General features: G+C 46.8%; 2 protein-coding genes across 8 annotated transcripts; both read right to left on the reverse strand.

Annotated features, from left to right (window-relative positions):
- Positions 1-16544: 16544 nt before the first annotated feature.
- On the reverse strand, positions 16545-149561 carry tango6 (transport and golgi organization 6 homolog (Drosophila)). Of its 4 annotated transcripts, none has more exons than XM_078210455.1 (18): positions 149336-149561; positions 148205-148875; positions 142198-142314; positions 140093-140240; positions 139717-139853; positions 120925-121087; positions 117316-117398; positions 113180-113292; positions 112026-112202; positions 105773-105899; positions 97105-97257; positions 90935-91069; positions 87920-88378; positions 78971-79028; positions 60037-60189; positions 55902-56053; positions 42261-42374; positions 16545-16948 (listed from the first exon to the last, which is right to left on the reverse strand). In XM_078210455.1, the coding sequence occupies exons 1-18, from the start codon at positions 149400-149402 to the stop codon at positions 16772-16774; spliced, it is 3204 nt and encodes a 1067-aa protein (XP_078066581.1). In that variant the 5' UTR covers positions 149403-149561; the 3' UTR covers positions 16545-16771. The 4 variants fall into 4 exon arrangements, with proteins under 4 accessions (XP_078066581.1, XP_078066580.1, XP_078066583.1 ...); XM_078210454.1 differs by having other exon boundaries at positions 149306-149425; XM_078210457.1 differs by lacking the exon at positions 55902-56053.
- Positions 149562-178141: 28580 nt separating this feature from the next.
- Positions 178142-220859, reverse strand: fbxo31 (F-box protein 31). Of its 4 annotated transcripts, none has more exons than XM_078210488.1 (10): positions 220556-220859; positions 216739-216810; positions 211660-211743; positions 209326-209402; positions 200812-200979; positions 199890-199964; positions 196132-196241; positions 195492-195645; positions 194182-194564; positions 178142-178399 (listed from the first exon to the last, which is right to left on the reverse strand). In XM_078210488.1, coding segments are annotated over exons 1-10 (1401 nt in total). In that variant the 5' UTR covers positions 220833-220859; the 3' UTR covers positions 178142-178398. The 4 variants fall into 4 exon arrangements, with proteins under 4 accessions (XP_078066614.1, XP_078066612.1, XP_078066613.1 ...); XM_078210486.1 differs by having other exon boundaries at positions 178142-179260; XM_078210487.1 differs by lacking the exon at positions 211660-211743 and having other exon boundaries at positions 178142-179260.
- Positions 220860-242736: the final 21877 nt, after the last annotated feature.

The following is a 242736-nucleotide window of genomic DNA, read 5'->3' on the forward strand; positions in this document are numbered from 1 at the left end:
AGCATACTGGGCGGAGAAGTGGCAGATGGACTTCAACCCGGATAAATGTGTAGTGGTCCATTTTGGCAGGTCAAATCGGATGAAGGAGTATGATATCGGGGTAAGACTCTTAGCAGTGTAGAGGATCAGAAGGACCTTGGGGTCCGGGTCCATAGGTCTCTTAAATCGGCCTCGCAGGTGGAGGATGTGGTTAAGAAGGCATAGAACATAGAACATAGAAAGCCACAGCACAAACAGGCCCTTCGGCCCACAAGTTGCGCCGATCACATCCCCACCTCTAGGCCTATCTATAGCCCTCAATCCCATTAAATCCCATGTACTCATCCAGAAGTCTCTTAAAAGACCCCAACGAGTTTGCCTCCACCACCACCGACGTCAGCCGATTCCACTCACCCACCACCCTCTGAGTGAAAAACTTACCCCTGACATCTCCTCTGTACCTACCCCCCAGCACCTTAAACCTGTGTCCTCTCATAGCAACCATTTCAGCCCTTGGAAATAGCCTCTGAGAGTCTACCCTATCCAGACCTCTCAACATCTTGTAAACCTCTATCAGGTCACCTCTCATCCTTCGTCTCTCCAGGGAGAAGAGACCAAGCTCCCTCAACCTATCCTCATAAGGCATGCCCCCCAATCCAGGCAACATCCTTGTAAATCTCCTCTGCACCCTTTCAATGGCTTCAACATCTTTCCTGTAATGAGGTGACCAGAACTGCGCGCAGTACTCCAAGTGGGGTCTAACCAGGGTCCTATAAAGCTGCAGCATTATCTCCCGACTCCTAAACTCAATCCCTCGATTAATGAAGGCATATGGTGTGCTGGCCTTCATCAATCGAGGGATTGAGTTTAGGAGTCGGGGATAATGATGCAGCTTTATAAGACCCTTGTCAGACCCCACCTGGAGTACTGTGCCCAGTTCTGGTCACCTCATTGCAGAAAGGATGTGAAAGCCATAGAAAGGGTGCAGAGGAGATTTACAAGGATGTTGCCTGGATTGGGTGGCATGCCTTATGAGGATAGGTTGAGGGAGCTCGGTCTTTTCTCCTTGGAGAGTCAAAGGATGAGTGGTGACCTGATAGAGGTTTACAAGATGTTGAGAGGTATAGATTGGGTGGATTCTCAGAGGCTTTTTCCCAGGGCTGAAATGGTTGCTACGAGAGGACACAGGTTTAAGGTGCTGGGGAGTAGGTACAGAGGAGATGTCAGGGGTAGGTTTTTCACTCAGAGGGTGGTGGGTGAGTGGAATCGGCTGCCATCAGTGGTGATGGAGGTAAACTCGATAGGGTCTTTTAAGAGACTTCTGGATGAGTACATGGGATTTAATAGGATTGAGGGTTATAGGTAAGTCTATTTATAAGCCTGGGTAGGTAGGGACACGACCAGCGCAACTTGTGGGCCGAATGGCCTGTTTGTGCTGTAGGTTTTCTATGTTCTATAATTCCCCTCCTTTGTCCTTGAGAGGTCCGACTTGTTCCCTGACAACTCTTTTGTTCCTAACATATGAATAAAATGCCTTAGGATTCTCCTTAATCCTATCTGCCACGAACATTTTGTGACCTCTTTTTGCCCTTCTAACTCCCCGTTCTTTCCTACACTCTGTAATCCTCCAGAGCTCCATCTGTTTTCAGTTGCCTGGACCTAACATACGCCTCTCTTTTCTTTTTGATCAGATCCTCAATTTCCCTGGTTATCCGCAGCTCTCGAATCTTACCTTTCCTATCCTTCCTTTTTACAGGCACATGCCAGTCCTGCAGCCTTATCAACTGTTCCTTAAAAGACTCCCACATGCCAGACGTGGACTTACCCCCGAACAGCCTCTCCCAATCAACGGCCACCAATTCCTGCCTAATCCGGCTATAGTTAGCCTTCCCCCAATTTAGCACCCTACCCTTAGGACAACACTCGTCCTTGTCCATTACTATCCTAAAGTTAAAAGAGTTCGAAGACAGAGGGTGGTGGTGGGTGGAATATTTTCGGACTGGAGGCAGGTTGCTCGTGGAGTGCCACAGGGATCAGTACTTGGTCCTCTGCTCTTTGTGATTTTTATTAATGACTTGGAGGAGGGGGCTGAAGGGTGGATCAGTAAATTTGCTGATGACACCAAGATTGGTGGAGTAGTGGATGAGGTGGAGGGCTGTTGTAGGCTGCAAAGAGACATAGATAGGATGCAAAGCTGGGCTGAAAAATGGCAAATGGAGTTTAACCCTGATAAATGTGAGGTGATTCATTTTGGTAGGACTAATTTAAATGTGGATTACAGGGTCAAAGGTAGGGTTCTGAAGACTGTTGAGGAACAGAGAGATCTTGGGGTTCATATCCACAGATCTCTAAAGGTTGCCACTCAAGTGGATAGAGCTGTGAAGAAGGCCTATAGTGTGTTAGCTTTTATTAACAGGGGGTTGGAGTTTAAGAGCCGTGGGGTTATGCTGCAACTGTACAGGACCTTGGTGAGACCACATTTGGAATATTGTGTGCAGTTCTGGTCACCTCACTATAAGAAGGATGTGGAAGCGCTGGAAAGAGTGCAGAGGAGATTTACCAGGATGCTGCCTGGTTTGGAGGGTAGGTCTTATGAGGAAAGGTTGAGGGAGCTAGGGCTGTTCTCTCTGGAGCGGAGGAGGCTGAGGGGAGACTTAATAGAGGTTTATAAAATGATGAAGGGGATAGATAGAGTGAACGTTCAAAGACTATTTCCTCGGGTGGCTGGAGCTATTACAAGGGGGCATAACTATAGGGTTCGTGGTGGGAGATATAGGAAGGATATCAGAGATAGGTTCTTTACGCAGAGAGTGGTTGGAGTGTGGAATGGACTGCCTGCAGTGATAGTGGAGTCAGACACTTTAGGAACATTTAAGCGGTTATTGGATAGGCACATGGAGCACACCAGGATGATAGGGAGTGGGATAGCTTGATCTTGGTTTCAGATAAAGCTTGGCACAACATCGTGGGCCGAAGGGCCTGTTGTGTGCTGTACTGTTCTATGTTCTTGTGGTCACTATTTGCCACATGTTCCCCTACCGAAACTTTGACGACCTGACCGGGCTCATTTCCCAGAATTAGATCCAGTATAGCCCCCTCTCTAGTTGGGCTATCTACATACTGTTCCAAAGAACCTTCCAGTATGCATTTTACAAATTCCTCCCCGTCCAGACCCCCAGCCCTAAGCACTTTCCAGTCTGTACCAGGGAAATTGAAGTCTCCCACTACAACAACCCTATTTTGTCTGCATATATCCAGAATCTCCTGACATATCCGTTCCTCCACTTCCCGTGGGCTGTTGGGTGGCCTGTAGTATACCCCCAGCATAGTGATTGCACCTTTCCTGTTTCTGAGCTCCACCCACAGCAACTCATTACATGACCCCGCTAAATTGTCCACCCTCTGCACCGCTGTAATATGCTCCCTAACTAATACCGCTACTCCCCCACCTTTTTTAGCCCCTCCTCTGTCTCGCCTAAAACACTTATACCCCGGAATATTCAGCTGTCAGTCCTGTCCTTTTAACCATGTCTTCGTCACCGCAACCACATCCAAATTCCGCATCAGCATTAAGGCCTTAAGTTCATCTGTCTTACCCGTTACGCTCCTCGCATTGAAGCAGATGCACTCCAGACCTCCAGACCCACTCAGGTCATCCTGCTCCAGAATGCTCTTCTTCTTAGCTAGCCTTGCCCTGGCCCCCAGCTCGACCCCAGCCTCAGTACTTACTGACCTACTGTTTTGATCCCCACCCCCCTGCCACACTAGTTTAAACCCTGCCGAAACACTCTAGCAAAACTCCCAGCCAGGATATTTGTGCCCTTCCAGTTAAGGTGTAACCCATCCTTTCCGTACAGGTGCCATCCTCTCATGAAGCCTTCCCAATGATCTATGAATTTGAAACCCTCCCTCTTGCACCAGTCCTTTAGCCACGTGTTCAATTGTAGAATCTCCCTGTTCCTGGCCTCACTTGCACTAGGCACTGCGGGCAGTCCAGAGATTGCTACCCTGGAGGCCTTATCTTTTAGCCTAGCACCCATCTCCCTGAATTGCTCTCGTATGACCCCACTGCTCTTTCTACCTACGTCATTTTCACCAATGTGTACAATTACATCTGTTTGATTACCTTCCCTTTTTAATATGCTTCCTACCCTCTCGGAGACATCCAGCACCCCGGCACCAGGGAGGCAGACTACTATCCTGGAGTCTCGTTCGCACCCGCAGAACCGCCTGTCTGTGTCTCTAACCATCGCATCCCCCACCACTATTTCTCTCCTAATCCCCTTCTTCCCCTTCTGGGCCTCTGAGCCTGTCTCTGTGCAGGCGATCTGGTCCTCGTGGCTTACCCCTGGAGGGTCATCCCCCTCCACAGAATTCAAAACAATATACCTATTTTGGAGGGCAACCACAGGGGATCCCTCCACTGACTGCTCACTCCCTTCCCCTCTCCCATCTGTTGCCCAGCCCTTACTATTATGGGAGACTGCCACTGGGGTACTTTCTGGTACATCACCCTTATGACTTTTACCCTGCACCTGCACTCTCTCTCCAGGGTTGACGTATTTTAGTTACAAGATCTGGTTTGAAGGGCTGCTGTTCTTGGATCAGCCGAAATTGCGGGAGATTTAGGACAGGTTTGGATTCGGCAAAGACAGAAAACTTTTCCCATTGTCTGAGCGAGATTATTTTGAACAGGATGTGTTGCCTCAGAGACAGAATTTCAGAGGGAGACTGGATGTGTTTTTGGAAAGTAGGTGAATGGGACTGGAGAGATTGTTCTATAAAGAGCTGCCAGCGATTCGATGGGCCGGATGGCCTCCTTCTGGTGCTAATGGACTCTGTCTTTCTCCCCCATTCCTGCGCCCACACTGCTGATGGATCGCTCTCTCTGGGACTCCTTGGCCGGTCTCTGGCTCCCGGTGGAACCGGTTTCTGAGGACAAAGAGACAGAGGGAGAGGGAGAGGCTGCCCCGGGATTGGACCCTGTGTCCAGGGTGAAGCCGCATTATTGACTCAATGTGACATTGGGGAGACTCCCCTCACTCACCTGGGCTGCTGCCGGGAACCCCGCTCCTCCCGATCCTCCAAACCCGCCGCAGAAAGAGCGAGAACCGAGGCTGCAATCCGGAATCCTCTGTCGCTGCAGCGCTAACATCCATCTCAGCCCCGCCTCACAAGCATAGGTGAGGGGGAGGGAGGGAGAGGGAGACAGGCAACTGGAGAGGAAAGTGCTGAAGAGATGGGGAAAGAGGCAGGACAGGTGAAAAAGAGGTGCAGCTAGAGAGAGGGGAGAGAAAATGATCTAAAGTGATGGGCAAAAGAGGCAGCTTGTAACTGAGAAAACATCTTTCATGGGAAGAACAGGGCGAGGGACTCTCTCTCACTCAAAGAGCACTGCAGCATTCCTCAAACAATGCACTGAAATGTCAGCAAGATTAACCCAAATCCAATAGTTTAATATTGATAAAAATCACAGGGAACCAGGGTGGGATAACGGGATTGATACATTGCTATGGGGAGAAAGTGGGATTGGTTTGAGATTAATACAGGGCTATGGGGAGAGAGTGGGGCAGTGGGATTAGTTTGGGATTGATACAGGGCTATGGGGAGAGAGCGGGGCAGTGGGATTAGTTTGGGATTGATACAGGGCGATGGGGAGAGAGCGGGGCAGTGGGATTAGTTTGGGATTGATACAGGGCTATGGGGAGAGAGCGGGGCAGTGGGATTAGTTTGGGATTGATACAGGGCTATGGGGAGAGAGCGGGGCAGTGGGATTAGTTTGGGATTGATACAGGGCTATGGGGAGAGAGCGGGGCAGTGGGATTAGTTTGGGATTGATGCATGGCTGTGGCGAGAGAGTGGGACAGGGATTAGTTTGGGGATTAATACAGGGCTATGGGGAGAGAGCGAGGATGTGGTATTAATTTGGGATGAGAAGGGGCAATAGGATTAGTTTGGGATGATACAGGTTTATGGGGAGAGAATGGGACACTGGGATTAGTACAGGGCTATGGCAAGTGTGGGGCATTGGATTCGTTTGCAATTGATACAGGGCTATGGGGAGAGAATGGGGCAGTGGGATTAGTTTGGGGATTGACACAGGGCTATGGGGAGAGAGCAGGGCAGTGAGATTAGTTTGGGGATTGATACAGGGCTATGGGGAGAGAATGGGGCAGTGGGATTAGTTTGGGGATTGATACAGGGCTATGGGGAAAGAGCGGGGCAGTGGGATTAGTTTGGGATTGACACAGGGCTATGGGGAGAGCAGGGGCAGTGGGATTAGTTTAGGGATTGATACAGGGCTATGGAGAGAGAGCGGGGGTAGTGGGATTAGTTTGGGGATTGATACAAGGCTATGGGGAGAGAGCGGGTCAGTGGGATTAGTTTGGGGATTGACACAGGGCTGTGGGGAGAGAGCAGGGCAGTGAGATTAGTTTGGGGATTGATACAGGGCTATGGGGAGAGAATGGGGCAGTGGGATTAGTTTGGGGATTGATACAGGGCTATGGGGAAAGAGCGGGGCAGTGGGATTAGTTTGGGATTGACACAGGGCTATGGGGAGAGCAGGGGCAGTGGGATTAGTTTAGGGATTGATACAGGGCTATGGAGAGAGAGCGGGGGTAGTGGGATTAGTTTGGGGATTGATACAAGGCTATGGGGAGAGAGCGGGTCAGTGGGATTAGTTTGGGGATTGATGGCTATGGGGAGAAAGTGGGGCAGTGAGATTAGTTTGGGGATTGATACAGGTCAATGGGATTAGTTTGGGGATTGATACAGGGCAATGGGATTCGTTTGGGGATTGATACAGGGCTATGGGGAGAGAGCGGGGCAATGGGATTAGTTTGGGCATTAATGCAGGGCTATAGGGAGAGAGTAGAACATAGAACATAGAAAAGCTACAGTACAAACAGGCCCTTCGGCCCACAAGTTGCGCAGAACATGTCCCTACCTACTAGGCTTACCTATAACCCTCTATCTTACTAACTTCCATGAACCTATCCAAAAGTCTCTTAAAAGACCCTATCGAATCCACCTCCACCACCACTACCGGCAGCCGATTCCACGCACCCACCACCCTCTGAGTGAAAAACTTACCCCTAACATCTCCTCTGTACCTACTCCCCAGCACCCTAAACCTGTGACCTCTTGTGGCAACCATTACAACCCTGGGTAAAAGCCTCTGAGAATCCACTCTATCAATTCCCCTCAACATCTTATACACCTCTATCAGATCACCCCTCATCCTTCGCCTCTCCAAGGAGAATAGACCTAGCTCTCTCAACCTATCCTCATAAGGCATGCCACCGAATCCAGGCAACATCCTTGTAAATCTCCTCTGCACCCTTTCTATGGCTTCCACATCCTTTCTGTAATGAGGCGAGGCGACCAGAACTGGGCACAGTACTCCAGGTGGGGTCTGACCAGGGTCCTATACAGCTGCAGCATTATCTCCCAATTTCTAAACTCAATTCCTCTATTGATGAAGGCCAGTATTCCATACGCCTTCTTAACCACAGCCTCCACCTGCGACGCTGCTTTGAGAGTCCTATGAACGCGGACCCCAAGATTCTTCTGATCTTCCACACTGCCAAGCGTCTTACCCTTAATATTATATTCTTTCATCCTAATCGACCTGCCAAAATGAACCACCACACACTTATCTGGGTTGAAGTCCATCTGCCACTTCTCCGCCCAGTCTTGCATCTTATCTACGTCTCGTTGCAACTGCTGACATCCCTCTACACTATCCACAACACCTCCAACCTTTGTGTCATCAGCAAACTTGCCAACCCATCCTTCCACTTCCTCATCCAGGTCATGTATAAAAATCACAAACAGCAAGGGTCCCAGAACAGATCCCTGGGGCACTCCACTGGTGACCGATCTCCGTGCTGAAAAAGACCCATCTACAACCACTCTTTGCCTTCTGTGGGCAAGCCAGTTCTGAATCCACAAAGCACTGTCCCCTTGTATCCCATGCTCCTTCACTTTCTCAATGAGCCTTTCATGGGGCACCTTATCAAACACCTTGCTGAAATCCATATGAACTACATCTACCGCTCTTCCCTCATCTATGTGTCTAGTTACATCTTCAAAAAATTCAATTAGGCTCGTAAGGCATGATCTGCCTGGGACAAAGCCGTGCTGGCTATTTCTGATCATACTATTCCTCTGCAGATGTTCATAAATCCTGCCTCTCAGGATCTTCTCCATCAACTTGCCAACCACTGAGGTTAGACTCACCAGTCTATAATTTACCGGGCTATCTCTTCTCCCTTTCTTGAATAACGGAACCACATCCGCAATCCTCCGGAACCTCTCCCGTCTCCATTGATGATGCAAAGATCATCGCTAGAGGCTCAGCAATCTCTTCCCTCGCCTACCACAGTAACCTGGGGTACATCCCATCCAGTCCCGGCGATTTATCTAACTTGATGCTTTTCAAAAGCTCCAACACATCTTTCCTAATGTCCACATTCTCAGTCCACTGCAAGTCTGCACTGCAACTACCAAGATCCTTTTCCACTGTGAATACTGAAGCAAAGTATTCATTGAGTACCTCTGCCATTTCTACCGGTTCTATACAGACTTTCCCACCGTCACATTTGATAGGTCCTACTCCTTCACATCTTATCCTCTTGTTCTTAACATACTTGTAGAATACCTTGGGGTTTTCCTTTACCCTGTCTGCCAAGGCTTTCTCATGACCCCTTCTTGCTCTGGAATCCATTATTAAAGAGATAGCAGGGCATCTGGATAGAAATGGTTCGATCAATCAGACACAGCAATCAGACGCAGCATGGGGCGGCACGGTAGCACAGTGGTTAGCACTGCTGCTTCACAGGTCCAGGGTCCCAGGTTCGATTCCCGGCTCGGGTCACTGTCTGTGTGGAGTTTGCACATTCTCCTCGTGTTTGCGTGGGTTTCCTCCGGGTGCTCCGGTTTCCTCCCACAGTCCAAAGATGTGCGGGTTAGGTTGATTGGCCAGGTTAAAATTGCCCCTTAGAGTCCTGGGATGCGTAGGTTAGAGGGATTAGTGGGTAAATATGTGGGGATAGGGCCTGGGTGGGATTGTGGTCGGTGCAGACTCGATGGGCCGAATGGCCTCCTTCTGCACTGTAGGGTTTCTATGATTCATGAGGGGAAAGTCATGCTTGACGAACATGTTGGATTTTTATGAAGATGTGACTAGGGCGGTTGATGGAGGAGAACCGGTGGATGCGGTGTTTTTGGATTTCCAAAAGGCGTTTGATAAGGTGCCCCATAAAAGGCTGCTGAAGAAGATTAGGGCACACGGAGTTGGGGGTAGTGTGTTAAAGTGGATTGGGGACTGGCTATCCGACAGGAAGCAAAGAGTCGGAATAAATGGGTGTTTTTCCGGTTGGAGGAAGGTAACTAGTGGCGTGCCGCAGGGATCGGTACTCGGGCCGCAACTGTTTACCATTTATATAGATGATCTGGAGGAGGGGACGGAGTGTAGGGTAACGAAGTTTGCAGACGACACAAAGATAAGTGGAAAAGTGAATCGTGTGGAGGACGGAGAAGATCTGCAGAGAGATTTGGACAGGCTGAGTGAGTGGGCGAGGATATGGCAAATGGAGTATAACGTTGAGAAATGCGAGGTTATACACTTTGGAGGAAATAATAACAAATGGGACTACTATCTCAATGGAAACAAATTAAAACATGCTACCGTGCAAAGGGACCTGGGGGTCCTTGTGCATGAGACGCAAAAGCCCAGTCTGCAGGTACAACAGGTGATCAAGAAGGCAAATGGGATGTTGGCCTATATCGCGAGGGGGATAGAATATAAAAGCAGGGATGTCTTGATGCACCTGTACAGGGCATTGGTGAGGCCGCAGCTGGAATACTGTGTGCAGTATTGGTCCCCTTATATGAGGAAGGATATATTGGCATTGGAGGGAGTGCAGAGAAGGTTCACCAGGTTGATACTGGAAATGAGGGGTTTGGATTATGAGGAGAGGCTGAGGAGATTGGGTTTGTACTCGTTGGAGTTTAGAAGGATGAGGGGGGATCTTATGGAGACTTATAAGATAATGCGGGGGCTGGATAGGGTGGAGGCGGAGAGATTCTTTCCACTTAGAAAGGAAGTTAAAACTAGAGGACACAGCCTCAAAATAAAGGGGGGTCGGTTTAAGACAGAGTTGAGGAGGAACTTCTTCTCCCAGAGGGTGGTGAATCTCTGGAATTCTCTGCCCACTGAGGTGGTGGAGGCTACCTCGCTGAATATGTTTAAAGCGCGGATGGATGGATTCCTGATCGGTAAGGGAATTAAGGGTTATGGGGATCAGGCGGGTAAGTGGTACTGATCCACGTCAGATCAGCCATGATCTTATTGAATGGCGGGGCAGGCTCGAGGGGCTAGATGGCCTACTCCTGCTCCTATTTCTTATGTTCTTCTAATTTCCCACTGAAGTTCCTTCCTGCCAGTCGTATACTCTTCTGGATTTCTAACATTACCTAGCTCCCTGTAACTTTTGTAGGCTTTTCTTTTCTCCTTGACTAAATTCGTTACAGCTTTCGTGCACCATGGTTCCTGTGACCTACCATAACTCCCCTGTCTCATTGGAACGTTGCTGTGTAGAGCTCCAGACAAATTTTCCTTGAAAATTTGCCACATTTCTTCTGTACATTTCCCTGAGAAAACCTCCTTCCAATTTATGCCTCTAATTTCCTGCCTAATAGCCTCATAATTGCCCATACTCCAAATAAACACTTTCCTAGCTTGACTGATCCTATCTCTCTCCAATGCTAATGTAAAGGGGGTAGAGTTATGATCACTATCCCCAAAATGCTCTCCCACTGAGAGATCTGACACCTGCCCAGGTTCATTCCCCAATACCAAATCAAGTACAGCCTCTCCTCTTGTAGGCTTATCCACATACTGTGTCAGGAAGCCCTCCTGAACACACCTAACAAACTCTTCCCCATCTAAACCCCTTACCCTCGGGATATTCCAATCAATATTTGGGAAATTAAAATCTCCCATCACAACCACTCTGTTATTATCACATCTCTCCAGGATCTGCTTCCCAATCTGCTCCTCCACATCCCTGCTACTATTGGGCGGCCTATAGAAAACACCCAGTAAAGTTATTGACCCCTTCTTGTTGCGAACCTCCACCCACAGAGATTCCGTAGACAATCCTCTGTGGCGTCCATCTTTTCTACAGCCATGACACTATCCCTAATCAACAGTGCCACTCCCCCACCTCTTTTGCCTCCTTCCCTGTCCCTCCTGAAACATCTGAAACCCGGCACTTGAAGTATCCAGTCCTGTCCCTGAGATAACCAAGTCTCTGTAATGGCCACCACATCACACTTCCAAGTAGTGATCCACGCTCTAAGCTCATCCATTTTGTTCACTACACTCCTTGCGTTAAAATACACACATCTCAACCCATCGGTCTGAGCGCTCCCCTTCTCCGTCACCTGCGTATCCTCCCTCTCACACTGTCTACAAGCCCCTTTTATTTTTAAGCTAACCTCCTCTCTCCCAGTCACCTCATTTTGATTCTCACCCCCCAACCATTCTAGTTTAAACACTCCCCAGTAGCCTTAGCAAACCTTCCCGCCAGGATATTGGTCCCCCTGGGATTTAAGTGAAACCCGGCCTTTTTGTACAGGTCGCACCTGCCCCTAAAGAGGTCCCAATGATCCAGGAACCTGAATCCCTGACCCCTGCTCCAATCCCTCAGCCATGCATTCATCCTCCACCTTATTCCGTTCCTTCCCTCACTGTCTTGTGGCACAGGCAGCAATCCCAAGATTACTACCTTTGCGTTTCTTCTTCTCAACTCCCTACCTAACTTCCTATATTCTCCTTTCATAACCCCTTCCCCTTTCCTGCCTACGTCAGTTGTGATGTGGAGATGCCGGCGTTGGACTGGGGTAAACACAATAAGAGTTTTAACAACACCAGGTTAAAGTCCAACAGGTTTATTTGGTAGCAAATGCCATTCGCTTTCGGAACGAAGGCAGCGCTCCGAAAGCTAATGGCATTTGCTACCAAATAAACCTGTTGGACTTTAACCTGGTGTTGTTAAAACTCTTGCTATGTCAGTGGTACCAGTATGCACCACGACCTCTGGCTCCTCTCCCTCCCACTTCAGGATTTCTTGGATACGGTCAGAAACACCCCTGATCCCGGCACCAGGGAGACAAACCACCATCCGCGTTTCTCGACTTCCTCCACAGAAACGCCTGTCTGACCCCCTCACTGTAGAGTCCCCGATCACCACTGCCTTCCTCCTCCTTTCCTTACCCTTCTGTGCTACAAGGCCGGATTCCAGGCCGGAGGCAGGACCACTGCTGCTTCCACCAGGTGGGCTGTCCCCCCCAACAGTACTCAAACAAGAGTACTTATTTTTAAGGGGCACAACCACTGGGGTACTCTCTACCACCTGACTTTTCCCTTTCCTGACTGTGACCCACTTGCCTGCTTCTTGTGGCCCCGGTGTGACCACCTGTCTATAACTCCTATCTATCACCTCCTCGTTTTCCCTGACCAGATGAACATCCTCGAGCTGCACCTCCAGTTTCCTAACTCGGTCCCTTATGAGCCACAGCTCGACGCACCCAGCGCAGAAATGCACTTCTGGGAGGCTAGGAGACTCCACGACCTCCCACATCCAGCACTGAGTACAGCAAACTGGCTTCACATTCATAATGCTCCTTTTCCTCAGATTCCACAGGGAAAGAACTGAAGATTTAAAAGATGAAACAACTAAAAACTAAACCTACCCTGCCTCGCACGTTTCCAACTAAGCCCGTTGAGCCAAAGCCCTTCAGCCCTCACTCTGCTACCTGCTCACTCCGCTGCCCGCTAACGATGCTGCCCGCTGGATAATGCGGCCTGCTGTTTAAACCTCCCGCGCGCTTAAAAAAAAATTTTTGATTTATTTTTCTTTTTTTTCCCAGGTCACCCCGCGCCCGGCCTACTTCCGCTTCTCCCGTAAACTCGTAAAAAAGAAACTCCGCGAAAAAGTAATGAAAATAAAGTTATTCCCTTACCCTTTTTACTGCAGCCACAAATCGCTCCTCTTTACCTCACTCCGGTTGAACAATGAGTAGGACAGTGGGATTAGTTTGGGATTGATACAGGGCTATGGGAAGAGAGTGGGGCAGTGGGATTAGTTTGGGATTGATACAGGGCTATGGGGGAAGAGCGGGGCAGTGGGATTAGTTTGGGATTGATACAGGACTATGGGGAGAGAGTGGGGCAGTGCGATTAGTTTAGGATGATACAGGGCTATGGGGAGAGAGTGGGGCAGTGGGATTCGTTTGGGGATTGATACAGGGCTATGGGGAGAGAGTGGGACAGTGGGATTAGTTTAGGATGATACAGGGCTATGGGGAGAGAGTGGGGCAGTGGGATTAGTTTGGGATTGATACACTGCTAAAAGAGTAAAGTTTAAAGTTTATTTATTAGTCACAAGGCTTACATTAACACTGCAATGAAGTTACTGTGAAATTCCCCTAGTCATCACAGTTCGGCGCCTGTTCGGGTCAGTGCACCGAACCAGCACGTCTTTCAGAATGTGGAAGGAAACCCACGCAGACACGGGGAAAATGTGCAAACTCCACAGAGTGACCCAAGGCGGGAATTGAACGCAGGTCCCTGGTGCTGCAAAGCAGCAGTGCTAATCACTGTGCTACCATGCTGCCCCACTGCCTACAGGGCTATGGGGAGATAGTGGGACAGTGAGCTTGGGGATTGATACAGGGCTATGGGGAGATAGTGGGGCAGTGGAATTAGTTTAGGATGATAAGGACTATGAGGAGAGAGAGAGGCAGTGGGATTAGTTTAGAATGATACAGGACTATAGGGAGAGCGGGGCAGTGGGATTAGTTTAGGATGATAAGGACTATGAGGAGAGAGAGAGGCAGTGGGATTAGTTTAGAATGATACAGGACTATAGGGAGAGCGGGGCAGTGGGATTAGTTTAGGATGATAAGGACTATGAGGAGAGAGAGAGGCAGTGGGATTAGTTTAGAATGATACAGGACTATAGGGAGAGCGGGGCAGTGGGATTAGTTTGGGATTGATATAGGAGTATAGAGACAGAGTGGGACAATGGGATTAGTTTGGTATTGATACAGGGCTATGGGGAGAGAGTGGGACAGTGAGATTGGGGATTGATACAGGGCTATGGGGAGATAGTGGGGCAGTGGGATTAGTTCGGGGATTGATACAGGGCTATAGGGAGAGAGTGGGGCAAAGGGATTAGTTTGGGATTGATACAGAAGTATGGGGAGAGAGCAGGGCAGTGGGATTAGATGGGATTGATACAGGGCTGTGGGGTAAATTGTGGGAAAAGTGTCTCTGGTAATAAAATGATGTGGAGTTGCTGGCGTTGGACTGGGATAGGCACAGTAAGTAGTCTCACAACACCAAGGCAGCGGGAAGTGTCAACAGAGTCAATGGATGGGAGGCTGCTTTGAGCGATGGACTGGGCTTCGTTCACGACCTTTTGTAGTTTCTTGCGGTCTTGGGCAAAGCAGGAGCCATACCAACCAGAAAGAATGCTTTCTATGGTGCATTTGTAAAAGTTGGTGAGAGTCGAAGCTAACATGCCAAATTTCCTTAGTCTCCTGAGAAAGTAGAGGTGTTTGTGGGCTTTCTTAACTATAGCGGCTGCATGGAGGGACCAAGACAGGTTGTTGATGATCTGGACACCTAAAAACCTGTAGCCTTCAACCATTTCTACTTCGTCCCCATTGATGTAGACAAGGGCATGTTCTCCACTACGCTTCCCGAAGTCGATGACTATCTTCTTTGTTGACATTGAGGGAGAGATTATTGTTGCCGCACCAGTTCACCAGATTCTTAATCTCTTTCCTGTACTGTGTCTCGTCATTATTTGAGATCGACCCACAACGGTGGTGTCATCAGCAAACTTGAAAATCGATTTGGTGGGGAATTTGGCCATAAAGTCAAAAGTGTATGAGTATAGTAAGGGGCTGAGGATACTGGGGAAGTTGCTAGAGTCTATTATCAAGGATTTTATAATTCGGCATTTGGAAGGCAGTGGTATAATCAGACAAAGTCAGCATGGATTTACAAAAGGAAAATCATGCCTGACGAATCTATTGGAATTCTTTGAGGATGTAACGAGTAGAGTTGACCAAGGAGAACCAGTGGGTGTGGTTTATTTAGACTTTTGGAAGGCTTTCGGCAAGGTCTCACATAACAGACTACTGTGTAAAGTTAAAGCACATGGAATTGTGGGTCATGTCTCGAGATGGATAGAAAGCTGGTTAGCAGATAGGAAGCAAAGAGTTGGCATAAATGGGTCTTTTTTTGACAGGTAGTCAGTGACGAGTGGGGTACTGCAGGGATCTGTGCTAGAACCCCAACTGTTCACATTATATATTCATGGTTTGGAAGAGGGAACTGAATGTATTATCTCCAAATTTGCAGATGATACAAAATTGAGTGGGAGGGTGAGCTGTGAGGAGGATGCAGAGATTTGGACAGGCTGAGTGTGTGGGCATATGCATAGCAGATGCAGTATAATGTGGATAAATGTGAAGTTATCTACTTTGGTAGCAATAATAGGAAGACAGATTACTTGAATGGGTATAAATTGAGAAGTGGATACTCAATGAGACCTTGGAGTCCTCGTGCATCAGTTGCTGAAGGTAAGCATGTAGGTACAGCAGGCAGTAAAGGCGGCAAATGGTATGTTGGCCTTCATAGCGAGAGGATTTGAGTATAGGGATAGGGATGTTTTGCTACAATTGTATAGGGCATTGGTGAGGCCACACCTGGAGTATTATGTGCAGTTTTGGTGTCCTTATCTGAGGAAGAATGTCCTTGCTATAGAGGGAGTACAGTGAAGGTTTACCAGGCTGATTCCTGGGGTGGCAGGTCTGTCATATGAGAGGCGAAGTCAGTTAGAATTATATTCACTGGAGTTTAGAAGAGTGAGAGGAGATCTCCTAGAAACTCGTAAAATTCTAACAGGGTTAGACAGGGTAGATTCAGAAAGAATGTTCCCGATGATGGGGGAGTCCAAAAATAGGGGTCATTGTTTGAGGATAAGGGGTAAACCTTTTAGAACTGAGGTGAGAAATTTCTTCACCCAGAGGGTGGTGAATGTGTGGAATTCACTACCACAGAACGTAGTTGAGGTCAAAACATTGTCTGATTTCAAGAAGAAATTAGATATAGTTCTTGAGGCTAAAGGGATCAAGGGATATGGGGGGGAAGGGGGGGGATCAGGGTATTAAATTTGATGATCAGCCATGATCAAAATGAATGGTGGAGCAGGTTCGAAGGGCCTACTCATGCTTCTAGTTTCTATATTTCCTTAGATAAGGAAACCTGTACTGTACACAATGCTCCAGATGTGGTCTCCCCAATGCCCTGTATCACTGAAGCATAACCTCCCTACTTTTGTAATCAACTCCCCTCACAATAAACAATAGCATTCTGTTAGCTTTCCTAATTACTTGTTCTTGTATACGAGCCTTGTGTGATTCATACACTGGGACACCCAGAACCTGGAGAAAACACAACCTACTTGGAGCCTTGAAAATAAAATACAATGATTAAACAAATTTAATTACATATCTGCTCCATTCCTCATCACCTGAAAATAGGTGCAGCTCTGTTGGGCTGTATCTGAGTTACATAAAGACTCAGATTAACAGTGGCGCAATATTGCTGGAGTTCCCTCAGTTCTAAAGCTGTCTCTTTTGGATTTGAAGGACATTCAAACTGGTTATCCCACAGTTCCATGCAGAGAGGTTCTGCGACCTTCCATTAAGGAAGGATCACAATTTTTTTCTCCAGTTTTTCCTCCGGGAACAGAAATCTTCTGACAATATGGTCCATTTCCTGCAGTGTGAGCTGTGCATGCAGCACGACCAGCTCATCATCGTCCGTCTGAATCACATATTTCAGCAATCGATAGAGGTCACGCAGAACATCACTCAGAACCTGTAGCAGACAAGACAACAGAATTATCCACAGAACCCCGATATTGCAGAAGGAGCCCATCTGACCCATTGAGTCTGCACCAACTCTCCGAAAGAGCATCTTACCCAGGCCCCCCACCCTACCCCTGTAACCCCGTGCATTTAACATGGCCAATCCACCAAACCTACACATCTTTGGACTGTGGGAGGAAACCGGAGCACCCAGAGGAAACCCATGCAGACACGGGGAGAATGTGCAACTCTACACAGACAGTGACCCATGCCGGGAATCAAACCCACAATATTAAGACACAGAGTTGGTAACAGAGATGTTCAAATCCTGACAGCCAGTTGATGAAGAATGAAATCAGAGCCAAACTTTACTCAGTTTAGATCTATTTACAAAGTGAAAGATTACAAGTATAAAGCCCCTAACTCAACCCTCACCCCAATGCCATTCATTAAATGGCTAGACTAACAATCCAAACAATGCTCCTCTGCATATAGTTAACAATAATTCATATACAATAAACAAAAAAAGGATCAAATCCACAATAAAACAGAGACAGAAAGAGATAAACACATTAAAAGAGAAGTGGAGGGAAAATCAACCTCACAATAAAAATATTCCCTCCATCACCCTTGCACCAGCCACCAGCACGGAGTACATACATACCTCCCTCTTCCATCTTGCCAAGGACACAGTGTTCCCTCTACACCGAGGCAATGCACCACTACCTTGAAGACTCACTCTGTCCCACCCTTACTCCACTGTCTGTCTACCCGCACACATTTACTCCCCCAACAGCCCTCTATCACAGCCCCCCTCCTCCCATCGCTAACCCTAAAGCTCTTTACTGCTCTCCCCTCTAGCCAGTGACCCTCCACTCTTGCCCCTTATGTGGGTACATGCTGTTCAGCTGATAGGTGTGGATCAGTAAAGTAGCTGAGATCTGATCCAGATTACATTTGATATTTTCACCAGTTGAGAAGAATGAAAGGGTCGCTGTGCTGGGGCTGGAGGTGCAGAGAATCTCAGAGCGACTTCTACTCAGCTGAACAAAGGCTTTTTGTAGGCAGTGTGTGACCACAATGAGCAAGACCTGTTATTAAATTAAACAACACACAGACACGTTATTAACGTACAGAAAATTGCTGCTACAGCTGAAGTTTCACCTGCAGAGTTGTGAAGGGAAGAGAGGGAGAGAGGGCGAGGGAGAGAGAGGGCGAGGGGGAAGAGAGAGGGCAAGAGTGCAAGTAAACAGCACAGGGCGGTGAAGGCAAGTGGAGCACAGGGGCCAGGCGAGGGAGGCAAAGGGGTGAGGAGAGTAGGAGGGGAGAAGAAGCTGAACCTGGGGGCTGGAAAACCATGAATGTAAGAAAGGAGGGAGGCAGAAAGTAGGAAAAGAATCAGCCAGTTAGCCTAACATCCATCATTAGAAAATTGCTAGAATCGATTATTAAGGAGGTAATAGCAGGACATTTAGAAAATCATAATACAATCTGGCAGGGTCAAAGTTTAATAAAAGAGAAGTGTTTGACAAATTTAGAGTTCTTTGAGACTGTGACAAGCAGGGTGTTAAAGGGGAGCCAGTGGATGTAATGTTATTGGATTGGAATATATGTTAGCATGGATAGGGGACTAGCTAACTTCCAGGAAGCAGGAGTTGAGATAAATGCATTTTCAGCTGGCAATCTGTAATCGTGGGGTGTCTGAGGATCATCATGCTTCAGCCACTGACAATTCATGTCGTGACCTGGATGAAGGGATGGATTATAATATGATCAACAAATATAGGAAAGCAAGTTTTGAAAGGGTCAGAAAAGAGGCTGCAAAATAATATAGAAATTTGACAGATGGAGGAAAATGTGGGAAAATGTGAGGTTATCTGCTTTGGTATGAAGAATAGAATGTTATTTAAATGGAGAGAGGCAACAGAAAATGTTGCAGTACAGAAAGATCTTGTACATGAATCACAAGAAGTTAGTATGCAGGTACAAGTAATTAAGAAGGCATGGAATGTTGGCCTTTATTGCAAGGGGGATGGGGTATACATAGGAAGCCTTGCTACAACGTTACAGGGCAGTTGTGAGACCACAGCAAGAGTACTCTGTAAAGTATTGGTCTTCTTATTTAAGGAGGGATATATTTCCACTTGAGGCAGTTCAGAGAAAGAAAGTTCACTAGGTTGATTGCTGGGATGAAGGGGGTGATCTTATGATGAAAGCTTGAGTCTATACTCATTGGGGTTTAAAAAAGTGACAAGTTATTGAAGTTGCAGATGGGGAGAAATTTCTTCTCTCAGAAGGTCGTTAGTCTTTGGAATTCTCTTAGAAGAGTTATAGAATCCCTACAGTACAGGTCGTCATCGTTTGACCCATCGAGCCTGCACTGATAACAATCCCATCCAGGCCCTATTTTTGTAACCCCATGTATTTACCCTTCCATTCCTCCTGACATGAAGGGGCAATTTAGCATGGCCTATCAACCTAACCTGCATTTTTGGACAGTGGGAAGAAATCGGAGCACCCTGAGGAAATCCACGAAGACACAGAGAGAATGTGCAAACTCCACAGAGTCACCCAAGGCCGGAAGTGAACCCAGGTCCCTGGCGTGTTGAGGCAGCAATGCAAACCACTGTGCCACCACGCCACCCAGAGAGCAGTGGAAACTTGGTCATTGAATATATTCAAGGCCGAGTTAGACAGAATTTGAATCTACAGGAAGTTGAGGGTTATTGAGGCAAGCAGGAAGGTGGACTTGAGACCACGATCAGATCAATCAAGATTTTATTGAATGGAGGTGTAGCAGGCTCAAGGGGCCGAATGGCCTGCTCCTGGTTCCATCCTAACAGCAGTGTGCGTGTACCTACACCTACATGGACTGCAGCAGTGGTTCACCACCACTTTCTCATGGGTACTAAGTGATGGCAACCTTGCAATAGTAATCCCGCTCAGTACGAGAGGAACTGCAGGTTCAGGCATTTGGTCCATGTGCTTGGCTGAGGAGCCAATGGTGTGAAGCTACCATCTGTGGGATTATGACTGAACGCATCTAAGTCAGAATCCCACTTAAAAGTAGTATCTCATCGGTACCAAGTGATGGCCAGTGGCATTCACATCCCAAGGAAGAAAACAAAAGCTATCCACTTTTCCCAACATGCACTTTCCCCTCTTTCCTATTCTTACCATTTATTTGAGCTGCTCCACGTGACACAGCAACCTCTGTGGCACAATACCTCACACACTCTGCTCTGGTAATTCATCTCTTCAACTCCCTATCTAACAGCACTGTGGATGTACCTACACCGCAGCGGCTGCAGTGGTTCAAGACGACAGCTCACCACCATTTTCTCAAGGGCAATTAGGGAGGGGCAATAAATGACCCCGCCCGCAACACCCACATCTGGTAAATGCATTTAGAAAAAAATAATCTGTCCAACTGACCCAGAGACAGGCAGAACCAGCAACATCACAACAATGTTGTTGTAATTGGAACACTGACAGAATCTTGGAGGGCCGAAGGGCCTATTCCTGTGCTGCAATTTTCTAATTGATGCTAAACTTCATGCTCTTCAGACTTTCTGTTATACCACAGACATCGTAAAAGTCCCATACTGTAACCATGCAGTAAAGTTCACAGATAAAGCAGCTCAGAGTTGTGGTTTTCTAGGATTAGTCAGGAGGGATCAGATTTACCCAGTTACTTGGCACTAATGACCACACACACTGAATTGATGAGTGTCTGTGTCTATAGTTAATTCACTCAACACTGAATCCAATCCTGACACACTAACATAATAAAACTCAATTTTATACTAAACCTACAACCTGTAGCTTCTGGAATGAGGACAAGTAACAACACATTTGGGGATTTGCAGCAACTGAATACAGCACTAACCCTTTCACTGTTAGCTCCTGCAGTCCTGTGTCCAGATACTGCAACATTTCCACATCTTAATAGGAACAGGAGGTATGACAGGACTGGGGGTGAATAACCGGATCTCGGGAACAACTGTGGAATCTGTGAACTGTGTGAGGGTGGGGAGGATGCTGGATTCACAAACACTGAAAGAAGTGAATGCCTCCCTTTGGGAGGAATGCAGTGGCAGCAAAGACCTGGAACATGGCATCTCTGCTGAGATAGAAGGATCTGAACCCATCGACTGGAGAGGTTGGGGAACGGTCCCTGGGTCTGGGAACATGGGAGATGTACCTAGGTCTGCCAGTAATATGGTTGGGGTAAAGGGTGGCGTGTGGGTCATTGCAGCATTTTGGGGGAGGAATTAACAGAAACTCCTTTAATCTACAAGGAGTGAAGGCATAAGATATTAGGGAGGAATTACTCTGAGTGCGGAATCGATGGGAGTCAGGTTTGGAATCTTTAGAACATAACCCTGGAATCTGTCTTACTGGGAAACAGGATAGTGGGAGCCAGTCAGCACGGGGAAATGGGATAGTGGGAGCCAGTCAGCACTGGGAAACGGGATAGTGGGGGCCAGTCAGCTTGGGGAAACGGGATAGTGGGAGCCAGTCAGCACGGGGAAACGGGATAGTGGGAGCCAGTCAGCACGGGGAAACGGGATAGTGGGAGCCAGTCAGCACTGGGAAACGGGATAGTGGGGGCCAGTCAGCTTGGGGAAACGGGATAGTGGGAGCCAGTCAGCTTGGGGAAACGGGATAGTGGGAGCCAGTCAGCACTGGGAAACAGGATAGTGGGAGCCAGTCAGCTTGGGGAAACGGGATAGTGGGAGCCAGTCAGCACGGGGAAACGGGATAGTGGAAGCCAGTCAGCTTGGGGAAACGGGATAGTGGGAGCCAGTCAGCACTGGGAAACGGGATAGTGGGAGCCAGTCAGCACGGGGAAACGGGATAGTGGGAGCCAGTCAGCACTGGGAAATGGGATAGTGGGGGCCAGCAGCACTGGGAAACGGGATAGTGGGAGCCAGTCAGCTTGGGGAAACGGGATAGTGGGAGCCAGTCAGCACTGGGAAACGGGATAGTGGGAGCCAGTCAGCACGGGGAAACGGGATAGTGGGAGCCAGTCAGCTTGGGGAGATGGGATAGTGGGAGCCAGTCAGCACTGGGAAACAGGATAGTGGGAGCCAGTCAGCACGGGGAAACGGGATAGTGGGAGCCAGTCAGCACGGGGAAACGGGATAGTGGGGGCCAGTCAGCTTGGGGAGATGGGATAGTGGGAGCCAGTCAGCTTGGGGAGATGGGATAGTGGGAGCCAGTCAGCACTGGGAAACAGGATAGTGGGAGCCAGTCAGCTTGGGGAAACGGGATAGTGGGAGCCAGTCAGCACGGGGAAACGGGATAGTGGGGGCCAGTCAGCTTGGGGAGATGGGATAGTGGGAGCCAGTCAGCTTGGGGAGATGGGATAGTGGGAGCCAGTCAGCACTGGGAAACAGGATAGTGGGAGCCAGTCAGCACGGGGAAACGGGATAGTGGGAGCCAGTCAGCACGGGGAAACGGGATAGTGGGGGCCAGTCAGCTTGGGGAGATGGGATAGTGGGAGCCAGTCAGCACTGGGAAACAGGATAGTGGGAGCCAGTCAGCACGGGGAAACGGGATAGTGGGAGCCAGTCAGCACGGGGAAACGGGATAGTGGGGGCCAGCAGCACAGCAACATTCACAAAGGAAACAGTCTCACAATTGAGGGATGAATATTAGGGCAGGGTTCTGGAAACTAGCAACAGGGGTTAGAGGTACTGAGGAAGCCTGGGGATTGGTTAGGCTGAGAAACAGGTTGGCCCTGACTCATTGCAAGCTCTCAGCTACTATTCCTTGTGCTTTCCTCTCCCTATCCATGTATTTTTCTAATATTCAACACAAAGGAACAGAAATGTATGAGGAGTTCAAAGCTACAATTAGAAACCCAACAAGAACTCATGCATGCGAAGAGATTTTTCACAACATCAGTTTGCACAGGAACATTTGTGGTAAACACCCAGTCATTTGCTAGGCTTTTAAAAGGAGTCAAAGCCTTAAAATAAGGTAGTGAAAGATGATTCTACAAGTAAATGTAATCTTGTTATGGAGCAGAATTTTAATATTTGATGTTATATTTTGTTCAATATTGGCAGTAAAGTGCTCTGGGACATCCTGAAGAATGGGTTCGATATTTGATTTGAAAATGGTACGGTTCGGTCATTGAGAATTTGATTGATTAATGTGCCCCAATTTATACATTATGCTGATTGCTATTCGGCATTGACAGTTTTAAGTCCTGAGTACTTTACGACTGTTTTCTTAGTTTTTGATTTACACATTTGCAAATCCAGTTTCTATTTGCTGCTGTTTTAAGATTAAACTAATCAAAATGACAAAATATTTCAGGAAGTCTTACACCTGAAAGAAACACATCGTACACCTTAGTGGATGACTTTGTCTCTATCGCTCACAGAGAAATTTAACACAATCAATACCTCCCTCTCTAACCAAAAGAGAAAATCCTGGAAAATCTCAGCAGGTCTGGCAGCATCTGAAAGGAGAGTAAAGAGCTGACGTTTCGAGTCCAGATGATCCTTTGTCAAACCTCCCTCTCTAGCCTGCTTCCCGAGGTGCAACACTCCCGAATATCAACCGAGATTAATCAGAATATAGAAGCAGGATAGAAGTGTGCTTGTTTCACTTCAAGAAGGCAAATGGGATGTTGGCCTATATTGCGAAGGGCATAGAATATAAAAGCAGGGATGTCTTGATGCACCTGTACAGGGCATTGGTGAGGCCGCAGCTGGAATACTGTGTGCAGTATTGGTCTCCTTATATGAGGAAGGATATATTGGCGTTGGAGGGAGTGCAGAGAAGGTTCACCAGGTTGATACCGGAGATGAGGGGTTTGGATTATGAGGAGAGGCTGAGGAGATTAGGTTTGTACTCGTTGGAGTTTAGAAGGATGAGGGGGGATCTTATGGAGACTTATAAGATAATGCGGGGGCTGGATAGGGTGGAGGCGGAGAGATTCTTTCCACTTAGTAAGGAAGTTAAAACTAGAGGACACAGCCTCAAAATAAAGGGGGGTCGGTTTAAGACAGAGTTGAGGAGGAACTTCTTCTCCCAGAGGGTGGTGAATCTCTGGAATTCTCTGCCCACTGAGGTGGTGGAGGCTACCTCGCTGAATATGTTTAAAGCGCGGATGGATGGATTCCTGAGCGGTAAGGGAATTAAGGGTTATGGGGATCAGGCGGGTAAGTGGTACTGATCCACGTCAGATCAGCCATGATCTTATTGAATGGCGGGGCAGGCTCGAGGGGCTAGATGGCCTACTCCTGCTCCTATTTCTTATGTTCTTATGTTTGTCCTGTCTCACCTCCTGAGCCAGGCTGGGTGATGTTGACTCAGATTTTAATAATTGGATACGCAGGAGAGAAAAAACAGAACCTCAATCAACCAACTCCTTTGTTCCGCTGCAGCCAATCAGAATGCCAGGCTAAGTTAAAAAAACCTACCAATTAAAAATAAATCTAAGATTTCTTTTCTGCTATTGTTTTAGTAGTTTGCTCACTGCAGTTTGCAAAATACCTATAAAAATATAAAAACACAAAAGAAATTTCCTACCTATCAATACTGGATTTTATCAGTACTTCCGTGGAGCGGAGAAACTACGCCAGGTTCTTCACAGCCTTCAGCATGTCATCAATGACAACGAACATCTCGCCAAGGCCTCCACACAGCCGCCTAACCTCCAACACACCATTCATAGAAATCATAGAAACCCTACAGCACAGAAAGAGGCCATTCGGCCCATCGAGTCTGCACCGACCACAATCCCACCCAGGCCGCACCCCCATATCCCTACATATTTACCCACTAATCCCTCTAACCTACGCATCTCAGGACACTAAGGGCAATTTTAGCATAGCCAATCAACCTAATCCACACATCTTTGGACTGTGGGAGGAAACCGGAGCACCCGGAGGAAACCCACGCAGACACGAGGAGAATGTGCAAACTCCACACAGACAGTGACCCAAGCCGGGAATCGAACCCAGGTCGCTGGAGCTGTGAAGCAGCAGTGCTAACCACTGTGCTACCATGTCGCCCATTGTTCACAGCAAGCTACCCAGCCCTCAGGGCAACAGTGACCACGACACTACACAACCCTGCCACGGCAACCTCTGCAGGATGTGCCAGATCATTGACACGGATATCAGCACCACATGGGGGAACACCGTACACCAGGTACACCGTACGTACTCATGTGACTTGGCCAATGTTGTCTACCTGATACGCTGCAGGAAAGGATGCCCCGGGGCATGGTACATCAGCGAGACCATTCAGATACTTCAACAATGGATGAACGGACACCGCTCGACAATCACCAGGCAGGAGTGTTCCCGTCCAGTCGGAGAACACTTCAGTAGCCAAGGACATTCAGCCTCCAATCTTTGAGTAAGCGTTCTCCAAGGCGACCTTCGAGACATGTGACAATGCAGAATCGCCAAGCAGAAACTGAAAGCCAAGTTCCATACTCATGAGGACGACCTTAACCGTGATCTCGAGTCCATGTCATGCTGTATGATCTCGAGTCCATGTCACGCTGCAGGAAAGGATGCCCCGGGGCATGGTACATCAGCGAGACCATTAAGCAGTAAGTTTGAGGACGACACAAAATTGGCAGGACTTGCAGATAGTGAGGAGCATTGTCAGAAGCTACAGAAGGATTATAGATAGGCTAGAAATTTGGGCAAAGAAATGGCAGATGGAGTTCAATCCAGATGAATGCGAAGTGATGCATTTTGGTAGAAATAATGTAGGGAGGAGCTATACGATAAATGGCAGAACCATAAAGGGTGTAGATACGCAGAGGGACCTGGGTGTGCAAGTCCACAGATCCTTGAAGGTGACGTCACAGGTGGAGAAGGTGGTGAAGAAGGCATATGGCATGCTTGCCTTTATAGGACGGGGCATAGAGTATAAAAGTTGGGGTCTGATGTTGCAGATGTATAGAATGTTGGTTCGGCCGCATTTGGAATACTGCGTCCAGTTCTGGTCGCCACACTACCAGAAGGACGTGGAGGCTTTAGAGAGAGTATAGAGGAAGTTTACCAGGATGTTGCCTGGTATGGAGGGGCTTAGTTATGAGGAGAGATTGGGTAAACTGGGGTTGTTCTCCCTGGAAAGACGGAGGATGAGGGGAGACTTAATAGAGGAGTATAAAATTATGAAAGGCATAGATAGGGTGAACGGTGGGAAGCTTTTCCCCAGGTCGGTGGTGACGTTCACGAGGGGTCATAGGTTCAAGGTGAAGGGGGGGAAGTTTAACACAGATATCAGAAGGACATATTTTACGCAGAGGGTGGTGGGGGCCTGGAATGCACTGCCAGGCAAGGTGGTGGAGGTGGACAGAATGGGAATGTTTAAGACTTATCTAGATAGCCATATGAACGGAGTGGGAATGGAGGGATACAAAAGAATGGTCTCGTTTGGACCAGGGAGCGGCACGGGCTTGGAGGGCCGAAGGGCCTGTTCCTGTGCTGTATTGTTCTTTGTTCTTTTATACGTAACCCCACCATTCTGTTCTGTGGAGGAAAAATCTCTGCCCCGTTTTGATACCATGCACACCTTGATTACAGGTGATGATCTCTCTGCCTGAATTAGTTTGTGGAGATGCCGGTGTTGGACTGGGGTGGACAAGATGAGAAGTCATACGACACCAGGCTATAGTCCAACAGGTTTATTTGAAATCACAAGACTCACCTGACGAAGGAGCAGCGCTCAGAAAGCTCATGGTTTCAAATAAACCTGTTGGACTTTAACCTGGAGTGGTATGACCTCTCATCTTGAATTAATTTGCATCGTGTTTAGCACCATCTCATTCTTTGATTGTAATTATCTCTCTGCCTTAAATTATTGGTTCTTAGGCCATCCCTTCACTTGTTCTACACTTGTCGACACTTTACACACACTGATTAAACTTAACTGCTTGCATTTATCTATTAGCACTCGTGATTACCTGTAAAGATTTGTTATTCAGTCGGCCTACACTTCACTACACTGCCTATACTTATCCGCTGACACTCTTGATTAACTGTTAGTGTCGGGCTATCGTCACTCTGCTTATATATTCTGTGTCTGTGTGCCTCTCTCCACTTCACCATAAACCTGATGTGGAGATGCCGGCGTCGGACTGGGGTAGGCACAGTAAGAAGTCTCACAACACCAGGTTATAGTACAACAGGTTATAGTACAACAGGTTTATTTGGAATCACGAGCTTTCGGAGTGCTGCCCCTTCATCAGGTGAGTCTTGTGATTTCAACCTGGTGTCAAGTGACCTCTTATCTTAAAACTTGACTCCTTCACAGTGGATAGGGGCAGCAGACTGTACTTCATACAAGATGCACTGCAGCAAATCATCAAGGCTCCTTCAATAGCACTTTCCAAACTCACAACCTCCACCATCTCTATAAGGAGAAGGGCAGCAGATGCATGGGAACGCCACCACTTGCAAGCTCCCCTCCGAGTCATGCAGAGTTGGAAATATATCGCCATTCCTTCACTATTGCTGGGTCAAAATCCTGGAACATCCTCCCCAACAGCAGTCTGGGTTTACCTACTCTGCACATACTTCAGTGGTTCAAGGAGGCAGTTCACCATCACCTTCTCAAGGGCAATAAATGCTGATATTGTCAGCGATGTTCACATCCTATTTAAGATAAAAACGAGAGATGAGATCTTGATCAGCAATGTGGTTGACTTTCAACTGCCCCCTGAAATGGCCTAGCAAGCCACTCAGTTCAAGGACAACTAGGGATGGGCAATAAATGCTGGCCAGCCAGTGACGCTCACATCCTACGAATGAATTTAAAAAATTCCCGCCGGTTAGTGAGTCCACTCATTACTTAAATATCAATAAAGAATAATTTCGAACAGTTGATTCAGTGAAAAGTGCAGATCTTACTCCACCCCCCCACCCCCCCAACAACATCTTGTATTTATACAGTGCCTGTAATGTAGAAAAAATCCAAAGGCGGTTTAAAGGAATGTCACCAAGTACAATATGAAAATGAGCCACATTAGGTGATATTAAGACAGATGACAAACAGCTCGATTCTCATTTTTTAAAAGCTTCTCAGGACAGTTCCACCTCAACTGATAAGAGCCCTCCCCAGAAGGTAAAGAACAGACTGTCCTCACCCTGACACGTGAAGGACATGGTCTGAGCACTGTGCAACTTTGTGCTTCCTAGCCAAGATTTAAAGCTCTTAGAAATGATGTGGCACATTATTGTTGATACTTCCTGCCTTATTGGATAAAAAGCCAAGTCTTAGGCATAGGAGTGGATGAAATGGACAGTATTTATGTCAGTTGATTAATATTAAATGATTAATCTGGATAGTTCAACTCAGATACTGCGTCTGCTCTCCTTATTACAGACCAATTATTATTCAGGTAGAGGAAACAGATTAGACATAAACAACACAGAAGGATTATTTCATCGTTATTGGGAACATCACCAGCCCCTCAAAGTATACTTTTTATTCATTCGTGGGACATGGGTGTTGCTGGCTGGCCAGCATTTATTGCCCATCCCGAGTTGCCCCTTGAGAAGGTGGTGGTGAGCTGCCTTCTTGAATCGCTGCCGTCCATGTGCTGTGGGTTGACCCACAATGCTGTTAGGGAGGGAATTCCAGGATTTTCACCCAGTGACAGTGAAGGAACGGTGATATATTTCCAAGTCAGGATGGTGAGTGGCTTGGAGGGGAACTTGCAGGTGCTGGTGTTCCCATGTATCTGCTGCCCTTGTCCTTCTAGATGGAAGTGATTGTGGGTTTGGAAGTTGCTGTCTAAAGATCTTTGGTGAATTGCTGCAGTGCATCTTGTAGATAGTACACACTGCTGCTACTGAGCGTCGGTTGTGGAGGGATTGAATGTTTGTGGATGTGGTGCCAATCAAATGGGCTGCTTTGTCCTGGATATTAGAAACATAGAAAAAAATACAGCCACAAACAGGCCCTTCGGCCCACAAGTTGCGCCGGTCATGTCCCTACCTACCTAGGCTTACCAATAACCCTCAATCCTATTAAGTTCCATGTACTCATCCAGAAGTCTCTTAAAAGACCCTATCGAGTTTGCCTCCACCACCACTGACGGCAGCCGATTCCACTCACCCACCACCCTCTGAGTGAAAAACTTACCCCTGACATCTCCTCTGTACCTACTCCCCAGCACCTTAAACCTGTGTCCTCTCGTAGCAGCCATTTCAGCCCTGGGAAAAGCCTCCAAGAATCCACCCGATCTATACCTCTCAACATCTTGTACACCTCTATCAGGTCACCTCTCATCCTTCGTCTCTCCAAGGAAAAAAGACCAAGCTCCCTCAATCTATCCTCATAAGGCATGCCAACCAATCCAGGCAACATCCTTGTAAATCTTCTCTGCACCCTTTCAATAATTTCCACATGGTAAGAGGGAGGTTAGACGAGTGATGGAGAAGGGAAGTGCTCAGGCTGAAGGTCTGAGATGTGTCTATTTTAATGCCAGGAGTGTAGTGAATAAAGTGGATGAGCTTAGAGCGTGGATTGCTGCTTCGAATTGTGATGTGGTGGCCATTACGGAGACTTGGATGTCTCAGGGACAGGACTGGGTGCTTCAGGTGCCGGGTTTTAGATGTTTCAGGAAGGACAGGGAGGGAGGCAAGAGAGGGGGGGGGGGGGAGTGGCACTGTTGATCAGGGATAGTGTCACGGCTGTAGAGAAGGTGGACGCCGTGGAGGGATTGACTACGGAGTCTCTGTGGGTGGAGGTTAGGAACAGGAAGGGGTCGGTAACGTTGCTGGGTGTTTTCTATAGGCCGCCCAATAGTAACAGAGATGTTGAGAAGCAGATGGGGAAACAGATCCTGGAGAGATGTAGGAATAACAGAGTTGTCGTGATGGGAGATTTTAATTTCCCAAACATAGATTGGAATATCCCTAGGGCTAGGGGTTTGGATGGAGAGGAGTTTGTTAGGTGTGTCCAGGAGAGTTTCCTGACACAGTATGTGGATAAGCCTACTAGAGGAGAGGCTGTACTTGATCTGGTGCTGGCTAATGAACCTGGACAGGTGGAGGATCTCTCGGTGGGTGAGCATCTTGGGGATAGCGATCATAATTCTATCTCCTTCACGATAGCATTGGAAAGAGATAGGATCAGGCAGGCTAGGAAAGTGTTTCTCTGGAGTAAAGGGAAATACAGTGTCATCAGGGAGGAAATTAGACGGGTAAATTGGAAGGAGGCATTCTTGGGGAAAAGTACCGAAGGAAAGTGGAGGATTTTCAAGGAATGTTTGTCTGGAGCTCTGCATGACAACGTTCCGATGAGACAGGGGGGTGTTGGTAGGGTACGGGAACCGTGGTGCACGAAGGTTGTGATGAACCTGGTGAATAAGAAAAGAGAGGCGTACAGAAGGTTCAGAGAGCTAGGAGGTGTTAAGGATTTAGAGGAGTATACGGGATGTAGGAAGGAGCTTAAGAAGGAAATTAGGAGAGCGAGAAGGGGTCATGAGAAGGCCTTGGCGGGTAAGATTAAGGAGAATCCCAAGGCTTTCTACAAATATGTCAAGAGTAAAAGGATGAGATGTGAAGGCATAGGACCCTTAAAAGGTGAAGGGGGAAAAGTTTGTGCGGAACCGTTAGAAATGGCGGAGCTGCTTAATGAATACTTTACCTCGGTATTCACGGTGGAAAGGGATCTGGGTGGTTGTACTGCTGGTTTGCGGTGGACAGAAAGGATCGAGCATGTGGACATAAAGAAAGAGGATGTGTTGGAACTATTGAATGGCATCAAGGTTGGTAAGTCGCCGGGACCGGATGGGATGTACCCCAGGTTACTGTGGGAGGCGAGGGAGGAGATTGCGGAGCCTTTGGCGATGATCTTTGCATCGTCGATGGAGACGGGAGAGGTTCCGGAGGATTGGAGGATTGCAGATGTGGTCCCTATATTCAAGAAAGGGAACAGGGACAGCCCGGGAAATTACCGACCGGTGAGTCTAACCTCAGTGGTTGGTAAGTTGATGGAGAGGATCCTGAGAGACAGGATTTATGATCATCTAGAGAAGTTTAGTATGATCAAAAGTAGTCAGCACGGCTTTGTCAAGGGCAGGTCGTGCCTTACGAGCCTGGTTGAGTTCTTTGAAAATGTGACCAAACACATTGACGAAGGAAGAGCGGTGGATGTGGTCTATATGGACTTCAGCAAGGCGTTCGATAAGGTCCCCCATGCAAGACTTCTTGAGAAAGTGAGAGGGCATGGGATCCAAGGGGCTGTTGCCTTGTGGATCCAGAACTGGCTTGCCTGCAGAAGGCAGAGAGTGGCTGTGGAGGGGTCTTTCTCTGCATGGAGGTCAGTGACCAGTGGAGTGCCCCAGGGATCTGTTCTGGGACCCTTGCTGTTTGTCATTTTCATAAATGACCTGGATGAGGAAGTGGAGGGATGGGTTGGTAAGTTTGCTGACGACACCAAGGTAGGTGGTGTTGTGGATAGTTTGGAGGGATGTCAGAAGTTGCAGCGAGACATAGATAGAATGCAAGACTGGGCGGAGAAGTGGCAGATGGACTTCAACCCGGATAAGTGTGTGGTGATCCATTTTGGCAGATCCAATGGGATGAAGCAGCAATATAATATGAAGGGTACCATTCTTAGCAGTGTAGAGGATCAGAAGGACCTTGGGGTCCGGGTCCATAGGACTCTTAAATCGGCCTCGCAGGTGGAGGATGCGGTCAAGAAGGCGTACGGCGTACTGGCCTTCATTAATCGAGGGATTGAGTTTAGGAGTCGGGAGATAATGCTGCAGCTTTATAGGACCCTGGTTAGACCCCACTTGGAGTACTGCGCGCAGTTCTGGTCACCTCATTACAGGAAAGATGTTGAAGCCATTGAAAGGGTGCAGAGGAGATTTACAAGGATGTTGCCTGGATTGGGGGGCATGCCTTATGAGGATAGGTTGAGGGAGCTTGGTCTCTTCTCCCTGGAGAGACGAAGGATGAGAGGTGACCTGATAGAGGTTTACAAGATGTTGAGAGGTCTGGATAGGGTAGACTCTCAGAGGCTATTTCCAAGGGCTGAAATGGTTGCTACGAGAGGACACAGGTTTAAGGTGCTGGGGGGTAGGTACAGAGGAGATGTCAGGGGTAAGTTTTTCACTCAGAGGGTGGTGGGTGAGTGGAATCGGCTGACGTCGGTGGTGGTGGAGGCAAACTCGTTGGGGTCTTTTAAGAGACTTCTGGATGAGTACATGGGATTTAATGGGATTGAGGGCTATAGATAGGACTAGAGGCGGGGATGTGATCGGCGCAACTTGTGGGCCGAAGGGCCTGTTTGTGCTGTGGCTTTCTATGTTCTATGTTCTATCCCTCCTGTAATGAGGCGACCAGAACTGAGCACAGTACTCCAAGTGGGGTCTGATGAGGGTCTTATAAAGCTACATCATTATCTCCCAACTCCTAAACTCAATCACTCGACTGATGAAGGCCAGCACACCATACGCCTTCTTAACCACCTCCTCCACCCGCGAGGCCAATTTAAGAGTCCTATGGACCCGGACCCCAAGGTCCTTCTGACCCTCTACACTGCTAAGAGTCTTACCCTTGATATTATACTCCTTCATCCCATTTGACCTGCCAAAATGGACCACTACACATTTATCCGGGTTGAAGTCCATCTGCCACTTCTCCGCCCAGTCTTGCATCCTATCTATGTCACGTTGCAGCTTCTGACATCCCTCCAACCTATCCACAACACCACCAACCTTCGTGTTGTCGGCAAACTTACCAACCCATCCCTCCACTTCCTCATCCAGGTCATTTATGAAAATGACAAACAGCAAGCGTCCCAGAACAGATCCCTGGGGCACTCCACTGGTGACCGACCTCCATTCAGAAAAAGACCCATCTACAGCCACTCTCTGCCTTCTGCAGGCAAGCCAGTTCTGGATCCATAAGGCAACAGCCCCTTGGATCCCATGCCCTCTCACTTTCTCGAGAAGTCTTGCATTGGGGACCTTATCGAATGCCTTGCTGAAGTCCATGTAAACCACATCTACCGCTTTTCCTTCGTCAATGTGTTTAGTCACATTTTCAAAGAACTCCACCAGGCTCGTAAGGCACGATGTGCCTTTGACAAAGCCGTGCTGACTACTTTTGAGCATGCTAAACTTCTCTAAATGTTCATAAATCCTGTCCCTCAGGATCTTCTCCATCAACTTACCAACCACTGAGGTTAGACTCACCGGTCTGTAATTTCCTGGGCTATCCCTATTCCCTTTCTTGAATATAGGAACAACATCCACAATCCTCTAATCCTCTGGAACCTCTCCCGTCTCCATCGACGACGCAAAGATCATCGCCAGAGGCTCTGCAATCTCTTCCCTCGCCTCCCACAGTAACCTGGGGTACATCCCATCCGGTCCCGGCGACTTATCTATCTTGATGCCATTCAAAATTTCCAACACATCCTCTTTCTTAATGTCCACATACTCAATCTTTTCAGTCCACCTCAATCCTGTAGTACAACCACCCAGGTCTTTTTCCACCCTGAATACCGAGGTAAAATATTCATTCAGCATCTCTGCTATTTCTTCCGGTTCTGTACAGACTTTCTCACCTTCACATTTTATCGGTCCTATTCCTTCACATCTCATCCTTTTACTCTTCACATATTTATAGAACGCCTTGGGGTTCTCCTTAATCTTACCTGCTAAGGCCTTCTCGTGACCCCTTCTGGCTCTCCTAATTTCTTTCTTAAGTCCCTTCCTACAAGCCGTATACTCATCTAGATCCCTATCATCGCCTAGCTCTCTGAACCTTTTGTACGCTTTCCTTTTCTTTCTCACTAGGTTCAGCGCAGCTTTCGTGCACCACGGTTCCCGTAACCTACCAAAACCTCCATGTCTCATCGAAATGTTGTCATGCAGAACTCCAGACAAACATTCCTTGAAAATCTGCCACCTTACTTCGGTACTTTTCCTCGAGAATGCCTCCTTCCAATTTACGCCTCTAATCTCCTGCCTGATGGCTTCATATTTCCCCTTACTCCAGATAAACACTTTCCTAGCTTGCCTGATCCTATCTCTTTCCAATGCTGGCTTTTGTCTCTTCACTGGACACAGGTGAGGTAAACACAGTAAGAAGTTTAACAACACCAGGTTAAAGTCCAACAGGTTTATTTGGTAGCAAAAGCCACACAAGCTTTCGAGGCTCTGAGCCCCTTCTTCAGGTGAGTGGGAATTCTGTTCACAAACAGAACTTATAAGACACAGACTCAATTTACATGAATAATGGTTGGAATGCGAATACTTACAACTAATCCAGTCTTTAAGAAACAAAACAATGGGAGTGGAGAGAGCATCAAGACAGGCTAAAAAGATGTGTAAAAAGAGCCTTCAACATGTCATTGATGAAGACGAACATCTCGCCAAGGCCATCCCCACACCCCCACTTCTTGCCTTCAAACAACCGCACAACCTCAAACAGACCATTGTCCGCAGCAAACTACCCAGCCTTCAGGAGAACAGTGACCAAGACACCACACAACCCTGCCACAGCAACCTCTGCAAGACGTGCCGGATCATCGACACAGATGCCATCATCTCACGTGAGAACACCATCCACCAGGTACACGGTACATACTCTTGCAACTCGGCCAACGTTGTCTACCTGATACGCTGCAAGAAAGGATGTCCCGAGGCATGGTACATTGGGGAAACTATGCAGACGCTGCGACAACGGATGAATGAACACCGCTCGACAATCACCAGGCAAGACTGTTCTCTTCCTGTTGGGGAGCACTTCAGCGGTCACGGGCATTCGGCCTCTGATATTCGGGTAAGCGTTCTCCAAGGCGGCCTTCGCGACACACGACAGCGCAGAGTCGCTGAGCAGAAACTGATAGCCAGGTTCCGCACACACAAGGACGGCCTCAACCGGGATATTGGGTTTATGTCACACTATTTCACATAAATATTTCTGCTTTTTTCCTCCTGAGTCTTTATCATGCGATCCTAGAATCAGAATTTATGTCACACTATTTGTAACTCCCACAGTTGCGTGGACCTGCAGAGTTTCACTGGCTGTCTTGTCTGGAGACAATACACATCTTTTTAGCCTGTCTTGATGCTCTCTCCACTCCCATTGTTTTGTTTCTTAAAGACTGGATTAGTTGTAAGTATTCGCATTCCAACCATTATTCATGTAAATTGAGTCTGTGTCTTATAAGTTCTGTTTGTGAACAGAATTCCCACTCACCTGAAGAAGGGGCTCAGAGCCTCGAAAGCTTGTGTGGCTTTTGCTACCAAATAAACCTGTTGGACTTTAACCTGGTGTTGTTAAACTTCTTACTGTGTTTACCCCAGTCCAACGCCGGCATCTCCACAGGTGAGGTCCCAGAGGATTGGAGGATAACAAATGTGGTCCCGTTATTGAAGAAGGGTAGCAAGGATAACCCGGGTAATTATAGGCCGGGGGACCTTATCGAACGCCTTGCTGAAGTCCATGTAAACCACATCTACCGCTTTTCCTTCGTCAATGTGTTTAGTCACATTTTCAAAGAACTCCACCAGGCCCGTAAGGCACAATTTGCCTTTGACAAAGCCGTGCTGACTACTTTTGAGCAGACTAAACTTCTCTAAATGTTCATAAATCCTGTCCCTCAGGATCTTCTCCATCATTAGATCTACCAAAATGTATCACTTCGCATTTATCTGGATTAAATTCCATCTGCCCGTGGTAGGGAAGTTGTTGGAGAAGATTCTTAGAAATAGGATATATGCGCATTTAGAACTGAATAATCTCATTAGCGATAGACAGCATGGTTTTGTACGAGGGAGGTCATGCCTCACAAATTTGGTTGAGTTGTTTGAGGAGGTGAACAAAGAACAAAGAACAGTACAGCACAGGAAACAGGCCCTTCGGTCCTCCAAGCCTGTGCCGCTCCATGGTCCAACTAGACCAATCGTTTGTATCCCTCCATTCCCAGGCTGCTCATGTGACTATCCAGGTAAGTCTTAAACGATGTCAGCGTGCCTGCCTCCACCACCCTACTTGGCAGCGCATTCCAGGCCCCCACCACCCTCTGTGTAAAAAACATCCCTCTGATATCTGAGTTATACTTTGCCCCTCTCACCTTGAGCCCGTGACCCCTCGTGATCGTCACCTCCGTCCTGGGAAAAAGCTTCCCACTGTTCACCCTATCTATACCCTTCATAATCTTGTACACCTCTATTAGATCGCCCCTCATTCTCCATCTTTCCAGGGAGAACAACCCCAGTTTACCCAATCTCTCCTCATAGCTAAGACCCTCCATACTAGGCAACATCCTGGTAAACCTTCTCTGCACTCTCTCTAACGCCTCCACGTCCTTCTAGTAGTGCGGCGACCAGAACTGGACACAGTACTCCAAATGTGGCCTAACCAGCGTTCTATACAGCTGCATCATCAGACTCCAGCTTTTATACTCTATACCCCGTCCTATAAGGGCAAGCATACCATATGCCTTCTTCACCACCTTCTCCACCTGTGTTGCCACCTTCAAGGATTTGTGGACTTGCACACCTAGGTCCCTCTGTGTTTCTATACTCCTGATGACTCTGCCATTTATTGTATAACTCCTCCCTACATTATTTCTTCCAAAATGCATCACTTCGCATTTATCCGGATTAAACTCCATCTGCCACCTCTCCGCCCAATTTTCCAGCCTATCTATATCCTGCTGTATTGCCCGACAATGCTCTTCGCTATCCGCAAGTCCAGCCATCTTCGTGTCATCCGCAAACTTGCTGATTACACCAGTTACACCTTCTTCCAAATCATTTATATATATCACAAATAGCAGAGGTCCCAGTACAGAGCCCTGCGGAACACCACTGGTCACAGACCTCCAGCCGGAAAAATACCCTTCGACCACTACCCTCTGTCTCCTATGGCCAAGCCAGTTCTCCACCCATCTAGCCACTTCTCCTTGTATCCCATGAGCCTTAACCTTCTTAACCAACCTGCCATGTGGGACTTTGTCAAATGCCTTACTGAAATCCATATAGACGACATCCACGGCCCTTCCTTCATCATCCGTTTTTGTCACTTCCTCAAAAAACTCCACCAAATTTGTAAGGCACGACCTCCCTCTTACAAAACCATGCTGTCTGTCACTAATGAGATTGTTCCGTTCTACATGCACATACATCCTGTCTCTAAGAATCCTCTCCAACAACTTCCCTACCACAGACGTCAAAACGATTGACGAGGGAAGGGCCGTGGATGTCGTCTATATGGATTTTAGTAAAGCGTTTGACAAGGTCCCTCATGGCAGGCTGGTGCAAAAGGTTAAAGCTCACAGGATAAAAGGTGAGCTAGCTAGATAGGTGGAGAACTGGCTTCGCCATAGAAGACAGAGGTTGGCAGTGGAGGGGTCTTTTTCCAGTTGGAGGTCTGTGACTAGTGGTGTTCCGCAGGGCTCTGTACTGGGACCTCTGCTGTTTGTGATATATATAAATGATTTGGAGGAAGCTGTAGCTGGTGTGATCAGTAAGTTTGCGGACGACACGAAGATTGCTGGAGTTGCGGATAGTGATGCAAATTGTCAGAGAATACAGCAGGATATAGATAGGCTGGAACATTGGGCAGAGAAATGGCAGATGGAATTTAATCCAGATAAATGCGAAGTGATGCATTTCGGTAGATCTAATGTGAGGGGGAGCTATACAATAAATGGCAGAACCATCAGGCGTATAGACACACAGAGGAACCTGGGTGTACAAGTCCACAGATCCTTAAAGGTGGCAGCACAGGTGGAGAGGGTGGTGAAGAAGGCATATGGCATGCTTGCCTTTATTGGACGGGGCATAGAATATAAAAGTTGGCATATGATGTTGCAGCTGTATAGAACGATGGTTAGGCCACATTTGGAATCCTGCGTCCAGTTCTGGTCGCCACACTACCAGAAGGACATGGAGGCTTTGGAGAGAGTACAGAGAAGGCTTACCAGGATGTTGCCTGGTATGGAGGGTCTTAGCTATGAGGAGAGATTGGGTAAACTGGGGTTGTTCTCCCTGGAAAGACGGAGGATGAGGGGCGATCTAATAGAGGTGTATAAAATTATGAAGGGCATAGATAGAGTGAACAGTGGGAAGCTTTTTCCCAGGTCGGAGGTGACGAACACAAGGGGTCACGGGTTCAAGGTGAGGGGGGCAAGGTTCAACACAGATGTCAGGGGGACGTATTTTACACAGAGGTTGGTGGGGGCCTGGAATGCACTGCCAAGCAAGGTGATTGAGGCGGACACGCTGGGATCGTTTAAGACTTATCTAGATAACCACATGAACAGACTGGGAATAGAGGGATACAAAAGAATGGTCTAGTGGGCACATGAGCAGCGCAGGCTTGGAGGGCCGAAGGGCCTGTTCCTGTGCTGTATTGTTCTTTGTTTGTAAAGGAGATAGAGTTATGATCACTATCCCCAAGATGCTCCCCCACTGAGAGATCCGACACCTGTCCAGGCTCATTAGCCAGTACTAGATCGAGTACAGCCTCTCCTCTTGTAGGTTTATCCACACGCTGTGTCAGGAAACCCTCCTGAACACACCTCACAAACTCCTCCCCATCCAAACCCCTTACCCTAGGGATATTCGAATCGATGTTTGGGAAATTAAAGTCTCCCATCACAACAACCCTGTTATTACTACATCTCTCCAGGATCTGTTTCCCTATCTGTTCCTCAACATCCCTGTTACTATTGGGCGGCCTGTAGAAAACACCCAGCAAAGTTATCGACCCCTTCCCGCTCCGAACTTCCACCCACAGAGACTCCGTAGACAATCCCTCCACGGCTTCCACCTTCTCTACAGCTGTGACACTATCCCTGATCAGCAGTGCCACTCCCCCCCCCCCTCTTTTGCCTCCCTCTCTGTCCTTTCTGAAACATCTGAAACCCGGCACCTGAAGTATCCAGTCCTGTCCCTGTCCCCAAGTCTCCGTAATGGCCACCACATCACACTTCCAAGCATCGATCCACACTCTAAGCTCATCCACTTTATTCACTACACTCCTGGCGTTAAAATAGACACATCTCAAACCTTTGGTCTGAGCTCTCCCCTTCTCCATCACCCGTCTACTCTCCCTCTTACACTGTGTACAATCCTTCTCTATTTGCGAGCTAACCTCCTCACTCTCAGTCACCTCATCACGATTCCCTCCCCCCAACCTTTCTAGTTTAAAGTCTCCCCAGTAGCCCTAGCCAACCTTCCTGCCAGGATATTGGTCCCCCTGGGATTCAAGTGCCACCCATCTTTTTGTACAGGTCACACCTGCCCCTAAAGAGGTCCCAATGATCCAGGAACCTGAATCCCTGCCTCCCGCTCCAATCCCTCAGCCACGCATTCATCCTCCACCTCACTCCATTCCTACTTTCACTTTCCCGTGGCATAGGCAGCAATCCTGAGATTACTACCTTTGCATTCCTCCTTCCCAACTGTCTACCTAACTCCCTATATTCTCTTTTCATGACCCCTTCCCTCTTCCTACCTATGTCAGCGGTACCAATATGTACCACGACCTCTGGCTCCTCTCCCTCCCACCTCAGGATATCTGGGACGCGATCAGAGACATCACGGATCCCGGCACCAGGGAGACAGACCACCATCCGAGAATCCCATCAAACTTCTTGAGTGCTGTTGGAGCTGCACCCATTCAGGACAATGGGGAGTATGCCATCACACTCCTGACTTGTGCCTTGTAAATGGATAGGCTTTGGGGACTCAGGTGGTGAGTTACTCGCCGCAGTATTCCTAGCATCTGACCTGCTCTTGTAGCCACTGTGTTTATGTGGTGAGTCCAGTTGAGTTTCTGGTCAATGGTAACCCCAAGGATGTTGACAGTGGAGGATTCAGTGATGGTTACACCATTGAATGTCAAGAGGCGGTAGTTAGAGTGTCTCTTATTGGTGATGGTCATTGTCTGGCATTTGTGTGGCGCAAATGTTATTTGCCACTTGTCAGCCCAAGCCTGGATATTGTCCAGATCTTGTTGCATTTGAACATGGACTGCCTCAGTATCTGAGGAGTCGTGAATGGTGCTGAACATTGTGCAATCATCGGCGAACATCCCCACTTCTGACCTTATAGAAACATAGAAAAACTACAATACAATACAGGCCCTTCAGCCCACAAAGTTGTGCCGAACATGTCCCTACCTTAGCGATTACTAGGCTTACCTATAACCCTCCATCTTACCAAGTTCCATGTACTTATCTAAAAGTCTCTTAAAAGACCCTATCGAATCCGCCTCCACCACCGTTGCTGGCAGCCCATTCCACGCACCCACCACCCTCTGAGTGAAAAACTTACCCCTGACATCTCCTCTGTACCTACTCCCCAACACCTTAAACCTGTGTCCTCTTGTGGCAACCATTTCAGCCCGAGGAAAAAGCCTCTGACTGTCCACTCGATCAATACCTCTCAACATCTTATACACCTCTATCAGGTCACCCCTCATCCTTCGTCTCTCCAAGGAGAAAAGGCCGAGCTCACTCAACCTATCCTCATAAGGCATGCTCCTCAACCCAGGCAACATCCTTGTAAATCTCCTCTGCACCCTTTCTATGGCTTCCACATCCTTCCTGTAATGAGGCGACCAGAACTGAGCACAGTACTCCAAGTGTGGTCTGGCCAGGGTCTTATATAGCTGCAACATTATCTCATGACTCCTAAACTCAATTCCTTGATTGATGAAGGCCAGTACACCACACGCCTTCTTAACCACAGCCTCAACCTGCACAGCTGCTTTGAGCGTCCTATGAACTCGGACCCCAAGATCCTTCTGATCTTCCACTCTGCCAAGAGTCCTACCATTAATATTATATTCCGCCATCCTATTTGACCTGCCAAAATGAACCACCTCACACTTATCTGAGTTGAACTCCATCTACCACTTCTCCGCCCAGTCTTGCATCCTATCAATGTCTCGCTGCAACTTCTGACATCCCTCCACACTATCCACAACACCTCCAACCTTTGTGTCATCAGCAAACTTACCAACCCATCCCTCGACTTCCTCTCCAGGTCATTTATAAAAATCACAAAGAGCAAGGGTCCCAGAACAGATCCCTGGGGCACTCCACTGGTGACCGACCTCCATTCAGAATATGACCCATCTATAACCACTCTTTGCCTTCTGTGGGCAAGCCAGTTCTGGATCCACAAAGCAATGTCCCCTTGGATCCCATGCCCCCTCACTTTCTCAATAAGCCTTGCATGGGGCACCTTATCAAATGCCTTGCTGAAGTCCATATATACTACATCTACTGCTCTTCCTTCATCAATGTGTTTAGTCACATCCTCAAAAAATTCAATCAGGCTCTGCCTGATTCAATGATCTGCCTTTGACAAAACCATGCTGATTATTCTTAATCATCTTATATCTCTCCAAATGTTCATAAATCCTGCCTCTCAGGATCTTCTCCATCAACTTGCCAACCACTGAGGTTAGACTCACTGGTTTATGATGGAGGGAAGGTCATTGACGAAGCAGCTGAAGATGGTTCGGCCTAGGACACTACCCTGAGGGACTCTAGCAGAGATGTCCTGGAGCTGAGATGACTGACCCTCCACAACCACAACCATCTTCCTATGTACCAGGTATGACTCCAACCAGTGGAGCGTTTGCCCCCTGATACCCATTGATTCCAGTTTTGCTCGGGCTCCAGGATGGTGAGTGGTTTGGAGGGGAACTTGCAGGTGGTGATGTCCCATGTATCTGCTGCCCTTGTCCTTCCAGATGGAAGTGATTGTGGGTTTGGAAGTTGTTGTCTAAAGATCTTTGGTGAATTGCTGCAGTGCATCTTGTAGATAGTACACACCGTTGCAACTGAGTGTCAATGGTGGAGGGATTGAATGTTTGTAGATGTGGTGCCAATCAAGTGGGCTGCTTTGTCCTGGATGGTGTCAAATGCGGCCTTGATGTCACTCTCACCTCACCTCTGGAATTCAGCTCTTTCGTCCATGTTTGAACCAAGACTGTAATGAGGTCAGGAGCTGAGTGACCCTGGCGAAACCCAAACTGGGTGTCACTGAGCAGGTTATTGCTGAGCAGGTGCTGCTTGATAGCGTTGTTGATGACCCCTTCCATCACTATACAGAACTCAGGAATAATGTCTCATCTGAAAGATGACAACACAGACAGTGCAATGCTCTCTCAGTATTGCACTGGAGTGTCAGTCTGGATCATGTGCTCAAGTTCCTCATGCTACCTATGCTGCCTCAAACCCAATGGTACAGTGGCTCCCTTTGGAGAGGTTAATACCACACAGCTGCTCATCACCTCCTCTTTCTGTTGCAACAAAAGATAAATAAATGTTTCCCTTACCTGAAGCGCTTTTTCACCAAGTCCCCGAAGTAAGAGGGTGATGACATGAACAGCAGCCCGGCGCACTTCTGCTTCCCGTTCTGTCTTTACAATGGCAGCAAGACATGCAGTCACCTGGAAGGAAATCAGTGAGACAACAGAGTGACATCGTTCAGGCGACACAGACCTGGTGTCAGTGGGTCTACAGGAACTTATGCAGCTGAATGTAACATCTAACCCGGCTGATTATGATATTGAAATCTCACCTTCTTGAGGCAGTTCCTTGAATGCAGTCCCACTCCTCCGCTCAATCTCTGTAGCTCTGCAGGTTTATTGCATTCAATTGCCCATCCAATTTCCTTTTGAAATCACTGATCGTCTCCACTTCCCCTTCCTAATCAATCCCTTGGTCCTCCTTTGCTGAATTCGAAACTGCTCCCAATCCTCAGTTCTGTTGTTTTATCTGACCAATTGTTCTGCCTCTTCCTTGGATCGAATACCATCTCTAATTTTCCGTGTAAGCCATGGTTTGGCCACCTTTCCCGTTCTTTCGTTGCACCAGACAGAAATAAACAATATCAGAAAATGCTGGAAAATCTCAGCAGGTCTGACAGTATCTGTGGGGAGAGAATAGAGCCAACGTTTCGAGTCTAGATGACCCTTTGTCAGAGCTGACTTGAGACGTTGGCTCTATTCTCTCTCCACAGATGCTGTCAGACCTGCTGAGATTTTCCAGCATTTTCTGTTTTTGTTTCCGATTCCAGCATCTGCCATATTTTGCTTTTATTACAGGAATAAACAGTTGCTGCAGTTCATGCTCTCCTTGAATGTTTGCCCTTGCCACCGTCATCCCTTTAAGTAACGTTTCCCAATCCATCATAGCCAACTCACGCCTCATCTTCAGTTTCCTTTATTAAGATTCAGGATCCTAGTCTCAGAATCAACTACGTCAATCTCCATCTTGATGAAGAATTCTATGTTATGGTCGCTCATCCCCAAGGGGTCTCGTACAGCTAGATTGCCAAATATCCCTTTTTTATTACACAGTACCCAGTCTAGGATGGCCTGCTCTCCAGTTGGTTCCACAATGCATTGGTCCAGAAACCATCCCGTATACACTCCAGGAATTCCTCTTCTACAGTATTGTGACAAATTTGATTTGCCCAATCTATATGCAGATTAAAATCACCCATAACTACAGATGTTCCTTTATCGCGTGCGTCTCTAACTTCCTGTTTGATGTCATTACCAACATCACCACTATAATTTGGCAGTCTATATGCACCACCTACTAACATTTTTGCCCCTTGGTGTTTCTTAGCTCTACCCATATAGATTCCACATTGTTGGAGCTAATATACTTCCTCAGTATGGTGTTAATTTCTTCTTTAACGAGCAATGCAACTCCACCACCTTTACCTTTTTACATAAGAACATAAGAAATAGGAGCAGTAGGAGGCCATCTGGCCCCTCAAGCCTGCTCCGCCATTCAATAAGATCATGGCTGATCTGATAGTGGGTTCAGTTCCAGTTACCCGCCCGCTCCCCATAACCCTTAATTCCCTTAATGGTTAAAAATCTATCTATCTGTGACTTAAACACATTTAACGAGGTAGCCTCTACTGCTTCAATGGGCAGAGAATTCCAAAGATTCACTACCCTCTGGGAGAAGAAGTTCCTCCTCAACTCTGTTCTAAATTGACTCCCCCGTATTTTGAGGCTATGCCCCCTAGTTCTTGTTTCCATTGTAAGTGGAAATAACCTTGCTGCTTCTACCCTGTCTATTATCTTATATTATCTTATATGTCTCTACAAGATCTCCCCTCAACCTTCTAAACTCCAATGAGTACAGGCCCAGTCTACTCAATCTCTCCTCATAAGCTAACCCCCTCATCTCCGGAATCAACCCGGTGAACCTTCTCTGTACCCCCTCCAAAGCTAACATATCCTTTCTTAAATGAGGGGACCAAAATTGTACACAGTACTCTAAGTGCGGCCTCACCAGTACCCTGTACAGTTGCAGCAAGACCTCCCTGCTTTTATACTCTATCCCTCTCGCGATAAAGGCCAACATTCAGGGCGGAGCTATTACAAGGGGGCATAACTATAGGGTTCGTGGTGAGAGATACAGGAAGGATATCAGAGGTAGGTTCTTTACGCAGAGAGTGGTTGGGGTGTGGAATGGACTGCCTGCAGTGATAGTGGAGTCAGACACTTTAGGAACATGTTCTGTGCTGTACTGTTCTATGTTCTATTCCATTTGCCTTCTTGATCATCTGCTGCACCTGCAAACTGAGTTTTTGTGATTCATGCACAAGGACCCCCAGGTCTCTGCACAGTAGCATGTTGTAATTTTTCACCATTTAAATAATAGTCCATTTTACTATTATTCCTTCCAAAGTGGATAACCTCACACTTACCAACTTTATACTCCATCTGCCAGATCCTTGCCCACTCACTTAGCCTATCCAAATCTCTCTGCAGACTCTCTGTGTATTCCACGCAATTTGCTTTCCCACTCATCTTTGTGTCATCCGCAAACGTTGTTACCCTACACTCGCTCCCCTCCTCCAGATCGTCTATGTATATGGTAAATAGTTGAGGCCCCAGCACCGATCCCTGCGGCACACCGCTAGTCACTGATTGCCAACTGGAAAAGCACCCATTTATTCCGACTCTCTGCTTTCTGTTAGATAGCCAATCCTCAATCCACGCTAACACTTTACCCCCAACTCCGTGTACCTTTATCTTATGCAGCAACCTTTTGTGAGGCACCTTATCGAATGCCTTCTGGAAATCTAAATACACCACATCCACCGGTTCCCCTCTGTCAACCGCACTCGTTACATCCTCAAAAAATTCCAGTAAATTAGTCAAACATGACTTTTCCTTCATGAATCCATGCTGCGTCTGCTTGACTGAACCATTCATTTCCAGGTGTCCTGCTATTTCTTCCTTAATGATAGATTCTAGCATTTTCCCAACTACAGAAGTTAAGCTAACCGGCCTGTAGTTACCTGCCTTTTGTCTACCTCCTTTTTTAAACAGTGGCGTGACATTAGCTGTTTTCCAATCAGCTGGCACCTCAACTCATCCACTTTGTTTCGAATGCTACGTGCATTCAGGTAAAGTGTCTTTATGTTAGTCTTTCTTAACTGGTTGAATTTCTACCGTGGGCGGCACAGTAGCACAGTGGTTAGCACTGCTGCTTCACAGCTCCAGGGACCTGGGTTCGATTCCCAGCTCAGGTCACTGTCTGTGTGGAGTTTGCACATTCTCCTCGTGTCTGCATGGGTTTCCTCCGGGTGCTCCGGTTTCCTCCCAGTCCAAAGATGTGCGGGTTAGGTTGATTGGCCATGCTAAAATTGCCCCTTAGTGTCCTGAGATGAGTAGGTTAGAGGGATTAGCGGGTAAAATATGTAGGGTTATGGGGGTAGGGTCTGGGTGGGATTGTGGTCGGTGCAGACTCGATGGGCCGAATGGCCTCTTTCTGCACTGTAGGGTTCTATGAATCTATGAATACCTGGACCCGATTTGTTACTGCATTCCTTTGATTGCATGCTCTGTCCCTTCCTGTCACAGACTGGTTATTCTTCCCCAGACCATCTCCTTGCACTGTGTTGACAACCTCCCTTCTCATGCTCGTCACCTTTTTTACTCTGCCTGAGGTTAGATTCCTGCCACCTTCTATACTCTCTGTTCTATTACGTGGTCTGGAAACTTTATTAACCTTTCCTGAGCCCTCGGCTCCTTTAACTAGTTGGAAGTCCTCATCATTAACCTGCACTCCTACCCTCTCCTTTACCTTTGATTTTCTAATTCTCCATACAACTGAACCCTCCTCCCCACTATTTAGTTTAAAGCCCTATCTACAGCCCTGGTTATACGATTCGCCAGGACTCTGGTCCCAGCACGATTCAGATGATACCATCCCATCAGAACAGGTCCCCTCTTCCCCAATACTGGTGTCAATGTCCCATGAATTCAAACCCATTCCTCCCGCACCAATCTTTGAGCCACGCATTTACCTCCTTAATCTTATTGACCCTGTGCCAATTCGCTCGTGGCTCAGGTAGTAATCCAGAGATTATTACCTTTTTGGTTCTGCTTTTTAATTTATCTCCTAGCTTTTCATATTCCCTTAGCAGAAGCTCTCTTCCTGTTCTACCTATGTCGTTGGTACCTATGTGGACCACAACAACTGGATTTTTACCCTCCCACTCCAAGTTCCTCTGCAGCCCAGATGAGATAATCCTGAACCCGAGCACCAGGCAGGCAACACAACCTTCGGGATTCTCGATCCTGGTCACAGAGAACAGTGTCAATGCCCCTAACTATACTGTCCCCAATTACAACTACATTTCTTTTTTCTCCCCCCACTTGAACAGCTCCCTGTACCACGGTGCTGTGGTCAGTTTGCTCATCCTCCCTGCATTCCCCGTTCCCATCCACACAGGGAGCAAGAATCTCAAACCCGTTGGACAGGTTCAGGGACTGAGGCTCCTGGAACTCTACCTCCTGAATCCCGCTACCTGCCTCACTCGCAGCCACACCCTCTTGTCCCTGACCACTGGCTGAATTCAAGCTAGTTAGTCTAAGGGGTGTGACTGCCTCCTGAAACACAGCGTCCAGATAACTCTCCCCCTCCCTGATGTGTCGCAGTGTCCAAAGCTCAGAATCCAGCTCATCAACCCTGAGCCAGAGTTCCTCAAGCAACCAACACTTACTGCAGACATGCTCACTGGGAACCACAGTGTCTGTCTGTCTGTCCTATATACTGAATACCCCTGGATGTTCAGTTTCCATCCCTGGTCACTCTGCAGCTACGTCACCATAATTCCGACTACATCATACCTGTCTACATCTATTTATGCGACTAATTTATCCACTTTACTGTGAATATTCCCCGCATTAAGGCACATAGAACGGTAGAGCATAGTACAGGCCCTTCGGCCCTCGAAGTTGTGCCGAGTTTTGTCTGAAACCAAGATCAAGCTATCCCACTCCCTATCATCCTGGTGTGCTCCATGTGCTTATCCAATAACCGCTTAAATGTTCCTAAAGTGTCTGACTCCACTATGACAGCAGGCAGTCCATTCCACACCACAACCACTCTCTGAGTAAAGAACCTACCTTGGACATCCCTCCTATATCTCCCACCGTAAACCTCATAGTTATGCCCCCTAGTAACAGCTGCATCCACCCGAGGAAATAGTCTCTGAACGTCCACTCTATCTATCCCCCTCATCATCTTATAAACCTCTATTAAGTCGCCTCTCATCCTCCTCCGCTCTAAAGAGAAAAGCCCTAGCTCCCTCAACCTTTCCTCATAAGACCTACCCTCCAAACCAGGCAGCATCCTGGTAAATCTCCTTTGCACTCTTTTCAATGCTTCCACATCCTTCTTATAGTGAGGTGACCAGAATTGCACACAATATTCCAAATGTGGTCTCACCAAGGTCCTGTACAGTTGCAGCATAACCCCACGGCTCTTAAACTCAAAACCCCTGTTAATAAACGCTAACACACTATAAGCCTTCTTCACGGCTCTATCCACTTGAGTGGCAACCTTCAGAGATCTGTGGATATGAACTCCAAGATCTCTCTGTTTCTCCACATTCTTCAGAACCCTGCCGTTGACCCTGTAATCCGCATTTAAATTTGTCCGACCAAAATGAATCACCTCACATTTATCAGGGTTAAACTCCATCTGCCATTTTTCGGCACAGCTCTGCATCCTATCTATGTCTCTTTGCAGCCTACAACAGCCCTCCACCTCATCCACTACTCCACCAATCTTGGTGTCATCAGCAAATTTACTGACCCACCCTTCAGCCCCCTCCTCCAAGTCATTGATAAAATTCACAAATAGCAGAGGACCCACCACTGATCCCTGTGGTACACCACTGGTAACTGGTCTCCAGTCTGAAAATTTTCCATCCACCACCACCCTCTGTCTTCTATGAGATAGTAAAGAGTCGAACAACACCAGGTTAAAGTCCAACAGGTTTAATTGGGAGCAAATGCCACTAGCTTTCGGAGCACTGCTCCTTCGTCAGGTGAGTGGGAGATCTGCTCATAAACAGCAAACAGCGCATATAAAGACACAAACTCAATTTACAGAATAATGAATAATGATTGGAAAGCGAGTCTTTACAGCTAATCTTGTCTTAAAGGTACAGACAATGTGAGTGGAGAGAGGGTTAGGCGCAGGTTAAGAGATGTGTATTGTCCCCAGACAGAGATTTTGCAAGCCCAGGCAAGTTGTGGGGGTTACAGATAGTGTGACATGAACCCAAGATCCCGGTTGAGGCCGTCCTCATGTGTGCGGAACTTGACTATCAGTCTCTTCTCAGCGACTCTGCGCTATCGTGTGTCGTGAAGGCCACCTTGGAGAACGCTTACCCGAAGATCAGAGACCGAATGCCCGTGAGCGCTGAAGTGTTCCCCAACAGAAAGAGAACACTCTTGCCTGGTGATTGTCGAGGGGTGTTCATTCATCCATTGTTGTAGAGTCTGCATGGTTTCCCCAATGTACCATGCCTCGGGACATCCTTTCCTGCAGCGCATCAGGTAGACAACGTTGGCCGAGTTGCAAGTGTATGTGCCGGGTACCTGGTGGATGGTGTTCTCACGTGAGATGATGGCATCCGTGTTGATGATCCGGCACGTCTTGCAGAGGTTGCTGTGGCAAGGTTGTGTGGTGTCGTGGTCACTGTTCTCCTGAAGGCTGGGTAGTTTGCTGCGGACAATGGTCTGTTTGAGGTTGCGTGGTTGTTTGAAGGCAAGAAGTGGGGGTGTGGGGATGGCCTTGGCGAGATGTTCATCTTCATCAATGACATGTTGAAGGCTCTGGAGGAGATGTCGTAGCTTCTCCGCTCCGGGAAGTACTGGACGATGAAGAGTACTCTGTCCACCGTGTCCCGTGTTTGTCTTCTGAGGAGGTCGGTGCGGGTTTTCGCTGTGGGGTGTCGGAACTGTCGATCGATGAGTCGAGCGTCATATCCTGTTCTTATCATAGAATCATAGAAACCCTACAGTTCAGAAGGAGGCCATTCGGCCCATCGAGTCTGCACCGACCACAATCCCACCCAGGCCCTACCCCCACATATTTACCTGCTAATCCCTCTAACCTACGCATCTCAGGACTCTAAGGGGCAATTTTTAACCTGGCCAATCAACCTAACCCGCACATCTTTGTACTGTCCACGCAGACACGAGGAGAATGTGCAAACTCCACACAGACAGCGACCCGAGCCGGGAATCGAACCCGGGACCCTGGAGCTGTGAAGCAGCAGTGCTAACCACTGTGCTACCGTGCCGCCCTGAGGGAGGTGTCTGTTGCGATCCTCCTCATCCGAGCAGATCCTGTGTATACGGAGGGCTTGTCCGTAGGGGATGGGTTCTTTAACGTGTTTAGTGTGGAAGCTGGAGAAGTGGAGCATCGTGAGGTTATCCGTGGGCTTGCGGTACAGTGAGGTGCTGAGGTGACCGTCCTTAATGGAGATGCGTGTGTCCAAAGAAGGAGATAATACACATCTCTTTAACCTGCGCCTAACCCTCTTTCCACTCACATTGTCTGTACCTTGAAGACTAGATTAGCTGTAAAGACTCGCATTCCAATCATTATTCATTATTCTGTAAATTGAGTTTGTTTCTTTATATGCGCTGTTTGCTGTTTATGAGCAGATCTCCCACTCACCTGACGAAGGAGCAGCGCTCCGAAAGCTAGTGGCGTTTGCTACCAAATAAACCTGTTGGACTTTAACCTGGTGCTGTTAGACTCCTTACTGTGTTTCCCCAGTCCAACACCGGCATCTCCACATCACGTGTATGAGACAGCCAGTTACTTATCCAATCGGCCAAATTTCCCTCTATCCCACACCTCCTTACTTTCTTCATGAGCCGACCATGGGGAACCTTATCAAACGCCTTACTAAAATCCATGTATACGACATCAACTGCTCTACCTTCATCAACACACTTAGTTACCTCATCAAATAATTCAATCAAATTTGTGAGGCAAGACTTCCCCTTTATGAATCCATGTTGACTATCCCGGATTAAGCTGCATCTTTCCAAATGGTCATAAATCCCATCCCTCAGGACCTTTTCCATCAACTTACCGAACACCGAAGAAAGACTAACTGGCCTATAATTGCCAGGGTCATTCCTATTTCCTTTCTTGAACAGAGGAACAACATTCGCCACTCTCCAGTCCTCTGGCACTATCCCCGTGGACAGTGAGGACCCAAAGATCAAAGCCAAAGGCTCTGCAATCTCATCCCTTGCCTCCCAAAGAATCCTAGGATATATCCCATCTGGCCCAGGGGACTTACCGAGCCTCAGGTTTTTCAAAATTGCTAATACATCTTCCCTCAGAACATCTACCTCCTCCAGCCTATATCTCACCTTCATCCTCAAAAACATGGCCCCTCTCCTTGGTGAACACTGAAGAAAAGCACAAATCATTTAGCCTTGTCTTTTTAACATTACCGTCCCATTCCCACTATTTTTCACTGAGGCAATCTCTACAAACTCAGGACATCCTTGCAGCCAATGAAGTCCTGTCATTATTGCAATGTAGGAAATGCAATGGCCAATTTCATTACGATGTGGAGATGCCGGCGTTGGACTGGGGTAAACACAGTAAGAAGTCTCACAACACCAGGTTAAAGTCCAACAGGTTTATTTGGTAGCACAAGCCACTAGCTTTCGGAGCGCTCGCTGCTCCTTCGTCAGATGAGTGGGATTTCAGTTCACAAACAGGGCATATAAAGACACAAACTCAATTTACAAAATAATGGTTGGAATGCGAGTCTTTACAGGTAATCAAGTCTTAAAGGAACAGACAATGTGAGTGGAGAGTGGACAGGTTAAAGAGACGTGTATTGTCTCCAGCCAGGACAGTTAGTGAGATTTTGCAAGCCCAGGCAAGTTGTGGGGGTTACAGATAGTGTGACATGAACCCAAAATCCCGGTTGAGGCCGTCCTCATGTGTGCGGAACTTGGCTATCAGTCTCTGCTCAGCGACTCTGCGCTATCGTGTGTCGTGAAGGCCGCCTTGGAGAACGCTTACCCGAAGATCAGAGGCTGAATGCCCGTGACCGCTGAAGTGTTCCCCAACAGGAATAGAACACTCTTGCCTGGTGATTGTCGAGTGGTGTTCATTCATCCGTTGTCGTAGCGTCTGCATGGTTTCCCCAATGTACCATGCCTCGGGACATCCTTTCCTGCAGCGTATCAGGTAGACAACGTTGGCCGAGTTGCAAGTGTATGTACCGTGTACCTGGTGGATGGTGTTCTCACGTGAGATGGTGGCATCTGTGTCGATGATCCGGCACGTCTTGCAGAGGTTGCTGTGGCAGGGTTGTGTGGTGTCGTGGTCACTGTTCTCCTGAAGGCTGGGTAGTTTGCTGCGGACAATGGTCTGATTGAGGTTGTGCGGTTGTTTGAAGGCAAGAAGTGGGGGTGTCGGGATATCCCGGGCCTCAACCGGGATCTTGGGTTCATGTCACACTATCTGTAACCTCCATGACTTGCCTCGGCTTGCAAAATCTCACTAACTATCCTGTCTGGAGACAATACACATCTCTTTAACCTGTGCTTAACCCTCTCTCCACTCACATTGTCTGTACCTTTAAGACTTGATTACCTGTAAAGACTCGCATTCCAATCATTATTTTGTAAATTGAGTTTGTGTCTTTATATGCCCTATTTGCGAACTGAAATCCCACTCACCTGACGAAGGAGCAGCAAGCGCTCCGAAAGCTAGTGGCTTTTGCTACCAAATAAACCTGTTGGACTTTAACCTGGTGTTGTGAGACTTCTTACCCAATTTAATTACAGCAAGGTGAACAACAGTGATGAAACATATTGGTCAAAAGGGTGAAATTCTCTGCTCCCCTTTGAAGAGTCATAAGATCTTTAATGTTCAGGAAAGGGCAGACAGAGTTTCAGATTTCATAAAAAGTGGTACCCTCAGACAGTGCGGCACTCCCCTAATACTGCATCAGCCTCATTGTATGGTCACATTCAGAGTTGAGAATGAACTTGCAGCCAAGACTGACAGCTATCAGAAACATGGCAATGACACTGCTCTACAGAGGCAAGTATGTGATTAATGGCCTGTAGTCACTGCAGTCCCTGACACTACCGATGAACTGCACAGTAAATGAGAAGTATTTATTTGCAGGAGGTTGGCACTTGCCCACAGCTTGGTGTTTAAAGACCTGGGACTGCTCTATCGCTGCAGTCCAGAATCCTACTGCACATTCAGTGAGTGACCAGGAAGGTCACAGCCTGTACAGGGCTGACTCTAAAAGCAATGTTAGTCTGGACTGAGGAAGCTCTGTGAACTGGGGCAGGGTAGAGGGCGCCAATCTCCTCAAGCGTGACTGAACAAAGAACAAAGAACAATGCAGCGCAGGAACAGGCCCTTCGGCCCTCCAAGCCCGTGCCGCTCCCTGGTCCAAACTAGACCATTCTTTTGTATCCCTCCATTCCCACTCTGTTCATGTGGCTATCTAGATAAGTCTTAAACGTTCCCAGTGTGTCCGCCTCCACCACCTTGCCTGGCAGTGCATTCCAGGCCCCCACCACCCTCTGTGTAAAATATGTCCGTCTGATATCTGTGTTAAACCTCCCCACCTTCACCTTGAACCTATGACCCCTCGTGAACATCACCACCGACCTGGGAAAAAGCTTCCCACCGTTCACCCTATCTATGCCTTTCATAATTTTATACACCTCTATTAAGTCTCCCCATATCCTCCGTCTTTCCAGGGAGAACAACCCCAGTTTACCCAATCTCTCCTCATAACTAAGCCCCTCCATACCAGGCAACATCCTGGTAAACCTCCTCTGTACTCTCTCCAAAGCCTCCACGTCCTAGTGTGGAAAAAAATCTTTCCAGTGCTCCGCTCACTGATCAATGGTCCTTACGGTGCAAGCGACATGACGTGTGCACCAGTGCCAGTCAAGGCATGGTCAATCCCAGTACCAGTCACAGGGGAGTGTGACAATGTTGCCAGGCAGCCTCCCACTAACTCTCCTGTAGCTATCCCACCAGCTCTTGCCTCTGTTCTAATCAATACTGCAATACCAATCTGCCAGATACAGCCCGATGTAATTGGCAATGCAGTGGCCTTTAGCAGGAGCTGGCTTTCTGCACAAGGATAGAATTTATTCTGATTCCTGAGGACAGTGATAGATGCAGCCTCAGTAATAAAATATTCCAAACCCAGGAACAGCACGAGAGATTATGACAATGCACATTGGGGGTGCCACGGTGGCACAGTGGTTAGCACTGCCGCCTCACAGCTCCAGGGACCCAGGTTCGATTCCCAGCTTGGGTCAGTGTGTGGAGTTTGCATGTTCTCCCCGTGTCTGCATGGGTTTCCTCCGGGTGCTCCGGTTTCCTCCAAAGATGTGCTGGTTAGGTTGACTGACCGTGCTAAATTGCCTATTAGTGTCAGTGGGATTAGTAAGGTAAATAAGTAGGATCATGGGGATAGGTCTGAGTGGGATTGTGGTCGGTGTAGACTTGATGGGCTGCATGGCCTCCCTCTGTCAGGATCTTGTGATAAACACTGCACTGTTACAGAATGTTGATGTGTTCCAGTCACTACTTCAGGTGACCCACAAACACATCCCAATTACCGCATATCTGCAGTGCTGCAAAACAAGAGGGTGTGGACCATTACACTTCACCTGGCTCACTTTGGTATCAACTCTCTTGACGATTCTACCAAAACTTCAATAACCTGCCAAGCTGCTGTGAGCCAAGAGCAGTCAGTGAGGCAAAGACCAAACAAGAAGCATAAGGAGGCGCCAACATTCACCACTGATTTATAGGGTTATTTATAGGGAGTCAGCGAAATTAAGTGCTTTGTATATTTTGATTTGGTGTAATGAGTGTGGATAAGATCAAGAATAAAATCTGATTTTGGATCTGCCCATTAAAGTAAAATGGCAGCTTGCAGACATGGAATGGCATCTCACACACACACAAATGGTGATGTAGTGGATGAATAGTGCAGGATGGCTGCAGATCAGAAAGGTCAGTGGGACTGGAGGGGAATGGATCTCTCACTGAAGCTATATAAATCAGAACCTATGGGGAACACTTTGAAGACTGCTCACTGACCCAGAATTAATTCCACCTCCTCATGAGCTTCTGAACCTCAACATCTGGAAAACACCACAGCTTCTGGTGCTCCATCCTCATGGGCTTTCAGTGAAATCAATGGAACCCAAAGTTCTCCTTTGTACACCCCTCCGCAGCTCTGCTTGCTCACCCTGTAACCTATTCTTAATAAGGGTGAGTCACCTGTTGTGCTGTTGTACACCTCCCATCATCCCATCTTACTGGACCACATGGGGTGGGAGCCCAGGGACTGCAAGCAGAGGGGGTCAGAGACGGCCACGGCAGGCTTTTGGGGTGCAGTGGGAGAGAAGTCACGGACTGGAGTGGGAGCTGAGGCCTTCAAGAAGACTGCAGGCAATTGATTTGAATTTGTGCAATTTTCTAACAATTGTTCCAGAATGTCACGTGCATTTTTATAACATCTTTCACCTCCTCAGAGCTGCAGCTGGTTTCAGTATGGAACCCACTGGGGAACATTAACTATTATTGGTTCAGGATGGATCCTATCTAGTTAAACACTCTTTCCTGGGCTTCCCAAGTTCCATCCTAAACAAACTCCAATTTGTCCAGTGTAGTCATGTAGAGAACCCTGCAGCTATGTTGTGTACAGCGAGCTCCCAAAGGTGTAGGCCAAATCACCAGGGAGAACTCCTCTTCAAAACACTGCGATATTCTACATCCACCAAGTCAGCACCTCAAGGGTAGCACTCCCCAACATCAGCCTGGAGTTTGTGCTCCAGTGTCTACAACAGTGGGACCCAGAGTTGAGTATGCTGCCTAACACACTGGCCCTCAAGTGAGTTCTTTCAGTGTTTTAAGTTTTTTTAAGTTTAAGTTTATTTATTAGTATCACAAGTAGGCTTACATTAATACCGCAATGAAGTTACTGTGAAAATCCCCTAGTCGTCTCACTCCAGCACCTGTTTGGGTACACAGAGAGAATTTAGCACGGCCAATGCACCTAACCAGCACCTCTTTCAGACTGTGGGAGGAAACCGGAGTACCTGGAGGAAACCCATGCAGACACGGGGAGAACGTGCAGACTCCACATAGACAGTGACCTGAGGCAAGAATTGAACCTGGGCCCTTGGCGCTTTGAGGCAGCAGTGCCACCCATATTTTTGTCATTACTTAATGTAAAGTATCCCTGGACTTTGGCCACTTGCTCTGTCTCTCTGTTTCTCTCTCTCTCTGTCTTTCAGCCTCTATGCACATTGCCAAGAAAAGGAAACAAGTGAAATGGAGAAGCAGTTGTTTCGATCACATGGTTTGGGTTTAACAGTCTCTAGATTGGATCCTCCCACAATCTTGAGGTTTTTCAAGCATGGGCACAAGGAGCACTGAGGGAGCGGGAGGTGGGATCAGGAGTCTGGTCCATTCCTGTTACACAGGCTGGCTGTATCAAATGTACAGGAACAAGAGTCACATCAGGGATGACATGATGCTTTAGACAATAAGAAAAGGTTTTAAGATACAAGAGGCATTATTCACTTCCACCTAAGCTTTGTGCTTACCTCGTGAACAACTGATCCTAGAGCGAAGTCCAGACACTGACAGAGCTCCCCCAGGTTCGACAGGCTACTGGCCCGCATTGTACCATCCGAATCTCGCGTCCCCATCAAAAACACCCGGATCAATGGATCACGATAATGTGAAGCTAACTCACCTAGAGAGAGCGGGGTGGCCGGGAGAGAGCCCAACAGTGGAAGAGGAAGGGGGGAGAGGTAGGCCATGGGAGAGGGGAAGGGGAGAGGCAGAGAGGGGCAGGAGCAGGTGAGGGCTCATTGGGAGGGGGAGGAGAGAGGGAGGAAAGGCACAAGGGAGGGGCCGCAGAGGGAAAAATGTGGGCCGTGGAATGGCACGGGTGGTGGTGGAGAGAGGGGGCCCATGTGGGTCAACAAGGTTCATTGAGGGAGAGAGGGAAATCAAGGTGGGTGGGTTGAGACAGTAAGAGAAAGCAAAATTAGTTACACTAATTACAGTATACCATAGAACCAGAGACTGCCGACAGTGCAGGAGGATACAATTGGCCCATTGAGTCTGCGCCAACTCTCCAAAAGAGCACCTTACCCAGGACAAAGGTTTCTTTGTGAAGACTGGGAACAGCACTGATAAGAAGCAGTGGTCATTACCGTGGCCATTTGGCAGCTCCAACGTTCTCGGCCTTTTGTCTAAGATCAAGTCAAGGATTTGGTACTGGGAAATGAACCGGGCCAAGTGTTAGATTTGGTTGTGGGAGAGCACTTTGGAGATAGTGACCACAATTCGGTGTCTTTCATTATTGCAATGGAGAGGGATAGGGCTGTACGGCAGGGCAAGGTTTATAATTGGGGGAGAGGTAATTATGATGCGATTAGGCAAGAATTATGGGGCATAAGATGGGAACAGAAACTGTCCGGGAAAGGCACTAATGAAAAGTGGAACTTTTTCAAGGAACAAATACTGCGTGCCCTTGATAGGTATGTCCCTGCCAGGCAGGGTGGAAATGGCCGAGCGAGGGAACCATGGTTCATAAAAGAGGTGGAATGTCTTGTCAAAAGGAAGAGGGAAGCTTATGTAGGGATGAGGAAACAAGGTTCAGATGGCTCGATTGAGGGTTACAAGTTAGCAAGGAATGAGCTGAAAAAGGGGCTTAGGAGAGCTAGGAGGGGGCATGAGAAGTCCTTGGCGGGTCGGATCAAGGAAAACCCCCAAGGCTTTTTACTCTTATGTGAGGAATAAAAGAATGACCAGGGTGAGGTTAGGGCCGGTCAAGGACACTAGTGGGAACTTGTGTATGGAGTCAGTAGAGATAGGCGAGGTGATGAATGAATATTCTTCTTCAGTGTTCACCAAGGAGAGGGGCTATGTTTTTGAGGAAGAGAAGGTGTTATAGGCTAATAGGCTGGAAGAAGTAGATGTTCGGAGGGAGGATGTACTGGCAGTTTTGAATAAACTGAAGGTCAATAAGTCCCCTGGGCCTGATGAAATATATCCTAGGATTCTTTGGGAGGCAAGGGATGAGATAACAGAGCCTTTGGCTTTGATCTTTGGGTCCTCACTGTCCACGGGGATGGTGCCAGAGGACTGGAGAGTGGCGAATGTTGTTCCGATGTTTAAGAAAAGGAATAAAAATGACCCTGGTAATTATAGACCGGTTAGTCTTACTTCGGTGGTTGGTAAATTGATGGAAAAGGTCCTTAGGGATGGGATTTACGACCATTTAGAAAGGTGCAGATTAATCCGGGATAGTCAGCACGGATTCGTGAAGGGCAAGTCATGCCTCACAAATTTGATTGAATTTTTTGAGGAGGTAACTAAGTGTATTGATGAAGATAGGGCAGTTGATGTCATATACATGGATGTTAGTAAGGCGTTTGATAAGGTCCCCCATGGTCGGCTTATGATGAAAGTAAGGAGGTGTGGGATAGAGGGAAAGTTGGCCGATTGGATAGGTAACTGGCTATCCAACAGAAGACAGAGGGTGGTGGTGGATGGAAAATTTTCGGACTGGAGGCAGGTTGCTAGCGGAGTGCCACAGGGATCAGTGCTTGGTCCTCTGCTCTTTGTGATTTTTATTAATGACTTAGAGGAGGGGGCTGAAGGATGGATCAGTAAATTTGCTGATGACACCAAGATTGGTGGAGTAGTGGATGAGGTGAAGGGCTGTTGTAGACTGCAAAGAGACATAGATAGGATGCAAAGCTGGACTGAAAAATGGCAAATGGAGTTTAACCCTGATAAATGTGAGGTGATTCATTTTGGTAGGACTAATTTAAATGTGGATTACAGGGTCAAAGGTAGGGTTCTGAAGACTGCGGAGGAACAGAGAGATCTTGGGGTCCATATCCACAGATCTCTAAAGGTTGCCACTCAAGTGGATAGATCTGTGAAGAATGCCATAGTGTGTTAGCTTTTATTAACAGGGGGTTGGAGTTTAAGAGCCGTGGGGTTATGCTGCAACTGTACAGGACCTTGGTGAGACCACATTTGGAATATTGTGTGCAGTTCTGGTCACCTCACTATAAGAAGGATGTGGAAACGCTGGAAAGAGTGCAGAGGAGATTTACCAGGATGCTGCCTGGTTTGGAGGGTAGGTCTTATGAGGAAAGGTTGAGGGAGCTAGGGCTGTTCTCTCTGGAGCGGAGGAGGCTGAGGGGAGACTTAATAGAGGTTTATAAAATGATGAAGGGGATAGATAGAGTGAACATTCAAAGACTATTTCCTCAGGTGGATGGAGCTATTACAAGGGGGCATAACTATAGGGTTCGTGGTGGGAGATACAGGAAGGATATCAGAGGTAGGTTCTTTACGCAGAGAGTGGTTGGGGTGTGGAATGGACTGCCTGCAGTGATAGTGGAGTCAGACACTTTAGGAACATTTAAGCGGTTATTGGATAGGCACATGGAGCACACCAGGATGATAGGGAGTGGGATAGCTTGATCTTGGTTTCAGATAAAGCTCGGCACAACATCGTGGGCCGAAGGGCCTGTTCTGTGCTGTACTGTTCTAAGTCTAAGTCTAGTTTTGTTGTCCTGCGCTTGGTTGAAGTCATGAGGTTACACTGAGGCTTCATTTGAAGCAATTTTTTAAAGCGGCATCTCAGCCTTTTGGCTAAGATGCAAATGAGATCCAGCCTTGGAGGAGGCGCAATGCCTGCTCCAATCAGCTTGGATCATGTAGATCAAGCCCAAGATAGGAAGTGGGATGCCTATCTTGTCAGCTTGGATCTGGAATGTCTCATTTGCTGAGACTTTGAATTGAACTTTGATTGGATTGAATTGGATATAAACAAAAAAAAAATTGGCAGCTCCAATCTTGGTTCTGCTGCTGCAATCTATCTATCCTGTGTTAATTTCTTAGCTTGATCCTGGAAATAACTACTCTTCAGTCAGTGAGTGAAATGTACAAACACATGGGAACACCACCACCCTGAACTGGATCTATAATCAATGTTCCTTTACATTCATTGAGTCAAAATCCTGGAGCTCCCTCCCTAACAGCACTGTGGGTATATTTACAACACACGGCCTGCAGTGGTTGAAGGCGACCGCCGAGCTCCACCTTCTCAAGGGCAATTCGGAATGGGCAATCAATGCTGACAATGCTCAGATCCTTCAAACAAATAAAAACAGTCCCTTTGGACCTCCTGTTGCTCGCATTCCACCATCTAAATACTGGCAGTGAGAGGGATCAGAATCAGAGAACAATGACCTTGGACTTGGACAGCAGCAGTTGTGACTGTCCTGTTGACAGCAGCTGAATGTGGGAAAGTTGCACATTCCAACTCCTCACAGTACAGCACAGGAACAGGCCTTTTGGACCTCCAAGCCTGCACATTGTCACATGTTAGCATACAGTGAAAAGTATTCTTTCTTGCGTGCTATACAGACAAAGCATACCATACAGAGAGGAGAGGGTGCAGAATGTAGTGTTACAGTCATAGCTAGGGTGTAGAGAAAGATCAACTTAATATGGTGTAAGAGATTGAATTAAAGCACTGTTACAGAGTTTAAAAGGGTTAGAATAGAGTTTTTTAGGAGCATACAACGGGAATAAAAGAATTCGAGGATTTGCTGGGCATAGTTTGCAAGAAGTGGCCACGCTCTGGTGCCATCGTGAATCTTACCCACAAGGTGGTATTAGCTCCAATAATCAATCCACACTCACCCAATGCTCTCGTACTTCGCATTAGCACCTCGCCCATCTTCATCTGTGTCTCTACACATCGAGTTTTCCCCGCTCCTTGTGATGAAGTCTGGTATTCGTCCAGTAGCTGAGGCAGAATCTGAGCTGGGTATACATCTGACAGCACTGACAGACCTGGACAGAGAAGACAGGGGTTTAATGCTAAAGTCACTGGCCTTTTAATCCAGAGGCTCCGGCTAATGCTCTGGGGACATGGGGAAATGGCACAGAAAAGGAGCTGAGGCCGGCATAGATCAGCCATGATCGTACTGAATGACAGGGCAGGTTGGAAGGGCCGAATGGCCACTCCTGCTTCTATTTCTTATGCGTGTTTGTGTTGTGTTCAAATCCCACCACAGCAGCGGGTGGAATTTGAATTCAATTAATGAAATTTCGAATTGAAAACTAGCTTCAGTGATAGTGACCATTAAATTATTATCGATGTTGTAAAAACCCATCCAGTTCACTGGTGTCCTTTAGCAAAGGAAACCTGCCAGATAACAGAAAGGACCTTGGATAATGAAGACATCAAATTTCAATAGTGCTAGAGGAGAATGAAATGGATCTCATTGAGCTTTCATTGTATTGTGAGGCTCCTCACATTAAACACAAATACCATGGCTGTCTGAATACTCGGTGTGCAAAGCCACAACACAGAATGTTACCACTCTAACATAATACCTTATTTGGAAAAGGACTTTGACAAGTTACAGGTCACATGGATAAGGTAGCCATGCTTGCGAGCAGATTTTAAAATATAACAATAGAAGCTGTTCTGAGACAGATATTTTCAGAAACACAATTTCAGCCTTTAACCCAGCTGCAAGACAGCTACACAGTCAAGGTGCATCTATACAGCTGCACCTTGAAACTGAGATTAATAAGGGGATCAGGGGTTATGGGGAAAAGGCAAGAGAATGGCGATGAGAAAAATATCAGCCATGATTGAATGGTGGAGCAGACTCGATGGTCCGAGTGGCCCAATTCTGCTCCTGTGTCTTATGGTCTAACAACAATCCCACCCAGACACTATCCCCATACCCCAAATATTTACCCTGCTGATCCTCCTGACACAAAGTGACAATTTAGCATGGCCAATCCACCTAACTCACACATCATTGGACTGTGGGAGGAAACCGGAGCACCCGGAGGAAACCCACGCAGACACAGGGAGAATATGCAAACTCCAGACAGACAGGCTGGAATTAAACCCGGATCCCTGGTGGTGTGAGACAGCAATGATAACCACTGTGCCACCCCTTTAACTTTTCATGTTCTGGGGAATAAAACTCTAGTTTGTGTAATCTGTCCTCGTAATTTAACCCTTGGAGTCCAGTTCATAGGAAGAACCATAGAACCATAGAAAATTACAGCTCAGAAACAGGCCTTTTGGCCCTTCTTGTCTGTGCCGAACCATTTTATGCCTAGTCCCACTGACCTGCACTTGGACCATATCCCTCCACACCCCTCTCATCCATGAACCCGTCCAAGTTTTTCTTAAATGTTAAAAGTGACCCCGCATTTACCATTTTATCCGGCAGCTCATTCCACACTCCCACCACGCTCTGCGTGAAGAAGCCCCCCCTAATATTCCCTTTAAACTTTTCTCCTTTCACCCTTAACCCATGCCCTCTGGTTTTTTTCTCCCCTAGCCTCAGCGGAAAAAGCCTGCTTGCATTCACTCTATCTATACCCATCAAAATCTTATACACCTCTATCAAATCTCCCCTCAATCTTCTACGCTCCAGGGAATAAAGTCCCAACCTATTCAATCTCTCTCTGTAACTCAGCTTCTCAAGTCCCGGCAACATCCTTGTGAACCTTCTCTGCACTCTTTCAATCTTATTTACATCCTTCCTGTAACTAGGTGACCAAAACTGTACACAATACTCCAAATTCGGCCTCACCAATGCCTTATATAACCTTACCATAACACTCCAACTTTTATACTCGATACTCCGATTTATAAAGGCCAATGTACCAAAGGCACTCTTTACGACCCTATCCACCTGTGACGTCACTTTTAGGGAATTCTGTACCTGTATTCCCAGATCCCTCTGCTCAACTGCACTCTTCAGAGTCCTACCATTTACCCTGTACGTTCTTCTTTGATTTGTCCTTCCAAAGTGCAATATCTCACACTTGTCTGCGTTAAATTCCATTTGCCATTTTTCAGCCCATTTTTCTAGTTGGTCCAAATCCCTCTGCAAGCTTTGAAAACCTTCCTCACTGTCCACTACAATCTTTGTATCATCAGCAAACTTGCTGATCCAATTTACCACATTATCATCCAGATCATTGATATAGATGACAAACAACAATGGACCCAACACCGATCCCTGCGGCACACCACTAGTCACAGGCCTCCATTCAGAGAAGCAATCCTCCACAACCACTCTCTGGCCTCTTCCATTGAGCCAGTGTCTTATCCAATTTACTACCTCCCCATGTATACCTAGCGACTGAACCTTCCTAACTAACCTCCCATGAGGGACCTTGTCAAAGGCCTTGCTGAAATCCAGGTAGACAACATCCATCACCTTCCCTTCATCCACTTTCCTGGTAACCTCCTCGAAAAATTATAATAGATTGGTCAAACATGACCTACCACGCACAAAGCCATGTTGACTCTCCCTAATAAGTCCCTGTCTATCCAAATATTTGTAGATCCTATCCCGTATCACACCTTCCAATAACTTGCCCACCACCGACGTCAAACTTACTGGCCGATAATTTCCCGGATTTCTTTTGGAACCTTTTTTAAACAACGGAACAACATGAGCCACCCTCCAATCATCCGGCACCTCCCCCGTGAATACTGACATTTTAAATATGTCTGCCAGGGCCCCTGCAAGTTCAACACTAGCTTCCCTCAAGGTCCGTGGGAATACCCCGTCCGGTCCTGGGGATTTATCCACTCTGATTTGCCTCAAGACAGCGAGCACCTCCTCCCCTTTAATCTGTAAAGGTTCCATGGCCTCCCTACCAGTTTGCCCTATTTCCGTAGACTCCATGCCCGTTTCCTCAGTAAATACGGATGCAAAAAAACCATTTAGTATCTCCCCCATCTCTTTTGGTTCCATACACAGTCTACCACTCTGGTCTTCAAGAGGACCAATTTTATCCCTCGCTATCCTTTTGCTCCTAACATACCTATAGAAGCTCTTTGGATTTTCCTTCACTCTGTCTGCCAAAGCAACCTCATGTCTTCTTTTAGCCCTCCTGATTTCCCTCTAAAGTAGCTTAAAGAGACTAAGTGAAGCCTGTTAAGACTTCTTTATGTGAAATCTGCAGCTGCAAACTTACAGCATATTTGTAGACAGATTTCTTAGCTGGGTAGTTGCTCCTTTTTCCCCGTCTTCCAGCTTGACATCGTTGGCCATTTCACTCAGAGGGTGGTGGGTGAGTGGAATCGGCTGACGTCGGTGGTGGTGGAGGCAAACTCGTTGGGGTCTTTTAAGAGACTTCTGGATGAGTACATGGGATTTAATGGGATTGAGGGCTATAGATAGGCCTAGAGGCAGGGATATGATCGGCGCAACTTGTGGGCCGAAGGGCCTGTTTGTGCTGTGGCTTTCTATGTTCTATGTTCTCCCTGATCCCTCCTCTGATCTGTTCAGGGTTTGACAGTGTTGACCACCCTGTGGCCTCAGTCTAGACTCTCAGAGAGTGTTAAGTGATCCAGGAGATCACCACAGCTGTATCTAATGTTATCTTCATCCAATTTCCACATATGTGCTCTTTCCAGCGGCAGGAATGGGACTTTGGCTGGATTTCAGTATAACTTAGCTCATGTCCTTGGTTCAGGGCAGTTATCTCAGTGCAGACCAGAGGCAGAGCACAACTCATTCTGTAAAAACAATTCTCATTTCACCTCTGCTTATCAAGCTTTCTGCTTCACTGAATTAACTCTATCAAAAGGCGTTCTATAAATACGTGAAATGTAAAAGGATGAGACGTGAAGGAATAGGGTCTATAAAAGGTGAAGGCGGGAAAATCTGTACGGAACCTGTAGAAATGGCAGAGGTGCTTAATGAGTATATTGCCTCGGTTTTCACAGAGGAGAAGGACCTGGGTGGATGTACTGCGGGCTTGCGGTGGACTGAAAAGATTGAGTATGTGGACTTTAACAAAGAGGTTGTGCTGGAATCTTTGAATGGCATCAAGATAGATAAGTCGCCGGGTCCGGATGGGATGTACCCCAGGTTACTGTGGGAGGCGAGGGAGGAGATTGCAGAGCCTCTGGCGGTGATCTTTGCGTCGTCGATGGAGAAGAGAGAGGTGCCGGAAGATTGCGGATGTGGTTCCTATTTTCAAGAAGGGGAATAGGGATAGCCCAGGAAATTACCGACCGGTGAGTCTAACCTCAGTGGTTGGTAAGCTGATGGAGAAGATCCTGAGGACAAGATTTATGAGCATTTAGAGAGGTTTAGTATGCTCAAGAATACTCAGCATGGCTTTGTCAAAGGCAGATCGTGCTTTACGAGCCTGGTGGAGTTCTTCGAAAATGTGACTAAACACATTGACGAAGGGAAAGCGGTAGATGTGGTTTATATGGATTTTAGCAAGGCGTTCGATAAGGTCCCCCATGCAAGACTTCTAGAAAAAGTGAGAGGGCATGGGATCCAAGGGGCTGCTGCCCTGTGGATCCAGAACTGGCTTGCCCAAAGGAGGCAGAGAGTGGGTATAGGTGGGTCTTTTTCTAAATGGAGGTCGGTCACCAGTGGTGTGCCCCAGGGATCTGTTCTGGGACCCTTGCTGTTTGTCACTTTCACAAATGACCTGGATGAGGAAGCGGAGGGATGGGTTGGTAAGTTTGCCGAAGACACGAAGGTTGGTGGGGTTGTGGATAGTCTGGAGGGATGTCAGAAGTTACAGAGGGACATAGATAGGATGCAAGACTGGGCGGACAAGTGGCAGATGGACTTCAACCCAGATAAATGCATAGTGGTCCATTTTGGCAGGTCAAATGGGATGAAGGAGTACAATATAAAGGGAAAGACTCTTAGTACTGTAGAGGTTCAGAGGGACCTTGGGGTCCGGGTCCATAGGACTCTAAAATCGGCCCCGCAGGTGGAGGAAGTGGTTAAGAAGGCGTATGATGTGCTGGCCTTTATCAATCGAGGGATTAAGTTTCGGAGTCCGGGGATAATGATGCAGCTATACAAGACCCTCGTCAGACCCCACTTGGAGTACTGTGCTCAGTTCTGGTTGCCTCATTACAGGAAGGATGTGGAAATGATTGAAAGGATGCAGAGGAGATTTACAAGGATGTTGCCTGGATTGAGTGGCATGCCTTGTGAGGATAGGCTGAGGGAGCTCGGTCTTTTCTCCTTGGAGAGACGTAGGATGAGAGGAGACCTAATAGAGGTATATAAGATGTTGAGAGGCATAGATCGGGTGGACTCTCAGAGGCTTTTTCCCAGGGTGGAAATGGCTGCTACGAGAGGACACAGGTTTAAGGTGCTGGGGGGTAGGTACAGGGGAAATGTTAGGGGGAAGTTTTTCACACAGAGGGTGGTGGGCGAGTGGAATCGGCTGCCATCAGGGGTGGTGGAGGCAAACTCAATAGGGACTTTTAAGAGACTCCTGGATGAGTACATGGGACTTAATAGGATGAAGGGTTATAGGTAGGCCTAAAAGGTAGGGATATGTTCGGCACAACTTGTGGGGCCGAAGGGCCTGTTTGTGCTGTAGTTTTTCTATGTTTCTAAAACTCCTGATAATACCAAACACCTTGATCAAGTTTTCCCTTCACCCTCTCTGCTCAAGGAGAACAATACCACCTTCTCCAGTCTCTCCACATGAACTCAACTTCCTCATCCTTCTCTTGGCAGTTTACAGCGAATGCCGGGAATTGTAGTTGTAACAGCTATGGGAGAGGAATGAATTACATTTCAGCTCCCAAACGAAATGTCCCAAAACCACCCCGACTGCCGACACATACACAGGCTTGTCTTTCAGGTGATCTATACGGAGGAAGTTTCTAAATTAAATTGTTCTTTCAAACTGAAATATAATCGCTCCACTCTTAGGGAAACACAGACAGCAAGCAACTCCTTCAAGCCTCACTGAGAATGAACAACAGACACTATTAATAAAATCAGAAAAATTACTGCTCCCTCCACTAAACTGTGGGGTCATGACTCTGGGACAAGCTGCTCCCATTTTTAAGAGGTTTTTTTGATGAAAGTTAATTAAGCAGTGAGTCTGTTTATTCAGGTTTAGAACAGGGTGTTGTCCATTCAGTATACAGACCAGGAAATCAGTTGGAAATCAGAGAACGTTGAACATCAAGGCCTGAGAGTGTTTGAGGGCCTGAGAGAGAGCGCGAGGGGGAGGGAAGGAGAAAGAGAGGGCGAGGGTGTGAGGGAGGGAGAGTGTGTGTGAGGGGAGGTGGGGGGGAAGAGAGAGAGAGAGACAGACAGTGAGAGAGTGCACAGGTGTGGTGGAGAGAGTGTGAGAGTGAGAGATGGAGTTTTGGGGTGTGAGAGAGAGCAAGTATGAGAGTGCAGAGCTTGTGTGTTCAAGGATAGCTCACTCAGTCTCCTCGCATACCAAAACATACACAATGCTAAGGTTGAGTGAGTAAGCACCCCGAGACTGGGAGTGAGCCGGACACACACACTCACTTTATCACATCCTAATAGTCTATTTATTAATCAATTTGTAAATCAATTCATTGCATCGATATCGGTCTTTTTGCTCAGCAAGCTGTTTATTTAAAGTTTTAAAGTGGGGATTCACGATGGTAATGCCATTGAATATCAAGAGATGGTGAGATTCTATCTTCTTGGGGGTGGTCATTGCCTGAAATGTGTGTATTGTAAATGTTACTTGCCATTTATCAGCCTAAGCTTGAACGTTATCCAGGTCTTGGTGAATGGAGGTGCTTGGCCTGCTTCAATACCTGAGGAGTGGTGAATGCTGCTGAACATTGTGCAAAAGAGCTTTGACAAAGGCTCATCTGGACTCGAAATGTCAGCTCTTTTCTCTCCCTACAGATGCTGCCAGACCTGCTGAGATTTTCCAGCATTTTCTCTTTTGGGAACATTGTGCAATCATCAGTGAACATCCCCACTTCTGATCATATGCTTCATACAACCAATAGCACCAACATACAGCAGCAGCTGTATGTACCATCTACAAGATGCACGGAGCAACTTTTTCAGCCTCTTTCGACAATACCTACCAAACCTGTGACCTCTACCATCTAGAAGGACAAGGTTAACAGATACCTGGGAATACCACCACCTGGAGGTTCCCCTCCAAACCACTCACCATCATGACTTGGAAATGTATCACCGTTCCTTCACTGTCACTGGGTCAAAATCCTGAAACTCCCTCCCTAACAGTACTCTGGGTGCACCAAACCACAGGGACTGCAGCGGTTCAAGAAGGCAGCTCACCACCACCTTCTCAAGGGCAACTAGGGATGGGCAATAAATGCTAACCTAGCCAGTGAACCCATCTTCCCAAGTAGAAATATGGCAGCCAATTGTGCACAGCAAGATCCCACAAATCACAACATGATAATGACCAGATAATTTCTTTTTGGAACATTAATTAAGGCATAAATATTGTGAAAGACTACCGGAATAGCTTGCCTGTGCCTCCCTGGGAAACACTGTATCCACTTGAACAAGCAGACTCGCCCTTGGTTTAACATTTCATCTGAAAGATGGCTTTTCCAAATTCATCCCTGGGATATCAGCTTAGAGCTTCATGTTCAGGTCCTGGAGTGGAACTTGAACCCACGACCTTTTAAGTTAAAGTTTATTTATTAATGTCACAAGTAGGCTTACATTAAAACCGCAATGAAGTCACTGTGAAAATCCCCTAGTTGCCACACTCTGGCGCCTGTTCGGGTACACTGTGGGAGAATTTAGCATGGCGAATGCACCTAAGCAGCACGTCTTTTGGACTGTGGGAGTCTGAACTTAAACGTATCGATGTGGTTTGCCTCAACAACCCCCTACACTGTCAGTAAAGAGTTACTTTTTTTTAAAAAAATGTTTTATTCCTTCGCGGGGCGTGGGAGTTGCTGCCCGTCCCTACTTGCCCTTGAACTGAGCGATTTGCCAAGCCAGACAGTGCCATGCACAGTGGCTAGCATTGCTGCCTCACAGTGCCAGGGATCCGGGTTCAATTCTTACCTCAGGTGACTGCACGGAGTTTGCACATTCTCCCCATGTCTACGTGGGTTTCCTCCGGGTGCTCCAGTTTCCTCCCACAGTGAATCCCCCGTTATCAACATCCTGGCGGTTACAATTGATCAGAGGTTGAACTGCACCAGCTTTGTAAATACTGTGGCTACAGGAACTGATCAGAGGCTAGGAACGCTGTGGAGAGCAACACACCTCCTCACCGTCCCAAAGCCTGTCCACTGTCTACAAGGCACAAGTCAGGAGTGTAATAGAATACTCCCCACTTGCCAGGGTGAATGTAGTTCCAATGACACTCAAGAAGCTCAAAACAATCCAGGTCAAAGCACCCCGCTTGACTGGCGCACCATCCACCACCTTAAACATTCACTCTCTCCAACACCAATGTGGCTGCAATGTGCACCATTTACAAAATGCACTGCAATAACCTACCAAAGCTCCTTCAACAGCACTTTCCCAATCCGTGACCTCTACCATCTAGAAGACAAGAGCATCGGATGCCTGGAAACACCACCTCCCTCACCTTTCCCCCACTCCTCACCCTCGCTCCCACTCCCCACCCTCCTTTCCCCCTGCTGCCCCCACCTTTGCATCTACCCTCATCCAGCTTCCTCCATCCACTTGCACTTATCACCCTCACCCCAGCCTGCACCCACAAACCTTCACCCCATTAACACACCTCACTGTTTGTTCCTTTACCTGCCCTGTCTATATAAACGTTTAGATTGGTAGTTTCAGTATTAAAGAAGAGAATCATAAAAAACCATGACAAGAGGAGATATGTTTTATGGGTTGGATGTGCATGCATATGCAATATTTTTTAATAATAGACTGTTATCAGCATTCTGTGACACTGATACTCCCTGTTTTTCTAACATGTATTTTTGATCAATATAAGAGCGCACACGTATAAAAAATCACCTTCAAGCAGCGACTGGCTCCTATTGTGGAAACATGAGCTTCATTCTGATACAGAATGTGCTGGAAATCTGACATTGCTCACAGTGCAGGTGTCTTTGCTGATTTTCTTGCAGGATGATGCATACAACAGGATTGAATGAAAATCATCAAATCACTGACACAGCAACTGGAACAAGTCAGCAGCTGCAGTCAGATTGCAGGTGATCACTCAGCACATTTCCGTTTAATGCAGTTACTATTATTTTTATGATGTATCTCACAGCATTTCACTGATACAAAGCACAACTCCGCCAGGGATATGAAACGAGGCAGCCTATTCACCCAGGAAATTTTTCACACTAAGTTTCTTGTATAATTGCACCCCAGTATCAACCTGATTTTTAATTTTAATCTAAGATTTCCACAAAGCAGACATTCCTGGCAGGAAAATTCGTGTGGAGCTAAATGACTCATAGAATCTTAGAGAGAATCATCGAATCTCGACAGTGCAGAAGGCTGCCATTCGGCTCATCCGCACCGACAACAATTCCACCCAGGCTCTATCCCCGTAACCCCATGTAATTACCCAGCTAATCTCTCTAACCTACATATCCCGGGACACTAAGGGGCAATTTAACATGGGCAATCAACCTTTGTTAACTTTGCATCCATGGTGCCACCAACACTTTTATTCCATGGGCTTTAGTGTTAATCTCATCAAAAAACTCAAGCAAGGGATTGTTACGGAGTCTCTGTGGGTGGAAGTTCGGAGCGGGAAGGGGTCGATAACTTTGCTGGGTGTTTTCTATAGGCCGCCCAATAGTAACAGGGATGTTGAGGAGCAGATAGGGAAACAGATCCTGGAGAGATGTAGGAATAACAGGGTTGTCGTGATGGGAGACTTTAATTTCCCAAACATCGATTGGAATATCCCGAGGGTAAGGGGTTTGGATGGGGAGGAGTTTGTGAGGTGTGTTCAGGAGGGTTTCCTGACACAGCATGTGGATAAACCTACAAGAGGAGAGGCTGTACTCGATCTGGTACTGGCTAATGAGCCTGGACAGGTGTCGGATCTCTCAGTGGGGGAGCATCTTGGGGATAGTGATCATAACTCTATCTCCTTTACGCTAGCATTGGAAAGAGATAGGATCAGGCAAGCTAGGAAAGTGTTGATCTGGAGTAAGGGGAAATATGAAGCCATCAGGCAGGAGATTAGAGGCGTAAATTGGAAGGAGGCATTCTCGAGGGAAAGTACCGAAGTAAGGTGGCAGATTTTCAAGGATTGTTTGTCTGGAGTTCTACATGACAACGTTCCGATGAGACAGGGAGGTGTTGGTAGGTTACAGGAACCGCGGTGCACGAAAGCTGTGCTGAACCTAGTCAAAAGGAAAAGGAAAGCGTACAATAGGTTCAGAGAGCTAGGCGATGATGGGGATCTAGATGAGTATATGGCTTGTAGGAAGGGACTTAAGAAGGAAATTAGGAGAGCCAGAAGGGGTCACGAGAACGCCTTGGCAGGTAAGGTTCAGGAGAACCCTAAGGCGTTCTATAAATATGTGAAGAGTAAAAGGATGAGATGTGAAGGAATAGGACCTATAAAATGTGAAGGTGAAAAAGTCTGTACGGAACCGGAAGAAACAGCAGAGGTGCTTAATGAATACTTTACCTCAGTATTGACGGTGGAAAAAGACCTGGGTGGTTGTACTACAGGATTGCAGCGGACTGAGAAGATTGAGTTTGTCGACATTAAGAAAGAGGATGTGTTGGAGATTTTGAATAGCATCAAGATAGATAAGTTGCCGGGACCAGATGGGATGTACCCCAGGTTGCCGTGGGAGGCGAGGGAAGAGATTGCAGAGCCTCTGGCGATGATCTTTGCGTCGTCGATGGAGACGGGAGAGGTTCCGGAGGATTGGAGGATTGCGGATGTGGTTCCTATATTCAAGAAAGGGAATAGGGATAGCCCAGGAAATTGCCGACCGGTGAGTCTAACCTCAGTGGTTGGTAAGTTGATGGAGAAGATCCTGAGGGACAGGATTTATGAACATTTAGAGAAGTTTAGTACGCTCAAAAGTAGTCAGCACGGCTTTGTCAAAGGCAAATCGTGCCTTACGAGCCTGGTGGAGTTCTTTGAAAATGTGACTAAACACATTGACGAAGGAAAAGCGGTAGATGTGGTTTACATGGACTTCAACAAGGCGTTCGATAAGGTCCCCCATGCAAGACTTCTCGAGAAAGTGAGAGGGCATGGGATCTAAGGGGCTGTTGCCTTGTGGATCCAGAGCTGGCTTGCCTGCAGAAGGCAGAGAGTGGCTGTAGATGGGTCATTTTCTGAATGGAGGTCGGTCACCAGTGGAGTGCCCCAGGGATCTGTTCTGGGACCCTTGCTGTTTGTCATTTTCATAAATAACCTGGATGAGGAAGTGGAAGGATGGGTTGGTAAGTTTGCCGATGACACGAAGGTTGGTGGTGTTGTGGATAGTTTGGAGGGATGTCAGAAGCTGCAGCGTGACACAGATAGAATGCAAGACTGGGCAGAGAAGTGGCAGATGGACTTCAACCCAGATAAATGTGTAGTGGTCCATTTTGGCAGGTCAAATGGGATGAAGGAGTATAATATCAAGGGTAAGACTCTTAGCAGTGTAGAGGATCAGAAGGATCATGGCGTCCGGGTCCATAGGACTCTTAAATCGGCCTCGCAGGTAGAGGAGGTGGTTAAGAAGGCGTATGGTGTGCTCGCCTTCATCAATCGAGGGATTGAGTTTAGGAGTTGGGAGATAATGATGTAGCTTTATAAGACCCTCGTCAGACCCCGCTTGGAGTACTGTGCTCAGTTCTGGTCGCCTCATTACAGGAAGGATGTAGAAATTATTGAAAGGGTGCAGAGAAGATTTACAAGGATGTTGCCTGGAGTGGGTGGCATGCCTTATGAGGACAGGTTGAGGGAGCTTGGTCTTTTTTCCTTGGAGAGACGAAGGATGAGAGGTGACCTGATAGAGGTGTACAAGATGTTGAGAGGTATAGATCGGGTGGATTATAGAACATAGAACAATACAGCACAGAACAGGCCCTTCGGCCCACGATGTTGTGCCGAGCTTTATCTGAAACCAAGATCAAGCTATCCCACTCCCTATCAACCTGGTATGCTCCATGTGCCTATCCAATAACCGCTTAAATGTTCCTAAAGTGTCTTGACTCCACTATCACTGCAGGCAGTCCATTCCACACCCCAACCACTCTCTGCGTAAAGAACCTATCTCTGATATCCTTCCTATATCTCCCACCATGAACCCTATAGTTATGCTCCCCTTGTAATAGCTCCATCCACCCGAGGAAATAGTCTTTGAACGTTCACTCTATCTATCCCCTTCATCATTTTATAAACCTCTATTAAGTCTCCCCTCAGCCTCCTCCGCTCCAGAGAGAGCAGCCCTAGCTCCCTCAACCTTTGCTCATAAGACCTACCCTCCAAACCAGGCAGCATCCTGGTAAATCTCCTCTGCACTCTTTCCAGCGTTTCCACATCCTTCTTATAGCGAGGTGACCAGAACTGCACAAAATATTCCAAATGTGGTCTCACCAAGGTCCTGTACAGTTGCAGCATAACCCCACGGCTCTTAAACTCCAACCCCCTGTTAATAAAAGCTAACACACTATAGGCCTTCTTCACAGCTCTATCCACTTGAGTGGCAACCTTTAGAGATCTGTGGATATGGACCCCAAGATCTCTCTGTTCCTCCAGTCTTCAGAACCTTGATAAATTCTTGATTTCTCGAGGATTTAAGGGCTATGGGGAGAGAGCGGGTAAATGGAGTTGAAATCAACCATGATTGAATGGTGGAGTGGACTCGATGGGCCGAATGGCCTTACTTCCGCTCCTATGTCTTATGGTCTTAACCCTACCTTTGACCCTGTAATCCACATTTAAATTAGTCCTACCAAAATGAATCACCTCACATTTATCAGGTTTAAACTCCATTTGCCATTTTTCAGCCCAGCTTTGCATCCATCTATGTCTCTTTGCAGCCTACAACAGCCCTCCACCTCATCCACTACTCCACCAATCTTGGTGTCATCAGCAAATTTACTGATCCACCTTTCAGCCCCCTCCTCTAAGTCATTAATAAAAATCACAAAGAGCAGAGGACCAAGCACTGATCCCTGTGGCACTCCGCTAGCAACCTGCCTCCAGTCCGAAGATTTTTCATCCACCACCACCCTCTGTCTTCGATCAGATAGCCAGTTACCTATCCAATCGGCCAACTTTCCCTCTATCCCACACCTCCTTACTTTCATCATAAGCCGACCATGGGGGACCTTATCAAACGCCTTACTAAAATCCATGTATATGACATCAACTGCCCTACCTTCATCAACACACTTAGTTACCTCCTCAAAAACTTCAATCAAATTTGTGAGGCACGACTTGCCCTTCACGAATCCGTGCTGACTATCCCGGATTAATCCACATCTTTCTAAATGGTCGTAAATCCCATCTCTCAGGACCTTTTCCATCAAATTACCAACCCCCGAAGTAAGACTAACCGGTCTATAATTACCAAGGTCATTTCTATTCCCTTTCTTAAACAGAGGAACAACATTCGCCACTCTCCAGTCCTCTGACACCATCCCCGTGGACAGTGAGGACCCAAAGATCAAAGCCAAAGGCTCTGCAATCGCATCCCTTGCCTCCCAAAGAATCCTAGGATACATTTAGAATCCTAGGATACATTTAGAATCCTCAGAGGCTTTTTCCCAGGGCTGAAATGGCTGCTGCGAGAGGACACATGTTTAAGGTGCTGGGGAGTAGGTACAGAGGAGATGTCAGGGGTAAGTTTTTCACTCAGAGGGTGGTGGGTGAGTGGAATCGGCTGCCCGTCGAGGCAAACTCGATAGGGTCTTTTAAGAGACATCTGGATGAGTACATGGGACTTAATAGAATTGAGGGTTATAGGTAAGCCTATATATAGGCCTAGGTAGGTAGGGACATGACCGGCGCAACTTGTGGGCCGAAGGGCCTGTTTGTGCTGTAGTTTTTCTATGTTCTAAGTTAGTCATAGAGGTTTACAAAATGGAAACAGGCCCTTCGGCCCAACATGTCCATGCCACCCTTTTTTGTAAACCACAAAGCTGGTCCCAATTGCCCGCATTTGACCCATATCCTTCTATACCCATCTTACCCATGTAACTATCTAAACGCTTTTTAAAAGACAAAATTGTACCTGCCTCTACTACTACCTCTGGCAGTTTGTGCCAGACACTCACCACCCTCTGTGTGAAAAAATTGCCCCACTGGGCACTTTTGTGTATCTCCCCTCTCAACTTAAATCTCTGCCCTCTAGTTTTAGACTCCCCTACCTTTAGGAAAAGATATTGACTATCTAGCTGATCTAGGCCCCTCATTATTTTATAGACCTCTATAAGGTCACCCCTCAGCCGTCAACACTCCAGTGAATAGTCAAACACTATTTGTCCCTAAAAATCATGCTGGCTTTCCTTATTTAACCCGCATTTGTCCTTGAGTTTGGGACAATCATTTCTAAAAGCTTTCCTATCCCCCGGTTAAACTGACTGGCATGTAGCTGTTAGAATTCTTACACTCTATTCTGAACAAGGTGTAACACATGAAATTCTGGCAGTAACGCTGTATCGAAGGAGGATTACAATAGACGGTTCAGTAATCAGCCTGCTGGCACGTTAGTTGTGATGTAGAGAGGCCAGCGTTGGACTGGGGTAAACACAGTGAGAAGTCTCACAACACCAGCTTAAAGTCCAACAGGTTTATTTGGTAGTACAAACCACTAGCTTTCGGAGCGTTGCCCCTTCGTCAGGTAAGTGGGAGTTCTGTTCACAAACAGGGCATATAAAGACCCAAACTCAATTTACAAAATAATGATTGGAATGCGAGTCTTTACAGGTAATCAAGTCTTAAAGGTGAGCGGAGAGAGGGTTAAGCACAGGTTAAAGAGAGGTGTATTGTGTCCAGCCAGGACAGTTAGTGAGATTTTGCAAGTCCAGGCAAGTCGTGGGGGTTACAGATAGTGTGACATGAACCCAAGATCCCGGTTGAGGCCGTCCTCATGTGTGCGGAACTTGGCTATCAGTCTCTGCTCAGCGACTCTGCGCTATCGTGTGTTGTGAAGGCTGCCTTGGAGAACGCTTACCCGAATATCAGAGGCTGAATGCCCGTGACCGCTGAAGTGTTCCCCAACAGGAAGAGAACAGTCTTGCCTGGTGATTGTCGAGCGGTGTTCATTCATCCATTGTCGTAGCGTCTGCATGGTCTCCCCAATGTACCATGCCTCGGGACATCCTTTCCTGCAGCGTATCAGGTAGACAACGTTGGCTGAGTTGCAAGTGTATGTACCGTGTACCTGGTTGATGGTGTTCTCACGTGAGATGATCCACCAGGTACACGGTACATGCACTTGCCACTCGACCAACGTTGTCAACCTGATACACTGCAGGAAAGGATGTCCCGAGGCATGCTACATTGGGAGAACATGCAGACGCTACGACAACGGATGAATGAACACCGCTCGACAATCACCAGGCAAGAGTGTTCTCTTCCTGTTGGGGAACACTTCAGCGATCACGGGCAGTCGGCCTCTGATCTTCGGATAAGCGTTCTCCAAGGCGGCCTTCACGACACATGACAGCGCAGTCGCTGAGCAGAGACTGATAGCCAAGTTCCATACACATGAGGATGGCCTCAACCAGGATCTTGGGTTCATGTCACACTATCTGTAACCCCCACGACTTGCCTGGACTTGCAAAATCTCACTAACTGTCCTGGCTGGACACAATACATGTCTCTTTAACCTGTGCTTAACCCTCTCTCCACTCACATTGTCTGTACCTTTAAGACTTGATTACCTGTAAAGACTTGCATTCCAACTATTATTTTGTAAATTGAGTTTGTGTCTTTATATGCCCTGTTTGTGAACTGAACTCCCACTCACCTGATGAAGGGGCAGCGCTCCGAAAGCTAGTCGCTTTTTCTACCAAATAATCCTGTTGTACTTTAACCTGATGTTAGGTGTTGACAAAGTCCAAAAGGAGATATTAGAAGTTCTGGCCAATTTTCAAATCCTGAAATCTACAAACTGCACCATGGGACTGGACAATGGGGAACTTTTGAAGATTACACGGTGCTTTCAAGACAGAAGCAGATCATTCAGCCCAACTGGTCCATGCTGGTGTTTATGCTCCAAACAAGCCTCCTCCAACTCAACTTCAGTTCGTCCTATTTCATCTAACCTTGCCAAAACATCAACAATTTATATTTATAAAAAGGAGAAAGGTTTACAGTTTTATAGTGCCTTTTGTGAGCACCAGACATCTTACTGGATTTAGCAGCCAATGATGTGCTTTGAAATGCAGTTAACTGTAGCCCAGGCAACTGAAGGCACAGCTACCAATGGTGGATTGATCAAAATGCGGATGTTCGAAGGAGCAGAATTAGGTGAGTGCAGGTATCTTAGAAGGTCATACAGCGGGAAGGGATTACAGAAAGATAGGATGGCGGTGAAGTCATGGAATGGTTCAAAAAAGAGGATGAGAGCTTTAAAATCAAACACTGCTTGACCAGGAGTCAGTATGGTTCAGCAAGCACTGGGGTAATAGCTCGCACTGCGCCCCTAAGATACAGGCAGCAGAGTTACAGAGAGCTCAAATTTACATGTGAAAGGGCAACCAGGAGGAGAGTGTAGACAAGTCTGGATGTAAGAAAGGCATCAATGAGGGTTTCATTGATGAGCTGAGACATGGGTGAAGTCCAGCAATGTTACAGAGGTGGAAATAGATTGCATTAGTGATTAACTGAATCTATAGTTGGGAATTTGAGAGGGAAAGTTGAGCAGATTGAGCTGGACTCATTGGAGTTTCGAAGAACCTGAAATGATCTTATTGAAACAGATCCTGAGGGACAGATGCTGAGAGGATGTTTCCTCTTGCAAGGAAATCTAAAAGTAGGGGGCACCGTTTAAAAATATGGGTCTCCTATTTAAGACAAATGAGGAGAAATATAATCTCTCAAGGAGTCATTCACCTTTGGAATTCTCTTCCCCAGACAGCAGTGCAGCCAGGATTATTGAATATGTTCAAGGCCAAGTTAAACAGAGTTTTGAATGACAAAGGTTATGGACAGGCAGGAAAGTGAAGTTAAGGTCACAATCCCATCAGTTATGATCTTATTGAATGGTAAAGCAGGCTTGAAGGGCTGAATGGCCTACTCCTGCCCCTAATTCTTATGATCCTGTACAGATTTGTTACCGACAATGCAGTGATTGCAATGTAAGCGGCCAGAACGGGGTCTCACTGGAGACTTCAGGAAAATTCAGAAATAAGATTTCAAGAAATGTAATGCTATAGGGAGAGGGAAAGTTTGAGGAAGTGACGAAGATGATTGATGAGGGTAGGGCAGTGGATGTTGTCTACATGGACTTCAGCAAGGCCTTTGACAAGGTCCCTCATGGCAGACTGGTGCAGAAGGTGAAGTCGCATGGGATCAGAGGTGAGCTGGCAAGGTGGAGACAAAACTGGCTCGGTCAAAGACGACAGAGGGTAGCAGTGGAAGGGTGCGTTTCTGAATGGAGGGCTGTGATGAGTGGTGTTCCTCAGTGATCTGTGCTGGGACCTTTGCCGTTTGTAATATATATATAAATTATTTGGAGGAAAGTGTAACTGGATTGATTAATAAGTTTGCGGACGACACAAAGGTTGGTGGATTTGCGGATAGCGATGAGGACCATCAGAGGATACAGCAGGATAGAGATCAGTTGGAGACTTGGGCGGAGAGATGGCAGATGGAGTTTAATCCGGACAAATGTGAGGTAATGCATTTTGGAAGGTCTTATACAGATAAGAAATATACAGTAAATGGCAGAACCCTTAAGAGTATTGATAGGCAAAGGGATCTGGGTGTACAGGTACACAGGTCACTGAAAGTGGCAATGCATGTGGAGAAGGTAGTCAAGAAGGCATACGGCATGCTTGCCTTCATCGGCCAGGGTATTGAGTTTAAAAATTGGCAAGTCATGTTGCAATTTTATAAAACCTTAGTTAGGCCGCCCTTGGAATATAGTGTTCAATTCTGGTCGCCACACTACCAGAAGGATGTGGGGGCTTTGGAGAGGGTACAGAAAAGATTTACCAGGATGTTGCCTGGTATGGAGGGCATCAGCTATGAGGAGAGGTTGGAGAAACCTGGTTTGTTCTCACTGGAGCGACGGAGGTTGAGGGGAGACCTGATAGAAGTCTACAAGATTATGAGAGGTATGGACAGAGTGGATAGTCAGAAGCTTTTTCCCAAGGTGGAAGAGTCAATTACTAGGGGGCATAGGTTTAAGGTGCGAGGGGCAAGGTTGAAAGAAGATGTATGAGGCAGATGTTTTACAGAGAGAGTAGTGGGTGCCTGGAACTCGTTGCCGGGGGAGGTAGTGGAAGCGGATACGGTAGTGACTTTTAAGGGGCGTCTTGACAAGTACATGAGTGAGATGGGAATAGAGGGATATGGTGCCCGGAAGGGAAGGGGGCTTTAGTTCAGTCGGGCAGCATGGTCAGTGCAGGCTTGGAGGGCCGAAGGGCCTGTTCTTGTGCTGTAATTTTCTTTGTTCTTTTGTAAATGGTGGATCGCAGATTGGAAGTAATGCACCCCATGTCTCAGAAGGTGGGTTAGTTCTCACTCTATGATATGGACTTGGACCATCAGACTGGAAGTTCAAACGAAGAACTGACTGAGAGACATGGAACAATAATGCTGTTAATGTAAATAGCGCACACTGCAACTGCTTCTTTGAGGTGGTGATCTGCCTTGTGCTCTTGTGCCCAGAGAGCTCAACAATCCTTACCTTGAATCGCAGACAAATAAACAAATGAGTCTTCATGCTTCAAATTTTCCAGAAATACCTAAAATAATAAGAATTCAATGATGAGCAACACACGGCTGATAACATTAACGCGCAGAATCACAGACTGCAACTATCCAGCCCGATTATCTACACCAACATCTGTTCAGAATAAGTCTTTCATTTACTATATGGAATCATCGAGGTTTACAGCATGGAAACAGGCCCTTTGGCCCAACTTGTCCATGCCACCCTTTATCATCAGCATTCTCAAAGCAATTCATCCTTCCTCTCTACAAAATCAAAACCCTTTGCAGCATGATCTTTTCCAACTCACTCTTGCTGGAGAACATTGCAACACAGAGCAGAGTTTATAATCTGAGTGCTGTGACCTAAACACGGTCTCCTGAACCATCTCCCAGTCTCTCCTACTAACTCTAATATAGAATCATAGGATATTACAGCACAGGAGGCTATGCAGTTCATCCTGATTGTGCTGGCTCTCTGGAAAAGCTGCCCAATTTAGGCCCACAGCCTAACTTTTTACCCCACATACACACCAATTATTCCTCTCAACACACATCCAATTGTCTTTTGAGAATTACAATGGAATCTTATTCCACCAACTTCTCAGGAAGTGGATGATTCAACCTGGCCGCCTGTTCAGGTACCCAACATTACAGAAATCAGTACCTAGCTAACTCAGTTCACTCCATGCTGAGCACATTAGCAAAGGCCTGACAACAATCTAACAGTAGGAATTACCAATTGTGCTCTAGATTAGCGGTGCCATGAGCAAACTGTTCCAGTACAGCTACACCACTGGAATCTACCTGACAATGTGGAACATTTCACAAGTCCATCCTGTTTACAAAAAGCCAATCTGACCAATCACGCCCCTGCAGTCTACTATCAATCATGAGCCAAGTGATGAAGGGTGTAGTTGAGTGCTATCAAATGGCACATAAACAGCAATAACCTGCTCACTGATATACAGTTTGGGTTACAACATAGCCACTCAGCTCTCGACCTCATTACAGATTTGGTCCAAACACAGACAAAAGAGCTGAATTCCCAAAGTGAGAGTGACTGCCCTTGACCAAGGCAGCATTTGACCAAATGTGGCTTCAGTGAGCCAGAGACAAATTGGAGTCAAAGGGAATCAGGTGAAAAACATACCCCTGTTGGAGTCATAACTAGCACAAAGGCAGATGGTTGTGGCTATTTGAGGTCAACTATTTCAGCACCAGAATTTCCTACAGGAGTCCCTCTGTGTGGTGTGCAAAACCAAACCAGCTTCCCTTCATCATAAAGGCAGAAGTGGGGATGTTTGCTGATGATGACACAATGTTCAGTATTTTTTCTGACGACTCAGTTACTGAAGCAGTCTGAGTACACATGCAGCAGGACAACATTCAGGCTTGAGCTGGTAAGAGACAAGTAACACTAATGCCACTCAGGTGTCATAGAACATAGAACATTACAGCGCAGAACAGGCCCTTCGGCCCACGATGTTGCACCGACCAGTTAAAAAAAAAAACTGTGACCCTCCAACCTAAACCAATTTCTTTTCGTCCATGAACCTATCTACGGATCTCTTAAACGCCCCCAAACTAGGCGCATTTACAACTGATGCTGGCAGGGCATTCCAATCCCTCACCACCCTCTGGGTAAAGAACCTACCCCTGACATCGGTTCTATAACTACCCCCCCTCAATTTAAAGCCATGCCCCCTCGTGCTGGATTTCTCCATCAGAGGAAAAAGGCTATCACTATCCACCCTATCTAAACCTCTAATCATCTTATATGTTTCAATAAGATCCCCTCTTAGCCGCCGCCTTTCCAGCGAAAACAATCCCAAATCCCTCAGCCTCTCCTCATAGGATCTCCCCTCCATACCAGGCAACATCCTGGTAAACCTCCTCTGCACCCTCTCCAAAGCCTCCACATCCTTCCTGTAATGTGGGGACCAGAACTGCACACAGTACTCCAAGTGCGGCCGCACCAGAGTTGTGTACAGTTGCAACATAACGCTACGACTCCTAAATTCAATCCCCCTACCAATAAACGCCAAGACACCATATGCCTTCTTAACAACCTTATCTACTTGATTCCCAACTTTCAGGGATCTATGCACACATACACCTAGATCCCTCTGCTCCTCCACACTATTCAAAGTCCTCCCGTTAGCCCTATACTCAACACATCTGTTATTCCTACCAAAGTGAATTACCTCACACTTCTCCGCATTAAACTCCATCCGCCACCTCTCGGCCCAACTTTGCAACCTGTCTAAGTCTTCCTGCAAACTACGACACCCTTCCTCACTGTCTACCACACCACCGACTTTGGTGTCATCAGCAAATTTGCTAATCCACCCAACTATACCCTCATCCAGATCATTAATAAATATTACAAACAGCAGTGGCCCCAAAACAGATCCCTGAGGTACACCACTTGTAACCGCACTCCATGATGAATATTTACTATCAACCACCACCCTCTGTTTCCTATCCGCTAGCCAATTCCTGATCCAATTTCCTAGATCACCCCCAATCCCATACATCTGCATTTTCTGCAGAAGCCTACCATGGTGAACCTTATCAAACGCCTTACTAAAATCCATATATACCACGTCCACTGCCTTGCCCCCATCCACCTCCTTGGTCACTTTCTCAAAAAACTCAATAAGGTTAGTAAGGCACGACCTACCTGCCACAAAACCATGCTGACTATCACCTATCAATTCATTACTCTCCAAATAACTATAAATCCTATCCCTTATAATTTTTTCCAACATCTTGCCGACAACAGAAGTGAGACTCACCGGTCTATAATTCCCGGGGAAGTCTCTGTTCCCCTTCTTAAACAATGGGACAACATTCGCTAACCTCCAATCTTCTGGTACTATACCAGAGGCCAACGACGACCTGAAGATCAGAGCCAGAGGCTCTGCAATCACTTCTCTTGCCTCCCAGAGAATCCTTGGATAAATCCCATCTGGACCAGGGGATTTATCTATTTTCAGACCCTCCAGAATATCCTGCACATCCTCCTTATCAACTGTAATACTGTCTATTCTACTCCCCTGCAACCCAGTGTCCTCCTCAGCTATATTCATGTCCCCTTGCGTGAACACCGAAGAGAAATATTGGTTCAATGCTTCACCAATCTCCTCCGGTTCCACACATAACTTCCCTCTGCCATCTATAACTGGCCCTAAACTTGCCCTAACCAACCTTCTGTTCTTGACATACCTATAGAACGCCTTAGGATTCTCTTTAACCCTATCCGCCAAAGTCTTCTCATGTCCCCTTTTAGCCCTTCTAAGCTCGCTCTTCAACTCCCTCTTAGCCAATCTAAAGCTTTCTAGTGCACTACCCGAGTGCTCACGTCTCATCCGAACATAAGCCTCCTTTTTCTTTTTAACCAACAAAGAAACTTTTTTGGTGCACCACGGTTCCCTAGCCCTACCAATTCCTCCTTGCCTGACAGGGACATACCTATCACAGACTCGCAGTAGCTGCTCCTTGAAAAAACTCCACATGTCGGACGTTCCCAGTCCCTGTAATCTCCTAGTCCAACCTATGTTTCCTAATTCTCTCCTAATAGCCTCATAATTACCCTTCCCCCAGCTAAAACCACTGGCCCGAGGTTCATGCCTATCCCTTTCCATCACTAAGGTGAACGTAACCGAATTGTGGTCACTATCACCAAAATGCACACCAACTTCCAAGTCTAGCACCTGGTCTGGCTCATTTCCCAGCACCAGATCCAATATAGCCTCACCTCTAGTTGGCCTGTCTACATACTGAGTCAAAAAACCTTCCTGCACGCTTTGAACAAAAACTGACCCCTCTAACGAGCTAGAGCTATAACAATTCCAGTCAATATTAGTCAAGTTAAAATCCCCCATAACAATTGCCCTATTACTTTCACTCCTAAGCAGGATTGACTCCGCAATCCTTTCCTCAACCTCTCTAGAACTTTTAGGAGGTCTATAAAAGACTCCCAACAGGGTGACCTCTCCTCTCCTATTTCTAATCTCCGCCCATACTACCTCAACAGATAAGTCCTCATCAAACCTCCTCTCTGACACTGTGATACAATCTCTGACCAATAATGCTACCCCTCCCCCTCTTCTACCTCCTTCCCTACTTCGACTAAAACATTTGAACCCCGGGACCTGCAGCATCCATTCCTGCCCCTGCTCTATCCATGTCTCTGAAATAGCCACAACATCGAAGTCCCAGGTACTGATCCACGCTGCAAGTTCACCCACTTTATTGCGAATACTCCTGGCATTGAAGTATACACATTTCAAACCCTGCTCCACCCCACCTCTGCAATGCCGTGCATTGCAGTCCCCATCCATGCATCCCTCACTTTCAGCCCCACTACTCAGGATCCCTCCCCCCCCCCGAATCAGTTTAAACCTCCCTGCATGGCCTTAGCAAATTTACCCCCCAGGATATTGGTCCCCTTCTGATTAAGGTGTAGACCATCCTTCTCATAGAGGTCACACCTTCCCCAGTACGAGCCCCAATTGCTTAAGTACCTGAACCCCTCCCTCCTGCACCATCCCCTCAGCCATGAATTCAAACCTTCCCTCTCCCTATTCCTCTCTAAACTATCCCGTGGTACAGGCAAGAGTCCAGAGATAACCACTCTGTCAGTCTTGGCCTTTAGTTTCCACCCCAACTCCATAAATCCCTGCCTAATATCCCCTTCCCCTATCCTCCCTATGTCGTGTGTCCCCACATGTACAATAACTTGTGGTTTATCTCCCTCCCCCCTAAGAGTCCTGAATACCCTGTCAGACACATCCCGGACCCCAGCCCCTGGTAGGCAACACACCAACCCTGAGTCCCTACCTTTAGTTCCGACCCTCCTATCTGTCCCCTTAATTGTGGAGTCCCCAATCACAAGGCCCAGTCTTTTACAGCCCCTAACCACCTGAGCTTTCTCACTCGGCTCACCCCCAGAGATCTGCTCTCTATGCTCAGTTGATTCCTCCTCAACTGTAGCCTCCAGCACCGAAAACCTATTATGGAGGGGAACCGCCCCAGGGGATTGTCTTCCCGATTGCTTCTTACCCCTCCTCCTGGCATTGACCCAAGCCTCATTTCTAGGAGTTACTATTTCTCTATAACTCCTATCAACTTCCACCTCCGCCTCCCGAATTATGCGGAGTTCCTCTAACTCCCCCTCCAGCTCCTTTACACGCTTCTCCAGAAGCTGCAATCTAATGCACTTCTTACAACTAAAATCTCCTGAAACACTACTGGATTTCCTCACCACATACATCCCACAGGAGATGCAGCATACTGCCTGAACTGCCATCCCTGAAGCCATTACCAGCAAGAAAAAAAGAAAACAAAAAAACTTCCCCACACTTATAATTAGGTTAGAGGAGGATGGAAGGGTGGGATCCTCTACCAGTGTAGAGGATCGGGTATCTCCTCTGCACCAATTTATAGGGCTAGGGGCCCGAGAGAAAAAAAAAACTACAGCTACCGGCAGGCTTCGCGATGCGGCCTTCCGGTTTCCGTTAATTACAAAAAACCTCCCGAAAATTAGACAAAAAAAACCCAGAATTTACTCACAGTCCGCGCTCTCTCTCTCACCGCTCACAGTCTCCACCCCGCAGGTCCGCTCCCAGAGGAACACTGAGGCCGATACCCCGAGGCGAGTACTTATAAGGTAAGTGAGAGAAAAAAAAAAACTACAGCTACCGGCAGGCTTCGCGATGCGTCAGGCAATGACCATCTCCAACAAGAGAGAATCTAACCATTGCCCCTTGACATTCAATGGTATTACCATCACAGAATCCTTCACTATCAACATGCTGAGGACCAGTGACCAGAAAGTGAACTGGACCAGCCACACATATGGGACTACAACAGCAGGTCAGAGATTGGGAATTCTGAAGAGAGTAACTCACCTCCTGACTCTCCAAAGCCTGTCCACCATCAACAAGGCACAAGTCAGAAGTGAGATGGAATAATCTCCACTTGCCAGGATGAGTGCAGCTCCAATACACAAGCTCAACACCATCCAGGACAAAGCATCCCATTTGATTGACATCCCATTCATGACCTTAACCGCTCACTCTCTCCACCACCAACACGAAGTAGCTGCACTTCATCAGGTTACCAAACTCCTTCTAAACCCAAAGCCTCAAACACCTAGAAAGACAAGGGCAGCAAATGTATGGGAACGCCACCTCCTCAAAAGTTCTCCTCCAAGCCACACACCACCCTGACCTGTTAATATATCACTGTTCCTTAACTGTCACTGGAATTCCCTAACAGCACCTTGGGTGTGCCTACACTATGCTTCAAGGAGGCAGTTCACCACCACCTTCTCAAGAGAAATTAAGGATGGGCAACAAATGCTGACATAGCCAGTGATGCTGACACCCCAAGAGAGAATAAAAATATATTTGGGATCTCTTTTGTTACCTGTTAATCTTTTCTCTTACTCTTTGCCCTTCCTATATTATTTTTCAAGTTCCCCTGCTCTCCATATATTTTGCCTCCTGATTACATTCTGGATCTGATATTTGTCCTAGACCTCTACTTCCTTTGTTATCCAGGGAATTCAAGCATTGGATTTCCCCTTTTTTTCTCCTGCTGGAAATGTACTTGGTTTGTAGGCCTGTTATTGGTCATTTACAGGTTTTCTGGCTGACCTATATTTCCATTCAGTTAGATTTCTTGTATTACTAAAATTCTCTCCCTTCCACATGGCTATTTCCACCTTTGATGTTTTTTGTCTATTTGCATAACTACTTTAAACCTGATTAAATTATCATTATTGCCCAGATATTCTCCCATTGCAACGAGTGTCCTACTTAATTCCCTAGAAGCAGGTCCAGCATTGCTTCATTCCTCATTGGGCTACAAACATAAGTGCTCCTGTACACATTTTAAGAATTCTTCAAACTCTTTGCTCTTCATTCCGTTTTTCACAAGTCTATAGCCAGAATGTTGCACTCCCCTGGCGAGTTCGGAGGCAGGACGGGAGGGAGCACGATATTACAGGATGCTGGAACAGGCAATACGGGAAGTCCGCCCTTGCCCCAATTGAGGCCCTTAGTGGCCAACCAATTTTTAGGCTGGTAGGCAGATTTCAAGGAGTGAAACCTGAAAATAAAGAAAGTTCAATCTTGGGCAGGAACAGGGATGGGGGTGCCTTCATCAGAAGCCCCCTTCTGACTGGGGGATGCACTTCTCTTAAAACTCTGCCCCTCTGGCCTCGATTCCCCGATCGTCCCACATGCAAGCTCCTAGGCATACCCTTCCTGCCCTGGACCCTTGATACTTATCTTTTTCTCCAGCTCACAGGACTTGATCTCAGGCAGTTCCAGTGGGCAGCACAGTAGCGAGCATTGCTGCCTCACAGCGCCAGGGACCCAGGTTCGATTTGGCCTTGGCTGGAGTTGCATGTTCTCCCCATGTCTGCATGGGTTTCCTCTGGGTGCTCCGGTTTCCTCTCACAGTCCAAAGATGTATAGGTTAGGTGGATTGGTCATGCTAAATGCAACAGGGATAGGGCAGAAGGGGAGGCCGAGGTGGGATGTTCTTTTGGCAAGTCAGTGTAGACTCGATGGGCTGAATGGCCTCTTTCTGCACTGTAGGGATACTATGGTTCTTCCACCCACTGCAGCGCTGTTGCTGAAGGGACCATGGAGCTGCCAGCCAATCGGATTGAAAGCAGGGCTTCCTCCTGAATGACTTATGCCAATCACAGCTCATTAGAGAGTAAAATGGCACTAAGGCTGTCAGAGTTGGTGAGGGGGTGCGTTCTCTGCCAACTCTTCAGATGGCAGGTACTAATACTTACCCTGGGTGTCTGGATTATAATCCAGTGACAATACCACTACACCACCGTCTCCCTATATTAGGTATAAATTGGATGGACACTTGAGAAAATAAATTTGCAGAGCAATGAGGATAGAGGAATGGAATGGAACAGACCGGATTCTTCAAGAGAGAGCAAGCATCAGGGATCTAGGTGTATGTGTGCATAGATCCCTGAAAGTTGGGAATCAAGTAGATAAGGTTGTTAAGAAGGCATATGGTGTCTTGGCGTTTATTGGTAGGGGGATTGAATTTAGGAGGCGTAGCGTTATGTTGCAACTGTACACAACTCTGGTGCGGCCGCACTTGGAGTACTGTGTGCAGTTCTGGTCCCCACATTACAGGAAGGATGTGGAGGCTTTGGAGAGGGTGCAGAGGAGGTTTACCAGGATGTTGCCTGGTATGGAGGGGAGATCCTATGAGGAGAGGCTGAGGGATTTGGGATTGTTTTCGCTGGAAAGGCGGCGGCTAAGAGGGGATCTTATTGAAACATATAAGATGATTAGAGGTTTAGATAGGGTGGATAGTGATAGCCTTTTTCCTCTGATGGAGAAATCCAGCACGAGGGGGCATGGCTTTAAATTGAGGGGGGGTAGTTATAGAACCGATGTCAGGGGTAGGTTCTTTACCCAGAGGGTGGTGAGGGATTGGAATGCCCTGCCAGCATCAGTAGTAAATGCGCCTAGTTTGGGGGCGTTTAAGAGATCCGTAGATAGGTTCATGGACGAAAAGAAATTGGTTTAGGTTGGAGGGTCACAGTTTTTTTTTTTAACTGGTCGGTGCAACATCGTGGGCCGAAGGGCCTGTTCTGCGCTGTAATGTTCTATGTTCTATGTTCTATGAAGCTGATGGGCTGAATGACCTCTGTGCTGTAATGATTTCATGAGTTCCATGACCCCATGAAACCTAAATATCCCTGGCCCCCAGCTGAATGTTGATTAAAAGAAATCTTTCTATTCCATCGAATATGCACTTCTTATACAATTCCCAAACTTTCTGCACAGTATTTCACAAAATGAAGGAAGTCACTGAGCAATACTATTACAACTATTTGCAACAATTCCAGTATCAACTATAAGAAACTCACCGACAGAAGCTTCTCCTGGTTGCTGAGGGCATCAGGATTGCGCTGTTGAATCATCTGGGTAACAGTCCTTAGAGCAGCGGCCCGTGTGGGTACCTCAGGGTCAAAGGCTGCCTGAAGGATCTGGTGGAAGTTGCTGGGGGAGTTGCCAGAGGAGGGTTTGTTTCCATGTTCAGTTCCACCCGCCCTGAGTGAAGTGGGTGACTGTTGGTGGTTGTAAGTCACTGCACCGGCCTCTTTTGGTTGGCTGGGTTTTGTCAATTGGTCATCATGTTGATTTGGGTTGCCCATGGTGCTGTGTGCAGCCATGGCAACTGTTTTGGTGGAGAACGCCCCATGGGTAGCGACAGTAATGCGCAGGTCTGATGCCAACTCTTGTATAACTGGGTCAGGATGTAAAGCTGAGATCTGCTCAAGTCTGGGTAACATTGGTTTCATGGCATCAAAATCTGCTGAGGTGAGCTGCAGAGAGAGAGGCAACAAAGTCAGAGATCACTCCTCCATAGCCTCTGTCAATCCTAATTTGATCCCATTGGCCCTCCTCTCCCTCCATAGGTTTATATTAATCTCAAAGCAATGCCACGGTCTCACTCCTTTGACATACCTCGCTATCTTTCTCTGCTTCAAATGTTTATCCAATTTCCATCAAAAGGTGGAAACTCCGTGTCAAGGAAATTATCCAAATCTGCCTCTCTTCACTCTCTCAGAAATAGTTTGAATTTGAAGATTCCTTGTCACCTATCCCCCCCACTCACTCCCACAACCAAAAGAAATTGTATTTTTCCCCTTAGTTACACTGTCAAAACCCTTCATTATTTAAAAAAAAAACTGAATCAAACTTCCTCTTGGCCTTTCTTACTGTAGTGGAAGATTCGTCGAGTATCTCAAGTCTCACATTATAACTACAGCTTACCATCCCAATGAATACAGCAGAATAATGAGCGATTTCAATGGCAGTGCAGGGGCAGTAGCAAAGGGGGAGGGGGTATAGGAGAGGATGAGGCAACATCAGCACAGATTTGTGAAGGGCAAGTCGTGCCTCACAAATTTGATAGAATTTTTTGAGGAGGTAACTAAGTGCGTTGATGAAGGTATGGCAGTTGATGTCATATACATGGATTTTAGTAAGGCGTTTGATATGGTCCCCCATGGTCGGCTTATGATGAAAGTGAGGAGGTGTGGGATAGAGGGAAAGTTGGCCGATTGGATAGGTAACTGGCTGTCTGATCGAAGACAGAGGGTGGTGGTGGATGGAAAATTTTCGGATTGGAGGCAGGTTGCTAGCGGAGTGCCACAGGGATCAGTGCTTGGTCCTCTGCTCTTTGTGATTTTTATTAATGACTTAGAGGAGGGGGCTGAAGGGTGGATCAGTAAATTTGCTGATGACACCAAGATTGGTGGAGTAGTGGATGAGGTGGAGGGCTGTTGTAGGCTGCAAAGAGACATAGATAGAATGCAAAGCTGGGCTGAAAAATGGCAAATGGAGTTTAACCCTGATAAATGTGAGGTGATTCATTTTGGTAGGACGAATTTAAATGTGGATTACAGGGTCAAAGGTAGGGTTCTAAAGACTGTGGAGGAACAGAGAGATCTTGGGGTTCATATCCACAGATCTCTAAAGGTTGCCACTCAAGTGGATAGAGCTGTGAAGAAGGCCTATAGTGTGTTAGCTTTTATTAACAGGGGGTTATGCTGCAACTGTACAGGACCTTGGTGAGACCACATTTGGAATATTGTGTGCAGTTCTGGTCACCTCACTATAAGAAGGATGTGGAAGCGCTGGAAAGAGTGCAGAGGAGATTTACCAGGATGCTGCCTGGTTTGGAGGGTAGGTCTTATGAGGAAAGGTTGAGGGAGCTAGGGCTGTTCTCTCTGGAACGGAGGAGGCTGAGGGGAGACTTAATAGAGGTTTATAAAATGATGAAGGGGATAGATAGAGTGAACGTTCAAAGACTATTTCCTCGGGTGGATGGAGCTATTACAAGGGGGCATAACTATAGGGTTCGTGGTGGGAGATACAGGAAGGATATCAGAGGTAGGTTCTTTACGCAGAGAGTGGTTGGGGTGTGGAATGGACTGCCTGCAGTGATAGTGGAGTCAGACACTTTAGGAACATTTAAGCGGTTATTGGATAGGCACATGGAGCACACCAGGATGATAGGGAATGGGATAGCTTGATCTTGGTTTCAGATAAAGCTCGGCACGACATCGTGGGCCGAAGGGCCTGTTCTGTGCTGTACTGTTCTATGTTCATCAATTGGGTGGATGATGACAGGATGGCAGAGATTACATAGAACATAGAACATTACAGCGCAGAACAGGCCCTTCGGCCCACGATGTTGCACCGACCAGTTAAAAAAAAAACTGTGACCCTCCAACCTAAACCAATTTCTTTTCGTCCATGAACCTATCTACGGATCTCTTAAACGCCCCCAAACTAGGCGCATTTACTACTGATGCTGGCAGGGCATTCCAATCCCTCACCACCCTCTGGGTAAAGAACCTACCCCTGACATCGGTTCTATAACTACCCCCCCTCAATTTAAAGCCATGCCCCCTCGTGCTGGATTTCTCCATCAGAGGAAAAAGGCTATCACTATCCACCCTATCTAAACCTCTAATCATCTTATATGTTTCAATAAGATCCCCTCTTAGCCGCCGCCTTTCCAGCGAAAACAATCCCAAATCCCTCAGCCTCTCCTCATAGGATCTCCCCTCCATACCAGGCAACATCCTGGTAAACCTCCTCTGCACCCTCTCCAAAGCCTCCACATCCTTCCTGTAATGTGGGGACCAGAACTGCACACAGTACTCCAAGTGCGGCCGCACCAGAGTTACTGCAGTGCCACACCTGTAAACATGCAGCACAAAATACTCTCTAACTGGAACCAACGCCAAGTTTAGTGGATTGAGCACAAACCTAGAATTTGATGCAATATTGTTCACTAATGTGTGAAGAGAGTCTTGCCTCAGCATAAATTATATAAAATCCTGCTTGCATACCACCCGCTCACTTACCTGGACAGCTCCCCCCAACATGGCTGCTATCAGTCCCATTGCCATACTCAGTGTCTGAGCTTCCACAGTCTCCTCAGTTTTGTGTGTCAAGTTCACACAGGAACGCTCCAACGTTGCGATGACAAATTCAATGACCTGCAGCACAATTGTATCATTACAGAAACTAAGCAATAAAGAGGTTATTTCAGAATCTGCTGGCTTTGCCCATGCAGCCACTGTTGTTCGAGGGTAGCCCTCTGTGTATTACTATGTTTATTCCACAGTGTAATATACTATGTAATACTCTGATACAAGTGCGACATATTTTGTGGTCTGGTTGATCAGTAATTATATATAATCATTAGCTGATGCGCTACTGCATTGTTTATGGTGATTGGCCACTGGAACACAGTTGACATGTTTAGTTATTGATATAGAGTACATTGAATCTTCTCCATCTCTTTAAGGCCAGAACACAGATTTACCCTTTAATCAGATGCCGTAAATAAGCCAGTCCAGGCAGGTGCAGCTATTCATGAGAGCTGCAGCTCAATTAGAGTTTAATAGCAGCTGCAAAGGAATCTCTGACTCCATGTCCTGACAAGTCCAACATGAAATGATTGGTCTTTTTGTTAAAGATTGTTTTGTGTCTGTTTGAAGCAGTGTCAAGAATGTCACCAAAGTGGGCCCGTACCTACAGACACAAGCATATGGTTAGGGTGCATTGGCCATGCTAAGTTCTCCCTCAGTGTACCCAAACAGGCACTGGTGTGTGGTAACTAGGGGATTTTCACAGTAACTTCATTGCAGTGTTAATGTAAGCCTACTTATGACACACGGGATCAAAGGTGAACTAGCTAGATGGGTACAGAACTGGCTTGGCCATCGACAATCACCAGGCAAGACTGTTCTCTTCCTGTTGGGGAGCACTTCAGCGGTCACGGGCATTCGGCCTCTGATATTCGGGTAAGCGTTCTCCAAGGCAGCCTTCGCGACACACGACAGCGCAGAGTCGCTGAGCAGAAACTGATAGCCAAGTTCCGCACACACGAGGACAGCCTCAACCGGGATATTGGGTTCATGTCACACTATTTGTAACTCCCACAGTTGCGTGGACCTGCAGAGTTTCACTGGCTGTCTTGTCTGGGACAATACACATCTTTTTAGCCTGTCTTGATGCTCTCTCCATTCACATTGTTTTGTTTCTTAAAGACTTGATTAGTTGTAAGTATTCGCATTCCAACCATTATTCATGTAAATTGAGTCTGTGTCTTTATAAGCTCTGTTTGTGAACAGAATTCCCACTCACCTGAAGAAGGGGCTTAGAGCTCCGAAAGCTTGTGTGGCTTTTGCTACCAAATAAACCTGTTGGACTTTAACCTGGTGTTGTTAAACTTCTTACTGTGTTGGCCATAGAAGACAGAGGGTAGCAGTGGAGGGGTCTTTTTCTGATTGGAGGTCTGTGACTAGTGGTGTTCACAGTAAGAGTTTTAACAACACCCAGGTTAAAGTCCAACAGGTTTATTTGGTAGCAAATGCCATTAGCTTTCGGAGCGCTGCGCCTTCGTCAGATGGAGTGGATATCTGCTCTCAAACAGGGCACAGAGACGCAAAATCAAGTTACAGAATACTGATTTAGAATGCGAATCTTTACAGCTAATCAGGTCTTAAAGATACAGACAATGTGAGTGGAGGGAGCATTAGGCACAGGTTAAAGAAATGTGTATTGTCTCCAGAGAGGACAGCCAGTGAGATTCTGCAAGTCCAGGAGGCAAGCTGTGGGGGTTCCTGATAGTGTGACATAAACCCAAGATCCCTATTTAGGCTGTCCTCATGTGTGCGGAACTTGGCTATCTTTGTGTCATCCGCAAACTTACTGATCACACCAGCTTCATCTTCCAAATCATTTATATATATCACAAACAGCAGAGGTCCCAGTACAGAGCCCTGCGGAACACCACTAGTCATGATGTGGAGATGCCGGCGTTGGACTGGGGTAAACAGAGTAAGCCTTACTGATAGCCAAGTTCCGCACACATGAGGATGGCCTAAACCGGGATCTTGGGTTCATGTCACACTATCGGTAACCCCCACAGTTTGCCTCCTGGACTTGCAGAATCTCACTGGCTGTCCTCTCTGGAGACAATACACATTGCTTTAACCTGTGCCTAATGCTCCCTCCACTCACATTGTCTGTATCTTTAAGACCTGATTAGCTGTAAAGATTCGCATTCTAATCAGTATTCTGTAACTTGATTTTTTGTCTCTGTATGCCCTGTTTGAGAGCAGATATCCACTCCATCTGACGAAGGAGCAGCGTTCCAAAAGCTAATGGCATTTGCTACCAAGTAAACCTGTTGGGCTTTAACCTGGTGTTGTTAAAACTCTTACTGTGTTTACCCCAGTCCGGCATCTCCACATCATGACTAGTGGTGTTCCGCAGGGCTCTGTACTGGGACCTCTGCTGTTTGTGATATATATAAATGATTTGGAAGATGAAGCTGGTCTGATTAGTAAGTTTGCAGACGACACAAAGATTGCTGGAGTTGAGGATAGTGATGAACATTGTCAGAGAATACAGCAGGATATAGATAGGCTGGAAAATTGGGCGGAGAAATGGCAGATGGAATTTAATCTAGATAAATGCGAAGTGATGCATTTTGGTAGATCTAATGCAGGGGGGAGCTATACAATAAATGGCAGAACCATCAGGAGTATAGACACACAGAGGGATCTGGGTGTGCAAGTCCACAGATCCTTAACGGTGGCAGCACAGGTGGAAAAGGTGGTGAAGAAGGCATATGGCATGCTTGCCTTTATTGGACGGGGCATAGAGTATAAAAGTTGGCATATGATGTTGCAGTTATATAGAACGTTGGTTAGGCCACATTTGGAATACTGCGTCTAGTTCTGGTCGCCACACTACCAGGAGGACGTGGAGGCTTTGGAGAGAGTGCAGAGGAGGTTTACCAGGATGTTGCCTGGTATGGAGGGTATTAGCTATGAGGTGAAATTGAGTAAACTAGGGTTGTTCTCCCTGGAAGGACGGAGGCGACCGAATAGAAGTTTATAAAATTATGAAGGGCATAGATAGGGTGAACTGTTGGAAGCTTTTTCCCAGGTCAGAAATGACAAACACAAGGGGTCACAAGTTCAAGGTAAGGGGGGCAAGGTTCAATACAGATATGCAGGGGACGTATTTTACACAGAGGGTGGTGGGGACCTGGAATGCACTGCCAAGCAAGGTGATTGAGGCGGACACGCTGGGATCATTTAAGACTTATCTAGATAACCACATGAACAGACTGGGAATAGAGGGATACAAACGAATGGTCTAGTTAGGAACACATGATAGGTGCAGGCTTGGAGGGCCGAAGGGCTTGTTCCTGTGCTGTATTATTCTTTGTTCTTTAATAAATGAACTAAACATATTCTCAGTGAACATAGAACATAGAACAGTACAGCACAGAACAGGCCCTTCGGCCCACGATGTTGTGCCGAGCTTTATCTGAAACCAAGATCAAGCTATCCCACTCCCTATCATCCTGGTGTGCTCCATGTGCCTATCCAATAACCGCTTAAATGTTCCTAAAGTGTCTGACTCCACTATCACTGCAGGCAGTCCATTCCACACCCCAACCACTCTCTGCGTAAAGAACCTACCTCTGATATCCTTCCCGTATCTCCCACCACGAACCCTATAGTTATGCCCCCTTGTAATAGCTCCATCCACCCGAGGAAATAGTCTTTGAACGTTCACTCTATCTATCCCCTTCATCATTTTATAAACCTCTATTAAGTCTCCCCTCAGCCTCCTCCTCCAGAGAGAACAGCCCTAGCTCCCTCAACCTTTCCTCATAAGACCTACCCTCCAAACCAGGCAGCATCCTGGTAAATCTCCACTGCACTCTTTCCAGCGCTTCCACATCCTTCTTATAGTGAGGTGACCAGAACTGCACAAAATATTCCAAATGTGGTCTCACCAAGGTCCTGTACAGTTGCAGCATAACCCCACGGCTCTTAAACTCCAACCCCCTGTTAATAAAAGCTAACACACTATAGGCCTTCTTCACAGCTCTATCCACTTGAGTGGCAACCTTTCGAGATCTGTGGATATGGACCCCAAGATCTCTCTGTTCCTCCACAGTCTTCAGAACCCTACCTTTGACCCTGTAATCCACATTTAAATTTGTCCTACCAAAATGAATCACCTCACATTTATCAGGGTTAAATTCCATTTGCCATTTTTCAGCCCAGCTTTGCATCCCATCTATGTCTCTTTGCAGCCTACAACAGCCCTCCACCTCATCAGCAAATTTACTGATCCACCCTTCAGCCCCCTCCTCCAAGTCATTTATAAAAATCACAAAGAGCAGAGGACCAAGCACTGATCCCTGTGGCACTCCGCTAGCAACCTGCCTCCAGTCCGAAAATTTTCCATCGACCACCACCCTCTGTCTTCAATCAGACAGCCAGTTACCTATCCAATCGGCCAACTTTCCCTCTATCCCACACCTCCTCACTTTCATCATAAGCCGACCATGGGGGACCTTATCAAACGCCTTACTAAAATCCATGTATATGACATCAACTGCACTACCTTCATCAACACACTTAGTTACCTCCTCAAAAAATTCTATCAAATTTGTGAGGCACGACTTGCCCTTCACGAATCCGTGCTGACTATCCCGGATTAATCCGCATCTTTCTAAATGGTCGTAAATCCCATCTCTAAGGACCTTTTCCATCAATTTACCAAACACCGAAGAAAGACTAACCGGTCTATAATTACCAGGGTCATTTCTATTCCCTTTCTTAAACAGAGGAACAACATTCGCCATTCTCCAGTCCTCTGGCACCATCCCTGTGGACAGCGAGGACCCAAAGATCAAAGCCAAAGGCTCTGCAATCTCATCCCTTGCCTCCCAAAGAATCCTAGGATACATTTCATCAGGCCCAGGGGACTTATCGACCTTCAGTTTATTCAAAACTGCCAGGACATCCTCCCTCCGAACATCTATTTCCTCCAGCCTATTAGCCTGTAACACCTTCTCTTCCTCAAAAACATGGCCCCTCTCCTTGGTGAACACTGAAGAAAAGTATTCATTCATCACCTCGCCTATCTCTACTGACTCCATACACAAGTTCCCACTACTGTCCTTGACCGGCCCTAACCTCACCCTGTCATTCTTTTATTCCTCACATAAGAGTAAAAAGCCTTGGGGTTTTCCTTGATCCGACCCACCAAGGACTTCTCGTGTCCCCTCCTAGCTCTCCTAGTGGAAATAAGTATCTACAAGCCTCAGGAATGCTCCACCTGTTCCAATGCAGTGCTCAGTTGCATTAATGCTTATTTCCAGAGGCTCTAGGCTCAGAACTCACTGGATCCTGTAACTGCATTAACACATTCAGCACAGACATTATTTGATCTAATGTGGCATCAAAATGAGAGAGAAGCCCAAGGGCAACCTGTCATGAGTGCTCTTCAGAGGCACTTCAGGGAACATCTGAAGGCATGCCTTATGAGGATAGGCTGAGGGAGCTCGGTCTTTTCTCCTTGGAGAGACGAAGGATGAGAGGTGACCTGATAGAGGTGTACAAGATGTTGGGAGGTGATCGGGTGGATTCTCAGAGGCTTTTTCCCAGGGCTGAAATGGCTGCTACGAGAGGACACAGGTTTAAGATGCTGGGGGGTAGGTACAGAGGAGATGTCAGGGGTAAGTTTTTCACTCAGAGGGTGGTGGGTGAGTGGAATCGGCTGCCCATCAATGGTGGTGGAGGCAAACTTGATAGGGTCTTTTAAGAAACTTCTGGATGAGTACATGGGACTTAATAGGATTGAGGGTTATAGGTAAGCCTATATATAGGCCTAGGTAGGTAGGGACATGACCGGCGCAACTTGTGGGCCGAAGGGCCTGTTTGTGCTGTAGTTTTTCTATGTTCTATCTCCCACCCATAGGTTTTAAATAAGAGATGAGTAGATGGGACTAACACCCTCACCCAGACAGGACTGTATCCAGTGCCAATAACCACTCTCCTGGACAGCACTGCATCCAGTGCCAGTACCCCATTTTTCCAGGGAGCACTATATCTAGTGCGAGTAGTCTGCTACCTCTCCCCAAGAGGGTGCTGTATGAGTTCCTGAGCTGTTAGGTTTGAGCGTACATTAATTGATAGATTGTGGAACTCACATGCACAGTGTTGCTGAGGACGAAGTGACCAAATTTCTCACATAAGGCGGCAACAAGTTGCAAGGTGACCAGCTGTTGTTCCTGTTCAGACCGACCATCAGCGATGCTTGGTGCCAGCCCGCCATCCATGTCCCCCGCTAAACATGTAAGACCCTGGAGAGCAGACACATGCATTTACTCTCCCTGAGTGTGCACTATCAGACCATGCTCTTCAACATCGTTCACACAAACTACACCATTCCATACGTTAGCACTTTTACATCCTTCCAACATTACACCAATCACCATAGCTGCTGAAATCCATTGAGGTTCCTCATCCAATTGCAGGTGCTCTGCCGATTCCTGTGGTGATCCTTCATCAGCCAGTAATAGGAGCACTGAATGCTTGCCTTTTGTCCCAGTGCTGATCACTCATTTTCATAGAAATCATAGAAACCCTACAGTGCAGAAGGAGGCCATTCGGCCCATCGAGTCTGCACCGACCACAATCCCACCCAGGCCCTACCCCCACATATTTACCCGCTAATCCCTCGAACCTACGCATCTCAGGACTCTAAGGGGCAATTTTTTTTTTTAACCTGGCCAATCAACCTACCCGCACATCTTTGGACTGTGGGAGGAAACCGGAGCACCCGGAGGAAACCCACGCAGACACGAGGAGAATGTGCAAACTCCACACAGACAGTGACCCAAGCTGGGAATCGAACCCAGGTCCATGGAGCTGTGAAGCAGCAGTGCTAACCACTGTGCTACCGTGCTGCCCTTCTGGGTCCTAACCATCTGTGCGAATCAATCCTTGTAAAGATCACTGCAGACTTCCAGCCATGCAAGGCGAGTGGCCGGCATCCCAGATCAGATGACAAGCACAAGGTACACGGCAGCACTGAGAGGTCCAAGTAGAAATCCCAGGATTATTGATCCCATTGGCCATTCTTGGTTCAATAAATTTTGGAAGAACTGCATGAAACATCTGAACCCATGAGAGGGGCACATGGAGTCTCAGTCTTCAGCCCCAGAATTTCAGTTAACCCAACAACCTGCCCAATGGGGCACAGCCATGGCAACTGAGTAGCTAGGCCACATTACCCACATAGTCTTGGTTTTGTGGCATTAAAACAGAAAATGCTGGAAAAACTCAGTAGGTCTATCAGCATCTACATACAGCATAGAACAGTACAGCACAGAACATGCCCTTCGGCCCACGATGTTGCGCCGAGCTTTGTCTGAAACCCAGATCAAGCTATTTCCTCCTGATCATCCCGAAGTACTCCATGTGCCTATCCAATAGCTTCTTAAATGTTCCTAAAGTTTCTGACTCCACTATCCCTGCAGGCAGTCCATTCCACACCCCAACCACTCTCTGAGTAAAAAACCTACCTCGGACATCCTTCCTATATTCCCCACCATGAACCCTATAGTTATGCCCCCGAGTTACCACTCCATTCACCCGAGGAAATACTCTTTGAACGTTCACTCTATCTATCATCTCTATCATCTTATAAACCTCTATCAAGTCTCCTCTCAACCTCCTCTGCTCCAAAGAGAAAAGCCCAAGTTCCCTCAACCTTTCCTCATAAGCCCTACCCTCCAAACCAGGCAGCATCCTGGTAAATCACCTCTGCACTCTTTCCAGTGTCTCCACATCCTTCTTGTAGTGAGGTGACCAGAACTGCACACAATATTCCAAATGTGGTCTCACCAAGGTCCTGTACAGTTGCAGCATAACCCTACGGCTCTTAAACTCAAACCCCCTGTTAATGATCCATGTATATGACATCAACTGCACTACCTTCATCTACACACTTAATTACCTCCTCAAAAAATTCTATCAAATTTGTGAGGCAAGACTTGCCCTTCACAAATCCATGCTGACTGTCCCGGATTAAGCTGCATCTTTCTAAATGGTCGTAAATCCTATCCCTAAGGACCTTTTCCATCAACTTACCAACCACCGAAGTAAGACTAACCGGCCTATAATTACCAGGGTCATTTCTATTCCCTTTCTTAAACAGAGGAACCGCATTCGCCACTCTCCAGTCCTCTGGCACCACCCCCGTGGACAGTGAGGACGCAAAGATCAATGCCAAAGGCTCTGCTATCTCATCCCTTGCCTCCCAAAGAATCCTAGGATACATTTCATCAGGCCCAGGGGACTTATCAACTTTCAGTTTATTCAAAATTGCTAGTACATCTTCCCTCCGAACATCTACTTCCTCCAGCCTATCAGCCTGTGACACCCTCTCTTCCTCAAAAACATGGCCCCTCTCCTTGGTGAACACCGAAGAAAAGTATTCATTCATCACCTCTCCTATCTCTTCTGACTCCATGTACAAATTCCCACTGCCGTCCTTGACTGGCCCCAACCTCACCCTGGTCATTCTTTTATTCCTCACATAAGAGTAAAAAGCCTTGGGGTTTTCCTTGATCCGACCCGCCAAGGACTTCTCAGGCCCCCTCCTAGCTCTCCTAAGCCCCTTTTTCAGCTCATTTCTTTCTAACTTGTAACCCTCCATCGAGCCAACTGAACCTTGTTTTCTCAACCTAACATACGCTTCCTTCTTCCTCTTGACAAGACATTCCACCTCTTTTGTGAACCATGGTTCCCTCACTCGGCCATTTCCTCTCTGCCTGGCAGGGACATACCTATCAAGGACACACAGTATTTGTTCCTTGAAAAAGTTCCACTTATCATTAGTGCCTTTGCCTGACAATTTTTGTTCCCATCCTATGCTTCCTAATTCTCGCCTGATTGCATCATAATTACCTCTCCCCCAATTGTAAACCTTGCCCTGCCGTATGGCCCTCTCCCTCTCCATTGCAATAACAAAAGACACCGAATTGTGGTCACTATCTCCAAAGTGCTCTCCCACAACCAAATCTGTGGAGAGAGAGAGTTAAAGTTTCAAGTCCATATGGGCTGAGGTTAGGAATAGGAAAGGAGCGGTCACGTTGTTAGGAGTTTACTATAGGCCCCCAAATAGTAATAGAGATGTGGAGCAAGAAATTGCTAAGCAGATTATGGATAGGTGTGGAGGTCACAGGGTAGTTGTCATGGGGGACTTTAACCTTCCAAATATTGATTGGAACCTTTATAGGTCAAATAGTTCGGATGGGGCAGTTTTTGTGCAGTCTGTGCAGGAGGGGTTCCTGACACAATATGTGGATAAGCCGACAAGAGGTGGGGCCACATTGGATTTGGTAATGGGAAATGAGCCGGGCCAAGTGTTGGATTTGGTTGTGGGAGAGCACTTTGGAGATAGTGACCACAATTCGGTGTCTTTTGTTATTGCAATGGAGAGGGATAGGGCCGTACGGCAGGGCATAGTTTACAATTGGGGGAGAGGTAATTATGATGCAATCAGGCAGGAATTAGGAAGCATAGGATGGGAACAAAAATTGTCAGGCAAAGGCACTAATGATAAGTGGAACCTTTTCAAGGAACAAATACTGCGTGTCCTTGATAGGTATGTCCCTGCCAGGCAGAGAGGAAATGGCCGAGTGAGGGAACCATGGTTCACAAAAGAGGTGGAATGTCTTGTCAAGAGGAAGAAGGAAGCGTATGTTAGGTTGAGAAAACAAGGTTCAGTTGGCTCGATGGAGGGTTACAAGTTAGCAAGAAATGAGCTGAAAAAGGGGCTTAGGAGAGCTAGGAGGGGGCATGAGAAGTCCTTGGTGGGTCGGATCAAGGAAAACCCCAAGGCTTTTTACTCTTATGTGAGGAATAAAAGAATGACCAGGGTGAGGTTGGGGCCAGTCAAGGACGGCAGTGGGAATTTGTGCATGGAGTCAGAAGAGATAGGAGAGGTGATGAATGAATACTTTTCTTCGGTGTTCACCAAGGAGAGGGGCTATGTTTTTGAGGAAGAGAAGGTGTCACAGGCTGATAGGCTGGAGGAAGTAGATGTTCGGAGGGAAGATGTACTAGCAATTTTGAATAAACTGAAAGTTGATAAGTCCCCTGGGCCTGATGAAATATATCCTAGGATTCTTTGGGAGGCAAGGGATGAGATAGCTGAGCCTTTGGCATTGATCTTTGCGTCCTCACTGTCCACGGGGGTGGTGCCAGAGGACTGGAGAGTGGCGAATGCGGTTCCTCTGTTTAAGAAAGGGAATAGAAATGACCCTGGTAATTATAGGCCGGTTAGTCTTACTTCGGTGGTCGGTAAGTTGATGGAAAAGGTCCTTAGGGATAGGATTTACGACCATTTAGAAAGATGCAGCTTAATCCGGGATAGTCAGCACGGATTTGTGAAGGGCAAGTCTTGCCTCACAAATTTGATAGAATTTTTTGAGGAGGTAACTAAGTGTGTTGATGAAGGTAGTGCAGTTGATGTCATATACATGGATTTTAGTAAGGCGTTTGATAAAGTCCCCCACGGTCGGCTTATGGAGAAAGTAAGGATGTGTGGGATAGAGGGAAGTTTGGCCGATTGGATAGGTAACTGGCTATCTAACAGAATGTGGAGATGCCGGCGTTGGACTGGGGTAAACACAGTAAGAAGTTTAACAACACCAGGTTAAAGTCCAACAGGTTTATTTGGTAGCAAAAGCCACACAAGCTTTCGAGGCTCTGAGCCCCTTCTTCAGGTGAGTGGGAATTCTGTTCACAAACAGAACTTATAAGACACAGACTCAATTTACATGAATAATGGTTGGAATGCGAATACTTACAACTAATCCAGTCTTTAAGAAACAAAACAATGGGAGTGGAGAGAGCATCAAGACAGGCTAAAAAGATGTGTATTGTCTCCAGACAAGACAGCCAGTGAAACTCTGCAGGTCCACGCAACTGTGGGAGTTACAAATAGTGTGACATAAATTCTGATTCTAGGATCGCATGATAAAGACTCAGGAGGAAAAAAGCAGAAATATTTATGTGAAATAGTGTGACATAAACCCAATATCCCGGTTGAGGCCGTCCTTGTGTGTGCGGAACCTGGCTATCAGTTTCTGCTCCGCGACTCTGCGCTGTCGTGTGTCGCGAAGGCCGCCTTGGAGAACGCTTACCCGAATATCAGAGGCCGAATGCCCGTGACCGCTGAAGTGCTCCCCAACAGGAAGAGAACAGTCTTGCCTGGTGATTGTCGAGCGGTGTTCATTCATCCGTTGTCGCAGCGTCCTCGAAAGCTTGTGTGGCTATGTCGAGGGCATCCTGAAACCCATTGTACAAAGAACCCCCAGCTTTTGTCGCGACACGACGGACTTCCTACAGAAACTCGGCACACATGGAGCAGTTGAACCAGGAGCGCTCCTCGTCACAATGGATGTCTCAGCACTCTACACCAGCATCCCCCATGACGATGGCATTGCTGCAACGGCCTCAGTGCTCAGCGCCAACAACTGCCAGTTTCCAGATGCAATTTTACATCTTATCCGCTTCATCCTGGACCACAATATCTTCACCTTCAACAACCAGTTCTTCATCCAGACACACGGAACAGCCATGGGGACCAAATTTGCACCTCAATATGCCAACATCTTCATGCACAGGTTCGAACAAGACTTCTTCACCGCACGGGACCTTCAACCGGTGCTATACACTAGATACATCGATGACATTTTCTTCCTTTGGACTCATGGTGAACAATCACTGAAACAACTCTATGATGACATCAACAAGTTCCATCCCACCATCAGGCTCACCATAGACTACTCTCCGGAATCGGTTGCATTCTTGGACACGCGCATCTCCATTAAGGACGGTCACCTCAGCACCTCACTGTACCGCAAGCCCACGGATAACCTCACGATGCTCCACTTCTCCAGCTTCCACCCTAAACACGTTAAAGAAGCCATCCCCTACGGACAAGCCCTCCGTATACACAGGATCTGCTCGGATGAGGAGGATCGCAACAGACACCTCCAGACGCTGAAAGATGCCCTCATAAGAACAGGATATGGCGCTAGACTCATTGATCAACAGTTCCAACGCGCCACAGCGAAAAACCGCACCGACCTCCTCAGAAGACAAACACGGGACACAGTGGACAGAGTACCCTTCGTCGTCCAGTACTTCCCCGGAGCGGAGAAGCTACGGCATCTCCTCCGGAGCCTTCAACATGTCATTGATGAAGACGAACATCTCGCCAAGGCCATCCCCACACCCCCACTTCTTGCCTTCAAACAACCGCACAACCTCAAACAGACCATTGTCCGCAGCAAACTACCCAGCCTTCAGGAGAACAGTGACCAAGACACCACACAACCCTGCCACAGCAACCTCTGCAAGACGTGCCGGATCATCGACACAGATGCCATCATCTCACGTGAGAACACCATCCACCAGGTACACGGTACATACTCTTGCAACTCGGCCAACGTTGTCTACCTGATACGCTGCAAGAAAGGATGTCCCGAGGCATGGTACATTGGGGAAACTATGCAGACGCTGCGACAACGGATGAATGAACACCGCTCGACAATCACCAGGCAAGACTGTTCTCTTCCTGTTGGGGAGCACTTCAGCGGTCACGGGCATTCGGCCTCTGATATTCGGGTAAGCGTTCTCCAAGGCGGCCTTCGCGACACACGACAGCGCAGAGTCGCGGAGCAGAAACTGATAGCCAGGTTCCGCACACACAAGGACGGCCTCAACCGGGATATTGGGTTTATGTCACACTATTTCACATAAATATTTCTGCTTTTTTCCTCCTGAGTCTTTATCATGCGATCCTAGAATCAGAATTTATGTCACACTATTTGTAACTCCCACAGTTGCGTGGACCTGCAGAGTTTCACTGGCTGTCTTGTCTGGAGACAATACACATCTTTTTAGCCTGTCTTGATGCTCTCTCCACTCCCATTGTTTTGTTTCTTAAAGACTGGATTAGTTGTAAGTATTCGCATTCCAACCATTATTCATGTAAATTGAGTCTGTGTCTTATAAGTTCTGTTTGTGAACAGAATTCCCACTCACCTGAAGAAGGGGCTCAGAGCCTCGAAAGCTTGTGTGGCTTTTGCTACCAAATAAACCTGTTGGACTTTAACCTGGTGTTGTTAAACTTCTTACTGTATCTAACAGAAGACAGAGGGTGGTGGTGGATGGAAAATTTTCGGACTGGAAACCGGTTACCTGCGGAGTGCCACAGGGATCAGTGCTTGGTCCTCTGCTATTTGTAATTTTTATAAATGACTTGGAGGAGGGGGCTGAAGGGTGGATCAGTAAATTTGCTGATGACACCAAGATTGGTGGAGTAGTGGATGAGGTGGAGGGCTGTTGTAGGCTGCAGAGAGATATAGATAGGATGCAGAGCTGGGCTGAAAAATGGCAAATGGAGTTTAACCCTGACAAATGCGAGGTGATTCATTTTGGTCGGACTAATTTAAATGTGGATTACAGGGTCAAAGGTAGGGTTCTGAAGAATGTGGAGGAACAGAGAGATCTTGGGGTTCATATCCATAGATCTCTAAAGGTTGCCACTCAAGTGGATAGAGCCGTGAAGAAGGCCTATAGTGTGTTGGCGTTCATTAACAGGGGGTTTGAGTTTAAGAACCGTGGGGTTATGCTGCAACTGTACAGGACCTTGGTGAGACCACATTTGGAATATTGTGTGCAGTTCTGGTCACCTCACTACAAGAAGGATGTGGAGACACTGGAAAGAGTGCAGTGGAGATTTACCAGGATGCTGCCTGGTTTGGAGGGTAGGTCTTATGAGGAAAGGTTGAGGGAACTTGGGCTTTTCTCTTTGGAGCGGAGGAGGTTGAGAGGAGACTTGATAGAGGTTTATAAGATGATGAGGGGGATAGATAGAGTGAACGTTCAAAGACTATTTCCTCGGGTGAATGGAGCGGTAACTCGGGGGCATAACTATAGGGTTCATGGTGGGAGATATAGGAAGGATGTCCGAGGTAGGTTCTTTACGCAGAGAGTTGTTGGGGTATGGAATGGACTGCCTGCAGGGATAGTGGAGTCAGAAACTTTAGGAACATTTAAGAAGCTATTGGATAGGCACATGGAGTACTTCGGGATGATAGGGAGGAAATAGCTTGATCTGGGTTTCAGACAAAGCTCGGCGCAACATCGTGGGCCGAAGGGCCTGTTCTGTGCTGTACTGTTCTATGTTCTTCTATGTTCTATGAATCTTCTCAAAATACTAACTGTTCCTCTCTCCACAGACACTGCCAGACTTGTTGAATTTTCCCAGCACTTTGTTTTTATTTCAGATTTCCAGCATCTGCAGTATTTTGCTTTGATTTCAGGTTTGTGGCATTCACTGACCTGGGCCAATATCCATATCAGGAGTGACAATAGGCCTATTCCCTCCTGGAATACGGGGTGGAGAAAGTCAGCTGAACTCCTGTATGCACTGGTGCTCAATGACCTCTGTAGATGCTGGGTAACAGGAACAGAATGTCAGCGCTAATGGCCTTTCGGGTGGAACGAGTTCCAGCAAATACTGACATAAAACAGCTTCATCCAAAGATCAAACAACCTGTTAACTCTTCCCATGTTGCAAGACTAGGATGCATTTTGTATCTACAGCAACCTCCTTGCTTCTCTGCTGATCCCTGTTCCTGGCTCGTCAGAGCAGGAAGCAGCACCAGATGACACCTGGCTCTCCTTTCCAGCTCATTTCCACCTGGCTGTCCAGCATTCCCTGTCCACTCCTACCCCGCGCAAAGAGCAGTGAGGTGCTGTTACCAAGAATGGTGCTGCTGCTCTGCCTACCTTTAAACACTCAATGAAGAAATCTCCAGCAAGGCTGCTTTCCTGTAGATTGCTCAGTAACTGTGCCAGGCACTCGGTCCACCACTGCTCCAAGGACACTTTCTCATATAAAGCTTCATCTTCATCACTGGTTAAAGTAAACACAGTCTCAGAGAGTGGCCAGGGCAGCTGTTGAGGCAAATCTTGGTTTCATCGGTGTACGTGTGGAACCTGATTTTGTGTTTTTGGATGACGTTACCTGGGGCAACGGGCAGATAGAAAATAGGAAGGATCCGAGGTTAGATCCATGGGGGACAAAGATAATGGCGTGGGAGCAGGAAGAGAAGCTATTGCAAGTGTTAGTAGGGGACAACATAGTATGAGAGATTGACACTATTCTCTGCAGCAAGGAGTGAACTTCCAGATGGCTATGTTGCCTGCCCAATTCCAGGATTGGGAAATTTGCTCTGGGCTGGAGAGAGACTTAACAGTGGGAGGGAGAAGATCCAGTGGTCCACATAGGAACAATGACATGGGCAGCTCGAGGGAGGGGGCTCTGCATGTTCAGTATGAGGAGCTAGGCACCAAATTCAGAAGTAGAACCTCAAAGGTAATAAATTCTGGATTATTACTTGAGCCACATACAAATTGACAGAGAAATAAGATTAGAGAGATGAATGCGTGGTTCAAAGGCTGGTGTGGGAGAAGTGGGTTCCAGTTCATGGGGTACTGGCACCAGTATTGGGGAAGTGGTATCTGTACTGTTGGACCAGTCTATTGCTGAACCGTGCAGAGGTTGGTGTTCTAGCAAGCCACACAATTAGAAAAGTAGAGAGGGTTTTAAATTAAATAGCCAGTAAGGAATCAAATTCAGGAAGATGTGGTAAACCAAAGTGCAGAGACATGGCAAGAGAGAAATATAGGAAATGATAACCAGATCATGGCAGGAAGGAACAGAGACCACAAATAAGAATAAATCAACAGATAAGGCAACATGCTACAAAAATAAAAAAACAACAAAACTAAAGGCTCTGTATCTAAATGCATGCAGTATTCAAAACAAAAGAGATGAACTGAGAAATTAATAAGTATGATCTGATAGCCATTACAGAGATATAGCAACAGGATGACATAGGTTGAGACCCGAATATTGAAGGATACGTGACATTTAGGAAGGATAGGGAGCCATGAAAAGGTGGAGGTGTGGCTCTGTTAATGAATGATGGGATTAGAGAGGATTGACCCAAGTTCAGGAAACCAGATCTAGAAGTGGTTTAGGTTGAGATGAGAAATGATTAAGGCAAGAAGTCACTTGTGGGAGTGGGGTACAGGCCCTCCAATTGTAACTAGGATAAGCTTGGATTGTTTTCTTTAGAGCAGAGAAGGCTGAGGGGGGACATGATTGAGGTGTATAAGATTATGAGGGGTATGGACAGAGTGAGTAGGGAGCAGCTGTTCCCCTTGGTTAAGGAGTCATTCACGAGGGAGCAGAGTTTTAGGGTAATGGGCAGGAGATTCAGAAGGGATTTGAGAAAAAAAAAATCACTCAGAGGTTGGTGGGAATCAGGAATGCACTGCCTGGGAAGGTAGTGGAGGCTGGAAACTGTACAACCTTTAAAAAGTATTTGGATGAGCACTTGAAACATCATAACATTTAAAGATATGGGACAAGTGCAGGAAAGTGGGATTAACGTGACTTTAGTGTTAGTTATTGTTGGTGCAGGCTCGATGGGCCGAAGAGCCTTTTCTGCACTGTACAACTCTATAACTCCATAACGACACAGTAGGACAGAGTATGAAGGAAGAGATAATGGGAACCTGTCAGAAAGGTACCGTGATAATCATGATTTGAATCAACATATAGACTGGAAAAATCGGATGGACAAAAGTAGCCTAGATAAGAAATTCACTGAATTGCTTCAGGTTAGCTTCTTAGAACAACATGCTCTTGCACCAACCAGCGCAGGCTATACTGGACCCAGTACTATATAACAAGATAGGAGTAATTAATGATCGCATTGTGAAGGCACTCCGAGGTAGCAGCAACCATAATATGATCCAATTTTACATCAGTTTGAGGAAGAGAACAGTGCGTCACAGGCCAGCAATTTAAACGTTAAGGGCAATTATGAGGGCATGGAAGCTAAAGTGAACTGGCAAATGAGATTAAGCGATAGGTCAGTCGACATTGGCAGTGGCAGACATTTAAAGGAATATTTCAGAATTTACAGAACAGATACATTCAACTCGGATAAGTGTGTGGTGATCCATTTTGGCAGATCCAATGGGATGAAGCAGCAGTATAATATGAAGGGTACCATTCTTAGCAGTGTAGAGGATCAGAAGGACCTTGGGGTCCGGGTCCATAGGACTCTTAAATCGGCCTCGCAGGTGGAGGATGCGGTCAAGAAGGCGTACGGCGTACTGGCCTTCATTAATCGAGGGATTGAGTTTAGGAGTCGGGAGATAATGCTGCAGCTTTATAGGACCCTGGTTAGACCCCACTTGGAGTACTGCGCGCAGTTCTGGTCACCTCATTACAGGAAAGATGTTGAAGCCATTGAAAGGGTGCAGAGGAGATTTACAAGGATGTTGCCTGGATTGGGGGGCATGCCTTATGAGGATAGGTTGAGGGAGCTTGGTCTCTTCTCCCTGGACAGACGAAGGATGAGAGGTGACCTGATAGAGGTTTACAAGATGTTGAGAGGTCTGGATAAGGTAGACTCTCAGAGGCTATTTCCAAGGGCTGAAATGGTTGCTACGAGAGGACACAGGTTTAAGGTGCTGGGGGGTAGGTACAGAGGAGATGTCAGGGGTAAGTTTTTCACTCAGAGGGTGGTGGGTGAGTGGAATCGGCTGACGTCGGTGGTGGTGGAGGCAAACTCGTTGGGGTCTTTTAAGAGACTTCTGGATGAGTACATGGGATTTAATGGGATTGAGGGCTATAGATAGGCCTAGAGGTGGGGATGTGATCGGCGCAACCTGTGGGCCGAAGGGCCTGTTTGTGCTGTGGCTTTCTATGTTCTATGTTCTATGTTCTATTACGGCGAGAAAGAAAAATTCCAAGGAGAGGGCCCACAATCAGTGGTTAACTAAAAATGTTAAAGATAGACATAGTCATACATTGCAGGAAAGGCCCTTCAGCCCATCAAGTCTGACCGACAATAACTACCACTAAAGGCACGCTAATCCCATTTTCCAGCACTTATTCTGATGTTTCAAGTGATGGGGTCAATCATAGTGTTTTACAGCACAATGAGGCCCTTCAGTGTACTGTGCCTACACTGGCCACATCTATTCTAATCCCATTGTCCAACACTTGGTCAGTAACCTTGTGTGCTATGGTGTTTCAGGTGTTCAGCTAAATGCTTCTTAAACAAAGTGAGGGTTTCCGCCTCTCCCACCCTTTCAGGCAGCTAGTTCCAGATTCTCACCGCCTTCTGGGTAAAAATGTTTTTCCTCAAACCCCCTCTAAATCTCCAGCCTCTTATCTTAAACCTATGCCCCTTGGTTATTGACCTCACTGCCAAGGGAAAGTGTTCCTTTCTATTGCCCTTATCTATGTCCCTCAGAATTGTGTACACCTCAATCAGGTCCCCCCTCAGCCTTCTCTGCTCTAAGGAAAACAACACCTGCCTAACCAGCCTCTCTTCATAGCTGAAACGCTGCAGCCCAGGCAGCATCCTGGTGAATTTCCTCTGCACCCTTTCCAGTGCAATCACATCCTTCCTATAGTGTGGTAAAAAGAACTGCAGTACTTTAGCTGTGACCTAACGAGCATTTTATACAGCTCCATCATAACCTCCCTGCTCTTACATTCTGTGCCTCAGGTAATACAAACAAGTATCCCAAATGCCTTCTTAACCACCTTATCCACCTATCCTGCTGCCTTCAGGGATCTATGAACATGCACCCCAAGGTCCTTCTGGTCATCTGTACTTCCAGCGTCCTACTGTTCATTGTGTATCCCTTGCCTTGTTAGTCCTCCCAAAATGCATCACTCACACTTTTCAGGGTTAAATACCATTTTCCACTGTTCTGCCCATCCGACCAGCCCATCTATATCATCCTGTAATCTAAGGCTTGCCTCCTCGCTATTTACCACACCACCAATTTTCGTATCATAGAGGTTTACAGCATGGCAACAGGCCCATTGGACCAACTTGTCCATGCCGCCCAGTTTTTAATCACTAAGCTCCCAACTCCTGTATTTAATGTTCTGACCAATATCATCTGTGAACTTACTGATTCTGGTACCAAAGAAAAGCCAAGCAGCGTGCCTTAATGACTATCGTCCAGCGGCTCTGCCATCCATCATTACAAAGTGCTTCGAAAGGTTAGTCATGGCACGAATCAATTCCAGCCTCCTGGACTGCCAGGATCCACTACAGTTTGCCTACCGCCGCAACAGGTCCACAGCAGACGCCATCTCCCTGGCCCTGCACTCAACCCTGGAACACCGAGATAACAAAGACACCTATGTCAGACTCCTATTTATTGCCTACAGCTCAGCCTTCAACACCATTATTCCTACAAAACTCATCTCCAAACTCCGTGGCCTAGGGTTCAGCTCCTCCCTCTGCAACTGGATCCTAGAATTTCTAACCCACAGACCACAATCAGTAAGGATAGGCAACAACACCTCCTCCACAATCATCCTCAACACCGGTGCCCCACAAGGCTGTGTCATCAGCCTCTTACTATGCTCCTTTTACACCTATGACTTTGTGGCCAAATTCCCCTCCAACTCGATTTTCAAGTTTGCTGATGACACCACTGTAGTGGGTCGGATCTCAAACAATGATGCGACAGAGTATAGGAATGAGATAGAGAATCTGGTGAACTGGTGCAGCAACAATAATCTCTCTCAATGTCAACAAAATGAAGGAGATGGTCATCGACTTTAGGGAGCGTTGGAGGACATGCCCCTGTCTATATCAAAGGGAATGAAGTGGAAATGGTCAAGAGCTTCAAGTTTCTTGGTGTCCAGGTCACCAACAACCTGTCCTGGTCCGTCCACGTCGAAACTGTAGTTAAGAAAGCCCACCAACGCTTCTACTTTCTCAGGAGGCTAAGGAAATTTGGCATGTCCATTACAACACTCACCAACTTTTACAGGTGCATCATAGAAGACATTCTTTCTGGTTGTATCACAGCTTGGCATGGCTCCTGTTCTGTCCAAGACTGCAAGAAACTATAAAGGGCTGTGAATGAAGCCCAGTCCATCACGCAAACCAGCCACCCATCTATTGACTCTGTCTACACTTCCCACTGCCTCAGCAAAGCAGCAGCATAATCAAGGATCCCCACAAACCACGGACATTCTCTCTTACACCTGTCGGGAAAAAGATACAAAAGTCTGAGGACACGAACCAATCGACTCAAGAACAGCTTCTTCCCTGCTGCCATCAGACATCTGAATGGATTTACCTCGCATTAAGTTGATTTTTCTTTACACCCTAGCGATGACTGTAATGCTACAATCTGCATTCTCGCCTTTCCTTCTCTATGAACTGTATGCTTTGTCTGTATAGCCCACAAGAAACAATACTTTTCACTGTATACTAATACATGTGACAATAATAAATCAAATCAAAAGATCATATCTCCCGCCTTCAGATCTAAATCATTAATGTACACTACAAACAGCAAGGGACCCAGCACCAATCCCTGAGGCACACCAATGGATACAGGCTTCCAGTCACAAAAATAACCTTCGACTAACACCCTCCCTGCCACTAAGCCAATTTTGAATCCAATTTGCCAAATTGTCCTGGCTCTTACCTTTTTGACTTGGGACTGTGTCAAAAGCCTTACTGAAATCCATATAAACTACATCAACTGCACTGCCCTCATCTACACCCCGAGTCACTTCCCCGAAAAATTCAATCAAGTCTATTACACATGATCTGCTCCTGACAAAGCCATACTGACGAACTGGAATGAACTTCCTGCAAAGGCGGGAGACACAGATTCAATCAAGGTCTTCAGAAGCGAATTGGATTGCTACATGAAAATAAGTAACGTGCAAAGTTATGGGGATAAAATAGGGTTGTGGAATGTGGTAGAATGCTCTTTCAGCAAGCCAAGGCAGACTCAATCGGTTGAATGGCCTCCTTCTGCAACGTAAGGATTTGGTGATTCTATAGAGTTGCAAAGTTGGAGTTGCAGCCTCTGTGAAGTGCCGTTGGGATGCTTTATGTTAAATGTGCTGTAAAGCTGCCAATTAGTGATTATTTTTGGCTACAATTCACCACTCTCAGAACTCTCCTACCTTACTGCCTCCTTCACACTGAGCTTCACACCTCCCTCATCTCCTGCTGTAAAGTGGTACAGTGGGTGCAGGGCAGGAATAGATTGCGCCAGGCCTGTCAGCTGCTTCAATACCAACATAGCCACCTGTGGCTCACATTTCTGCAGAAACCACAAAAGAATCTCCTGGCAACCAGAGCTGATAGAAAAATAAACAGCCGTTAGTGAAGAGCAGAGACCAAACATCAGTGGAATATTTTAAAAACACACAGAAAAAACTTGCTGCACTTCACAGGAGGCAGAGAATGGAGGGAAACACAAGAGGATCGCATGTTTGCATGTTCTCCCTGTGTCTGCGTGGGTTTCCCTCCAGGTGCTCCAGCTTCTTCCCACTGTCCAATGGTGTGCAGGTTAGGCGTTACTGAATGTCTGCTCCCCTGCCTCCTCCATGCTCACCTCCAACAAGTAGATGGCAGGCATGGAGCTCTTTTCCAGTAGGACTGAGATCTCTCATTCAGCTGCTCCTGTCCCCCATCTCCAAACCTTTTGCCTTTTCTCCAGGCAAAACTTCCCTCAAAGCTGCCAAATATTTAATTGAATAGGAGAAGATGCTTGAGGAACTGAGTGGCATACTCATGTTCCTACACTCCTAAACAGGAGCTCTGTACATTTACGCACTAAATAACCCTTTACGCCCCTGTACTGTGACAGAACATCTCTCCAACTCACTTCCCCACAACTCAACATCTGGAACTCTCCAATCAGGTTCCTGCTCTGTCAGAGCACTGATGTGGAGATGCCAGCATTGGACTGGGGTGGGCACAGTAAGAAGTCTCACAACACCAGGTTAAAGTCTAACAGGTTTATTTGGAATCATGAGCTTTCGGAGCGCTGCCCCTTCATCAGGTGAGTGAAGGAGCAGCGCTCCGAAAGCTCGCGATTCCAAATAAACCTGTTGGACTTTAACCTGCTGTTGTGAGACTTCTTACAGCACTGAAACATTCCCACAGTCACCAACAACATCTTTATAATTGTGACCCTAGTGCATTCTCCTTCCTCAGCCACCCATCCATCTGCCATTGGCACAGTTGACCACATCAATACCAGCTGAAATCAAGCATTTAGAATAAACTGAGGACAAAGTAAACACTAGACAGTTTGAAAGGAAATACAAACCGCAAATGGGACACTCCTCGCTTTGTGAAACAGTGAAGACTAAAGATTGCTGGAATTACTGGCTTCAGAGACTCCAACAGCCTGGAGCTTGGGTCATTGCCAACCACACAGACCTGGGAGGAAAGAGCAGAAACACAAAGCGATTATTCTGAAATAGAACAATAACTTGCATTTATATAGCATCTTTAACATAATCGCTACACCCCAAAGTACTTTTCAAGCATTATCAAAGTTTGACACCAGGCTACAGAAGGAAATAAAAGGCCAGATGACCTGAGTTTGGTCAAAGAGGTCTTTCACATATCAGATGAAGTAGAGGGAACTCCAAGACTGAAGAGTTTTGAAGCTAAAGGCACAGCCGCCGATGGTGCCAGTATTAATGGCCCAAAATCAATTGGAAAATCAGAATAGGCCAGAATAGGAGGAGCGCAGAATCCTCAGTAATCACCTCCAGCCGCGCCATGCTGACACAGGCAGAGACAATGCTATGATATCAAAAAGCTCAATATATCCCAAAAAATTCAAAAGATATTCATCCATTTTTGTATTTCTCAACACCAGATGTTACATCAATGCCAGCAACAAGGCACTTACAAGTTTCAAGTCTCAAATATTGTCTAATATCTTTCCATCCCACTCCCACCCCGTGCCTTTCCATCCCACTCCCATCCCATATCCTTCAGTCATGCCTAACAAAATCTTATCAACTTTTGTATCAAGAATCTGTTCTCTGTGCTCACTTGTCTGTCTGAAAGTACTCTAGTCTCACTTGATATCTAAGACTATAAGATGTGGGAGCAGAAGTAGGCCATTTGGTCCATCGAGTCTGCTCTGCCATTCAGAGAAATCATGACAGATCTGATGTGATAAATCCTCAACTCCAGTTTCCTGCCTTACCCTCATAACCCTCGATTCCCTTACTGTCTATCTCAGCCTTGAACATACTGAATGACCCAGCTTCTACAGTCCTCTGCAGTAAAGAATTCCACAGTTTCACTACCCTCAGAGTAGAAGCTCCTCCTCATCTCCGTCTCAAATGGGCAACCCCTTACTCTGAGATTATGTCCTCTGGTCCTAGACTATCCCAGAAGGGGAAACAACTTTTCAGCATCTACCATGTGAAGCCTCCTGAGAATCTGATATTTCTCAATAAGATCATCTCTCATTCTTCTAAACTCCATTAATTACAGGATCAAACTACTCAATCTCTCCTCATAACAAAATCCCTCAATACCCAGGATCAATCTAGCGATTGTCTCCAATTCCAGTATATCTTTCCTTAGATAAGGGGACCAAAACTGTTCTCAGTATTCCAGGTATTGTCTAATTAGTGCCTTGTATAGTTTGAGCAAGGCTTCCCTATTTTTAAACTCCATTCCCTTTGAAATAAAGGCCAACATTCCATTTGCCTTCCCGATTACCTGCTGAACTTAGAATCACAGAATCCCTACAGTGCAGAAGGAGACCATTCAGCCCATCGAGCCTGCACTGACGACAATCCCACCCAGGCCCTCTCCCCGTAACACCATGTATTAACCCTGCTAATCCCCTGACACTAAGGGGCAATTTAGCATGGCCAATCAACCTAACCCACACATCTTTGGACTGTGGGAGGAAACCAGAGCATTGAAGGAAACCCACGCAGACATGGGGAGAATGTGCAAACTCCACACAGACAGTGACCCGAGACCAGAATTGAACCCGGGTCCCTGGCGCTGTGAGACAGTAGTGTCTCACTCTGTCACTGTGCCGCCATTTTTTTTTATTTTTCTAATCAATGGTTAGGTTTATTACTTATTTTCTCTAGTTTAACTAAACCAAAAAGACCAACCAAGCTTGTTACACTACATTATACAAGAAACCACAGTTGACAAATTTAGAAACTGTTTATCCACCTTCCATTCACCAGATAAATTCTGAACTGGTTTTGTGTGAAAGATGCAATCTAATACAGATGTTAATCATATATTAAATGGAACAACTCTTGGCAAGTACTAATGTAACTTTCTCGTTCTTCATCAGTCATCAAAGATAATAATTCAGGATTTTGAATAATTTCACTGTAGGGATGGAGCTTTCCAACATCCATAACCATGGACTTCTCTCACTCAAACTCATCTTCCTCTTTCTGAAAGTCTAATTTTGTCAATGATTTTGCATTCTTTGACTCATCCTCCGATTCGCTGGTCTCACTTTCTGGTTCACTGCGATTTGCATTCGAAGAGAAGGTTGCTCCAGTTAATATTTTTTTCTTATGAATCATAAGTGTTTTTATGATCTCATAGTTTAAAGTCTTGCTGTTCAAATGTGTACTTTGGTCATGCAGACATGACCAACTCGCATGCTAGCTTTTTGAGATTTATGCACGAGGATCCCCAATCCCTCTGTGCTGCAGCTTCCTGCAGTCTTTCTCCTTTAGGTAATGTTCAGCTCCTTTATTCTTCCTACCAAAGTGCAAAACTTCACATTTTCCTACATTATACTCCATTTGCCAAGTTTCTGCCACTCACAACCTGTCTATATCCCTCTGTAGACTCCGTGTCATCCTCACCACTTGCCTTCCCACCTATTTTTGTGTCATCTGTAAACTTGGCAATAGTACATTCACTTCCCCCATCCAAGTCATTAAAATATATTGCAAATAATTGTGGCGCCACGAACATGACTGTTTCCTGCACTTCTTTCCTTATGATCTGAGCAGCAGTGATTGCAGGATTGAAACTGCAACTGGCAAAAGCACTGTACAGTTTCATGAGACATCTCAGAGTCATACTCCATGATCTGACAATACAGAATGACATTATGTTTCTACTTGTGTCCCTTAAATCCACATTAATAGCCACACAAAATAACATCCTACTTCAATCAGATTTCTCAGCACTACAAAAACTCCCATCAAGCTTGCATACATTTCCTGGTCTGCAATGAAAAGGCATGGATTATATTTTATGTTAAGGCAGCTCTTTCTACATGGTTCACTGATCCCGTCTCTTGGTCTATTGAAACTTAAGACGCCATATCGCTTGTGTAACTTTCAAAAACAAGAAAACAGGAAATGGAATTTGCTAAATAAATACAGTTTAAGCCAATCCACTGTTAGGAGACTTGTGTGACGAAATATTAGTTTCTTAACATTCCTGTGGTATTTTGCAGAGCAGGGTCATGGGGTTGTACGTGTGTGTGACTAATGTATTTAAATGGAAGCACCAAAGGGTCTCGGTGTAAAAGTAGGCATTTGAAGTAGAGATGACCAAGTTAAGATGTGTTCTCACTGAACACAACATGGGCAGAAATTTGCATGAGGGGATAAAGAAGAGTTGTTTGGGTTTAGTTGCTCAAGGTCAAAGAGAAACGAAAAGGATTTTCCCAACTGGCAAAGATCATAAATAAATAAAACAAAGTTTTATTCGACCGAAGAGTGGGAGCGATAGAGGATAGGAAAATCTTTATATTTTTAACACAGTTACATTCAGAGAGGTGTTGTGAACAATGATTTTAAAGAGAAAATGTATTTAAGTGAAGTTGGGAGCTGCGTTGTAGGAGTGGCTATGTGAGACACTGCACTGTGCTTTATGCTGGGAGAGGCCTGTGAAAAGAAGCAAAATGAGCAGTCTCCAGCAACCCAGTAAAGTGCCAGTTGTTCCCAAAAGTAGGATATTGTTCTTGGAATCCTCCACAGGGAAGTGCGAGAGAAAAGCCCTGTTACATAACTTCCCTATAGTGATCATGAATGACTTGGGTAAATTTACTGGGATTTTTGTTACCTGGGGTTATTGTGAGTCTAACCAAGTAAAGCTCCTTTGAGGAAATGATCTGTAAGACTAATTTTTAGATGTGTAAATGTAATCTTATGTTTTTAAGTTTTCTTTTATTTAGTTAATGCTGTAATGTACTGCTCAAAATCTCCAAAAGTGGGATTGGAATTTTTGACTCCTGACTTCAGCACAGTAACAAAAATACAAAGACTCTATAGCAATTGCCAAGTTTCCCTTTGTGATTTGGTCGGTACAGCACTTTCCCCACGGTCACATCATCTCGATTCCAAACCACCAACCTCGACAAATGGACACGCCCTCTGAAGGATAAGGGCCCCAAACACAGCAAAAGTACTTAAGAAGCAAGAGTATTGTTCTTACCTTATATATATCCTCCACACATCTGGTCAGTTCCAGCTCTCCCACGATCACTGTTCCCACATGTCCAGATTTCCCTAGTATTTCTGAAAGGGAAGGAGAGAGCAAAGTTGAGTTGTTTGCATATTTTGTTATCTGGTCCCAATAGCAGAGAAACAAAGAACAAAAGAACAAAGAACAAAGAAAATTACAGCACAGGAACAGGTCCTTCGGCCCTCCAAGCCTGCACCGACCATGCTGCCCGACTTAACTAAAACCCCTGACCATATCTCTCTATTCCCATCCTATTCATGTATTTGTCAAGACGCCCCTTAAAAGTCACTGCTGTATCCGCTTCCACTACCTTCCCTGGCAACGAGTTCCAGGCACCTACCACCCGCTGTGTAAAAAATCTGCCTCGTATATCTTCTTTAAACCTTGCCCCTCGCACCTTAAACCTGTGCCCCCTCGTAATTGACTCTTCCACCCTGGGAAAAAACTTCTGACTATCTACTCTGTCCATGCCTCTCATAATCTTGTAGACTTCTATCAGGTCTCCCCTCAACCTCCGTCATTCGAGTGAGAACAAAACCTTGTGAAAATTGAAGAATGCATCACAAGGATGAACTCAAGGCCTTCTGCTATTTAACAGCAACCAAGTCAGTGCTAAATGAGCAGGAAACAGGTGGTGGAACGAAGACACTCGTTTGCTATACCTGCACGGCTTCCCGTACTCCACTCCCCCCCACCCCCCCCCACCCCACATCTCCCTGCACCCCATATCTCCATGCACCCCTCCCCCACCATCGCCCTGCACCCCTCCCCCACCATCGCCCTGCACCCCTCCCCCACCATCGCCCTGCACCGCCCCCCAGCCATCTCTCTGCACTCCCCCATCCCGCCCCTCAGCTCCCTGCATTCTGTCCAAAGGAGATAAAAACCAGAGAGCAAAGAGTACCGTTTCAGTGAACTGACTGAACCATTTACATTTAATTGTAGTTGCTTGTAAGTCTTGTTAATTGGGCTCTTGGCAAAAGGCGTGGTTTTGCTAATGGAAACCTCAAAGAAATTCACCCGCGGGGAATTGGAAATAATAAGCATTTCTCAACTATATTATTAAAATAAATCAAGCCCATGAGACGAGTAGCCGAAGAACACTTGCTACTACATCCTTAGCAGAGAAAGTGAAGAGGCACGAAGATAAAAGCAATTCATTAAAACCTCTGACTGACTCATGTTAAATAATTTAAACAGCCTCATATCACAAAGTAAGCGCAACTCTTCATACCTGCTTCACCAAACCACCCTGCTTACGAGAGATATACCGGTCAAACGCTGGCAAATTGGACTAGTTCCATTTAGGAAACCTGATCAGCATGGACAAGTTGGGCCAAAAGGCCTGTTTCTGTGCTGTACACTTCTATGACACTACAATTACTTGCCTGGCCCACAGCCCCTTACAGAAATCCCTACGCACTGCCCAAAGATACCCCATCAAAGCCCTCAAATTCTAGAAAGGGAGAGAGGGATAAGGGGGGGGGGGGGGAGAGATGGGGAGGGGGGAAGAGGGGGGAGAGGGGGAGAGGGAGGGCGGGAGAGGGAGGGCGGGCGATGGGAGAGGGGGGCGATGGGAGGGGGGGCGATGGGAGGGGGGGCGATGGGAGGGGGGGCGATGGGAAGGGGGGAGCGATGGGAGGGGGGGCGATGGGAGGGGGGGCGATGGGAGGGGGGGGCGATGGGAGGGGGGGCGATGGGAGGGGGGGCGATGGGAGGGGGGGCGATGGGAGAGGGGGGGCGATGGGAGAGGGGGGGCGATGGGAGAGGGGGGGCGATGGGAGAGGGGGGGCGATGGGAGGGGGGGCGATGGGAGGGGGCGATGGGAGGGGGGGCGATGGGAGAGGGGGGCGATGGGAGAGGGGGGCGATGGGAGAGGGGGGCGATGGGAGAGGGGGGCGATGGGAGAGGGGGGCGATGGGAGAGGGGGGCGATGGGAGAGGGGGGCGATGGGAGAGGGGGGCGATGGGAGAGGGGGGCGATGGGAGTGGGGGGCGATGGGAGGGGGGGGCGATGGGAGGGGGGCGATGGGAGGGGGGGTGATGGGAGAGGGGGGGCAATGGGAGGGGAGGGCGATGGGGGGGGGGCGATGGGAGGGGGGGAGTGATGGGAGGGGGGGTGCTATGCGAGAGGGGAGGGCGATGCGAGGGGGGGGGGGCGATGCGAGGGGGGGGGCGATGGGAGAGGGGGGGTGTTGGGAGAGGGTGGGGCGATGGGAGAGGGGGGGGTGTTGGGGGGGGGATGGGAGAGGGGGGGCGATGGGAGAGTGATGGGAGAGGGGGGCGATAGGAGAGGGGAGTGATGGGGGGGGCGATGGGAGGGGGGGAGAGGGTGGGAGAACGGGGGGGAGAGGGGGGGAGAGAGAAGTGGGGAGGAGGGGGGAGAGAGCGGGAGAGCAAGATTTGTAATATGTACTGGCAGACAAGACCTGATGCCAGTTAAGGAGGGCATGAGGTCGGTAGCTGTGATGTGGAGATGGCGGCGTTGGACTGGGGTGGACACGGTAAGAAGTCTCACAACACCAGGTTAAAGTCCAACAGGTTTACTTGGTGGCACGAGCTTTCGGAGCGCTGATCCTTCCTCAGGTGAGTGAAGAGTTGGGTTCAGAAACAGGGCATATGTAGACACAAACTCAATTACAAGATAATGGTGATAACTCAACTGATGAAGAGGCAGTGCTCCAAAAGCTCGTGCTACCAAATAAACCTGTTGGACTTTGACCTGGTGTTGAGAGATTACTTACTAAGATAATGGTTGTAATGCGAGTCTTAACAGGTAACCAAGTCTTAACAGGTACAGACAATGCGAGTGGAGAGAGGGTTAAGCACAGGTTAAAAGAGGTGTGAATGGTTTCATGCCAGGACAGTTAGTAAGATTTTGCATTACACAGGTAGTGTGACATGAACCCAAGATCCCGGTTGAGGCCGTCCTTGTGTGGAACTTGGCTATCAGTTTCTGCTCGGCGATGTTGCGTTGTCATGTGTCTTGAAGACCGCCTTGGAGAACGCTTACCCGAAGATCGGAGGCTTGACCGCTGAAGTGTTCCCCTTCAGTAAGGGAACACTCCTGCCTGGTGATTGTTGAACGGTGTCCATTCATCCGTTGCCGTAGCGTCTGCATGGTCTCCCCAATGTACCATGTCTCGGGATATTCTTTCCTGCAGCATATCAGGTAGACAACGTTGGCCGAGCTGCAAGAGTGTGTACTGTGTGCCTGGTCGATAATGTTCTCGTGTGAGATGATGGCATCCGTGTCGATGATCCGGCATGTCTTGCAGAGGTTGCTGTGGCAGGGTTGTGTGATGTGGTCGCTGTTCTCCTGAAGGTCAGGTAGTTGCATGGTTGTTTGAAGGCAAGTAGTGGGTTCATGTCACACTACCTGTAACCCCCACGATTTGCCTGGGCTTGCAAAAATCTTACTAACTGTCCTGGCTTGAGACAATTCACACCTCTAACCTGTGCTTTACCCTCTCTCCACTCGCATTGTCTGTACCTGTAAAGACTCGCATTCCAACCATTATCTTGTAATTGACTCTGTTTTGATATATGCCCTCTTTGTAAACACAACTCATCTCCGTACCTCCAGTATCCAAGCAGCAGATCAGAGGCGCGAGGAGAGGTCTCAGCAGGTACTTTTCTGCTAGTTCAGGTTGTTCTTTTACCATCGAGAGGAGAGTTGTCGTTGCCACTCTCTGAAACTGGTGGGCAGTCAGTTTGTCCTTAATGTGAAACAGTTCAAGAACCTGGTATGAAGCAGAAATAGGGCAGTGTCAGAAATAACATTAAACTAATTGCTGCTTTAAGGATTCTAAAGTATGAGATAATATAGGCCACAACAAGCTGTTTCACTTGTGTGCACAGCCTGCACTGAAAGGTGAAAAATATCTTAATTTAATGAGAAGCAATCTATGAAACCGGCTTTTCAATTCACAGGCAGTAAAACCCTGTCCAGGGCTGGGAAATGTCACCTCCAGGGTCTGTTAATGCAGCGATTACATTACTGGGGCCAGACAACTGGATTTATATTTAAAGGAAATGAGTTTGATTCCCACCACAGACAGGCTGACAATTTCAATTCACTGAAGAAAAATTGGAAATAAAAAGCTGGTGTCAATAAAAGTGACCAGAATGTTGTTGAATTATCACAAAAATGCAACTGGTTCCCTAATGCCCTATTGGGAAGAAAACCTCCTGTCCTTACCCAGTCTGGTTTACGTGTGACTCCAAGATTACAGCAACGTGGTGAATTCTTAGCTATCCTCTGAAAGTTACCCAGTTGAATCAAACCGCTTGGAAGGAAAATTAATAAACAGCAGATCACTCAGCTGTGTACTCAGTTTTAAATTATGACACAACAAAGGCACAGCCAGCCCAATCAACATTGCAATGTCCTTTCTCACGAACATCTGTGACTGGTACCCCAGAAATGAATCAAGGTATGGGTGCTGCTCATGGCTACACCAACGAACATGACAAAGCGAGAACCCACGTTGCTATCACACAGATTGATCAGGGGACATCGCCATGAAACTAATAGGATCAAAGATCAACCATCAATTCCATCCCACCATTTGAAGGAGTATCGACAGTAACCTACTCCACCCTAAACACAAAGCATCAGTTTGTGTTATAATCCCAGCTGGTGTAACTGGGTGGCAAGGTTCCAGAATGGAACTCTGGCTCAAAGTCCCTAACTTTGATTGGTTATCAAACCTGAGGAAACAGACACAGGACACTAATTAGTTTTTACCAACAAAAAACATTTATCAAACATGAAAGAATAAATTATAATACAATACTCCTTTACTCTCCCCTCAGCTTAACAAATACACACAGCTTTTATGATTAACATTAATAATAAAAAACAAAGAACAAAGAAAATTACAGCACAGGAACAGGCCCTTCGGCCCTCCAAGTCTGCACCAACCATGCTGCCCAACTGAACTAAAACCCCCTACCCTTCCGGGGACCATATCCTTCTATTCCGATCCTAATCATGTACTTGTCAAGACGCCCCTTAAATGTCACTATCGTATCCGCTTCCACTTCCTCCCCTGACAACGAGTTCCAGGCACCTACTATTCTCTGTGTAAAAAATCTGCCTTGTACATCTCTTTTAAACCTTGCCCCTCGCACCTTAAATCTATGCCCCCTAGTAATTGATTCTTCTACCCTGGGAAAAAGCTTCTGACTATCCACTCTGTCCATGCCTCTCACAATCTTGTAGACTTCTATCAGATCTCCCCTCAACCTCCGTTGCTCCAGTGAGAACAAACCAAGTTTCTCCAACCTCTCCTCATAGCTAATGCCCTCCATACCAGGCAACATCCTGGTAAATCTTTTCTGTACCCTCTCCAAAGCCTCCACATCCTTCTGGTAGTGTGGTGACCAGAATCGAACACTATATTCCAAGTGCGGCCTAACTAAGGTTCTATAAAGCTGCAACATGATTTGCCAATTTTTAAACTCTATGCCCCCGCCGATGAAGGCAAGCATGCCGTATGCCTTCTTGACTACCTTCTCCACCTGCATTGTCACTTTCGGTGACCTGTGTACCTGTACACCCAGATCCCTCTGTCTATCAATACTCTTAAGGGTTCTGCCATTTATTGTATATTTCCTATCTGTATTAGACCTTCCAAAATGCACGACCTCACATTTGTCCAGATTAAACTCCATCTGCCATCTCTCCGCCCAAGTCTCCAACTGATCGATATCCTGCTATATCCTCTGATGGTCCTCATCGCTATCTGCAAATCCACCAACCTTTGTGTCGTCTGAAAACTTACTAATCAATCCAGTTACATTTTTCTCCAAATCATTTATATATATTACAAACAGCAAAGGTCCCAGCACTGATCCCTGAGGAACACCACTTGTCACAGCCCTCCATTCAGAAACGCACCCTTCCACTGCTACCCTCTGTCTTCTTTGACCGAGCCAGTTTTGTATCCACCATGCCAGCTCACCTCTGATCCCATGCGACTTCACCTTCTGGACCAGTCTGCCATGAGGGACCTTGCCAAAGGCCTTACTGAAGTCCATGTAGACAACATCCACTGCCCTACCCTCATCAATCATCTTCGTCACTTCCTCGAAAAACGAGATCAAGTTCGTGAGACACGAACCCTTCACAAAACCATGTTGCCTCTCACTAATACGTCCACTTAATTCCAAGTGGGAATAAATCCTGTCTCGAAGAATCCTCTCCAGTAATTTCCTTACCACTGATGTTAGGCTCACCGGCCTGTAATTACCTGGATTATTCTTGCTACCCTTCTTAAACAAAGGAACAACATTGGCTATTCTCCAATCCTCTGGGACCTCCCCTGTAGCCAGTGAGGATACAAAGATTTGGGGGTAGGGTGTTAGCGTGGATTGGGGATTGGCTATCTGACAGGAAGCAGAGAGTCAGGATAAATGGGTGCTTTTCTGGTTGGCAGATGGTAACTAGTGGCGTGCCACAGGGATCGGTACTGGGGCCTCAACTATTTACCATGTATACAGACGATCTGGAGGAGGGGACTGAGTGTAGGGTAACAAAGTTTGCAGACGACACAAAGATAAGTGGAAAAGTGAATCGTGTGGAGGGCGTAGAAGGTCTGCAGAGAGATTTGGACAGGCTGAGTGAGTGGGCGAGGATCTGGCAGATGGAGTATAACGTTGACAAGTGCGAGGTTATTCACTTTGGAGGAAATAATAGCAAGTTGGATTATTATCTAAATGGAAAAAAATTACAACATGCTACCGTGCAAAGGGACCTGGGGGTCCTTGTGCATGAGACTCAAAAACCCAGTCTGCAGGTGCAACAGGTGATCAAGAAGGCAAATGGGATGTTGGCCTATATCGCAAGGGGGATAGAATATAAAAGCAGAGATGTCTTGCTGCATCTGTACAGGGCATTGGTGAGGCCGCAGCTGGAATACTGTGTGCAGTATTGGTCCCCTTATTTGCGGAAGGATATATTGGCCTTGGAGAGAGTGCAGAGAAGGTTCACCAGGTTGATACCAGAGATGAGGGGTGTTGATTATGAGGAGAGACTGAGCAGATTGGGTTTGTACTCGTTGGAATTTAGGAGACTGAGGGGGGATCTTGTAGAGACCTATAAGATAATGAAGGGGCTGGATAGGGTAGAGGTGGAGAGATTCTTTCCACTTAGAAAGGAAGCTAGAACTAGAGGGCACAGCCTCAAAATAAAGGGGGGTCAGTTTAGGACAGAGTTGAGGAGGAACTTCTTCTCTCAGAGGGTGGTGAATCTCTGGAATTCTCTGCCCACGGAAGTGGTGGAGGCTACCTCGTTGAATATGTTTAAATCACGGATAGATGGATTCCTGATCAGTAAGGGAATTAGGGGTTATAGGGATTAGGCGGGTAATTGGAACTGATCCACTTCAGATCAGCCATGATCTTATTGAATGGCGGGGCAGGTTCATGGCCTACTCCTGCTCCAATTTCTTATGTTCTTAAAGATTTCTCTCAAGGCCCCAGCAATTTCCTCCCTTGCCTCTCTCAGTATTCTGGGGGATATCCCATCAGGCCCTGGGGACTTATCTACCTTAATGTTTCTCAAGAACCCCAATACCTCCTCCTTTTTGATCTCAACATGACTCAAACTATCTACACATCCTTTTCCAAACTCATCATCCACCAAGTCCTTCTCTTTGGTGAATACTGACGCAAAGTACTCATTTAATACCTCGCCCATTTCCTCTGGCTCCACGCATAGATTCCCTCCCTTGCCCTTGAGTGGGCCAACCCTCTCCCTGGCTACCCTCTTGAACAAAGAACAAAGAACAGTACAGCACAGGAAACAGGCCCTTCGGCCCGCCAAGCCTGTGCCGCCCCTTGGTCCAACTGGACCAATCGTTTGTATCCCTCCATTCCCAGGCTGCTCATGTGACTATCCAGGTAAGTCATAAACGATGTCAGCGTGCCTGCCTCCACCACCCTACTTGGCAGCGCATTCCAGGCCCCACCATCCTCTGTGTAAAAAACATACCTCTGATATCTGAGTTATACTTCGCCCCTCTCACCTTGAGCCCGTGACCCCTCGTGATCATCACTTCTGATCTGTGAAAAAGCTTCCCACCGTTCACCCTATCTATCCCCTTCATAATCTTGTATACCTCTATTAGATCTCCCCTCATTCTCCGTCTTTCCAAGGAGAACAACCCCAGTTTACCCAATCTCTCCTCATAGCTAAGACCCTCCATACCAGGCAGCATCCTGGTAAACCTTCTCTGCACTCTCTCTAATGCCTCCACGTCCTTCCGGTAGTGCGGCGACCAGAACTGGACGCAGTACTCCAAATGTGGTCTAACCAGCGTTCTACACAGCTGCATCATCAGACTCCAGCTTTTATACTCTATACCCCGTCCTATAAAGGCAAGCATACCATATGCCTTCTCCACCTGTGTTGCCATATTCAAGGATTTGTGGACTTGCACACCTAGGTCCCTCTGTGTTTCTATACTCTTGATGACTCTGCCATTTATTGTATAACTCCTCCCTACATTATTTCTTCCAAAATGCATCACTTCACATTTATCCGGATTAAATTCCATCTGCCACCTCTCCGCCCAATTTTCCAGCCTATATATCCTGCTGTATTGCCTGACAATGCTCATCACTATCTGCAAGCTCTTTATGTATGTATAAAAAGCCTTGGGATTTTCCTTAATCCTGCTGGCCAATGCTTTTTCATGACCCCTTTGAGCTCTTCTTACTCCTTGCTTAAGTTTCTTTCTACTTTCCTTGTATTCCACACTTGCTTCGTGTGTTCCCAGCCTCCTAGCTTTGACAAATGCTTCCTTTTTCTCTTTGACTAGGCTCACAATATCTCTCGTTACCCAAGGTTCCCAAAGCTTGCCATACTTATCCTTCATCCTTACAGGAATGTGCCGGTCCTGAATCCCTATCAACTTACACTTGAAAGCCTCCCACATGCCAGATGTTGATTTGCACTCAAACATCTGCCCCCAATCTACATTCTTCAGTTCCTGCCTAATATTCTTGTAATTAGCCTTCCCCCAATTTAGCACCTTCACTTCAGGACTACACTTATCTTTATCCATCAGTACCTTAAAGCTTATTGAATTGTGGTCACTGTTCCCAAACTGCTCCCCTACTGAAACATCGGCCACCTGGCCGGGCTCATTCCCCAATACCAGGTCCAGTATGGCCCCTTCCCTAGTTGGACTATCGACATACTGTTTCAAGAAGCCCTCCTGGATGTTCCTTACAAACTCTGCCCCATCCACGCCCCTAGTACTAAGTGAGTCCCAGTCAATATAGGAGAAATTAAAATCTCCCACCACAACAACCCTGTTACTTTTACACCTTGCCAAAATCTGCCTACATATCTGTTCCTCAATCGCCTGCTGGCAGTTGGGTGGCCTATAGTAAACCCCCAACATTGTGACTACACCTTTCCTATTCCTGAACTCTAACCATATTGCCTCGCTGTATGAGCCCTCCGAGGTGTCCTCCCGGAGTACAGCTGTGATATTCTCCTTAACCAGTCATGCAACTCCCCCATCCCTTTTACATCCCCCTCTATCCCGCCTGAAACATCTGTATCCTGGAATGTTAAGCTGTCAATCCTATCCTTCCCTTAACCAAGTCTCTGTAATGGCAACAACATCGTAGTTCCTAGTACTAATCCAAGCTCTAAGTTCATCTGCCTTACCTGTAATAAAGTACATTCGAAGCTACAATGGTCTCATTAGCTGACAAGTTTATGGATTCGTCCTCAGAATTTCCCCAGATAATTTTCATTGGCGAGTTTTCACTTCACTTTTAGCAGTAATTCCTGTCAGGATTTCAAACCAAGCCCATTGGGTTTCCTCTGCTTTGATTGGCTTACTCTTTCTTCTCACTGTCAATTGCTTGAATAGAATTACTTCAAAACTTTCAATTGCCTTTGAAAGTCTTCTCCCAACTATAAATTTGGTTAAATAGAATGGCTTCTTTAACTCAAACCTCTTGTTTCTCTCATCCTTGATTTCTTCTGGAGCATATCTTATTCTCTATTCATTTAGCTTTCTGAAGTCTATTTCCTTATCACCATTCTCTGGCTCTGTTGAGCTGGCTTATGTTTACTCCATTGTCATAGCCTTTCTCAATCTTGAGCTGAAGGGTAGGGGGTTTTAGTTCAGTTGGGCAGCACGGTGGGTGCAGCTCGGAGGGCTGAAGGGCCTGTTCCTGTGCTGCAATTTTCTTTGTTCTTTGTACTGAGAGACAGAGAGATAGAGAGAGAGAGTCCTTTTCCCCAGCTCCCTCACAGTTTCACTCTCAATCCTGGGGAACTTACTGACCCACATTTAAGCTTTGAAACTTTATGCAAGCAATGTTCACTTTCCTGAGCTTAAACAGGGCTAATTAACTTTGGGTAACATTCTCAATGACATGTCATTGAAAAATCTGATCATAGTATTCACCATAAGCCAGAAACTGAACTCACTTCATGTCCAGACATGAACAGTATACACGCAGCTGCCTCTCAGACAGGTAGGAAGATCCTTATCAGCTCTGATTAAGACACAGTTGAGTACAATACAATGAATGACAGGACTCCAAGTCCCAGGAGCACATGCTGACAGAATATGGATGTTACTCAGTGATGTCAACACAACCAAAGCAAAGGAAGTATAATAGTTGTGTACATTATGCGTACATATACATGGGTAAGGATGCCTGTCTATACATTAGACACAGTAAGAAGTTTAACAACACCAGGTTAAAGTCCAACAGGTTTATTTGGTAGCAAACTACCAAATAAACCTGTTGGACTTTAACCTGGTGTTGTTAAACTTCTTACTGTGTTTACCCCAGTCCAACGCCGGCATCTCCACATCATGACTATACATTAGACACCAGCTTCCAAATCCACGACCATTACCATCTAGAAGACAAGGACAGCGGATACCTGGGAACGCCACCACCCGGAAGTTCTCCCAGTCACTCACCATTCTGATTTGGAAATATATCTCCATTCCTTCATTGTCGCCGGGTCTAAATCCTGGAACTCCCTCCCTAACAGCACTGTGGCTGTACCTACAGCAGCAGTTCAAGAAGCAGCTCACCATCACCTTCAAGGGCAATTAGGGATGGGGCTGGTCAGCCAGAAACACCCACATTCCACGAATGAATAAAAAATGCATAGAATATATAATACACAGGCATCCACACCCACCATAGAGGGGATTCCAGCTCAGGCATACCATCCATGTTCTCCAACTGTCCGATTGGGAAGGGTACAGCATGGTTTCACAGTGAAAGCCAAACTCAGAGCCCGTTGGTCTGCAATGAAGCTTGTGAAATGAACCATATCCACCATCTCTCCCACACAGGACACCTGCCACACCTAAACATTTACTCAGTTAAACATTAATTCCTGTGCAATATGAACTAACTGAAGTAAAAACGTAGGATAAACTAAAGGTTTTTTTATGGCTTTTATATAGGGAAATTCATTGATCAGAAAACAATCTGTAATTAATGTTTGCAGATTTTCACAACTTACTCAGTGCAGGAGCTGATTCTCACCCTGATCTCACAGATCTTTAAGAACACTCTGCAAACATTGCAACTGTCTCTAAATCCTAATTACCTGGCGCTGTGAAGATTAATTACTTTAAAACTAGTGCTGAAGTTTAGTGAGGAAACAGCAAACAGTCATTACCAGCAGTTGGTGTCAGATGTATTTATACTCCTGAATATATTTCAGGCTTTAATATACAAGACTACGAATTTAAACATCCCTAATGATAAATAAGTGAATCAAAGAACAAAGAACAATACAGCACAGGAACAGGCCCTTCGGCCCTCCAAGCCCGTGCCGCTCCCTGGTCCAAACTAGACCATTCTTTTGTATCCCTCCATTCCCACTCCGTTCATATGGCTATCTAGATAAGTCTTAAACGTTCCCAGTGTGTCCGCCTCCACCACCTTGCCTGGCAGCGCATTCCAGGCCCCCACCACCCTCTGTGTAAAATATGTCCTTCTGATATCTGTGTTAAACCTCCCCCCTTCACCTTGAACCTATGACCCCTCGTGAACGTCACCACCGACCTGGGGAAAAGCTTCCCACCGTTCACCCTATCTATGCCTTTCATAATTTTATACACCTCTACTAAGTCTCCCCTCATCCTCCGTCTTTCCAGGGAGAACAACCCCAGTTTACCCAATCTCTCCTCATAACTAAGCCCCTCCATACCAGGCAACATCCTGGTAAACCTCCTCTGTACTCTCTCCAAAGCCTCCACGTCCTTCTGGTAGTGTGGCGACCAGAACTGTGGTAGTGTGGCGACCAGAACTGGTCGCCACATTTGATTTGGGAATCATTTGATTCCTGCACATTTTTAGTTTTAACTACAGCTGAGACACTCAATGTAGCCTTGGGGAGGGGAAGGGGTAGCGTGGTGCTGCTGCTTTTAAAAAAAAGTCAATAGAGCTGATGGTGAAAGCAATAAAACATTATCCCGCAGAGTTGCTGAAGGAAAAAAGTTACATTTTTAATTATGGGGATTTCTTTTTAAGCAATTGCAGATATATGATCAGATAGCAAAACAGTCAATAGGGACAATGCCACTTCAAAAAGGAATAAATAGATTCCAACATACGATAGGATAAATACATGGCTGAAGCGATGGTGTCGGGGGAGGGTTTCAGATTCCTGGGGCATTGGGACCAGTTCTGGGGGAGGTGGGACCTGTACAAGTTGATGTCCTAGTGGGACTGTTTGCTCGAGCGGTTGGGGAGGGTTTAAACGAATATGCCGGGGGGTGGAAACCTATGCAAGCAGTCAGAGAAGGAGGGAGCAAGGACAAAAACAAAAAGGTAGAAAAGGGAATAAGAAAAGTGATAGGCAAAGAAATCAAGGACAAAGTTCAAACAGGACTAGAGAGAAAAATATTGGGAGCATGGCAAACAATGTTAAAAAGACAAGCTTAAAGGCTCTGTGCCTTAATACACGGAGCATTTGCAATAAAGTGGATGAACTAATTGCGCAGATAGATGTAAATGGGTACGATATAATTGGGATTACGGAGACATGGCTGCAGGGTGACCAGGGATGGGAATTGAATGTCCCAGGGTATTCAATATTTAGGAAGGACAGGCATAAAGGAAAAGTTGGTGGAGTGGCACTGCTGGTTAAAGAGGAAATTAACACAATAGTGAGAAAGGATATTAACTCTGACAATGTGGAGTCTGTATGGGTAGAGTTGAGAAATACCAAGGGGCAAAAAACGTTAGTGGGTGTCATATATAGACCCCAAACTGCAGTAATGTGGGGAATAGCATTAAACACAAAATTAGTGGTGCATGTGATAAGGGAATATTGGTGATCATGGGTGATTTTAATCTACACACAGAGGAGGAATTCCTGGAGTGTACAGCGAATGGTTTTCTTGACCAATATGTGGAGGAACCAATAGAGAGCAGGCCATCTTAGACTGGGTACTGTGCAATGAGAAGGGAATCATTGCCAATCTAGCTGTACGAGACCCCTGGGGATGAGCGACCATAACATGATAGAATCTTTTATCAAGGTGGAGACTAGGGTGCTGAATCTTAATAAAGGAAACTATGAGGATATGAAGGCCTGAGATGGCCTTGATAGATTGGGGAGAGTTTCTTAAAGGGATGCCAGTGGATAGGCAATGACAAACATTCCAGGGACGCATGGGGGAACTGCAGCAACTGTTTATTCCTGTCTGGCACAAAAGTAAAAGGGGTAAGAGGGTCAATCCATGGCTCACAAAGGAAATTACAGAGAGTATCCGATCTAAGGAAGAAGCATACAGATTGGCCAAGAAAAATAATAGGTCTGAGGATTGGGAGCAGTTTAGAATTCAGTAAAGAAGGACCAAGGGACTGATTAAGAAGGGGAAAATACAGCACGAAAGTAAGCTTGCAGGGAATGTGAAGACTGACACTAAGAGTTTCTATAGCTACGTGAAGAGAGGGGTTGGTGAAGACAAATGTAGGTCCCCTACAGACAGAAACGGGGGAATGTATAATAGGGGACAAAGAAATGGCCGAGCAACTGAATACACTCTTTGGTTCTGTCTTCACAAAAGAGGACACAAATCAGATGCCAGAAATGTCGGAGAATGCAAGTGTTAGTGAGAGGGAAGAACTGAGGGAGATCAATATTAGCAGAGAAATGGTGCTGGGAAAGTGGATGGGATTGGAAACATAGAAAAACGACAGCACAAAACAGGCCCTTCGGCCCCACAAGTTGTGCCGAACATATCCCTACCTTTTAGGCCTACCTATAACCCTGCATCCTATTAAGTCCCATGTACTCATCCAAGAGTCTCTTAAAAGACCCTATTGAGTTTGCCTCCACCACCACTGACGGCAGCCGGTTCCACTCGCCCACCACCCTCTGTGTGAAAAGCTTCCCCCCTAACATTTCCCCTGTACCGACCCCCCAGCACCTTAAACCTGTGTCCTCTCGTAACAGCCATTTTCACCCTGGGAAAAAGCCTCTGAGAGTCCACCCGATCTATGCCTCTCAACATCTTATATACCTCTAATAGGTCTCCTCTCATCCTACGTCTCTCCAAGGAGAAAAGACCGAGCTCCCTCAGCCTATCCTCATAAAGCATGCCACTCAATCCAGGCAACATCCTTGTAAATCGCCTCTGCACCCTTTCAATCTTTTCCACATCCTTCCTATAATGAGGCGACCAGAACTGAGCACAGTACTCCAAGTGGGGTCTGACGAGGGTCTTATATAGCTGCATCATTATCCCCAGACCCCTAAACTCAATCCCTCGATTGATAAAGGCCAGCACACCATACGCCTTCTTAACCACCTCCTCCACCTGCGGGGCCGATTTTAGAGTCCTATGGACTCGGACCCCAAGGTCCTTCTGATCCTCTATAGTACTAAGAGTCTTTCCCTTTATATTGTACTCCTTCATCCCATTTGACCTGCCAAAATGGACCACTACACATTTATCTGGATTGAAGTCCATCTGCCACTTGTCCGCCCAGTCTTGCATCCTATCTAAGTCCCTCTGTAACTTCTGACATCTCTCCAGACTATCCACAACCCCACCAACCTTCGTGTCGTCAGCAAACTTACCAACCCATCCCTCCACTTCCTCATCCAAGTCATTTATGAAAATGACAAACAGCAAGGGTCCCAGAACAGATCCCTGGGGCACACCACTGGTGACCGACCTCCATTTAGAAAAAGACCCATCTATACCCACTCTCTGCCTCCTTTGGGCAAGCCAGTTCTGGATCCACAGGGCAGCAGCACCTTGGATCCCATGCCCTCTCACTTTTTCGAGAAGCCTTGCATGGGGGACCTTATCGAACGCCTTGCTAAAATCCATATAAACCACATCTACCGCTTTCCCTTCGTCAATGTGTTTAGTCACATTTTCGAAGAACTCCACCAGGCTCGTAAGGCACGATCTGCCTTTGACAAAACCATGCTGAGTATTCTTGAGCATACTAAATCTCTCTAACTGCTCATAAATCTTGTCCCTCAAGATCTTCTCCATCAGCTTACCAACCACTGAGGTTAGACTCACCGGTCGGTAATTTCCTGGGCTATCCCTATTCCCCTTCTTGAAAATAGGAACCACATCCGCAATCCTCCGGTACCTCTCCCGTCTCCATTGACGACACAAAGATCATCGCCAGAGGCTCTGCAATCTCTTCCCTTGCCTCCCACAGGAACCTGGGGTACATCCCATCCGGACCTGGCGACTTATCTATCTTGATGCCATTCAAAGATTCCAGCACAACCTCTTTGTTAAAGTCCACATACTCAATCTTTTCAGTCCACCGCAAGCCCGCAGTACATCCACCCAGGTCCTTCTCCTCTGTGAAAACCGAGGCAAAATACTCATTAAGCACCTCTGCCATTTCTACTGGTTCCGTACAGATTTTCCCACCTTCACCTTTTATAGGTCCTATTCCTTCACGTCTCATCCTTTTACTCTTCACATATTTATAGAACGCCTTAGGGTTTACCTTAATCCTACCTGCCAAGGCCTTCTCGTGACCCCTTCTGGCTCTCCTAATTTCCTTTAGTCCCTTCCTACAAGCCGTATACTCATCTAGATCCCTATCTTCGCCAAGCTCTCTGAACCTTTTGTACGCTTTCCTTTTCTTCTCGACTAGGTCCTGCACAGCTTTCATGCACCACGGTTCCTTTAACCTACCAACTCCTCCGTCTGCTCGGAACGTTGTCCTGTAGAACTCTAGACACAGTAAGAAGTTTAACAACACCAGGTTAAAGTCCAACAGGTTTATTTGGTAGCAAAAGCCACACAAGCTTTCGAGGCTCTGAGCCCCTTCTTCAGGTGAGTGGGAATTCTGTTCACAAACAGAACTTATAAGACACAGACTCAATTTACATGAATAATGGTTGGAATGCGAATACTTACAACTAATCCAGTCTTTAAGAAACAAAACAATGGGAGTGGGGAGAGCATCAAGACAGGCTAAAAAGATGTGTATTGTCTCCAGACAAGACAGCCAGTGAAACTCTGCAGGTCCACGCAACTGTGGGAGTTACAAATAGTGTGACATAAATTCTGATTCTAGGATCAGAATAAATTCTGATTCTAGGATCAGAATTTATGTCACACTATTTGTAACTCCCACAGTTGCGTGGACCTGCAGAGTTTCACTGGCTGTCTTGTCTGGAGACAATACACATCTTTTTAGCCTGTCTTGATGCTCTCCCCACTCCCATTGTTTTGTTTCTTAAAGACTGGATTAGTTGTAAGTATTCGCATTCCAACCATTATTCATGTAAATTGAGTCTGTGTCTTATAAGTTCTGTTTGTGAACAGAATTCCCACTCACCTGAAGAAGGGGCTCAGAGCCTCGAAAGCTTGTGTGGCTTTTGCTACCAAATAAACCTGTTGGACTTTAACCTGGTGTTGTTAAACTTCTTACTGTGTTTACCCCAGTCCAACGCCGGCATCTCCACATCAGAACTCTAGACAGACATTCCTTGAAAAACTGCCACCTCTCTTCAGTACGTTTCCCCGAGAATACCTCCTTCCAATTTACTCCTCTAATTTGCTGCCTTATGTCTTCATATTTCCCCTGACTCCATATAAACGCTTTCCTAGCTTGCTTGATCCTCTCTTTTTCCAATGCAAGCATAAAGGAGATAGAGTTATGATCGCTATCCCCAAGATGCTCTCCCACTGAGAGATCTGACACCTGTCCAGGTTCATTGGTCAGTATCAGATCAAGTACAGCCTCTCCTCTTGTAGGCTTGTCCACATGCTGTGTCAGGAAACCCTCCTGAACACACCTAACGAACTCCTCCCCATCCAATCCCCTTACCCTAGGGATATTCCAATCTATGTTTGGGAAATTAAAGTCTCCCATCACAACAACTCTGCTATTATTGCAACTCTCCAGGATCTGTTTCCCTATCTGCTCCTCCACCTCCCTGTTACTATTGGGTGGCCTATAGAAAACTCCCAGCAAAGTGATCGACCGCTTCCCACTCCGAACTTCCACCCACAGAGACTCTGTAGACAATCCCTCCACAGCATACACCTTCTCTACAGCTGTGACACTATCCCTGATCAGCAGTGCCACTCCACCCCCTCTCTTGCCTCCCTCCCTGTCCTTCCTGAAACATCTGAATCCCGGCACCTGGAGTATCCAGTCCTGTCCCTGAGACATCCAAGTCTCCGTAATGGCCACCACATCACACTTCCAGGCATCGATCCACGCTCTGAGCTCATCCCCTTTATTCACTATACTCCTGGCATTAAAGTAAACACATCTCAATCCTTTGGTCTGAGCTCTCCCCTTCTCTATCCCCCGTCCATCCTCCCTCTTGCACTGTCTATAACCCTTCTCTGTTTGCAAGCTAACTTCCTCGCTCCCAGTCTTCTCGTCTCGATCCCCTCCTTCCAACCTATCTAGTTTAAACTCTCCCCAGGAGCCTTAGCCAACCTTCCCGCCAGGACATTGGTCCCCCTGGGATTCAAGTGCCACCCGTTTTGTGTGTACAGGTCACACCTGCCCCTAAAGAGATCCCAATGGTCCAGGAACCTGAATCCCTGCCCCCTGCACCAGTCCCTCAGCCACACATTCATCCTCCACCTCACTCCATTCCTACCCTCACCCTCCCGTGGCACAGGCAGCAATCCTGAGATTACTACCTTTGCTTTCCTCCTTCTCAGCTGTCTCCCTAATTCCCTATACTCTCTTTTCATGACCCCTTCCTTCCCACATCAGCGGTACCAATATGTACTGCTACCTCTGGCTCCTCTCCCTCCCCCCTCAGAGGTGGATAAATCCCCAGGGTCTGATAACCTACATCCCAGAGTACTTAAGGAAGTGGCTCTAGAAATAGTGGATGCATTGGTGGTCATCTTCCAAGATTCTAGAGACTCTGGAACAGTCCCTGCAGATTGGAGGGTAGCGAATGTCACTCCAGTATTCAAAAAGGGAGGTAGAGAGAAAACAGGGAATTACAGACCAATAAGCTTAACATCGTTGGTGGGGAAAATTTTCGAATCCATTTTCAAGGACTTTATAGCAGAGCATTTAGAAAGCAGTGGCAGGATCAGACAGAGTCAGCATGGATTTACGAAGGGGAAATCATGCTTGACAAATCTGTTGGAATTCCTTGAGGATGTAACTTGTAGAGTTGACAAGAGGGAGCCAGTCGATGTGGTTTTTTGGACTTTCAGAAGCATTTGACAAAGTCCCGTGTAACAGATTATTGTGCAAGATTAAAGCACATGGGATTGGGGGAAGTATATTGAGATGGATAGAAAACTGGTTGGCAGAGAGGAAACAAAGAGTAGGAATTAATGGCTGTTTTTTAAATTGGCAGGCAGTAACTAGTGGGGTGCCACAGGGATCGGTGCTGGGACCCCAGCTATTCACAATATATATTAATGATTTGGATGAGGGAACAAAATGTAGCATCTCAAAGTTTACAGATAATCCCAAGTTGGGTGGGAGGGTGAACTGTGACGAGGATGCAGAGATCCTTCACAATGAGCTGGACAGGTTGGGTGAGTGGGCAAATCAATGGCAGATGCAGTATAATTTGGACAAGTGTGAGGTTATTCACTTTGGAAGCAAAAACAAGGCGGCAAATTACTACCTGAATGGCTGTAAATTGGGAGAGGGGAGTGTGCAGCGGGACCTGGGTGTCCTTGTGCACCAGTCACTGAAGGTAAGCATGCAGGTACAGCAGGCGGTAAAGAAGGCAAATGGCATGCTGGCTTTCATTGCGAGAGCTTTCGAGTACAGGAGCAGGGATGTGTTGTAATTATACAGGGCCTTGGTGAGGCCACACCTAGAGTATTGTGTGCAGTTTTGGTCTCCTTTTCTGAGGAAGAATGTTCTTGCTCTCGAGGGAGTGCAGCCAAGGTTTACCAGGTTGATTCCGGGGATGGTGGGACTGATGTATGAGGAGAGATTGACTAGGTTAGGATTGTTTTCGCTGGAGTTCAGACGAATGAGGGGGGAATCTCATAGAGACTTATAAAATTCTAACAGGACTAGACAGGGTAGATGCGGGGAGGATATTCCCAATGGTGGGGGAGTCCAGAACCAGGGGTCACAGTCTGAGGATTCATGGTAGACCATTTAGGACGGAGGTGAGGAGACATTCCTTCACCCGAAGAGTGGTGAGCCTGTGGAGTTCATTACCACAGGAAGTAGTTGATGCCAAAACATTGATTGTATTCAGAGGCGGCTGGATATAGCGCTTGAGGCAAATGGGATCAAAGGTTATGGGGAAAAAAGAGGATTAGGCTATTGAATTGGATGATCATAATGAACGGCGGAGCAGACTCAAAGGGCCAAATGGCCTCCTCCTGCTCCTATCTTCTATATTTCTATGAATTGGTATAAATTGTGAGGGTACACGGATAGCCTGATATCACAGATAGAGGCAGCGGTGGGCTGAGAGGGGTGGTGGAAAATCGAGCTGGATATGGTCAGGATACATGGAGAACCTGACCCCATGTTTTTGGATGATGGTGCCAAGGCATTGTGATGAGTAAAAGAGGGAGCCGAGGGAAAAGCCCTTGGGGATGCCCAAGGTAATGGAACAGAGATGGGAAGAGAAACCTTGTTGGAAATGTTCTGCCTAATCAATAAATAAGGGTGAAACCAAATGACACAATCTGCTAGACCATGGAGGAGAAGTGTTGGAAGATGAAATGGACAACCATGCCAAAGCTGTACTGTTAGTCACTCAGCAGCTCATTTGTGAATTTGATCAGGGTCATTTGAGTGAGGTAACAACACATCTGAGCACTTGAGGGAAGAGAGAGGTTACTGGGAATTGACAGCAAGTGAAGTTGAGGTCAAGATCACTTGCAAGGTGACCGGGATCAGAGTCAATGCAAATTGTTGCTGCTGACTGGAGTGCCTGCAGACAAACACTCAGTCAGGAAGGGCATGGAGAAAGCAGAGGGCAAAGGAAATGACCAGATGGCAGAAGAGAGAAGCTGCGGAAAGCAAAAAATGTCAGTCGACCTTGGGCCAATACAATTCATCTGTGCCAGCTACGGAAGAGAGCCACTCATGGATCTGTCTCTACAATCACAGCAGACATTTTCAATGCGGCAGTGCCATACCACCATGCCCAGTCCATCCTCTCAAAGGATGGATGGGAAAAAAGTCAACATCAGATCAGTCATGATCACACTGAATGACGGAGGAGACTCGAGGGGCCAGAGGGCCTACTCTTGTACCTATTTCTTTAGTGATTGATCTAATGGGAGCGTTTGTAATTAAAAAAGGGTGAGGTACGGTGATAGAATCAGATCGTTTCCAATAGTTGAGAGGTCATAAATGCAAGAGTTTTAAAACAGGACACAGGAGCAGCTTCTTCACACGGAGCTGAGAGACTATCAATGGTGGTTGAGGCAAAAACTGCCCACATGCAAGGTTAGATTGGAGTGGGAGTGGGAGGGGGGCGCTGGAATGAGTAAGAATGGGTTAATGTGATTAGGGCTACCTGCTAGCAGGGCAGATACAAGCCAGAATAAGACTGGTTGGACTGACTGGCCATTTCTGTGCTGTAGCCTTTGTGTCAGTCGCTGTGCAGAGAGTGCATGTTGGCTCATTGCTTCGAGAGTTCCATCTGCTGGGGGAGGATGGGAGGCCGAGAGACTGACCACTTGTCATTGAAGAATGAAAAACTCCATTCAGAAATCACCCAAAGGCATGACAGGAGGAGGGTTGTATAACAAACAGAGCAGATTTAAATTATTTCATGGATAATAGATATTTAAGTCAATCAAAAGCACATCCTCACCAACCTTTCTGGTGCAAATGTATCTGTCCAGGGCAGCATTGGTAGGAGTGACCACCACAATCCGTGTGAAGTCCCATCTTCACACTGAAGATGCCCCCCATTGTGTTGTGCGGCACTATCACTAAATTGATAAGATTCAGAACAGATCAAGCAACTTAAAACTGGGCTACCATGAGGCACTGTGGACCATCAGCAGTAACAGAATTGTGTACAATCACTGTAACCTCATATTCCCCCACTCTCCCATCAGGCCAAGGATCTATCTTGGTTCAAAGATGAGTAAACCTGGTGAAGCTACAGCATAGGACTACTTGCATTCTAACCAATGGGAGCAGCAGATGATCAGAGAAAGCAATCCCACACCAAAGAATTAGATAAAAGCTCTGCAGTCCTGCCACATCTGGACATGAATAGTGAAAATTAAACAACCAACAGAAGGAGAAGGCAGCTCCACAAATATCCCCAACTTCAATGATGGAGGAACGTAGTCAAGACAAGGCTGCAACATTTGCAACCATCCTCAGCTAGAAGTGCTGAGTGGATGACCCATCTCGGCCTCCTAACCTCTCCAGCATCAACCCAGCCAATTACTGCCCCAATCTACTCTCAATCATCAGCAAAGTGAAGGAAGGTATCATCAACAGTGTTATCAAGCAGCACTTACGCAGCAATAACCACATTCGAAAATAATTACACAAGAAATTTATTTGATAACAGTAAAGATAATGATCAGCAATTTTCCAAGTGGAATGTGAGGCTAGGTTGCACAGGCCACTGAGAGCAGGCAGATCGGGGCTATGTCCAGGAGTCTGTAAAATCATCACTGAAATAAAGACATTCTGTGGTCTGTGCACACTGATGCTCAGGTTGGGTTCTGCTGGGGCTACACGAGTCCTGACCCCATTGTGAGAGACAAAGACAGCCTTGTTCCAAATACAGACACGAGAACTGACAAAATCCCCCAGCATTGTCCCAGTGAGCCCCCACACCTCCAGCACCAGCTTCCCCGTGTACTCCTTCAAATGATATGTTCTTTCACTTCTAAACAAGCAGTTGCATTACAGAATTGACTGCCTTTACCTGAGGGCACACCTGCCTGTAGTAATCTCCAACAGAAAGACACTGCTGAGGACAGGACGCCAGTATCCGAGCAACAGTATCACATTTCCTCCAATCAGCAGCTGCTGTCTCTGCGCTCCGACCTCCAGCAATCCCAGCTGCAAACAGACAACAAAGAGAGAAGTAAGATGTGGTCCAGAGAACAGAATTAACACTGGGGAGGGGGGAGCCAGCAGTCTGGTAGCGGTGGACAGGAGATGCTGAGGCCAGTGCCTCTCCCCCACAACACCACACGCTGAGGCCCATGCCCTTCAACACTGCCCGTTTCCAAATCCTCTCCCAAACACAGGGCCTGCAGGAACTGCCTGAACACCACCTCAGCTTCATGATAATTTACCTCCAGCTCCTTCCACTATTCCTCTGACCACAGCCTGAACACCGCGGGGCTTCATCAGTCTCTCAGATAGCAGGTGGCCACACTGCCGCCGCAGCCATGCTGGGGCCTGTGAGCGAGTCCGTGCTTTTCCACCCATCGCAGACCCCACCTGCAAATAAGTGTAAAGAACAGCAATTTACCAAAAACATGTAACAAGCATTTCACTTGCTGCAATCAAGCTGCAAATGGGCAGCACTCACTTGTGCAGAGAGATGCAAACAACCTCTCAGCATCCTCATCAACTCTCCCCAAGCAACATCCCCAACTCCTCAGGCAACTCTCCCCTGGCAATACCCCAACTTCCCTTGACAATACCCTGCCTCTCCGCGACAACAAACCACCCCCGCAATCGATAATATCCCTCCTGGCAACAACACCCTTTCTGCTGGCAACAACCCTCCGGTAGCTCCCCTCATTCTCCCAACGACACCCACCTCTCCCCGGCTGTCAGTTCCAGACTATTTACCCCAATACATAGAAACTAGAAGCAGGAGTAGGCCATTTGGCCCTTCGAACCTGCTCCACCATTCATTTTGATCATGGCTGATCATCAAATTCAATATCCTGATCCCCCCCTTCCATCCCCCCCGCCATATCCCTTGATCCCTTTAGCCCCAAGATCTATATCTAATTTCTTCTTGAAATCAGACAACGTTTTGGCCTCAACTACATTCTGCGGTAGTGAATTCCACACATTCACCACCGTCTGGGTGAAGAAATTTCTCCTCACCTCAGTCCTAAAAGGTTTATCCCTTATCCTCAAACTAGCTGTGACTCCCTAGTTCTGGACTCCCCCACCATTGGGAACATTCTTTCTGAATCTACCCTGTCTAACCCTGTTAGAATTTTATAAGTTTCTATGAGATCCCCCCCCAATCTTCTAAACCCCAGTGAATATAATCCGAACCGACTTAATCTCCCCTCACATGACAGACCTGCCATCCCGGGAATCAGCCTGGTAAACCTTCGCTGTACACCCTCTATAGCAAGGACACCCTTCCTCAGATAAGGACATCAAAACTGCACATAATACTCCAGGTGTGGCCTCACCAATGCCCTATACAATTGCAAAAAAAATCCCTATCCCTACACTCAAATCCTATCGCTATGAAGGCCAACATACCATTTGCCTTCTTTACTGCCTGCTGTATCTGCGTGCTTACTTTCAGCGACTGATGCATGAGGACTCCAAGATCTTGTTGAGTATCCACCTCTCTCAATTTACACCCATTCAAGTAATAATCTTTCTTCCTATCATTACTACCAAAGTGGATAACCTTACATTTATCCACATTATACTGCATCTGCCATGCAGAGGGGCAGCACTGTAGCACAGTGATCAGCACTGCTGCCTCACAACGCCATAGACCCGGGTTCAATTCCCAGCTTGGGTCACTGTCTGTACGGAGTTTGCACATTCTCCCCGTGTCTGTGTGGGTTTCCTCCAGGTGCTCTGGTTTCCTCCCACAGTCCGAAAGACGTGCTGAATAGGTGCATTGACCCGAACAGGCGCCGGACTGTGGTGACTAGGGGAATTACACAGTAACTTCATTGTAGTGTTAATATAGGCCTTACTTGTGACGAATAAATAAACAAACTTTAAACAGATGCCCACACACTCAGTCTGTCCAAATCACGCTGAAGCATCTCTGCATCCTCCTCACAGCTCACCCTCCCACCCAACTTTGTATCATCTGCAAATTTGGAGATAATACATTCAGTTCCCTCTTCCAAATCATTAATCCCCTCTACATTGCCCATTTCCACCATCTGCTGTTGAAGCCTTCAGTTCCAAACTCAACAATTCCAATGCTCTTTTGTAGGTGGTCTCTCATTCTCAATACACTTCAGCTCGACCGTAACTCTGCTACCGGTATGCATCAACATCCTTGCACTGACTCCAAATTACAGTTCCTATTTTCATGTGTCGGAGCCACCTTCTCCTTATAACTTCCTCTATTCTAATTTACCCAAATTCTGGCCTCTGGTACATTCCCATCCCTTTACCCTAACTCTGCTAATTCTGCCATTGACTGTTTCAGCAGTATGGGGTCAGGGACATTTACCTGCTTTGCTCCTCCCTGTAAAATCAGTAACTCCTTGATGACAATTGGCTGATATACTCGATCCAGAAGATTCTGCAAAGCCTGTTGGCAGCCCTGCAGCTCGGCAGTGGTGAGACCCTGGAAATAATACACACATTACACAAAACTAAAAACACCATCCTCAATTCCAACAAGTACTGCAGTTTTAATTTTACTCATTAAGTTAACAGAGTGTTTCAAACTCAAGAGTTCAGAATCTGCATATTTATTAAATTAATGAACAAGATAAGCTAATCAATATAGAGTTAAAATAATAGGGCTGGCACAGTGATTAGCACTGCAGCCTCAGTGTCAGGGACCCGGGTTCAATTCCCAGCTTCGGTCACTGTGTGGAGTTTGCACATTTTCCCTGTGTCTGCTTGAGTTTCCTCCGGGTGCTCTGGTTTCTTCCCACAGTCCAAAGATGTGTGGGTTAGGTTGATTGGCCACAGTAAATTGCCTCTTAGTGTTCGGGGGACAGCAGGGTAAATACGTGGGGTTTACGAGGATAAGGCCTGGGTGGGATTGTGGTTGGTGCAGACTTGATGGGCCAAATACTAAGAATACAGCACAGGAACAGGCCCTTCGGCCCTCCAAGCCTGCGCCGCTCATGTGCCCAACTAGACCATTCATTTTTCTCCCTCCATTCCCAGTCTGTTCATGTGGTTATCTAGATAAGTCTTAAACGATCCCAGCGTGTCCACCTCAATCACCTTGCTTCGCAGTGCATTCCAGGCCCCCACCACCCTCTGTGTAAAATACACCCCCCTGACATCTGTGTTGAACTATGCCCCCCTCACCTTGAACCCGTGACCCCTTGTGTTCGTCACCTCCGACATGGGAAAAAGCTTCCCACTGTTCACCCTATCTATGCCCTTCATAATTTTATACACCTCTATTAGATGGCCCCTCATCCTCCGTCTTTCCAGGGAGAACAACCCTAGTTTACCCAATCTCTCCTCATAGCTAAGACCCTCCATACCAGGCAACATCCTGGTAAACCTTCTCTGTACTCTCTCCAAAGCCTCCACGTCCTTCTGGTAGTGCGGCGACCAGAACTGGACGCAGTATTCCAAATGTGGCCTAACCAACGTTCTATACAGCCGCAACATCATATGCCAACTTTTATATTCTATGCCCCGTCCAATAAAGGCAAGCATGCCATATGCCTTCTTCACCACCCTCTCCACCTGTGCTGCCACCTTTAAGGATCTGTGAATTTGTACATCCAGGTCCCTCTGTGTGTCTATACTCCTGATGGTTCTGTCATTTATTGTATAGCTCCCCCTTACATTAGATCTACCAAAGTGCATCACTTCGCATTTATCTGGATTAAATTCCATCTGCCATTTCTCCGCCCAATGTTCCAGCCTATCTATATCCTGCTGTATTCTCTGACAATGTTCATCACTATCTGCAACTCCAGCAATCTTCGTGTCGTCCGCAAACTTACTGATCACACCAGTTACAGCTTCCTCCAAATCATTTATATATATCACAAACAGCAGAGGTCCCAGTACAGAGCCCTGCGGAACTCCACTAGTCACAGACCTCCAACCGGAAAAAGACCTCTCCACTGCTACCCTCTGTCTTCTATGGCTAAGCCAGTTCTCCACCCATCTAGCTAGCTCACATTTTATCCCAAGAGATTTAACTTTTTGCACCAGCCTGCCATGAGGAACCTTGTCAAACGCTTTACTAAAATCCATATAGACAACATCCATGGCCCTTCCCTCGTCGATCGTTTTTGTCACCTCCTCAAAAACCTCATCCAAATTTGTGAGGCATGACCTCCCTCGTACAAAACCATGTTGTCTATCACTCATGAGATTATTCAGTTCTAAATGCGCATCTATCCTATCTCTAAGAATCTTCTCCAACAACTTCCCTACCATGGACGTCAAGCTCACCGGCCTATAATTGTCTGGGTTATCCTTGCTACCCTTCTTAAATAACGGGACCACATTTGCCATCCTCCAATCCTCTGGGACCTCACCTGTGTCCAGTGAAGAGACAAAGATTTCTGTTAGAGGCCCAGCAATTGCATCTCTCGCCTCCCTGAGGAGTCTAGGATAGATGCCACCTGGCCCTGGGGATTTGTCTGTCTTAATGTTTCCTAAAAAACCTAACACTTCCTCGCTTGTAATTGAGATTTTTTCTAACGGGTCAACACATCTCTCTGAGACACTACCAGTCAACATGTCCCTCTCCTTTGTGAATGCTGATGCAAAGTATTCGTTTAGGATCTCTCCTACTTCCTTTGGTTCTAAGCATAATTCCCCTCCTTTGTCCCTGAGAGGTCCGATTCTTTCCCTAACAACCCTCTTGTTCCTATCGTATGTATAAAATGCCTTAGGATTCTCCTTAATCCTGTCTGCCAAGGACATTCCGTGACCCCTTTTTGCCCTTCTAACTCCCTGTTTGAGTTCTTTTCTACTTTCTCTGTATTCCTCCAGTGCTCCATCTGTTTTTAGCTGCCTCATGTATGCCTCTTTTCTCTTTTTGATTAGAGCCACAATTTCACTGGTTATCCACGGCTCTCAAATCCTACCTTTCCTATCCTTCCTCTTTACAGGCATATGTCTGTCCTGCAGTCCTATCAACTGCTCCTTAAAAGACTCCCACATGCCAGATGTGGATTTACCCTCGAACAGCCTCTCCCAATCAACAGCCACCAAATCCTGCCTAATCCGGCTGTAGTTAGCCTTCCCCCAATTCAGCACCTTACCCATAGGACAACACTCATCTATTTCCATTACTATCCTAAAGTTTACAGAATTGTGGTCACTATTTGCCACATGTTCCCCCACTGAAACTTTGATGACCTGACCGGGCTCATTCCCCAGTACTAGGTCTAGTATAGCCCCCTCTCTAGTTGGACTGTCAATATATTGTTCCAAAGAACCTTCCTGTACGCATTTTATAAATTCTTCCCCGTCCAGGCCCCCAGCCCTAAGCGATTTCCAGTCTATAGAAACATAGAAAAACTACAGCACAAAACAGGCCCTTCGGCCCCACAAGTTGTGCCGGACATATCCGTACCTTCTAGGCCTACCTATAACTCTCCATCCTATTAAGTCCCATGTACTCATCCAGGAGTCTCTTAAAAGACCCTATTGAGTTTGCTGTGTGAGGAAAATTAAAGTCTCCCACTACAACAACCCTATTTTTTCTGCACCTGTCCAGAATCTCCTTACATAGCCGTTCCTCAACTTCCCGTGGGCTGTTGGGAGGCCTGAAGTATACCCCCAGCACAGTGACTGCGCCCTTCCTGTTTCTGAGCTCCACCCACAGTGACTTGTTACCTGACCCTTCCAAATTGTCCACCCTCTGTACCGCTGTAATATGCTCCCTAACCAGCATTGCTACTCCACCTCTCCTAGCCCCTCCTCTGTCTCGCCTAAAATACTTGTACCCCGGAATATTCAGCTGCCAGTCCTGTCCTTCTTTTAACCAAGTCTCCGTCACTGCAACCACATCCAAGTTCCGCGCAAGCATTAAGGCTCTAAGCTCGTCTGTCTTGCCCGTGACGCTCCTTGCATTGAAGCAGATGCACTCCAGACTTCCAGGCCCACTGAGGTCATCCTCCCCCAGAATGCTCTTCCTCTTAGATAGCCTTGTCTTGGCCCCAACCTCGTCCCCAGCCTCTGTGCTTATTGACCTATTGTTCTGATCCCCACTCCCCTGCCACATTAGTTTAAACCCACCTGAACCGCACTAGCAAAACTCCCAGCTAGGATATTTGTGCCCCTCCAGTTTAGGTGCAACCCGTCCTTCTTGTACAGGTGCCGTCTTCTCTTGAAGACTTCCCAGTGATCCACGAATTTGAAACCCTCCCTCCTGCACCAGTCCTTTAGCCACGCGTTCAGCTGTACAATCTCCCTGTTCCTAGCCTCACTAGCTTGTGGCACTGGGAGTAGTCCAGAGATCGCTACCCTAGAGGCCCTGCTTTTTCGCCTACTACCCAACTCCCTGAATTGCTCTCTCAGGACCTCCCTGCTCTTTCTGCCTACGTCATTTGCACCAATGTGGACAATGACGTCTGTTTGGTTACCCGCCCCTTTTAGGATGCTTCCTGCCTGCTCAGAGACATCCAGGACCCCGGCACCAGGGAGGCAGACTACCATCCTGGAGTCTCGTTCGCGCCCACAAAACTGCCTGTCTGTGCCTCTAACTGTTGCATCCCCCACTGCTATTGCTCTCATAGTCCCCCTCTTTCCCTTCTGAGCCACAAAGCCCAACTCCTTGTGCACTGTCGGGATTCTATGATAACTTGTATGAATTGACTGAACAATAATAACTCATTAAATCAGGAAATACATAGCAGAGCAGGTCATGTGCCATGGTTGCAGGATGTGGGAGTTTCTAGACAGCATTTTAGTCCCTGTTATTAATTTATTAATCCTTTAATCCATCAAGAAACTCTTTAACAATGTACTTAAAAATTATAGCAATGATAAGGCATAGTCAATCAAAACGGTTTCACAAAAGTCAAATCGCGTTTTACAAATGTATTTGTTTTTTGATGTAACTGGTAGAGTAGATAAAGGGGAACCAGTAGATGTAGTATGCCTGGACCTGCAAAAGCCATTCAATAAGGTAACACACTAAAGGTTAATGGGTAAGATAAGTGCTCATGGAAATACTAGCATGGATAGAGGATTGGTTATCAAATGGGAAGCATAGAGTTAAAGGAGTCATTTCCAGGATGTGATTAGTGGAGTTCTGAAGGTTCAGTGCTGGGCTCTCAGCTATTTACAATCTATATTAATGATTTAGACCAGGGGTTTCCAACAGCAGCTCAGCTGATCAATACAATTTGAGTTTTGTGCCTTTTCCAGCTCATCCAATACAAGGCTAGATTCGGAAAAGCCAGCCTCTGATTGGACGAACAGGAAGCAGTACAGTACTCAAATTGTATAGATCAAGGTGAATGCAGACAGCAGAGTGATGGTGAGAGTGGGGCCTGTGAGAGGTGGCAAGAATTGGAGCCCTCGGGCCAGGATCCGGGTCTAGGACAGGGATCAGAACCCTTGCGCAAGGAGTGAGTGCGTGCTTGAGACAAGAGCGTGTGAGTGAGTGTGCGAGTGAGAGATGAGACTGGTCTTTGGGGTGAGGGGGTTGTTCAATGATGAGAGACCTCAAGGTTCAAGTGACAGCGATCAGGAACAAGAACGCTAGCCCTGAGCTCCAAGGCCCCAGCTGAGCTCACCCACGCAGCACAGACTGACAACTGAATCTTGGCCTTTTCGTTTCTATAGAAATCCCCAGGACTACTCCCACCGAGCCCCAAACATATATAAAGTTGTTTTTTAAATTTCATTCATTCATGAGACATGGCCCATCCCTAAACCAGGTGGGTTTTTCCGACAAATGACAATGGTTTCATGGTCATCAGTAGATTTTTAATTTCAGATATTTTTTATTGAATTCAAATTCCACCATCCTTTTTAAAGTTTATTTATTAGCCACAAGTAAGGCTTACATTAACACTGCAATGAAGTTACTGTGAAATGCCCCTAGTTGCCACATTCCGGCCCCTGTTCAGGTCAATGCACCGAACCAGCACGTCTTTCAGATTGTGGGAGGAAACCCACGCAGACTCGGGGAGAACGTGCAGACTCCACACAGACAGTGACCCAAGCCGGGAATTGGACTGGCCCACAGGCGGCACGCTGGCACAGTGCTGCTATGGCAGGATTCAAACCTGGGTCCCTGGAACATTAGCTGAGTAGTTTCTGGATTAATAGTTTAGTTATAATACCTCGAGGCCATTGCCTCTCCAGCAGAAGCACGGGGATGGGTCAGTATCTGTGAGAGAATAGACCAGCTATTGAACCAGTCAAACTGTTCAGCACATTTCTCTGTGAATGTTGACTGCTAGATTCAGAGCCAGGTAATAATCTTCCCTCAGATCCACCATGCAGGAAGCTGCAGTTTATTTGCTGTATCGATAGCTCTAGGTTGCTGCTGATTACTGTTACTATACCTTCTGTGTCTCTCTGTCCTCCTGTGAGACCTTCAGTGATACCGAACTCTGCTGACATTTGTTTGGTGAATATCCCAGTTGGCAGAGACTGGCTAACAAATCTCCAAAGTGCCTGGTGAGGACCATACTCTCTAAGGAAGGATGACGAGCGATCTCAAGAAGTGCCAGGGTGACAGTGTGAAGCCTTGAAATTCCTCTTGGAGATTCCAAGCGATGAACCATCTTCTCAACTGTCGCTGCAAAATCCGACCTGCAGCTCAGAGGAGTTCCCACCCCCGGCAGGAGGTAAGGACAAATCCCAAGAGTGACGACAAACTGCAATGCAGACTGGACTGTTTTCTGTTGCGAGATACTCAGGGTATCAGGAGGTAGTGCCGGCGCACACTCTGGGGTCTTTGGATTTGGTTTTGGGGGTGTGAACTGTGCTAACAACTCAATCATCACCTGCTTTAAACACAAGAGCAGCACCAGGAGCTCAGTAACAAAGTTCCACACAGCATCCTCGGACTTCATTGACCATGTGAACTGAGACATCACACGCTCCCTCAGCTGCTGCAAAGTTGCCCAGTTAGGATCCAGTTGCAGCTTCTGCTCCAGGACGGTCAGATTGTGAGACAGTGCCCGCAGTAGCACATCCTCTCGACTGCCCTGCACTGCTGGCACACAGGCTTCTGAACACAAAGAAAATTCATCAGGGCTGACTGCTGTTTGTACCATGCTAGCTCTCTCTCTCTGATTTGTACCCACCCCCCTCCTTCCAGACCCCCTCCCACGCCCCCTCACTCAAAACCCCCCATACCCTCGCCCCCTCCTGCACCCCCATGCCCTCACCACCTCACTTTCCTAACACTCCTCAATAACCCTCCCTCCTCCACTTCATTCACCTCCCCCTTCCCTGAAGTCCATTCCCTTTAACTACCCACCCGGTCTCCCTCTCCCGGGCCCGGTCAGCTCCCCCACCTCGGGCAGCTCCCCCTCCCCGGGCCCGGTCAGCTCCCCCGCCCCGGCCTCGGTCAGCTCCCCCACCTCGGGCAGCTCCCCCTCCCCGGGCCCCGGTCAGCTCCCTCGCTCCCGGGCCCCGGCCTCGGTCAGCTCCCTCACCCCGGCCCCGGCCTCGGTCAGCTCCCTCACCCCGGGCCCCGGCCTCGGTCAGCTCCCTCAGAGCCTCTGTCACTCTGGTCAGCGGCGTCGCCATCATGCTCGCACTACGCACGCGCCATTCTCCAGTTCGCGCGAGATCTCCGCCACCATCTTGGTCAAGGGATCACGTGAGCAAAAGGAGTGGGGCCCAGTGAAAGGCGCATGCGCATCTTCTTCACCCATTTGACAGGGAAAGCAGCCGGAATTGTCTGATCCAGGAGCCTGAACATGACAGAGAGTAACACAGTTAATATTCATATTAGAACCATAGAACATTACAGCCTAATCAACTTCTCCTCATAGGAAAATCCCTTCGGGATGGGAGAGGTGCCGGAGGATTGGAGGATTGCAGATGTAGTTCCTATTTTCAAGAAGGGGAATAGTGATAGCCCGGGTAATTAGCGACCGGTGAGTGTAACCTCAGTGGTTGGTAAACTGATGGAGAAGATCCTGAGGGACAGGATATATGAGCATTTAGAGAGGTTTAGTATGCTCAAGAATACTCAGCATGGCTTTGTCAAAGGCAGATCGTGCCTTACGAGCCTGGTGGAGTTCTTCGAAAATGTGACTAAACACATTGACGAAGGGAAGGTGGTAGATGTGGTTTATATGGATTTTAGCAAGGCATTCGATAAGGTCCCCCATGCAAGGCTTCTCGAAAAAGTGAGAGGGCATGGGATCCAAGGAGCTGCTGCCCTGTGGATCCAGAACTGGCTTGCCCAAAGGAGGCAGAGAGTGGGTATAGATGGGTCTTTTTCTAAATGGAGGTCGGTCACCAGTGGTGTGCCCCAGGGATCTGTTCTGGGACCCTTGCTGTTTGTCATTTTCATAAATGACCTGGATGAGGAAGCGGAGGGATGGATTGGTAACTTTGCCGACGACACGAAGGTTGGTGGGGTTGTGGATAGTCTGGAGGGATGTCAGAAGTTACAGAGGGACATAGATAGGATGCAAGACTGGGCGGAGAAGTGGCAGATGGACTTCAACCCAGATAAATGCGTAGTGGTCCATTTTGATAGGTCAAATGGGATGAAGGAGTACAATATAAAGGAAAGACTCTTAGTACTGTAGAGGATCAGAAGGACCTTGGGGTCCAGGTCCATAGGACTCTGAAATCGGCCCCTCAGGTGGAGGAGGTGGTTAAGAAGGCGTATGGTGTGCTGGCCTTTATCAATCGAGGGATTGAGTTTAGGAGTCCGGGGATAATGATGCAGCTATATAAGACCCTCGTCAGACCCCACTTGGAGTACTGTGCTCAGTTCTGGTCGCCTCACTATAGGAAGGATGTGGAAAAGATTGAAAGGGTGCAGAGGAGATTTACAAGGATGTTGCCTAGATTGAGTGGCATGCCTAATGAGGGTAGGCTGAGGGAGCTCGGTCTTTTATCCTTGGAGAGACGAAGGATGAGAGAAGACCTAATAGAGGTGTATAAGATGTTGAGAGGCATAGATCGGGTGGACTCTCAGAGGCTTTTTCCCAGGGTGGAAATGTCTGCTACGAGAGGACACAGGTTTAAGGTGCTGGGGGGTAGGTACAGGGGTGATGTTAGGGGCGTTTTTCACACAGAGGGTGGTGGGCGAGTGGAATCGGCTGCCGTCAGTGGTGGTGGAGGCAAACTCAATAGGGTCTTTTAAGAGACTCCTGGATGAGTACATGGAGCGTAATAGGATGGAGGGTTATAGGTAGGTCTAGAAGGTAGGGATGTGTTCGGCACAACTTGTGGGCCGAAGGGCCTGTTTTGTGCTGTAGTTTTTCTATGTTTCATCCCCGGGATCAACCTTGTGAACCTTCTCTACTCTGCTTCCAATATCAATATATCTTTCCTTCAATAAGGGGACCAAAACTGTTCACAATATTCCAGGTGTTATCTAACCAGTACCTTGTATAGTTTTAACAAGACTTCCCTATTTTTAAACTCCATTCCCATTGAAATAGAGACCAATATTCCATAGAACCATAGCACATTACAGCTCAGAAACAGCCTTTTGGCCCTTCTTGGCTGTGCCGAACCATTTTTCTGCCTAGTCCCACTGACCTGCACCTGGACCATGTCCCTCCACACCCCTCGCATCCATGTACCTGTCCACGTTTTTCTGAAATGTTAAAAGTAAGCCTGCATTCACCACCTCATCTGGCAGCTCATTCCAAACTCCCACCACTCTGTGTGAAGAAGCCCTCCCTAATATTCCCTTTAAACTTTTCCCCCCCTCACCCTTAACCCATGTCCTCTCCTTATTTTCTCCCCTAGCCTCAGTGGAAAAAGCCTGCTTGCATTCACTCTATCTATACCCATCATAATTTTATACACCTCCATCATATCTCCCCTCATTCTTCTAAGCTCCAGGGAATAAAGTCCGAACCTATTCAACTTTTCTCTGTAACTCAGTTTCTCAAGTCCCGGCAACATCCTTGTAAACCTTCTCTGCACTCAAAGAACAAAGAACAATACAGCACAGGAACAGGCCCTTTGGCCCTCCAAGCCTGCGTCGCTCATGTGCCCACGAGACCATTCTTTTGTATCCCTCTATTCCCAGTTTGTTCATGTGGCTATCTAGATAAGTCTTAAACGATCCCAGCATGTCCGCCTCAATCACCTTGCTTCGCAGTGCATTCCAGGCCCCCACCACCCTCTGTGTAAAATACGTCCCCCTGACTCTTTCAACCTTATTAATATCCTTCCTGTAATTAGGTGACCAAAACTGCACACAATACTCTAAATTCGGCCTCACCGATGTACCATGCCTCGGGACATCCTTGGGGAAACCATGCAGACACTGAGATAACGGATGAATGAACACCACTCGACAATCACCAGGCAAGACTGTTCTCTTCCTGTTGGGGAGCACTTCAGCGGTCACGGGCATTCGGCTTCTAATATTCGGGTAAGCGTTCTCCAAGGCGGCCTTCACGACACATGACGGCGCAGAGTCGCTGAGCAGAAAATGATAGCCAAGTTCCGCACACACGAGGACGGCCTCAACTGGGATATTGGGTTCATGTCACACTATCTGTAATCCCCACAGTTTGCCTGGACCTGCAGAGTCTCACTGGCTGTCCTGTCTGGAGACAACACACATCTCTTTAGACTGTCTTGATGCTCTCTCCACTCACATTGTTCGTATCTTAAAGACTTGATTAGCTGTAAGTATTCACATTCCAACCATTATTCTGTAAATTGAGTTTGTGTCTTTATATGCCCTGTTTGTGAACAGAATTCCCACTCACCTGAAGAAGGGGCTGAAGGCTCCGAAAGCTTGTGTGGCTTTTGCTACCAAATAAACCCGTTGGACTTTAACCCGGTGTTGTTAAACTTCTTACTGTGTTTACCACAGTCCAACGCCGGCATCTCCACATCATTCTTCCATTGAGCCAATGTCTAATCCAATTTACTACCTCTCCATGTATACCTAGTGACTCAACCCTCCTGACTAACCTCCCATGCGGAACCTTGTCAAAGGTCTTACTGAAGTCCATGTAGACAACATCCACTGCATTCCCTTCACCCACTTTCCTGGTAACCTCCTCGAACAACTCTAATAGATTGGTTAAACATGACCTACCACGCACAAAGCCATGTTGACTCTCCCAAATAAGTCCCTGTCTATCCAAATATTTGTAGATCCTATCTCTTAATACTCCTTCCAATAATCTACCTACTACTGACATCAAATTTACCGGCCTATAATTTCCCGCACTACTTTTTGAGCCTTTTAAAAACAACGGAACAACATGAGCTATCCTCCAATCATCCGGCACCTCACCCGTGAATACCGACATTTTAAATATATCTGCCAGGGCCCCTGCAATTTCAACACTAGTCTCCTTCAAGGTCCGAGGGAATACCCTGTCCGGTCCTGGGGATTTATCTACTCTGATTTGCCTCAAGACAGCAAGCACCTCCTCCCCTTTAATCTGTATAGGTTCCATGACCTCCCTACTTGTTTGCCTTATTTCCATAGACTCCATGCCAGTTTCCTTAGTAAATACGGATGCAAAAAACCCATTTAATATCTCTCCCATTTCTTTTGGTTCCATACATAGCCGACCACTCTGATCTTCAAGAGGACCAATTTTATCCCTTACTATCCTTTTGCTCTTAATATACCTGTAGAAGCTCTTAGGATTATCCTTCACCTTGTCTGCCAAAGCAACCTCGTGTCTTCTTTTAGCCCTCCTGATTTCTTTCTTAAGTAGTTTCTTGCACTTTTTATACTCCTCAAGCATCTTATTTGCTCCCTGTTGCCTATACATGTCATACATCTCTCTCTTCTTCTTTATCAGATTTCCAATATCCCTCGAGAACCAAGGTTCCTTATTCTTATTCACTTTGCCTTTAATCCTGACAGGAACATACAAACTCTGCACTCTCAAAATTTCTCCTTTGAAGGCCTCCCACTTACCAATCACATCCTTGCCAGAGAACAGCCTGTCCCAATCCACGCTTTTTAGATCCTTGCTCATTTCTTCAAATTTGGCCTTTTTCCAGTTTAGAACCTCAACCCGAGGACCAGATCTATCTTTATCCATGATCAAGTTGAAACTAATGGCATTATGATCAGTGGAACCAAAGTGTTCCCCTGCACTCACTTCCGTCACTTGTCCTAACTCGTTTCCTAATAGGAGATCTTATATTGCATCCTCTCTAGTTGGTACCTCTATATATTGATTTAGAAAATTTTCCTGAACACATTTTACAAACTCTAACCCGTCTAGACCTTTAACAGTCTGGGAGTCCCAGTCTATATGTGGAAAATTAAAATCCCCTACTAACACAACTTTATGTTTCCTGCAGTTGTCTGCTATCTCTCTGCAGATTTGCTCCTCCAATTCTCGCTGACTATTGGGTGGTCTATAATACAACCCCATTAATGTGGTCATACTTTTCCTGTTTCTCAGCTTCACCCATATGGCCTCGGTAGACAAGCCCTCTAATCTGTCCTGCCTGAGCACTGACTAGCAATGCCACCCCCCCACCCTTTGTCCCTCTGCCTCTATCACGACTGAAACATCGTAACCCTGGAACATTGAACTGCCAGTCCTGCCCCTCCTGTAGCCAAGTTTCACTAATGGCCATAATGTCATAATTCCATGTGTCAATCCACGCCCTCAGCTCGACTGCCTACCTCTCAATACTCCTGGCATTGAAATAGACACACCTCAGAAGATTATTACCACCACACACAACCCTTCTATTTGTGATTTTGCATGAACTATTAACATCATTTATTTTCACCCCCACTCCACTATCTGCTCTGGCACTCTGGTTCCCATCCCCCGCAAATCTAGTTTAAACCCTCCCCAATAACACTAGCAAACCTCCCTGCAAGTATATTGGTCCCCTTGTAGTTCAGGTGTAACCCGTCTCTCTTGTACAGGTCCCACCTGCCCCAGAAGAGGTCCCAATGATCTAGAAATCTGAAACCCTGCCCCCTACACCAGTTCCTCAGCCACGTGTTCATCCGCCCGAGCATCCTACTCTTACCCTCACTGGTACGTGGCACAGGTAGCAATCCTGAGATTACTACCCTCGGGGTCCTGCTTTTTAACTTCCTACCAAGCTCTCTATACTCAGACTTCAGGACCTCCTCACTCTTCCTTCCTATGTCATTGGTGCCGATGTGTACCATGACATCTGGCTGATCACCCTCCCACTTCAGAATGCTGTGCACGCGATCAGAGACCATGGCACCCGGGAGGCAACAAACGATCTGGGAGTCTCTGTCACAACCGCAGAACCTCCTGTCTGTACCTCTGACTTTCGAGTCCCCTATCACTACCGCTCTCCTCTTCTTCCACCCTCCCTTCTGCGCTGCTGAACCAGACTCAGTGCCAGAGATCCGGCTGCCGCAGCTTGTCCCAGGTAAGGCATCCCCCACAACAGTATCCAAATTGGTCTACCTGTTGTGGAGGGGAATGGCCACAAGGAAACCCTGCTCTGCCTGCCCTTTCCCTTTCCCCCGCTTGACGGTAACCCAATTACCTGTGCTCTGTGCCTTTGGCGTAACTGCCTCCCTGAAGCTACCATCTATAAACTCCTTATTGTCCTGAATGATCCGGAGGTCATCCAGCTCCTGCTCCAGTTCCCTAACGCGGTTTGTTAGGAGCTGCGGCTGGATGCACCTCCTGCAGGTGTCGTTCCGGTCTCCCTGACTTCCCACATCCTGCAAGAGAAGCATTCCAACATCCTGCCTGGCATTCTTTCTACTCTGAAGAAACAAAAACAACTTACCGGAACCTACCCTCGCCTCTGCCTGTTCACGCCGAAGCCTGTTTGAGCCAAAGCCGTCCCACTCTGCTCCCTCTCACTCCGCCGCCCGCTCACAACTCTGCCCGCTGGATAGAGTGGCCTGTTTTTTAAACCTTCCGCGTGCTACTGGCTGACGTCAGAGAAAAAAAAAACTTCCCAGGTCTCATTGGGGCCTACTTCCGGTTTTAGACTTCTGACTGCCTTACAAAAACTCCGAAAAAAGAAAGTTAAAACATTTAGTTATAAATCCCTCTTACCTACTAGCTTTCCTCACTTGAATCACCGCTCTAGCTGCTCCTCTGGAACAATGAAGAACAAAGAAAATTACAGCACAGGAACAGGCCCTTTGGCCCTCCAAACCTGCACCGACCATGCTGCCCGACTGAACTAAAACCTCCTACGCTTCCGGGGACCATATCCCTCTATTCCCATCCTATTCACGCACTTGTCCAGACGCCCCTTAAAAGTCACTATCGTATCCGCTTCCACTACCTCCCCCGGCAACAAGTTTCAGGCCCCCATCAGTCTCTGTGTAAAAAAGCTGCCTCGGACATCTCCATTAAACCTTGCCCCTCACACCTTAAACCTGTGCCCTAGTAATTGACTCTTCCACCCTGGGAAAAAGCTTCTGACTATCCACTCTGTCCATGCCCCTCATAATCTTGTAGACTTCTATCAGGTCGCCCCTCAACCTCCATCGCTCCAGTGAGAACAAACCAAGTTTCTCCAACCTCTCCTCATAGCTAATGCCCTCCATACCAGGCAACATCCTGGTAAATCTTTTCTGTACCCTCTCCAAAGCCTTCACATCCTTCTGGTAGTGAGGCAACCAAAATTGAACACTATATTCCAAGTGCGGCCTAACTAAGGTTCTATAAAGCTGCAACATGACTTGCCAATTTTTAAACTCAATGCCCCCGCCGATGAAGGCAAGCATGCCGTATGCCTTCTTGGCTACCTTCTCCACCTGCATTGCCACTTTCAGTGACCTGTGTACCTGTACACCCAGATCCCTTTGCCTATCAATACTCTTAAGGGTTCTGCCATTTACTGTATATTTCCTATCTGTATTACACCTTCCAAAATGCATTACCTCACATTTGTCTGGATTAAACTCCATCTGCCATCTCTCTGCCCAAGTCTCTAACTGATCTATGTCCTGCTGTATCCTCTGATGGTCCTCATCGCTATCCGCAAATCCACCAACCTTTGTGTCGTCTGCAAATTTACTGCAATACATATGCCTTCTTGACTACCTTCTCCACTTTCAGTGACCTGTGTACCTGTACACCCAGAGGGAAGAGATACAAAAGGGTCCAGAGGGGCAATTTTTTCATTCAGAGGGTTGCGAGTGTCTGGAACAAGCTGCCAGAGGCAGTAGAGGTGGGTACAATTTTGTCTTTTAAAAAGCAGTTAGACAGTTACATAGTTAAGATGGGTATAGAGGGATACGGGCCAAACATGGGCAATTGGGATTGGTTAATGATAAAAACTGGGTGGCATGGCTAAGTTGGGCCGAAGGGCCTGTTTCCATGCTGTAAATCTCTGACTCTATGAAGAAGTTCTTCCTCATCTCAGTCCTGAATGGCTTACCCCTTATTCTTAGACTCTGACCCATAGTTCTGCACTTCCGCAACATCGGGAACATTCTTCCTGCATCTCGCCTGTCCAGTCCCATCAGGGTTTTACATGTTTCTATGAAACCCCCTCCCATTCTTCTACATTGCCATGTCGATCCATTCTCTCTTTATGTGTCAGTCCTGCCATTCGAAGAATCAGTCTGGTGAACCTTGGTTAGACCCCCTCAATAGCAAGAATGTCCTTCCTCAAACTAGGAGACCAAAACTGCAAAATGTGTGGCCTCATCAAAGCCCTGTGTAACTGCAGAAAGACATCCCTGCTCCTATACTCAAACCCTCAAGTTGTGGAGCACAAGTCTTCAGGACTATTGCAGAAATATTGTCAGGGCCCATAGCCCTTGCTGTATCCAGTGCCCTCAGCTGTTTCTTGTTATCACATCGAATGAATCAAATTGGCTGAAGATTGGCACCTGTGATGCTGAGGACCTCTGGAGGAGACTGAGATGAACCATCCATTCGGCACTTTTGACTGGAGGTTGGTGTAATTGTTTCACCCTGATCTTTTGTGCTGATGTTATTTAAGTGGAGAAAGCTGCAGCACAGAGAGGTTTGGGGCCCTCATGTATGAATCACAAACAAGATAATGGGAAAGGCAAATGGAATTTGTTCCAGAGGAGCAGCTAGAGTGGTGGTTCAAGTGAGGAGAGCGAGTAGGTAAAAGGTATTTTTAACTTACTCTTTTTTTTCGGAGTTTTTTTTTCTCTAAGGCAGCCGGGAGTGTAAAACCAGAAGTAGGCCCCAGTGAATTTTTTGAGTCGGAGCAAGGGAGGCAGCGAGTGGAACGCGAGACTGCGCAGGCACCTGACGTCAGCCAGTAGCGCGCGGAAGGTTTAAAAAGCAGGCCGCTCTATCCAGCGGGCAGAGTTGTGAGCGGGAGGCGGAGTGAGAGGGAGCAGAGTGGGACGGCTTTGGCTCAAACAGGCTTCGGCGTGAACAGGCAGAGGCGAGGGTAGGTTCCGGTAAGTTGTTTTTGTTTCTTCCGAGTAGAAAGAATGCCAGGCAGGATGTTGGAATGCTTCTCTTGCAGGATGTGGGAAGTCAGGGAGACCTCTGGTGTCCCTGACAACGACACCTGCAGGAGGTGCATCCAGTTGCAGCTCCTAACAAACCGGGTTAGGGAACTGGAGCAGGAGCTGGTTGAGCTCCGGATCATTCAGGAGAATGAGGAGTTTATAGATAGTAGCTTCAGGGAGGCAGTTACGCCAAAGGCACAGGTAATTGGGTTACCGTCAAGCGAGGGAAAGGGAAAGGACAGGCAGAGCAGGGTTCCCCTGTGGCCATTCCCCTTCACAACAGGTATACCGATTTGGATACTGTTGTGGGGGATGCCTTACCTGGGACAAGCTGCGGCAGCCGGATCTCTGGCACTGAGTCTGGTTCTGCAGCGCAGAAGGGAGGGTGGAAGAAGAGGAGAGCGGTAGTGATAGGGGACTCGATAGTCAGAGGTACAGACAGGAGGTTCTGTGGTCGTGACAGAGACTCCCGGATGGTTTGTTGCCTCCCGGGTGCCAGGGTCAGGGATGTCTCTGATCGCGTGCACAGCATTCTGAAGTGGGAGGGTGATCAGCCAGATGTCATGGTACACATCGGCACCAATGACATAGGAAGGAAGAGTGAGGAGGTCCTGAAGAGTGAGTATAGAGAGCTTGGTAGGAAGTTAAAAAGCAGGACCCCGAGGGCGGTAATCTCAGGATTGCTGCCTGTGCCACGTGCCAGTGAGGGTAAGAGTAGGATGCTCGGGCGGATGAACACGTGGCTGAGGAACTGGTGTCGGGGGCAGGGTTTCAGATTTCTAGATCATTGGGACCTCTTCTGGGGCAGGTGGGACCTGTACAAGAGAGACGGGTTACACCTAAACTACAAGGGGACCAATATACTTGCAGGGAGGTTTGCTAGTGTTATTGGGGAGGGTTTAAACTAGATTTGCAGGGGGATGGGAACCAGAGTGCCAGAGCAGATAGTGGAGCAGGGGTGAAAATAAATGATGTTAATAGTTCATGCAAAATCACAAATAGAAGGGTTGTGTGTGGTGGTAATAATCTTCTGAGTTGTGTCTATTTCAATGCCAGGAGTATTGAGCGGTAGGCAGATGAGCTGAGGGCGTGGATTGACACATGGAATTATGACATTATAGCCATTAGTGAAACTTGGCTACAGGAGGGGCAGGACTGGCAGCTCAATGTTCCAGGGTTCCGATGTTTCAGACGTGATAGAGGCAGAGGGATGAAGGGTGGGGGTGGCATTGCTAGTCAGGGAAAATGTTACAGCAGTGCTCAGGCACGACAGATTAGAGGGCTTGTCTACCAAGGCCATATGGGTGGAACTGAGAAACAGGAAAGGTATGACCATATTAATGGGGTTGTATTATAGACCACCCAATAGTCAGCGAGAATTGGAGGAGCACATCTGCAGAGAGATAGCAGACAACTGCAGGAAACATAAAGTTGTGATAGTAGGGGATTTTAATTTTCCACATATAGATTGGGACTCCCATACTGTTAAAGGTCTAGACAGGTTAGAGTTTGTAAAATGTGTTCAGGAAAATTTTCTAAATCGATATATCGAGGTACCAACTAGACAGGATGCAATATTAGATTTCCTATTAGGAAACGAGTTAGGACAAGTGACGGAAGTGTGTGCAGGGGAACACTTTGGTTCCACTGATCATAATGCCATTAGTTTCAACTTGATCATGGATAAAGATAGATCTGGTCCTCGGGTTGAGGTTCTAAACTGGAAAAAGGCCAAATTTGAAGAAATGAGCAAGGATCTAAAAAGCGTGGATTGGGACAGGCTGTTCTCTGGCAAGGATGTGATTGGTAAGTGGGAGGCCTTCAAAGGAGAAATTTTGAGAGTGCAGAGTTTGTATGTTCCTGTCAGGATTAAAGGCAAAGTGAATAAGAATAAGGAACCTTGGTTCTCGAGGGATGTTGGAACTCTGATAAAGAAGAAGAGAGAAATGTATAACATGTATAGGCAACAGGGAGCAAATAAGATGCTTGAGGAGTATAAAAAGTGCAAGAAACTACTTAAGAAAGAAATCAGGAGGGCTAAAAGAAGACATGAGGTTGCTTTGGCAGACAAGATGAAGGATAATCCTAAGAGCTTCTACAGGTATATTAAGAGCAAAAGGATAGTAAGGGATAAAATTGGTCCTCTTGAAGATCAGAGTGGTCGGCTATGTATGGAACCAAAAGAAATGGGGGAGATATTAAATGGGTTTTTTGCATCAGTATTTACTAAGGAAACTGGCATGGAGTCTATGGAAATAAGGCAAACAAGTAGGGAGGTCATGGAACCTATACAGATTAAAGGGGAGGAGGTGCTTGCTGTCTTGAGGCAAATCAGAGTAGATAAATCCCCAGGACCGGACAGGGTATTCCCTCGGACCTTGAAGGAAACTAGTGTTGAAATTGCAGGGGCCCTGGCAGATATATTTAAAATGTCGGTATTCACGGGTGAGGTGCCGGATGATTGGAGGATAGCTCATGTTGTTCCATTGTTTAAAAAAGGCTCAAAAAGTAATGCGGGAAATTATAGGCCAGTAAGTTTGATGTCAGTAGTAGGTAAATTATTGGAAGGAGTACTAAGAGATAGGATCTACAAATATTTGGATAGACAGGGACTTATTTGGGAGAGTCAACATGGCTTTGTGCGTGGTAGGTCATGTTTAACCAATCTATTAGAGTTTTTCGAGGAGGTTACCAGGAAAGTGGATGAAGGGAATGCAGTGGATGTTGTCTACATGGACTTCAGTAAGGCCTTTGACAAGGTCCCGCATGGGAGGTTAGTTAGGAAAGTTCAGTCGCTAGGTATACATGGAGAGGTAGTAAATTGGATTAGACATTGGCTCAATGGAAGAATGCCAGAGAGTGGTAGTGGAGGATTGCTTCTCTGAGTGGAGGCCTGTGACTAGTGGTGTGTCACAGGGATCAGTGCTGGGTCCATTGTTGTTTGTCATCTATATCAATGATCTGGATGATAATGTGGTAAATTGGATCAGCAAATTTGCTAATGATACAAAGATTGGAGGTGTAGTGGACAGTGAGGAAGGTTTTCAAAGCTTGCAGAGGGATTTGGACCAGATAGAAAAATGGGCTGAAAAATGGCAGATGGAGTTTAATGCAGACAAGTGTGAGGTATTGTACTTTGGAAGGACAAACCAAGGTAGAACATACAAGGTAAATGGTAGGACACTGAAGAGTGCAGTAGAACAGAGGGATCTGGGAATACAGATACATAATTCCCTTAACGTGGTATCAGAGGTAGATAGGGTCGTAAAGAGTGCTTTTGGTACATTGGCCTTTATAAATCAAAGTATTGAGTATAAGAGTTGGAATGTTATGGTGAGGTTGTATAAGACATTGGTGAGGCCGAATTTAGAGTATTGTGTGCAGTTTTGGTCACCTAATTACAGGAAGGATATTAATAAGGTTGAAAGAGTGCAGAGAAGGTTTACAAGGATGTTGCCGGGACTTGAGAAACTGAGTTACAGAGAAAGGTTGAATAGGTTCGGACTTTATTCCCTGGAGCGTAGCAGAATGAGGGGAGATTTGATAGAGGTGTATAAAATTATGATGGGTATAGATAGAGTGAATGCAAGCAGGCTTTTTCCACTGAGGCTCGGGGAGAAAAAAACGAAGGGTGAAGGGGGGAAAAGTTTAAAGGGAATATTAGGGGGGGCTTCTTCACACAGAGTGGTGGGAATTTTGAATGAGCTGCCAGATGAAGTGGTGAATGCGGGCTCACTTTTAACATTTAAGAAAAACTTGGAAAGGTACATGGATGAGAGGGGTGTGGAGGGATATGGTCCAAGTGCAGGTCAGTGGGACTACGCAGAAAAATGGTTTGGCACAGCCAAGAAGGGCCAAAAGGCCTGTTTCTGAGCTGTAATGTTCTATGGTTCTATGGAATGTTGGCCTCTATTTCAATGGGAATGGAGTTTAAAAATAGGGAAGTCTTGTTAAAACTATACAAGGTACTGGTTAGATAACACCTGGAATATTGTGAACAGTTTTGGTCCCCTTATCGAAGGAAAGATATATTGATATTGGAAGCAGAGTAGAGAAGGTTCATAAGGTTGATCCCGGGGATGAAGGGATTTTCCGATGAGAAGTTGAGTAGGTTGGGCTTGTACTCATTGGAGATTAGAAGAATGAGAGGCAACCTTACTGAGATGTAACGGATTCTCAGGGGGCTTGACACGGTAGATGCTGAGAGGATGTTTCCCCTTGTGGGAGAGCCAAGGATCGGGGGCAGAATCTCAGAGGTCGCCCATTTCAGACAGAGATAAGGAGGAATTACGTTTCTCTGAGGGTAGTGAATCTGTGGAATTGTTTACCACAGAGGGCTGTAGAAGCAATATTGTTCTAGACTGAGATAGAAAGATTTTCAATCAGTAAGAAATTCCAGGGTAATCAAGGTGGGAAAGAGTCAAGGATCATATCAGATCAATCATAATTTCATAGTGTGTGTGCTGGGCTCTAGGTTACTGATAGCACAGAATCTTTGGGCTGAATAGCCTCCTTCTCTGTCGAATAATCTCATTAGCGATAGACAGCATGGTTTTGTACGAGGGAGGTCATGCCTCACAAATTTAGTTGAGTTTTTTGAGGAGGTGACAAAAACGATAGACGAAGGAAGGGCCGTGGATGTAGTCTATATGGATTTTAGTAACGCGTTTGACAAGGTCCCTCATGGCAGGCTGGTGCAAAAGGTTAAATCTCACGGGATAAAAGGTGAGCTAGCTAGATGGGTGGAGAACTGGCTTAGCCATAGAAAGAGTTTTAACAACACCAGGTTAAAGTCTAACAGGTTTATTTGGTAGCAAATACCATTAGCTTTCGGAGCACTACTTCTTCGTCACATGGAGTGGAAATCTGCCGGATTTCCACTCCATCTGACGAAGGAGCAGCGCTCCGAAAGCTAATGGTATTTGCTACCAAATAAACCTGTTGGACTTTAACCTGGTGTTGTTAAAACTCTTACTGTTTTTTCCCCAGTCCAACGCCGGCATCTCCACATCATGATGAGCCATAGAAGACAGAGGGTAGCAGTGGAGGGGTCTTTTTCCGGTTGGAGGTCTGTGACTAGTGGTGTTCCGCAGGGCTCTGTACTGGGACCTCTGCTGTTTGTGATATATATAAATGATTTGGAGGAAGATGTAGCTGGTGTGATCAGTAAGTTTGCGGACGACACGAAGATTGCTGGAGTTGCGGATAGTGATGAACATTGTCAGAGAATACAGCAGGATATAGATAGGCTGGAACATTGGGCGGAGAAATAGCAGATGGAATTTAATCCAGATAAATGTGAAGTGATGCATTTCGGTAAATCTAATGTAAGGGGGAGCTAGACAATAAATGGCAGAACCATCAGGAGTATAGACACAGAGGGACCTGGGTGTACAAGTCCACAGATCCTTAAAGGTGGCAGCACAGGTGGAGAGGGGGGTGAATAAGGCATATGGCATGCTTGCCTTTATTGGATGGGGCATAGAATATAAAAGTTGGCATATGATGTTGCAGCTGTATAGAACGATGGTTAGGCCACATTTGGAATACTGCGTCCAGTTCTGGTCGCCACACTACCAGAAGGACGTGGAGGCTTTGGAGAGAGTACAGAGAAGGTTTACCAGGATGTTGCCTGGTATGGAGGGTCTTAGCTATGAGGAGAGATTGGGTAAACTGAGGTTGTTCTCCGTGGAAAGACGGAGGATGATGGGCGACCTAATAGAGGTGTATAAAATTATGAAGGGCACAGATAGAGTGAACAGTGGGAAGCTTTTTCCCAGGTCGGAGGTGACGAACACAAGGGGTCACGGGTTCAAGGTGAGGGGGGCATGGTTCAACACAGATGTCAGGGGGACGTATTTTACACAGAGGGTGGTGGGGGCCTGGAATGCATTGCTAAGCAAGGTGATTGAGGCGGACACGCTGGGATCATTTAAGACTTATCTAGATAACCACTTGAACAGACTGGGAATAGAGGGACACAAAAGAATGGTCTAGTGGGCACATGAGCGGCGCAGGCTTGGAGGGCCGAAGGGCCTGTTCCTGTGCTGTATTGTTCTTTGTTCTTTATGACTGGATTGCTGTACATTATGGTGGCACAGTGGTTAGCACTGCTGCCTCAGCGCCAGGGACCCGGGTTCAATTCCGATCTATGGGGTTGTCTGTGTGGAGTTTGCACATTCTCTCCGTGTCTGTGTGCATTTCCTCCGTAAGAAGTCTCACAACACCAGGTTAAAGTCCAACAGGTTTATTTGGTAGCAAATACCATAAGCTTTCGGAGCAATGCTCCTTCGTCAGATGGAGTGGTCTCTGTTCTCAAACAGGGCACAGACACAGAAATCAAATTACAGAATACTGATTAGAATGCAAATCTCTACAGCCAGCCAGGTCTTAAATGCACAGACAATGTGGGTGGAGGGAGCATTCAACACAGGTTAAAGAGATGTGTATTGTCTCCAGACAGTACAGCTTGTGAAATTGTGCAAGTCCAGGAGTCAAGCTGTGGGGGTTACTGATAATGTGACATAAATCCAACATCCCGGTTTAGACCGTCCTCATGTGTGCGGAACTTGGCTATCAGTTTCTGCTCAGTGACTCTGCGCTGTCGTGTGTCGTGAAGGCCGCCTTGGAGAACGCTTACCTGAAGATCCAAGGCTGAATGCCCGTGACTGCTGAAGTGCTCCCCCACAGGAAGAGAACAGTCTTGCCTGGTGATTGTCGAGCGGTGTTCATTCATCCGTTGTCGTAGCGTCTGCATGGTTTCCCCAATGTACCATGCCTCGGGACATCCTTTCCTGCAGCGTATCAGGTAGACAACGTTGGCCAAGTTGCAAGAGTAGGTACCATGTACCTGGTAGATGGTGTTCTCACGTGAGATGATGGCATCCGTGTTGATGATCCGGCACGTCTTGCAGAGGTTGCTGTGGCAGGGTTGTGTGGTGTCGTGGTCACTGTTCTCCTGAAGGCTGGGTAGTTTGCTGCGGACAATGGTCTGTTTGAGGTTGCGTGGTTGTTTGAAGGCAAGAATTGGGGGTGTGGGGATGGCCTTGGCAAGATGTTCGTCTTCATCAATGACATGTTGAAGGCTCCGGAGGAGATGCCGTAGCTTCTCCGCTCCGGGGAAGTACTGGACGACGAAGGGTACTCTGTCCACTGTGTCCCGTGTTTGTCTTCTGAGGAGGTCGGTGCGGTTTTTCGCTGTGGCACGTCGGAACTGTTGATCGATGAGTCGAGCGCCATATCCTGTTCTTATGAGTTCCGCACACATGAGGACGGTCTAAACCGGGATGTTGGATTTATGTCACATTATCAGTAACCCCCACAGCTTGACTCCTGGACTTGCACAATTTCACAAGCTGTACTGTCTGGAGACAATACACATCTCTTTAACCTGTGTTGAATGCTCCCTCCACCCACATTGTCTGTGCATTTAAGACCTGGCTGGCTGTAGAGATTTGCATTCTAATCAGTATTCTGTAATTTGATTTCTGTGTCTGTGCCCTGTTTGAGAACAGAGACCACTCCATCTGACAAAGGAGCATTGCTCCGAAAGCTTATGGTATTTGCTACCAAATAAACCTGTTGGACTTTAACCCGGTGTTGTGAGACTTCTTACTGTGCTTACCCCAGTCCAACGCCGGCATCTCCACATCATGGATTTCCTCCCACAGTCCAGAGATGTGCAGGTTAGGTTGATTGGCTATGCTAAATTGTCAGTGTCACGGGGACTAGCTGGGTAAATATGTGACGTTATGGGGATAGGGCCTGGGTGGAATTGTTGGTGCAGACTCGATGGGCCAAATGTGGGAGGTATGATCAGTAAGCTTGTCAATGACATGAAAATTGGTGGTGTGGTAAATAGCGAGGAGGAAAGCCTTAGGTTACAGGACAATACACTGGTTAGGATGGGGTTTTCCTTAGAGCAGAAAAGAATAATACACTTAAAGAACACAGAGAAAGTAGAACTCAAACAGGGAGTTAAGAGGGCAAAAAGGGGTCACGAAATGTCCTTGGCAGACAGGATTAAGGAGAATCCCAAGGCATTTTATACATATATTAGGAACAAGAGGGTAGCTAGAAAAAGAGTTGGTCCACCCAAGGACAAAGGAGGGAAATTATGCATAGAACCAAAGGAAGTGGGTGAGATCCTTAATGAGTACTTTGCATCGGTACTCGCAAAGGAGAGGGACACGTCGATGGATGGTGTCTCAGTGGGATATGTAAACCCTTCAGAGCAAGTCATCATTAAGAGGGAGGAGGTGTATTAAAAAGCATTAAGGTACACAAATCCCCAGGGCCAGATGTCATCTATCCCAGATTACTGATGATGTGGAGATGCCGGCGTTGGACTGGGGTAGGCACTGTAAAAAGTTTCACAACACCAGATTAAAGTCCACAGATTTATTTGGAATCACAAGCTTTCAGAGCGCTGCTCCACTCACCTGATGAAGGAGCAGCGCTCCGAAAGCTCGTGATACCAAATTAACCTGTTGGACTTTAACCTGATGTTGTGAGACTTCTTACTGTGCCCAGATAATGCTAAAACATTGAATGCATTCAAGAGGCGGCTGGATATAGCACTTGGGGCAAATGGGATCAAAGGTTATGAGGAAAAAGCAGGATTAGGCTATTGAGTTGGATGATCAGCCATAATCTTTAATGAATGGCAGAGCAGGCTCGAAGGGCCAACTGGCCAGTGAGCTTGATGTCAATGATAGTGAAACTGTTGGAGAAGATTCTTGGAGATAGAATCTATACACATTGTCTCGTTGAGACAAAGGAACTACACCATCTACATGCACACCAAGAACAGGAAACTTGAGAAACTCGGCATCACCACCAGCAGCAACCAAGCCTCCCCCGGTACCACAGTAGAAAACAGCACCACTGCAGGGAAGCCCATTGTCAACTTGTCCGACGACACACTTCAGCCAGATAAAATCGAAGTTCTCAGCCGCGGGCTCAACTTTTGACCCACTACCAAAATAGACCCCATCAGTCTCGCAGTGGACACAGAGGAATTCATCAGGCGAATGAGGCTGCGGGAGTTCTTCCATCAACCCCAAGAGGCCAACAGCGAACACAATGAGACAGCCAATGAACCGGAACAGCCGACAGAGAGATCCGCAGTGCAACCGAAGAGGAAAGAGTCGAATTGGACTCCTCCGGAAGGCCGCTGCCCTCGACTTGACATGTATGCCCAAGCCATCAGGAGGTGCGTCAACACCAAATTCATCAGCCGCACTCACAAGACGGCCCCGAACATCACCCAAGCACAACGTAACACCATCCACGCTCTCAAGACCAACTGCAACATTGTCATCAAACCAGCAGACAAAGGAGGGGCCATCGTCATACTGAACAGAACGGATTACTGCAAAGAAATGTACCGACAACTGAACAACGAGGAACACTACAGACAGTTACCCACAGATCCGACCAAAGAACACACCCGTCAACTCAACACTCTGATCAAGACCTTTGATCCGGACCTTCAAAGCACCCTCCATGCTCTCATCCCACGTACTCCCCGCGTTGGAGATCTCTACTGCCTCCCAAAGATACACAAGGCAAACACACCTGGCCGTCCCATCGTATCAGGCAATGGAACCCTGTGCGAGAACCTCTCCGGCTATGTCGAGGGCATCTTGAAACCCATTGTACAAAGAACCCCCAGCTTTTGTCGCGACACTACGGACTTCCTACAGAAACTCTGCACACATGGAGCAGTTGAACCAGGAGCACTCCTCGTCACAATGGATGTCTCGGCACTCTACACCAGCATCCCCCACGATGATGGCATTGCTGCAACGGCCTCAGTACTCAACGCCGTCAACTGCCAGTTTCCAGATGCAATTTTACAACTCATCCGCTTCATCCTGGACCACAATGTCTTCACCTTCAACAACCAGTTCTTCATCCAGACACACGGAACAGCCATGGGGACCAAATTCGCGCCTCAATATGCCAACATCTTCATGCACAGATTCGAACAAGACTTCTTCACCGCACAGGACCTTCAACCGATGCTATACACTAGATACATCGATGATATTTTCATCCCTTGGGGTTATGGTGAGCAATCACTGAAACAACTATATGATGACATCAACAAGTTCCATCCCACCGTCAGACTCACCATGGACTACTCTCCGGAATTGGTTGCATTTTTGGACACACGCATCTCCATTAAGGACGGTCACCTCAGCACCTCACTGTACCGCAAGCCCACGGATAACCTCACGATGCTCCACTTCTCCAGCTTCTACCCTAAACACGTTAAAGAAGCCATCCCCTACGGACAAGCCCTCCGTATACACAGGATCTGCTCGGATGAGGAGGATCACAACAGACACCTCCAGACGCTGAAAGATGCCCTCATAAGAACAGGATATGGCGCTCGACTCATCGATCAAAAGTTCCGACGCGCCACAGCGAAAAACCGCACCGACCTCCTCAGAAGACAAACACGGGACGCGGTGGACAGAGTACCCTTCGTCGTCCAGTACTTCCCCGGAGCGGAGAAGCTATGGCATCTCCTCCAGAGCCTTCAACATGTCATTGATGAAGACGAACATCTCGCCAAGGCCATCCCCACACCCCCACTTCTTGCCTTCAAACAACTGCGCAACCTCAAACAGACCATTGTCCGCAGCAAACTACCCAGCCTTCAGGAGAACAGTGACCACGACACCACACAACCCTGCCACAGCAACCTCTGCAAGACGTGCCGGATCATCGACACGGATGCCATCATCTCACGTGAGAACACCGTCTACCAGGTACACGGTACCTACTCTTGCAACTCGGCCAACGTTGTCTACCTGATACGCTGTAGGAAAGGATGTCCCGAGGCATGGTACATTGGGGAAACCATGCAGACGCTACGACAACGGATGAATGAACACCGCTCGACAATCACCAGGCAAGACTGTTCTCTTCCTGTGGGGGAGCACTTCAGCAGTCACGGGCATTCAGCCTCTGACCTTCAGGTAAGTGTTCTCCAAGGCGGCCTTCACGACACACGACAGCACAGAGTTGCTGAGCAGAAACTGATAGCCAAGTTCCGCACACATGAGGACAGCCTAAACCGGGATGTTGGATTTATGTCACATTATCAGTAACCCCCACAGCTTACCTCCTGGACTTGCAGGCTGTCCTGTCTGGAGACAATACACATCTCTTTAACCTGTGCTTAATGCTCCCTCCACCCACGTTGTCTGTATCTTTAAGATCTGGCTGGCTGTAGGGATTCGCATTCTAATCAGTATTCTGTAACTTGATTTTTGTATCTCTGTGCCCTGTTTGAGAGCACATTTCCACTCCATCTGACGAAGGAGCAGCGCTCCGAAAGCTAATGGTATTTGCTACCAAATAAACCTGTTGGACTTTAACCTGGTGTTGTTAAAACTCTTACTATGTTCACCCCAGTCCAACGCCGGCATCTCCACATCATGACTAGTGATGTTCCGCAGAGTTCAGTGCTGGAATCTCTGCTGTTTGTAATATATAAATGACTTGGAAGAAAACGTAGCTGGTCTGATGAGCAAGTTTGTGGACGATACTAAGATTGTTGGAGTTGCGGATAGTGATGAAGATTGTCAGAGAATACAGCAGGATATAGATAGGCTGGAAAATTGGGCGGAGAAATGGCAGATGGAATTTAATCTGGACAAATGTGAGGTGATGCATTTTGTTTGATCCAATTCGGATGGGAGCTATAAAATAAACGGCAGAACCATCAGGAGCATCGACACACAGAACAGGGAGCACAGGTCCACAGAGCCTTAACAGTGGCAGCGCAGGCGGAAATGATGGTGAAGAAAGCATATGGCATGTTTGCTTTCATCGGATGGGGCATTGTGTATAAAAGTTGACAAATTATGTTACAGTTGTATAAAATATTAGTTAGGCCACATTTGGAATACTGTGTCCACACTACCACATCCTTCTGGATGTGGAGGCTTTGGAAAGAGTATGGAAAAGGTTTACCAGGTTGTTGCCTGGTATGGAGGGGATTAGTCATGCGGAGAGATTAAATAAACCAGGATTGTTCTCGCTGGAAAGACGGAGGCTGAGGGGTGACTTGATAGAAGTTTATAAAATTATGAAGGGTATGGATAGGATGAACAGTTGGAAGCTTTTTCCCACGGCAGAAATGACAATTACAAGGGGGCACAAGTTCAAGATAAGGGGGGAAAGGTTCAGTGCAGATGTGCAGGGGAAGTTTTTTTTTTGCAGAATGGTGGGGGCCTGGAATGCACTGCCAAGTGAGGTGGTTGAGGCAGACACGTTAGTGACATTTAAGACTTATCTGGATAGACACATGAACAGATGGAGAATAGAGGGATATAAGCGTTTTGTCTAGATAGGACAACGTGACTGGCGTAGACTTGATGGGTGGAAAGGCCTCTTCCTGTGCTGTACTGTTATGGAATCAATGGCAAGGAGACAAGTCCTTTGGCCAAACGGGTCCATGCTGACCAAAATACCCATCTAAGCTGCCTGCATTTGGCCCATATCTCTCTAAGCCTTTCCTATCCATGCATGTGTCCAAATGTCTTTTAAATGTTGTCAATGTCCCTGCCTCAACCACTTCCTCTGGCAGCTCATTCCACATACGTGCCACCCTGTGTAAAAAAAGTTGCTCCTCAGGTTCCCATTAATTCTTTACCCTCTTAACTTAAACCTGTGCCCTCTAGTTCTCGATTTCCCAATCCTGGGAAAAAGACTGAGTGCATTCGCCCTATTTTTGCTCCTCATGATCTTATACACACCTCAATAAGACCCCTCAGTCTCCTACGCTCCAAAGAAAAAAGTCCTAGCCTGTCCAATCTCTCCCCATAACTCAGTCCCTCGAGTCCTGGCAACATCCTTGTAACTCTCTTCCGCACTCTCTCCAGTTTAATAACATCTTTCCTATAGCAAGGCAACCAAAACTGAACACAATACTCCAGGTGCAACCTCACCAACGTCCTGTAGAACTGCAACATAACTTCCCAACTTCAATACTCAATGCCCTGACTGATGAAGGCCAGCATGCCAAATGCCTTCTTCTGTCTGTGTGGAGTTTGCACATTCTCCCCATGTCTCTGGTTTCCTCTCACAGTCCAAAGATGTGTGCGCGGTTTAGGTGGATTGGCTATTCTAAATTGCCCCTTAGTATCAGGGGGCTAGCTAGGGTAAATGCATGGGGTTGTGGGGATAGAGCCTGGATGGGATTGTGGTCGGTGCAGACTCGATGGGCCGAATGGCCTCCTTCTGTACTGTAGGATTCTATGATTCACTGCCCTATCTACCATGACTCCACCTTTAGAGAGCCGTGCACCTGAACTCCAAGGTCTCTCTGTTACACAATACACCCTAAGGTCCTACCATTCAGCGAGAAAGTTCTACCTTGATTTGACTTTCTAAAATGCAACACTTCGCACTTATCTGTATTGAACTCCATTTGCCAATTCTCGGCTCACTTCCCCAGCTGATTAAGATGCTGCTGCAATTTTTGATAACCTTCCTCACTGTCTACAATACCACCTATTTTAGTCTCATCTGCAAACTTACTGATCATGCCTTGTACATTCTCATCCAAATCGTTGTCATAGATAACAAACAGTCATAGGCCCAGCACTGACCCTTGAGGCACACTAGTCACAGGCCTCCAGTCCGCCAAGCATCCTTCCACCATTACTCTCTGCTTCCTACCATCGAGCCAATTGTATATCCAATTTGCCAGCTCTCCCTGGATTCCATGTTCTTCGTTCTTTGTAAGGTTGAGGGGTGACATGATCGAGGCGTACAAAATTATGAGGGACCTGGGGGGAGGGCTTTCATTGTTCATCCGGAGCAAGGGAGAGAGGAGTGTTTGGTGGATGCAGTAAAAAGGGTAAGGGAGCGACTTTAATTATTTATTTTTTCGCAGGGTTGTAGTGATTTAAAAGTTTACGTTTAAACCAGAAGTAGACCGGGCACGGGGTCACGTGGGCGGACATTTTAGTAGTTTTTTAAATTTAAGCGCGCGAAGTATAAAAGGGAGGCCGCAGTATACAGCGGGCAGCGTCGGGAGCGGAGTGAGTGGGGAAGCAGGGTGTGAACTATAAGGGCTTTGGCGGAAAGGGCGAAGCACGGTAAGTTATTTTTATCCAAACCTATAAGGAAAAGGGTAACGAGGAGTGATAGGCCAGTTTGTTGTTTCCGGTGTGGGATGTGGGAGTTCCTGGAAACACCTAGCCTCCCAGAGGACCACATTTGCGCCAGGTGCGTGGAACTGCAGCTCCTGAGGGACCGCGTCACGGAACTGGAGCTGCAGATTGCTGACCTTGGTCTAGTCAGGGAGAATGAGAGAATAATTGACATGAGTTATAGGGAACTAGTTACACCGGGGCATCGGGAGAAGACACGTGGGTCACAGTTAGGAGGAGTAAAGGTCAGAAGGGTAACGTACGAGAGAGTATCCCAGTGGTTGTCTCTCATAGCAGGAAGGGCTCGGCTCTTAGTGAGCAATTAGTGGAGGGGTCACCTGTGGTTGTCCCCCTCCAAAACAAGTATATTGTTTTGGATAGTGTGGAGGAGGATGACTCTCCAGGGGTAAGACACAGTGACCAGGTCACTGGCACACAGTCAGGCTCTGTGGCCCGGAAAGGAAAGAGAGGGATTAGGAGAGCAATAGTGGTGGGGGATGCGTCGGTTAGAGGATTGGATAGGCGATTCTGTGGGTGCGAACAGGACTCCAGGATGGTAGTCTGCCTACCTGGTGCTGGGGTAATGGATGTCTCCGAGCAGATAGGAGGCATATTAAAAGGGGAGGATAAAGAAACGGATGTCATTGTACACATTGGTGCAAATGACGTAGATAGGAAGAGCAGGGGGATCCTACGAGAGCAATTCAGGGAGTTGGGAAATAGGCTAAAAAGTAGGGCCTCCAGGGTGGCAATCTCTGGGCTGCTCCCAATGCCTCGTGCCAGTGAGGCTAGGAATAGGGAGTTAGTACAATTGAACGCTTGGCTAAAGGACTGGTCCAGGAGGGAGGACTTCATTTTCATGGATCATTGGGAAGTTTTCAAGAGAGGATGGCACCTGTACAAGAAGGACAGATCACAACTAAATTGGAAGGGCACGAATATCCTGGCTGGGAGTTTTGCTAGTGCAGTTCGGGTGGGTTTAAACTAATATGGCAGGGGGGTGGGGATCAAAAAATTAGGTCTACAAGTGTAGAGGCTGGGGACGAGCTTGGGGCCAGGACAAGGCTGGCAAAGAAGAAGAGCACTCTGGGGGAGGATGACCTCACTGGGCCTGGAGGTCTGGAATGCATCTACTTCAATGCAAGGAGCGTAGCAGGTAAGACAGACGAACTTAGGGCCTTAATGCTTACGAGGAATTTGGATGTGGTTGCAGTGACAGAGACTTGGTTAAAGGAGGGACAGGACTGGCAGCTGAATATTCCGGGGTACAAGTGTTTTAGGCGAGAGAGGAGGAGCCAAAAGAGGTAGGAGAGTAGCAGTATTAGTTGGAGAGCAAATTACAGCGGTGCAGAGGACAATTCAGAGGGGTCGTGTAACGAGTCACTGTGGGTGGAGCTCAGAAACAGGAAGGGCGCAGTCACTATGTTGGGGGTATACTACAGGCCCCCGAACAGCCCAAGGGAAGTGGAAGAACGGATATGTCAGGAGATACTGGATAGGTGCAGGAAAAATAGGGTTGTTGTAGTGGGAGACTTCAATTTCCCTGGTATAGACTGGAAATTGCTTAGAGCTGGGACTCTGAATGGGGAGGAATTTATAAAATGCGTACAGGAAGGTTCTTTGGAACAATATGTAGATAGCCCGACTAGAGATGGGGCTATACTGGATCTAGTACTGGGGAATGTGCCCGGTCAGGTCTTCAAAGTTTCAGTAGGGGAACATGTGGCAAATAGTGACCACAATTCTGTTAGCTTTAGGATAGCGATGGAAAAGGATGAGTGGTGTCCCAAGGGTAAGGTGTTGGATTGGGGGAAGGCTAACTTTAGTGGGATTAGGCAGAAATTGGCAGCTGTTGATTGGGAGAGGCTGTTTGAGGATAAATCCACATCTGGCATGTGGGAGTCTTTTAAGGAACAGTTGTTAGGGCTGCAGGACAGGCATGTGCCTGTAAAAAAGGGTAGGATTCGAGAACCGTGGATAACCAGGGAAATTGAGGGACTGGTCAAAAAGAAAAGAGAGGCGTATATTAGGTCCAGGCAGCTAAAAACAGAGGGAGCTCTGGAGGAATACAAAGAAAGTAGGAAAGAACTCAAACGAGGAATTAGAAGGGCAAAAAGGTGTCACGAAATGTCCTTGGCAGACAGGATTAAGGAGAATCCCAAGGCATTTTATTCATACGTTAGGAACAAAAGGGTTGTCAGGGAAAAAATCAGACCTCTCAGGTACAAAAGTGGGGAATTATGCTCAGAGCCCAAAGTAGTAGGGGAGATCCTAAATGAATACTTTGCGTCGGTATTCACAGAGGAGAGGGATGTGTTGACTGGGAGTGTCTCAGAGGGGAGTGTTGAACCGTTAGAGAAAATCTCCATTACAAGGGAGGAAGTGTTAGGTTTTTTAGAGAATATAAAGACTGACAAATCCCCAGGGCCTGATGGAATCTATCCAAGGCTGCACAGGGAGACAAGAGATGAAATCGCTGGGCCTCTGACGCAAATCTTTGTCTCATCACTGGACACAGGCGAGGTCCCAGAGGATTGGAGGATAGCTAATGTGATCCCATTATTTAGGAAGGGTAGGAAGGATAACCCGGGTAATTATAGGCCGGTGAGCCTGACGTCCGTGGTAGGGAAGTTGTTGGAGAGGATTCTTAGAGATAGGATGTATGCGCATTTAGAAAGGAATAAACTCATTAACGATAGTCAGCATGGTTTTGAGAGAGGGAGGTCATGCCTCACTAACCTGGAGTTTTTTTGAAGAAGTGACTAGAATGGTTGAGGAAAGGGCCGTGGATGTCGTCTATATGGACTTTAGTAAAGCGTTTGACAAAGTCCCTCATGGTAGGTTGGTGAAAAAGGTTGGATCTCATGGGATAAAGGGGGAGGTGGCTAGATGGGTGGAGAACTGGCTTGGTCACAGAAGACAGAGGGTGGTAGTGGAAGGGTCTTTTTCTAGCTGGAGGCCTGTGACTAGTGGTGTTCCGCAGGGCTCTGTATTGGGACCTCTGCTGTTTGTGATTTATATAAACGATCTGGAAGAAGGTGTAACTGGGGTGATCAGTAAGTTTGCGGACGACACGAAATTGGCTGGACTTGCAGATAGTGAGGAACATTGTCAGAGGCTACAGATGGATATAGATATAGGGCGACACGGTAGCACAGTGGTTAGCACTGCTGCTTCACAGCTCCAGGGACCTGGGTTCGATTCCCGGCTTGGGTCACTGTCTGTGTGGAGTTTGCACATTCTCCTCGTGTCTGCGTGGGTTTCCTCCGGGTGCTCCGGTTTCCTCCCACAGTCCAAAGATGTGCGGGTTAGGTTGATTGGCCAAGCTAAAATTGCCCTTAGTGTCCTGGGATGCGCAGGTTAGAGGGATTAGGGGGTAAATATGTAGGGATATGGGGGTAGGGCCTGGGTGGGATTGTGGTCGGTGCAGACTCGATGGGCCGAATGGCCTCTTTCTGCACTGTAGGGTTTCTAAGATTTCTAAGATAGGCTGGAAATTTGGGCAAAGAAATGGCAGATGGAGTTCAATCCTGATAAATGCGAAGTGATGCATTTTGGTGGAGCTAGACAATAAATGGCAGAACCATAAAGGGTGTAGATACGCAGAGGGACCTGGGTGTGCAAGTCCACAGATCCTTGAAGGTGACGTCACAGGTGGAGGTGGTGGTGAAGGCGGCATATGGCATGCTTGCCTTTATAGGACGGGGCATAGAGTATAAAAGTTGGGGTCTGATGTTGCAGATGTATAGAACGTTGGTTCGGCCGCATTTGGAATACTACGTCCAGTTCTGGTCGCCACACTACCAGAAGGACGTGGAGGCTTTGGAGAGAGTACAGAGGAGGTTTACCAGGATGTTGCCTGGTATGGAGGGGCTTAGTTATGAGGAGAGATTGGGTAAACTGGGGTTGTTCTCACTGAAAAGACGGAGGATGAGGGGTGACCTAATAGAGATGTATAAAATTATGAAAGGCATAGATAGGGTGAACGGTGGGAAGCTTTTTCCCAGGTCGGTAGTGACGTTCACGAGGGGTCATAGGCTCAAGGTGAGGCAGGGGCGGGGGGTTTAACACGGATATTAGAAGGACATATTTTAAACAGAGGATGGTGGGGGCCTGGAATGCGCTGCCAGGCAAGGTGGTGGAGGCAGGCACACTGGGAACGTTTAAGATTTATCTAGATAGCCACATGAACGGAGTGGGAATGGAGGGATACAAAAGAATGGTCTAGTTTGGACCAGGGAGCGGTACGGGCTTGGAGGGCCGAAGGGCCTGTTCCTGTGCTGTTTTGTTCTTTGTTCTACATAAATAGCTTTGATAAAGAGAAACCTTTCCCCTTAGCAAGGGGTCAATAACCAGGGAGCATTGATTTGAAGGAATGGGGCAGGAGATTTAGAGGGGATTTGAGGAAATCCTCTCAATCCCCAGAGGGTGATGGGAATCTGGAACTCGTTGCCTGAAAGGCAGGTGGAGACAGAAACCCTCACATTCAAGGAGCATTTAGACGAGCATTTGAAACGCCAAAGCATACAAGGGTAGGGAGCAAGTGCTGGAAAATGGGAGAAGCTGTTCCCAACGAAGTTTGCAGACGACACAAAGATAAGTGGAAAAGTGAATCGTGTGGAGGACGGAGAAGATCTGCAGAGAGATTTGGACAGGCTGAGTGAGTGGGCGAGGATATGGCAAATGGAGTATAACGTTGAGAAATGCGAGGTTATACACTTTGGAGGAAATAATAACAAATGGGATTACTATCTCAATGGAAACAAATTAAAACATGCTACCGTGCAAAGGGACCTGGGGGTCCTTGTGCATGAGACGCAAAAGCCCAGTCTGCAGGTACAACAGGTGATCAAGAAGGCAAATGGGATGTTGGCCTATATTGCGAGGGGGATAGAATATAAAAGCAGGGATGTCTTGATGCACCTGTACAGGGCATTGGTGAGGCCGCAGCTGGAATACTGTGTGCAGTATTGGTCCCCTTATATGAGGAAGGATATATTGGCATTGGAGGGAGTGCAGAGAAGGTTCACCAGGTTGATACCGGAGATGAGGGGTTTGGATTATGAGGAGAGGCTGAGGAGATTGGGTTTGTACTCGTTGGAGTTTAGAAGGATGAGGGGGGATCTTATGGAGACTTATAAGATAATGCGGGGGCTGGATAGGGTGGAGGCGGAGAGATTCTTTCCACTTAGTAAGGAAGTTAAAACTAGAGGACACAGCCTCAAAATAAAGGGGGGTCGGTTTAAGACAGAGTTGAGGAGGAACTTCTTCTCCCAGAGGGTGGTGAATCTCTGGAATTCTCTGCCCACTGAGGTGGTGGAGGCTACCTCGCTGAATATGTTTAAAGCGCGGATGGATGGATTCCTGATCGGTAAGGGAATTAAGGGTTATGGGGATCAGGCGGGTAAGTGGTACTGATCCACGTCAGATCAGCCATGATCTTATTGAATGGCGGGGCAGACTCGAGGGGCTAGATGGCCTACTCCTGCTCCTATTTCTTATGTTCTTATGTTCATTGCTGAAAGATTGAGGACCAGAGGGCACAGATTTAAGATGCTCCATCACAAGTCTAACATGTGCTTTGTGGATGGGGAGTCAGGAAGCACGTTATTCACAGCAGAATTCCCACTGACCTAAAGGTGAGATGCAGGTCGATTCGAAGCTGGGATTGAGTTCCCAATGGAGGCTGTCCTCAGTGTAGGCAGGAACCATTAACACCATTTCCAAAAGTTTCTTTAATTAGATTTTAGATAACAAAACTTAAATAATTATTTTCAAACAAAAACATTAAACTGAAAATTTCTCCTATATAAATTTTAACATAAATATTAAAATCTTTTCAGCATAACTGTATAAACTAAAATTTAAATTATACTTTAATTCCTGGTATAACGTCAGTATGTCTCCATTGACAAGTTGAGAGAGGTGGAGTGTGATGAGGTCTGAGAGAAACACCCGGCCCAGGTATAATCGAGTTTCTGTGACATCAAATACAAAAGTCATCATTTCCTCCTCATTCTGTGCCTCTCCAAACACAATAAAAATAAATGTAGTCATTTGGTAGTAGAGAACTTGAGGTATTGCTGGAAAAGAAAGACGTGCTGTCTAAACTTCTCATCTTACACATGACAAAAAGCTTAGACAGAATGTCTCTTTCTTCAGCAATACAAAAGGAAATTTGTTCAACAATTTGTCACAAAATTAAAAGACAAAGCCCCTCCAAAACTCTCACTGAACCAACAGAAGTTACTCAGCAAATAGCACAGTCAAAGCTTCATTCGATCATCATTCATTGCACCTTTGTTGTTAATGCACAAGCAAGCATTGGGAGGGTCTCTGCACTCCCAGACAAGTTTTGCTCTCTACTCTGTCGACAAGGTAGCTCTGAAAGAAACTTTTATTACGAAACCATTGCAGCAATATTACCGTCGGGTAGTAGCTCAGGTGAGAGGGGGTGGGGTTAAGGTGGAGGAGGCGGCGGTATGTGGTTCTGGCAATTTCAAACACCAGTCTTTCTTTCCAAAGTGCATGCTTTAGTGGACATGGGGAGGGACTGCTTTACACAGCTGTGATTGCTCAGAGGTGCAACATTTCATTCCCTGAGAGCTGACATTAGTCAGGATGTCCATGATTGCATGCTCTTGAGCATCAATTCAAAAGCTTCTTTGAAAGGAGCCTGAGCACTTCTCAGCGAGTCTTCAATCCTGCTGTACAAGCTGAAGGATTTCAGATCCAGCCAGATGAAGCCAAAACATCGCTCATCAAACAGAACGAAAAGCCCAGGTGTCCTTTCGGGACTGGTGAATCCATGCCCTGCTATCAGGCCAGTGCCGTAAAAACTAGCAAGAAGGAAGACAATATGCATTCAGAATCACTGAAAGGAGTTGAAAAAATTAGTGTACAAAAGGTCTGTTAGCTACTTACTTGCATTCATTATTATAAACTTATAGAACTAGGCCACTCTAACAGCTGATAGATATTTGAATACAATCCATTCCACAGCACAGGACTCTCATCCAGTTTGAAAGCTATAACTTTTTATAAATGGATTCCAGTAACCAACTGGAGAGAGGAGCAAGAATATCGGAGGAAAATCTGCCCTCAATCTGTCAGTGCTTAGCAAGAGTCAGACTTGAATCTTTAGATTGACTAATCACAACTCTTAAATATCTCAAATATCTGAGAAACTTGCACGTATAATAATCTTTAATGTAGAAAAAGACCCACAGTGCTTTAGAGAAGAAAAAATATAAAAAATATAAAGGAATGAGGACGAGAACCGGAGCCATGGTGAGAATTCCAAAGGAGCGGAGCTAGAACATAGAACAGTACAGCACAGAACAGGCCCTTCAGCCCACGATGTTGTGCCGAGCTTTATCTGAAACCAAGATCAAGCTATCCCACTCCCTATCATCCTGGTGTGCTCCATGTGCCTATCCAATAACCGCTTAAATGTTCCTAAAGTGTCTGACTCCACTATCACTGCAGGCAGTCCATTCCACACCCCAACCACTCTCTGCGTAAAGAACCTACCTCTGATATCCTTCCTGTATCTCCCACCACGAACCCTATAGTTATGCCCCCTTGTAATAGCTCCATCCACCCGAGGAAATAGTCTTTGAACGTTCACTCTATCTACCCCTTCATCATTTTATAAACCTCTTAAGTCTCCCCTCAGCCTCCTCCGCTCCAGAGAGAACAGCCCAAGCTCCCTCAACCTTTCCTCATAAGACCTACCCTCCAAACCAGGCAGCATCCTGGTAAATCTCCTCTGCACTCTTTCCAGCGTTTCCACATCCTTCTTATAGTGAGGTGACCAGAACTGCACACAATATTCCAAATGTGGTCTCACCAAGGTCCTGTACAGTTGCAGCATAACCCCACGGCTCTTAAACTCCAACCCCCTGTTAATAAAAGCTAACACACTATAGGCCTTCTTCACAGCTCTATCCACTTGAGTGGCAACCTTTAGAGATCTGTGGATATGGACCCCAAGATCTCTCTGTTCCTCCACAGTCTTCAGAACCCTACCTTTGACCCTGTAATCCACATTTAAATTAGTCCTACCAAAATGAATCACCTCACATTTATCAGGGTTAAACTCCATTTGCCATTTTTCAGCCCAGCTTTGCATCCTATCTATGTCTCTTTGCAGCCTACAACAGCCCTCCACCTCATCCACTACTCAACCAATCTTGGTGTCATCAGCAAATTTACTGATCCACCCTTCAGCCCCCTCCTCTAAGTCATTAATAAAAATCACAAAGAGCAGAGGACCAAGCACTGATCCCTGTGGCACTCCGCTAGCAACCTGCCTCCAATCCGAAAATTTCCATCCACCACCACCCTGTCTTCGATCAGACAGCCAGTTACCTATCCACTCGGCCAACTTTCCCTCTATCCCGCACCTCTTCACTTTCATCATAAGCCGACCATGGGGGACCTTATCAAACGCCTTACTAAAATCCGTGTATATGACATCAACTGCCCTACCTTCATCAACACACTTAGTTACCTCGTCAAAAAATTCAATCAAATTTGTGAGGCACGACTTGCCCTTCACGAATCCGTGCTGTCTATCCCGGATTAATCCGCATCTTTCTAAATGGTCGTAAATCCCATCCCTAAGGACCTTTTCCATCAACTTACCAACCACCAAAGTAAGACTAACTGGTCTATAATTACCAGGGTCATTTCTATTCCCTTTCTTAAACAGAGGAACAACATTCGCCACTCTCCAGTCCTCTGGCACTATCCCCGTGGACAGCGAGGACCCAAAGCTGAACTGGGGAAGTATTTTAAAAGGTAATAATAGGAGAGGAATAGGTTTGGGAAGAGCAGAAGGACAGTCAATTCAGAAAGGAGACAAGGGGAGCTGGGATGGAAAGTCAAATTGCTGAACTTGAAGTAGTTCAGAGTCTAAGGGAGGAATAGTGCAAGGAGAAACTTGCAGTGGGGTTTGCAGGATTGCTGCACATTGAGAATTTTAAAGGAGGGGTGTGAGAGATGGAATAGGCTGAAGCTTTCGCAGGAGGAGGGACTAAGATATGACTGTGATAGGAACACACCACCGCCATTAATGGAAGTTTAGCCAAGTGACAGCAACCACAAGACAAGCTTTGTCAAAGCCAGGATAAGACCATTGGTTTTTTTTGCTGATATTCAATGCAGAATGTGTCCAGGATACCAGAACTTTCAGTTTGGCTTTGAATATTGTTGTAGTCTATTTAATACCCACTGGAACAGACAAGTTCTCTATTAATATCTTATCTGAAAGGCTGCAGTTAATGCAGCACTCCCCCTGCGGCAAAAGGCCTACTTTTTTAGCCCCTAGAGCCTGTTCTACCATTCAATAAGTTCATGATTGACCAATGATCTAATCTAATATTTCCACCTTTGTCCCATATGCCTTTATACTTTTGGCTGGCAAAAATCTGTCAATTTTGGTTTTAAAATTAACAGTTGAGCTGGCATCAAGTGCCATTTGCAGATGAGAGTTCCAAACTTCGCCCACCCTTTGTGTGTCTTTCCTGATTTTACCCCTGAAAGAACTGGTTCTAATTTTTAGTAAGAAGTCTCACAACACCAGGTTAAAGTCCAACAGGTTTATTTGGTAGCAAATACCATAAGCTTTTGGAGCGCTGCTCCTTCGTCAGATGGAGTGGAAATGTGCTCTCAAACAGTGCACAGACACAGAAATCAAGTTACAGAATACTAATTAGAATGCGAATCCCTACAGCCAGCCAGGTCTTAAAGGTACAGACAATGTGGGTGGAGGGAGCATTAAGCACAGGTTAAAGAGATGTGTATTGTCTCCAGACAGAACAGCTAGTGAGATTCTGCAAGTCCAGGGGGCAAGCTGTGGGGGTTACTGATAATGTGACATAAATCCAACATCCTGGTTTAGGCCGTCCTCATGTGCGCGGAACTTGGCTATCAGTTTCTGCTCAGCGACTCTGCGCTGTCGTGTGTCGTGAAGGCCGCCTTGGAGAACGCTCACTTGAACATCAGAGGCTGAATGCCCATGACTGCTGAAGTGCTCCCCCACAGGAAGAGAACAGTCTTGCCTGGTGATTGTCGAGCGGTGTTCATTCATCCGTTGTCGTAGCGTCTGCATGGTTTCCCCAATGTACCATGCCTCGGGACATCCTTTCCTGCAGCGTATCAGGTAGACAACGTTGGCCAAGTTGCAAGAGTAGGTACCGTGTACCTGGTAGATGGTGTTCTCACGTGAGAGGATGGCATCAGTGTCGATGATCTGGCACATCTTGCAGAGGTTGCTGTGGCAGGGTTGTGTGGTGTCGTGGTCACTGTTCTCCTGAAGGCTGGGTAGTTTGCTGTGGACAATGGTCTGTTTGAGGTTGTGTGGTTGTTTGAAGGCAAGAAGTGGGGGTGTGGGGATGGCCTTGGCGAGATGTTCATCTTCATCAATGACATGTTGAAGGCTCCGGAGGAGATGCCGTCGCTTCTCCGCTCCGGGGAAGTACTGGACGACGTAGGGTACTCTGTCCACCGTGTTTGTGTTCTGAGGAGGTCGGTGCAGTTTTTCGCTGTGGCGCGTCGGAACTGTTGATCGATGAGTCGAGCGCCATATCCTGTTCTTATGAGGGCATCTTTCAGCGTCTGGAGGTGTCTGTTGCGATCCTCCTCATCCAAGCAGATCATGTGTATTCGGAGGGCTTGTCTGTAGGGGACTTGTCTCGCCAAGGCCATCCCCACACCCCCACTTCTTGCCTTCAAACAACCACGCAACCTCAAACAGACCATTGTCCGCAGCAAACTACCCAGCCTTCAGGAGAACAGTGACCACGACACCACACAACCCTGCCACAGCAACCTCTGCAAGACGTGCCGGATCATCGACACGGATGCCATCATCTCACGTGAGAACACCATCTACCAGGTACACGGTACCTACTCTTGCAACTCGGCCAACGTTGTCTACCTGATACGCTGCAGGAAAGGATGTCCCGAGGCATGGTACATTGGGGAAACCATGCAGATGCTACGACAACGGATGAATGAACACCGCTCAACAATCACCAGGCAAGACTGTTCTCTTCCTATGGGGGAGCACTTCAGCAGTCACGGGCATTCAGCCTCTGATGTTCAGGTGAGCGTTCTCCAAGGCGGCCTTCACGACACACGACAGCGCAGAGTCGCTGAGCAGAAACTGATAGCCAAGTTCCACACACATGAGGACGGCCTAAACCAGGATGTTGGGTTTATGTCACATTATCAGTAACCCCCACAGCTTGCCCCCTGGACTTGCAGAATCTCACTCGCTGTTCTGTCTGGAGACAATACACATCTCTTTGACCTGTGTTGAATGCTCCCTCCACCCACATTGTCTGTAACTTTAAGACCTGGCTGGCTGTAGGGATTCGCATTCTAATTAGTATTCTGCAACTTGATTTCTGTGTCTGTTTGCACTGTTTGAGAGCACATTTCCACTCCATCTGATGAAGGAGCAGCGCTCCGAATGCTTATGGTATTTGCTACCAAATAAACCTGTTGGACTTTAACCTGGTGTTGTGAGACTTCTTACTGTGTTTACCCCAGTCCAACGCCGGCATCTCCACATCATGACTACCATCTAATTTTTAGACCACGTGCCCCTCCAACCAGTGAAATGATCTATCTGTTCCTCTTAATATCTTGAAAACTTTGATCAAATCACTCCTTTAATCTTCTAAATTCCAAGAAATCCAATCATGGTTTGTGAGATTACTCATCGTAATTTAACCCTTGGAGTCCAACCATAATTTAGTCACGTTTAGGCTGCCACCCCTTACGAGACCAATATATCCTTCCCAAAGAGTGGTGCTCAGAACTACACAGTAAACGTGTCTGTAGCCTGATTTCTACCCACATGTATTCCAGCCTTCTATTCCCTTGAGTATTTACTGTTTTTTTCTTGACATTTTAATGATCTGTGAACCTTGACTCCCAAATTCCTTTTGATCTCCAACATTGCCAATTTTCCACCATTTAGAGATACCCTGCTCCATCAATTAAGTCCAAAGTAGTTGACCTTGCATTGAAATCTATTTACCACAGTTCTGTCCATTCATTTAATCAATATCTTTCTAATGATATACAAGGCTGCACGTGCTGCCTATTTCACCAATTTCTCCATGCCCTCCTGTACCTTCTATACCCACATCTAGATCTATTCAATAAGCAAAGCAATGGTCCTAATACGGACTCTTGGGGGACCACACTGCATACTTGTTCCCAGTCACAAAAATATCCATTCACCACTGCTCTCCATCACCAATCCCTTATCTAATTATCTAATTACTTTACTTACTTTTTCGAGGGGTTTCTTAGTCTAGTAGTTTTAAGGGGAAAACAGAAGTAGGCCGACTGCGGGGTGACCTGGGAAGAAAATTTTTTTTTTTTTTAAGCGCGCGGGAGGTTTAAAAGCAGGCCGCACTATCCAGCAGGCAGCGGAGTGAGCAGGGAGCAGAGTGAGAGCTAAAGGGCTTTGGCTCAACGGGCTTCGGCGTAAACAGGCAGAGGCAGGGTAGGTTTCTGCTCTTCGTTCATCCAATAATTTAAAGAAAGGGGTAATTATGAGTGGGAGGCCACTTTTTTGCTGTCAGTGTCAGATGTGGGAGTTCATGGAGTCGCCTAGCCTCCCGGAAGTCCATATCTGCGCCAGGTGCGTCGAACTGCAGCTCCTGAGAGACCACATTAGGGAACTGGAGCTGCGGCTCGTGATCTTAGTCTAGTCAGGGAAAATGAGAAGTTAATAGATAGAAGTTACAGGCAGGTCGTCACATCAGGGACACGGGAGGAAGGCACGTGGGTCACGGTTAAGAAGGGTAAAGTTCACGTACCAGAGAGTACCCTGGTGGTTGTCCCCCTTAACAGTAAGGGATGGGTGTCAGACAGGAGCGAGGAGGGGAGAGAGCAGTCAGTGATGGGATCCCCTGTGGTTGTCCCCCTCCAAAATAAGTATACCGTTTTGGATACTGTGGGGGGTGGGGGGGGGGGGAAAGATTACCCTCCAGGGATAAGCCACAGTGACCAGGTCACTGGCACGGAATCGGGCTCTGTGGCTCAGAAGGGAAAGAGGGGAACCAGGAGAGCAATAGTGGAGGAGGATGAAATGGTTAGAGGCACAGACAGGCTGTTCTGTGGGCGTGAACGGGACTCCAGGATGGTAGTCTGCCTCCCTGGTGCCGGGGTCCTGGGTGTCTCTGAGCGGGTAGGAAGCAAACTAAAAGGGGCGGGTAACCAAACAGACGTCATTGTCCACATTGGTGCAAATGACGTAGGCAGAAAGAGCAGGGAGGTCCTGAGAGAGCAATTCAGGGAGTTGGGTTGTCGGCTGAAAAGCAGGGCCTCTAGGGTAGCGATCTCTGGACTACTCCCAGTGCCACAAGCTAGTGAGGCTCGGAACAGGGAGATTGTACAGCTGAACGCGTGGCTAAAGGACTGGTGCAGGAGGGAGGGTTTCAAATTCGTGGATCACTGGGAAGTCTTCAAGAGAGGATGGCACCTGTACAAGAAGGACGGGTTGCACCTAAACTGGAGGGGCACGAATATCCTAGCTGGGAGTTTTGCTAGTGTGGTTCGGGTGGGTTTAAACTAATGTGGCAGGGGAGTGGGGATCAGAACAATAGGTCAATAAGCACAGAGGCTGGGGACGAGGTGGGGGCCAAGACAAGGCTGTCTAAGAGGAAGAGCATTCTGGGGGAGGGTGACCTCAGTGGGCCTGGAGGTCTGGAGTGCATCTGCTTCAATGCAAGGAGCGTCACGGGCAAGACAGACGAGCTTAGAGTCTTAATGCTTGCGCGGAACTTGGATGTGGTTGCAGTGACGGAGACTTGGTTAAAAGGACAGGACTGGCAGCTGAATATTCCGGGGTATAAGTGTTTTAGGCGAGACAGAGGAGAGGTGGGGGAGTAGCAATGCTGGTTAGGGAGCATATTACAGCAGTACAGACGGTGGACAATATGGAAGGGTCAGGTAACGAGTCACTGTGGGGGGAGCTCAGAAACAGGAAGGGCGCAGTCACTATGCTGGGGATATACTACAGGCCTCCCAACAGCCCATGGGAAATTGAGGAACGGATATGTAAGGAGATTCTGGACAGGTGCAGAAAAAATAGGGTTGTTGTAGTGGGGGACTTTAATTTCCCTCACATAGACTGGAAATCGCTAAGGGCTGGGGGCCTGGACGGGGACGAATTTATAAAATGCATACAGGAAGTTTCTTTGGAACAATATGTTGACAGTCCAACTAGAGAGGGGGCTATATTGGACCTAGTACTGGGGAATGAGCCCGGTCAGGTCATCAAAGTTGCAGTAGGGGAACATGTGGCAAATAGTGACCACAATTCTGTAAACTTTAGGATAGTAATGGAAAAAGATGAGTGTTGTCCTATGGGTAAGGTGCTGAATTGGGGGAAGGCTAACTACAGCTGGATTAGGCAGGATTTGGTGGCTGTTGATTGGGAGAGGCTGTTCGAGGGTAAATGCACATCTGGCATGTGGGAGTCTTTTAAGGAGCAGTTGATAGGACTGCAGGACAGGCATGTGCCTGTAAAGAGGAAGGATAGGAAAGGTAGGATTCGAGAGCCGTGGATAACCAGTGAAATTGTGGGTCTAATCAAAAAGAAAAAAGAGGCATACATGAGGTCCAGGCAGCTAAAAACAGATGGAGCACTGGAGGAATACAGAGAAAGTAGAAAAGAACTCAAACAGGGAGTTAGAAGGGCAAAAAGTTGCCACCATGCAGACAGGATTAAGGAGAATCCTAAGGCATTTTATACATACTTTAGGAACAAGAGGGTTGTTAGGGAAAGAATCGGACCTCTCAGGGACAAAGGAGGGGAATTATGCTTAGAACGAAAGTAGGAGAGATCCTAAATGAATACTTTGCATCAGTATTCAAAAAGGAGAGGGACATGTTGACTGGTATTGTCTCAGATGTGTTGACCCGTTACAAAAAATCTCAAGTACAAGGGAGGAAGTGTTAGGTTTTTTAGGAAACATTAAGACAGACAAATCCCCAGGGCCAGATGGCATCTATCCTAGACTCCTCAGGGAGGCAAGAGATGAAATTGCTGGGCCTCTAACAGAAATCTTTGTCTCTTCACTGGACACAGGTGAGGTCCCAGAGGATTGGAGGATAGCAAATGTGGTCCCGTTATTTAAGGGTAGGAAGGATAACCCGGGTAATTATAGGCCGGTGAGCTTGATGTCCATGGTAGGGAAGTTGTTGGAGAAAATTCTTAGAGATAGGATATATGCGCATTTAGAACTGAATAATCTCATTAGCGATAGACAGCCTGGTTTTGTCCGAGGGAGGTCATGCCTCACAAATTTGGTTGAGTTTTTTTGAGGTGACGACAAAAACGATTGACGAGGCAAGGGCCGTGGATGTAGTCTATATAGACTTTAGTAAAGCGTTTGACAAGGTCCCTCATGGCAGGCTGGTGCAAAAAATTAAATCTCTCGGGATAAAATGTGAGCTAGCTAGATGGGTGGAGAACTGGCTTAGCCATAGAAGACAGAGGGTAGCGGTGGAGGGGTCTTTTTCTAGTTGGAGGTCTGTGACTAGTGGTGTTCCGCAGGGCTCTGTACTGGGACCTCTGCTGTTTGTGATATATATAAATGATTTGGAGGAAGATGTAGCTGGTGTGATCAGTAAGTTTGCGGACGACACAAAGATTGCTGGAGTTGCGGATAGTGATGAACATTGTCAGAGAATACAGCAGGATATAGATAGGCTGGAACATTGGGCGCAGAAATGGCAGATGGAATTTAATCCAGATAAATGTGAAGTGATGCATTTCGGTAGATCTAATGTAAGGGGGAGCTACACAATAAATGGCAGAACCATCAGGAGTATAGACACAGAGGGACCTGGGTGTACAAGTCCACAGATCCTTAAAGGTGGCAGCACAGGTGGAGAGGGTGGTGAATAAGGCATATGGCATGCTTGCCTTTATTGGACGGGGCATAGAATATAAACGTTGGCATATGATGTTGCAGCTGTATAGAACGATGGTTAGGCCACATTTGGAATCCTGCGTCCAGTTCTGGTCGCCACACTACCAGAAGGACGTGGAGGCTTTGGCGAGAGTACAGAAAAGGTTTACCAGGATGTTGCCTGGTATGGAGGGTCTTAGCTATGAGGAGAGATTGGGTAAACTGAGGTTGTTCTCCGTGGAAAGACGGAGGATGAGGGGCGACCTAATAGAGGTGTATAAAATTATGAAGGGCACAGATAGAGTGAACAGTGGGAAGCTTTTTCCTAGGTCGGAGGTGACGAACACAAGGGGTCACGGGTTCAAGGTGAGGGGGGCAAGGTTCAACACAGATGTCAGGGGGACGTATTTTACACAGAGGGTGGTGGGGCCCTGGAATGCGCTGCGAAGCAAGGTGATTGAGGCGGACACGCTGGGATCGTTTAAGACTTATCGAGATAACCACATGAACAGACTGGGAATAAGGGATACAAAAGAATGGTCTAGTGGGCACATGAGTGGCGCAGGCTTGGAGGGCCGAAGGGCCTGTTCCTGTGCTGTATTGTTCTTTGTAATTGCCCAAACTATATACCCAAGTTGCCACCATGCTATCAATAGTCAGACGCTTTTTCCCAGGGTGGAAAGTTCAACTACAAGAGGGCACAGGTTCAAGGTAAGAGGTGGTAAGTTTAGGGGAGATGTGCAGGGAAAGCTTTTCACACAGAGGGTGGTGGGTGCCTGGAATGCACTGCCTGTGGAGATGGTGGAATCAGGCACGTTAGCAATGTTCAAGGCGCACCTTGATAGACACACGAACAGGGGCAAACAGAAGGATAGAAACCATGTATGGGCAATAAGTAGTGGATATAAATAAGGATTAGGAATCGGCACAGACTTGGTGGGCCGAAGGGCCTGTTCCTGTGCTGTATTGTTCTTTGTACTACGTGCTTTTATTTTCCAAACAATTCTGTTATCTGATACTAAATGCCAACTGAAAATCTACATGTACAACATTAAACATTATCTTCATCAATTATCCTTGTTATTTTCAAGGATACAATCAGATTAGCCTAGCAGAGTTTAATTTTTAAAAATTCACTGACTCACTTATCTGAGTGAGAATTAATTTTGGGCCTGTAGTTTTCTCCATCACTACCGTCAATCTGACTGGCCTGTAGTTATCAGAATATCACTCTCCACTTCTCTTTAAATGAGAGATTTAACATCTGCAATCACCTCCCCTCCTCCTATTGGAGGATTGTTCCACAGGAGCAGGCCGAGGGTAAGGGAGCTTGTTTGTGCATTATATTTATTTATTTTTTCAGTTAAAATTGTGAAAAAAATCGGAGGTTTTTTTTCAAAACAGGAAGTAGGCCCAGCAGCAGCCTGGGAAGCTTTTGGAGGGTTTAAAAGTAGGCCGCACCTTTGCGCGGGCAGCGTCGTTAGCGGGCAGCAGAGTGAGAGCTGAAGGGCTTTGGCTCAAAACAGGCTTCAGCAAGAACAGGCAGAGGCGAAAGTCGGTTTTTTTTTCTTTTTCAGAAAGTTTATTCCTGTATTTCCCCAGAGTTTAAAAAATGCCAGGCAAGATGTTGGAATGCTCCTCTTGCAGGATGTGGGAGATCAGGGAGACCTCCGGTATCCCTGACGACAGCACCTGCAAAAGATGCATTCAGCTGTAGCTGCTAGCAAAGCGTGTTAGGGAACTGGAGAAGGAGCTTGATGACCTCCATCTAATTCGGGAGCATGAGAAGTATATAGACAGTAGCTTTAGGGAGATAGTTACACCTAAGCAGCAGAGCACAGGAAATTGGGTTACTGTGAGAGGAAATAGCAGTGTGAAAGGACAGGCAGAGCAGGGTTCCCCTGTGGCCATACCCCTCCACAACAGGTATACTGAATTGGATACTGTTGTGGGAGATGCTTTACCTGGGACAAGCTGCGACAGCCGGAACTCTGATACTGAGTCTGGTTCTACAGCGCAAAAGGGTGGGATGAAGAAGAGGAGAGCAGTAGTGATAGGGGACTCAACGGTCAGAGGTACGGACAGGAGGTTCTGTGGTCGGGACAGAGACTCCCGCATGGTTTGTTGCCTCCCAGGTGCCAAGGTCAGCGATGTCTCTGATCGCGTGCACAGCGTTCTAAAGTGGGAAGGTGATCAGCCAGATGTCGTGGTACACATCGGTACCAATGACATGGGAAGGAAGAGTGAGGAGGTCCTAAAGGGTGAGTACAAAGAGCTTGGAAGGAAGTTAAAAAGCAGAACCCCGAGGGTAGTAATCTCAGGATTGCTACCTGAGCCACATGCCAGTGAGGGCAGGAGTAGGATGCTTGGGCGGATGAACACGTGGCTGAGGAACTGGTGCAGGGTTTCCAATTCTTGGATCATTGGGACCTCTTCTGGGGCAGGTGGGACCTGTACAAGAGAGACGGGTTACACCTAAACTACAAGGGGACCAATATACTTGCAGGGAGATTTGCTAGTGTTATTGGCGAGCGTTTGAACTAGATTTGCAAGGGGATGGGAACCAGAGTGCCAGAGCAGATAGTGGAGCAGGGGTAAAAAGACAGGTTAGTTCAAGCAAAATCACAAATGGAAGGGTAGAGTGTGGTGGAAATAATCTTTTGAGGTGTTTCTATTTCGATGCCAGGAGTATTGTGGGGAAGGCAGATGAGCTGAAGGCGTGGATAGACACATGGAAATATGACATTATAGCCATTAATGAAACTTGGCTACAGGAGGGGCAGGACTGGCAGCTCAATGTTCCAGGGTTCCAATGTTTCAGGCGGGATAGAGGCAGAGGGATAAAAAGTGGGGGGGTGGCATTGTTGGTCAGGGAAAATGTTACAGCGGTACTCAGGCAGGATAGATTAGGGAGCTTGTCTACAGCGGCCCTATGGGTGGAGCTGAGAAACAAGAAAGGTATGACCACATTAATGGGGTTGTATTATAGACCACCCAATAGTCAGCGAGAATTGGAGGAGCAAATCAGCGGAGAGATAGCTGACAACTGCAAGAAACACAAAGTTGTGATAGTAGGGGATTTTAACTTTCCACATATAGATTGGGACTCGCATACTGTTAAAGGTTTAGACGGGGTAGAGTTTGTAAAATGTGTTCAGGAGAATTTTCTACATCAGTTTATAGAGGTGCCAACTAGAGAGGATGCGATATTGGATCTCCTATTGGGAAATGAGTTAGGGCAGGTGATGGATGTGAGTGTGAGGGAACACTTTGGATCCAGTGATCATAATGCCATTAGTTTCAACCTGATCGTGGATAAGGATAGATCTGGTTCTCGGGTTGAAGTTCTGAACTGGAAAAAGGCCAAATTTGATGAAATGAGAAGGGATCTGGGAAGTGTGGATTGGCACAGGCTGTTCTCTGGTAAGGATGTAAATGGAAAGTGGGAGGCCTTCAAAGGAGAAATTTTGAGAGTGCAGAGTTTGTATGTTCCTGTCAGGATTAAAGGCAAAGTAAATAGGAATAAGGAACCTTGGTTCTCGAGCGAGATTGTAACACTGGTTAAGAGGAAGAGAGAGTTGTATGAAATGTACAGGCAGCAAGGAACACATCAGATGCTCGAGGAGTATAAAAAGTGCAAGAAGCTACTTAAGAGGGAAATCAGGAGGGCTAAAAGACATGAGGTTGCTTTGGCAGACAGAGTGAAGGAAAATTCAAAGAGCTTCTATAGGTATGTTAGGAGCAAAAGGATAGTGAGGGATAAAATTGGTCCTCTTGAAGACCAGAGTGGTAGACTGTGTATGGAACCAAAAGAGATGGGGGAGATCCTAAATGGTTTTTTTGCATCCGTATTTACTGAAGAAACGGCCATGGAGTCTACAGAAATAGGGCAAACAGGTAGGGAGGTCATGGAACCTTTACAGATTAAAGGGGAGGAGGTGCTCGCTGCCTTGAGGCAAATCAGAGTGGATACATCCCCAGGACCGGACAGGGTATTCCCACGGACCTTGAGGGAAGCTAGTGTTGAACTTGCAGGGGCCCTGGCAGACATATTTAAAATGTCAGTATTCACGGGGGAGGTGCCGGATGATTGGAGGGTGGCTCATGTTGTTCCGTTGTTTAAAAAAGGTTCTGGAAGAAATCCGGGAAATTATAGGCCAGTAAGTTTGGCGTCGGTGGTGGGCAAGTTATTGGAAGGTGCGATAAGGGATAGGATCTACAAATATTTGGATAGACAGGGACTTATTAGAGAGAGTCAACATGGCTTTGTGCATGTTTGACCAATCTATTTGAGTTTTTCGAGGAGGTTACCAGGAAAGTGGATGAAGGGAAGGCGGTGGATGTTGTCTACCTGGATTTCAGCAAGGCCTTTGACAAGGTCCCTCATGGGAGGTTAGTTAGGAAGGTTCAGTCGCTAGGTATACATGGGGAGGTAGTAAATTGGATAAGACACTGGCTCAATGGAAGAAGCCAGAGTGGTCGTGGAGGATTGCTTCTCTGAGTGGAGGCCTGTGACTCGTGGTGTGCCGCAGGGATCGGTGTTGGGTCCATTGTTGTTTGTCATCTGTATCAATGATCTGGATGATAATGTGGTAAATTGGATCAGCAAGTTTGCTGATGATACAAAGATTGGAGGTGTAATGGACAGTGAGGAAGGTTTTCAAAGCTTGCAGAGGGATTTGGACCAACTAGAAAAATGGGCTGAAAAATGGCAAATGGAATTTAACGCAGACAAGTGTGAGATATTGCACATTGGAAGGACAAACCAAAGTAGAACGTACAGGGTAAATGGTAGGACTCTGAAGAGTGCAGTTGAACAGAGGGATCTGGGAATACAGGTACAGAATTCCCTAAAAGTGACGTCACAGGTGGATAGGGTCGTAAAGAGTGCCTTTGGTACATTGGCCTTTATAAATCGGAGTATCGAGTATAAAAGTTGGAGTGTTATGTTAAGGTTATATAAGGCATTGGTGAGGCCGAATTTGGAGTATTGTGTACAGTTTTGGTCACCTAGTTACAGGAAGGATGTAAATAAGGTTGAAAGAGTGCAGAGAAGGTTCACAAGGATGTTGCCGGGACTTGAGAAGCTGAGTTACAGAGAGAGATTGAATAGGTTGGGACTTTATTCCCTGGAGCGTAGAAGATTGAGGGGAGATTTGATAGAGGTGTATAAGATTTTGATGGGTATAGATAGAGTGAATGCAAGCAGGCTTTTTCCGCTGAGGCTCGGGGAGAAAAAGACCAGAGGGCATGGGTTAAGGGTGAAAGGAGAAAAGTTTAAAGGGAATATTAGGGGGGGCTTCTTCACGCAGAGAGTGGTGGGAGTGTGGAATGAGCTGCCGGATAAAGTGGTAAATGCGGGGTCACTTTTAACATTTAAGAAAAACTTGGACGGGTTCATGGATGAGAGGGGTGTGGAGGGATATGGTCCAAGTGCAGGTCAGTGGGACTAGGCAAAAAATGGTTCGGCACAGACAAGAAGGGCCAAAGGCCTGTTTCTGAGCTGCAATTTTCTATGGTTCTATGATTGTGGTCAGAGCTGCTGCCATTTCTAGCAGAGATTAAGTGACTTGTTAAATTTGAGTGATGCAATCTATTTAACATCTCCTTTATCGATTTTTATCTTATTGAATATCTCTAATAGTCTCCTCCGGAGTCTTACGCTAACTCCAACCTCCTCTTCTGTGAAGCTAGATGCAAAGTAGACCATTAATACTCATTCATGCCCTCTGCTGCCACAAGATTATATCTTTGACCCTTGGAAAAACCAATAACTTGCTGGTATTTAGTGCCACATCTTGACAATTCCTTACCAGGCCCTACACATCCTTGGGTACACTTCATTTCGAGCCATCACTCCCACAGGTAGCACAAAGGGTTGCCCAGGCACTGGCGGTGCTGCTGACCCTCCTGCAGTTGCTCCTTCTGCTCCTCCTGTCTCAAGCTTCGTGTTCATCCCAGCAGCTTTGGCTCCCTGGTCGCCATTACACGTGGGCTGCAGGCTGTCTGTATTGCACTGAGCATCCCCCTGCCAATGCTCCTGGTTCTGTTGGTCACACTGCACCTGTTGGTGAATCTCCAGAACAATTCGCGAGAGTTTGTCAAAGCTTCGAAGGTGCTCGATGTCCGGTAACTGGACAGGGTGAGTGACATCAATGTGCAAAGTCAGCTGACCCGCAGGTACATTCGGGTCTCCCTGTACTCAATGTTCAAAAATAAATAACAGTTAGTTTACATCTTTCTGCTCCAGAAATCACTGCCTTATTCACTAGGCTAATAAAAATATTTCTGAACTACCTTCAGTTCCATCACAAACTTCACACAGTGCTGTGACAAGGACCAGAAAACCAAAATACCCAACATGTTGTCAGCAAACTTGGCAACCAATCTGTGCGCATTAAGATGCCACAACAGAAAATGAGTAACCGGATGTGCTGTTTATCTTGGTGCTAGTTCAGAGATGAATGTTGGCTCAGGTTACGAGGAGAATTCTCAACTCAGCCTTAAACTGCGTCTTGCAATCGTCTGACGCTCCTTTAACAGGCACGGGATAATATCACATCTAAAAGATGGCACCAGCAACAATGAAGCATTCACTCAGAAGCACTGCAGTGGGACTTGAATCCATATTTATTGGGCCCAGAGGACACTGCCACCAACTGAGTCAAGTGGGCAATCGGCGGGCAGGGCCTTTGGATAATTCAGAGTTTTCCAGGATTACAGCTAACAGGTAGAGGCTGTCAGTATAACTGAAAAACCTAGGAAACCAAATCAACTCAAAGGGGGAAAATGTTTTCTACCAGCTAAAGCTCACCAAGGGGCTTGTTAGCCCCTCCTCTCAGGGTTTTCACCCTTTTCAAATACCATAGGCCAGGCAGCAACGGACTAGCAGCGAGTGCCCAGCTGTGAGCATAGAGACCCCCCCCCACCGGGGAGGGGGTAGGGGGCAGCAGAGAAACCAGTGAGGTCACAGAGACCAGCCACAGGGGGGGCGGGGAGAAACCAGTGGGGTCACCACTGGCAGCGAGCACCATGGCACTGGCAGCAAACACCACAGGACTATTCTCACAGATCTGAGGCAAATACATTATCTCAGGAATCAACACAGTTTATAATCACTTACAGTGATTTTTGTTACTTTGATATGGGTTCCGTGGAAGCTCAGCATCACTATCTCCAGCCCGTGGCTCCCGTACGTTCCTTTAAAGAGGCCGGGTGCTATCAGATCCTCTGGACTGGATGGTGGCAAGTAGATCCTACGATACGTCAGACAGTTACTAAAACACAAACACAAGGTATTAGGGCACCTCACCTTCCTGTTGAGAGAGGTCAAAATCACCTTTTCTAATCCCTGATCATCAGCAGACCCACTCCACCAGAGGACTGTACGGTCAAACTAGGCTCTGACCCTGCCTGTCACACACCACACCTCACTCAGCATGCCTGATCACTTGCTAACTGGTCTTTTAACTGAAGGGAAAAGCCTTTCAACTTAAAGCTAGTGGACCCAAACATATCATTGATATCAACCTCACCTGATCATTCCCAATGGGGATTACCACAAAGCAGCTCCACAAGCCCCCCCACCCCCACCAAACACACACAATGGAGCAAAAGCAGACAAACTTTGAGAAGAATAATCTGAGGCCCTTCTACCAACGTCAGCACCCTGGAACCCAGACCATAGACATCACCAGCCTTGTGGCCCAGACTCTTCCCCAGGTAACAGAGGTCCCTATTACTGAATGTGGACAGTCACTCACTCGTACTGACTCGTGTAGATGAACTTCATAAGGATTAGTTCCTGCATGTGTTCGTGGAAAATATCCTCCAGAGTTCGACCCCATTCCTCTGCCAGCCATGTCCGGAATTCCTATTATCCAAACACAATTTAACCAGAGAAATTCAGTGCTGCAAAGGAATCCATCATTATCCAGGACACAAACTCCCGCACCGACCTCCGGTGCTTTTCCAGGGCTCGGTGGATTCGGATCAGCTGCCAGATGATTGCTCAGTGAACAGTGAAGCTGTTCTGGGCCACTGGCAGCAAATCCCTGTCAATACCACCTCTGGGAAGCAGCAGCAGCCAAAACAACAGCTCAGTCAAGTTCCAAACACTGAAAACTAGAAATACAAACAGCAAATGCTGGAACTACACAGCAACCCTAGCAACAGGGGAAGAGAAAGTACAGGTCAAGAATGGTGGTGACAGTTAGGACCAGAAACCATAGGAACCTGGGAGGTGGGATTCTAAATAGAAAGCATCGAGTATTTCTGAAAAAGAGATATTGTTGAAGCAAGCAAGACGGCCAAATTTCAAAGGGAGCAATAATTTGTACGGCATGAGAAAAACGTGCTGATTGGTCAATGCACTGCCATGGAGAATGCACCAGGGAATGATTGGCAGCCATTGCTTTTGTTTAATTGCCTGGGCAGAGTTATTTTGCCTGCAGGGGACAGGTCTCTACTTTCTTTTTGATAGCAAGGTTTCCTGCCCCACCAACAAAGAATTCAGCAGAAGGGCTGCCCCTTGGAGCGGACACTCCGCGGAGGTTCATTGGCTCGAGGTAAGACTTTACCTCTCACTCGGCACTACATTTTATTTCATTCTCTCTCAGGACGTGGGTGTTGCAAGAAAGGCCATCATTTGTTCATCATCCTTAACTGCCCTCAAGGTGGTGGTGGTGAGTTGCCTTCTTGAAGATTGCGGCCTGAGGTGTAGATATACCCACAGTGCTGTTAGGGAGGGAGTTCCAGGATTTTGACCCAGTGACAGTGAAGGAATGGAGATATATTTCCAAGTCAGGATGGTGACTGACTTGGAGGGGAATTTTCAGGTGATGGCGTTCCCAGGTATCTGCTGCCCATATTCTTGTAGGTGCTAGTACCTGTGGGTTTAGAAGGTGCTGCCTAAGGAACCTTGAAGAGTTATCAGTGAATGGCGGAGCAGAAATAATCTCCAATTATCTGGAAGGTTGCAGCTCAAACAATACTGAAGCAGCTCAACACCATCCAGGACAAAGCAGCTTGCTTGAACAGCACGTCTCCCACAAACATTCACTCCCTTCACCACCTTCTCGAGAACAATTAAGGGTGTGCAATAAATGCTGGCTTAGCCAGCGATGCCTACATCCCGGAAATGAAAACATAAAAGATCCTGAGGGGTATTGACACGGTGGACATGGATGTTTTTTTCTGTGGGAGAACATAGAACTAGGGCTCACTGTCTTAAAAACAAGGTGAAATGGAGATGAGGCACAACTTTTTCTGAGGGTCAAGTCTTTGCAACTCTTCCGAAGAAGGCAGTGAAAGCAGAGTCTTGAACGTTTTTAAGGCACAGCTGGTTAGATTCTTAGTAAACAAGCGGGTGATAGGTTATCGGGGTAGGCGGGATGTAGATTTGAGATGACTTTCAGATCAGCCATAATCTTAAAAGGCAGAGTAGCTTTGAGGGGCTGAATGGTCTATCCCTGCTCCTTGTACGTATGTTAAGAACCAAAGATGACAAAAAACCCTTTTTTCTACAAAACCTTTTGTGCTGTGTGTACCTTTAAGAAATAGTTTTTTTAAAAATCATGATCTCTGCAGCTTTCACAGTCAGTGTGTCACATGCTCTCACAGCATTAGGTGATGTATTGTTGGGAGGAAAAAAAAACCTGTGGGCCGATCAGGTGACAGGAGTTCAGTTTCGGTTTTGGGAGTTGAGTTTTAGAAGCAGCATCAAGCTGAAAGTCTCTGAAACCAAAAGCTTTGACAAAAGGATCATCTGGACTCGAAACGTCAGCGCTTTTCTCTCCTTACTGATGCTGCCAGACCTGCTGAGATTTTCCAGCGTTTTCTCTTTTGGTTTCAGATTCCAGCATCCGCAATAATTTGCTTTTTAGCTGAAAGTCTCTCTCTCTCTCGTTTTTTCCTTTGGAAATTCTCTTGCTTTTCTGAAGAGTGAAAATCTGGTGTTGTTGGGGGTTAGACCAGAGTCTCTGGTGTTTTGGGAAGCTGTCTTGTCTTCAAACTGTTCAGAATCTCAAGAGCATTTGACTGCAGAATTCAACTAACGGCCTCAATCCCAGTATCACGTGAGCCCTAGTCTATGCTGTTGAACTTAAAGGGTTGTTTATGGAGATTGGTTTAATTGGAACACATTAGACATCTTTGTTAAGAGTTATTATAGCGGTTGCCTTGTTTCTTGTATGCAATTGATAAAAGTTCTTGCTAATTTTCTTACTAATTTTCTTACTATACATGTTGACTATATTAAGTAAACTTTGTTTGATAAAAGCTCCCTAATGGGTCTTTTGAATCACACCTGAAGTGGAACATCTCATGCTTATCCGAGCCAAATTCAAGATGCAAAACTTATGATTCAGACAGGCTTCATAAAACACTTTGGAGTTTCTAGCCTGAACCATAACACTGTTTTGGATCTAGAATGCATTGCCTGTGTGATAGAGATTAATTTAATCAGAGCCTTCAACAGGGAATTGGATAACCAGCTGAAGTGAAAAATATAAGACCACAGGGAAAGGGGCAGAGGAGTGGGACTCGCTAAACTGTCTTTGCAGTGAGCACACACACACATACGCAATAGGCCAAATGACATTCTTCTGTGATGGAATCATGCTTTGATTTTATGATAAATGCTGGCCTCAGCCACAAATAAAAATTAAAGAATGCTCCTGTGGTTCCGAGGGTGATTCTGGCCTCCGAGACAAAGGGAGGAAGATTCAAGAACCACTGCAGAATCCGGACAGAAATCTAGGCTGACGATCCAGTGTAGTGCTGAGGGAGTGCTGCATTGTTGAAAGAGCCGTCTTTCAAAGCAGAGCCCCAGCTGCTCTCAGGTCAATGTACAATTTTCCAAGGCATTGTTTATAAGAAGAGTGTTTTCTCTGGTGCCCTTACCAATATTCATCCCTCAAACAATATCACAAAAAGCAGACTATCTGGTCAAATGTCACATTGCTTTTTTATTTAAAGAGTTTGCTGTGTGCAGATTGACTGTCCTGTTTCCTATATTATAACTGTGTGCATTTCAAAAAAACAAGTACTTAATTGGCCGTGAAGGACCTTAGGGTTTCTTGAGGTCACAGAAATCATTATATCAATGCAAGTCTTTCTTTCCCCACCCCCACAAAAGGACCTGGATCAAGTACTGAATAGTAAACTCATGACCCAGGTCAAAGCAAATGGAATCAGAGGACAACTCGCACAGGGGTCGCAAGCTGGCTACAAAACAAAACGGAAGAGAGATCAAAGACATTTTGCATCCACACAATTAAAATCAGAATCAAAGACAGGGCTGATGAAACTTTACTGTTCCCATTAACAAGAGAAGTCCAGCACAGGGTGGAACATCGATGACAATTTACAACTCCCAGGATGGGGGGGACACAGACAAGAGTATCACTTTAAAATAAGGTTCTTCATCTCCACACAATATCAGCCCCTCACACTGAAAATCTTTCTGCCCTGACAGGGGATGGACCCCCTCAGAATGTCAAACCCTCACCTCATGACTTACCTCCTGTCGGCCTCCAGCCATCCGGTGGAAATCCGTCTGATTGCATTTTGTTGAAAACTCATCTTTCTTCACAATCTGCAAAAAAAAACCCCAACCACATACAGGACTCTGCAGATGAAAAGCATTGAATCTGTTCACAATGGTTCAGTTCACACAAACGTAGAAAAATAGTAGCAGGAGGAGACCGTTCGGCCCTTCCAGCCTGCTCCACCATTTACTTTGATCATGGCTGATTGTCAAATTCAATATCCTGATCCCCCCTTCCTCCCATATCCCTTGATCCCTTTAGCCCCAAGAGCGATATCTAATTTTTTCTTGAAATCAGACAACATTTTGGCCTCAACTACTTTCTGCGGTAGTGAATTCCACGCATTCACCACCCTCTGGGTGAAGAAATTTCTCCTCACCTCAGTTCTAAAAGGTTTACCCCTTATCCTCAAACTATGATCCCTAGTTCTGGACTCCCCCACCATTGGGAATATTTTTTCTGAATCTATCCTGTCTAACCCTGTTAGAATTTCAACATTATTTAATCTGTGGCAGTAAATTACAAAACAGTAGACAGATAAATCTGAAAAGGAATCAAGATTCAAGAGACACAGGTGATGTCCCTTGAATTTCCTTTTACTGCGTGGGTCCCATTTGTTGTGTTGCACTGTCCATTCACGATGGTTCTAAAGAAAGCTCCTCACCCCCAACACGGCACCACCAAACACACACATACCTTAAAGGGGCTGCTTGTTACCCACAGTCTGCTATTCTCTCTACATGGTAAGATTTGGGACCCGGAGGGATCGGCAAAGAAGCAAAGGCTTCAGAGAAATTAAGAAGTCTGAAAGGGACAGTTCTTGTGCATTCTATTTTTTAGAACATGTTTTTTATTTCTTGACAAGGTGAATGGACAAAAAGGCATTTCTCCTACCTGTATATCACCCTTGTGAGATCCTTTGTGACCGTACATGCATTCCACTTCTGCCTTATTCTTTTCCCACAGGTGAATCCGGAACAAAGGTTTGCAGCGCATGGCATCGTTGACTCGGGGATCATGAGGGGGAAGGTACATCCAGCCAATAATAAACAACCCGTCTACCTGCAAATCAACATACCAATGAGTATCCCATCACATCAGCAAACACAAGCACAAAAAGCCTCAAGACACTCAATCCCACTGCAACACTCACAATCCATAGAGGGCTAAATCGGCAGAATGTAGCACCACAATAAATTTATACATGGTAAAATATTGCACCATGCTTCAGCAAACCACAAGGAGATATTACAGCAGATAGCCAAAGCTTTTAAAGGTGTGTCCGTGGTGGAGCAATTATCAGGGATGTTCAAGAAGCAGATTTGGAGGATCGCAGAGATCTGAAGGTCATGGTGCTGGATAACGAGAGAGAGAGAGAAAGGGGGAGGGATGAGATCGTGGAGTTATTTAAAAACAAGAATCCAGATGTTGTCTGACCAGGAGCCAACCTGGATCAGTAAGCACAGAATGAAATTTGCTGAGAATAAGGATATGGAAAACTGAGTTTGTGATGACATGGATGAGGGCGATGTCACAGAGATGAGAGCTGATGGCCTTAATGATAGTGCGAAAGCACAGCCTGAGGTCAAATACAGCGAGCTGTCACTCACAGTTAGTGTGTTCCTTAAAATCAGGACTTTCAGTGAAATAACAGTGAGACATAGGATGAGGAAAGAGATTCTGCTTGGCAAGTAAGAGCAGTGAGGGGCTAAATTAAAAAGCATAATCTCAAAAGGTAATAATTTCTGGATTATTACTTGAGCCATGAGTTAATTGGCCATAAATACGGTTACTGCGTTAAATGCGTGGTTCAAAGATTGGTGAGTGGAAAATGGATTTTGATTCCTGGGGCACTGGCGCCATTACTGGAGACAATGGGAGCTGACCAACAACATCCAATATCCTCCAACACGATGGGAATGGAAAAACCCAAAATCTCTCCAGCAATGCAGAGAAAAACTAAAATTCTGCAAAACAAAGAAAATTCAAAGGACCTGAAGAAAAACTTGAGAAGCAGACGTGGAGAGGAAAATCACGAAGGAAAAGCTCCAAAGAAAGACTTGGAAGTTGAAGGCAGAAATATAAAACTCCAAACTGAAGACGCCAACATCAATTCCCAGAATGCAGCGCTGAATGAATGACCTATCAGGAGTCAGATAAACATTTAAAATTCCAGGAATCACCCAGTGCTGAGAAACATTTAAATAGTTCAATGGTCAGAAATTGACATTTAAAAACTGTCAGAAAAACCAGATTCCCGAGTTGCGACCCAAACACGCGCTTACTCTGAAATGAAAAAAATAATAATTTGGAGGAACTTTGACTAAAGAATCAGCTTTAAAGACCAGCAACAGTCAGGGTTCAACGCCTTTGCAACGCATCAGGTCTAAATAGAAAGTCAGAAAAAGTTCTGATTAATACCTTTTTATAATGGTTTTGGTGAACTTGCTGAAGCAATCCTAATACAGTGCACTGATGAATCCTCAACCTGCTTTGACGAAACATTAATAACTTCTGGTGAATATTTTAAACTTCAAAATGTGAAGTGCGCAGAACTTTAAAAAAAGGCATATGAAAAATCCCAATAAACCTCCAAATAGGAAAAAAGGACAAAGTTTAAGTAAATCACAGCAGGGCACAGGAGAGGCATAGAACTTTCCAGAGTCTCAAAAATATATATTTTTGAAATCTCGACATATTGGCTGAACTGCAATAGCTGGTGACGGTGCAGAGCGAGCAGCTGGCTATGAATGGATGAGAAGTATCTGATGAGACAATCCTGCAAAAGTTGTGATAGTAGGGGATTGTAATTTTCCACATATAGATTGGGACTCGCATACTGTTAAAGGTTTAGACGGGGTAGAGTTTGTAAAATATGTTCAGGAGAATTTTCTACATCAGTATGTAGAGGTGCCAACTAGAGAGGATGCGATATTGGATCTCCTATTGGGAAATGAGTTAGGACAGGTGATGGATGCAAGTGTGAGGGAACACTTTGGATCCAGTGATCATGATGCCATTAGTTTCAACCTGATCGTGGATAAGGATAGATCTGGTCCTCGGGTTGAAGTTCTGAACTGGAAAAAGGCCAAATTTGATTAAATGAGAAGGGATCTGGGAAGTGTGGATTGGCACAGGCTGTTCTCTGGTAAGGATGTAAATGGAAAGTGGGAGGCCTTCAAAGGAGAAATTTTGAGAGTGCAGAGTTTGTATGTTCCTGTCAGGATTAAAAACAAAGTAAATAGGAATAAGGAACCTTGGTTCTCGAGGGAGATTGTAACACTGATTAAGAGGAAGAGAGAGTTGTATGAAATGTACAGGCAGCAAGGAGCAGATCAGATGCTCGAGGAGTATAAAAAGTGCAAGAAGCTACTTAAGAGGGAAATCGGGAGGGCTAAAAGAAGACATGAGGTTGTTTTGGCAGACAGAGTGAAGGAAAATCCAAAGAGCTTCTATAGGTATGTTAGGACCAAAAGGATAGTGAGGGATAAAATTGGTCCTCTTGAAGACCAGAGTGGTAGACTGTGTATGGAACCAAAAGAGATGGGGGAGATATTAAATGGTTTTTTTGCATCTGTATTTACTGAGGAAACGGGCATGGAGTCTACGGAAATAGGGCAAACAGGTAGGGAGGTCATGGAACTTGAGGGAAGCTAGTGTTGAACTTGCAGGGGCTCTGGCAGACATATTTAAAATGTCAGTATTCACGGGGGAGGTGCCGGATGATTGGAGGGTGGCTCATGTTGTTCCGTTGTTTAAAAAAGGTTCCAAAAGAAATCCGGGAAATTATAGGCCAGTAAGTTTGACGTCGGTGGTGGGCAAGTTATTGGAAGGTGTGATAAGGGATAGGATCTACAAATATTTGGATAGACAGGGACTTATTAGGGAGAGTCAACATGGCTTTGTGCGTGGTAGGTCATGTTTGACCAATCTATTAGAGTTTTTCGAGGAGGTTACTAGGAAAGTGGATGAAGGGAAGGCAGTGGATGTTGTCTACCTGGATTTCAGCAAGGCCTTTGATAAGGTCCCTCTTGGGAGGTTAGTTAGGAAGGTTCAGTCGCTAGGTATACATGGGGAGGTAGTAAATTGGATTAGACACTGGCTCAATGGAAGAACACAGTAAGAAGTTTGACAACACCAGGTTAAAGTCCAACAGGTTTATTTGGTAGCAAAAGTGTGGCTTTTGCTACCAAATAAACCTGTTGGACTTTAACCTGGTGTTGTTAAACTTCCTACTGTGTTTACCCCAGTCCAACGCCAGCATCTCCACATCAATGGAAGAAGCCAGAGAGTGGTTGTGGAGGATTGCTTCTCTGAGTGGAGACCTGTGACTAGTGGTGTGCCACAGGGATCGGTGTTGGGTTCATTGTTGTTTGACATCTATATCAATGATCTGGATGATAATGTGGTAAATTGGATCAGCAAGTTTGCTGATGATACAAAGATTGGAGGTGTAATGGACAGTGAGGAAGGTTTTCAAAGCTTGCAGAGGGATTTGGACCAGCTAGAAAAATGGGCTGAAAAATGGCAAATGGAATTTAACGCAGACAAGTGTGAGATATTGCACTTTGGAAGGACAAACCAAAGAAGAACGTACAGGGTAAATGGTAGGACTCTGAAGAGTGCAGTTGAACAGAGGGATCTGGGAATACAGGTACAGAATTCCCTAAAAGTGATGTCACAGGTGGATAGGGTCGTAAAGAGTGCCTTTGGTACATTGGCCTTTATAAATCGGAATATCGAGTATAAAAGTTGGAGTGTTATGGTAAGGTTATATAAGGCATTGGTGAGGCCGAATTTAGAGTATTGTGTACAGTTCTGGTCACCTAGTTACAGAAAGGATGTAAATAAGGTTGAAAGAGTGCAGAGAAGGTTCACAAGGATGTTGCCGGGACTTGAGAAGCTGAGTTACAGAGAGAGATTGAATAGGTTGGGACTTTATTCCCTGGAGCGTAGAAGATTGAGGGGAGATTTGATAGAGGTGTACAAGATTTTGATGGGTATAGATAGAGTGAATGCAAGCAGGCTTTTTCCACTGAGGCTAGGGGAGAAAAAAACCAGAGGGCATGGGTTAAGGGTGAAAGGAGAAAAGTTTAAAGGGAATATTAGGGGGGGCTTCTTCACGCAGAGAGTGGTGGGAGTGTGGAATGAGCTGCCGGATAAAGTGGTAAATGCGGGCTCAGTTTTAACATTTAAGAAAAACTTGGACGGGTTCATGGATGAGAGGGGTGTGGAGGGATATGGTCCAAGTGCAGGTCAGTGGGACTAGGCAAAAAATGGTTCGGCACAGACAAGAAGGGCCAAAAGGCCTGTTCCTGAGCTGTAATTTTCTATGGTTCTAAGGAAAATGAAATAAAGTTGGAAAATGTTTGTATCAGAACTGAATTGGAAGATTCAAAGCTGAGTATTTACCTTGAAAATGCACGAGATAGTAAATTGTCAATGAATCAAACTATTCAAGTTCTGAACAAAATTTTGAGTACAAGATAGGACAGAGCTCAAGAAAATGGTTTACAAGAAACTTAAGGTGAAAATCAAGAAGCTAGAATAGTAAGATAAAGTAGAAGTTCCCTCAAGAAAAGCACGAAAAGTCTCAAAAGCAATTCGAAGCACAACTAGAGTTCAAGCTCCGAAGAAAACACAGGAATTATAATCTGCCAAGGAAAATGGATCAGTGCAGAGAATCAACTTTCACATACAAAAGATGTGTGATAGGAAACATGAGTACTAATGAGAACACTGGAATGTCACTCACAGCAAGCAGAATACTTGAAAAAAGACTCAATGTTGCGGCACGGTAGCACAGTGGTTAGCACTGCTGCTTCAGAGCTCCAGAGACCTGGGTTCGATTCCCGGCTTGGGTCACTGTCTGTGTGGAGTTTGCACATTCTTCTCATGTCTGCGTGGGTTTCCTCCCACAGTCCAAAGATGTGCGTGTTAGGTTGATTGGCTATGCTAAAATTGCCCCTTAGTGTTCTGAGATGCGTAGGTTGGAGGGATTAGCGGGTAAATATGTAGGGATATGGGAGTAGGGCCTGGGTGGGATTGTGCAGACTCGATGGGCCAGATGGCCTCTTTCTGCACTGTAGGGTTTCCATGATTCTATGTTTAAATGATTAACTTGTAGAAAGAAATGCAACAAAAATGGATCTTCAATTAAAACTTGAACGTCAAGCATCTGAAGTCCCTGGTCAGCATCGTGCAAGATGCCAGGAACATAAGGAATTGCTGATGAATCAGAATAGTTGTTTGAAAGCAGAATTAACAACCAAAACTAATTAACATCTTGAACTTCAATCCAGTCTGAACAAGATGATGAAGTGCGCAGCATGGAAGGACAAATCCAGACCAGCACATGAAGGATTAACGTGGGACTGAGTACAGTACCATCCACTCAATGATGCAAGAGACCCACACCTAAGAGTCAGTTTAGCATTTGACAGAGCCCTGTGCACAAGCAAATATGGGGACAGCTCCTGGCTTGAACCCTTCACTATGTATTAAATTAGCTCTTGTAATTAATAAATACATCTTTAACCTACTTAAAACTACAAAGACTTCATTAAGACCTAACAAACAGTATCTAACACTCTAGAATACTAATCAGAGGGGATTAGGAGGGGGATAGAGCAAACATACTTAAAGGTGCATCAGCAGAGAAGGTTAGAGGTTGCAAAATAATAAAAAGACAGAATTAAAGGCACTCCATCGGAATGCGCACAGCATTTGTAACAAGGCAGATAAATTGATAGCACAAGTAAACAGAAATGGCCTAATTGCCATTACAAATGCAGAGATGCACTGCTGATTGAGGCTGGGAATTGAATGTTCAAGGTATTCAGGAAGGATAGCCAAATGGGAAAAGGAAGTCTGGGTAGCATTGTCATTAGAGGATGAGATAAGTACATTAGTGAGAGAGGATCTCAGATCAAAATGTAGAATCAGTTTGGGTAGAGCTAAGAGCAAGCACTGAGTATCAAACAAACAGTTGTTTATACGCCACCCAAACAGCACTGGTAATGTAGACCACGCTATAAATCAGGAACTAGAAACATAGAAGATAGGAGGCGGCCATTTGGCCCTTTGAGTCTGTTCCGCCATTCATCACGATTATGGCTGATCGTCCAACTCAATAGCCTAATCCTGCTTTCTCCCCATAGAGGTATGTGTAACAAGGGTGATAAAATAATCATGGGGGAACATCAATCTTCATCTAGACTGGGTAAACCCAATTAGTACTAATGTACACGAGATGGTTTTCTGGAACTATAAAAAATGAAGAGAACGGATTATTTTAAATCAAGTGTTGTGCAGAAAGAAATGGTTAATTAATATTCTTGTTGTAAAGGAGCCTCTAGGGTAGAAGGACCATAATAAGCACAAAGTAAACATGTCCCCTCCAAGAATAAGAGTGGTACTACCAAATCTAGACCCCCCCCTCCCCCCCCCGGTTGTCTATCGGAATTCAGGGAAAAATCAAACAGAAGAAAGCGTGCAAAAGGCACAATGAACTAAGCACTGCAAATAGCCTAGATGTACAGGGACAAAGTAAAAAAAGAAATCAAAGAGAGGCCATGAGAAAAGATTAGCAAATAAAGTTAAAGATAACCCAAAGATATTTTACCAATATATTAATAGTAAAAGATTAAGGAAAAAGTGGGACCTATCAGAGATAAAGAAGGGAACTTGTATGCAGATGCAGAGGCTATGGGAAGGGTTTTAAATGAATATTTTGTCTCCGTGTTAACAAAAGGATGATGCAGATTTAATATTCCAGGAGGAACACGGAAAAAGCCTCCGAGAATCCACCCAATCTATACCTCTCAACATCATGTACACCTCTATCAGGTCACCACTCATCCTTCGTCTCTCCAAGGAGAAAAGGCCGAGCTCCCTCAGCCTATCCTCATAAGGCATGCCAACCAATCCAGGCAACATCCTTGTAAATCTTCTCTGCACTCTTTCAATCATTTCCACATCCTTCCTGTAATGAGGCGACCAGAACTGAGCACAGTACTCCAAGTGGGGTCTGACGAGGGTCTTATAAAGCTGCATCATTATCTCCCGACTCCTAAACTCAATCCCTCAATCGATGAAGGCCAGCACACCATACGCCTTCTTAACCACCTCCTCTACCTGCGAGGCCGATTTAAGAGTCCTATGGAAGTACTCGAAGGGTTGCAGCCTCACAAATCTAATTAAATTTTTTGAGGAAGTGACAAGAAGGGTTGATGAGGGTAGTGCAGTGGATGTTCTGTACATGGATTTTAGCAAGGCATTTGACAAGGTCCTACATGGCAGATTGGTCAAAAAGGTAAAAGCCCATGGGATACAGGGTAATGTGGCAAACTGGATCAAAAATTGGCTTAGTAACAGGACACAAAAGGTAATGGACGAATGGAAAGTTGTTTCAAGTGATGTTCCACAGGGCTGGGTGTTGGGACCGTTGCTGTTTGTGTTACATATTAACGATTTGGACGTGAACATGGGGGACACGATTATGAAATTTGCAGACGACACAACGATTGGCCGAGTAGTGGATAGTGTAGAGGATAGCTATAATCTACAAAACAATATTGATGGGTTGATGGACTGGGTGGTAAAGTGGCAGATGGATGTTAACACTGAAGTGTGAGGTGATTCTTTTAGGGAGGTCAAACAGTTATAGGGAGTACACAATATGGGAATATAATGAAGGGCAGATGAAGGATCCTGGCTACAAGTACACAGGTCCCTAAAGGCAGCAGTTCAAGTAGACAAATTTGTAAAGAAGGCATATGGAATATTCTCCAACATTGGCAGAGGTATAGAATAGAAAAATAAGGATGTAATGTTGGATATAATGTTTACAAGAATGTCACGAAGGCTAGAAACGTGTAGCTATGAGGAGAGATTGGAGAGGTTGGGGTTATTTTCCTTGGAACAAAGAAGGCTGAAGGATGACTTGATTGGGGGGGGGGGGGGGTGGCGAGAGAGAGTGGACAGGATAAAACTGTTTCCCTTGAGGGAGAATTCTAGAACCAGGGGACATAGATAAATGGCAGAAGGTGTAGAGGGGATAATGATAGTGTTGAGGCTAGGGTTGGTGCTAATATGGGATTACAGTCAGATAGCAGAATGTGTTGATAGCTCTCTGCCACTAACCCTTTCTTACAGGTTTATCAACAGTTCCTGGAACCTCCCCTCCGATCAATCACACTGCATGAGATTTTAAAGCAACTTTTCTAATCAGAGAAGCCAAACTGCAAAACTCAGTCTTCAGTGTCCCCCACACACTGCAAAACCTGGGCTTTGACGCAGGAATTGGATAGAAAACAGACTTCATTCACAACTAAACTGGAAATAAAACCCGAGTGGTCTGTTTTAAAAAAAAACAAAATATAACAAGCTTTAAAATCTGTTACTTACAACAACATTAAGCAGTCCTCCATAGGGTCCAATGTCCGGCTGCCACAAGCCCAGAATGTTGCGGTAAGGGTGCAGCACTGTAACACAGATTAGAGCTAATTTTAGTCTCTCTCAAATCATACCAGGCAGACTGTTCCTCCAACCCAACATGAGGCCCAGTCACAGCCCATTAAACAGGATACGAGGAAAGTGGGAAATTGTGGCTGGTTCGGGGGGGGGGCTGGGGGAGGGGGCGGGGGCAGTACAGCCGAATAGTCCAGCGATTTACCGATCTTGTAACCACCAAGTGAACCCGCAGTGCACGTGGTTAAATCACATCCATAAAATGCAGTTATTCCCAATCAGTGCAAGTGAAGCTCAAAGTCTCAGTGGTGTCATGCCCCTCAGTGCTATTAATATTTGCCAATTGGTTAATACTGGGCAAAATTACCATTTAATCTGATGTTTGGAGTCCCATCTTCACCAAGGTTTAATTACATAACAATGACTTATTTTTGAAGTTTTACTTCAACGTGGTCCGAATCCTTTCATTTACACAAGACAGAAGTCCAGCATATCCACTGGGGGCGGGGCCCTATCCACTGGGGGCGGGGCCCTATCCACTGGGGGCGGGGCCCTATCCACTGGGGGCGGGGCCCTATCCACTGGGGGCGGGGCCATTTCATTTTGTGCACCTTTGCTGAAGGCTGAAGAGTCCAATCAGTGAGAGGCAGCTTTAAATTCCACAAAGAGCAGTTTATCCATGTCATCAGACCCAACTGGTTTCACTGCCTATTTTCAATCCACTCTTGCGGATTCTGGTCATGGGGTGCACATTGGCCCACAGGAAATGTTGCCATTTTCCTTTGCGTTAGCTGGTGTCTCCCTGGTGTGAAAATCAGTGTTTAGGGCCTTCACATCACATTGGCAAGCATCCTCAAAGTGGAACTTTGTGCAGCCTATTGGTCATTTGGCTCCAGCTACTTCAGCATACAGAAACTGCGTCTATCTTCCATCCTGCAAACATATCCGAGCCAACGAGCCCTCTCTGCTTGAGTGTTAGTGTACATGGGAGTTTTGTCTTCAACAGTTACCACAGTAAAGATGAAACTTAAACCATCAGATTGTAAGGTAATGTTTCACAAACTGTTCTACTCTACAACAGCAATACAACAAGCAACAGATCAATGTTCCCAATCATACAAGAAATTAAAAGGTAGGACAGGCAGAAATTGCTGCACCTGATCTTTATAGAGCCACAAAACCACGATCCACAGTCAAAACCTTTAGCGTAAGCCATCAGCTGTGATATTGTACAGCCGACAACTCCAGATTCGCCGCAAAACGAGATACAAGCAGCCTCTGGGAAAGGTTCTAGTGAAGCCTGTGAACGTCTGGGACAGCACAACATTCAACCTGCACTTGTTAGCCTCTTCACCCCTCGATCCACACCCCCACCTTGCTCATTTTGAGCAAGTTCCCTGCCAATTTCCACCTCACCCTGCTAGCATTGTAACCGCCTGCAGTTTCAGCTCAGTGGCACCATTTACCGAGTGGGATAACCAGCATCAGTGTTTCACAGGCTGAGAAAAAGCCTGAGGATAACAGTGCTGCACTAGAAGGAGTTGAGGGGCAGGAAAGAAGAGCAGTGCGGACCCGGGGGGCAGGCATGGGCACTAGACAGCCGGAAAATTAGCATTAAGAGTTCACGTTACAGATCCAGCAAAGGATATGCAAAGTCAAGGACGGAACTGAATCTTATTTCTCCCCAACACACATACCAAGACCATGTGCAGTCAAGCTTACAGCTCTTAGTTGGAGTAATGGTTGGGTCACTACAAACTGCCTCAGCTCTTTCCCCTCTGGGAGGAGATGGAAATGATCCCCTAGCCTCTACCCCACCTTTCCAATATCCAGCGGGCCTTTGTGTAGCTGTTGAGAAAAGTGCCAGGTTTGCCTCCCCAAATGGAGTCAAACAATGTCCTGGGACTCTGCTTGAGCTGGCATGAAGAATGGCCAACTAAATGAGGTATGTGCAGGGCTCAGGAAAAGGAACACCTTCATAGAAAGGCAATTTCAGCCGGGGGGGGGGGGGGGGGGCGGAAGGACACAAAAATAAATCAACTGCAATAGTCAATCATCACCAAGACACCCAAACCACTGTCCTTTGAGGTCACCATGCCAACACTTTCTACAAGGTAGAAGAATCTCACTACATATTCCTCTCCATCTCCAAGTGCCTTGAACACAAACCTCCTACAATCAGAGCAGCAATGGGAGCAGAAAGAGGAGACAAACGCTTCATTTGTATCATGCAATGTTTCAGATATGAAATCAAACCCGAATCATACATACAGCGTGTGTACACATCCCGCTCCTTGTTCTCGCAGTCAGGAAGCAACTTCACAAACCTTCCTGATTTGACTCGAGGATTAATACCTAAACAAACAGGTGAGACCAGGATTGGAGATCGTTCCGAACAGTTCTCCCAGAGCTCCGTTCAATCTGACAATCCTCAAATTCAAAACAATTCCAATCATCATAGAACCTGACAAATTCAACTCGAAATGTTGAGGTAAATTTCCCTCACTCTGGATGGTCCAGTTGCACTATTCACATCTTTGCCAGTGTACAGCGAAACAATACAAACACAAGACACTTGGTCGTTTGGTAGCACAGAACTCGTGTAATACGAAAAAAAAGACTTGTCAAAGCTTTTCATCTTGTACTCATCAGGACAATCGCAACGTTACAAACCTAAGAGTGCGCTGATTGGTTGGCAAGTGGATCCAGATTAGTAGAGGCATTGCCATGGAGAATGCACCAGTTGATGGTGCCTGACAGTTAACTGCCAAGCATTTTTAAAAATTTAAACCAGACAGCAAGGCAAGTGTCTTAGAGTCCTAGAGGTTTATAGCATGGAAACAGGCCCTTCAGCCCAACTTGTCCATGCCGCCTTTTTTTTTTAAACCCCTAAGCTGATCCCAATTGCCCGCATTTGGCCCATATCCCTTTATACCAGATTATCCATGTAACTATCAAAATGCTTTTTAAAAGACAAAATTGTACCCGCCTCTACTACTACCTCTGGCAGTTTATTCCAGACACACTCCACCCTGTGTGAGAAAAAATTGCCCCTCTGGTCACTTTTGCATCTCTCCCCTCTCATCTTAAACCCTCTAGTTTCAGACACCCCTACCTTTGGGAAAAGATATTGACTATCTAGCTCATCTGTGCCCCTCATTATTTTATAGACCTCTATAAGATCACCCCTCAGCCTCCTACGCTCCAGAGAAAAAAGTCCTAGTCTATCCAGCCTCTCCTTATAACTCAAACCATCAAGTCCTGGTAGCATCCCAGTAAATCTTTTCTGCACTCTTTCCAGTTTAATAATATTCTTTCTATAATAGGGTGACCAGAACTGCACACAGTATTCCAAGTGTGGCCTTACCAATGTCTTGTATAACTTCAACAAGATATCCAAACTCCTGTATTCAATGTTCTGACCAATGAAACCAAGCATGCCGAAAGCCTTCTTGACCACTCTGTCCACCTATGACTCCACTTTCAAGGAGCTATGAACATGTACCCTTAGATCGCTTTGTTCTGTAACTCTCCCCAACGCCCTAACATTTACTGAGTAAGTCCTGCCCTGGTTCAATCTACCAAAATGCATCACCTTGCATTTGTTTCAATTATACTCCATCTGCCATTTGTCAGCCCACTGGCCCAATTGATCAAGATCGGAGATAACCTTCTTCACTGTCCACTATGCCACCAATCTTGTGTCATCTGCAAACTTACTAACCATGCCTCCTATATTCTCATCCAAATCATTAATATAAATGACAAATAACAGTGGACCCAGCACTGATCCCTGAGGCACACCGCTGGTCACAAGCCTCCAGTTTGAAAAACAACCCTCCACAACCACCCGACAGAAGCCAATTTTGTATCCATTTAGCTACCTCACCCTGGATCCCGAGAGATTTAACCTTATGCAACAACCTACCACGCGGTACCTTGTCAAAGGCCTTGCTAAAGTCCATGTAGACAACATCAACTGCACTGCCCTCATCTACCTTCTTGGTTACCCCTTCAAAAAACTCAATTAAATTTGTGAGACATGATTTTCCACTCACAAAGCCATGCTCACTGTCCCTAATCAGTCCTTGCATCTCTAAATGCCTGTAGATCCTGTCTCTCAAAATACCTTCCAACAACTTACCCACCACAGATGTGTGAGGCTCACTGGCCTGTAGTTCCCAGGCTTTTCCCTGCAGCCCTTTTTAAACAAAGGCACAACATTTGCCACTCTCCAATCTTCAGGCACCTCACCTGTGACTATCGATGATTCAAATATCTCTGCTAGGGGACCCGCAATTTCCTCCCTAGCCTCCCACAATGTCCTGGGATACATTTCATCACGTCCCGGGAATTTATCTACCTTGATGCGCTTTAAGACTTCCAGCACCTCCTCCTCTGTTATATGTTCACTCCTCAAGACATCATTATTTATTTCCCCAAGTTCCCTAACATCCATGTTTTTCTCAATAGTAAATACTGATGAGAAATATTAATTTAGGATCTCACCCATCTCTTGTGGATCTGCACATAGATGACCTTGTTGATCCTTAAGAGGCCCTACTCTCTCCCTAGTTACTCTTTTGCCCTTTATGTATTTGTAGAAGCTCTTTGGATTCTCCTTTGCCTTATCTGCCAAAACAATCTCGTGTCCCCTTTTTGCCCTCCTGATTTCGCTCTTAACTCTACTCCTACACCCTCTATACTCTTCAAGAGATTCACTTGATCCCAGCTGCCTATGCATGTCATGTGCCTCTTTCTTCTTCTTGACCAGGGCCTCAATATCCCGAGTCATCCAGGGTTCCCTACTTCTGCCAGCCTTGCCCTTCACTCTAAGAGGAATGTGTTTACTCTGAACCCTGGTTAACACTTTTGAAAGCCCCCTGCCACTTACCAGACGTCCCTTTGCCTTCCCACAGATTCCCCCAATTCACTTTTGAAAGTTCCTACCTGATATCATCAAAATTGGCCTTGCCCCAATTTAGAATTTTAACTTTTGGGCCAGACCTATCATTCTCCATAGCTATCTTAAAACCAATAGAATTATGGTCACTGGTCCCAAAGTGATCCCTCACCAACACTTCTGTCACCTGTCCTCCCTCATTTCCCAAGAGGTCAAGTTTTGCCCCCTCTCTAGTCAGGCCATCCACATACTGAATGAGAAATTCCTCCTGAATACACTCAACAAATTTCTCTCCATCAGAACATTGAATACAGGAGTTGGGATGTCTTGTTGAAGTTGTACAAGACATCGGTAAGGCCACACTTGGAGTACTGTGTACAGTTCTGGTCACCCTATTATCAAAAGGATATTATTAAACTAGAAAGAGGGCAAAAAACATTTACTAGGATGCTACCGAGATTTGATGGTTTTAGTTATAAAGAAGAGGCTGGGCTGGGACTTTTTACCCTGGAGCGTAGGAGGCTGAGGGGTGATCTTATAGAGGTCTATAAAATAATGAGGGGCACAGATCAGCTAGATAGTCAATATCTTTTCCCAAAGGTAGGGGAGTCTAAAACTAGAGGGCATAGGTTTAAGGTGAGAGGGGAGAGATACAAAAGTGTCCAGAGGAGCAATTTTTTCACACATAGGGTGATGAGTGTCTGGAACAAGCTGCCAGAGGTAGTAGTAGAGGCGGGTACAATTTTGTCTTTTAAAAGCATTTAGACAGTTACATGAGTAAGATGGGTATAGAGGAATATGGGCCAAACACAGGCAATTGGGACTAGCTTAATGGTAAAAACTGGATGAAATGGACAAGTTGGTCTGAAGGGCCTGTTGCCATGCTGTAAACCTCTGACTCTACACCATCCCCATCAAACACTCCCAAAACAGGATAGAGTAAAGCTCTTGTGACACTACAGTAATTATATGTCAATAATAATCTCAGAAAAAAGTCTCCTAATGCAATAGATTTTATTTGTCTGTTTTCACAACAGCTGTAGTGTCTTCTCTCTGAGTGCCTGATCATTCAATGCTTCATTCTGGTTCTTACTGATCCTTGATAAGACTTTACCTGTTTCTATCCAGTATCATTTCACCATGTTTTGCTGTGCTCCAGTCAACCATCAGACTCTGTGGGATTGAGACTGAATCATACAGTGCAGAAGAGGCTGTTCGGCCCATTGTGTCTGCACTGACACATTAGAAACACCTGAACTCCCACCTAATACCATCTGCCAGCACTTAGCACATCATAACATTCAGGGCTCTGGGCAAAGCGCTCATCCAGATACTTTTAAAGGATGTGAGACAACCCGCCCCCACCACACTCCCAGGCAGCGCACTCCAGACTGTCACCACCCTCTGGGTAAAAATGTTTTTCCTCACATTTCCCCCCAAACCTCCTGCCTCCTTGTGACTGACCCTTCAACTAAGGGGAACAGCTGCTCCTTATCCACTCTGTCCATGTCTCTCATCATTTTGTACACCTCAGTCTTCTCTGCTCCAATTAAAACAACCCAAGCCCTACTCAATCTCTCTTCATAACTTAAACATTCCATCCCAGGCAGCATCCTGGTGAATCTCCTCTGCACCCCCTCCAAAGCAATCACATCCTTCCGATAACATGGTGACCAGAACTGCACACAGTGCTCCAGCTGTAGCCTCACCAAAGTTCTATACAACTCCAACATGACTTTCCTGCTTTTGTAATCTATGTCTCGATTGATAAAGGCAAGAGTCCCACATGCCTTTTTCACCACCCTACTAATATGCCCTTCTGCTTTCAGAGATCTGTGGACAAACATGCCAAGGTCCTTTTGTTCCACAGAACTTCCTTGTGTCCTACCATTCATTGAATACTTTTGTCAAATTACTCCTTCCAAAGTGCATCACCTCACACTTTTCAGGGTTAAATTCCATCTGCCACTTATCTGCCCATTTGACCATTCAGTCTATATATTTTTGTAGCCCAAGACACTCCGTCTCACTGTTAACCACATGTCGCGAACTCTGGGCAAATAGGAGCTATAGCTGGGATATTCCCTCTTGCCCCAGTGCCTCAATGGCCAACCAATGAAAATGAGACATCTACCCTCAGCTTTCACTTCAATGCACTGTGAGCGACTCATCACAAAACCACAACTCCCTAAAATCCTTTCTGCTGACTCACTCTGCCCAAGTTAAATGAGCAACCAGTCCTGGAAGACTGTCACCAGAGGGCGACAGTCAGCCCCCTCTCCCCACCCCCACTGTCTCCCCTCCCCTCCCCCCAAAATCCAGAGCAGCTCCTGCCCCAAACCCTCCACTAATCCGGAGCAGCTGCCTCTTGGAACAAATCAATAAGTGAAACAAGCAGCCCCAAAGTCATAAGAAATCAATAATTAAGTGGAACTATTGCTACTCACGTTTGATGTACAAGTCACGGCACGCGACCCCAACCATCTCCAAACGCCGCAGATTTTCCGAAACTCCATATTCTACAGAAAAAAATGCCTTTTACTCAGAAGAGATGCCAAAATTGACGAAAGAAATGATAAAGCCAGTTGTTGTTGACTGATTGCTTTACAGTTCTGTTCCTCCACAGTGGATTTGTGGGGAGTGGGAAGGAAATAGCTACCCTCCAAAATGAGTTCAAGAGAATGAGGATAGTCAACATTGGGGTGTAGCACAGTAGACTCCAATCCTATCCTCACGCAGTGTCCAGATGTCAGCAGCTTCCAGTAAATGTCAGAAATGGTAACAGTTCAGACACAGAACCTGGCTTTGTTGCAGTACTGAGAACACAATCATGCACTAAAGTATCCGAATATAACTTGCCAGTTAATTCGAAAATGTAATTATGTACGTCAGAAGCCATGGAACCATGATTTGAAATTATGGATAAAAATATAATACGGCACAATACAGTGTTGGGAGAGGCAGCGGTTTCTGGAGTAATCCACAAACTCAGGTTAATGATCTGGGGACCTGGGTTCAAACAGTAAGAGTTTTAACAACACCAGGTTAAAGTCCAACAGGTTTATTTGGTAGCAAATGCCATTAACTTTCGGAGCGCTGCTCCTTCGTCAGATGGAGCGGAAATCTGCTCTCAAACAGGGCACAGAGACACAAAATCAAGTTACAGAACACGGATTAGAATGTGAATCTCTACAGCCAACCAGGTCTTAAAGATACAGACAATGTGAGTGGAGGGAGCATTAAGCACAGGTTAAAGAGATGTGTATTGTCTCCAGACAGGACAGCCAGTGAGATTCTGCAAGTCCAGGAGGCAAGCTGTGGGGGTTACTGATAACGTGACATAAACCCAAGATCCTGGTTTAGGCCGTCCTCATGTGTGCGGAACTTGGCTATCAGTTTCTGCTCAGTGACTCTGCACTGTGTGTCATGAAGGCCGCCTTGGAGAACGCTTACCCGAAGATCAGAGGCTGAATGCCCGTGACCGCTGAAGTGCTCCCCCTCAGGAAGAGAACAGTCTTGCCTGGTGATTGTCGAGTGGTGTTCATTCATCCGTTGTCGTAGCGTCTGCATGGTTTCCCCAATGTACCATGCCTCGGGACATCCTTTCCTGCAGCGTATCAGGTAGACAACGTTGGCCGAGTTGCAAGAGTAGGTACCGTGTACCTGGTAGATGGTGTTCTCACGTGAGAGGATGGCATCCGTGTCGATGATCCGGCACGTCTTGCAGAGGTTGCTGTAGCAGGGTTGTGTGGTGTCGTGGTCACTGTTCTCCTGAAGGCTGGGTAGTTTGCTGCAGACAATGGTCTGTTTGAGGTTGTGCGGTTGTTTGAAGGCAAGAAGTGGGGGTGTGGGGATGGCCTTGGCGAGATGTTCGTCTTTATCAATGACATGTTGAAGGCTCCGGAGGAGATGCCGTAGCTTCTCCGCTCCGGGGAAGTACTGGACGACGAAGGGTACTCTGTCCACCGTGTCCCGTGTTTGTCTTCTGAGGAGGTCGGTGCGGTTTTTCGCTGTGGCGCGTCGGAACTGTTGATCGATGAGTCGAGCGCCATATCCTGTTCTTATGAGGGCATCTTTCAGCGTCTGGAGGTGTCTGTTGCGATCCTCCTCATCCGAGCAGATTCTGTGTATTCGGAGGGCTTGTCCGTATACTTCTTTAACGTGTTTAGGGTGGAAGCTGGAGAAGTGGAGCATCGTGAGGTTATCCGTGGGCTTGCGGTACAGTGAGGTGCTGAGGTGACCGTCCTTAATGGAGATGCGTGTGTCCAAGAATGCAACCGATTCCGGAGAGTAGTCCATGGTGAGTCTGATGGTGGGATGGAACTTGTTGATGTCATCATAGAGTTGTTTCAGTGATTGTTCACCATGAGTCCAAAGGAAGAAAATGTCATCAATGTATCTAGTGTACAACATCAGTTGAAGGACCTGTGCGGTGAAGTCTTGTTCGAACCTTATTCGAAATTCGCACCTCAACATGCCAACGTCTTCATGCACAGGACCTTCAATGCTACTGGACGACGAAGGGTACTCTGTCCGCCGTGTCCCGTGTTTGTCTTCTGAGGAGGTCGGAGCGGTTTTTCGCTGTGGTGTCTCTCTCCTCTCGCATTGTCTGCACCTGCAAAGACTCGCATTCCAACCATTACCTTGCAATTGTGTCTCTGTCTATATATGCCATGTTTCTGAACCCACCTCTTCACTCACCTGTTGGACTTTAACCTGGTGTTGTGAGACTTCTTACTGTGCCCACCCCAGTCCAACGCCAGCATCTCCACATCATGAATAATACAGCTTGGTATGGTTCCTGCTCTGCCCAAGACCGCAAGAAACTACAAAAGGTCATGAATGTAGCCCAGTCCATCACGCAAACCAGCCTCCCATCCATTGACTCCGTCTACACTTCCCGCTGCCTCGGCAAAGCAGCCAGAATAATTAAGGAGCCCACGCACCCCGGACATTCTCACAGTGTTGCCTCATAGTCAGGATGCAGAGACAGATCAACTCTCTCCACATTCTCCGGAGCTCCCCAGCACCTTCCCAAGGGCAATGAGGGATGGCTAACAGTCAGTGATACCTAATGGATAAAGCAATGTCGGCAACATAGTGACTGCTGTCAGAGCCCAGGGGGAGAGACACTGAGACTGGGGAAGCTGCGGACACCCAGTGGGAGCCTCACCCAGAGCAGCAGCCCCGAACTCCCGCCTCTCCCCCAACACCCCCCCCCCGCCTCTCCCCCAACACCCCCCCCCGCCTCTCCCCCAACACCCCCCCCCCGCCTCTCCCCCAACACCCCCCCCCGCCTCTCCCCCAACACCCCCCCCCCGCCTCTCCCCCAACACCCCCCCCCGCCTCTCCCCCAACACCCCCCCCCGCCTCTCCCCCAACACCCCCCCCCAACACCCCCCCCCCGCCTCTCCCCCAACACCCCCCCGCCTCTCCCCCAACACCCCCCCCGCCTCTTCCCCAACACCCCCCCCCGCCTCTCCCCCAACACCCCCCCCCCGCCTCTCCCCCAACACCCCCCCCCGCCTCTCCCCCAACACCCCCCCCCCCGCCTCTCCCCCAACACCCCCCCCGCCTCTCCCCCAACACCCCCCCCGCCTCTCCCCCAACACCCCCCCCCGCCTCTCCCCCAACACCCCCCCCCGCCTCTCCCCCAACACCCCCCCCCCCGCCTCTCCCCCAACACCCCCCCCCCGCCTCTCCCCCAACACCCCCCCCCCGCCTCTCCCCCAACACCCCCCCCTCTCCCCCAACACCCCCCCCCCGCCTCTCCCCCAACACCCCCCCCCGCCTCTCCCCCAACACCCCCCCCCCCGCCTCTCCCCCAACACCCCCCCCCCCGCCTCTCCCCCAACACCCCCCGCCTCTCCACTTCCCCAACACCCCCCCCGCCTCTCCCCCAACACCCCCCCCGCCTCTCCCCCAACACCCCCCCCCCCCGCCTCTCCCCCAACACCCCCCCCCCGCCTCTCCCCCAACACCCCCCGCCTCTCCACTTCCCCAACACCCCCCCCGCCTCTCCCCCAACACCCCCCCGCCTTTCCCTCAACACCCCCCCCGCCTCTCCCCCAACACCCCCCCCCCGCCTCTCCCCCAACACCCCCCCCCCGCCTCTCCCCCAACACCCCCCCCCGCCTCTCCCCCAACACCCCCCCCCTCTCCACTTCCCCAACACCCCCCCCCCGCCTCTCCCCCAACGCCTCTCCCCTCCCCCCGGCCCTCCTCCTCCGCCCCCCCGGCCCTCTCCCTCCCCCCGGGCCTCACCGACGCGGCAGCGCCTCCTCCAGATGGTGTCGGTGTTGAGGATTTGATGGAATTTCTTGCAGGCGGCGGCGAGGCTGGGCAGGCTCACCCCGGGGAGGAAGCTGAAGATTTCCACCAGCAGCTCGGGGGGTAGGTCCAAGAGACTGCGGGGCCGCCCGGGGCCGGAGCTGGAGCCGGGAGCGCAGGCTGCCGGACCCGGACCCGGGCCCGGGCCCGAAGCGCAGGCTCTCGGGGCCGCTCTCCGCTCCATGGCTGGGCGAGCTGGGGACAGCGCCATTACATCATCGCAGCGTGCGCGCACCCGGGGACAGCGCCATTACATCATCGCAACGTGCGGACACCCGGGGACAGCGCCATTACATCATCAAATCGTACACGCACCCGAGGACAGCGCCATTACATCATCGCAGCGTGCGCACACCCGGGGACAGCGCCATTACATCATCACAACGTGCACGCACCCGGAGACAGCGCCATTACATCATCACAACGTGCACGCACCCGAGGACAGCGCCATTACATCATCACCACCCGGGGACAGCGCCCCAATGGCCCGGATGAGCTGCTGCTGCGCAGACTCAGTGCGATGATGCCTGTCCCGTTACCGCGCTTTCCACAAGGTGTGAGTTCGTGTCACTGGCTGGGTCCGGATTTATTGTCCATCCCTAATTACCCCTCAGGGTGATGGTGAGCTGCTTCCTGAATCCGCTGCGGTGTAGGTACATCCACAGTGCTGTTAGGGAGGGAGTTCCAGGACTTTAACGCTGACAGTGAAGGAACGGAGATATATTTCCAAATCAGGATGGTGAGTGACTGGGAGGGGAACCTCCAGGTATCTGCACGGCAGCACAGTGGTTAGCAGGGCGGCACGGCAGCACAGTGGTTAGCAGGGCGGTACGGTAGCACAGTGGTTAGCAGGGCGGCACGGCAGCACAGTGGTTAGCAGGGCGGTACGGTAGCACAGTGGTTAGCAGGGCGGCACGGCAGCACAGTGGTTAGCAGGGCGGCACGGCAGCACAGTGGTTAGCAGGGCGGTACGGCAGCACAGTGGTTAGCAGGGCGGCACGGCAGCACAGTGGTTAGCAGGGCGGCACGGTAGCACAGTGGTTAGCAGGGCGGTACGGTAGCACAGTGGTTAGCAGGGCGGTACGGCAGCACAGTGGTTAGCAGGGCGGCACGGTAGCACAGTGGTTAGCAGGGCGGCACGGTAGCACAGTGGTTAGCAGGGCGGCACGGTAGCACAGTGGTTAGCAGGGCGGCACGGTAGCACAGTGGTTAGCACTGCTGCTTCACAGCTCTAGGGACCCGGGTTCGATTCCCGGCTTGGGTTGCTGTCTGTGTGGAGTTTGTAGATTCTCTGTGTGGGTTTACTCCGGGTGCTCCGGTTTCCTCCCACAGTCCAAAGATGTGCGGGTTAGGTTGATTGGCTATGCTAAATTGCTCCTTAATGTCCCAGGATGCATAGGTTAGAGCGGTTAGTGGGTAAAGATGTAGGGATATGTGGATAGGGTCTGGGTGGGATTGTGGTTGGTGCAGACTCGATGGTGCAGACTCTTTCTGCACTGTAGGATTCTATGAGTTGGTTGGTACGTGACCTCAGCCTTTTGTATCTTTTCCCCGATGGAAGAAGGTGGAAGAGAGAATGTCCGCGGTGCGTGGGGTCCTTATTTATGCTGGCTGCTTTGCCAAGGCAGCGGGAAGTGTAGACAGAGTCAATGGATGGGAGGCTGGACTGAGTGATGGATCATTAGATGGATTGTGGCCAATTATCGACCTTCACATAGCGTAGTTGAGATAGTAAATGAGTATCTTGCCAAACTTTACCACATGTACTTTACCAAAAATTAAGAAACTGACTAAGCGATAGTGAAAGAGGAGGGTAGTTATGCTAAAAACTGTTAAAGAGGAGGCACCATATAATAGATAGTTTGTTACACTCAGTACATCTGAGGACACCAAAGGAAATACAGGTGGAATTGCAGAAGCACTTGTAATTTTTTTATTACCTCTGTTCCTATGGGATAAGGTGTTGAAACCACAACCTGATCAGTAATGATTTTAATCAAATAGCAGAGCTGGCTCAAAAAGCCAAGTAGCCTCCCCCATTCTTGCTCCTAAGTCTTATCAATACCCTTGTTCAATAACGGTAAGGATAAACCAGCAACTATAGACGAGTCAATTTAATCTCAGTGACAGGAAAACCTTTAGACAAAAATAGTCACTTGGATAAATGTGGATTAATTAAGGAAAGTCAGCACAGATTCGTTAAAGACAAATCATGTTTAACTAAATTGCCTGAGGTTTTTTAATAAGATAACATAATTCATGATAATGCAATTGATTTGGTGTACATGGATTTCCAAAAGGGATTTGACTCTTGCAATAGAGAGTTAAAATTAATAGGACTACAGGGAACATATAGGAAGGTGGGATTAAGTGGTTTGCTCTTGCAGAGGGCCAGTGATAACATAACAGACCGAATTACCTCCTTCTGTGGGGTAAATATGCTGTGATTCCATGAAAACCCTTCATGAACTTGAACACTCTTCTCAATTCTTCCCTTAAGCATCTTTGTTTCAGAGTAGTTTTTCTTTGCTCAAGATGGTGCCAAAGCGAGGCGACTTCTTGCAAACTGTGCCCAGCATACCTTCTAATTCTATCTTTTACTCTTGTTCTATGCTTCTAAAACTTTACATTCTGAAGTCTCTCCTTTCCTTCTCTATGTATGGTATGCTTTGTCTGTATAGCATGCAAAAAACAATACTTTTCATTGTATACTAATACATGTGACAATAATAAATCAAGTTATAATGGGGAACTTTAATTATCCTAATATACACTGGGAAGACATGAATAATGTACCAGAAGTGCTGAGAGAAACATGTTTTAGTGAGGAGCTGAAGGAAATCAGCATTAGTAGAGAAATGGTTTTGGGGAAATTGATGGGCTTGAAGGTGGATAAATTTCCAGAGTCTGATAATCTTCATCCCAGAGTGCTTAAGGAAGTGGCGCTGGAAATAGTAGATCCATTGGTCCTTATTTTCCAAAATTCTTTTGACTCTGGACTGATTCCTACTGGTTGGAGGGTAGCTAATGTAAGCCCGCTATTCAAAAAGGGAGGCAGGGAGAAAACAGGGAACTATAGACCAGTGAGCCTAACGTCAGTACTGGGGAAGTTGCTAGAGTCTATTGTCAAGGATTTCATAACTCAGCATTTGGAAGGCAATGGTATATACAGACAAAGTCAGCGTGGATTTACAGAAGGGAAATCATGCTTGATGAATCTATTGGAATTCTTTGAGGTTGTAACTGATAGAGTTGATCGAGGAGAACCAGTGGATGTGGTTTATTTAGAATTTGAGACAGGGGGAAGAGGAGGGCCGGGGGCCCGGGCGGGGGAACGGGATCAAGGGATATGGGAGGAAGAGGGAATCAGGACATTGAATTCGATGATCAGCCATGATATCCTCCCCCACCATTGGGAACATTTATTCTGAATCCACCCTGTCCAACCCTGTTAGAATGTTATAAGTTTCTATGAGATCCCCTCTCACTCTTCCAAACTCCAGTGAATATAATCCTAACCGACTTAGTCTCTCCTCATATGACAAACCTGCCATCCCAGCAATTGGCCTGGTAAAGCTTCGCTGTACTCGCTCTACAGCAAGGACATCCCTCCTCAGATAAGGACACCAAAACTGCACACAATACTCCAGATGTGGCCTCAACACCCTATACAATTGCAGCAAAAATAAATTCAACTGTATTCAACTTTCCCAAATGATTAGCTATTTCCTTTTGGATTATTGACTCCAGCATCTTGCCAATAACAGATGTTAAACTAACTGGCCGATACTTCCCTGCTTTCTATCTTTCTCCCTTTTTGAACAAGGGCATCATACTGGCTGTTTTCCAATCTTCTGGTGCCTCCCAGAATTTAGCGAGTTATGAAAAATTTCAACCAATGGGTCACTATCTCTGCAGCCACTTACTTTCCTGATTGTGTTGTAACAAAGTCACAGGTTAAGGTGAGGAGATATCAAAGAGTGAAGATAAGAAGGTTGAAGTTCAATTTATCAGAAATGATTTTTGATCAGATGGTTGGAAAAGAACAAGAACAGGTGGAGGATAGAACATAGAACAGTACAGCACAGAACAGGCCCTTCGGCCCACGATGTTGTGCCGAGCTTTATCTGAAACCAAGATCAAGCTATCCCACTCCCTATCATCCTGGTGTGCTCCACGTGCCTATCCAATAACCGCTTAAATGTTCCTAAAGTGTCTGACTCCACTATCACTGCAGGCAGTCCATTCCACACCCCAACCACTCTCTGCGTAAAGAACCTATCTCTGATATCCTTCCTATATCTCCCACCACGAACCCTATAGTTATGCCCCCTTGTAATAGCTCCATCCACCCGAGGAAATAGTCTTTGAACGTTCACTCTATCTATCCCCTTCATCATTTTATAAACCTCTATTAAGTCTCCCCTCAGCCTCCTCCGCTCCAGAGAGAACAGCCCTAGCTCCCTCAACCTTTCCTCATAAGACCTACCCTCCAAACCAGGCAGCATCCTGGTAAATCTCCTCTGCACTCTTTCCAGCACTTCCACATCCTTCTTATAGTGAGGTGACCAGAACTGCACACAATATTCCAAATGTGGTCTCACCAAGGTCCTGTACAGTTGCAGCATAACCCCACAGCTCTTAAACTCCAACCCCCTGTTAATAAAAGCTAACACACTATAGGCCTTCTTCACAGCTCTATCCACTTGAGTGGCAACCTTTAGAGATCTGTGGATATGGACCCCAAGATCTCTCTGTTCCTCCACAGTCTTCAGAACCCTACCTTTGACCCTGTAATCCACATTTAAATTAGTCCTACCAAAATGAATCACCTCACATTTATCAGGGTTAAACTCCATTTGCCGTTTTTCAGCCCAGCTTTGCATCCTATCTATGTCTCTTTGCAGCCTACAACAGCCCTCCACCTCATCCACTACTCCACCAATCTTGGTGTCATCAGCAAATTTACTGATCCACCCTTCAGCCCCCTCCTCTAAGTCATTAATAAAAATCACAAAGAGCAGAGGACCAAGCACTGATCCCTGTGGCACTCCGCTAGCAACCTGCCTCCAATCCGAAGGATGAGGTGGATATTTTTCATTCGGGAAAGTTGGCAGAGTTACAACAGAAAGATATTGAAATAAAACAGTTGTATCAGATAACATACACGGAAGAGGAATCACTGGGCAAATTCAAGATAGTTAATCTAAGGGGTGTGACTGCCTCCTGAAATACAGCGTCAAGGTACCTGGACTATGTGACAAAGTTCAGGAAAAGATAAAGTTAAAGTTTATTTATAAGTCATAAGTAAGTCTTACATTAACACTGCAATGAAGTTACTGTGAAATTCCTCTAGTCGCCACACTCCGGCGCCTGTTCGGGTCAATGCCCCCTAACCAGCACGTCTTTCAGACTGTGGCAGGAAACCAGACCACCCGGAGGAAACCCACGCAGACACGGGGAGAACGTGCAGACTGCACACAGACAGTGACTCTAACCAGGAATCGAACCCAGGTCCCTGGCACTGTGATGCAGCTAACCACTGTGCGAACACAGCATGTGAGTTAGCTAAAGAACATTTAAAAATATCATAGCAGGTGATGAAGGCAGAGATTTGTAGCTTTGTTGCTGGAGAAAATGTGTTGGTTTTGTTACCAGTAACAGGTAAACCATTAAAGGCAGTGGGTTTCATGGGCAAGAAACGAAGTGAGATAAATTATACAAGGGTGGCACAGTGGCTAGCATTGCTGCCTCACAGAGCCAGGGACCTGGTTCGATTCCTGGCTTAGGTGACTGTCTGTGTGGAGTCTGCACATTCTCCCCGTGTCTGTGTGGGTTTTCTCTGGGTGCTCCGGTTTCCTCCCACAGTCCAATGATGTGTGGGTTAAGTTGATTGGCTTTGCTAATTTGACCCTGGTGTCAGGGGATTAGCTGGGTAAATATGTGTGGTTACAGGAGTAGGGCCTGGGTGGAATTGTGCTCGGTGCAGATTCGATGGGCCGAATGGCCTCCTTCTGCACTGTAGGATTTTATATAAGAACTCCAGATAGAAGAAAAGCCCAGAGGCTATGTACAAAGAACAGTACAGCACAGGAAATAGGCCCTTCGGCCCTCCAAGCCTGTGCCGCTCCTTGGTCCAACTAGACCAATCGTTTGTATCCCTCCATTCCCAGGCTGCTCATGTGACTATCCAGGTAAGTCTTAAACGATGTCAGCGTGCCTGCCTCCACCACCCTACGTGGCAGCGCATTCCAGGCCCCCACCACCCTCTGTGTAAAAAAATATCCCTCTAATATCTGAGTTATACTTCGCCCCTCTCACCTTGAGCCCGTGACCCCTCGTGAACGTCACTTCTGATCTGGGAAAAAGCTTCCCACCGTTCACCCTATCTATCCCCTTCATAATCTTGTACACCTCTATTAGATCTCCCCTCATTCTCCGTCTTTCCAGGGAGAACAACCCCAGTTTACCCAATCTCTCCTCATAGCTAAGACCCTCCATACCAGGCAACATCCTGGTAAACCTTCTCTGCACTCTCTCTAACGCCTCCACGTCCTTCTGGTAGTGCGGCGACCAGAACTGGACGCAGTACTCCAAATGTGGCCTAACCAGCGTTCTATACAGCTGCATCATCAGACGCCAGCTTTTATACTCTATACCCCGTCCTATAAAGGCAAGCATACCATATGCCTTCTTCACCACCTTCTCCACCTGTGTTGCCACCTTCAAGGATTTGTGGACTTGCACACCTAGGTCCCTCTGTGTTTCTATACTCCTGATGACTCTGCCATTTATTGTATAACTCCTCCCTACATTATTTCTTCCAAAATGCATCACTTCGCATTTACCCGGATTAAACTCCATCTGCCACCTCTCCGCCCAACTTTCCAGCCTATCTATATCCTGCTGTATTGCCCAACAATGCTCTTCGCTCTCCGCAAGTCCAGCCATCTTCGTGTCATCCGCAAACTTGCTGATTACACCAGTTACACCTTCTTCCAAATCATTTATATATATCACAAATAGCAGAGGTCCCAGTACAGAGCCCTGCGGAACACCACTGGTCACAGACCTCCAGCCGGAAAAAGACCCTTCGAGCACTACCCTCTGTCTCCTATGGCCAAGCCAGTTCTCCACCCATCTAGCCACTTCTCCTTGTATCCCATGAGCCTTAACCTTCTTAACCAACCTGCCATGTGGGACTTTGTCAAATGCCTTACTGAAATCCATATAGACGACATCCACGGCCCTTCATCAACCGCTTTTGTCACTTCCTCAAAAAACTCCACCAAATTTGTAAGGCACGACCTCCCTCTTACAAAACCATGCTGCCTGTCACTAATGAGATTGTTCCGTTCTAAATGCACATACATCCTGTCTCTAAGAATCCTCTCCAACAACTTCCCTACCACGGACGTCAAGCTCACCGACCTATAATTTCCTGGGTTATCCCTGCTACCCTTCTTAAACAACGGGACCACATTCGCTATCCTCATATAATATCCTCATAATCCTCCATGTCATATAAATGTGCTCAGTAAGTACTTTGATGGAAAGGATACCAGGAAAAAAGTATTAACAATGATGAATCAGGAAAAGGAATTAAGGATGGTGGATGCTGCAGTTGACTTTCCTTGAATTGAATTGGATAATGAGGAAATACTTGAAAATGTGAGTGAAATACTGAGTTACCTTCCAGATAAGAATCCAAGTGACGTGAAAGGGCTATTGCAGTCACATAGAGCTATCTGTGGGAATAAACTTGGGGAAAACAAATTTAGCTATACTTGATGTAGTTTATGCAGCATTTTCTGTTTTTATTACCACAGATTCACTACCCTCAGAGAGAAGAAATTCCTCCTCATTCTGTCTTAAATGGGGCGACCTCCTTACTCTGAGATTATACCGTCTGGCACTAGACTCTCCCACAAGGGGAAACAACCTCTCAGCATCTAAGCTGTCAAGCCCCCTGAGAATCCTATTTATCTCAATAAGGTCGCCTCTCATTCTTCTCAACTCCAGTGAGTACAGGCCCAACCTACTCAACCTCTCATAGGAAAATCCCTCCATTCATAGGATCAACCTAGTGAACCTTCTCTGGACTGCCTTCAATGCCAGTATATCTTTCCTTAGATACGGGGACCAAAACTGTTCACAGTATTCCAGGTGTGGTCTAATTAGTGCCTCATACAGTTTTAGCAAGACTTTCCTATTTTTATGCTCCATTCCCTTTGAAATTAAGGCCAACATTCCATTTGTATTCCCGATTCCCTGCTGAATTACATGCTAGCGTTTTGTGATTTATGCACAAGGATCCTCCAATCCCTCTGTGCTACAGCTTTCTGCAGTCTTTCTCCATTTAAACAATCAGCTCCTTTATTCTTCCTACTAAAATGCATAACTTCACATTTTCCTATATTATATTCTATCTACCAAGTTTTGTCCCCTCACTCAATCTGTCCATATCCCTCTGTAGACTCTGAGCCATCCTCACCACTTACTGTCCCACTTCTTTTTGTGTCATCCACAAATTTGATAATAATACAGCCACTGCTCCACCTTCCCACAGCTTGGACAAAGGGTCATCTGGACTTGAAACGTCAGCTCTTTTATCTCCTTGCAGATGCTGCCAGACCTGCTGAGATTTTCCAGCATTTTCTGTTTTGGTTTCACCCTTCCCACTAATCCTTCCTTGATCATCCTCCATGCAACTGCACTGCCACCACCCATTGCAAGTATAGGCTGGCATCTTTTTTTAAATGTTATTCATGGGATGTGAGCATGACTGGCTGGGCCAGCATTTATTGCCCATCCCTAATTGCCCTAGAATAGAGTGGCTTGCTAAGCCATTTGAGAGAGCTTTAAAGAGTCAGCTACATTGTTGTGGCTCTGGAGTCACATGTGGGCCAGACCAGGTAAAGGTGGCAGATTTCCTTCCCTAAAGGACATTAGTGAGCCAGATGGGTTTTTATGACAATGATTTCATGGTCACCATGAGACTTATAATTTCAGATTCCTATTGAATTCAAATTTCACCATCTGCCCCGGTGGGATTCGAACCCCAGGTCTTCAGAGCATTGGGTTGGGTCTCTAGTCCAATGACCAACTACTATGTGAAAATGTGAAGTTATGCCAAAGATGACAATGAAGGGGCAACTCAGTATTGATCATGGAAGAAGTCTCTATTGCCAGATGCATTGCAATTCTGTGCAGTCATGAATGTGAACGTTTTCATTTCTTGCTGGTGGGGAACTTAATTTGGAGGGGAGCTTAATTCCAGCCAAGTGACTCTTTGATGAGCATGCTGATGTATACAAAAGGGCTTCCCGACATTGTTCATCGGGAGCTTGAGCTGCCTTTAACCCGTCTGTAATGTCCCAAGAATAGAATAGCTACATTTCACCCCACCATTGAGAAACTGATTTTTAGCTTCACACCAAATTAATATTTCCTGCTCGTCAAGGTTCCTGCAGCTGGTGGGCCTGGAAGATCCCATGGGCTCTCCTATTTAATGATGTGGAAATGCTGGCGTTGGACTGGGGTAAACACAGTAAGAAGTTTAACAACACCAGGTTAAAGTCCAACAGGTTTATTTGGTAGCAAAAGCCACAGAAGCTTTCGGAGCTCCCAGCCCCTTCTTCAGGTGAGTGGGAATTCTGTTCACAAACAGGGCATATAAAGACACAGACTCAATTTACATGAATAATGGTTGGAATGCGAATACTTACAACTAATCAAGTCTTTAAGATACAAACAATGTGAGTGGAGAGATGATGCCATCATCTCACGTGAGAACACTATCCACCAGGTACACGGTACATACTCTTGCAACTCGGCCAATGTTGTCTACCTGATACACTGCAGGAAAGGATGTCCCAAGGCATGGTACATTGGGGAGACTATGCAGACGCTGCGACAACGGATGAATGAACACCGCTCGACAATCACCAGGCAAGACTGTTCTCTTCCTGTTGGGGAACACTTCAGCGGTCACGGGCATTCGGCCTCTGATATTCGGGTAAGCGTTCTCCAAGGCGGCCTACACGACGGCGCAGAGTCGCTGAGCAGAAACTGATAGCCAAGTTCCACACACATGAGGACGGCCTCAACCGGGATATTGGGTTCATGTCACACTATTTGTAATCCCCACAGCTTGCCTGGACCTGCAGAGTCTCACTGGCTGTCCTGTCTGGAGACAACACACATCTCTTTAGCCTGTCTTGATGCTCTCTCCACTCACATTGTTTGTATCTTAAAGACTTGATTAACTGTAAGTATTCGCATTCCAACCATTATTCATGTAAATTGAGTTTGAGGAGAGGTACATTATTCATGTAAATTAAGTTTGTTGAGAGGTATTGATAGAGTGGATTCCCAGAGGCTTTTACCCAGGGCTGAAATGGTTGTCACGAGAGGCCACAGGTTTAGGGTGCTGGGGAGTAGATATAGAGGAGATGTTCGGGGTAAGTTTTTCACTCAGAGGGTGGTGGGTGTGTGGAATCGGCTGCCGGTAGTGGTGGTGGAAGCGGATTCGATTGAGTCTTTTAAGAGACTTTTGGATAGGTTCATGGAGGTTAGTAAGATAGAGGGTTATAGATGAGCCTAAAAGGTAAGGAAATTGTTCGGCGCAACTTGTGGGCCAAAGGGCCTGTTTGTGCTGTAGCTTTTCTGTGTTCTATTACAGAGATTTTGAATCCAATTGCTTATCAATTGAAGTGTACTGCAATTCAATAGCAGCTCTCATGACTGAAATCACTGGTGTCACCTGAGAGCCTCGGAACACATTTTAAATTTAAAATTGAACTCGCTTCCTGGAGCGGGATAGACTCAGCATCACATGTGGTTGAGGCCAGGATTTCAGATCCTTTGTCCTCACGTAAGGCAGAGTGAGTTGCACAAGAACAAGGCTCCTCTCACCACCAGTCCAAGCTGAAGAACACCGAGTGGACAGGAGAGTGAGATAATATTTTGGGATATACATTCCAATTCAAAATCTGCCACATCCTCAAAGAAGTATCTTAGTCATCTGGACAGGGAGAGGCTAGAGTTACTGACTGGAATCCGCTGCCGACAGCTGGCAAAGGTCAGGAATGTTTACAGGAATATCACGATGACATCAAGCCGCAATCATTTAGCACTGAGTTACCATGAAATCCAAGTGAGACATGTCCTGTGTGCCCACTTCAGCAGACTCTCCACTAGTTGAGAGTTTCAGCTAAAATTGGGAAATTACTGTATAACTGATAAATCTGTTTCATCCAAAACCACCGAAAACATGATGGCACATACAAGTTCAATACCATCCCTCAGTGCTCTCTATTCTTTATTCGATCACGCAACAAACATGTAAGGCCCTGACCTGCCCATCTAATCCCACTTGCCAGCTCTTGGCCCATAGCCTTGAATGTTATGGCGTGCCAAGTACTTATCCTGGTGCATTCCAGACCATCACCATCCTCTGGGTAAAAAGGTTTTTCCCCAAATCCCCCCTAAAGCTCCCAAGCCTCACTTTTAACTTATGTTCCCTCGTAACTGACCCTTCAACTAATGGGGAACTGCTGCTCCCTATCCACCCTGTCCATGCCCCTCATTATCCCTCATAATCACACTATTGGAAGGATGTGAACACATTGGAGAGAGTGCAGAAGAGGTTTGCAAGAATGGTTCCAGGGATCAGAAACGTCAGTTATGAGGACAGATTGGAGAGGTTGGGACTGTTCTCCTTGGAGAGAAGAAGGCGAAGAGGAGATTTGTTAGAGATGTACAAAATCACGAGGGGGTTGGACAGAGTAGACAGAGAGAAACTGTTCCCACTTGTCAAAGGATCAAGAATGAGAGGGCACAGATTTAAAGTGCTTTGCAACAGAAGCAAATGTGATGTGAGAAAAAACTTTCACACAGCGAGTGGTTAGGGTCTGGAATAAAGAATAAAGAACAAAGAAAATTACAGCACAGGAACAGGCCCTCCAAGCCTGCACCGACCATGCTACCTGACTTAACTAAAAGCCCCTACTCTTCCGGGGACCATATCCCTCTATTCCCATCCTATTCATGTATTTGTCAAGATGCCCCTTAAAAGTCACTATTGTATCTGCTTCCACTACCCCTTCCGCCAACATGTTCCAGGCACCCACCACCCTCTGTGTAAAAAATCTGCCTTGTACCTCTCCTTTAAACCTTGCCCCTCACACCTTAAACCTGTGCCCCCTAGTAATTGACTCTTCCACCCTGGGAAAAAGTTTCTGACTATCCACTCTGTCCATGCCTCTCATAATCTTGTAGACTTCTATCAGGTCACCCCTCAACCTCCATCATTCCAGTGAGAACAAACCAAGTTTCTCCTCATAGCTGATGCCCTCCATACCAGGCAACATCCTGGTAAATCTTTTCTGTACCCTCTCCAAAGCCTCCACATCCTTCTGGCAGTGTGGCGATCAGAATTGAACACTATATTCCAAGTGCGGCCTAACTAAGGTTCTATAAAACTGCAACATGACTTGCCAATTTTTAAACACAATATCCCGGTCGATGAAGGCAAGCATGCCGTATGCCTTCTTGACTACCTTCTCCACTTGCATTGCCACTTTCAGTGACCTGTGTACCTGTACACCCAGATCCCTTTGCCTATCAATACTCTTAAGGGTTCTGCCATTTACTGTATATTTCCTATTTGTATTAGACCTTACAAAATGCATTACCTCACATTTGTCCGGATTAAACTCCATCTGCCATCTCTCCGCCCAAGTCTCCAACTGATCTCTATCCTGCTGTATCATGACCTATCCTGCTTGGGGACATGAAAAGTCTTTGGCAGGTAGGATCAAGGAAAACCCTAAAGCTTTCTATAGGTATGTCAGGAGTAAAAGAATGACTAGGGTAAGATTAGGGCCAGTCAAGGACAGTAGTGGGAAGTTGTGCGTGGAGTCTGAAGCGATAGGAGAGGCACTAAATGAATATTTTTCGTCGGTATTCACACTGGAGAGGGACAGTGTTGTCGAGGGGAGTACTGAGACGCAGGCTGTTGGACTGGACGGGATTGAGGTTCATGAGGAGGAGGTGTTAGCAATTCTGGAAAAGGTAAAAATAGATAAGTCCCCTGGGCCGGATGGGATTTATCCTGGGATTCTCTGGGAGGCTAAAGAGGAGATTGCAGAACCTTTGGCTTTGATCTTTGTGTCGTCATTGTCTACAGGAACAGTGCCAGAAGACTGGAGGATAGCAAATGTTGTCCCCTTGTTCAAGAAGGGGAGTAGGGACAACCCTGGTAATTATAGACCGGTGAGCCTTACTTCTGTTGTGGGCAAAGTTTTGGAAAGGATTATAAGAGATAGGATTTATAATCATCTAGAAAGGAATAATTTGATTAGGGATAGTCAGCACGGTTTTGTGAAGGGGAGGTCGTGCCTCACAAACCTTATTGAGTTCTTTGAGAAGGTGACCAAAGAGGTGGATGAGGGTAAAGCGGTTGATATGGTGTATATGGATTTCAGCAAAGCGTTTGATAAGGTTCCCCATGGTAAGCTATTGCAGAAAATACGGACACATGGGATTGAGGGTGATTTAGTGGTTTGGATCAGGAATTGGCTAGCTGTAAGAAAACAGAGGGTGGTGGTTGATGGGAAATATTCATCCTGGAGTTCAGTTACTAGTGGTGTACCGCAAGGATCTGTTTTGGGGCTACTGCTGTTTGTCATTTTTATAAATGACCTGGGTGAAGGCGTAGAAGGATGGATTAGTAAATTTGCGGATGACACTAAAGTCGGTGGAGTTGTAGACAGTGCGGAGGGAAGTGGCAGGTTACAGAGGGACATAGATAAGCTGCAGAGCTGGGCTGAGAGGTGGCAAATGCAATTTAATGTGGAAAAGTGTGAGGTGATTCACTTTGGAAGGAGTAACAGGAATACAGAGTACTGGGCTAATGGTAAGATACTTGGTAGTGTGGATGAACAGAGGGATCTGGGTGTCCATGTGCATAGATCCTGAAAGTTGGCACCCAGGTTGAGTGGGTTCATAGAATCATAGAAGAATCATAGAAACCCTACAGTGCAGAAGGAGGCCATTCGGCCCATCGAATCTGCACCGACCGCAATCCCACCCAGGCCCTACCCCCACATATTTTACCTGCTAATCCCACTAACCTACGCATCTCAGGGACAATTTTTAACCTGGCCAATCAACCTAACCCGCACATCTTTGGACTGTGGGAGGAAACCGGAGCACCCGGAGGAAACCCACGCAGACACGAGGAGAATGTGCAAACTCCACACAGACAGTGACCCGAGCCGGGAATCGAACCCAGGACCCTGGAGCTGTGAAGCAGCAGTGCTAACCACTGTGCTACCTTGTTAAGAAGGCATACAGTGTGTTAGCTTTTATTGGTAGAGGGATTGAGTTTCGGAGCCATGAGTTCATGCTGCAACTGTACAAAACTCTGGTGCGGCCGCACTTGGAGTATTGCGTACAGTTCTGGTTGCCGCATTATAGGAAAGATGTGGAAGTGTTGGAAAGGGTGCAGAGGAGATTTACCAGGATGTTGCCTGGTATGGTGGGAAGATCGTATGAGGAAAGGCTGAGGGGCTTGAGGTTGTTTTCGTTAGAAGAAAGTTAAGAGGTGACTCAATAGAGGCATACAAGATGATCAGAGGATTAGATAGGGTGGAGAGTGAGAGCCTTTTTCCTCGGATGGTGATGGCTAACACGAGGGGACATAGCTTTAAATTGAGGGGTGAGAGATATAGGACAGATGTCAGAGGTAGGTTCTTTACTCAGAGAGTAGTAAGGGCGTGGAATGCCTTGCCTGCAGCAGTAGTGGACTCGTCAACATTAAGAGCATTCAAATGGTTATTGGATAAACATATGGATGATATTGGAATAGTGTAGATTAGAGGGGCTTTAGATTGGTTTCACAGGTCGGCGCAACATCGAGGGTCGAAGGGCCTGTACTGCGCTGTTATGTTCTATGTATCCTCTGATGGTCCTCTTCACTATCCGCAAATCCACCAACCAGAGGGATCTAGGTGTATGTGTGCATAGATCCCTGAAAGTTGGGAATCAAGTAGATAAGGTTGTTAAGAAGGCATATGGTGTCTTGGCGTTTATTGGTAGGGGGATTGAATTTAGGAGTCGTAGCGTTATGTTGCAACTGTACACAACTCTGGTGCGGCCGCACTTGGAGTACTGTGTGCAGTTCTGGTCCCCACATTACAGGAAGGATGTGGAGGCTTTGGAGAGGGTGCAGAGGAGGTTTACCAGGATGTTGCCTGGTATGGAGGGGAGATCCTATGAGGAGAGGCTGAGGGATTTGGGATTGTTTTCGCTGGAAAGGCGGCGGCTAAGAGGGGATCTTATTGAAACATATAAGATGATTAGAGGTTTAGATAGGGTGGATAGTGATAGCCTTTTTCCTCTGATGGAGAAATCCAGCACGAGGGGGCATGGCTTTAAATTGAGGGGGGGTAGTTATAGAACCGATGTCAGGGGTAGGTTCTTTACCCAGAGGGTGGTGAGGGATTGGAATGCCCTGCCAGCATCAGTAGTAAATGCGCCTAGTTTGGGGGCGTTTAAGAGATCCGTAGATATGTTCATGGACGAAAAGAAATTGGTTTAGGTTGGAGGGTCACAGTTTTTTTTTTTAACTGGTCGGTGCAACATCGTGGGCCGAAGGGCCTGTTCTGCGCTGTAATGTTCTATGTTCTATGTTCTATAACCTTTGTGTCGTCCGCAAACGTACTAATCAATCCAGTTACATTTTCCTCCAAATCATTTATATATATATATATATTACAAACAGCAAAGGTCCCAGCACTGATCCCTGGGGAACGCCACTTGTCACAGCCCTCCATTCAGAAACGTACCCTTCCACTGCTACCCTCTGTCTTCTTTGACCGAGCCAGTTTTGTCTCCACCTTGCCAGCTCACCTCTGATCCCATGTGACTTCACCTTCTGCACCAGTCTGCCATGGCAGACCTTGTCAAAGGCCTTAATGAAGTCCATGTAGACAACATCCACTGCCCTACCCTCATCACTCATCTTCGTCACTTCCTCGAAAAACTCGATCTCCCCTTCACAAAACCATGTTGCCTCTCACTAATATGTCCTCTTACTCCCAAGTGGGAATAAATCCTGTCTCGAAGAATCCTCTCCAATAATTTCCCTACCACTGATGTGAGGCTCACCGGCCTGTAATTACCTGGATTATTCTTGCTACCCTTCTTAAACAAAGGAACAACATTGGCTATTCTCCAATCCTCTGGGACCTCCCCTGCACAGTAAGAAGTCTCACAACACCAGGTTAAAGTCCAACAGGTTTATTTGGTAGCAAAAGCCACTAGCTTTCGGAGCGCTGCTCCTTCATCAGGTGAGTGGGAGTTCTGTTCACAAACAGGGCCTATAAAGACACAAACTCAATTTACAAAATAATGGTTAGAATGCGAATCTTTAAAGACCATTTAATACCTCGCCCATTTCCTCTAACTCCATGCATAGATTCCCTCCCTTGTCCTTGAGTGAACCAACCCTCTCCCTGGCTACCCTCTTGCTCTTTATACATGTATAAAAAGCCTTGGGATTTTCCTTAATCCTGCTGGCCAATGATTTTTCGTGACCCCTTTTAGCCCTTCTTACTCCTTGCTTAAGTTTCTTTCTACTTTCCTTGTATTCCACACTTGCTTTGTGTGTTCCTAGCCTCCTAGCTTTGACAAATGCTTCCTTTTTCTCTTTGACGAGGCTCACAATATCTCTCGTTATCCAAGGTTCCCAAAACTTGCCATACTTATCCTTCATCCTTACAGGAATGTGCCGGTCCTGAATCCCTATCAACTTACACTTGAAAGCCTCCCACATGCCAGATGTTGATTTGCCCTCAAACATCTGCCCCCAATCTACGTTCTTCAGTTCCTGTTTAATATTGTTGTAATTAGCCTTCCCCCAATTTAGCACCTTAACCTGAGGACTACACTTATCTTTACCATCAGTACCTTAAAACTTACTGAATTGCGGTCACTGTTCCCGAACTGCTCCCCTACTGAAACATCGATCACCTGGCCGGGCTCATTCCCCAATACCAGGTCCAGTATGGCCCCTTCCCTAGTTGGATTACCTACATACTGTTTCAAGAAGCCCTCCTGGATGCTCCTTACAAACTCTGCCCCATCCACGTCCCTAGCACTAAGTGAGTCCCAGTCAATAAAGGGGAAGTTAAAATCTCCCACGACGACAACCCTGTTACTTTTACACCTTGCCAAAATCTTCCTACATATCTGTTCCTGTATCTCCCGCTGGCAGTTTAATTGCCTGTAGTAAACCCCCAACATTGTGACTACACCTTTCCTATTCCTGAGCTCTACCCATATTGCCTCGCTGTATGAGCCTTCCGTGGTATCCTCCCACAGTACAGCTGTGATATTCTCCTTAACCAGTAGTGCAACTCCCCCACCCCTTTTACATCCCCCTTTATCCCGCTTGAAACATCTGTATCCTGAGACGTTAAGCTGCCAATCCTGTCCTTCCCTTAACCAAGTCTCTGTAATAGCAACAACATCATAATTCCAAGTACCAATCCAAGCTCTAAGTTTATCTGCCTTACCTGTTACACTTCTCACATTGAAACAACTACACTTCAGATCACCAGACCCTCTCTGATTCGCAACCTCACCCTGCCTGCTGTTTCTCTGAGTCTTATTGGCCCTACTCTCTGGAATGCACTGCCTCAAAGTATGGTGGAGGCAGCTTCAATCAGGCATTCCAGAGGGAATTGGATAATTACTAACAATATGCAGGGGTGTGGGAAAATGCAGCGGAATGGCACTGAGTCATGATTTTTGTTTGGAGAGTGGGTGCAGACATGATGGGCCAAATGGCCTCCTCCTGATCCCTGGGTCTCTCTGCTTTTGCACCCCATTTTAAAACTGTACCATTTATTTTATATTATCGCACCTCACTCCTGCCAGAAATGGATCAGAAATTAGCTGAATGGTAGAGGAATTAGACTAGGGAAGGAGGTGCTGAGTGAGATGTCTCAGGGCCAGTGGTTCTGTGTTGGGACCGGTACAGTTCCTAATTGAAACAATGATATGGATTCACAAAACAAAGGCAAATTGGTCAGATTTACAGAGAGAGTCCCAAACCAGACACAGCAAAATCACAGCTAAAACCACAATATGTCAGACAAAGTTTGTGAATTGGCGAAACCAAAGGGCAATGATTTTAATACAGATAGGTGTCAAGTACAGCTACAGGAAAGAAAACCGGAAAACAGGAGCAGAACATAAAAGAAATAATAACAGCGAAAAGGAAAATTTGTCAAGTCTCAGTTAGTTCAACAGCCAACATCTAGATGCTGATCCCCAAACAAACAAAACAACACAAATAATGTCAGGGCCGGATCAAACCTGACAAGAATCTCCGTCACACTGGGTAGTGAGCGTATTTACACACTGTACCCCATCTACCTCCCCACCCTCACACACACTGTACCCCATCCAACTCCCCATCCACTCACACACACTGTACCCCATCTACCTCCCCACCCTCTCACACACTGTACCCCATCCAACTCCCTATCCTCTCACACACACTGTACCCCATCAAACTCCCCACCCTCTCACACACACTGTACCCCATCCAACTCCCCATCCACTCACACACACTGTACCCCATCCAACTCCCTATCCTCTCACACACACTGTACCCCATCAAACTCCCCACCCTCTCACACACACTGTACCCCATCCAACTCCCCATCCTCACACACACACTGTACCCCATCCAACTCCCTATCCTCTCACACACACTGTACCCCATCAAACTCCCCACTCTCTCACACACACAGTACCCCATCCAACTCCCCATCCTCTAACACACACTGTACCTCATCCAACTCCCCATCCTCTCACACACACTGTACCCCATCCAACTCCCCATCCTCTCACACACACTGTATCCCATCCAACTCCCCGCCCTCTCACACACACTGTACCCCATCCAACTCCCCACCCTCTCACACACACACATACACTGTACCCCATCCAACTCCTCACACGCACACACACACAGTACCCCATCCAACTCCCCATCCTCTAACACACACTGTACATCATCCAACTCCCCATCCTCTCACACACACTGTACCCCATCCACCTCCCCATCCCCTCACACACACTGTACCCCATCCAACTCCCCATCCTCTCACACACACTGTATCCCATCCATCTCCCTGCCCCCACACACACACTGTACCCCATCTAACTCCTCACACACATTGTACCCCATCCAACTCCCCACCCTCTCGCAAACACACACTGACCCCCTTCCAACTCCTCACACACACACTGTACCCCATCTACCTCCCCACCCTCACACACACTCTGTACCCCAAACAACTCCCCACCCTCACACACACACACACACACACACACACTGTGCCCTATCCAACTCCCCACCTTTACACACACACACTAACATAATCCCATTAGTTATGTTAGACCAAACTTCTATATTCAGATACCTAATGCAGTGATGTGGGATATGGGAAGAGACCCTGTACCTTGTATTGTCTGATGTTCTAAAGTACCTTTTTCTGCACATTAGTATTTTGAAGTGACTGTATAACTTCGCACTATATTACTCTATCCAACTCCCCACCTCTCACACTCACTGTACCCCATCCAACTCCCTACCTTCTCTCACACTGTACTCCATCCAACTCCCCACCCTCACAAACACTGTACTCCATCCAACTCCCCACCCTCACACGCACACTGTACCCCATCCAACTCCCCACCCTCACACACACACACTGTACCCCACCCAACTCCCCACCCTCTCACACACTGTACTCCATCCAACTCCCCACCCTCACAAACACTGTACTCCATCCAACTCCCCACCCTCACACACACGCTGTACCCCATCCAACTCCCCACCCTCACACACACTGTACCCCATCCAAATTCCCACCCTCTCACACATACTGTACCCCATCAAACTCCCCACCCTCACACACACACACTGTACCCCATCCAACTCCCCACCGTCACACACACACACTGTACACCATCCAACTCCCCACCCTCACACACACACACTGTACCCCATCCAAATCCCCATCCTCACACACACACACACACAATGTACCACATCCAACTCCCCACCCTCACAAACACACACACACACTGTACCCCATCCAACTCCCCACCCTCACACACACACACACTTTACACCATCCAAATCCCCACCCTCACACACACACACACAATGTACCACATCCATCTCCCCACCCTCACACGCACACAAACTGTACCCCATCCAACTCCCCACCCTCACACACACATTGTACCCCATCTAACTCCCCACCCGCACACAGACACACACTGTTCCCCATCCAACTCCCCACCCTCACACACACACTGTATCCCATCTAACTCCCCACCCTCACACACACACACTGTACCCCATCCAATTCCCCACCCTCTCACACACACTGTACCCCATCAAACTCCCCACCCTCACACACACACACTGTACACCATACAACTCCCCACCCTCTCACACACACTGTACCCCATCCAACTCCCCACCCTCACACACACACACTGTACACCATCCAATTCCCCACCCTCACACACACACACAATGTACCCCATCCAACTCCCCACCCTTACATGCACACTGTACCCCATCCAACTCCCACCCTCACACACACAGTGTTAGGAATGGGTGACCAGACCTTCCAATTAAGTCCTAATTTGATGTGAATTATTCAGTAGAAGTAACTGATATATAAAGGGGCCCCAGGTGGCACTGGGTTGTTGGTGAAGAATTGTGTGTGAAGTCAGATCGAAGAAATATAGGTATTTTATGAAGAAGCAGAACTCGTGGTCTCCCTTACTCCACAGCAACTGAGAGGCTTAAACAGTGGTAGCAGAGGATGGTAAAAGGCTGCAAGCGACGACATTTAAAAAAAAGGAAATGGAAAAAGGTGACAAGAAAATGAACCCCAGAAATGCCAGGGTATGATAAATCAGTGTGACTCTAAACTTCATTATGTTTTCAACTGTCCGAAACGATCTAATAGAGTGTTTGAAGTTACACATGACACGGAAGAATCGGAAGGGGAAAGAGATAGTGACCAGAAAGAAGGCATTGTCTTATTCATGAGAAGTTTTACTCCTCTAATAAAAATTTGGTTGCAGAGTCCTTTAATTGTGTCACATTAGACAGTGACTGCACATCTACCATGTGTGGAATTGACTGGTTAAAATGTTACCTGGACTCTAAATACTGAAAATCGGAACAAGGTTGAGGAATTTGAAAGTTCTACAAGTTTCAGGTTTGGAGATGATAATACCCTGAAGTTACTGAAAAGAGGAGCGATCCCTTGCAATATTGCCGGAGTGAATTATTTCATTAGCACGGATGTTGTGTCGAGTGAGATCCCTTTACTTGAGTAGACCATCGATGAAGAAAGCTGGATATGGAAAATGATATGGCAACAGTTTTTGGAAAAACGGTGGACTTACAATTTACACAGTCGGAACACTATTTATTCTGTTATTGACAAATAATCTTTAGGGTAAAAAGGTTAAAGAAGTGTTAATAGCAGCTGGAAATGGGACTTTTGCAGATAAAAAGCTCATTGTATTGAAGCTGCATCGGCAATTTGTGCTTCCATCTCCTCGGAGGCTGAAAAATGTATTAAAGGATGCAGGGGTAAGAGATGAGGAACTATACTAAACTGATAGAACAGGTCAGTGATCAGTGTGGGGTTTATAGGAAGTACAGAAGAACACCTTCATAACTAATAGTAACTCTACCCCTGGCCAGAGATTTTAACGACATTGTGGCCATGGACCTTACGATCTGGGATAAAGCAAACAATATATTCATTCTGCACTTTGTAGATTTAGCAACCAGATTTGGTCAATCAACCATTGTCTGTAATAAAGAAAAGGGAGTAATCCTGGATCAGATCACGGAAAAATGGATAGGGACAGGAATGGGGCCACCAGCAAAGTTCCTTACAGACAATGGGGCGGTATACGGAAATAATTCATTGCAGATGGTTGGGGGCTATAGTCCCTATCAATTAGTATTTGGTAGGAATCCTAAAATTCCG

Source organism: Mustelus asterias, chromosome 4 (assembly GCF_964213995.1).
Source record: "Mustelus asterias chromosome 4, sMusAst1.hap1.1, whole genome shotgun sequence".
Lineage (NCBI taxonomy): Eukaryota > Metazoa > Chordata > Chondrichthyes > Carcharhiniformes > Triakidae > Mustelus > Mustelus asterias.

What these genes read in the sequence shown, in the direction of transcription:
- fbxo31 (XM_078210486.1), bottom strand. Translation starts at nt 220,832, where the DNA reads ATGGCGCTGTCCCCAGCTCGCCCAGCCATGGAGCGGAGAGCGGCCCCG. An exon ending in CCGTGACTTGTACATCAAAC is followed by an intron (nt 211,744 to 216,738) that starts GTGAGTAGCAAT and finishes CTGTTTGTTTAG; the next exon opens with GTATTAATCCTCGAGTCAAA. An exon ending in ATCTACACGAGTCAGTACGA is followed by an intron (nt 195,646 to 196,131) that starts GTGAGTGACTGT and finishes TTTGTGTTTTAG; the next exon opens with TAACTGTCTGACGTATCGTA.
- tango6 (XM_078210454.1), bottom strand. Translation starts at nt 149,402, where the DNA reads ATGATGGCGACGCCGCTGACCAGAGTGACAGAGGCTCTGAGGGAGCTG. An exon ending in CTGCTGCTTGGATACTGGAG is followed by an intron (nt 117,399 to 120,924) that starts GTACGGAGATGA and finishes CTTCCCTTTCAG; the next exon opens with AAATACTAGGGAAATCTGGA. An exon ending in TCCTCAGCAACACTGTGCAT is followed by an intron (nt 91,070 to 97,104) that starts GTGAGTTCCACA and finishes ATTGTGCTGCAG; the next exon opens with GTCATTGAATTTGTCATCGC.